Source organism: Berkeleyomyces rouxiae, assembly GCF_048999995.1.
Source record: "Berkeleyomyces rouxiae strain 22BRR77 chromosome Unknown BrBRR77_ptg000012l, whole genome shotgun sequence".
Taxonomy (NCBI): domain Eukaryota; kingdom Fungi; phylum Ascomycota; class Sordariomycetes; order Microascales; family Ceratocystidaceae; genus Berkeleyomyces; species Berkeleyomyces rouxiae.
Window position 1 is genome coordinate 94058 of NW_027396502.1, and position 221693 is coordinate 315750.

At 50.3% G+C, this 221693-nt stretch overlaps 74 protein-coding genes across 74 annotated transcripts; 36 read left to right on the forward strand and 38 right to left on the reverse strand.

Annotated features, from left to right (window-relative positions):
- Positions 1-4414: 4414 nt before the first annotated feature.
- BROUX77_007298 (uncharacterized protein) lies at positions 4415-5390 on the forward strand (the record flags this gene model as incomplete). The annotated part of the gene is made up of 2 exons (XM_073752379.1): positions 4415-4519; positions 4785-5390. 2 exons carry the CDS (start codon positions 4415-4417, stop codon positions 5388-5390), a joined length of 711 nt encoding a protein of 236 aa, XP_073601591.1.
- A 1843-nt stretch (positions 5391-7233) lies between these two features.
- On the reverse strand, positions 7234-8692 carry BROUX77_007299 (uncharacterized protein; the record flags this gene model as incomplete). Its single annotated transcript, XM_073752380.1, has 2 exons — positions 7234-8534; positions 8632-8692. 2 exons carry the CDS (start codon positions 8690-8692, stop codon positions 7234-7236), a joined length of 1362 nt encoding a protein of 453 aa, XP_073601592.1.
- Positions 8693-13363: 4671 nt separating this feature from the next.
- On the reverse strand, positions 13364-14344 carry BROUX77_007300 (uncharacterized protein; the record flags this gene model as incomplete). The annotated part of the gene is made up of 2 exons (XM_073752381.1): positions 13364-13460; positions 13875-14344. 2 exons carry the CDS (start codon positions 14342-14344, stop codon positions 13364-13366), a joined length of 567 nt encoding a protein of 188 aa, XP_073601593.1.
- Positions 14345-14415: 71 nt separating this feature from the next.
- BROUX77_007301 (uncharacterized protein) lies at positions 14416-16123 on the reverse strand (the record flags this gene model as incomplete). The annotated part of the gene is made up of 3 exons (XM_073752382.1): positions 14416-14494; positions 14754-15828; positions 15898-16123. 3 exons carry the CDS (start codon positions 16121-16123, stop codon positions 14416-14418), a joined length of 1380 nt encoding a protein of 459 aa, XP_073601594.1.
- A 917-nt stretch (positions 16124-17040) lies between these two features.
- Positions 17041-18564, reverse strand: BROUX77_007302 (uncharacterized protein; the record flags this gene model as incomplete). The annotated part of the gene is made up of 1 exon (XM_073752383.1): positions 17041-18564. The coding sequence occupies one exon, from the start codon at positions 18562-18564 to the stop codon at positions 17041-17043; it is 1524 nt and encodes a 507-aa protein (XP_073601595.1).
- Positions 18565-24568: 6004 nt separating this feature from the next.
- On the forward strand, positions 24569-27475 carry BROUX77_007303 (uncharacterized protein; the record flags this gene model as incomplete). The annotated part of the gene is made up of 3 exons (XM_073752384.1): positions 24569-24640; positions 24722-27286; positions 27338-27475. 3 exons carry the CDS (start codon positions 24569-24571, stop codon positions 27473-27475), a joined length of 2775 nt encoding a protein of 924 aa, XP_073601596.1.
- A 2459-nt stretch (positions 27476-29934) lies between these two features.
- BROUX77_007304 (uncharacterized protein) lies at positions 29935-30727 on the forward strand (the record flags this gene model as incomplete). The annotated part of the gene is made up of 3 exons (XM_073752385.1): positions 29935-29955; positions 30079-30166; positions 30285-30727. 3 exons carry the CDS (start codon positions 29935-29937, stop codon positions 30725-30727), a joined length of 552 nt encoding a protein of 183 aa, XP_073601597.1.
- Positions 30728-32457: 1730 nt separating this feature from the next.
- Positions 32458-33946, forward strand: BROUX77_007305 (uncharacterized protein; the record flags this gene model as incomplete). Its single annotated transcript, XM_073752386.1, has 5 exons — positions 32458-32499; positions 32789-32810; positions 32932-33008; positions 33076-33321; positions 33395-33946. 5 exons carry the CDS (start codon positions 32458-32460, stop codon positions 33944-33946), a joined length of 939 nt encoding a protein of 312 aa, XP_073601598.1.
- Positions 33947-35322: 1376 nt separating this feature from the next.
- BROUX77_007306 (uncharacterized protein) lies at positions 35323-36717 on the forward strand (the record flags this gene model as incomplete). Its single annotated transcript, XM_073752388.1, has 1 exon — positions 35323-36717. The coding sequence occupies one exon, from the start codon at positions 35323-35325 to the stop codon at positions 36715-36717; it is 1395 nt and encodes a 464-aa protein (XP_073601599.1).
- A 3106-nt stretch (positions 36718-39823) lies between these two features.
- Positions 39824-40264, forward strand: BROUX77_007307 (uncharacterized protein; the record flags this gene model as incomplete). The annotated part of the gene is made up of 2 exons (XM_073752389.1): positions 39824-40141; positions 40217-40264. 2 exons carry the CDS (start codon positions 39824-39826, stop codon positions 40262-40264), a joined length of 366 nt encoding a protein of 121 aa, XP_073601600.1.
- A 970-nt stretch (positions 40265-41234) lies between these two features.
- On the forward strand, positions 41235-42150 carry BROUX77_007308 (uncharacterized protein; the record flags this gene model as incomplete). The annotated part of the gene is made up of 3 exons (XM_073752390.1): positions 41235-41292; positions 41352-41811; positions 41874-42150. 3 exons carry the CDS (start codon positions 41235-41237, stop codon positions 42148-42150), a joined length of 795 nt encoding a protein of 264 aa, XP_073601601.1.
- Positions 42151-42421: 271 nt separating this feature from the next.
- On the reverse strand, positions 42422-43297 carry BROUX77_007309 (uncharacterized protein; the record flags this gene model as incomplete). The annotated part of the gene is made up of 2 exons (XM_073752391.1): positions 42422-42919; positions 43001-43297. The coding sequence occupies 2 exons, from the start codon at positions 43295-43297 to the stop codon at positions 42422-42424; spliced, it is 795 nt and encodes a 264-aa protein (XP_073601602.1).
- A 1167-nt stretch (positions 43298-44464) lies between these two features.
- Positions 44465-47014, forward strand: BROUX77_007310 (uncharacterized protein; the record flags this gene model as incomplete). Its single annotated transcript, XM_073752392.1, has 2 exons — positions 44465-44842; positions 44912-47014. 2 exons carry the CDS (start codon positions 44465-44467, stop codon positions 47012-47014), a joined length of 2481 nt encoding a protein of 826 aa, XP_073601603.1.
- Positions 47015-47592: 578 nt separating this feature from the next.
- On the reverse strand, positions 47593-48232 carry BROUX77_007311 (uncharacterized protein; the record flags this gene model as incomplete). Its single annotated transcript, XM_073752393.1, has 2 exons — positions 47593-47817; positions 47915-48232. 2 exons carry the CDS (start codon positions 48230-48232, stop codon positions 47593-47595), a joined length of 543 nt encoding a protein of 180 aa, XP_073601604.1.
- Positions 48233-48604: 372 nt separating this feature from the next.
- On the forward strand, positions 48605-49236 carry BROUX77_007312 (uncharacterized protein; the record flags this gene model as incomplete). Its single annotated transcript, XM_073752394.1, has 2 exons — positions 48605-48673; positions 48751-49236. 2 exons carry the CDS (start codon positions 48605-48607, stop codon positions 49234-49236), a joined length of 555 nt encoding a protein of 184 aa, XP_073601605.1.
- A 230-nt stretch (positions 49237-49466) lies between these two features.
- BROUX77_007313 (uncharacterized protein) lies at positions 49467-50081 on the reverse strand (the record flags this gene model as incomplete). Its single annotated transcript, XM_073752395.1, has 3 exons — positions 49467-49571; positions 49637-49707; positions 49766-50081. The coding sequence occupies 3 exons, from the start codon at positions 50079-50081 to the stop codon at positions 49467-49469; spliced, it is 492 nt and encodes a 163-aa protein (XP_073601606.1).
- Positions 50082-50381: 300 nt separating this feature from the next.
- Positions 50382-54231, forward strand: BROUX77_007314 (uncharacterized protein; the record flags this gene model as incomplete). The annotated part of the gene is made up of 6 exons (XM_073752396.1): positions 50382-50444; positions 50627-50756; positions 50817-50844; positions 50903-50923; positions 51047-53225; positions 53296-54231. The coding sequence occupies 6 exons, from the start codon at positions 50382-50384 to the stop codon at positions 54229-54231; spliced, it is 3357 nt and encodes a 1118-aa protein (XP_073601607.1).
- A 2606-nt stretch (positions 54232-56837) lies between these two features.
- BROUX77_007315 (uncharacterized protein) lies at positions 56838-58005 on the forward strand (the record flags this gene model as incomplete). Its single annotated transcript, XM_073752397.1, has 3 exons — positions 56838-56874; positions 56936-57164; positions 57282-58005. 3 exons carry the CDS (start codon positions 56838-56840, stop codon positions 58003-58005), a joined length of 990 nt encoding a protein of 329 aa, XP_073601608.1.
- A 699-nt stretch (positions 58006-58704) lies between these two features.
- Positions 58705-59681, reverse strand: BROUX77_007316 (uncharacterized protein; the record flags this gene model as incomplete). Its single annotated transcript, XM_073752399.1, has 2 exons — positions 58705-59436; positions 59490-59681. The coding sequence occupies 2 exons, from the start codon at positions 59679-59681 to the stop codon at positions 58705-58707; spliced, it is 924 nt and encodes a 307-aa protein (XP_073601609.1).
- A 373-nt stretch (positions 59682-60054) lies between these two features.
- Positions 60055-63090, reverse strand: BROUX77_007317 (uncharacterized protein; the record flags this gene model as incomplete). The annotated part of the gene is made up of 8 exons (XM_073752400.1): positions 60055-60659; positions 60738-61658; positions 61734-62032; positions 62091-62303; positions 62436-62450; positions 62514-62593; positions 62653-62887; positions 62954-63090. 8 exons carry the CDS (start codon positions 63088-63090, stop codon positions 60055-60057), a joined length of 2505 nt encoding a protein of 834 aa, XP_073601610.1.
- A 1365-nt stretch (positions 63091-64455) lies between these two features.
- On the reverse strand, positions 64456-65517 carry BROUX77_007318 (uncharacterized protein; the record flags this gene model as incomplete). The annotated part of the gene is made up of 3 exons (XM_073752401.1): positions 64456-65052; positions 65153-65356; positions 65410-65517. 3 exons carry the CDS (start codon positions 65515-65517, stop codon positions 64456-64458), a joined length of 909 nt encoding a protein of 302 aa, XP_073601611.1.
- A 3218-nt stretch (positions 65518-68735) lies between these two features.
- BROUX77_007319 (uncharacterized protein) lies at positions 68736-69449 on the forward strand (the record flags this gene model as incomplete). The annotated part of the gene is made up of 2 exons (XM_073752402.1): positions 68736-68824; positions 68894-69449. The coding sequence occupies 2 exons, from the start codon at positions 68736-68738 to the stop codon at positions 69447-69449; spliced, it is 645 nt and encodes a 214-aa protein (XP_073601612.1).
- A 588-nt stretch (positions 69450-70037) lies between these two features.
- On the forward strand, positions 70038-71488 carry BROUX77_007320 (uncharacterized protein; the record flags this gene model as incomplete). Its single annotated transcript, XM_073752403.1, has 2 exons — positions 70038-70195; positions 70276-71488. 2 exons carry the CDS (start codon positions 70038-70040, stop codon positions 71486-71488), a joined length of 1371 nt encoding a protein of 456 aa, XP_073601613.1.
- A 268-nt stretch (positions 71489-71756) lies between these two features.
- On the reverse strand, positions 71757-74390 carry BROUX77_007321 (uncharacterized protein; the record flags this gene model as incomplete). Its single annotated transcript, XM_073752404.1, has 3 exons — positions 71757-73307; positions 73364-74182; positions 74262-74390. The coding sequence occupies 3 exons, from the start codon at positions 74388-74390 to the stop codon at positions 71757-71759; spliced, it is 2499 nt and encodes an 832-aa protein (XP_073601614.1).
- Positions 74391-75142: 752 nt separating this feature from the next.
- On the forward strand, positions 75143-76189 carry BROUX77_007322 (uncharacterized protein; the record flags this gene model as incomplete). The annotated part of the gene is made up of 1 exon (XM_073752405.1): positions 75143-76189. One exon carries the CDS (start codon positions 75143-75145, stop codon positions 76187-76189), a length of 1047 nt encoding a protein of 348 aa, XP_073601615.1.
- A 248-nt stretch (positions 76190-76437) lies between these two features.
- On the reverse strand, positions 76438-79897 carry BROUX77_007323 (uncharacterized protein; the record flags this gene model as incomplete). Its single annotated transcript, XM_073752406.1, has 2 exons — positions 76438-76618; positions 76701-79897. The coding sequence occupies 2 exons, from the start codon at positions 79895-79897 to the stop codon at positions 76438-76440; spliced, it is 3378 nt and encodes a 1125-aa protein (XP_073601616.1).
- Positions 79898-80611: 714 nt separating this feature from the next.
- Positions 80612-80982, forward strand: BROUX77_007324 (uncharacterized protein; the record flags this gene model as incomplete). The annotated part of the gene is made up of 2 exons (XM_073752407.1): positions 80612-80813; positions 80957-80982. 2 exons carry the CDS (start codon positions 80612-80614, stop codon positions 80980-80982), a joined length of 228 nt encoding a protein of 75 aa, XP_073601617.1.
- Positions 80983-81231: 249 nt separating this feature from the next.
- Positions 81232-83400, reverse strand: BROUX77_007325 (uncharacterized protein; the record flags this gene model as incomplete). Its single annotated transcript, XM_073752408.1, has 1 exon — positions 81232-83400. The coding sequence occupies one exon, from the start codon at positions 83398-83400 to the stop codon at positions 81232-81234; it is 2169 nt and encodes a 722-aa protein (XP_073601618.1).
- A 586-nt stretch (positions 83401-83986) lies between these two features.
- BROUX77_007326 (uncharacterized protein) lies at positions 83987-84775 on the forward strand (the record flags this gene model as incomplete). Its single annotated transcript, XM_073752410.1, has 2 exons — positions 83987-84378; positions 84448-84775. The coding sequence occupies 2 exons, from the start codon at positions 83987-83989 to the stop codon at positions 84773-84775; spliced, it is 720 nt and encodes a 239-aa protein (XP_073601619.1).
- A 669-nt stretch (positions 84776-85444) lies between these two features.
- Positions 85445-85746, reverse strand: BROUX77_007327 (uncharacterized protein; the record flags this gene model as incomplete). The annotated part of the gene is made up of 2 exons (XM_073752411.1): positions 85445-85471; positions 85552-85746. The coding sequence occupies 2 exons, from the start codon at positions 85744-85746 to the stop codon at positions 85445-85447; spliced, it is 222 nt and encodes a 73-aa protein (XP_073601620.1).
- Positions 85747-87006: 1260 nt separating this feature from the next.
- BROUX77_007328 (uncharacterized protein) lies at positions 87007-89282 on the forward strand (the record flags this gene model as incomplete). The annotated part of the gene is made up of 3 exons (XM_073752412.1): positions 87007-87534; positions 87591-87806; positions 87867-89282. The coding sequence occupies 3 exons, from the start codon at positions 87007-87009 to the stop codon at positions 89280-89282; spliced, it is 2160 nt and encodes a 719-aa protein (XP_073601621.1).
- A 154-nt stretch (positions 89283-89436) lies between these two features.
- Positions 89437-90747, reverse strand: BROUX77_007329 (uncharacterized protein; the record flags this gene model as incomplete). Its single annotated transcript, XM_073752413.1, has 1 exon — positions 89437-90747. The coding sequence occupies one exon, from the start codon at positions 90745-90747 to the stop codon at positions 89437-89439; it is 1311 nt and encodes a 436-aa protein (XP_073601622.1).
- Positions 90748-94894: 4147 nt separating this feature from the next.
- Positions 94895-96036, reverse strand: BROUX77_007330 (uncharacterized protein; the record flags this gene model as incomplete). The annotated part of the gene is made up of 3 exons (XM_073752414.1): positions 94895-95750; positions 95847-95875; positions 96010-96036. The coding sequence occupies 3 exons, from the start codon at positions 96034-96036 to the stop codon at positions 94895-94897; spliced, it is 912 nt and encodes a 303-aa protein (XP_073601623.1).
- A 626-nt stretch (positions 96037-96662) lies between these two features.
- On the reverse strand, positions 96663-98350 carry BROUX77_007331 (uncharacterized protein; the record flags this gene model as incomplete). Its single annotated transcript, XM_073752415.1, has 5 exons — positions 96663-96893; positions 96962-97425; positions 97486-98014; positions 98079-98106; positions 98199-98350. The coding sequence occupies 5 exons, from the start codon at positions 98348-98350 to the stop codon at positions 96663-96665; spliced, it is 1404 nt and encodes a 467-aa protein (XP_073601624.1).
- A 2127-nt stretch (positions 98351-100477) lies between these two features.
- On the forward strand, positions 100478-101058 carry BROUX77_007332 (uncharacterized protein; the record flags this gene model as incomplete). Its single annotated transcript, XM_073752416.1, has 3 exons — positions 100478-100495; positions 100577-100708; positions 100798-101058. The coding sequence occupies 3 exons, from the start codon at positions 100478-100480 to the stop codon at positions 101056-101058; spliced, it is 411 nt and encodes a 136-aa protein (XP_073601625.1).
- Positions 101059-102669: 1611 nt separating this feature from the next.
- On the reverse strand, positions 102670-103560 carry BROUX77_007333 (uncharacterized protein; the record flags this gene model as incomplete). Its single annotated transcript, XM_073752417.1, has 1 exon — positions 102670-103560. The coding sequence occupies one exon, from the start codon at positions 103558-103560 to the stop codon at positions 102670-102672; it is 891 nt and encodes a 296-aa protein (XP_073601626.1).
- A 2768-nt stretch (positions 103561-106328) lies between these two features.
- On the forward strand, positions 106329-108221 carry BROUX77_007334 (uncharacterized protein; the record flags this gene model as incomplete). Its single annotated transcript, XM_073752418.1, has 1 exon — positions 106329-108221. The coding sequence occupies one exon, from the start codon at positions 106329-106331 to the stop codon at positions 108219-108221; it is 1893 nt and encodes a 630-aa protein (XP_073601627.1).
- A 488-nt stretch (positions 108222-108709) lies between these two features.
- On the reverse strand, positions 108710-110182 carry BROUX77_007335 (uncharacterized protein; the record flags this gene model as incomplete). The annotated part of the gene is made up of 2 exons (XM_073752419.1): positions 108710-110113; positions 110180-110182. 2 exons carry the CDS (start codon positions 110180-110182, stop codon positions 108710-108712), a joined length of 1407 nt encoding a protein of 468 aa, XP_073601628.1.
- Positions 110183-110822: 640 nt separating this feature from the next.
- On the forward strand, positions 110823-111821 carry BROUX77_007336 (uncharacterized protein; the record flags this gene model as incomplete). The annotated part of the gene is made up of 3 exons (XM_073752421.1): positions 110823-111126; positions 111184-111646; positions 111746-111821. 3 exons carry the CDS (start codon positions 110823-110825, stop codon positions 111819-111821), a joined length of 843 nt encoding a protein of 280 aa, XP_073601629.1.
- Positions 111822-112129: 308 nt separating this feature from the next.
- On the reverse strand, positions 112130-112766 carry BROUX77_007337 (uncharacterized protein; the record flags this gene model as incomplete). The annotated part of the gene is made up of 2 exons (XM_073752422.1): positions 112130-112405; positions 112470-112766. 2 exons carry the CDS (start codon positions 112764-112766, stop codon positions 112130-112132), a joined length of 573 nt encoding a protein of 190 aa, XP_073601630.1.
- A 1119-nt stretch (positions 112767-113885) lies between these two features.
- Positions 113886-115174, forward strand: BROUX77_007338 (uncharacterized protein; the record flags this gene model as incomplete). The annotated part of the gene is made up of 3 exons (XM_073752423.1): positions 113886-114721; positions 114795-114904; positions 114996-115174. 3 exons carry the CDS (start codon positions 113886-113888, stop codon positions 115172-115174), a joined length of 1125 nt encoding a protein of 374 aa, XP_073601631.1.
- Positions 115175-115637: 463 nt separating this feature from the next.
- BROUX77_007339 (uncharacterized protein) lies at positions 115638-115901 on the reverse strand (the record flags this gene model as incomplete). The annotated part of the gene is made up of 1 exon (XM_073752424.1): positions 115638-115901. One exon carries the CDS (start codon positions 115899-115901, stop codon positions 115638-115640), a length of 264 nt encoding a protein of 87 aa, XP_073601632.1.
- Positions 115902-116820: 919 nt separating this feature from the next.
- Positions 116821-118884, reverse strand: BROUX77_007340 (uncharacterized protein; the record flags this gene model as incomplete). The annotated part of the gene is made up of 2 exons (XM_073752425.1): positions 116821-118350; positions 118453-118884. The coding sequence occupies 2 exons, from the start codon at positions 118882-118884 to the stop codon at positions 116821-116823; spliced, it is 1962 nt and encodes a 653-aa protein (XP_073601633.1).
- A 3999-nt stretch (positions 118885-122883) lies between these two features.
- On the forward strand, positions 122884-124767 carry BROUX77_007341 (uncharacterized protein; the record flags this gene model as incomplete). Its single annotated transcript, XM_073752426.1, has 6 exons — positions 122884-123258; positions 123327-123392; positions 123567-123729; positions 123784-124242; positions 124302-124427; positions 124487-124767. The coding sequence occupies 6 exons, from the start codon at positions 122884-122886 to the stop codon at positions 124765-124767; spliced, it is 1470 nt and encodes a 489-aa protein (XP_073601634.1).
- A 665-nt stretch (positions 124768-125432) lies between these two features.
- Positions 125433-127017, reverse strand: BROUX77_007342 (uncharacterized protein; the record flags this gene model as incomplete). Its single annotated transcript, XM_073752427.1, has 2 exons — positions 125433-126923; positions 127012-127017. The coding sequence occupies 2 exons, from the start codon at positions 127015-127017 to the stop codon at positions 125433-125435; spliced, it is 1497 nt and encodes a 498-aa protein (XP_073601635.1).
- Positions 127018-130582: 3565 nt separating this feature from the next.
- BROUX77_007343 (uncharacterized protein) lies at positions 130583-132030 on the reverse strand (the record flags this gene model as incomplete). The annotated part of the gene is made up of 3 exons (XM_073752428.1): positions 130583-130953; positions 131073-131684; positions 131829-132030. 3 exons carry the CDS (start codon positions 132028-132030, stop codon positions 130583-130585), a joined length of 1185 nt encoding a protein of 394 aa, XP_073601636.1.
- A 429-nt stretch (positions 132031-132459) lies between these two features.
- BROUX77_007344 (uncharacterized protein) lies at positions 132460-133722 on the forward strand (the record flags this gene model as incomplete). Its single annotated transcript, XM_073752429.1, has 3 exons — positions 132460-132871; positions 132964-133118; positions 133189-133722. The coding sequence occupies 3 exons, from the start codon at positions 132460-132462 to the stop codon at positions 133720-133722; spliced, it is 1101 nt and encodes a 366-aa protein (XP_073601637.1).
- Positions 133723-134994: 1272 nt separating this feature from the next.
- BROUX77_007345 (uncharacterized protein) lies at positions 134995-136129 on the reverse strand (the record flags this gene model as incomplete). Its single annotated transcript, XM_073752430.1, has 3 exons — positions 134995-135318; positions 135384-135946; positions 136021-136129. The coding sequence occupies 3 exons, from the start codon at positions 136127-136129 to the stop codon at positions 134995-134997; spliced, it is 996 nt and encodes a 331-aa protein (XP_073601638.1).
- Positions 136130-137436: 1307 nt separating this feature from the next.
- BROUX77_007346 (uncharacterized protein) lies at positions 137437-137944 on the forward strand (the record flags this gene model as incomplete). The annotated part of the gene is made up of 2 exons (XM_073752432.1): positions 137437-137815; positions 137892-137944. The coding sequence occupies 2 exons, from the start codon at positions 137437-137439 to the stop codon at positions 137942-137944; spliced, it is 432 nt and encodes a 143-aa protein (XP_073601639.1).
- A 641-nt stretch (positions 137945-138585) lies between these two features.
- On the forward strand, positions 138586-140803 carry BROUX77_007347 (uncharacterized protein; the record flags this gene model as incomplete). Its single annotated transcript, XM_073752433.1, has 3 exons — positions 138586-138723; positions 138923-140348; positions 140418-140803. The coding sequence occupies 3 exons, from the start codon at positions 138586-138588 to the stop codon at positions 140801-140803; spliced, it is 1950 nt and encodes a 649-aa protein (XP_073601640.1).
- Positions 140804-140864: 61 nt separating this feature from the next.
- BROUX77_007348 (uncharacterized protein) lies at positions 140865-141953 on the reverse strand (the record flags this gene model as incomplete). Its single annotated transcript, XM_073752434.1, has 5 exons — positions 140865-141028; positions 141095-141187; positions 141249-141335; positions 141443-141611; positions 141684-141953. The coding sequence occupies 5 exons, from the start codon at positions 141951-141953 to the stop codon at positions 140865-140867; spliced, it is 783 nt and encodes a 260-aa protein (XP_073601641.1).
- Positions 141954-142474: 521 nt separating this feature from the next.
- On the forward strand, positions 142475-144310 carry BROUX77_007349 (uncharacterized protein; the record flags this gene model as incomplete). The annotated part of the gene is made up of 3 exons (XM_073752435.1): positions 142475-142562; positions 142742-144133; positions 144198-144310. The coding sequence occupies 3 exons, from the start codon at positions 142475-142477 to the stop codon at positions 144308-144310; spliced, it is 1593 nt and encodes a 530-aa protein (XP_073601642.1).
- Positions 144311-145451: 1141 nt separating this feature from the next.
- Positions 145452-149836, forward strand: BROUX77_007350 (uncharacterized protein; the record flags this gene model as incomplete). The annotated part of the gene is made up of 2 exons (XM_073752436.1): positions 145452-145811; positions 145886-149836. 2 exons carry the CDS (start codon positions 145452-145454, stop codon positions 149834-149836), a joined length of 4311 nt encoding a protein of 1436 aa, XP_073601643.1.
- Positions 149837-150393: 557 nt separating this feature from the next.
- On the reverse strand, positions 150394-151108 carry BROUX77_007351 (uncharacterized protein; the record flags this gene model as incomplete). Its single annotated transcript, XM_073752437.1, has 2 exons — positions 150394-150840; positions 150920-151108. 2 exons carry the CDS (start codon positions 151106-151108, stop codon positions 150394-150396), a joined length of 636 nt encoding a protein of 211 aa, XP_073601644.1.
- A 1821-nt stretch (positions 151109-152929) lies between these two features.
- BROUX77_007352 (uncharacterized protein) lies at positions 152930-153249 on the forward strand (the record flags this gene model as incomplete). The annotated part of the gene is made up of 2 exons (XM_073752438.1): positions 152930-153047; positions 153110-153249. The coding sequence occupies 2 exons, from the start codon at positions 152930-152932 to the stop codon at positions 153247-153249; spliced, it is 258 nt and encodes an 85-aa protein (XP_073601645.1).
- A 1078-nt stretch (positions 153250-154327) lies between these two features.
- Positions 154328-156053, reverse strand: BROUX77_007353 (uncharacterized protein; the record flags this gene model as incomplete). Its single annotated transcript, XM_073752439.1, has 4 exons — positions 154328-155415; positions 155489-155616; positions 155694-155888; positions 155944-156053. The coding sequence occupies 4 exons, from the start codon at positions 156051-156053 to the stop codon at positions 154328-154330; spliced, it is 1521 nt and encodes a 506-aa protein (XP_073601646.1).
- A 2765-nt stretch (positions 156054-158818) lies between these two features.
- Positions 158819-160478, forward strand: BROUX77_007354 (uncharacterized protein; the record flags this gene model as incomplete). The annotated part of the gene is made up of 3 exons (XM_073752440.1): positions 158819-158845; positions 158916-159229; positions 159305-160478. The coding sequence occupies 3 exons, from the start codon at positions 158819-158821 to the stop codon at positions 160476-160478; spliced, it is 1515 nt and encodes a 504-aa protein (XP_073601647.1).
- A 473-nt stretch (positions 160479-160951) lies between these two features.
- On the reverse strand, positions 160952-162226 carry BROUX77_007355 (uncharacterized protein; the record flags this gene model as incomplete). Its single annotated transcript, XM_073752441.1, has 2 exons — positions 160952-161620; positions 161807-162226. 2 exons carry the CDS (start codon positions 162224-162226, stop codon positions 160952-160954), a joined length of 1089 nt encoding a protein of 362 aa, XP_073601648.1.
- A 1526-nt stretch (positions 162227-163752) lies between these two features.
- BROUX77_007356 (uncharacterized protein) lies at positions 163753-164588 on the reverse strand (the record flags this gene model as incomplete). The annotated part of the gene is made up of 2 exons (XM_073752443.1): positions 163753-164088; positions 164517-164588. 2 exons carry the CDS (start codon positions 164586-164588, stop codon positions 163753-163755), a joined length of 408 nt encoding a protein of 135 aa, XP_073601649.1.
- Positions 164589-164984: 396 nt separating this feature from the next.
- On the reverse strand, positions 164985-165917 carry BROUX77_007357 (uncharacterized protein; the record flags this gene model as incomplete). Its single annotated transcript, XM_073752444.1, has 1 exon — positions 164985-165917. The coding sequence occupies one exon, from the start codon at positions 165915-165917 to the stop codon at positions 164985-164987; it is 933 nt and encodes a 310-aa protein (XP_073601650.1).
- Positions 165918-167234: 1317 nt separating this feature from the next.
- On the forward strand, positions 167235-168019 carry BROUX77_007358 (uncharacterized protein; the record flags this gene model as incomplete). The annotated part of the gene is made up of 2 exons (XM_073752445.1): positions 167235-167479; positions 167554-168019. The coding sequence occupies 2 exons, from the start codon at positions 167235-167237 to the stop codon at positions 168017-168019; spliced, it is 711 nt and encodes a 236-aa protein (XP_073601651.1).
- An 816-nt stretch (positions 168020-168835) lies between these two features.
- Positions 168836-169609, forward strand: BROUX77_007359 (uncharacterized protein; the record flags this gene model as incomplete). Its single annotated transcript, XM_073752446.1, has 1 exon — positions 168836-169609. The coding sequence occupies one exon, from the start codon at positions 168836-168838 to the stop codon at positions 169607-169609; it is 774 nt and encodes a 257-aa protein (XP_073601652.1).
- Positions 169610-170521: 912 nt separating this feature from the next.
- BROUX77_007360 (uncharacterized protein) lies at positions 170522-171163 on the forward strand (the record flags this gene model as incomplete). The annotated part of the gene is made up of 1 exon (XM_073752447.1): positions 170522-171163. One exon carries the CDS (start codon positions 170522-170524, stop codon positions 171161-171163), a length of 642 nt encoding a protein of 213 aa, XP_073601653.1.
- Positions 171164-172153: 990 nt separating this feature from the next.
- BROUX77_007361 (uncharacterized protein) lies at positions 172154-178824 on the reverse strand (the record flags this gene model as incomplete). Its single annotated transcript, XM_073752448.1, has 2 exons — positions 172154-173088; positions 173151-178824. 2 exons carry the CDS (start codon positions 178822-178824, stop codon positions 172154-172156), a joined length of 6609 nt encoding a protein of 2202 aa, XP_073601654.1.
- A 5407-nt stretch (positions 178825-184231) lies between these two features.
- BROUX77_007362 (uncharacterized protein) lies at positions 184232-187400 on the reverse strand (the record flags this gene model as incomplete). Its single annotated transcript, XM_073752449.1, has 3 exons — positions 184232-184618; positions 184691-184822; positions 184941-187400. The coding sequence occupies 3 exons, from the start codon at positions 187398-187400 to the stop codon at positions 184232-184234; spliced, it is 2979 nt and encodes a 992-aa protein (XP_073601655.1).
- A 1353-nt stretch (positions 187401-188753) lies between these two features.
- On the forward strand, positions 188754-189960 carry BROUX77_007363 (uncharacterized protein; the record flags this gene model as incomplete). Its single annotated transcript, XM_073752450.1, has 2 exons — positions 188754-189135; positions 189575-189960. The coding sequence occupies 2 exons, from the start codon at positions 188754-188756 to the stop codon at positions 189958-189960; spliced, it is 768 nt and encodes a 255-aa protein (XP_073601656.1).
- Positions 189961-191237: 1277 nt separating this feature from the next.
- BROUX77_007364 (uncharacterized protein) lies at positions 191238-194212 on the forward strand (the record flags this gene model as incomplete). Its single annotated transcript, XM_073752451.1, has 5 exons — positions 191238-191490; positions 191550-191854; positions 191922-192687; positions 192783-192946; positions 193025-194212. The coding sequence occupies 5 exons, from the start codon at positions 191238-191240 to the stop codon at positions 194210-194212; spliced, it is 2676 nt and encodes an 891-aa protein (XP_073601657.1).
- A 64-nt stretch (positions 194213-194276) lies between these two features.
- Positions 194277-195962, reverse strand: BROUX77_007365 (uncharacterized protein; the record flags this gene model as incomplete). The annotated part of the gene is made up of 4 exons (XM_073752452.1): positions 194277-194470; positions 194661-194829; positions 194903-195563; positions 195658-195962. The coding sequence occupies 4 exons, from the start codon at positions 195960-195962 to the stop codon at positions 194277-194279; spliced, it is 1329 nt and encodes a 442-aa protein (XP_073601658.1).
- A 672-nt stretch (positions 195963-196634) lies between these two features.
- BROUX77_007366 (uncharacterized protein) lies at positions 196635-198904 on the reverse strand (the record flags this gene model as incomplete). The annotated part of the gene is made up of 7 exons (XM_073752454.1): positions 196635-197424; positions 197517-197842; positions 197955-198116; positions 198188-198223; positions 198422-198441; positions 198601-198685; positions 198812-198904. 7 exons carry the CDS (start codon positions 198902-198904, stop codon positions 196635-196637), a joined length of 1512 nt encoding a protein of 503 aa, XP_073601659.1.
- Positions 198905-199703: 799 nt separating this feature from the next.
- BROUX77_007367 (uncharacterized protein) lies at positions 199704-200873 on the reverse strand (the record flags this gene model as incomplete). Its single annotated transcript, XM_073752455.1, has 2 exons — positions 199704-200536; positions 200600-200873. 2 exons carry the CDS (start codon positions 200871-200873, stop codon positions 199704-199706), a joined length of 1107 nt encoding a protein of 368 aa, XP_073601660.1.
- A 582-nt stretch (positions 200874-201455) lies between these two features.
- On the forward strand, positions 201456-202891 carry BROUX77_007368 (uncharacterized protein; the record flags this gene model as incomplete). The annotated part of the gene is made up of 2 exons (XM_073752456.1): positions 201456-201632; positions 201689-202891. 2 exons carry the CDS (start codon positions 201456-201458, stop codon positions 202889-202891), a joined length of 1380 nt encoding a protein of 459 aa, XP_073601661.1.
- A 162-nt stretch (positions 202892-203053) lies between these two features.
- BROUX77_007369 (uncharacterized protein) lies at positions 203054-203506 on the reverse strand (the record flags this gene model as incomplete). Its single annotated transcript, XM_073752457.1, has 1 exon — positions 203054-203506. One exon carries the CDS (start codon positions 203504-203506, stop codon positions 203054-203056), a length of 453 nt encoding a protein of 150 aa, XP_073601662.1.
- Positions 203507-203910: 404 nt separating this feature from the next.
- On the forward strand, positions 203911-205494 carry BROUX77_007370 (uncharacterized protein; the record flags this gene model as incomplete). The annotated part of the gene is made up of 4 exons (XM_073752458.1): positions 203911-203916; positions 204044-204130; positions 204244-204606; positions 205231-205494. 4 exons carry the CDS (start codon positions 203911-203913, stop codon positions 205492-205494), a joined length of 720 nt encoding a protein of 239 aa, XP_073601663.1.
- Positions 205495-206132: 638 nt separating this feature from the next.
- BROUX77_007371 (uncharacterized protein) lies at positions 206133-219005 on the reverse strand (the record flags this gene model as incomplete). The annotated part of the gene is made up of 7 exons (XM_073752459.1): positions 206133-206227; positions 206298-210887; positions 210955-211014; positions 211074-211679; positions 211749-214949; positions 215027-218870; positions 218958-219005. The coding sequence occupies 7 exons, from the start codon at positions 219003-219005 to the stop codon at positions 206133-206135; spliced, it is 12444 nt and encodes a 4147-aa protein (XP_073601664.1).
- Positions 219006-221693: the final 2688 nt, after the last annotated feature.

Consider the following 221693-nt stretch of genomic DNA (forward strand, 5'->3'; position numbering starts at 1 on the left):
TTGTTCTCGAAAATAACTATTCATTCATTTTTGGCGCTTGTACATGGGACACCTGCGCCACATGGGGATATAGTTGTTCTGGCGCCGCCCCTTTATATAGGATGATTGCGCTTTTGTCAAAGTGTGAATGAGTTAGTAACTAACCGGGTGTAAAAGTGCATGTATTCAGATCTCTCCTTTTCCTTCTCTAGCTCGTAGGATATCCTCCCTCCATATACTCCTGGTTCGTACCCATTGTTGCGTGAGTAACTTCTATCATGTTCTATCTGTATAGTAAGTCTTCTAATTTTGATGACGGGTTCCCCGAGATTCTAAGGTCATCATTCATTGATGTTCCTTTAATAATCATATATCGGTTCATGGCGTTTCATAGCAGGCACGCAATGGGGTTGTGCCGTTTTCATGACGCTCTCATGACGATCCATGACGTGGCGTTCACATAGCGTCCGTAGAACGATCCAAGACGTCCACACGATTTTGTTTGTGACTTACTTAGGTCTTAAGTTGTGTTATGTATTATGGCGTTGCATCATGGTCTACTACCCTTTATAGTTTGACACCTTTCGGGTAGATTATGTTTCGACGCCACTACGGGCCCCATCGCTGTTTCCCGATGAGGAAGATTTAAGACGTAAAAGAACACAACAACAACAACAACGACCACTATGAGCCATTATGGAATATAAACACCTTCAACATGGTTAAAAACAAAAGGAAACTCCCCAAACCACTACGGATTCAGACTAGCCTGGTTACCACAGGTGGCTCAAACATGAGTCGGCAGCTCTCACCTCCGCCAAGTGCGAGGCTAAGAATACGCCAGAGCACCCGTGGGGGCTGCCTGAGCCATGATAAGCGGCTACGGCACCGCTTCATGAGCAATCTGGCGCTCACCGGCCGGGGCTGAAGTACCTCACAAAGAGTATACTTTCAGGATCCCCCGGACGACCAGACACGGGTGCGATTCAATCAGGCACCAGCCACGCAGAGAGGGTCCGACGGCAAGGAGCACCGACTGTCTAAAGACGAGGCTGCAGACGAAGCTACGAAGGGTTTTAGAGCCACTCCAACTTGCCTCTACCTCAACGCGTTGAAAGAGGGAGGCAGAAAAGGCAGCATCAAGCTGTGCTTTGAGACCACGGGAGAATCCTCCGAAGAGGCGGAGTTTCTCGGATACGTACTGCGGGTGAAGTACCACGACGGCCCCAAGTTTTCTCGAACGTGCGAGAGATGTTATCTTCCTCACGGATCCTAATGCGCTGGTGCACGGTGTAGGGTCAGTACTCGACTTCACAATGCGCGATATCTTTGAGGCTCTCGACACGTTCTTCGGTACTCGGAGAATTTTGCCTCCAGTCAATGTAACTCAAGATATAGTCATTGATTGGCAACGTCGAAAATGCCTCTCCGCTGCAATACGCCATTAGGTTTCAAAGCCTCAATGAGAAGCTCCAGATTCACGAATATGGACTACCGCCCATCTTCATCACAGAAATGATGGCCAATTCTGCCCAATACAAAAGTGAAGTCTAGCTTACTCGACTTCGCCATCTCACAGACGACGTTCCTAAGGATAAGTGGCCAACTCCGGATAAAATCATGAGGTCGATCAACAGCGAGACAAGCCAATTTGAAAGGAAATGAACCCAGTTCGCGCTGGTCATAGTCTCCGAGCGGAGATATTTCCTCAAGACGCAAACAGCGGTGCGCATCAACTACGGAATCTTTCTGGGATATCAAGGAGACACAATCTATGGAGTATATTTTATCGACGAAGGACGCATTCTCTCCACTATGTCCGTTGTCTTGACGAGAACATACCCCCAACTATTTCGGAATTTTCATATAAGGATCATGACATTTTGGGAGAAACTCTAACTCCATATGCGCAGACTCAAGGCGGTACTTCCTCCAGTGCCGCTTCCCCAAGCGTCCTGAACCTCAGGGTCCTACTACTATTGTTGCACCACCTTCAAGCAATTCAGCTAACAAAGGCATCCTGCCAAACATATGTCTCATCTATACCGTCTCTCCTTCCCTAGCACCTGCTGCTGCTCTGATCTCTATTGTCTCGCCAATCCCAGTTCCGGCTCCAACATCTGCTATCGACAAGCAAGAAATACCAGGAACACACAACGAGCTATTACCAGGGTTGCGCAAGCTGTTCAGCAGCTAACCAACTCTTCTCAAACAGCCGAGATCATGGACTTTACAGCGAAAGAGTTACTGGATCTTACGTCCCATGCTGCCCGCCTGGCTTTGGGCGCCAATGAGAACGCTACCCAGGTTGCTATGGCTGCCATAGAAGCGCACAAACACACTTCCGACTCTACTTCCTCGGCCCACCAATCAGTCAATCAAGCAAGTGAGGATGCTACTGTGATCATCACCGCGGCAAACAGACCTCTTATCACGTTCAGCTTCGTACATGAAGACGTTGATTCAGTCTCCTCGGAACTGGTAGGCCCAGGATTGAGACAGACGGAGCAACAACCACAGGAAAACACTTCCCAAGCTATCATCCATCGCCCATTGCAAGAGGTTTTCTTACACAACCGAAACAATGAAGACCGCAAGAGCATCTCTGGGTACCTCTTCAAACTAGTTGGGTGTCCCATCTTCTGGCGCACCGTAAAGCAAACCATCCAAGCTGAGTCAATTGCTGATGCGGATTATCTCGCTACTACCACCGCAGCAAAGAACGTGCGCTTCATGCGACGCCTACTGGCAGATCTTTCTGACTCCCGTCATGTTTCCGATATTCAGAAACCACTCACACTAAAGTTTGACTACCAAGGCCATTTCCAACATGAGTCGTCCTTCTCCCAACAAAAAGACTCTACATCTCAACGCGATCTACCATTTCATACACAGGGCTGTCCAACAAGAATGGATTAAGCCTCTACACGTCAACACCGACGGTATGGCGGTGTATAGGCTCACAAGGGCCTTGGAACCCCGGAAATACAGGATTTTTCCCCAACTTCTCGGCCTCGTGAATCAAACGACTATCTTTGGATCCCGAAGGGTTTGTTGATGTATCCCATATAACAACCCTAACATTTCTTATGTTAGAGACTGACTCCTAAAGACATCTAAGTTGTCTCTTTTCCCCGGCCTTGTGTCCGCTTGCGTCTGCTCCACACATGTCACAAATCAACAGCCCAAATTTGATTAACTATTACATATTACGTACACATCGGCACCAAATCTTTTGTTTCTGGCGATTCTTTGATTTAAAATCATCTCCCACTTCAACACACCTCTCCAATACACCTTTTAATTCACTAACTACCTCAAACCCCCAGTTTGTCCAAATAGAATATACCCAATCTTGGATAAAAATGCCACAATGTTTGCTCTCATAAGCCATTAATCCAAAAGAGGTATTTGTGTCAGGAACTCTGTCATCGATTCAAGTGGGTAGATAGTAAATTCCTTCATTCTTACACATTCGATACATTCGATCTTTATATTCATGTGTGGTGCTACTCATGCAAGGCCATATTAATAAGTATACGAGAAACTTCACCTCCATATGGTCCCGTCTATGTGCAGTAGACATATTTCTGTATCCACGGCGCTTTGGTAGCAGTTTCTGAACACTTATAGCTTCTTCATATACATGACTGCTTTCGTATCGGTCTTGAAGCAAGGAGATTCCTTTTGTTGCCTTTGGCCCAACTGCCGAATCGAAAATCAATCAACTGCGTAGTCTGTTGTTAGGTCGACTTCAGTCTGTCGTTGCAGACTCAACTTGTTACACACAAGCCTAGCACATGTGAGGAACCTAGGGTTGGAAACCCTCGGCATTATGTACCGAGAGATAGTTTCTCAGCCCCCTCCCCTTCTCCTTTTCACCGTCTTTTAGGGTCTCGGCAGTGCCTAATTTATCTCACGCATGGTGTAGGGTTAGGGTTCTTCTTGATTTTTTCTTCTGCTTGGACCAAATATCCAAGCTTTGTAACCCTTCTTCATCCTCCCATAGCCTTCCTACTTGCAGGTCATGCTATGTTGTACTATCGCTAAGCTAGGCTTCAACCTCTCCTCATTTACAAAGGGATTTGCAGATAACAACAACAACCTCCCAGTTGTGCCAATGCAACACACCACCACCCACTAAAAGCGAAGAAAAAAATCTCGACGTCTAACCCCCCAATCCAACTGCCACCCCCGAATCAAAGACACGAATTGCCTCTAAATTCAGGAACGCCAGAAACCACCTCCAAACCAGCCGAAACAGAACACATTTTTTATTCGCTCCCCCCCCCCCCCAATCGTCACCTGTTCGATTCCAACCTTTTAGAAGCAGTACGGCAAGCCTCTCGACCACTCACTTGAAATTAAACAACACGCATTGCGCCCTGCCTTCCCCTATATCGACGTCCACACTCTAGTCGCTTGCTCTGTCACAATGGCAGGCCGTATGGTTCTGTATAAATTGGTGGTTCTTGGCGATGGTGGTGTTGGAAAGACGGCCCTGACGATCCAGTTGTGCTTACAACATTTCGTTGAAACGGTGAGTCTTTCTATTTGTTCTGGCTCTCCCGCCTCGGCCGCCCCTTTCCCTTCTCTATCTTCCGTTGTCGACTTCCCGTCCACCTGTAACTCCCCATCTCCTCCTATCCCGTCCCTGTCTCCGTCCCCCCTTCTCCGCTTAAATCACTCTCTTTCTTAGGCACAACCCCAACTCCGTGTATTAACTAGCAACTTACCTCCACTTGGTTACAAGCACCTGTATTCAATACAAAAGACTGACTCGTGTATCTCCCCCTCTCCTCTAGTACGACCCCACGATCGAAGATTCCTACCGCAAACAAGTTGTTATCGACAACCAGCCGTGTATGCTCGAGGTGCTCGACACGGCAGGCCAAGAAGAGTACACAGCACTGCGTGATCAATGGATCCGAGACGGCGAGGGCTTTGTACTCGTGTATAGCATTTCGTCGCGGTCCTCATTCACACGGATCCGGAAGTTTCACCACCAAATCATCCGGGTCAAGGAGTCCTTCTCCGCCTCGCCATCCTATCCTGCCTCGCCTGTGGCGGCGACCCCGCCGCAGCAGCTTCCTGTTTCCGTCATGCTGGTGGGAAACAAGAGCGACCGGGTGACAGAACGAGAGGTCTCTACACAGGAGGGCCACGCGTTGGCGCGCGAGCTGCGCTGTGACTTTGTCGAGACTTCAGCCAAAAACTGTGTCAATGTTGAAAAGGCCTTTTACGATGTTGTTCGCAAGCTACGTGATCAGCGCCAGCAAGTCACGCGGCCGCCACAAATGGTGACTGGTCGTCAGAACACGGCAAAATCTTCGCGCCAGCAGGCCAGCAGCTCAGCCCCTGACGGGAACAATCGCTACTACCGTCAGAAGCATCGCTGTGTCGTGTTATGAACAACAGGGGGCTGAACTCACCGATGCTGCTACGTGCAAATTCGCCTTCTCTTTTCGTCCCTTCACCTTGCACAACAGCTCTACCCACCGCCATATCCTTTGTCAACAAGTTGTCCCTAATTTTCAATCCCAATATTAGTCTTCTTCCATTTACCGCCATTGCTGCCATCGATCCAGAAACCGCTTCCCCGCCTCGAGACCCCAAGTCACACAGGGACAGACAACTAACCGCCACGAAAAGTATACGTCTCATGCAATTTACTCCTACTTCTCCATCGCCTACTAGTTTGCACTCTATCTTGGCCACACACTTTGGTGTGTTGTTGATCTTCACCAACCATTTTGTCTCGCGACAACTTGTCCTATTTTTCTTGTTACAATGCTTCGCTTTTTTTCGTTTTTTTTGGACTATACGCTCTTTTTTGCCTCCATTGTTCTTCGCTCTTCGACAGTGTCTCATGATTGTTCCCCAGATTCTCAGGAGTTTTGATTTATTTCTCTTGTCCTCTGATTGTGCTTTTCTTAACTAGAAGCTTCAAGCAAGCTCTTCAAAGCCTTATTCTACTTGTTGAAATGTATCCTTTCTTCTTTTCTCATATACATGGCTCGATGCTTTGACTGGTGGCAATTATTTTCTTCTTTTTCCTTCTTTTTTTTTCTCTTGTATTTTCTTTTCCACACCGTCAATGTTCTTCACTCCAAAGCTCCACACCCCAACAAGCTTCCGCCCGTTCCCGCCCCTTTCCCCTTCCAGCCAATTCCTGATCGATTCCCCTCCACATAAACATACCCATTTCTTGCTTCTACTACGCTTCGTGTAACTGAAGCTGCATCGACTCCATACTAGGAATAGTACTACATTTGCCTGCGAAAGTCACAATATACGCGTCAAGTTTGTATTATCTTTGATCCTGTGTGAATATTTATAACTGTCTTTGTCCTAGGAAAGGCATTATGTTTAAGTGGCCATGATGACCATGGTGTATTCCTAGCATATGTTCCAGTAGCATATAGCCTAAGTCCACTCGCTATATTTTATGATGGGTTATCGATTGGCTGGCTCTTGATCTTGTAGAGCCAAGTATTTACATAAGTATCAAATATACGTATGTATGTTAGACTCGGCTTCACTTGCAAAATGTCCCTGTAGTTGACGGCAAGCTTTAGATAAAGAACTGAAACCAACGTGAGACAACAGGACTCAAACTATCTTCACTAGCCTGTTCACGAAAACATTTAAAGGCGTTGAGCGAGATTTATCTTCATTGGGACAATGTCAGTTAATACTTCAATGCAGGCGAATTGCATGCATACGAATATCATCGAATCAAAAATGGCATCACATGTTTATTTAGTATTGCAAAGAACCAACAATGATGTCAATTTCATGGTACAAAGGGAATCGATCAACAAATCAAGGAATTTCAACTCCAAAAACAGCCTACTAAAGTAGAGACAGGAAGCATAAATTCAAGTCAAATCGGAAACAAGGAATGAAGTGCAGATATTGCAGATAATGGATCAACCTGAGAGATATACAAAAAGAACAGCAGCCTGGGAATTAGCAACAAGAGGATTCCAAGGGTAAAAAAGAAAAGAGCCCGAGATCAGAGCACTATGTCCAAACATGGCAAAAAAAGGCCCGCCTATAAATGACCTGTACAGTAAGGAGAGAATAAAAGGAGAATAGAAGAAACACATCGAAGGGTATATATCGGCCACAATAGAACAAGGCAAAATATCCCACAATGTCTTGAGGAGCTTCCAGGAAGTACGCCGGTCATGAGAAATCATTAGCTCAAGAAGAGAGAGAAAAGAAGAAATGGAAGATATCCACTCAGGTTTAATCCCTCGTCGCGAAAGCATCGCTAAAGGGACTGGACCCTCTCTTTGTAGGGTCGTTGGGCCTATTTGACCCTTCTTCTGACTTGCACTCCATGATTGTGGTCATTGGTGAGGCACATGAAGCGTCCTCTTCCATGACAGCACTCATTCTGGCAGGAACCGTTGATGTCTCGTCTGGGTCGAGGAAAGGACTAGTTTGGTTGATGTTATTACCAACGGTGGACGCCGAGTCCATTGAAACCGAGTCGGGGGTATCAGTAGTTGTCAGCGGACTACTGTTGTTCTTCTTGCCACCGACAACACGGATAGCTTGACCTTTTACAGGTGTAACAGTAGCGGCAGAAGCTGAGTTGACAAATGTCGACCCAACTGAGAAAGTACTCTCAGCCCGGCTTTTCGGACGCGCGTACTTGTCGATGTCTACAGTTGGCATGGGAGGCACAACGCCACCAGGGCCAGAATGGTTGGGACGGACGGAGACCATGGCAGGCTTAACACGCATGCCAGTCTGGGGTGCCGCGACAATAATAGCATTCTTTCCGTAAACAGTTGATGCAACACTAGAGCGCATGGCATAAGACTGGCGGGCAAAGGAGGTGCGGTCAGAAAACCCAGACATGTCGGAGTATGTTGACGCACGGAGGTCTCCAGGCATAAAAAAGTGCTGGTCTTCAAAGTTTCTAGGTGTGTTATTTCCGGTGCCAGTGACCTGGATAGGAATAGGTGGAACAGGCGGGACAAGAACGGTTGGTGAGGTGGGATTGGTGCGGTTTGTTACGCCCGGAATGTAGGCAATCTGAATGATGTTGGAAGCTCTGGTGAGCACAGTCGAGGCGATAGAGTGAACTGTGTGCATGGAAGATCGGTTCGCAGCTCTTGCTGTTGTTTGTTCGACAGAGCTCTTCTCACTGGCCATTTCCTTATAAGAACTCGAAGTTCGCTGCTGAGCACGCTTCTTCTTGATGAAAAAGAACCAGACCAAAAAAGCAACTGTTGAGATAAGAATCACACCGCCGATAGTGGCTCCAGCGATAACACCGACATTTGGCCCATTATGGCCACCCCCATCCCCGGATGAATCTGAAGATGAGCTGGTTGCGGAGGACGAAGTCGAATTTCCACCAGTAATTGGTTGGCATTTGGTCATGGGACACTCGCGACAGTTGGACACAGAAACCACCTGCACACATTGATAGCCTGGAGTCGTATAACAGGAGTCATCACATCTGAGTGTTACGCCACTTTGGCAGACCGCGCAGCCAGTATCGTTTCTTGGGTAGAGTTCCCGGGCTTTTAGAGCTAAGGTAAGAGAAGAGGAGGGGATTAGTTAGCTGTATTCCAGGAACACCATGACATACGAGTCGATGCGAAAACGCAACCTCGATCTTGCGCATACCTTCACGAAAAACTTCATCACTCGTCGTCTCTATGACGATTTCTCCGTCGCCGAGACTCATAGTTGCGAGTGAAAACCGCTCTTCCTTCGTTGACTATATGATAATTTATGATAATTGCTGGCAAAAATAAATTGGGCAGTGTTTGGCTGGCGTTGTAAATTTGGTGAGATGATGTCGCTTGAACTGCCTTTGTAATATTGAGACAGCCAATGTAGTATCCAAGATGGCTAGAAATCAACGATCGAAGGGGCGATGGATATGTCAAGCAGATTTGTATTCGGTTCCGGGCGATCAAAATAACACTATAACGAATGAACCGAAATGGAAACAGCCAAACACTCTAGATGGAGATGAAAGAAAGACCAAGAACAGTGATAAATAAAACACTGCACGCGATTCCGGTATTGTCGTCGAAAGAATGAACAGTGGCACGAAATAGTATTCGGATATTTGTGTCGAGAAAGAAGGGATAAAACGATTGACAAGAAGGATGAACGGGAAAAGAAGAAAAGAAAAGAAAAAAAAAAAAAAAGAGAAGCAGAGTAGTCACCAAAGTGTGAAGCGGCTGAAAGACAAGTATGGGGAGAAGGGGGAAAAAAAAAAAAGCAAAAGGAAGAGGAAGAGAAGGTGAGAAAATGAGAGAGGGAACCTGAGACACGTCCAACGCTTGTTATGGGGGGAGGCCTGTTGCTATGAGCAAAAAAAAAATGGTGCCGCAAATGCTTCAAGCAACTGCACTGACCAGGTCAAGTAAGAACCTCCGAAGGGGACGTGAACAAAAGCCAGAAACTACAACTGCACAAGAAAACTTGCGCAGTGGAGTGAGCGGACTCACTGTTCAAAAAAATGTAAATTTGTGCTTCTCAGTATGTCTTCGGCAAAAAAACTGCAGCGAATACTTCAAGAGAAAAAAACTCAGAAGACAGTTAAGAATGGAAGGCCAGAGACAAAAACAGAAACAGCCTTGAATTCGGGCCAAGTGAGGAGAGGCACAGCAATATACTGACAAGTATTTGTAGAAGTGCTTGTTCTGGTGTAGTCAGAGTTCTTGGTGTATCTATAGACGTGTGGAATATCTTGGGGATGTCGTGTGCTTTAAGACTACAGAAAAAATGCTACAAGTGCCAGGACTTGGAGGAACAGAGACAGAGAAGGTAAAAAAAATCAAGATTTATAGTTAACTACCCAAACGAATATGAGCGCACGCGACCTTCAAGAGCACCCAGCTGCTACAAAAGTGTAGTAGTTAGGGAGAAGACGAAGAGAGAACAAGAACCGGCTACACGATGGCTTGTGGCAGCAGCCTGTACGAACTCCTAGAAATGCAGATGCATTGAATTGTGTTGTTTGTATGTATATGCAAAAGAAAAAGAGAGAAAGAGAAAGAGAAGAATAAAAATAAAACAAAACTCGGTGCATCAATGGAAATCTTTTGATGAAGTGGTTATTGGCTAACTACCAGAATTACAAGCACGGCCATTACTGTTGTTGTGGTGTAACCCTAACCCTAACCTCCACACCAGGCTCCGCCACTCATTCCCCTCATAAATACCAGTAGATAGCACAACTTACTTCAGTATTTATGAATAAAACCCTCGGTTCAATTCACAACTGCCATGTACATATGTATGTATGTGTTCTAGATGGGTCCAACGACCCACAGCCATCACATCACGCTGTTTCTTGTAGTGGCAAGCACCCAATCATGCAAATTCCAGAAAACATGGGCAAGCTTGTGGCTTGTAAAGCGGGCACTTGTTGCAAGCATCCAATGAACAGACCGCCTGCTGTACTGCAAACCTATCCGTGCCCAAGGAAAAAACAATGCCTTGGTACTTGTGTACCTGTTTACTTGTGTGGCTACATATGTACATAGTTACATAGTTCTTTGTACGCATAGACGAAGGGACAAGGGACGGAAATTGAAGGTCTGGCTTCATCGGGACATGAGCGCAAGTAAGGGTAACTACCTCCTTCTCCAGACCGACCTGTCGTGGCTCTATTTGAACATTCACAAGCCATATTGTACAAGTTATCATACAATAGGCGCTGTATAGACAGATAACAGTGCGAATTTTGTAGGCACACAAGTACATTTGTGTGTACTTGTATGCTTTCCCGAGTTTTACGTCAGATCATGGAGGCCACGCATTCCGACATGGATGTATGTATGTATGTATGTATGTACATACATATCTATTAGATGCACTTGCACAAGTGTTCCTTCAAGATTTGCATAAAACTATAGGCCCTGAAAATCAGCAACGCTTCCTCCAAGCGATACTTCTGCGAAAACCACCACTCAAGTGGGTCTCGGTCCTTAGCGAAACAAGCCACTCAGGGGCCTTTCTGCAGGGCATCAATGTGCAGGGTTCTTCAATGGGCACACGCTGCCTCCATCTCTGCAGGGGCGATAATGGAACGGACAACAGCCAAGGTTTGTTTGGGCTTGGATCGCCGCCCACTTCACAACTTCATAAGCTTTCCACCACGGGCCTTGTGAACACTGCTACTTTACATGACGAGCAACCCCCCCCCCACTGTTCTCATGTTTCACCATGTGGTATTAGGCCTATGTGAGGATTAGAGGTATGTGGTATCTATTTACTTGGCTCATGAATACTTGTTGCAACGTCAGGCCCTTGAAATGCATGTAACTAGATAGTTGATGGAAATACCATCTACAGCGCCATCGTGAGTCAGTATTTTATACATTGTACGCCACTCCGTACGTGTTTCATGATATTCCCGTACTCTCCTCTTTCAGCGTGGCCCTGCACATGTCTCCCGCTCGATCGAAACTACAACTCGACACATAGTTCTGTATTTCTTGCAGAGAGAGACGTTGTAGTGGGAGAAGCCTTGAAAGAAGACAGTTTTGTTGATGTATTGTGAGTGTAAACCCTTGAATCTGCCAGTATTAGGGTTGACTCACAACTCCATCTCAGTTGTCTCCAACATGGTGACATAACTCCAATCCACGTCTGACGCATGACAATGACTGGATGTATGGAATAGACTCTGTACTTACATGCTCTCACCAAGCTTGACTTGATTTGATTTCGCCTGGGTTATTTTACCAGGGCTATCGCGGTAACTTTAGGGTTTTTTGGAGGCTACTAGTCTCCGTGTTCGGAGCGTTTTTTTCCTTTTTTTTGTTCAGGCATGAACCTGCACATTTCGCGGTTTTTATTTTCTCACAAGTGGATTAGCCACGCGTGACGCCCATTTGACCGGTCAGGTAACCTTGCCACACTACGGGTCCTGCCACATGGTGTAAAAGTAGACACCAATAACAACACCATGTCATTTCCAAGGAGACCCCGAGTCGGCGTCTACAGTTTCTTTTGAGCTGGGAGGCTACAGCCACCAAGGCAGTCCAAATCGGAGGTTACCGGCAGTCGGCTCTGCCGCTGCCCGGTTGCCAGGACCTCCTGCCAGGTCATCTTATGAGTGTTTGAGAACACTCCGATTGATGTAAAATATATGAAATGAAACCTTGTCATTTCATTGCTATAACTAATAGTTTACAGTCGTGATAGTTTATTCAAAGCTCTCCACTGGAAACGGCCCAGGAATGATACGGCGGATCAAAATAAAGATAAAGGAAACACAGAAAAGAAGGATGTGGGCAGTCCGGAGTTGCAAAGCAGGTTCCACGAACTGATGTGTGTGGTGGCGATGATGGGCCGGGGGTTGCAGGGAGAGTGTTTCGGGAAGGGTGTAAGCTGAAGACAAACACACACCTCAAAATCGGGAGAATAGGGACGGCGCAGCCCGAGGACATGCTTGACTGTTTGAAGGTATTCTTTAACGTCAGGATTGAACATTTGACTTGACTGTTTAACGTCTACACAAATCACCAAGATCAAACGACACCAGATTGCTTACTAGTCAGATGTTTGTTGTCCTCCGCTCGACCGTCGCACGGTTTCCAGGTGTTCGGGATGGCGCACACCAACATTCGTTCAACCGAGACACGTGGCCAGACACAAAGTTGACCACGAAAACCAGCGTGGCATAAAAGAACCCGAGCCGTTGCGCGGGTGGAAGAACCCGTACCAGAGGAACCTTCAGAGGATACCAGTTTATCCTTCTGCTTCTATTCTTCAACGTCGGATTTGAACCTGAGCTGACTTGACTATACTGAACGCGCCATAGTTCTTTTTTTGATTTGATTTGATTTGATTTTATTCTTTTACGTCTACCTACTGTTATTTCGCAGCAATACAACGGCATATTCCGGACGGAAGCAGTCGGATGATGTCATCTTCCAAACTACTCCCGGGCGGTCAGCGATTGCAGGTGCGCGTAGACTTCAAGCATCTCCTGTGACTTTTTAGGGTCCGGCATTGAAGCCAGGAGGACTCTCTGTCCAGCGCAGCCCAGGGGCGAACCTGCGGGGTTCCAGGGTTGGTTACCTGGTGTTTTTGGTTTGCAACAAACCGCGTGAAGTCTAGTCTAAAAGGCCACCGGCTCTCGGCACGGGGGATTGTCCCCGGTGGATTACGCGTGGTTTTGTCCTCTTGCGGGCATGGCCGTTGCTGCATTTTTTGAAAGTTTTCCCTCCTCTGTAGTTGGTGGACGGGAAAAGGACCCCCCACAACCTCCTCATGGAATCCTCCTCGACATCTCCTTCCGACCCGACTACCTCGTCTCCTCCCAACCCAACCTTTCCTCCTTCCTCTCCCATCTCTCTTCCACTCTCATCTCTCCTCCAAAATCCCACCTTCATGTCTCGGTGCTGGCAGTGGGCGGTGGCTGGGTGGCCTCGGGGCGCTCGGGCTGTTGTCTTTCCTCAAGGAACTTGAGATTGCGGCGTAAAACGCTGGCAACGTGACTTGTTGCTTTTGTTGTTTTCAGAAGCTTGTCAGCAAATCTCTGGCTCCACGACCTCGGAAGTGCCCTGCACGTCCACCAGTGTCCTCGTTCCTTTGGCTGGTTGCAAGCTCGGCACCCGCGTGGACAGTTGTGTTCCCATCGGTCATGGTACTTGTCAAAGTCACCATCTCCGGTTCTGGCCGCCAGGATGTGGCCTAGCTCAATCCTGGTGAGGCCGTCGTAGCGGGAGACACGGAAGGGGGGTTCGGCGGGGACACCAGTTCCCAGTGGGCGGTATCCTTTTTGCTTCTGCCACCATTCTCCGTATTCGAGACTTAGACGGTCTCGCCTCCATCTCCGTGCTCCGGCCAGGCTGACGCGGGGTTCTGTTGTCGTCTGTTGGCACCCCAGTTTTGCTTACGCGTCTGCCAGTTCGTTGACTTTCAAGCCCATATGGCCTGGGACCCACAGCACATGGACTCTCCTCTCGGGACTCTCGCTCGCCCAGCGGCGAAGGGCTGTCTTTGTCTCATCAATAACGTCCTGAGATGTGCTGTTTCTGGTGGATGGGTTGCGGAGGCGGTTCACTATTCCTTGGTTGTCCAGACAAAGCCAGATTTCCTCGGTACCATCGCGCGCCGTGGCCCGCCTCGCTGCTTTGAGAGCGCCAATCGCCTCTGCGTCGGCCACTTCCATCCATTTTCCCAGAGCTACGTGCCCTTCCTCTAGCGTAGCCCCATCTTCCGTAATCGCCCAACCCGCGCCCGCGTTTCCATTCTCGTGCTTCGATCCGTCGGAGTAGGCAATGATCGTTCCCGGGGTGGCCATCTCAACTTCCGCTCTGTGTGCCTCTGCTTCTTTTTCCTTGTCTAGCCACGTTCGAGACGGCATGTCTGGCCCAACTGCGTTTGGCCCGAGCCTGGTGTGCTTCTCCATTTCGGCAGGTAGCAGTTTTCGTAGCCTCACCACCACTGGATTGTACTGCGGCCCTCGAAGTAGATGCTTGTCGTCGAGTCTGTGCCACCGTACCGCCTCTCGTCTCTTTTCATCTTCCAGGAGGAGCTCGAAAGGTGGGAAGCTTGCCGCATGGTGTATGCATTCTCTTGGCGTGGTGCGATACATAGGGAGAGCCGCCCGTAAGCATTTTCTAAGGGCAACATTTATCTTGTCTGAGGCCGTTTTTGTCGTTTCCGTCCCAGTCCAAGAGCTGACCGCAAAGAGTGCCTTGCTCAGAGCGCACGCGCATACCGCATGGAGCATGCTTTTCGTATCTGCTCCCTTGTAGCAACCGGCCAGATACCTCAGGCCGTTCGCCACTCGGTTGATGCCCGCGGTCACGTGCGCGATGTGCTTGTCGAAGAGAAGTTTGGCGTCCAGATGCAGCCCCAGCCATCGCATCGAGGAATTAGCCGGGGTGGGTTCAATCGTGCCTAGACCCTCCACTGTGACGGACGGATTTTCTGCGACCTTTCTTCTGCCCTTGACGTGCAGCAGTGTTGACTTTCCGGGGTCGATCTCCAGTCCATTGTTGGCCGTCCACCTCAACACTTCCCTCATGAGAATTTGGATGACTTCGCAGTTCTTGCTAAAAGCAGGACCACTAACCACCAGAGACCCATCGTCTGCGTATCCGAGAAGTGCGGGGTTTCTCTTGTACAATGGGGCCATGAAGAGCATGTACAGCACTGGCGAGACCGGCGAGCCTTGCGGGAGGGAACCTCCTACAAGGGTTGTGGTGACGCCTCCTTCGGTGCGCATGCTTGCAGCCCTATCTTCCATGAAGCTTCTGACCCATCGGCATAGCTTCGTTGGCCAGCGGTTCTCAACCAGACGGTGTTCCATTCTCGCTGGGTCAACTGCATCAAAAGCTCCCTTGATGTCGAACGTGAAAATTGAGGTGACCTTTTTCCAATCCTGGGCGTCCTCGATTCTTCCGCGGAGCTCAATGAGCATGTCGGTAACGGCCCTTTTTGGCACGGCGCAGATGTAGTTTCTCGGGATGGTTTCTCTCTCTATCGACTCTTCCGCGAGCCGCCTAGCCACTGCTCTCTCGAGGCCTTTGCCCAGAGTGGGGAGAAGTGAGATTAGGCGATACGAGCGTGGTGCTTGGCGTGAGCGTCCTGGCTTCGGTATTGCCACGAGGTCGGCTTTCTTGAATGTGCTCGGGTGGTGTCCGCTGTCTAGGCATAGGTTATATAGTCCCGTTATCAGATTACCTAGAGGTTTCCACGCCCTTTTCCATACCTCATTGGGGATGCGGTCCGCTCCCGGCGCAGTGTTCGCAGGTTTCCAGATGGCAGCCTTCACCTCGTCCGAAGACAGAGGGGGCCACTCAATTGCGTCGGGGTTGGGCTCCTGAAACCGCCATTCTGAGCCTGTGTGTGGCTTAGTATGGGTTTCGAGAAGGAGAGCCACGGATTCTGCTGTGCAGGTCGTCTTCGTACCGTCTGGTCTCTGCAACAGTGGAATACGTCTGTCGGTCTTGTCGTTGGCCCATTTGATCGCGCGGAATACATCTCTCGTTTCGTTGAATCCGTTGATGATCTTACTCATGAGGGCCCTCTTGGCCTGGACGACCGCCCATTGCATTGCCTTTTGCTCCTTGACGTATGCCGCTCGCAATGTGAGGTCTCCCAGTCTTTCTCGAATTTCGTCGCGTGCCTCCCTCATCCTGGCGTTGCACCGTTTGCAATTTTCGTTCCACCATGGTTTGAGGTCGGTGTTGGGTGGTGTTTTTGGTGTCGACACATCCAGTGCCCTTCCCACTGCTGCGACTAGTCTCCCGGCAAGGTCGTCCGCTCTGTCTGCTCCGCTTCCGCTACCGGTGAGCAGCCACTCCAGGCCGCTGTTCTCTCTTGCGCACTCCGCCACGAAACGGTCCACATCCATCTTCCCTAGTCTCCACCTTGCCTCTGGTCGTTTTCGAGACGCTCTCGCTTCTATCTCTAGCTCGAGTATCTCGTGGTCGCTTGTGCTTCCGGGAACAACTTTCATGCGGGTCTCCCATTTCACTACCGCCGCGTGCGGCACCACGACCAGATCTATCACCCTCCCGGCTCTGTGCGTTGGTTTGTCTCTCTGGTTCAGCACAGTCAGCCCTTGGTCAGTCAGCCAATTTTTCAGGGTCATCCCGTCGTTGTTTTCTTTGTCGTTGGCGTCCCATGTACCGTGGTGGGCGTTGAAGTCTCCCAATGCAACCCATGCGTGTTCTTTTTCTGTACGCATCAGTTCTTGCAATCCCTCACCGGCTCGCAAGCACCTCTCCGGCGCATTGTACACTCCCAAAAGCCGAAGCACGCCCTTTGTCCTCTTGATGCGGATTGGACACAGGTCCGGGTGGGCCTGATGTGTTTCAAGTGTCTCGATGTCTTTCCGCACGTAGGCGATGCTCCGTGGTCGATCCAACCATCCTTCTCTCGGGCTATGCAGAGTGAATTCTGGGTGGAACTTCGTTTTGTCCTTACGCGGTCCAATCCAGGGCTCCTGCACAAACACGACGTCTACCCGTTGCCTGACGGCTTCGCGTAGAGCCAGTTCATGGTTAGGCCCCCCTCTTCCCACGTTGACGCTCCATACTGTTAGGTGTCCTAACATTCATCTCGCTGGGAGCGTTCTCGGATGATCTCGGGCCGCGGAGTCGGCTGCTCCGCCGGGGAAAGTCTCTTTCTCTTGCGAGCCTGGTTGTCGTCCTGGGGGTTGGCTGGCGTGTTTTCCGTTGGCTTTGGGGTTGTGCGATCCGGGCGAGTGCCTCGCTTGCAAGCGGAGTCCCCTGCTGAATGGTCCGGAGCCTTGCACACGATGCATGCGGCGCGGGATCCAGCGTGTTGTCCCTCTCTGTGGTCTGGGCTCCCGCACAGGCGGCACCGTGGCTTTTCTTTGCACCCCGCTGTCGGGTGTGTCGCCCAGCAGGTACGGCACAGCGGCAGTGAGGGGGTCCGGCACTTCTTGGCCGTGGCCGGGTTTGAGCTCCCCTCGAATTTCACACTGTTGGGGAGGGTCTGGCCCTCGGGTAGGTCCACTGCAATACGGAGTGTGGCGTCCATGTACTTCTCGGTTTCGAATTGCCACTTAATGGATTTCACTTCTCCACCGGTTTGCTCCGTTATCTGTCCGATGAACCACTCTTCGTTCTTCTTGGTCACCGGTCCGTTCTCGCCTACGACATAGAAGTCTGATAGGCCAGTGATGCGTGCATGCGTCCATCTTTTGTCAATTTCGCACGCTTTCGCCCCACACGCTTCCTTGACGCGGTTCAGCTTCTCGGCTGACACCGCACCCTTGGTCGTGTAGAACGCCCAGCCCGAGTTCACTTTCTTGACCTGGATCTCGGCGGGCTTGCCGCCAAGGACCTTGGCGATCTCGTTGCTGGCGTCCGCTTCATTTGCGGCCGCTGGTCCTCGGACAAAAACTCGCACTTTTTTCTCTTCCTCTGTTGTCGGTGTCTTTGTCTTGGGCTTGGGGGCAGTCTTTTTTTTCAGGGTGACTGCTTGTCCCTTGCCACCGTCGGCCTCTGCCGCGGTGCTTGCGTAGCTCCTGTTGTTGTTGTTGTTGTTGTTGTTCGTGTAACCCGGTGTGGGCTTCGGGGCTTTGGCAGACCCTTGCTTGTAGTTCTTAGGGTTGCCTGAAGGGGCAGGGGTAGTGCCACCCTGGAGCTTCTGGAGCATAGCTCTGAACTCCTGGGACACGTGTCCTGCCAGCTTCCTCACGTTCGCGTCGCCTTTAGCCATGGCGACGGCTTCGTTGCACATTTCGGGAATCTTTTCTGCGAGCCAGAGGTACGCCTCAGCGCGCAGTTCTATCTTCTTCATCTCTCCCGCGATGTGCTTTCTGGCCATGGCGAGATTGCGGTCTTTCTCGGTGGCCGCCCCACGCTTCTCGTTCTCCTTGGGGGTGTTGGGCAGTGTCGAGCCCTCATTCTTCTCGATTTGTTCGTCGGGCTTGTCGACAATCATCAGCTCCATTGACGAGCTGGTCGGAGTCTCTTGCTGGGCGTCGTTCGTGTTGACCATCTCAATGTCGACCTCCGTGTGCGCGTCCGTTGCGCTGGTCGTGGGCTGGTCTTTCGCGGGTCGCGCCACCTGGGCGCTTCCTGGTGCATCGTCGCACTCCATTTCTGGATAAGGGGATTGTTCTCGATTAATTCTTGTAAGTCTGTGGTCGTTTCGCTGATTGACTGTTACCAGTATGGTGGTTCTCGCGAAAGTTGTTTGTGAAAGGTGTTGTTGACTTGACTTGACTATATTTATCGTCTACCAAAATCACTAAGATCACAAGACGCCGGATTGGTTACCGGACGGAAGTTTAAAGTCCTCCGCTCGACACGCCCATCGTTTCTGTGTGTTCGGGATGGCGCACCATCCCCAAGCCCCGAAGAACCAGTGGTCCACACTCCGCTATGAGCAAAAAAAAACAAGTAAAAAAAAAATAAAAAACTAAAAAAAATATAAAAAATATAAAAAATATAAAAAATATAAAAAATATAAAAAATATAAAAAAAGGGAATAGCAAAGAAAATAAAAGAACACAAAACACGCAGAAACACAGAAAAAAAACAAAACCACTCTCATCACCTCCCCCCGCTCCCCCTCGCTCGTTCATCCTCTGAAATTGTTGCGCCTGTTGATGGAATCGCCTCTCTCGGTGCGTGCGCTCTGTAATGGCGCCATTTCACCTCCAATCTCTTTGCAAGATACTTGCATGAGTTGTTTTTGCGGAGTAGCTTTTTGACAAAGTTCTTCCGCAGTCGTCGCTTGTTGCTCACACAGGACCAAGGGTGGAAGGGTTCCTTTGGCTGCTGGCAAAGCGGGCAGTTCTTCTCGGCCTCTGTGTGGTCGAACCGGTCATGGTACTCCGCGAAGTCGCCATGGCCCGCTCGGGCAGTCAGGATGCGAGCGATAGTGGATCTTTGTTGGCCCTTGAGCCAGTCAACCTTGTAGGCGTTTGTCGACTCGAAGTGAGCCCCAATGTGGCTTCTAGGCTCGCAACTCTCGGTCCACGCCTTGAACTCAGCGTTCAGCTGCAACTTCTTCCATCTGCGTGCTGACGCAAGGGACATGCCGCCAGGCCTGACAAGCAGGACCTCGCTCTCACATCCTCTCTTTGCCAGCCCGTCGACGAGCTCGTTTCCGTGGACGTTGGTGTGGCCCGGGACCCATCTAACAGCGCCAACAACTGCATCCAGTGACAAGTGCTCGGTGCCTCCCTTCCAATCGTGAAGCAAACAGCAAATCTCATCAACCTCTCCTTGGGATGTGCCATTCTTTTTGGATCAGCAGACGATGCGTTGCGCTACGAAAAAGTTGTGTTCATTCTTAGTCACCGCCATTTTCCTTTCTAACTCTTATTTTCCGAAAACCTGTCACGATGTCACGGGGCCATTGGTCTAGTGGTATGATTGATGCTTCGGGCTTCTAAGTCCAACGCGGCGAACCGTGAATGTGTCAGGTCTCGGGTTCGATCCCCGAATGGCCCCCGCGAGTATTTTCTTTTTCTCTCTCTTTCGAGAACCAAATTTCCAGTGAAATATGGATGACGTCTTCCTGGGGCAGCGCCGGAATTGGGAAGCTTACGGAGCGTCGGCGCGAAGCCTGGCACTTCCGAGCAGTATCTCAACGAACCTTCCCTCCTACAACCCTCGGGGTGGCACCTTTGAGTTCAAGATGTCGCCCCCTCACCAAAAAAACGAACATTTCCCCCTCGTTGTGGGTTTGAACGAGCGCGCACATATCCCCAATGCTGCGTCTCGCGAGTAGACAGGTAAATAAAGAATCAATCAATCAACCCCAATGCTGCGTCTATTCCTTTTTCGAGTTGTGAGGCCTTGAGCCCGTCTTTTTCCCCTCTCGTGGGTTGATCTCGTCGACGTTCGCCCCTTTTCTCACCGCCTGTCGTATGCCGAGAATACCTCGCGAGTAGACAGGTAAATAAAGACTTTCAAATCAAAATCATTCCCTCCCCCAATAATGAGTGGTATTCACTCTTGGTGAACGATCTTCGGGGCCTTACGGTAGACTTTTGAAATGTACCCTTAGTCTAACAGCATGCATAGTTGTGTGCTGATGATGTGACCTGATTGTCGGCCCTCGAATGCCAGTAACGAAATCAGCCTTCCGCCAAAATCATGCGAACAAGCACATTGGTCGAATAGATTGTCATGGGAGCTTCGTCGGATCGGGATTCAAAGTTGACAGAAAAATAATTCATGGGAAACAGCTCCTTGACGTGAAGAACCTTTGTCTGACCTTATAACTAGTTCGTGTTAACAAGTGTTCTCAGGAGAAATTTGTGCGAGAGATGGCGATGACTAGTATCCTATTATTTTACTTCTTCAATTCATTAATAAAGTCGTCCTATCAATCGGAACTCTGTGCACTTCTTTTGATGTCGCGAGTGCCGCGTGTTTGAATCATTGTGTCCGGACGCGTAGAAGAAAGGTAACTCTTAGTTGCCATGATTTGACGCGATATTTGCATTTATTGTGGAGCATGGTCTATTGTGGAAATATGATTACGTGAGTACGGGTTAGGGTAAAGAAACCCCTATTTATACTACAACGGTACAAAAGTTTGAACGTAGCCAAAACACAATAAGAGGGGAACCAACTGTTAACTAATTTACTGACCCTTCTCCAAAAAAATAAGGTGACATTTCCGATCCATTTCCCAGGAAATTCACAAGATCAGCCACAATCCTTCGGTCCAAGCAGGGCTACGACTACGTTTTAAATTTAGAACACAAATTTCTTGTGCTGGACAAGCCAAGCACAAGCCTCTGTACAAAAGAGTCATTGTCATGTGTTCTTTTTGCCTTCGGAACTTGTCAGAAGTCAAAAACTAGTTACGGACAGGTAGACAGAGGTTTAGTTAGGTAGGTAGTTAGACATGTGTCGTCGTGTGATATTTCTTGGCTAACCAATGAGACTTGATTCAATCTACCAAGTACAGAAAGAAAGGAGGATGGTCGATGTATGTACCCATACAACTATTCGTTTCTAGCTAGGGTATGAACCACGCCTTGAATCGAATATAGGGCTAAGTCTAGATTTTAGAAGGCCTTGTCATGACTTGGTGAACAAAGACTTGGAAACGACGTGGTTTGAGTGGTTGCTTTATATACGTGCCACGTGAAGTGACTCGTCTTCGAGTATATTTGCCTTTGTGGTGTGTCGTCCATGGCTGAATTGCCTCACAGGCCTTTTTTTTTTTTAAATCTTTTTTTAAAACTTCTATTTTTGTAATTCTTGAGGGAGTTCTCTTCCAGCGCTTAATCCCTTTCCTTGGACCTGAAAGAAGGGAGTCAATTCTCAATCTGCATGCATGTTTGACTCTAATACTAGATGGACACAGCTCAAAAAGTCAGAATATCCCCTCAAGCAGGGTGTTGGTGGCTGGGGCTCATAGGACACAACATGACATACTTAGTTACCTTAGAACCAAACACTAAAAACACCCACACCCAGACACAAGTAGTACTAGAAATTCGGCAAGTGGTCATACAAGACCTATTGCCAAACGCAGTAGATATTTATATGTGCAAGCGTAGTGTGGGCATTGAGAATCCACATCCGAGACTTGGTCGCTGGAAGTGATTGGTTCAACAGTTTCTAATGGAAACCCTTGGTCTCTCATTTTGACACAGACAACATCCCTCCTCGCCATCCTCCCTTTTCCCTCTGTTTTGCATACAAAAAAGTTTGAATACACTCCCTTCACAGGGATAGAAACAAGGGAATGGATGGTTGTGTAGGAACAGGGCGGCTACTAGTTATATGGATTCTAATAGTTATTACATGGGACAAATTCGTATGCATGTATGGAAGTTTTCTCAACCTCCTGAATTGCCCTCTATACGTCTTGGTATAATTCTAGAATACATGCTACTCAGCTACTGCGAACGTGTACGGAGGCAGTTTGTAGAAGCTGATACCGAGACAAAATAAATATTTCATCAATAGGGGAAGGGGTTGGTGTGCGTGTGAAGATATGTCCTGTATGTATGTACAAGCACCTGGGGATATACACAGAGGTAGTTTTACAATTTCAAATGACTAACTATAAGTGAATCATGCAGTGGCCTTAGAGGTAACAAAGAATAGAGCGATCACTGGTCGTATGCGACAACCATTGCACACATAACAAGGGAACAGGAGGAAGATGGGGAAGAATGGTGGTGTATACCTGTCGACTTATTGCCGCTGAAACGTTGGCTACGGGATAATGCATCAGGCACAATGTGGTCTTTTAATAGCTTGACAGCAAAGAATTAAGCTCGTCGACGACCCCTTCTGCCCTAGACACAAGAGAGGGGCGCTTGCTTCTATCCATATGTACATAAGTATCTACATGAATATTCCATTACGCCCTCCCCATCCTTCTATCCCTCCGCCACCTTTTCTTTACCTTTGGAGCTTTTCGACACCGCCACCTTGCTTTCTTTCTCTTTTAACTATGTCTTTTTTTCATAAATTTTGTTTTGAAAATATTTCTCACCTTGGGTACAAGTACTTCTACTTACATGTCCTATAGAGCCCCATCGTTTTCTCTTGTCTTCTTCTTCTTCTTTTGTTTCGTTCTCGAGTGCAACAAGGAAGAATCGGAATAGAGAATAGAAATTAAGCAAGTCTGGGGCTTGTTTCTACCATCTCATTCCTCATTCCGGCGCCGAGTTTCCCTCGAAGTGGCGGTTCTAAAGCGGGGCCGCCAGATTTGCGTGGAAGCACTTGTATGTGTACAACATCGTGGATGGATGGATGGATGGGAATTGTACTTGCAGGTGGCTCAGGCGGAAGCTGCTCCCTACAGGTACAAGTCGGTATGTACATCCTTGTAGACTCCCTGGCTAGGGTTCTGCCTGCTTCCTTGGACTCAAGATCACTTATCTTAAACACATCTAAATATACGATCGTTTCACTGTCAACTTACTTCTGAACATGTCTTGTGTACTTATCCAGCTGCAGGCACACAAATAAAGGAACAAGTACAGGTACAAATCTGTACACATTGGTACATACTTCAAGCAACTCTGGAACCAAACCTGAAGACATCCCTATCTCCCATCACTACTACTACTATGTTGTCAATGGGGACATTTGACTGGCGAGGAACGCCTCCCATTCTCCCCTCCTATGGTAGTTTGTCCCTTGGAAAGGGTAAGCAAGAAGAAAGACAATGGAAAAAAGAGGTCACGAGCAGAGACTGACTTGAACAAAGTCCTCCTAGGTCTAGTTACATGCATGTACCTCTACATGATACGGACATAGGTACATACTTGTGCCCTGCCTCTGCCTCTGTATACGTAGCCTGCCCCACTGCTACAGGACAAACTGTTGCTAGATACAGCGCACTAAGCACGACTCTAGGCATTCAGCCTCCCTCCTTTTCCGAGCTGCCAAATCCAAAGCATGCGTACATGCGTGTACTTGTACTTTGTACTGTCCTTTTACCTGTGCTTGTACGCCTGGCCTAGCTCTCATGGTAGCTGCTGCCACATCGAGGTGTACATACTACTTCCCGGTGGTTTCTTCTCCTGTTGTTAGCTATTTTTTCCCCCTTCTCTAACCAAGACTTTCCCTTTTTGTACAAACCTGGGGACAAAGCCTCTTTCAAGTGCCCTTTCCCATTCTCCTCTCAGTTTTTTTTCCCTCTTCTTCTTCTTTCCCTCTTTTTTTCGTCTCATCTCTCACACATCCATCCCACCAAACTCGGTGCCTGGCATCATTCCACGTTCTTCTATTGCCGCCCGCTTTCCAGTGGGGAAGATTTCATTCCAACGAGAAGCACACGCCTGCTATTCTCATTTCCTCTCTTTGATACGGTCCACCCTTTAAAGCTGAACCAGGAAGCTCAATCAAATACGGCCAGAGCCCTCGCCATTGCCAAGTCCGAGCTTGCCTTACTATCTCCAGCTAGGCACCTTGGGAGCCATCTTCTTTCTCCTTCTCACTGTTCCTAAGCTGTTGCATTTTTGCGTTGTCAGGCGCTCGTTTACTGCTCTTGGCTGGTTCAGACTTGCCATTACCATATTATCTTGTCTACAAGTTGGTCTTCACCTTGGGACTACTAGATCTTCCCTGAGCCAGCTTTTCCATTCTTATCCTCACCACAATCCTCGTTCATCATGGCGTACCAAGGCCAAGGCCACAATGAGTATGAGGGTGAGCCCTTGAGGGACCTTCCACCTGCCGGCAGAGTAAGAAGCTTCTCGGTTCATGCACAGTAGTCTTCGGCCCCCAACCTGTCAACTGTCACTAACCCGCATACCCCCATATAGTACCACATCCCGCCCGCCGACGATTCTGAAGAGTCCAACCGCTCCCTACTCCGCGACAACCATACGCCGAGCAACGAATACAGTCACATCAACCAGCCCGGCCATTTAGGCGACTCGCTGGGCGTCCAACCTCCGGATCGTCCTATGTCTGCCTACAGCCTTACCGAGTCATATGCCCCTGGAGCCCAGTTGAACCAAGGACCTGGAGCCCCCCCTTCCCCTGGATATCACAACGACCCTTACTCAACTCAACACTATACTTCCGACTTTGATAACACTGGTGGATATGGCGGATATGGAGACCGTCCCGTATCGACGGTTGACCCTGATGACAACTGGGTAGCCCGTCAGCAAGTTAGTGGCGGCTTGAAGCGGTATGCCACCCGTAAAGTCAAGCTGGTCAAGGGTACTTTGTCCCTGGGCTACCCTGTCCCTAGTGCCATCAAGAATGCCATACAGCCAAAATATCGGGATGTTGAGGGAGGCAACGAAGAGTTTATGACCATGCGCTACACTGCTGCTACATGTGACCCGAATGACTTCACTCTTAAAAATGGATATGACTTGCGCCCACGCATGTATAACCGCCACACCGAATTGCTGATTGCAATCACTTACTACAACGAGGACAAGGTCCTGCTCTCTAGAACCCTTCACGGTGTCATGCAAAACATTCGGGACATTGTCAATCTGAAAAAGTCAACCTTTTGGAATAAAGGTGGCCCTGCGTGGCAGAAGATTGTTGTTTGTCTTGTCTTTGACGGTATCGAAAAGACAGACAAGAATGTTCTCGATGTGCTTGCCACAGTTGGTGTGTACCAGGATGGTGTTGTCAAGAAGGATGTTGATGGCAAGCCGACTTTAGCTCACATCTTTGAGTACACCACCCAACTGTCTGTCACCCCTACTCAACAACTGATTCGTCCCATGGAAGACAGCCCCCAAACACTTCCCCCAGTGCAGTTCATATTCTGTCTGAAACAGAAGAATTCCAAGAAGATTAACTCTCACCGCTGGCTATTCAATGCGTTTGGCCGTATCCTCAATCCCGAAGTGTGTATTCTTCTCGATGCTGGTACTAAGCCTTCCCCTAAATCGCTGTTGGCTTTGTGGGAAGGCTTTTACAACGATAAAGACCTTGGTGGCGCTTGCGGCGAGATTCACGCCATGTTGGGCCGGGGCGGCCGCAAGCTATTTAACCCCTTGGTTGCTGTCCAAAACTTCGAGTATAAAATCTCCAACATTCTGGATAAGCCTCTCGAGTCCTCCTTTGGATATGTATCCGTTCTCCCTGGTGCCTTTTCTGCCTATCGTTTCCGCGCCATTATGGGTCGTCCACTCGAGCAATATTTCCATGGTGACCATACCCTTTCGGCACAGCTTGGTAAGAAAGGTATTGACGGTATGAACATTTTCAAGAAAAACATGTTTCTTGCTGAGGATCGTATCTTGTGCTTTGAGCTAGTAGCAAAGGCTGGCCAAAAATGGCACTTATCTTACATCAAGGGTGCCAAAGGTGAGACCGATGTGCCTGAAGGTGCACCTGAGTTTATCTCTCAGCGCCGTCGCTGGCTAAACGGTTCTTTTGCTGCCTCGCTGTATTCCGTCATGCACTTCGGCCGTATGTATAAGTCTGGCCACAATCTTGTGCGCATGTTCTTCCTCCATGTGCAGCTAGTCTACAACATCCTCACCGTCGTCTTCTCTTGGTTCTCACTGGCTTCTTACTATCTTACTACCACGGTCATTATGGATCTTGTTGGCACCCCGGTACCTAAAACCCCCTCGACCAACCTGTACCACGCCTGGCCTTTCGGTGATAGCGCTTCACCCATCATCAACGATGTTCTGAAATATCTTTATCTGGCCTTTGTCATTCTTCAGTTTATTTTAGCGTTGGGTAACCGTCCCAAAGGCTCCAAGTGGACATATATTACGTCATTCTTGGTTTTTGCTTTTATCCAAGGCTACACTATCGTTCTCACCTTCTATCTAGTGGTTCGTGGTCTCCGTGATGTGAACCCGACTACCGACCTCAAGGTTGAATCTGGGTCTGATTTTGTACGCACATTCTTCACCGGGTCCTCTGCTGCTGGTGTCATCATTGTCTCTTTGGTTTGTATTTACGGTCTATACTACATTGCGTCCTTCCTGTACCTGGACCCATGGCACATGTTCCACTCTTTTCCGGCCTACCTGTTGCTCACGTCAACTTATATCAACATCCTCATGGTTTACGCATTCAACAACTGGCACGATGTTTCTTGGGGTACCAAAGGATCTGACAAAGCAGAGGCCCTTCCTTCTGCCAATGTGCAAAAGGGTGAAAAGAATGAAGTTGTCGTGGAGGAAATTGACAAACCCCAGGAAGATATTGATAAGCTCTTTGAGCAGACAGTTAAGCGTGCCCTTGAGCCCTACAAGGAGGCCGATGACTATGAGAAGAAGGATGTCGAGGACGGATACAAGTCTTTCCGTACCGGCCTAGTTGTCTCTTGGCTGTTCTCCAACATTTCTCTCATTGTTGTCATCACCACAGACAACTTCAATTCTTTCGGCATGAGTGTAAGTTTTGATCTTTCTGGGCATCTGGTACAATTATACTAACTTCTGCAGCAATCTTCCTCTGAACGTACCGCCAACTACTTCAAGTTCTTGTTGTATGCTACTGCATTCCTATCCCTGATTCGCTTCATGGGGTTCCTTTGGTTCCTTGGCAAGACTGGTCTCATGTTCTGCATGTCTAAACGTTGAAACCTTTGAGCCTGGTCACTGTTCCCCGGAATGATTGGTAAATGTTGGTCTCTCTCAAACTCGACTCTTGATCACCAGACACCTCATCCCGATTTTGAAAAAAAAAAACCCACGGTTCGCACTTGAGCAGTTGCCGTAGCCTTCTCTTGGCATGTACTGCCTGTGCATTATCTATCTGCCTTCTTGATTTTATATTTTTGTCTTCGAAACTGTCCCAACTTCTTTTCGCATACTTGCTAGACTTCGTCGGTGTAGATTGATTATTTCTTTTTTTTGGATTGCTGGATTCGTTGCTCCGTGTGTAAAACCGCACCCTCTGCATCGCCTCTATGTTATTTCTCTCTGTACCTACACTTGGATTTTTGTTTGCTTTTTTGAATTTCATTATTCCGACTCGGAGATGTTGCGTTTTATAGCTAGAGTATGACAATCATGACGACTTCTTTCCGGTACCTCTATGCTTGATTGATTGATTCTTTATTTACCTGTCTACTCGCGAGGTATTCTCGGCATACGACAGGGGACTACAAGTAGTACCAGAAATTACATACAGAAACAGAAACCCAAAATCCAAACCATGCATACAGAAACCCCCCGCACAAAGTGTAATGACTAAAGTGTGTCTATTCGCCCAGCCCAGAGGCTGTCCTTTGCTTGTGTGGCCCTAAACTTGGCCTAGAGTCCTGGCTTCGCCGCTGATGCAGGCATAACATAAAAACAAATAGAAAGGAAACAACAAAGGGAAGTACAAATAAAGAGAGAAACAAGTAGGAAAAAGGAGGTGATGGCAGCGCAAACGCGCTAAGGGGGAGACCCCGAGGGTACGCCGTCTCCAGGTGGCAGAGGGAGCGCGGGAGGGGCCGCGTCTTGCGCCTGCGTGTCCGGCCTCATGCGGCGGTGAGCCAGCAGGGCCGTGGGGGCTTTGGCTGCTTTGGCGGCCAGCCAGCAGGCTCCGCGCTTGGTACCGATCAACTTCTGAATTTGATTTGATTGTCTTTATTTTACCTGTCTACTCGCGAGGTATTCTCGACATACGACAGGGGACTAAAACTAGTACCAAGAAATACATACAGAAGCTAAAGAACCAGAAACCCAGAATCATGCATACAGAAAATCCCCACAGCACGAAGTATAATGACGGAGGGTCCCCCGACCGCCCAGCGCAATGGCTGTCCTTCGCTTGTAAGGCCCCAAACAAGACCCCAAGCCTCGGCCTTTACCCTGTAGAAGACCAAACCCAAAAGAAAGATAGAACATGACAAAAGAAAAGTAACAAAGGAAAGACAAGAAGTAGAGAGAGAAAGGGAGAACGAGCAAACAGACGAGAGTGGCAGCGCGCGCGCTAAGCCGAGAGGCCCGGGGGAGCCCCCGCACTGGGAGGTGGAGGGGCGGGCGGTGGTAGGCTCGACGGGGAGCGAGCGGGAGGGTCGGCGGCCTGTGGGTGCACCTCAGTCCTCGCACGGCGGTGGGCGAGCAGCACAGTGGGTGCTTTAGCTGCCTTGGCGGCCAGCCAGGTGGCCCCGCGCTTGGTGCCTATCAACTTCTGAAAGAAGCTGCTGGACACCCGCTGTGGGTTGTGGTGGCAAACCCAGATGTGCTCCGGGCTCGTGTCGGCTCCGCAGAGGGGACAGGAGAGCACGGCGTCCCGGTACCTCTATGCGAAGTTTTTCTGACTACTACGACAGTTCACTTGACTGGACTTAACGTGCTCAAGCCTACGCACGACAGGAAGAAAAAGAAAAAAAAGGAAACTGCGACCCTCGGGACTTAGGAATACATCTCCGATACGGGGAGTCGAACCCCGGCCGCCTCGGTGAAAACGAGGAATCCTAACCGCTAGACCATATCGGACTTTTGTGATTGTTGACGGCGGCCATCATATGTGACTAGATCAGGGACAGTATATGTTCTGCCGAAGATTAACCGAAAGATGCCCGGTCATCCAGCCCCACTTTCCTTTACTATTCATGTCACACATCACAGTCGGCTTTATCGAGGCAGACATAATCTTGACAAGACTTGATGGTAAAACCCACAGTACCTTGATTCCCCAAGCTTTACTCACGTTGCTCCTTGCTACTTCTTCATAGCATCTACAGTTCTTTTCAACTTCTCTATACTACTCTTAATTCAGCTTGGGCTCTTTGAGCACAAGCCCCTGCAAGACGACCAACCTCATCAACCACCCTCTATGTTGTAACTCTTCGTTGCCGTTCCTGATATCAGTCTTATTTCTATATTGGATAACTGACGTCGCCTTGAAGAGTAAAATATTGAAGGCTTCCTCTGTAATCAAGATAAAATTTCAGAGGTACTAGATAGTCGAGTTGCGATATTCGCGACAACTTCTCCGAGCTAGTATCGACAGTTTTTACCTTCTTCACTTTCTCATTTTCGCTTTGCCATACCAACCAATCTCTTCATCAACAAACATAAGATCCGCCAGTTGTTAGCGCAAAATGTTGAAGATTTGGTCTATGGTATGTCAACAGATTCACCAGTGTGAACAATAGATTGTTTACACAATTTCCTGTAACGCCGGTTACATACTCTGTACCCCAGATTCTAGTCTACAAACTAACACTTGAGTTATATCTATACAGAAAAAGCAACAGCAAGAAGCTGAAAATGCTGATATAGCGGCAGGCAAAAAGAAAAAGGTGACAGCAGCGCAACTTCGTGTGCAGAAAGGTATGTTTGATTATCCTTCGCAGCTTCTCTTCTCTTGAAGTGTAATAATTCCGCATCCTAGAACTCACACTTCTTCCCCACCCCACCGACGACTCAATTACTGACTACTCCATCTTAGACCTTTCTGAACTTGACCTTGGAACAACGATGTCTACCGAGTTTCCTGACCCTGATGATATCCTTAACTTCATCCTCAAAATCGAGCCTGACGAGGGCATGTACCGCGGCGGCCGCTTCACGTTTACATTCGCTATAAACCAAAACTTTCCCCACGAGCCACCCAAGGTGCAATGCCAAGAGACGATATACCACCCCAACATTGACCTGAAGGGCAAAGTTTGCTTGAATATTCTGCGTGAGGACTGGAAGCCCGTATTGAACTTGAACGCCGTTATTGTGGGCTTACAGTTTCTTTTCCTCGAGCCCAATGCCTCGGATCCCCTCAACAAAGACGCAGCCGATGATTTGCGTACACACAGAGAAATGTTTAGGCGCAACGTATGGACATCAATGAATGGAGGGTCCATTCGTGGTCTACCTTATGACAAGGTTATCATCTAACTTGGAGAACCTGGCTGGATACAAGTGCAACCTTGTTGATTCAATTGGAAAATGCCAAGATATCTGCTCTGTAGAATTACTCTTATGAACAATATCAAAAGCAAACGGTCTTCCTCTGTTTCAAGCCTGGTTATCGACTCAGTCGGATCTTGATTTATTCAATCATCTCAAATTTCATATTATAGGGTTTTTAGGGTTATCGGACATGATGCAAGATTTCAGCCACCAATGGACAACTCCGTCACCGGACACACCGGGAACCATAAGCGTGTCTGTCATACATATGTGGTCCGTATTTCTTTTATGTGAAATTAGTTGTATAGATCTATAGTATCGCCCTGAGAACTTGACCTTTGTTGAATGTATGTGTGAATGTACATATGTATTGCCCAACTTGAGACACCATTGTTGTGTTTGTGCTTGTATCAAAGAAGTAAAAGTGTCTAGCACAGGAGAGAAGGCTTTGTATGTATGTATGTACTAAAATCTTTCTTCGGAGGGCCTTAAGTTGGAAAGTTCATAGAATCACAAGCTAGATCTGATGTCTGACATTCCCACCACATGTAGGGGATCCCGAGCAGAACAGAACCTGGAGCCGCCTAGCCTGCTTATCTGGCAACCAACTCTATTCATGTTGAGGCGGAGGAGCCTGTTTGTTTAACTGAATTGGGCAGGTCTGTGCCAATATGTGTTCTACGGGGATAGAAGGAAGGATGGACGTTGAACAGGTGGCAGGAGCACAAGGTACCCCAATATCGCTGCTACAAGTCTAACAGTGTATGTATGTACATACATATATGGCGGGGATGCGGAAGCCGCGTGACAGCGAGAACGCGATTGAAGGCTGAATGAAGGCCGAATGAAGGATTTACTTTGCGGAAAGTCAATTTCGGCATTGATAAGCAAGACTTCATGAAAAACATGACTAACTATGGATAGCTACACAACATGATATGAGATGGGGATGAGATGCTCATTGTGAAGCCATGTATGACTACATGTTGCAATGTGCAATGTGCTTTTAGTTACTTGCGCTTTTTGGTACAAACATGCCTCAAACAGAAGGCACGATCAGGGCTTTACAGAGCCCACAAATGTCCAATTAATCAGTAGTAGTGGCAGAAAAAAAACCTCTGTGTGCACCCTCGTTAGCAGAACACCATCGCCCTGGATGGTAGTAGTACTGTCAAAGAATATTTCCGTGTATAGAGCCATGTCTGTCGCCTGGGCCACAGTTTGAACACATCACAAAATCACTCTCAGTCGGATCGAATCGGGAATTCCAGCCCCTATGGCAAGACTAAAAACATAGACACAAAAACAGAGGCTTGCTGGCCTCACACTTTGTAGATATCAAGAAAGGACCTACCTGTCCCAAATTGGTGCTTAGACTACCGGCTGCTTTGTTGCCTCAGGCTCCAAAGCCACAAAAAGCACCTTGGGCTGTGTTGTGCAAGGTGCAAAATTGCTCTGGCCGTCGCCATGGTGAGCTCCAATTGGCCGCAGACCCACTTCTGCCGAGGATCCCTGAGGCCGGGAAGAATCGCTCAAAAAGTGTCCTCTAAGAAATCATGCAGCAGGATTTTCTTGTCTTCGTCCCCTTCTCCTTCCTTTCTTTTTCTCTTTCCTTTTATTTCCTTCCCCCCCATAGCTTCCAGTCCATCGCGACTTTCTATCCAAGACCTCTCTCCCCTCAGTCCTTTTTGTTCATATCCTCCCAACCAGCCACAATGTCTGACAAGTCTGCTCCCCCCACCGTCATGGGCATGCCGGTAAGAAACCCTTTGCTTTCCTGTCACGATAAGCCAGACTCTTCTGGTAATAATGAGGGTGGTTTCATTGGGCATTCAATTTAATATCTGCGCGATCTCTAATGGCTGGTGTTCTTTTTATCAGACCAATTGATCTTGGCTACACGTCAATAGCACGTCAAGCAAACATCACTGATGAGGGCGGCAGTGGTTGATGTGCAATGCCATTGACGAACACAATTTTATTGCTTGGAAAACAGTGACCATTATTCAACCAAGATCGCATTGCTAACTCAATTTCCTCTCTCAGCCCTTCGTCGTTGACTTCCTCAGTATGTTCGGTCTTGAATTTCGTTGTCCACTGTGGGCTCTACTATTTGCTTCTTTTTACTACACGACGAGTCACTCAATTCATGAGCCTTCCTAATAGCATGTACTAACAATTGATAACAGTGGGTGGTGTTTCTGCCGCTGTCTCCAAGACTGCTGCTGCCCCCATCGAGCGTGTCAAGCTTCTGATCCAGAACCAGGTTAGTGAAGAGGAACCATTGAGATTTCCGTCTCATTACTGATTCTAACACATATGATGCGCTGCAGGATGAGATGATCAAGCAGGGTCGCCTGGACCGCAAGTACACCGGCATTGTCGACTGCTTCAAGCGTACCTCCGCCGACGAGGGTGTCATGAACCTGTGGAGAGGTAACACTGCCAACGTTATCCGTTACTTCCCTACCCAGGCCCTGAACTTCGCTTTCCGCGATCAGTTCAAGAAGATGTTTGGTTTCAAGAAGGACCGTGACGGCTACTGGTGGTGGATGGCTGGTAACCTGGCATCTGGTGGTGTAAGTTTTCTTTTGTTTCTATCCTATTATACATCGTATGCTTTGTATCAACTAACCTGCAAAATCTTCACAGGCTGCTGGTGCCACTTCTCTGCTGTTTGTCTACTCCCTGGACTACGCCCGTACCCGTCTGGCCAACGACGCCAAGTCTGCCAAGAAGGGTGGCGAGCGCCAGTTCAACGGTCTGGTTGACGTTTACCGCAAGACCCTGGCCTCTGACGGCATTGCCGGTCTGTACCGTGGTTTCATGCCCTCCGTCCTGGGCATTGTCGTCTACCGTGGTCTGTACTTCGGTATGTACGACTCGATCAAGCCTGTCGTCCTGGTCGGTCCCCTGGCCAACAACTTCCTGGCCTCGTTCATTCTGGGCTGGGGTGTCACCACTGGTGCTGGTATCGCTTCTTACCCTCTTGACACCATCCGTCGTCGCATGATGATGACTTCGGGTGAGGCTGTCAAGTACAAGTCCTCGTTCGATGCTGCCAAGCAGATTGTCGCCAACGAGGGTGTCAAGTCCCTGTTCAAGGGTGCTGGTGCCAACATTCTGCGTGGTGTTGCTGGTGCTGGTGTCCTTTCCATCTACGATCAGATGCAGGTCATTCTGTTCGGCAAGGCCTTCAAATAAGCGACTTGTCTCGGGATGAAGTAGCCGTATGCAACAATAATGGCCATTTAACTGCCAGTATTCGAGGCTTGGTCCAGCAGAATCCGGGTCTGTTGTGGGAGGCTGATGGCTATTTGGCTGACTGCTATGGGCTTTGTGATGGGGAGTTTGTGGTTGGTTAGATGGACGTTGTGTGGCTGATTTCTAGAAAAATTGGCGACGCTTCTTGTCTGTGTGTACAACAAACCTCATGAAAATATTTTTTACACCTTTTTGCTGCTACGTACTTGTGATCAGTTGTGTGACGGGTTACTTTTTTCAAGCTCTCATTTTCAGCAGGCATTGGCATGCATCATGTTTGATTTGATTGAGTGGCTAACTGTTTATGCAAATTTGCATGTAGGTTCACTGCTTACATGCACATAACTATCAGTGTTTAATAGGAGGGCTCACTATTGTTCTGTACGGAGGAGTATCCGGAAAGTCACAAGTTCAAAGAGTTCAGAGAATGTGAATGTATTCAATGAGAGATAAGAAAGGCGAACGATGATCGATGCCTTCCAAGTCTAAGTTCTACAGTAGAGAGAAGAAGAGCAAGCATTTTATATCTAAAAGTCCATGAGCATCTTGCACCAGAAGAAGGAATAGAAACTTTGTTGATCTTGTTCCAATATATTGAGAGACTATTCACGATGGCGTCTCTCTTGTGGTAACTATAACTCTAACCCTATCCCTCCACAACCACACACACGACAGTCTTAGATAGAATCAGAGACATACATTCCAAGGAAGTAAAACTCCGACCTCAATACATCAGGTCATTCCTGTCTGTAGAACTGGTAAAGTTATCGATGATCTATTAGGTTCTGTTGAGTTGGCGTAAGGGTACAACCAGGGTACATGGTGACACGTGACCTCAGGGCACGTGCTTATGGAGACCCACAGTTCCAACGACCTGGGATACAAAGGCAGGGAGACTATCCACCATAGGGAAGGGCATCGAACGCCTTGTCGCTCGACGGCTCTCCAACGCTGCCGTCGTCCACCGCCTTGTCCCCGCTCAACTCTTTGGAGGCCTTCCAGGCCGATCAGCCACCGACCTTGTGGAGAGCCTCGTACACCGTGTCGAAGGAGGACTCACGAGAGGGTCCGTATCTACCCTCGTCACTCTGGACATCGAAGCCGCTTACGACAGCGTCCTTCCTGGTCGCCTCGCATGCCAACTACTCGACTATGGCTTCCCGAGCTGGGCCTGCCGCTGGGCCCGATCTTTTGCCTCTGACCGGCCCGCTCATCTGCGCATCGATTCTTTCATAGCTCCCACCGCGTCTCTTGCGCATGGGCTTCCTCAAGGATCCCCTGCATCTCCCATTCTTTTTCTGCTGTTCATCGCGCCCATGCACCACAGCAACATGCACTTTGGCTACGTAGACGATGCAGCCATGCTAGGACACGCCTCCTCCCTTCAAGAATCGGCTGCCAACGCGACGAAACTCGCCAACGAGGCCACCAAATGGGGCGCTGAAAACGGCCTCAGCTTCTCCTCGGGGAAGACAGAACTCCAACACTTCCACCTCACCTGCGAGACCGAGCCCTCCGTTACCATCGGCCCCGACACCATCCCCCCAAATAAAGCTACCAGATGGCTCGGCATCTACCTGGATACTAGACTTGACTTCCACCTGCATGTCAGGACCATGACCTCACGAGCCGCCCGCGCCACTGCGCACGTCCGATCCTTGGCCAACGCCGTGCGCGGCGTCCCTGCCAACCTCCTACGTCTTGCGGCCACTGCAGCTGTATTCCCAGTACTTCTCTATGGTGCCTCCATATGGTACCATGGGTCTCAAAGACACCTCGATAGAGGCAACCTGGACATGGCCCGACAAAGAAGACTCATTGACATGATTTCCAAAGTTACCACCAACGTGGCGAAAGCCATTGTCCCCGCCTACCGCACCACACCGCACGCGGCTCTGTACAGAGAAGCAGGCATCCTCCCGGCACCGCTGATGCTTGACCGTTGTCGGCGTGACGCCGCTGTCCGCGCCACGGGCCTGGACGAGCACCACCCCTTGGCTAGAATGATCAGGTCACGCGCTTCCACACGCTTAACCCTTCGGCACAGCGAGCTCCCGCGCGCGCCCCTACCCCCTCGTTTTCTCCCCCTCGACCACCCGCCACCACGCCCTCCTGACATCAAGGATGCGCGCCAAATCCGGGCAGCCAAAGTTCACATCACGCGCATTCCTCCATGGGATGTCCAAATATTCTCAGACGGATCCAAATTGCAAGACGGGTCCACAGGCGCTGCTGCAGTGCTCTACGCCGCAGGCCACACGCTACCGACTACCGCTGCCCACCTGGGTGAGGCCATGGAGGTCTACGACGCCGAGCTATACGGGGCCCTCATCGGGCTGAAAGCCGCGCTCAAATCCCCAGCCGCTGCTTTTGCGGAGAACGCCGTGATCCTGCTTCACAATCAAGAAGCAGCCTATCGCCTCCTTTCTGGCACACCTACTAAGACGTCACAAGACGTGATCCTCGAGTTCCGCGCCGCAGCTGCTCTTTGGCCACTGCGCACACGCAACGCCTTTTCCTCCGGGCCCGGAAGAGTCATCGTACACTGGATCCCGGGGCACGCCGGAATCCCAGGGAATGACGCAGCCGACCACGCCGCCAAGTCCGCGGCCTCCACTCCCACATCGGACGGGTCTCCCCCGCCAGTAAGCTTTGCAGCCCTCGAAAGATGGGCCCGCACACAGCACATCGCCACCACCTCCAGTTACTAGGAGAAAAACAGCCCAGGTTTCTACCAGGAGCTTGAAATACCTTGGTGCTTTAAAGCCCCACCCGAACTATCTTTGCCCCGATTCTACCTCAGCTACCTCTTGCAGTGTTGCACAGCTCACGGCGACTTCGCCACGTATCACCAACACATGGGGCACCCCCCCGAAAGCTTCGGCTGTTCATGCGGGGCTCTAAAAAGCAACGTGCACTTCATACAGTGCAAACCCGCACGCTGGCAGGCGAAAGCCGCCGCGCCCAACCTCAAGCTTGGCAGCATCCAACGACTCCTCGGAACCCCAGAAGGCGCCATCCACTTCGCCAAATACCTCGCAGCATCCAACTTTCTTACAGAGTACGCAGTGCCTACACACCACCACCCCAAAGCTCCATTGCCTGTGGCTGAACCGGTCGAAAGACCTCAGCCACCAAACCAGTAGTTTCGTAGCCTACCCATGTACAGCTATACTCACGCGCCCAGCGGAATGCGGGCGCCAGCCATAAATCTCCCACACAGTCCGCATGTCCCCACCAGGATGAGGGTGCGGCTCACGTGACACCAACCCCAAGCCCTGTGATATAGGGTTGCTCTGCACGTGACAACACCCTGCGTGACTTTAAAAAGTAATAAAACTAAAACAAAGGCAGGGAGAGGGAGAACATAGAACCTAGCTAGAACAAGAGAATGGAGGTAACGATTCACTGACATATTCACCCTCACCCCAAAAGGTTCTATATTTCCCCTGCCTTTCCTTTTCCTTTGTAAAATGATGATCCCAAGACCATCACCATAACCCCTATCACGTGACTACACAACCCTACAACTTATCCTAAACACCACAGACGACAAATAAGATTAAAGGGAATGCCCTAATCTAACAGCCCCTTTATTCAGAAGTATAAGTAGCGCGCGGCTGCCCAGGAGGTAGACATAAGTGATAGACCTTAATAGACAACTTCAACTTGATCCGAAGTGCCGTTCACCACATTCACTGCCTTTTGGAACGTACATCCTTCTCTTTTCCATTTAATGTCTCCCTACCTCAGCGGCATCACGCCACCGAGGACCCCCAATTATGTGTAACTCAGCACGACAGGGGTTTTGGTGTTTTTTCACAAATGGGTCCTGTCGTGCTTTTCCCTTGTGCCACAACGCCACACCTATACGCCACGCGACACCATCACAATGATGTGGTCGCAGGCGTAAACCCTATGATGTGCCGTTAGTAGGGTTGATACGCTGACGATGCCAACAATAATTGGTTGGTATTCGTGTAGTGAACCCACAGTCACAGGCCCAGGACTGGGAACTATAGCTCCACGCTCTGGGTGTGTCCTGACACGCCACTTGTCCTCTAGATAGATAGTTGACCGTCGCTGTTTCCCGGTGTGGAAGCTTCGCGAATGGCAAACACGCTAATCCGGTAAAAAAGCATACATACACTGGGTGTCTGGACACATGGGGGTCCGGGACAACGAAGCAGCTGACGAACGCGCTCAAATAGGCGCTGCCAGGGACCACGCAGAGACAAATCTTATGTCGCTTGCCCGGGCCCAGCGATGGCGCAAATCATGGCTCCAGGAATGCTCTGACAAGTGGTGGAACACCCAGAAGAAGCCTTCACATCTGACACACCAGTTAGAAGCGCCGAAACTCTGGAAGCACGAGTACAAAAGTTTTGGACGCCAGATGGTTAGTCGTGTTCTAGGTGCGAGATCCGCTTATGGGGACTTCGTTCAATATTACCGCCGTTTTACTCATGAAGATGCCGAACTACTTTGCCCAGATTGTAACCAGGAGAAGTCTACCTTCCACGCATGGACCTGCGCCCATGTCACTAGACCTTTCCAAGAAAGATTCATTCAGAAGCTGATCGTCTCCGAGAAGGGCTTTCGCGCTCTTGTGAAGAAGTTGACATCCAGCGCCACAAAGGCTGAATAAACCTGTTGAGCTGGGTCACGTGACCTAACACATGACCCACTTATTTTGTGTTTTATCTTCTGGCATGCTGCTGTCCCTTTTCTTCCACTTAGATATGTCAGTGAAGATTGGAGGACTCACTGTTATTTTTCACAGAAGTTTCTTCTGGATCGTCACGAGTTCAAAGAGTAATTAAGTCAATGATCCCAAGATGGAAGAACAATATGATCGATTGATTGCAAGCCCATAACTACATACACCAGATAGAGAGAAAGAGCCATTCTTTATATCCAAAAATCCTTGTGATCAGACCTCAGTCCAAGAGGTAGCCCATTAGTCTTCCGATGCGGAAGGCAAACTTCCATTGCTAGCATAAAAGACAATTGCTGATACTTTTATGCTGATGACAGGTGATGTCCGTGACCGTGTCACGATGGAGGTGAAAGGCAAAACTTACAACGAGATGATGATGGCAGATTAATTTGTCTCGTGTTAGACGTGAGTTGAAGTTTTGTCATCGATGTTGGAGACAACTTCGATGGAATTGTGAGATGTAAGGGTTTGTACTCACAATACATCAACAGTTACAACACCGGGTGGCGCAATGCCAGGGTTAGGCTGGTGGAGCCTACGTTGGGGTTGGTGGGCGCTGTACAGCGGTTGCCCCACCAGTAGTGCGGAAGAGGGGACACAGATCCCGAAAGAACTGTGTCTTGTGGAGGAGGGTGGAGAGGCGGGCCGCTCCCGTAGGGGTTCCGAACACGAAGGCTAGAGTCCCGAGGCCACGGGGGCGTCCGAGGGTTGCAAGCCGTTCCCTCACGGTGGGGCACGCAGCGAAATGGGTGGAGGCCTTGGGACGGCCACAGGCGCAGTAAAGCGCCGCTCCGGTGTGCTCAAACCGTTCGTGGTATGACATGAAGTCACCATGGTCGGTCCGGCATTGGATCAAGAAGCCAAGGTGGCGTCTTGGGAGTCGGAGCTCCTCTTCACAGCCATAGTCTGCATGCCCCCACTGGGATGGGCGGGGGTCACGTGCTCCCCCGCTAGACTTTAAAAACAATAAATAAAAAAATATAGCAAGTATAAAGTAATAGTTAGCCAATATCACTGGTAACCCCGTCTGTAGCTTGTCCTCAATTGCGCCGGTTTTTCTCTTCCCTAGAGACACATCGAGACACACAATCGCCATGATGCCGCCTACAAAGAAAAACAACAACAGCAACAGGACGGGCAACTCACGCCTGTCAAAATCAGCACATAGCACTAGCGGCAGTGCCAACGCGGCGGTATCTGTGGATGAGACAATGTTGGGTGTACCCGATTCCGATGGTGAAGTCAAGTTGCATGTGCCTGAAGAACTGATTACACGCGTGCTTCACGATGTGTTTGAAAAAGACAGCACGCGTTTATCTAAGGATGCCAATCGAGCTGTGGGCAAGTACTTGGATGTATTTATCCGTGAGGCCTTGATGCGGGCCGCCGCTGAGAGAGGCGCACGCTTTCTAGAGGTGAGTCTCGGTAGACTAACCTGGCATAGCGCTTACAAGAGCCGTGGTACTGGATGCTGATAATACTACGAATAGGTCGAGGATCTGGAAAGGCTGGCGCCGCAGCTGCTTCTCGACTTCTAAGCAAATGTTACCCATGACGAAGTGAAACGGATGGGCAGGGCAATACGTTCAACACAGCCACCTTGGAGATATCGTGTCATGCACACAGTTTGAAAGAAAAAAAAATCAACTTCGACTTGAAAATTCCAAGGCAACACATGACCGGAGCTCCTATATAGTGATGGTTAGTAGACAACAATACAAGTGAGGCTTGGTTACTGAAAACAGGCCTACAGCGTATTGCAGTTTGCCTGTATCATGGCTCATGAACGGCCGGCCCCCTGTCTCTGCGTTTTGACAGAAACAAACCATCAAACAAGAAAACATCAATTTGTATGTATGGCAGCCCACACCCTTGAAACAAAGTCTGTTTGGACGCTGTCACAAGCGCTGTCGATGAAGCAGCTTCTCCCCGTCGAAACATTTAAAACACTAGTGCCATCAAAATCATGTTTTTTTTCTTTGCTCTGTCGCTTATCGCTATGATTTGTTGATGTTCCTGCGCCTCTATCTGCAAAACAAGGCGCGATTGATCACCAACAAGATTTACAACATCAAACTGGGTGCTTCACCTGGTCCGAGTTCGCCGTCAAGGGCTTGTGAAGCTGGAACACAAAGGGGTCCCGGTTCGTCACAATACCCAGTGGCCCTTAATATATAAAGAGGCGATGATTCTCACGTTGGAACTTTGCTATTCTTCTCCTTTTTAGACTCATCGTCAACTCTTCATCGCAGAACTCTAACACACGGGAGCCATTCTCCTCTCTTCTTTTTCCTTTTTAATCTTCAATTCTTGTTCACAGGCTAGTCCTGTTACTCATGCGCTAGTCGCTTTTTCTATATATATATTTTTTTCGTTTTTGCATCACGATATCTCCGGAAGATACTACCCTTAATCTTTTCCTGCTCACTTCTACTTCCAATTCTTAGACCCGTCTGAAGCATTATCTCTATTCGCTTACACTCCATACACCCCTATCATATATTCAAAATGCAGTTCAGCTTTGCTCTTGTCGCCGCCCTGGCCTCTTTCGCCTTGGCCTCCCCTGGTAAGACTACCTATATCGCAAGCAGAACCATTAACTAGAAAGCTAACATGTATATTTAGCTCCTTCATCCGAAGGTGGTACCTCTTCAAGCTCTTCGGAAGCTAGCTCTTCGGAATCTAGTTCCGGCTCTGGCTCTGGCTCCTCCTCTGAGTCTAGCTCCGGATCTTCCTCCGGTACACAGACCTTCGCCGTTCGTGTCGGCATGGATGCTACCGGAAAGACTGTTCTCAAGTTCTCACCCGACACCATCACGGCTCCCGTTGGATCTGTTGTCCAGTTCCAGTTCATGGGTGGCAATCATACCGTTACCCAGTCTTCCTTTGATGGCCCTTGCGTACCTATTAGTGAAAGTTCAAGCACCGCTGGTTTCCACTCCGGGTTCGTTCCGGCTGCTGCTTCTGTCGCCAAGGGCGAAATCCCCGTGTACAGCATCACTGTCAAAGATACTAAGCCTTTGTGGGTTTATTGCGCTCAGGGCAAACATTGCCAGTCGGGAATGTCTATGGTTATCAACGAAAAGTAAGCACTCCAGCCATTGTCGGTTCATGTTTACTTGTTTATTAACTTCAGTGTCACCACAGCACTGCTACCAACTCGTCTCGTTCGCTTACTGCCTACCGTGAGGCCGCCTCAAGCGTCCCTGCTGCGAAGGTACCAACTGAGGACCAGACAACTGGTGGCACTGCTGGCCTAGCACCCGCTCCTAGCTCCGGCTTGGGTTCTGGTCTGGGCTCCGGCTCTGCCTCTGGAACCGGCGCACTTGTATCCAGTACACCGATTGCGACAGCTGGTGCTTCAAAGATCGGCACCCATGTTGTGGTCCCAGGTTTCCTAGCCTACCTGGCCATGCTGTTATAATACAGATGTTTTGTTTGAGACAAAACGATCTAATCAGTAGCGGCCATAATACAATATTCTAGATGAAAAACGAAGTTTCCTGGATATACACCAGTGTCCTGTTTGAAGCCTTTTGTGAATATGAACTACACAGATAGCATTGCAGATGAATCATGACACAAAAGTCATCCTCCAAGTAGAACCACATGAGTACTATCAGTAGATTATTATTGAAACTGGCGGTATGCACGCGCTCAATAGCTTACGCTGTGCATTGATTTAGCTGCGATTTTTACTGTCCCGGTGCCTTTCGTTTAGGGCGGCTCTTTTGTGCTGATGCACACAAGCCTCGCAATTCTTCCTTCTCTAGCCAGCCTTCATCACGCTTAACATAGCCGACCTTGGAGTACTTGTCGCTCTTGGCATAAAAGTTCATCCAGTGCGAAAGGGCCTTGTCAACCTGCTTGAAGGCGGCCTCACGCTCCTTGATGCGCAGCGCCTGGATTTCATCTGGGGAGTAGAGATCGTCAATTTCAGGGTTATCGACGGGAAGGTACATTTCCTCGACGCCGCGCATATCCGCCGTTCGGTCTTCAGCGAAACAGCCAGTGACGTAGGCGCGAGCAGCATCGACGCCGGCAAAGAATTTGTACGAGCCGCCAGGACCATAGATACGACGGCCAGCCGAGACATCGTAGATTGTACCGTTAATGGCGATGTAAAGAGGCTTAGACTCATCAGAGCCGTCAAACGCAGCAAGCTCCGCGGGGGTAAGGTAGATGGGGCCGGACTAGAAAAAGGTTGCGACAGTTAGCAATAGTAACTGTGAAGTAGAGGCTCAGAATGCAACGTGGCTGGCTGGAAGACTTACTAGACGGCTCTGCCAGTAGTTCAACTTTAAGTACTTAGGCCGAGCCTGTGTGCTCCAAAACATGCTCTTGCCGCCGCTTGTGACATAGCTGAGACCACACGAAGCTAGTAACAAGAACGTGAGCACACGAAAGATATCGAGCACAATCGTCGAGCCTGAGACTTTGTCTTCATCGTTGATCCGCTGGCGGGTTGACTTGTTTCTTGCGGTGACTGCGGTGGCCATGGTCTTTTCCTGAAGTAGGGCTTCGTTCTCGACGAGAGCAGCTTTGCGCTGCCGCAGTTCGTGATCGGCCATGTTCGGGGAGTATTTGAGATGTAGTGTTGGATGAATAGATCAGAGGGTGCATGCAGTCGAAACAATAGTGACGTAGAAAATTCAATATGTAGGTATACAAGTGCAAATGCAAATGCGTAGTTGTCTGCATGGCATTTATTTGAAACTGGCTATCATTCCATTTCCAGTGGAGGTTCTGCACCTCAGCCACTAAAACAGGTGCTGACAGTAAGCAAGGGCATTAGGGTTAACACGTATGTACATATGTATCGCGTCAAAATTAAGCGCCACCTGCCTTGGTCTAACGTGGTAGCTTGATGGCCACTTGCGATGACGACACACATGTAGTGAGCCGCTGTCGACAATACCTTTTCATTTCCACGGGAGATCTGAGCTGGAGCAATGCGCTTGTAGCACAGCAAGTGGCTTATACTTACATGTGTATACAGGTGCAGATACACAATACCATCTATGCGCATGCAGCGAGACTGCTAGGGAGTCGCACTACAAGCCGTTGCCTAGCTTATTGGATGTTACGCTCCAGTTCTGGCCCTTACAGCGCAAGCTGCTGTTTGGATTCGCTGGTCTTCCATAGAGATCCGGGTTTTTTTTTTGTTACCTTGGTCTCCTTGCAGGCAGTTGCTCCCTCTTTGATGGTGATGTTGGTATCAAAGTCGTTGTTTATGTGTGTTGCCGGGCCAACGAAAGAGGTACCTGCGACAGGGACAATGTATGTGCTGACCTACAATTTCACTTGTACCAGATACACATGCACTTCAAGTATCCCTTCCCTTGGTTAAGTGATCTCCACACTAACTGTGAGTAAACAGACTGACAAACCAAAAAAATAACAACTCCTCTTAATGTTTATTTTTCTTTGACTAACTAGCACATACAAAAGACTTCAACATTGATTTTGGCCTTCACGCCAAACAGAACGTTATCGGTTTGGAAGCATTTTTTTTTCCGCGGCTTTTGATTTTCAATTACAGCATTCCACCGTACTTACTACGCCTCCTAATTCCTACTCACATCTCAACAATCCATCTGCTCGTCTACCCTCCAATACACCACCTACAACTTTTTTGAACCACAACTTTTCGCACCTACGGTTCTCAAGTTGTCGAGTCAAAGAATCTGCTTCTCTATCTTCATTCCGAACCTTCAAAACCACATAACTCATTTGCCATGGACAGCCAACCACCATCCAGCCTGCGAAAGTCTCCAGGGCCAACAACCGGGCTGCGCCAGGCATCCCCCAGTCGCGTCAACAGAGATATGCCGAATCCAACACGTAGCGAGTTCCATGAGAGCGCAGTTTCAGACAAGATTTCTCAGTTTAACTCGCTGAGCAACACCGCTCGAGTGCAGATTGAACGTCGACATAATACCCATAGCGGTGACAGAAACAAGGATGATGCTGCGCTGCGCCGGGCGGCTGTCGCGCGTGAAGAAATCGAGGCTGAGATGCGCAAATATCGCGATGAAGCGAGAAACCTACGGCGGAAACTAGACGATGGCCAACAACGAGAGAGAAAGGTAGCCGAGCGGCTGGACACGTTGATGGTACGCAAAGCTCTCATGAAAATCCAGGCCCCATGTTCCGAACCGTCTAACATACCGTTTATCATCTAGGATAACCACGGCCGCGCCAAAGAAACCTATGCTCACACCCAGGAATTGTGGGAAAAAGAGATTCGGCGTACCCGCAAGGAAGCATTTAAAGCCCAGTCGACTACCGTTAAACTGCAAGAAGAGCTCAAACACGCACGTGATTCTCTCGCCATCACACAGCGAAGTCTAGAACATGAAAAGGAGCGCAGCAAAACCCGCGAAAACGAAGCATTTGCAGCTCGTTACCAGATGGTCGATTTAGAAGAACAACTCGATGCTGCTCTGGCTAAAATCAAGGTAGTTGAACAAGAACGTGACTCCTTCAAAACTCTAGCCAAAAAGGAAGAAGTGGCTCGCATTGCAGCCGAGGGCATGTTACCCCTACCACCAAGTACACCAGGCGACGAATTTGCGACACCGAGAAAGGAGCTTGCTTCTGAAAGAATACCCGAAAAACTATGTGAAAAACCAAAGCATAAAAATACAGAGAAACTCAAGAGGTTCCCCGAAGGGCGTGTTTCAATCTCGACAATGGACATTGTTTCTTCCGAGGCCAGCGAAATGGAAATCGAGGAACTTTCACGTCAAATGGCATGGGAGAAGCAGCGTGCGGACCGCGCCCAGGAACTGCTTGATTTTATGCAGATGGAGTGCCAGCTGCGGTGCTGTCCCTGTATCAAAGAGCTCCGTGCTCAGGAAAAAGCAAAAGCTGAACAGCAAGCCAGAGAAGAAGCTGAAGCCAGAGAGCGCCACGATGACGAGTCCATGAAACGAGAGGTTGAAGAATTGAGACAAGAGCGAGAGGAAGCCTGGAAGGTAACCTCGACTGAGGAATACGAACACCAATATCAAAAGGGGACCGAGAAGCAAGAGGGGGAACTCGACTGCAATTACTCCACAGATATGGTTCAGGACGACCACCACTGTACCTTGAATGACACAGCATCCTCACAGCACGATGGGGGTGACGAAACAATGGTCGATCAAGGTCAATGTCAACTAACTACTTCGACCGATTCCATTATTTTGAATGGCCTATCATCTTCCGTCTACTCGTCACACACATCTCCTCGTCCAATTTTCTCCGCGCCACCTATCAGCAAGCCGTCTAGCCCACTACATTCGCATAGTATGTATTCAGTGGGATCAACTGTTGGGACTCTTGTGCAGGATGAGAACCAACCAACAGATGAAAACTCACACTGCCCAACCCCCCAGGCTCACACCAACCCCGTATTTTTCCCGCTGGAAGGAGTCTTTCGCACCCCAGTAGAAGCAACGAACACAACATTGGGACCCTCACTCGGCGTTCCAAACATACCCGCTTCTAGAGATGTCCCCATGGATATCGATGACAGTATCGACTTCGATGGCGACGAGGCCTCTATGGGCAGCTTTAATGGCAGATATGCCCAGACGCCCTCGATGAATACCCCGACGTTCGCCATTATGGCCAAGCAACGGGTTTCACTTCTCTCTCTTTTGAATGCTCCTCATGATGAAGGAGAAGGAGAACAAGAATCATTAGATTCACCACTACCCAACATTCCTACCATTCCTGATGACGCCGTCACTGCGTCACAGCATTACCCATATGAGCCCGAGGTACAAAATGTAGTTCCGTCGTATGAGGACGACTCCTTTGTCAATGCTCGTACATCCTTTGTTTCAGCAACAGAAACTGAAGTGAGTGCTGATTCGGCGACATCTATCTCCGTACCCTATGCTGTAGAGACCGTCACCACCACCACCAAGGTCCCTCTTCTCTCGGAAACCAAATCGCCAAACATTGCTGACCAGCTCCGCGGTCAAATGCGCAATAGCCATGCCTCGTTCGACGCATCTAATCCAGCCATGACACCTACGATGACCCGTGAAGAGGCTCTTGCTCAGATACGCGAGCGTCGTGGTCGAGCACGCAGTGCAGCCCAGGGCGCATCTACACCGAGACGTCAAATGGCCCAAGGCATTAAGAAAATGGGCGCTTCAACAGGCAGCGCACGGCCTGTGACCACGCGCCGGGATGTCAGTAATAGCTCTGCCCCAGCCAGAGTAGCTTCTAGACCCCCTTCCCGCGTCACAAGCTCCCGACCAGCTTCACGAACCACCACTAGGCTCAGATAGGATCTAGCCGATGCAACGTTTTGAGTAGCCTGGGAGGATGAGAATGGAGCCAACAGTACAGCCCTCTGAAGTCTGCGTCTGATTTCATGGCAAGGTTTCACAATTGGGTGGAATAGCGGACAGGAACTGTTAAGGTGAGGGTTAGACGGAGGAGGCAGGGCCGCATCTTCCTACTGGTATCGACTATCTTTTGCGAGGAGCTTACTATGGAAAAGGTTTGGATTGTATTTTGTACGCGTAACGGCCATCGACGCAACGACTTTGTTTTTTTTTTTGCTTGCTTGGCATTATTCAGCCTATCGTGAATTATATGGTCAATAGGCGGGTCTTTTTGTTTCCTTGCTTAGTTACATACCATTCACGTCACGGCCCTAGTTTTGTATTTCTCTTGTTTATCTTGCTCCTTTGGGACTCTGTATTCTCGAAGTTGGTTTGATGTTGATTGTTAGACTCGGAAACAAGCACATTTTTTGTTGTTTCTGGTGGTATTGTCGGTTATATTATTGTACACAGTCATATGTTGTGACTATTTCATGCCCATAGATCATGGCTCCATATGTCTTGTCTCTCTACTTCCCCTATGCCTTGACATCTACTCCCATCTCACTCAACAATAAGCCGTCCATAGTCGATCCATCACGAAGATAGATCCAGTTTCCCCCTTCCATCATACTTTTGTCAACCACGAAGTCGTAGCGTTTAGGGCCACTGATAGGTGAGCTGAGCCAGATTTGCTTGTTAGGGGGCTGCTTGTTGATAACATAGGTGCCAATCCGACCAAATTTGATGGTAAGGACGCCGCTCTGTGACATGTTAGTCCATTTCTATCCTTGAATTGGGCATTCGATACAGGGTTCTTAGGCTGGATGGTGGTCTTGGCTCATTAAATGGAATACATACAGCAAACTCCACATCTACATCTTCACGCATATCTTGGATGTCTTCGTACTTGGTGCAGACGTTCTCCAGATACTCATCGGCTAGCTCATGGTATTTCTGGTCGCTTAACTGCGCTGATGCTAAGTCAGATGGACTACCCGTTGTAGATGGTGAAACTGTAGAGGGTACGGCAAGCCGATGTGTTGATACACACAGAGCACGGCGGCCCAAATAGATGTTGGATTGTAAGCGGCGCGCAGGCACCGTGAGAGCTCCCAATGGCCGCAGAGACCGAGTGGACGGATGTAGACGCCGGAGGTAGCGCGTGGCAGTAGACATAATATGGGGATAAAGCCGAGTGTCAAACTTGAATCTAGGGGATATTAAGGCGAATAGGAAAATAAAATCGCAAGTCAATCGCAGGATGAAGGCTGAGATAAACAGTCACCGCGAATTGGAAACAAGCCGCCAGGCTTTGGTGATCGCATCACACTGTGGTGCTATTTTTAAAGGTGGCGCATATGCTGCACTTGTGGCGCAAGCTCTTAAAGTGGGGCATGGATATTGCGTGACAAATGCCATGTGTGTACTACGTTGTAGAGCAACACCTCAACAAACGTCATACATAGTTGTGGTCGATGGAAGGCATTTCTTGTCTGTTTTATTTACCGTCTCATTTTCAGCATTTTTTGGTGCCCGCTCCCTTTGACAATGATCAGCGCATTTCTGGTCTTTAATGGCCAAGGGCAGCCGCGACTAACCAAGTTTTACACCCAACTGGTTTGTACCTGCACACCCCGCGACATATCTGAGGTGTGTGGTATCTAACATTGAGCCTCGTTATTTTTTCGGTCTAGGAAACAAGCATACAACAGCGGCTCATTTCCGAAATCTTCACCCTTGTCTCGAACCGGCCTGCTGGAAGTTGCAATTTTCTTCCCCTCCCACCTCTCCTTGCCCCGACTGGCTCGTCGTCTAATAGCGACGCCAATGACGTGCCCTCATTGGTAACCTATCGCAACTACGCAACACTCTACTTTATTGTCATCAGTACCGCGACAGAGTCCCCGTTGGCGCTTATTGATTTGATCCAGGTTTACGTCGAGGCGCTGGATCGACTGTTCGAAAATGTTTGTGAGCTGGACCTTATTTTCAACTTTGAGACGCTTCACGCAGCACTGGCTGAGATGGTGGTAGGCGGAGTTGTCGTTGAGACCAACCTAGACAAGATTGTGGCAGGTGTTCGGGCGCTGGGCACAGTAGCCAAGAGACCTGTGAACGAAACCAGACCGACGCTAGGGGTGGGAAGTATGCGTGGGAACTTTGGTTGGCACGGGCGGTAGAGCACCGGTAGAGGAGGCGAGAAAGAAAAAAAGAGGCAGCGACATACGAAGTGCTCGTACGGTGCGTGATGCAAGAAGTACGAAAAAAATACGTGCAAAGCTATTCTACATTACAAAGACAGTATACAGGGCGTATCAGTTTTTAAATTCTAGTTCGCCAAATCTGACTCACATGCCATAAGCGTGCTGATAGACGACATTTCCTGCGGATGTTGTTCCAGTCCAGCCGTCTATTTCGGGTCATCGCGTGGAAGCGGATCAAGGACATCACGGCGCCGTTCATAGCGCTGTTCGGGGCTGAGAGTTCCGAAGAGAGTTCCAAATCTTTCCTTGACCTGGTGAGAGGAAGTGTCAATAGTGGTTACGTTGGCCGCAAACATTTGAAGGACCTCAGACTTACCTCTGTTGTGAAGCGGTACTTTTCCCCCCAAAAGTTCAACTCGCCAAAAAAGAAGACATACATGATCACAACTACATTCGGTTAGCACGCAGCAGGCATCAATATGCTACGCTGCTGGGAGTGACTTACAAGTAATGGCAAAGTATTGCAGCAGCTTTAAGCGCCTAGCTTGATCTGGGGATGCTGATGCAAGCTGTGCACGACGCTTCCACTTCTTCTCAAGACGAAACTGCATCTGCGGCGACATCTGTTTGAAGTCCGGAGGCCACTCCTTCTTTGCGGGGTATCTATCAATCAAATCCAACACCCGTGCCCGAGCCGCCGCGCGTTCGGCCACCTTCTCAACCGCTTCCATTGCCGCCGCGGCTTCGTGTGCGGCTTTGGCCGTAGCGCGTCTCACCTCGGAGCTCCGCTGGAGCATGGCACGTAGGGAACTAGGTCTCATGGTTATGACAGGATCAGTTCAGTGCCGATGGGGTTGAAACGATGACCGGTAAAAATATAGGGAATAGGCGGCGCAAGAAGACCGGGATACGGCCTATATCAAATCTGTGATGAGATTGATCTATAAAGGTGGGGCATCCTGTAATAACCCTAGTTCGTATACCCTAATGTGTTCTTCCAAAGTTCTACCCCTCCATACACGAAAAAAGCCCCTCCAACGTGTGAATCATCGTTTCCCATCGTCCTTTCGTTCAAGATTTCGGGACTGACCACCAATACATCCTAGAAGTTAACGACAAAAATGGCTGCCCCAACTGCAGCCATGGATGGCTTGACCATCAACAAAACCAAAGAGTTGAAGGGTGTAAGTATTGATTGACTTAGCCAGCGTACTATCATGGCGACCCTGGCAGACGTCGTGATGATTGACTGAGAAAGAGTTGACAGGGCTTTGCTTGGGCCTCACACTTGAGGGTCTACTTGAATATTGCCACTTTCACAACTATTCGATACTTTGGATACTGATATCTCCTTTCTCTTGTCTAGACCGAAAAACGTGACAAGCTCATTAGCTGGGAGAAACACTGCCAGGCCAAATGGGCCGAAGAAAAGGTTTTCGAGCCAAACCCGCCGTCGATTGATGAGATCCCTCTCGATGCGATGACTCCTGAAGAGCGTACGTGCCTCTATTCGGTATGGCTTTCCTCGATAAGACTGACATAATATATGCATACAGTTCGTGAGAAGCACCCCAAGTTCTTCGGGTTAGTATTCGCCCTTCCACCCTGCTTGGAAATTCACTTGCTAATATGTTATTCTTAGTTGCATGGCCTACCCTTACATGTGCGTATATACGACTTATTTCCACACTATGTTCCCCGACTTTAAGTTACCGATGCCGGGAAAGATCACCAGCACCCAAAACTTCGACCGGTATTGATTTGTTGCTGAAACTACTCTTGTTAGGAACGGAAACCTCCATGCCGGCCATGCTTTCTCCATCTCGAAGGTCGAGTTCACTGGCATGGTTGCTTCAATGCAAGGAAAACGCGCTCTGACACCCCTGGGTTTCCACGTCAGTGGTATGCCTATCAAGGCTTGCGCTGACAAGCTGGTTAACGAGATCCGCATGTTCGGCAAGGACTTTTCCGGTTACAACCCCGACGCCGAATCTGAGGCTTCTGCTCCCGCTATCGTTGCTCCTCGCGTCAAGGAAGATGTGACCAAATTCAGCACCAAAAAGTCTAAGTCTGTGGCCAAGACCGCGAAGATGAAGTACCAGTTTCAGATCATGGCTGCGTCTGGAGTGCCTCTAGAGGAAGTTCACAAGTTTGCCGATGTTAACTACTGGCTTGAGTTCTTCCCGCCGATTGCTCGCCGTGATTTGACTGCATTTGGCTCTCGTGCCGACTGGCGCCGCTCTTTCGTCACTACCACCGCCAACCCCTACTACGATAGCATGGTGCGCTGGCAAATGACTCGCCTTAAGGAGTTGGGCAAGATTAAGTTTGGTAACCGCTACACTATCTACTCCATCAAGGACGGCCAGCCCTGCCTTGACCATGATCGCCAGTCTGGCGAAGGCATCAACTCTCAGGAGTACACCGGTCTCAAGATGCGCGTTGTTGAATGGGCCCCCAAGGCTCAAGACGCTCTCAAGAATAAGCTCCCCCCCAATGCTAATGTCTTCTTGGTTGCTGCCACTTTGCGTCCTGAGACCATGTACGGTCAAACCAACTGCTTTATCGGTCCGGACATCACATATGGAGTTTTCAAGGCCTCGCCTACCGACTATTATGTTGTGACTGAGCGTGCGGCAAAGAACATGGCCTACCAGGGCCTGTTTGAGAAGCACGGTGAGATTATCAAAATCGCTGACCTGTCTGGTCCTGCCATCATTGGTACTCTGATCGAGGCTCCTCTGTCCAAACACAGCCCGGTTTACGTTCTGCCTATGGCTACTGTTAAGGAAGGCAAGGGTACTGGCGTTGTCACTTCTGTTCCCTCGGACTCCCCAGACGATTACATCAATGTCATGGATCTCAAAAAGAAGCCGGATTTCTATGGAATTAAAGCTGAGTGGATTGACAAAGAAATCATTCCCGTCATTGAGACTCCCGCTTACGGCAAGGCCTGTGCTGAGACTCTTTGCAAGCAAATGAAGATTTCTTCACCTAAGGACTCTGTGCAGCTCGAGAAGGCCAAGGAGCTAGCATACAAGGCCGGGTTTTACAATGGTATCATGATCGAGGGTGACTTTGCTGGCGAGAAGGTCGAGGATGCGAAGCCCAAGGTCCGTGCCCAGATGGTCAAATCTGGCGATGCATTTGCCTACGCCGAGCCAGAAGGAAAAGTCATGTCTCGTTCTGGCGATGAGTGCATTGTTTCTCTTATGGACCAGTGGTTCCTGGACTACGGTGAGGAGTCTTGGAGAGATCAGGCTCTGGAGTGGGTTGAGAACAAGGAAGGAAAGGGTATCAATACCTTCAGCTCCGAGGCCAAGAACCAGTTCCAGGCTGTTTTGGGCTGGCTTAACGCCTGGGCAGTCAGCCGCAGCTTTGGTCTAGGTTCTCGTCTGCCTTGGGATGAGACCCAACTTGTTGAGTCCCTTTCCGACTCAACCATCTACATGGCTTACTACACTCTGGTTCCCTTCCTACACAAGGACATTTTTGGCAAGGAGACCACAGAGTACAACATTAAGCCTGAGCAGATGACTATGGACGTCTGGGACTACGTCTTCTGCCGCACCGAGTGGTCAGATGGGCTGGAGAAGACCAGCGGCATTCCCCGCAAGACCCTGGAGAGCATGCGTCGGTCCTTCCAGTACTTCTACCCTCTGGACATGCGTGCTAGTGGAAAGGATCTGATTGGCAACCATTTGACCTTCTTCATCTACAACCACATCGCCCTGTTCCCTCAGGAGTACTGGCCCAAGGGTATCCGCACCAACGGTCATCTGATGGTCAACAGTGAGAAGATGTCCAAGTCTACGGGTAACTTTATGACTCTGCATGATCTGGTTGGCAAATACGGAGCCGATGCTTCTCGTATTGCCCTTGCCGATGCTGGCGATGGCATTGGTGATGCCAACTTTGAGGAGGATGTCGCAGACAACAACATTTTGCGTCTGTACAACTGCCGTGTAAGTTTTGTTTGATTTTGTGGTGTGTGGGAGAAACAGATCAGTACTAACCGAATTATTTCTACTCTAGGAATGGTGCGAGGAGATCGTCAAGATCAAGAGGGAGAACAAGGATGCTTTCCGCACTGGCGAGATGAACGACTTCCAGGATAAGCTCTTTAACAACGACATCAACGCTGTTGCTCATGAGATTCTTCAGAACTACGACCAGACGAACTACAAGCTGGCTCTGAAGTGCATTTACGATTTCTTCAATGCTCGTGATTTCTACCGCGAGGCTTGCACGGCTGCTGGAATTCCTCTGCACCTGGATCTCATTGAACGCTGGATCCGTAACCTGGCTCTGCTAATCAACCCTCTTGCCCCCCACTTTGCTGAGTTCCTGTGGCTGGAGATTCTTAAGGAAGACAAGAGTATCCAGACCCAGCGCTTCCCTGAAATTCCTGAGGCCGATGCGGCTTTGACGGCTGCGCGTGAGTATATCAAGAATATTTCGTCCGCTGTCAATTCTGCCGAGTCGGCCCAGCTCAAGAAGAAGGCTAAGGGCAAGGAGGTGTCATTCGACCCTTCCAAGCCCAAGAAGCTGACGGTGTTTGTGAATACCAAGTTCCCCGAATGGCAGCAGAAGTACATTGACTTGCTGTCTGAAATGTGGGATCCGGCGACACGTAGCCTGGATGAGAAGGCGTTGATGGGCCGCGTCAGCAAAATGGGTGAGATGAAGAAGGCTATGCCTTTCACACAAACCATCAAGAAACGCCTTCAAGCTGGCGAAAATGCTTTGAATAGAACTTTGCCCTTTGACGAGGCAGACATTCTGATCAAGACAATTCCCAGCCTGAAGCGGTCAGCAGGTCTCAAGCAGGTTGAAATTGTGCGTGTTTTAGAGGGTGGTAAGAAGGGTATCAAGGTGGAGGATGGCTCTGAGGTGGACATCACAGCGCCCAGTGCCGAGAGTGCCGTGCCTGGAAACCCCACGTACAACTTTGAGAATGTGGAAGCATGAGATGGGCGAACAAGTCAGACGCTATAATACATAGAGAGAAAAAAAATATGCCAATACATAGAGGGATTAGGCTAGGCGTAATCAGTGGGCCCTACTACGTGAGTTACATGTGCATGTACGACAGCCCTGATGACGAGCTGTTGAGCTATGCGGCGGGCGACGTTTGTTTCTTTTTTGCCCGGCTGTACGGTGATGGATTGATCTGTAGCACATGAGCTGTCCATGTGTGAACTTCGGCTTACGGGTTGGTCTCTCAGAGGGACCTTCAACCGCCAGACGAGGCATTCTTGCATGGTTATTCTAAGCGCCCCCATGGCAAGAAAACCCCTCTCACAGTGGCAGAATTTGAGTGCGCGCAAGAAAAAAAACGGAGGCTTCGTAAGATTTCGTGTTAAAGTGTGGCGTGGCGTATAAGGATTTTCTTGCGGGGATGCGATGGATAAATCCATATGTATGTCTGTATGTCTGTATGTACATACTGCATACATTGCATGCGTGGACTATGTGCGCGTGTGGTGTGGGGTATGACATGCAACTAGATATGCATTTGCACGCCCAGTTGTAGGGAAAGGGAGAGAGGAGAATGGGCCGAGGACAGATGGGCGGCCCTGGTGTTCGCAGCATTATTTGCAGCAAACCGCTTTGACTTGTACAGCCCGGGTCCGATACAGCGCCATGCTTCAACCGCCCGGGAATACAACTGTGTACATATGTGTGTATGTACATGTATACGTAGGTACATATGCCTGGATTCACTCTGTACACAACTGTCAAGTGAAGCAAAGCAAGCACACGCAGGCTTTTGGCCGAAGCTTAACTAACCAATTTGAAGTGTAGAGGTGTAGGTGAGGATACGTGAGAAAATGCCCGGGCACAAGAGGCAAGAGGAATAGGAGGAAGAGGGGGAAGAGGGAACAAGCGATAACTAGGTAAGCAAAAAGGCTGTGGTGCATTTTCTTGCAGGACACGGTTAAAAATAAGCACACCACGACTTGAGTTTATGGACAAAGAAATCCGAAAAGGTAGAACACGGAGTCACTAGGTTGAAACCATGAGGATGTCATTCGGCCTTGGAGCCGGTCGGAAGCAATAGGTAGTAAGTAAGGCGAGGAAGGGAGACAGGGGCAATTGCCTTGCCTGAAGAGACTCGGTCGAAACAGACAGACTCGACTGTGACAGAAATCAGAAATTAACAGCCAGGCAGGTGCCTTGAACAACATTATTTCATCTGATGTGATTATCTGTGTGGCAGCCTTGTGGGCGACCGTCGTCTTGCTATTGTTTTTGGTCAATGGGCTTGAAATATTTGGAGGGAGGTGGCGGAGCGTGTTAGATTGGCCGTTCAGCCGAAACAGGGCAAAAACAAGGAGCGGAATGGCTACAGGACAACCGCCAGTGCAAGTATGGCTGCAGTTACGAAGATAATGCGACTGTATTTAACATTACAGAGGCGACCAGATTTTAGGTGCAGGGGGAGGAACAAACAGAAGGGGACGGGTTTCAGCGGCAATGAGTAGTTAGTTATGTATAGAGTAAGATCTTAGATTTCGGGCTGAAGATAGCCAGCCCGAAGAGACTGCAAGGAAGTGGCAGAAACGGTGAAGAGGGGAGGGGAAGATGGCAGATTCCCTAACGTTTAACCTCCGAATTTGCTTCTCCTTGGGGCGAAAGGGCATATATGGCGCAGTTTTGGGCACCGAGAGTGGGAGGGAGAAAAAGAAACCTCAAGATAGTCAGGTGGACAGCACGCGGGTAGGTGAAAGAAAGACGTGTAACTAATACTTGCACCTAACTAACTACTGTTATTCATGTCTGTACCTCGATAGTTACATGTGCCGAGGACAACTCTAAGCCCTCCTTTGCCTTTGCTTCTAGACTGAAGGGAGCAGAAAAAGACCAGGGGTGGAAGCTTGGACCCGCTGGTTAGGGGCGTAGCTGGGTTCCGAGGTTCCCATTTCTTTTGCCCGTGTCGAAGATGGGCTTGTTGGTTGTGCCGTAGGGAAAGGAGGAGAGCAAAGGAGACGGGGACGGCAAAAGGAGCAGGAGAAGGAGAAGGAGTGTAAACAATGCCCCAATGCACCGAAAAGCCTCCAGGCGAGGCCAGGCAACAGCAGCACAAGAAACAACCGCCAAAGCACCACTTATATGCTCAGCCTTTTATGCGGCACAGAGGCAGTTTTAGTGTCTGTGATCCTAGGCTTGTTTGTAGTTCTCGTCCCTTGGCTAAAGTCGCCCCCCTCCACTACCCCCTACGCTGCGTACTCTACCGTCTGACCTGGCCATTTAGTCTACGCGTTTTCCTTTGTTTAGCCTGGATGAAAAACGAAAAGAAAAGCGCTGTTGGCTATCCATCACCGGTTCCTTTCGCCTTATATTTGTTCTTTTATACAGCACGTCCGCCTTCTTGTGTCTGTCTCCCGTTCCCTTGTGCCGTCCAAGGTTGCTTTGCTTTTTTGGCCTATTCTCTCCTTTAAGTTGCACTTCATCAGGCCAGTAGCAGTCCAAAGCTCCTCGTTGTGCCTCGAGCTTTCTCTTCATATTCATTCCTTTTCATTTGCAACCCTTTTTTCTGTTGCTTCTTGACCGACAACCTTCGACCTCCCATCATGTCGGCCGCTCTCAGAAACTCGGTCGAGCCCTTGTGTTGGTTCCCATTTCCTAATATTCTACCCTCGCCAACCACGCATTGCTAACAAATCTGCAGCTATTGTCTTGGGCTTCACCATTGGCAGCATCGTCAACCGCCGTCGCGGGGACAGCCACTTTTACGAACGAGCCAACGCACAAGAAAGCGGCAAGGGCGGTATCACAACTAGCTACTGGAACGGCGGACAGAATGAAAAGGGCCGCAGCGTGTTCTGGACGCTTCTAGGGCGCTTCTTCAACAAGTTCCCGTTCTTGATAGAGATTTGGTACTGGAACTTGTCATACTGGTGAGTGTGGAACAAAGACACCCCGAGCCAGCACTCCGGCTGCCGACACCGGAAACCCACCGGCCCGCGGTTCCCCCCTTTGCGACATCACTAACACACTCTCACCCCGCTCATCAGGGTCTACCAGCTCCTCCGCGCCCTCTCGGCCCGCCTCATCGCCGGCAACCAAGCCATCTTCGAACGCGCCCAGGGCCATGCGCTTCAAGTCCTCCGCGCCGAACAGTACCTCGGCATTGCCATCGAGCAGCCATTCCAGCAATATGTGTTGACGCAGCACCCGTGGCTCATGTCCATCCTGGCCAAGATCTACTACTCGCACATCACCGTCGGCGTCTGCTTCCTGGTGTACACGTTCAAGTACGTGCCGGCACCCACCTACCAGCGCATCCGCCGTACCATCGCTATGAACAACGCCATTGCTTTCGTCATCATCACCGTGTGGCGCTGCTACCCGCCGAGACTGCTGCCGCGCGAGTACGGCTTTGTCGACATCCTGCACAGCGCGGCCACCAGCGGCACGGCTGCCAATGTGTGGAACAACAACCGCTTCCAGCTCACCATCGCGGCCATGCCCAGCTTGCACTTTGGCACGTCGCTGTACCTAGCCGTCTGCATCTGCCGCTTCTCGCCGCACCGGATGCTCCGCATTCTGGCCCCGCTCTGGCCTGCCGCCATGTTGGTCACCATTGTGGCCACGGCCAACCATTTCCTGACTGACGCCATGGTCGGGGCTATGATTCCGCTGCTGGGCTGGCGCTGGAGTCACGTGTTCCTGCGGCTGCTGCCCCTACAGGAGCGCTTGTTTGCGCCTATTGTGCGTAACTTACCAAAGACTGACTAAGCAGAGCGGGCTGGCCTGACAGACTTGTGTTTTCTTTGTTGATGTTTCCTTTCTTTTTATTGTTTATTTTTCATTCTACTTTTTTCTTGTGTCATCCTCTTGTTTGTTTACCATTCGCTCTATTTAGATGTCGGTCTTTTATTTTTTTAATTCGTATTTCTTGTCTCCCACCAGTGTTCACAAATCTCAAGACCCTATCCTTCACGTGCTCGGATCCCCTATTCGGGGTAGTCCATGAGTTGGCGTGTGCCCTCGCCTCTCCCTATCCCTACAGCCTGGATTTCGCTTGTACTAGTAGGGATTGCGAGCAAGCATGCGCATTGTTGGCCACACTTTCTTCCAGCCCGGGATGCTCGGCACTTCAAGAATAAAGGAGCCTCTCCGCATGGAAAGCCCCGTTAAATACAGGGGGTCCTCCTATCTATAAGGAACTTGATGCTGTCAACCACTTGATTTCGGCCAGAGAACGAGGATGTTTGTTAAAACCCGATCGTCATGAACGCACTTGGTCGTGACTCCGAGATGTATCCATGTATCGAAGTCTAGTTTTTACCATTGTCTCATCATTCTAGTGAACACCGGGGTGGTATATTCTCTCTGTCGACATGTACTCCGATCTCGATAATGTATCAACTCTCTCTATTAGGGTTTAATTCGCTCCACGTTACCCGATCCCATGCCCATGTGTTGCTGTCTCTCTCATTTCTGTACCTGTCCCCTTCTCTCAAGCACGAGCCATCCCGCGTTCTCCAGTCCATGTTTCCGCGCCAACTCACCGTGCTGAACCACCACCCTGTCGGCGATCCCTGTGAGCCGGAAGAGTTTACCGGTGATGCTCAAGGTACTGATGCGCGCCCATGATTCAACGTACAGGCTCCGCATCTTGGCTTCTGGAACCAGTGCCAAGGCACGTAGACCAAACGCGGTCAGAACCGTAAAGAAGCCTGTTGCCGGACCGTTGGAGATTATCAGATCGGGCAAGCCTAGGTCATTTCTACCTTGAGGCCGTTTCAATAAGGCCGGGGCCAGCATCATCACCGATGTTGCAGCCGTAAATGGCGTGCTGAGCAACGATTGGTGAATCTTGCGCGCCCTAGGAATGGTGATTACGTCAAAGGTTCCAGTTGGTGATTTTGTCTGTGTAGCCACGAAGTCTTGGTTGTGTGTTAATGCCCTTTGCTGGTCTGATTCCCATTCTTCCAAGTGAGAAATAGATAATCGGTCGCCTGAGCAAATCAGGTAGCGTCGATGGGCATTGGGGGATGCTTTGAAGCCCTGACTCATCATGTATAGCATTTCCTTGGTGTGCCCCCCCGAACCAAGGACAATTACAGTATAGAGAAGACTGTCATTCGATCTTGTCTTGGATACTGTATTCTGGGATGTTCCGCGAGGCCTATGACCCATACCGCGAAGGCGGCATATGTTGACCTTATAAGGGTTAGTCGGTGATGACCATGAAATAACGGTTGCGTTTCACATACCAGCACTGTCAAGGCAAAGGTGCACACAAACACTGGCGGTACAGCCGGTGATACATTGCCACCAAGTGCCCGGCTCACCGCTGTCACGACGCTAAATGCCAGTGAAAAGTACATCGGAAATGCGATTGGGAGCGTCAGCAGCTGAGCTGCATAGAGCGCAAAGCCGCTCGCCAACAACGAGGACGACAGCATAAATAACCTAGGCAGGTACTGAATATGTAGGTACCAAGTGTATGAGTTATTTGCTTTGATAAAAAATTAGATGGTTTTGAAGGAACGTGAAGTCAACATGGTTAGGTGTCGTTAAGTGCCATGATTGATTGAATGAATGGGCAGGGATCAGCCAGTCAACCCTAACCATCAAACCCTATATTCTCAGTTACACGAACCTCAACAACTGAATTGCGATCGTGAACTAATGCTGACGCCGCCTGGCATCACAAAAGCCAATGTATGTGTTTGTTTTCAAGAAACTGATAAGTATTATGATCTAGATAAATATAACCAAGATGAGAAAATATAAACACAATTAAAGCCAAAAATTATATTGTCACCATCGAAACCTCTAATGCAGTAGGTTAAATGAATGAGGGCGACGTGACCGCCAAAATCTAAGGAGGGTAGAAGGAACATATGATTGGTGAGGCGTCGGGGAAGCCGGAACAGTAGAGACAGGAAGAGAAGCAGTGGGAATCAAGAAGGGAGAAGTCGAAGACACATATGCTACCGTGGTATATACAGTTTCTTCTGAATAGGTATCGCTGTCAGGTTGCGATTGGTTGATTTCTGAGGCAAAAGAAGCTACTGGAGAAGTAGGAGTTTCTGGAGTGATAGAGTTCTGAATAGGAAGCAGGTTGGAAGTAGCGGTAGAGTCATGCGAAGGAGTAGAAATCGCAGATGGCTCCAAAGTTGCAAATGTTTCTAAGAGGGATGCAGTTTCTACCAAAGTGTCCCACGTTAAGCCTGCCTGGTTAGATGGCTTAAAATCCGGAGTTGGCGTCGTAGAAACAAAAGTCTGGGTTCGAGTAAATTCTGCCTGTGTCTTCCAATGCATCTCTTCAAGTTTTGACCAGGATTCTAAAGTACTTTGGCACTCTTGCGGCAAGCCTGTCGGACGAGGAGACAAATAGGGCGGAAGTTCTGTGCCAGGAGCCGTAGTTGTTATCACCGCTGTAGCAAAGAATGGAGCACAAGGGCCGGTTAGTCACGCAGGCTTAGGGTAGCCATTGTTCCTGTTAGCGCCGCTACCTTGCTTGGGCTGACCATAAGCCCAGGTTGGGCGCGAGTGGCGGTGAGTATAAAGTCGTGTAGGAACATGAGAAGCAGTACCCGGGCGGTTAGTGAGAGAAGTGGTGTTTAACGCTTGGGAACCAGTATCGGAATCGGAATCGGAGTCAGAGTCAGAGTCAGAGTCAGAGTCGGAATCAGAGTTGGAGCCCGAGCCCGAGCCCGAGCCGACACTAGAGTCTGAGTCTGCAACAGAGGTAGAGCTAGAATCGCTGCCGCCACTTTCATCACCATCATGCTCGTAGTAGGGCGTCCGCTCAGTGAGCTCAAATATGCGTTCAGCGACAGCCATTTGCTCATATGCAGCAGCCTCGATCCATCGTGGTGCCCACTCTAGCTCCATAGGATCGCTAAATTCTTCATCCTGGTACCCGTATGCCTGAAGCAGAGATACATTGAAGGCTGCCATCATAGCATGGTCCTCGTGCACAAGATTGTGACAGTGGAACATGTATACTCCAGGCCATGGACCAAAGTAAGCACGAACCGTAACATGCTCTCTTGGTGCCAGCCAAACCGTATCCTTCAAGCCAGCACTCTCGTAGTCTAAGACCTGATTGCGCCCACCTGTGCGTGATACAATTTGGAAATCGACGAGATGCACGTGGACGGGATGATTTTCATTCGAGTTATTGATCAAGTCCCATGTCTCGACTGTACCACGAATGGGATTTGCCAAAATACGCGCACGCATGTTGTCCCATGTGATGCCATTGATAGTCCAGAGACCCCGGTATTTAGCAAAAGTAAAGGAACGTTTGCGGGACACGGGCTGCGATGGGAAATCTGCCATAGACAGCTGCTTGGGGACAGTGGAAACATCTGCGACTTTGGTGTTCGAAGAGACAATGAAGCGCATGACCTTGTCCGTATGAAGGAAATCTGTAAAGGAGGTAGTTAGAAAATTTGGTACGCAGTTCCATCAATAATTTGCCTGATTAAATATTGTCTACTCACCTTCGCCAATCTGTCCACGAGCATTGACTAGTGTCAAGTTTTCGCCCTGGAACTGAGAAAAGTCTACAACAATTTCGTAGCGCTCGCCATTGGAGATATGCACTGTGTCTGCTGGCTGTGGTGCCGGGAAAAGCCCACTGTCAGACGCAATGATGTCGAAGCCAATGTTACCAGCAACAACCGAATCACGGCGGAAGCCTAGTTTGAAGGTGCGCGTCAAAGCAGCGTTGAGGAAGCGGAAACGATACTTGCGCGGCTCAACGTGAAAATGCGGCCAGGGAGCGCCGTTGACGTGGATGCTATGCATGAGTTAGTGTACCATGGACCCATGTGACAATGGAAAATCTCGATGCTCACATATCACCCGGCAGGTCGTTGATTTGGCCGCGTGGAAATACAATTTGGCCATTGGAGTCATACTGGAGAGAGGAAATGGCTAGTGGGATATCATATTGTCCATACGGACCGGGGAGATTCAGGCTGGCTTCGTTTGCGTCTTTGAGAATATGGAAGCCAGCAAGGCCATAATACACGTTTTGTGCGGTGATATGAGCAGCGTGATCATGATACCTATTCCTTGGTTAGTGCCAGGACATTTGATATACATCACTATTAGATGGTGCATAGACTATTGTGAACCAGTTATATTGTAGCACAATTCAGCCAATGACATATTAATTCAATGGGAAGTTGGTGTCCTACCATTGTGTTCGAGCCCTGAAAATGATATCATGTTAGCCTTTTTTCTCAATGTTAGGCATCAATACAAAAGCGACTAACACTTGGCCATTGGGGTAGTAATAATCCTTGTATTGTCCAGGTTGAATGCGATCATCAGCCCAGCCATCCCATGGTGCACGCTGGATTAAAATTGATTGTCAGTATCAAAAGCTACCAGCAATCGGAAAGGAATACACACATTAAAGGATCCGTGCAAATGGCAACTGGTGTTCACGCTCAGACTATTTGTAATGCGGACTACACTCTCAATACCCTTGTCCTCGATGAAGGTTGGGCCGGGGACTATGCCGTCGTAACCGCGGAGCTTGGTGGGAGGAAGGCCTGGGTAGATCTGTCGTGTGAACTCAGTTTCTTTGACTTCATAGTACTTGATTGGTGCACCGGTAGCGTTGTGATAAAAGACCTGGCTGGGCCTAGAAAAAGTGTAGCATGTTAGTGATATACATTTCGTCGTGGTATTGCGATGCATAGTTGATTACCATTTCTGCTGCTTCACAGGTGGAATAGGCAAGGGCTGTGTGTACAGCCAGCGATATTCAGGGCTCACCCAATCACGCCCCTCAACAACACCGGCGACCAGCACCGCGAGCTTGAAAGCGGTGATAAGTGGTGGCATTCTATGGGAAGGGAAACAGTGAATGGAACAGATTAAATTGGAGTGGATGAATGAAGAACAGAGGAAAAGACAACGGAGTAAAGAACAGAGTAAAGAAACGCAAGTCAAGGGAAGTAAAAGAGTGACGATAAAGAGCGATTTGACAAAAATGAGCGTGTGTAGGAAAGGTCCGGTAGGAGACAAGTCTCATCGAGAATTACCATTAAGGGCGCGGGCCTGGTGCTATTTTATACATCAACCAAGGTCGTCGCATCAGATACTCGCCGATCACCAGCAGTGCCAGGGAAACCTCCGTAGCCAAGGCCCGCTATGCTTTGAAATAATCCAAACTACCTGATAGTATACAGCCCAAGACAATAATATCTTGTGTACGCCGCGCTTATAGTGGCTGTACTTGCAGAGTAAGCCCTGCGCTGAGCCTGGTCGATCTTGCCTACACAACACGAGCCCTCGCTTTAAGCTTGTTCCCTATGTTCTTCTTCATCTTTGTTCCGCTCCTATTCTCCGTCTTTATCTCGTCCCTCCTCCCGATTTAGCCAAAGATCTTTTGTATTCCCGTGGGTTATACGTTTTTGTACCTCCTATAATGTATGCATGTGCTCCCTGAGATGCATGTTCCTGCATTTATCCCTATGTCTTATACTAACTAGTTGTAGCTCAAGGAAAAGCCAAGATCGCCGAAGCCACAGTCCTTCATATACAGCTATTCAATCAGGTAACCATGTGCTTTGTGCTTCTCGTTTTCGATGATCAGAGTTTTTGGACACGTCAAGACTATGGCTGAGCTGTGCAGCAGAGACAGCTCAATCATGATCGTCTCATGATAGAAAATCATGAGCTTTGGGTACGAGTAAAACATTAGTGGCCCACTATAAGTCTAAACACCACAGCTAAAAACCTCCATGGGTAAGTCAGTTGTACCTATTGTCTTCCAGATGTACTTGGTGTGTAGAAACGAGGACTCACTCCGTTACTTGTGTGGAGCATGTCACGAAAGAATCTGTAACAGGAATAAAGACACGGGTTTCTTCGACTGTGTCCCTCCATGTGGAACTTGAAGGATATAGAAAGCCCAAGCCCAGTATTGATCTACATTCATTTAACGGGCTCGACTTTCTTTTCGTGACTGACATGAATAGTTCTTCGATATCAGCTGCACAGTCCATGTCGTACAGAGACTTTTGTACTACAGTAACCTTGTTGTATGTACATGTTCAGCCCATCAGCTGGGAGGATACTTGGAGACAACCGCTTCTGTGTAGCTCATCAATATGTCGCAGTATCCTTCACTTGATATTACTGAACACTTCGTTAAGCTGCCTGGGATAAGTAATCTATCCGAAATCTAGTGTGTGGTCTTCACAACTAACACAACCCCGGGACGACAACCCACTTTCTGCGAATTTTCTCCTCACCAAAGGTTTCTTCATACCACTTCTTTCCATTCCATGCTCTTGGGAACATGGCCATAATCTCATTGACCAAGAATGACCGAGCTGGAACACACCCGAAGCCCGCAGCTATCCAGAAGCCGAGCCATTCGATCCACTCACAGAGGTAATGCGGATACAAAATCCATTTGAACAGCATTGCTTCAGGAACGCGATAGTGTTTATGCACACTTATATCCTCAGCCATCATATTTCCGCCTCCCGCCATGTTAATGCGCCCACGTCTGCGTCTCTCAACGCGACGAATCTCGCGAAGCTCCTCATCGTGGAAGAAGTTGCCCATGAGTCCAATATAAAACAGCGCGATGCCAACTACAAACTGAATCATGCTCCAGGAATAGGGGGTCCAGTCTTCTGTAGTGGTAGGGCCATAGCCGCCAAGCCACGCACCAATACTAATTCCATTGCAGACCTGGAATATAATGGCATTGGCCCAAATGAGAACATGAATAGGCGACATGCTGGGCTGCATAAATGGAAATAGAACCGCCCTGTACACGTAGTGAATAATCTGTAAAGGTTAGGGCAAATGCGTCAGCGATGAGAACAAAGATGATTAAGAAAGCTAGGAAATCAGAGATGGATAGTCGTGAACTATACACTATACTTACAAACAGCGCACCAAGAACTCTATTTTGCCAGGGCAGTTCTGTGATACCCAATCTTTCTGGAAGCACTGTCATAGTATACGACAAGATCAAGAAGCCCGGGACTTCCATAGTCAGCCAGGCCCAGCGGCCGGAAATGTTGAACAGACTGTTGACACTAGTCTTGCCCATCCCGTACCAGCTGATTATGAATTGCAGCGCCCCTAGCTATTTGGGATTAGTGAGAGCGAACCGATGGGTTTTGCAACAAGGAGACATACGACTGGAAAGAGTATCGAGAACACGGTCGAAATCAGCTCCCAGTTAGCACGCGTAGGGGGCAGCCATTCACTTGATATGACGGCCAAAAGACCCTCGGAGATTAACATGATAGCAGGCAAAGAAACAAAATAGACGGAGGTTGATTGATCAAAGACGCGTTTGTGATGAAGTTTTAACCAATTCAAGAAAACACGAGTTGTTTTGGTCTAGGAGATTTCCATAGCTACAACATGGATGATTTGGTTGTCTATTCAGGTTGTGGGACCGTGTTACTAGGGTTACCACAGACAGGGTTAGTGATGGCCGCAAATCGTAGTCGTTAATGATCAACATGATGAAGGGGGCTCGGCTTGTACAAAAGCAAAACCTTTCACGATGATGTGCTTCTCTTGAGAAAAGAAAAAACTAAGCCAAAAATATCCTGACCCTAACTAACTAACTAATACAAATCAGAGTTGTAGAAAGGACCTTGATGAAGACAGTGGCACAACTGTGGCGCGATAGTACTGCTGCTTGTGACAAGATGGAATGGATACTACCGACAAATGTTTTCGGCCTATACTATAGACACGAAACGGGGAAGTAGCCTGAGATGATTTCAGTATAGCCAATGCGGGCTGGACTGAGTGAACCCTTGAACCCATATCGAAGTCACCTTGCAGCCTGGAATCTGAAGCAACGTTAATTTGACGACGCAACAAATGAAATTTCGTATCGACACTAACTCGGTCAGAGTGAACAGCTCTAGATGGCAATACCACTTACTATAATTTTCGCGAATCATTGTCAAAGTTTGACGCCCTGTTGACACAGACACAGCCCTCACCGTTAGTGAAATTCTACTACATAGCATCGTACAAGCAGGCTGTCAATCTAAAGGCATTATCCTTTTCTAGTTGTGTAGGGCAGTGAGAACCCAATGAGCAATAGATATACTAGTAGGTATAGTCAAGTAGTGTGATAATTTCAGGAGGTAGAAGAAAGCAATAACAATGGAGGTCCCAAACCAAGAGTATAAAGATGCAAAATCGGCTTTTGACTGGAACCCATCCTGGCTCGCTTGACACAACGTCCTGGCTCTCCTAGGCTTTATACGGAGGGATTGGCGGGAGCCGTTACTCAATGCCTCCCGCCTGTAGCGGATACGGCCTTGCTAGAACCTAAAGACATGGTGAGGTGTTAGGTAGCCGATGATGATAGCTAAAGAAGATATATTTTTTTCAGATTACGAACTTGATTTATCGCAGCTTCAAAGAAAAGGTTAAAGTACTGTCTCTAACTATGGAAAAATGAAGAACGTCAGGGCACAATTCTACTAGTTTCCTATCTTTTAATGGGCGATAGAATAGGGAGGAAGGGCAGGTAAAAAAGGAGGCGAAAATCAGCAGCTGAACCTTTTGCTTCCCAATGGCTCCCTTTTCTAGTTATAGCAGCTGGCTTGTAACCCCAGGGAAAGTCGGCGATTTCCTAATCTATCTTCAATTTGATAGGAAGGTACACAACCGGAGCCCATGTTTTCTAGCTACGAAGACACTTTGCTTTTAGATAGGGCGAGAATGTATTTTGTCACAGGAGTGCATGTAGCAAAAGCTTCAGTAGTTGGACACGTGTCAACGCTTCTTTACTTCACTGACCGCGTAGTTTCAACTGTAATTGTTGCTGCACATAGTTCTGTTGTTCTGGCGAGATCCATTGTGCTCAAGAGCTGCAAATATGAACGCATTAGATAGTTTAACTAGATTTTTTCTTCAAATTTCAATGTTGAGCCAGTGCTTAGATCGCATTGTCGGTATTGCGATCATAGATCCTCAGGACACTGCTTGCGGACAAGAAGTTCAACAATCATTCCCACGACGTGTGGTTAGAGTTCTTCCTGAAGAGGAAGGTGTCGCAAGATTCCAACTAGGGCCTTGTGTCAAAGCCGGAGTGTTTGTACAACCATGTAACCCTAAAGATAAAAGGGTTATATTTTGCTTTCGTCAGTGCTCGCTGCACACTCCCTTCCGCTTGAGCGACGGCCTTCCATTAATCCTTTGTGTTCCAATGCCTGCCCTCCGACGACAGTCTCTTTTTAAAATATTTTGTTTGTTTACTAGAACCGGGTGTTCGTGTCTTTCATCTGTTGGGTTGTTTCTATCAGAAGCGGCAATAGAGGCGGCCATTCACCGTCTCTGTTCCCTGCGGCCTCCGTGGGAATGGAATCAAGCTTTTGACAGGAATGTGCCAGCCTTCTAAATCCATACCCCGGTTGCGGTATTGAGATTGAGACCTGGCATCTACAAAACTGCCAACGGAAAAGAAGCAATCAAAGCTTAAGCCACAACTGAGACACCCAACAAAAGATGTTGGCTTCTTCGGCGGAGAGAGAGAGACACAGTCTACCTATCGCCGCCTTGTGGGGCTGAATGTGGAAGAAATTGGTGGTCTCGATAAACACGCGAGAGTACTCAGGGAGGGCACTCTTCCTCTTTCTCAAAGCAGCTCTTAACTTAACTATATTTATCGCCCACATATCTCAAAGCGACTCAATTCGGCGCCGGATATAAACTCAGCGTGGTTCCGCATTTTACTTCCTGGTGAACAGGTTGGCGTCCGGTTCGGGATATGTGTTTCCTCCTAGTAGGAGTGACCGGTTTAGGGCACAGTAGACAGAGACGGCAGAGATATCTTATCTTCATGTACATAACTACATGTAAATATAAATACACACAAAATAACTCCTGGGCAACTGCTTCTAGACTGAAACACTCTAGTTGCATATTTGGCGATCAGAAGACGCCTGCTCTAGTAGATAGAGGCAATAACAGTAGTCATTTATTTATCAACGACATCTGCTGGTCCTGCCCTGTCTCTTCTGAGTTCTTTCCCCTTCCCATGTGGCTTGCTAATGACATCGGAGGCGTTGTTATATAGATCGACTCTCTTGCTTTCCTGCACCTTTGTCTTCTCCTCTCTTTTACTCTCAGTCAACTCCGCGTGTTGGTCCAGCTTTCCTACCCGCTCGTATCGTTACCCAGAACACAAAAACTCACCTACAAAGAATAAATTATTTTATGTTTTTTTATAATATTTTATACTCTTTTCCCTCCTCGCAACTTCTCACTTACTATCTTCTGGATCGACAATTTCCACCTCTTTCACCCCATCCAGCCCGATACACTGTGGTTACTACACTTCTTCGGTGTATTCCGGTCTCTAAAAGTTCCCGAGTTCCAACCCCCAACTTCCGTCGCCTACTCCCCCTCACTTTAGTATTCTTCCAGCCCTCAATTCAGACCTATATCAAGTTATTATCTTTATCTACATACTTCTCGCTCGTAACATCATGTTCGGCAGACTTTACAAAGACATCCCGCTTTATGTGGCCCTTTCCATGCACCCCCACAAGCATGAGGGAGACGCTGCCTTTTCACAGTAAGTCAGGCTATCCTGCCTTGATGATTCACACCAGCAACACTAACCCCTGATGTTTCACTCTACCAGATACCATTGGTCCATTGTTGCTGGTCCGTCAATTGAGACACCGCTTTCCAAGGGCACTCGCTACCACCTAATCTACACGAAAGAAGGAAATGATTACATTGCCCGCGTCGAAAAGGACCGTATTCCTCTTGGCATCGGCTCAGGACTTGTGATTAGAGCAAAAATTGGCATGCTCACCAAGATGCAGGACCTAGAGCACATTATCACCAGCCTACCCATTGTCAATCTTGTCGAGCCTACCTGTGAAATGTGGGTTGCGCAGGTGGTATCTACGCTCAACAAGCGAGTTAATATCTTACGGAAATGGTGCCTGGAGTGGTACATGGTGCGCGCCTGGGTGTTGGCCATGGCCGAAGACGCAGGACAGGGCTACAAGACGGACATGAGCTATAACCGGGTGGTTAATCTAGCTAAACGGATGCGCTCGTTGCCCGATCAAAGGTACTTTTCTATGCGGCCAGTTTTGATGCAGTCTAAAAGTTTTGCCGATGATATGTCGTCGGCTCTGTCTCTGGCTAGCACCGAATCCTTGCTAGAAAAAAAGATGTGGTCATAGTATCAGTGCGTGGAAGGGTGGCCTTTGTTGCAGTCTTGTTTGGGTATGCATTGTCTTTGGAAAGCTTCTACTGAGCTGAGCCTGCCTCTAGAGGATTTGCCATTTTTGGTGAAGCTAGGCTTGGCTCCTGGAGTTGCTTGGTTGTCGGCGTTAAAAGTGACTGTTTGATGTCATATTTGCCAGAGGTCAGCGGTGTTTAATTCTCATGCTTGTTCTAATCATCATCGTCGTTCAAACTATACCACGTGATATTTGTTTATATTAACCCTATTTTAGCTCTCAGACGGACCCTAGACTTGTGCTTTGTTTTGTGCTGTTGATCACGCAATCTGCAGGATTATTACCGCTGTCATGAATTGGGAAAGAAGCTGTAGATATTTGTACTCTAAGGGCGTAGTTGCCCCTCCTCGCTATCGGTGTTACACAGACAGTGGGGGCACGGATCAAGAAGGCAGTTTCCATTTAATCGAGAACATCGAGCTCTCTTTGCGACGTTTGAGTCATTATTTCCTTTCTCCATCTTTAAGCGGGCACATCTTCTTTTTTACCAAGTTTCGTTGAAGACTAGGAGATCACCCGGAAGGCTTGATGTTTGCTCGATCGATCTCGGGACTTTTTATTAACCATCTTCCCGTCATCTTTCTGTCTAATTTTAGAGTCTACCTGAGGCCATTTTCCACAGCCATGGTCACCAACGAAAGTATGAAGCCTGCGGCACGCGTGTCGGGCCAGAGACAAGACATTTGGTGAGTCTGTCTGCTAATCTTGTGCTATAGTGGACATTCTATAAATCTAGGAACGGCTGCTAACCGGGCTTTTGTCGTAGGTCCATCATCAACGAGGCTGCCGCCGCCTCCCCCCACCAGCCCATTGTCAACATGGGGCAAGGATTCTTCGGATACAACCCTCCTCCTTTCATCATTGCCGCTGCTCAGGAGGCCCTCACACGAGTCGAATGCAATCAATATTCTCCCACTAAGGGCCGTCCGCGCCTCAAGAAGGCCATCGCTGATGCCTACTCTCCTCTGTGGGGCCGTCAATTGAACCCCGAGACCGAGGTGACTATCACCACCGGCGCCAACGAGGGCATGCTCAGTGCTTTCATGGCCTTCATCGAACCTGGAGATGAGGTCATTCTCATGGAGCCATTTTTTGACCAGTATATCAGCAATATTGAGATGGCAGGTGGTAAGATCCGATATGTGCCTCTTCACCCGCCGAAAGATGGTTCCGAGCGTACGTCATCAGCTGGTGAATGGACGCTGAACTTTGACGAGCTAGAGGCGGCGTTTTCGTCGCGCACTAAGATGCTGGTGCTGAATACACCGCACAACCCTGTGGGCAAGGTGTTTTCGAAGGCCGAGCTTGAGAAAATTGGCGCGCTGTGTGTCAAGCATAATGTGCTCATCCTGTCAGACGAAGTGTACGATCGCCTGTTCTACGTGCCGTTTACACGCATCGCCACGCTGTCACCTGAAATAGAGGCGCTCACATTGACTGTTGGTTCAGCGGGCAAGAACTTTTATGCCACCGGGTGGAGAGTGGGCTGGCTGATTGGGCCTGAGGAGCTGATCAAGTATGTGGCAGCTGCGCACACGCGCATTTGCTACTCCTCAGTGTCGCCGTTGCAGGAGGCCTGTGCTGTAGGCTTTGAGGAAGCAGACAAGCAAGGTTTCTGGACTTCTGCTGTCAAGGATATGAAGGCAAAGATGGACCTGTTCAACGAGATTTGGGATGAACTTAGCCTGCCCTATTCGGAGCCTGAAGGTGGATACTTTGTGCTGGTGAACATGGCCAAGGTGCAGCTACCGGAAGGCTACCAATTCCCGCCGCACGTGGCAGAGCGGCCGCGCGACTTCAAGTTGGCGTGGTTCTTGATTCAGGAGCTGGGCGTGGCGGCGATTCCGCCTACGGAATTCTACACTGATCAAAATGCCGCGATGGCAGAAAACTATATCCGCTTTGCTGTGTGCAAGGAGGATGTGGTGCTCGAGCAAGCCAAAGAAAGATTAAGAGGCCTGAAGAAGTACATTAAATAGTGAAGGATTATATGGCTAGTGGCAGATGGAATATAAAAAAAAAAAGAAAAACATGAATTTCAAGAACCAGCTTGCCTGGTTGGTGCAACAATATATATAATGCAGAAGAGAACGCCTTTCTAACAAGAATGCCATGAATATGAACAGATGTGACAAACAAAGCCCAAAGTAAAACGCCGCTTTTGTGCGAAAAAGGAAAGAAAGAAAACAACCCAAGGAAAAAAAAACAAAAGAAACTACAAGCAGAATGAGAATGTAAAGACGGACCTTAATAATCACCCACGTACAGTCTGGATACACTGGATGCTCTGCTGATCTCGCGCTCCTTGGCAATCTTATCACGGTCTCGCCCAGTGCCTAAACCGATGGCACCGAGAGCATGATGCAATAGAACGGCTGCAACGACAATTGACCCGCCCTCGTCGACAGAGACACTGTCATCGCGAAGCCACACTGCTGCACTGTAGTATGCGACACCAACCAACTCAGCCACGCTAACAGCCGCTTCAACGAGTGTTTTGGCGAACGCTACACTAGGCGCTTGCATGGGTGCAGCGTCGTCAGACTTGGCGGGTGGCACCGACGGCGCAAAGAGAGACGTAATGCAGGTCCAGACGGGGAACACTGTCATGGCGCCAGCCAGACAGAGCGCGGCTTCGCGGCACAGGCGGCTTAGATCGTCGTCTACAGCAAGCGAGACACCCCACAAACCGCCGACCTGAAGCACAAGTAGGGCCGGCAGGGCAAGTGGAGAATGCAAGAGTTGCAGAGCAAAGGGGCTGGGCGGCGGACCTGCAGAGGGTGCCGGGTTTTGCTGGGCGGCGCGTTGCGCAATGAGACGCGGCGAAGAGAAGATGGAGCTGGTGCTTCCGGTAGGTGACATTGCACGGACCGAGGACGAGTCGGCGGCGGTGCTACCATCGTCAGGGCCCAGAGAGAAGCTACGGTTTAAAATGGTGGCCAGATCACTGCGTGGGTCGTTCTTAGGTGTCGGCGCGAAAAAGCGTGCGTCAGCAAAGGTTACGGGGGTTGTAGACTTTTCGTTGGGAGACGCCCCGCTGCCGAAGGGGTCGTCATTCCCGTTATCAGTAGGACTTTCAGGACCGGAAGCCTGCTGCGCAAATGGATTTCTGCTGCGCGGCGTGGATGGGGTGCCAAAGGCGGTGGTACGAGAAGTCAAAGGAGATGAGGCATAATTCAAGGCCGATGACGCCGTCATGGCAGCAGCACGCTGAGTGACATAGCGTTGTGTAGGCGTTCTAGCGCTCTTGTAGCGGAACGCGGTAAATGCAAGGTCATGGTTCTGGGCCGAGGTTGAAAAAGGATTCAAGGACTGCAATGTAGATTGCGAAGCCGACGCAGGTCGGTGCTGCTGAAATGCAGAAGGTATCGGAAGCTGGGGCTGGGTGGGTGACCAGTCCATAGCATCGTCGTCTTGAGGAATGGCCTGTAGGCGTTTTGGCGTGCTGTTCTTGAAGCTAGACTGCACTGAATTGACGGAGAAGAAGTTGGAGTGGTGCAAACTAGGACTGGCGCTTTGGTGAGAAGGAGAGTGATGGGCGCCCAGCGGAGACGAATTAAAGTTGTTGCGGCGCAGAGGCGAGGGGCTGAGCGGCGTCACGGGGCGAGAGGGAGACGCGGTTAAGATATCGTCCAAGATGGATGACAGTGACTCGGATTCCATCTTGCGCTTCTCTTCCGGCTCGGGGCGATTACCGACAGACACCGGCTTGTTCAGCCTGGGCGCAGGAGAGGACTCTTCATTACTAAAGAGAGGCGTTGCATCAAGCTTAACAACTGAACGGGACGCAAGGAGGAGCTAAAGACATTTAGATTGGGAATGAAGCAATAAATGAGAACATTAGGACAACTTACATAGAAGAAAGTACCAGCGGCAACGAGATGCGCGCACAAATGCGCCACGGCCTCATCACCGCGACCAGATTCCATGTCATCAAGGCGCGGAAACACGAATCGCGCGACAAGCCCGCCGGTCTGAAGCGCATACCACGGGCCGAGACCCAGGACGGGCTTAGAGAAGCCACGGAACACTTGCGGGAAGCGCGGATTCCACCACAAGGCCATGAGCGACGCAACTAGGCCAAGGTTAAGGATGTCGCTTGAAGGCGGCAACAGACGGATGCTCGCGGAAGTATAGCGCAAGCCCAGCGCAAGCCAGTGTGGCCAGCTGATTAAGGACTGGAACGGCGCCGACAGCTTGTCAATGACGCAAAAGTGCCAGAGTAGCTGTGCCATCACGCCCACCCACCAGAATGTCTTGCCCAGGCGATGCAGGACGTCCAGGCTGGTCAGGCCCTTGCGCGCATGGCGATTAGCGCGGCTCTGTTCCATCATGCGCCGTAGATAGTCGGTTTTGGCCGTGTAGCGGGCCTGGCGCAGTCGCGCTGCGACCCTGGGCTCGCATTCGGCGCAAATCTGCGGATAGCGCTTCTCAAGGCCGGCACGGAAACTGTAGTAGTTGCGCTCGAGGACTTCGTACTCGGGATCGGCAGGATCGTCAGGCAGGTATTGGGCCAGCGACGAGGTAAACAGGTGCTGGTTTTTGACGCAGGTCTGGCAGAAGATGGAGTCGCGTGGTTCAAGGGACGCGGACGATAGCCTCGGCGGCCGAGCGAAATGGGCTGAAGAAGGCGCGAGGGTCGCTTGGAGCGGCGGGTCGGTAATATCGCCAGCCTAAAGATAGAGCAGGCTTGTGTGAGTGGTACGGCACTGGCTTGTGGTGCAAGGCTTCGAGATTGGATGGATTACTTACCTCGTCTAGATAATTGGTTGCCTCGCAGCTGGGGCACTCGAAGCTGGTGATGCCAGGCTGGTGGCGGCGACCCTGCGATTTGTTGCAGTAGAAGCAACGCAGCAGCCGAGGGCGGCGGAGCGGCGGCATGGCTGCGGAGGAGACGTCGGGGAAATGGGAACAGATACCGAAGGCTGTTGGTAACCGGGAGAGTCAGGTCGTGATCTTTCTTGTCCGGTGACCAGCACAAGCTGTACAATTCCGCAGTAGAATGCAAAGAAAAAAGCCAAGTCAACAGTAGAAATAAACAAAAGTGCAAAGGACAGCAGCGAGACGAGAAGCTCGCAGAACCGGCGAGGCTTTTTGTTTTGACAATGTCTCAGCACCACCAAGCAATGAAAAAAAGAAAACAGGCGCTCAAATAACAGCCCAGCTTCGTAGCCGGGACAGCACCACCAGGAATTCAAGAGAAGCCACTGTAATGCCAGCAACCGGTGCCTGAGCAAGTCTGGGAGATCCCTAAATCTGCAGTCAATTTATCATGCAAGGGGCCAAGTGTTTAGGACGAGGGAAAACGAGGACGAAGGGTAGCGGGCTGGAATTGAGCCTGAAGCCAGCATTGTGGAAGGGCAGTTTGGGTGAAACTTTTTTAGCCACGGCGCGCTTATTCCGGGTGATCGGCATGCGCCTGTGATTGGAGGAATTAGCGCGGTAGCAGGCTGTATTGGAGATGGTGCGCTGAAAGGGTTAGTGGTGGGTAGACCCTAGTGCAGCTGCAGCCATCTGACAACGCTTTGTGACATCACTTACGTCGCCCAAAAAACAACTGTGCGCTTCACATTTTCGTCCTCCTGAACCCACAACCCTCCGGCATACCTCCACATAACCCATCACCACACACCATGATAGTACCGCCATCACATCTGTCACGCCCTTTAGTGCCTCGGCGCTCACCCGCTTGTCCTCCGTTACACCTCACCGTTCGCTTCTCTTCCGCCGTCTCTGACATCGATCTCGACATCCCGTCGCCATGGGCTGTGCGCGTCGCCGCTCTCAAGCGCCAAGTGCGCGCTCAGCTTCCGCCAGCCGAACAGTCCCGCAGCCTGCGCCTCATCTACCAGGGCCGTATGCTAGCCGACGCCGCGCTGCTTGGAAGTGTAGTCAAGCCAGTCTCGCCACCGCCGCGGGCAGCCAGCACATCACGAACATCCACTCCCGAGCCCGCCGAAAACAAGTACCACAGATCCGATTCTACCGCCCCGATCCGCAATGGCAAGGGCAAAGATCCCGAAGCCCGCCAACGAATATACATTCTCGCGAGTTTAGGCCCACCGCTCGACACTGCTGGCCTGGCTACCGAGGACCGCCTGGCCAACACCCCGCCAACCCCGACGCACCAGGATCCTGATGACTTGGACAACGGAGCTCAGGATGGTCTCGATAACCCCGCCGGCACAAACTCTACGCGCCATCCGTTTTCCGCCGCCGGCCTGCGCAGCCGTGTTGCGTCACCGCTGCCTCACGTGCCACGAGGCTTCGAGCGTCTGTTGGATGCCGGGCTATCACCAAGCGAGGTCAACCAACTGCGTTTACAGTTTGCGTCGATCCAGGCCGCGCGCCATACGCCTGACACTATGCCATCGCCCGACTCGCTACAGCGCATGGAGGATACGTGGATCGACTCTAATGCGACAGGGTCGGTGGCAGAGGCGGCAGCAACTGGTGCTGGGGGGGAGACAGAAGCTAGAGAGGATTCAAATGCTGAGGACTCAATGGATGCTTTGCTACGGGGGTTGGTACTGGGCTTCTTCTGGCCCCTAGGCTGCTTTAGCTGGGCTCTGAGAGAAGAGGGTATGTGGTCCAAGAGAAGGCATTATTCTGTATGGGTGGGAGTGGTTCTTGGTGTCAGTATAGGAACCCTTCGCTATTTGGGTAGTGATGGTGGCTGAAGACTTCATGGGCTTCGATTCCGTGTGGTGTTCCAGATATGAAACGATGGTAGAGACCATTTGGTGTATATATGGCATTTTGGGCTTTGATGTCAGGGCTTTATTATCCCATTTAAAATTAATCTATCAAACATTTTTTGGTTGTCTGCTTCAAGGATATCTTTAGCCCAAAAGTCCCATCGCCTCCTCACGTTCTCGCAAAAAAAGAAAAACATCAGCTTCTTCCTTGATTTATTGACATCGCTCTCTCACAGATACAGACTTTGCGCAGCCACAATATCACGCTTCAGCTTGGTCAACGACTCCTCAAACTTCTTCGTCAAGTCATCACTACCCATCACACGACTAGCCTCAGCCATCTGACGTAGCAACTCCTCAAGTCTGCGGAAATGGCGAATCAACGACCCCTCGTATGCATCAGTGAGTTTGCTACGGAAAGTCAAAAGTTAGCACATATTCTTGCATCCCCTTAGGGGTTACTGTTTGTTTTGTAGTTTGATAGTCAACTTACCAGATGTCAATGAACTGCGCGCCCTGGCACCATAGGTACACTGTGTCCATGAGCTGCCACTTCAGCTTGCCGACATATGCCTCTACGTCAATGTCCAGCTTGCTCTCCTGCGAGACTTTGGCAATCATGCGGGCTTTAATGACAGCTTCACGGAACGGCTTGTCGAGGGGCTCCTTCAAAGGATCAGCCGTGACCTTTTCGTCAAAGACAAAGATACTCAGCACTGAAGCACACAACTCAGGCGTCAGCTCATTGAAGAAGCGGTCGAAGAGGAGCTCGGCAAGTAGCAGCTCGTGGCCCTCGGTTGACGAGATCTCGCAGGCGACTCGTCCCTTGAGCTGCACCACCTCGTTCTCGTTGATAAAGTCTAATCGCCGCAGCACACGCATGCGCGCCTTGAGCTCGTCCAACTGACCAATGGTGTTAGCTTTGGCAATAGCTTTCTTCTGGTCCTTGATGCGCTCTGAAAGTCGCGCCTTGGCAGCGTACTGCTCCCAGGCCTCCTTCAATAGCGGGGAGCTGTGTAGCGGGTTGGTCAGCAGGCGTGCCTCAAGAACCTCAGTCTTCCGCACCAGCTTCTTGAATGAGTCGTCGCGAATCTCCATGTGGTCGATAGGGTCAAGTAGCGGCAGGCCATCAGGGAAGCGTCGCACAATCTCGTTGAGGTGTGACTTGATGGGTCCCATGTTGGGAAGCGCGTCAAGCGCCTTGGGCTTGAGCTTGATTTGACTCAGTGCTTTGACACAGGTTAGAAGGCATGAAACACGCTCAAGGCGCATCTTGCCGCCGGGGACCTGGGGCTGCAGTTCAGTCGGGAAGGGCAAACCAGGGTTTGTAGCCGACGGCTCAGGAGATTCGGCATCAACAGGTAGAACAACATCAACAAGGTATGCTTCCTGCGGGGGGTAGTCGGCCTCGCCCATCTTGGGAGCCCGACGTTCAACCAGGTTGACAACCACACCCCAGCCATAGTCGTTGCCAGAGTGCAAACTGGAATCATCGGCCGTGGCAGGATCAAAGATGCGTACTAGACGACCGGGTGTGAGGTGACCCTTGCAGATTTCTGGCAGTTGCATGACGGAGAGCATATCGCGGCGGTACACATTGATTTGCTGGCGGATGGTGTAGTATTCTTTGATGGATGCCTCGTCTGAGATGACGAGATTGTCGCGTTCGTGTTGTAGTTCCATCATTGTGTTCTCTAGCGCCGGCAGCGATGCTGTGTTTTGGAATTGATGGAAGCAGTTCTTGAGCATGAATTCAGGCGACACGGACTCGATACGCAGAAGGTTGAGCACCATAGTGTAGCCAAGGTAGAAAGCAGAGACTAGACGGTCATGCTCACCAACCACTACGGCACGGGCAACATCAGGGTCCATGGAGTCGTCAAACAGCGTGATGACAATACCGCGCAAATCTAAACCACGACGACCGGCACGACCCGACATCTGCACGTATTCAGAGGCCGACAGTGGGCGGCGACCAGTGCCGTCAAACTTCATAATAGACGTAAACACAACTGTTTTGGCAGGCATGTTGAGACCAATGGCGAAAGTCTCGGTAGCAAAGAGCACTTTAATAAGCGATTCCTGGAACAGAATCTCAATAACCTCACGGAGAATAGGGAACAGACCAGAATGATGGACACCGATACCGCGCTCAAGCAAAGGCAAGATTGACTTGATACCAGGAAGCTCGCGGTCGGCCTTGGGCAATGTCTCAATGGCGTTGCGGAAGACAAGGCGCACCTTGTCGCGCTCGCTGTCATCGTTGAAGCTATACTGGGAAATCTGCATGGCGAGTGATTCACACTCACGCTTGCTGAAAGAGAAGATGATGGCAGGATCGAAGCGTTTGGTAACGATCATCTTGACAATTTTCTTGACATCCTTGCCCGTGTCGCTGCCCGCGTTGTTGCGGCCGCCCTTCTTCTTGCCCCCGCCAGCACTCTTTGGCCCGCTCTCCAGGGCCTTTTTCCCTTGTTCAACAAGCTCAATAGCCTGGTTGAAGTTGGCCTCTTTGAAATTCTTCTTTTCGTCAACCACGAGCAGCATACAGTCGCTGCCGGCAGGGTAAAAGTAGTTGCGTAGTGGCGTAGGTCGGAAGTCTGTGTATACAACATGGCAGGCCTGCTTGTGAATCTTGGCAATCCACTCGGCAAACTCAAAAGCGTTGGGGATAGTGGCCGAGAGGAAGACATAGCGCACCTTATCGGGAAGCAGGATGATGGTCTCTTCCCACACTACACCACGCGTCTTCTCACGTAGGTAGTGCACTTCGTCAAAAATAACCCATGCAACCTCGCGCATGATCTCTGAGCCGCGGTACAACATGCTACGAAGAATCTCCGTGGTCATGACAAGGCACGACGCAGTGGGATCGGTTGTGACATCACCAGTAATCAGACCAACGTCACCAAAAAGCTCCTTGAAGTCTCGGTATTTTTGGTTACTAAGAGCCTTGATAGGTGAGGTATAGATGACGCGCTGGTTGCGCTTCAAACATTGCGCAATCGCGTACTCGGCCACGACAGTTTTACCAGCAGAAGTGTGCGCCGCAACCAAGACACTCTCATCACGCTCGATGGAAGCCACAGAGTAAGCCTGGAAGGGATCCAGCTTGAACGGGTATGTGCGGGCAGGCTCTGCGGGTGGCTTATGCTGCGAGATGGGAATGTATTCGTACTCGAGGTCGGGGGGCAGCGCCACCTGGTGAGCAATGTTGTGTGACAGCTTGATGGGCTCAGCGCTGCCTTCGGCTTCATCTCCGCCAGCGCCGGGGGCTGAGTTGCCGTTTTCATCAGCATCGGGCGCGGCGTCAATTTGTCGCTCGGTAGCGGTTTCAAAGGTGTCGGTCAGTACGGCATCGGCCTCATCTTGCTTTTTCCGTCGCTTGTCGTTGTGTGTGCGGTTGCTGGAAGTCTGGTCAAGGTTGTCGTCGTCATCACTGTCTGTAGGATCGGACTCGGCATCAGATTCATCGCCACTGTGTTTGGAATCCCCAGACTTCATTGGCTGATCGCTGTCTGAAGAGTTTCCTGAAAGACTCGAGTTGGCCTTGCGTTTCAAGGACGATGTTGGCGAGGGCTTGCCCTTGGACTTGGCTATCTTTGAACTGTTATTGGAAATGACGCTCTCCTCGTCGGAGCTGACGTCCTGATCGGGCGCCTGCCCAAAGACATCGAACATGTCATCCATGGTAGCCAGATCTTGGTTGAGCGACACGCAGAGAAGGAATAGGGCGACAATATGCGGGTTGAATATGTGGGAGGTGACGTCAATATATAAAAGCCAAGATAAGATGCTGCGGCTATGACTCAGAGACAAACAGCGGAAAACAAACACAGCGCAGACACTACTTGGTTGCGCCCAAGATTCAAAATGAAGATAGTACAACTTTGGTGTTGACTTTTTGTTCAACTTTTTCCAACTTTTTTTTTGCGGCGCCAAGGTTCCAATCGCTTAGATAAGTTGGACCCACAAGAAGATGTACCTTTTAGCGAGATCCTGACATAAGCGGCTAGGAAATGGGCCCCAGATACAGGTTGCAACATAGATACAATCTGACATAAGCAAAGCGGCAAGCAATCTTCACACTATGATTGGCCTCTTGATCTTTGATAGTGGAGAATTCACCTTATGTCATCCTGCGTGTCAGGCCATTCCGAGAAAGTGAAGCTTTGCATTTCATCACGACTTTTCTCTTGTGTCCGTCTTCACTCAACGCCCCTCTCCACTCCAATTGTAAGTCTCCACGCTAATTCCCGGTACCTTGAACCGACCCAATCACCCACTAGAAGATACATTTTATCTGCCCGCGTTGTCGTGCAGCCACCCTTGCACACCGTCAACTAACTGAAAATCTCATGGAAAAAAACAGTCACCACCTAACCAGCACACCAACCGCATACAATGTTCGCTGCTGTCCGCTCACAGGCTACCAGCCAGGTCGCTAGACGCGCCTTTTCCACCTCGCGCGTCCAGATGAGCTCGCCCTACCACTACCCTAGCGGCGCTGGCACCAACCTGCCCTTCAACCCCAAGTCGAAGTGGTTTGGTCCCGGCTTCGTTCTGTTCGCCGTCGCTGGCTTCGGCGCACCCTTCGGCATTGCCGGTATGTCTCTTATTTTCAGAACCCATACGACTCTTGCTGCAATGATGGCTGGCCACCAATGTTTATCCCGGACGGCCGAATCTCGGACTTGCTCCTGCGATTTATATCGACCAACCATACTAACAATTTTGTCTTCTCAACAGTCTGGCAGACTTACAGAACCAAATAAGCAACTCGCCGCGCGCCCTTGCCGGAGTTTTGAGTTTGTCTTGTCTGGAAAGTTTCAGTAGATGCTACCATAGGAAATATACCGCCAATCATCTCACACTTTAAAGCCGTTGACTCGCCAATTTTCTTTTTATGCTTGGCTTTGTCTATTCATCCTTGAGCCAAATCTTAAAATTGTTATACTGTACATGTCTTTAGTTATACAAGCCGGCCAGTTTGGTTTAAAACGGCTCGGGAGTTGGTCCTGTTTCTACTCTTCTTGTTGTTCTTTTTGAGAAAAGATTCCCGTCCACTGCGACTGATCCATACCCGACTTGAGCCGGTCAGACTGACCCAGGAAATCCCGGCGTTCGACAACCCTTTGCATGAACTGCTCCAGATGCACTGCCTTGGTCTCATCAAGAGCCCAGCGCTTCCTTAACTGGGCATATGCATCTAGCACATCTAGCTCGCCACCACATCGCATAAACGCCCGCAGCGCCCACATTACCATCCATGTATCCACATACACGCTTTCGACGCCATTGTCGATTGCACTCAGCAGTGCTGTGAAAATGCTTTGCAGTCGCTTTTTGCTGAAGTCGGCACCAGAGTACGTGCCGCCATGGCGGCTAAAGGCCTCAAATAGCGTCACGAAGATACGCCCATCCATAGGTACCCGGAACCAACGCATGTCATCTAGATACGCTGCTACGCGGGTCATGTCTCCCAAGCACACTGCATAGTGTTGTACCATGATTCGGTATGTGCGTGTGTCAGGCGCCATGTTGGCGTTAGCCTGCATTCTACCCCGCAGTCTTGGATGGCGCCGGGCCAGCTTAGCCCACATCATCAGGACGCGTGTGATGACACGTCGAGCACGGTAATCAGCCGGCGGAGGCCCATGCCCGCTGTCACTACTGCGGCTTTTCATGCGTGCATAGAGGTAGTCGGCAGCAACCTCCTCGCCAGCGTGCAGAAAGCCAGTGATGACACAGTTGAGTGCTACAACATCAATCATCTCACCCGCAAGAACCATGTCCTTGTAGGCAGCCCGCACTCCATCTCCATCCTGGCGGAGCCCAAAGTAATGAATAAGGGAAACGTGGTGATAGCGGTTGAACTTGATCCCACGCGACATCATTTCCGAGTACAACACCTTGGCCAGCGCGAAGTTGCCACACTTGGTTGCAGCGTCAAAAAGTATGTTGAACGTGACCTCGTTTGCCCTGACATGAGATTCATGTTCCATTTGACGCCATATTTTCAACGCCACAGTGATCCAAGACTCGGTTTTGTTGCGGATAAAGCGTTTTGCAAAAGCTAAAGAATAGTTCCACTCATAATGAGTCAAGGTGAGTCCACATGTTTTGACATCTTCAACAAGAGAATAGTACCGCAACATGGCGGGCGAGTCGTATCTCTCAGGAGTGCCGAAAAGTCGTAATAGTCTATGACGCATAGCAGCCGAAATATGAAGCATCCGAGGCTCAGGTAGCTTCTGGTATATCCGAAAAATAGATGCGAGGCTCATGCGACTATACCCACGAGACCTTTGGCGCACTACTACCAATAGCTCAGTGTAGACCTGCAAGGAATGATCACTTCTTCCTACGCTATCTTCAAGGGATGGATAATCATAGTCGTCGGGTTTGTCGGAGGTCATCAGTCGAGGCCCATCCGCGTTGGCATAGCGCCGAAGGTAGGTGTCTTGATGGAAGTCCAGATAGTGCTCAACGTGGCGAACGGGAGTGTCGTCAATCATAGCCAGAAGATCCTCGGTATTCACAATCTTGCCAAGAAAAGGGGCATCCCTTCTGTTTGTCTTGAAATGTGTAGGGGTGGATTCTAGAGCCGGTTCTGCATTTGCTACAGGTTCTAGCTCCAGGGCCGATTCTGAGCCTGATTCTAAATATAGCCTCCGGTCTACTCTTGAATCTACCTGTGGCTCGTCGGCCGCTGCCTGTGCACCATCTGCTGGGCGTCTCACCCTCCTTGAACTCCAAATCGACCTAGAAACTACTGGCATATAGAGTACTGAAGCCGAAGGTGTAAAGAAGGTTGAGAAGAGCCATTGGGATGATTTACGACAGACCTGACCTTTGGGTTGCGCCAACTTCCGATTGGGTGCCCAGCCATTGCCTACAGTTGTGCTCGGTGCAATTGCGTCGTGGGGTGGTTTATGGATAAATACTGGAAGTTCTGAAGTCGCTGTCTTTGTGGTAGGCCAACTCTGAGGCTGGGACGGGGGGCGAGAGGTCGGGTAGGTGGGAGGGGCACGTGAGAGATTCAGAGTCGGAAGACCCGTGGACTGGAAGTAGAGCGGCGATGGAATGTTGGACGACAAGCCCCCAGAGCTTGAGGCCGCGACTGCTGAGGCAGCGAGCCGTAGCGCAGCAGTGCACGTAGTGGCCCCGTCGAGTCGAGCAGGAGGTTTCATGAGCAGGCGATCATGACATCAGGCGATGAGGAATTGCGACCAAATTTTTCCTGTCAATGAGATGCAGCGCTGGGAACAAGGACGGAGGCTTGCCTGTATTTCAAAGGCAATCAAGGCGGGCAGTAAAAGAGAGCCTGCAATGCAATCTCGTAGCGCTTGGCTTGAGAGCAGGTTTTGATGTTGGACTTGTACGACTGAGAGTTACATACAGCCTTCCTGTTTGCTTAGAAAAAATGTTACCCGTGTGATTGGCTGCAAGATCGAGAGAGCTCCAGTCTTGGAGAGGGGACCATTAATGTGGGGAAAGACGAGGTTTTAGCGGAGGGTGGGATATGTTTTAACCGGCTAAAGTCCGGGGAACACTTTAAGCTGGGCAATTTTTGTCTGCTTCATGCCGTACCGAGTTGAAGCCATCACCAGGTGAGCTCTACTGGAAACAGCCTGTCGCCGCCCACCAAACACAAGCAGTAAGTTTAATCTAAAGTTCCAGTTATTCAGCTATTTGGCGTATTGTGTAGCGACTAGCTAGAGCCCCATTTGTCCGCAATCGGCCTTCAGTCTCTAACTCGTCACTCGCCCTGTAGAAATGGGCCGTCAAATACGTCCCCGCAAGGTCTATCAGGCCGTTGCCCAGAATCTCGCCTCACCTATACTTTCGACCCAGCGCATACCCGCTACTCGGCCACCGTGGTTCGATGTTCTACATACCGTTCCGCCGTCGGAAATCCTATCACGTCCCATCGCCGTGCAGCTCAACGAGGACAAGCGGGCCCTAAAACGCCCTGGAAAGCCCCGCAACTTGTACAAACCTCAGCAAATTCGCTTCCCTGAAGATGCGCTGCGCGCCACTTTCTACAAGGACCATCCGTGGGAGTTGGCGAGACCGCGACAGATCCTCGAAACGGACGGATGTGATGCATACAGAGTAGATTGGAGCAAGGGTGTTGTGCAGCCCGGTATGCAACTGAGCGGTGAATGGTAAGTCCAATTGTTAACCGCAAACCAGAAATTAAGAGAAGAGGCGCTCACCATATGTCAACTATATAGTGTTGTACAACGCCAGGTATGGCTCATGGAGAATGAAGGCCTTTCGCAAGACGCGGCCTACGACAAGGCTCGTCGCGAGTTCTACGAAGAGCGCCATCTGCGTGAATTGCGGCAACGCATTGCTGTGGAAGAGGCGCGCTACGTTGGTGCCTACTTTGGAAAGACTCGCCTGGAGTTGGGTATGGAGCAGGAGGACCGCTCATACGAGCGCTGGAAGAGTCTAGCTGCCGTTGAAACTGCCAAATTGGCTTCTATGCGCTCGGTGGCTGAGGCGGATAGTGACTCGTCCGATGTTGTTGACGTCGAGGCCATGGTTGAAAATGCCTGATCGAAACCATGCAAGAACAGGAAGAGGGAAAAGTGTTTCTGCTGCCAAGCAGCCAGATCTGTATCAACATATGACGTTTGTAGTACTAGTTACCATTACGCCAAACTTTAATAACAAGCAAGAACTTGGAGTTACTTGGTGAATGCTGCGAGGGTGCCAGAGGGTATAAATTCTTAGCTCATATGTAAGCTACGAGGATTTTTAATATTTGAATATCGCAAGCATGTGATGGCGTCGATTCCCAGAACACGGCTCTAGTATGTCGAACAAGTGAACACACTCGTTCCATAAGAGATGAAGTTTCAATGGGCAATTTTTACAGTGTATTAAGGGGTATCATCATTCAGTCTAATTTACAAGAGCTTTTGGTTTATCGTGCGTATTGCGCAGTGCTCTACACATAGTTATTGAGATTCGAGAGTTCAATCGCTGGCATAGATTGTTTGCGGTGTCAGGCTGACTGTTCTGGGAAGGGTTGGAGGAGGCTAAAACCCAAACATGCCAGATAGTAGTAGTTGATAGTAGTTCGTCACTTTGGAGGAACGCGGAAATGCAGCCAGATGAGACTTTTGACCAGGGTTGTTGTGTATTTACGTCATAGAGACAGCTGCAAGCTTGTGTGATGGGCTCGTTCAATCTGTGGCTCATTGTGCTTGTCCGGGAGATACATTAGGCCGAGATCGCCGGGAGATCGTCCTGTAAGTAGGGTATGTTAGATATGACAATTATTTTTCACCAGAAAAGCTAGATGCCATTTTCCAGAGTGGCTGACTTACAACGTCGTATATCACCCGGATCATCAAGCTGCAACTTGGGCATACGGCAATGTCTTCTGAGTCTCTCAGGTCTAGTAGTGCAATCTGAAAGCGGTCTCCGCAGGGACATGGGTAGAAATATGTTTCCATGTCTTCATCATATTCCATGTCCTCGATTTCGATTTCGTCATAGACTACGATGTCATCGCCGGCCATGGTTGCCAAATGAGAAGTGGGTTAGGGTTTGGATACAGGAGTGAGGGTTGACAATGGAATGCGGAAAGTTTGCCGACTGAAATCAATAAGAATAGAAAAGAGCGTGGTTCTTTGAAAAAGGAAATCGTCACTTGAGGCGCGTATTGTAAATGCGACAGACCTGAGGCTTGTGATTCCATCACCAGTGCTTCAATTTTTCTTCTGCCACTAACTGCCCCGCGACGCCACACCAGCGCCCCATCGCTACCGCCGTCTTATCGTAATCAGCGGGAAAAGTGTGGCGCTTTCATGTGTCCACGTAGTTCCCCGGATTTTTGGGCTTGTTCCTTTGGCGGCTGGGACTGACTTGGCGAAGGAAGCTTAAGCTCGATCGTTGGAGAACAAAGCATGGGAGGGCTGAAGTTGGAGATAAATGCGGGCTTTATAACCCGAGGAAGAGCGCTGGGTGCTGCGCCGGTTGATCACGTGTAGGGTCGTACCGGTAGAGAGGCAGGAAGATGAGCAGGAGACAGTTACTACAACAAGTGCTACGAGCAGAAGAGGGTACCTGGGTGTCTATGTGTGTGAGAGCATATACTCGCTGGAGGAGTCTCAACATGTGTATGTACGTCAGAGACAGGGGTCTGGGCGAGTGTGGCATGTGATGTTGCGGGACATGCAGCAACAGCCGAGGAATAAATAGATGCGCAAGGGAAGACTGAGCACTAGAAATGAAGGATGTAGCCTGGTCTGGTGACCCTGATAACTACGTACATACATACTTATGTAGATAGTTGACCAGCTACGTGCTTCGTGAACAAACCTCCAAAGTCAAGTCAACTTTTTTTTCAGCCTTTTTATGAGCCGCCTACAAGAACCCGCGCACGTGGTGTTGTTATCTTGACCAACCGGCAACTGCGGCTTTCATTGGCGCACCTTCCCCATCCATCACACGCTATTATCCCGTAACCCTTTTCTGGACTCGTCGGCTCCTGCCAGCTCCGGGCTCCACGCCTCTCTGCCCTTCTGCGTCTCAACATCTTCGACTTAACCAACAAAGACTTTAGCAGTCTTGCTACCACCAGCTACTTGGGTTGTCCTTTGACTCATCTGCGACTGTGAGCCTTCTCGCGATCAGTTGCCATCATCGCCGCTGCGATCGCATTCCTATCGCCACGCTTATTGCACGCGACCGCATTTCACCGTCTAACCGGAAAATACACTCTTTCTTCTGAGACGGACTGCCCCATATAACCGCAGACACGTCACCCGTTGCCGACTATGGCAGCGCAATCAAAGGTGGCATTTTCGTTGTCACATCACGAGCAAACAGCAAAACGGATCGTCACACAGCTTTCGTCACTCTACCTCAAGCATCGCAATCGAATCTCTGCCGCAGTTTGGATATCGCTTTTCATCGCCTTGCTCAACAGGATTCGACATGCTATTACCGCACAGAAGAATGCATCTGCGCCATCAAAATCCACAGTAGCACTAGAGGCCTCGGCAAACACCGCCGGTAGTGTTCCGCCGCCCGGAAAGCGACGCCGTGTTGAGCTCAACAGAGAGTTCTTCCGGTCCTTGATGCGGCTGGTCAAGATTGTGATTCCAGGGTGGAAGAGCAAAGAAGCTAGGTTGTTGATTAGCCACAGCTTCTTTCTCATCCTGCGCACCCTGATATCATTGAAAGTGGCCGCAATGGACGGTGCAATTGTCAAGAGCTTGGTAAAGGGCAATGGCCGTGAATTTTTGAAACGAATCATGGGCTGGATGCTCATCGCACTGCCAGCAACATTCACGAATTCTATGGTGAGAAGACACTTCCAGTGAAAAATTGCCATAAATACTAACAAACTATCTTGCAGCTCTCCTGGCATCAAGCTGAGCTCTCGCTACGATACCGAACGCGCCTAACCCAGTTCATCCACGACAAATATCTATCCAGCATGACCTTCTACGGGTTGACAGCTCTCGACGATCGTATAAAGAATCCAGACCAGCTCGTCGCGGTCGACGTGGCCAAATTCAGTCAAAGTATGTCTGAATTATACAGCAACCTAGCGAAGCCGATGCTTGATATGGTGAGCAACTGTCCATGAAATCTATTCTACTGATCAGGCACTAATAGGCCGCGCTAATAGTCTATCTACACATACTCGCTTTCCAAGAGTGTCGGCAGCGAAGGCGTTCTTTTTATGTCTTTGCTAGTACAGCTTTCTGCAAATGTCATGCGGCTTCTCACCCCTCCCTTTGGCCGGTATGTGGCTGATGAAGCCCGACTTGAAGGCGAATTCCGATTCCAACATTCCCGCCTCATTGATCATTGTGAGGAAGTCGCCTTATATTCTGGCCATGAAGTCGAGAAAGACACACTTGATAAGGGCTACTTCACTTTGATCAAACATGTTAATTACATTCTGCGACAACGTCTGTACCACGGATTCATGGAGGACTTTGTTATCAAGTACTTCTGGGGAGCTCTGGGACTTCTTCTATGCAGTGTTCCTGTGTTCGTGAAGCTCCCCACCGCTGGCGGTGCTTTGGGAGGAATCAACTCTATGGGTGACCGCACCGAGTCGTTTGTCACCAACAGACGCATGTTACTCTCGGCATCTGATGCCTTTGGACGCATCATGTTCTCATATCGTGAGATCATGGAGTTAGCTGGCTACACTTCACGTGTGGCGTCACTATTGGATGTTATGGATGATATCCAAAAGGGCCACTTTGAAAAGAAACTTGTCTCTAGCAGTGGAACTGAAGACAATGCAGCCGTCCTTCGTGGAAGAGGTACTGTTGTTGAGAGTCAAGACATTAAGTTCATTGATGTGCCTATAATCTCACCCAATGGCGATGTTTTGGTACCTGCATTGTCTTTCCAACTATCACCAGGCGATCATATGCTTGTAGTTGGCCCTAATGGCTGCGGAAAGTCGTCTCTATTCCGGATTCTTGGTGGTTTGTGGCCAGTGTACGGCGGAACTGTGCACAAGCCCCCCTTCACTGATATTTTCTATCTTCCGCAGCGCCCGTACTTGTCACGTGGCTCGTTGCGTCAACAAATTATCTATCCCGATAGTCCGGCAGCCATGGCTGCCCGTGGCATCACGGATAGCGATTTGATGCTGATTCTTCGCAAGTTGGACCTTACCAGTTTAGTTGATATGCATGATGAAGGCTGGGATGCGGAAGCAGAGTGGCGCGACATTCTCTCAGGAGGTCTACAGCAGCGTGTGGCCATGGCACGCTTGTTCTACCATTCGCCAAAGTATGCCATCCTGGATGAGTGCACGTCGTCAGTGCCTCTGGATGTTGAGAAAGCAATGTACGATGGTGCCAAGGCTTTGGGTATCACCCTCTTGACGGTATCGCATCGCCGCTCGCTGTGGAAGTACCACTCATGGATTTTACAGTTTGATGGACAAGGTCACTTTGTATTTACAAAGCTGGATGCTGAAAGGCGTCTTAAGCTAGAGGATGAGAAGGAAGAGCTCGATGTGAAGCTCCGCCAAGTACAGGAATGGGAGAGACGACTAGAGGAACTAGAGACTAATTGAAAATAGTCATGTCCACTTTGACTAAGTCGGATCACCCAAGAACTACAATGTACTTTAAATAATGGTGCAATCAACGTGGTTATTTAATCAAAGACAGAGGGATAGAGGGGAGATGTCTATAACTATACATTATCTCATAGTTTCTTTCGGTCCATCACTTGCTACTAGCTAACAACTCGCCTGTGTTGAACAGCTCACATTTTACTTTTGTTACTTTGACACCGCGACGAGCCAGGGCGCTCCGCACATCCAGCATGAAACCTTCCGGTCCACAGACCAAGTAATCAGTGTCATCACGCGCTAAATACAGCTCATCATCTGACAGCTTGTCTAAGTCAACGCGTCTTGCGAAGTTGAAATCAGTACCTGATACTGCATTTGCTTCTGGGGCACTTTTGAAGATCGTGGCATGGAAACTGTGCTGTCCCTTGGCTATGTCTCTGATTTCAGTTTCAAAGACGGTATCGGTATGACAGCCGTGCACCCATGTGATGGGCCGACGACACTCTTGATTTGGCTTTGAGTCAGAGTCTTGGGACTTGGTGTTTTCACCAGGGGATGAGCCGCCAAGTAGGCTGTTAAGGATGCTCATCATGGGAGTGACACCAATACCAGCCGAGATCATGACTACCGGTGCAGAGGAGGCCGGACTGTCCGAATTGAGGAAGAACTCCCCAGCAGGATGACTCAACTGCACCGTATCACCGACGTTGAAGTTATCAATCAGCGCACAGCTCACCGTTCCTAGACCAGTGTCATCGTTGACCTCGCGCTTCACTGTAATGCGGTAGTATTCGCTGCACGGTCTATCACTGAGCGAATACTGGCGCGTCTGCTTGGTCACCCCGTTGCGGCCTGTGACGGGGATCTGCACAGAGACATACTGGCCGGGGCGAAAGTTCGGGAGAGGGGGCACATTTCCTTGTTTGTCGGCAGCAGGAACCAGGTAGAACGAGAAAATGTCGTTTGTTTGCGTCTCTTTGACCTTGCGGCTAATTGTAAATGTGCGGAAGCCAATCCATTCGCCAAAGGATGAATACAACCGCGCTTCACGGCCCATTAGTATGTCAGCTAGTATTCCGTATGCTTGGCCCCAAGCAGCCGCAACATCAGGGGTAAAGATTTGGGGGCCAATGACAGTTCCAAAGGCTTCAAGAAGGTGCTGACCGACGACGGCATAATCGGTCGCCTGGACATTGAGGGACACATGCTTTTGGCAGACACGCTCTAGGACGGGCGTAAGCTGAGACAGAGAGTCAATGTGCTGAGCAAAGGCGAGGACGAGCTGGGTCAAGGCCCGTGGCTGTCGCCCATTGGCTTGGCTAGCACTGTTGAAAATGGCAGACAAATCCGGCCGGGCACTTAGTAGAGAGCGATAGAAGGTGATAGTAGGTAGGTCACCGTAGGAGGTGATGATGGGAATGGTGGCCTTGACCAGTTTAGCCTGGGCGTCAGATAGCGCCATGATATGTTAAAGGATAATGAGAGTAGTGATGTTTGTAGGAGAGAGTGGTGGGTAATGTAGTTACAACAGCCTTACAACATGCACCCGGGAGCAATCTATTGATCTATTTATACAAAGGCGGAACAGCATATGTGATACGATATATCTATCATGAATGACCATAAGACATTTTTGTCTATGATATGGCTGTTCCGACCCGGCATTTTCCTGTAGTCCCCTTCAATCGTATGTTTTTAATCCTGGCCTAGTGCCAAGTCAATCGAAACTCTCACACATGACCAGAATCCAAGGAAAACGACGGCACCACTTCATTGCGTCAGACAAACTTGTCGCCTGGCCTGGGAGTTTCTCCCCTTCAAGGCCTGGCTCGCCTAGTCTGACTGCATAGACTGAAATGCTGGCATTAATAATGGACTGGAAATGGACGTCCGGTTCCCGGAGTGTGAGTGAAGTTGCGTATGCGCCTGTTCTCGCGTGAGTCGTGTTAGGACATAACTTTATTTTGTTCTTCTTCCTCAGCCAATCGGGTGCGTCTGGTTAGCAATATTATACATAATACTACCGCGTTGCACATTTTTTTTCTGGGGGTGGCTGAGAGTGGCGGGAATGCCTAGTATGCCTTGCATCTGTTTTCTTTTGATTTGTAGCATCATCTGCTCTCGGCTTTCGGCTTCTTATTATTCTTTGATTTTGCGGTGTTTCTGTTATAGGCCTGTCTGACAACATGTGGCATTTTGTATTCATCTAGTAGAGGGCAAATCCCCCATCGCCAAGGGGACATAGCGGCCAAGCTGGAGAGGGGAAAAGAAAATAATGAATCGAGAGAATGGAGAGGGGAATGCCGTTAACCTTGAGCAAGCGGCTACAACATACTTAGGAGAAATTTCATGATGAAATCTCATAGCATGCGTTTGCATAAAGCTGGGGAAACGCTCTGCTCCTACTTATGGTCCCAAACTTTAGACATCAAGCGGCTTACAAATTTGTAATTGCTTGACTGTCAAGGGAGCTGCTACAGAAGATGAAATACACAGGCTGCACTCTTCCGTAGAATTTCGTCGTATTGTTGCAGAAAGCCGTAGATAGGCGTTGCAAATAAATAGGGCCAGCAACAGAAGCGCGAGTAGCCATGAAAATGGTGAGCCAAGTCTCGAAGCGGCAACCAAAATACGCACCGGCCCGTAATTTGACTTGTCCTAAGCAGAAGAAGTGGCTCCAGTATCTGTAGCCACCAGTCGAATAAATGCACGCAGTGAGAAGTTTCTAGAAAATGGACTAGGCAGACCGCATGTTGTGCAAGTAGTACAGCCGTTATTTATGTCGTACAAGAACATATTTTGTATCAACTCCATCTCGTTTAGCTACATCGTTCAGAAGACCTATCAGGCGACAGGTACAGACAGGAAGAACACTCAGCGAAATTTTGGGCCTAATTTTTGTTGTGACCGACTTCTGATGGTGCTCTGCAAGTAGCTCTGGTGTCATCTCACTCCAACTATTGATATCGATTTAACCTCTAACTAGTAGAATGTTGTGTTTCCAGCAACCAGCCTCACAACAATTACTTGTTCGTCTCCCTGTTTGCTTGTCGCCTTATCATGTGGTATTATTACTCGAAATTAACCACTCCTGATCAAATGTCTTTGTCAGATAAGTCAGACCAATGGGACAAAACAATAATCAACTTCGTTGAACCTCTTGGAAAAACATAAAAGGTGAAGGGTCCCTCCCATTGGTGATCGTTTTGACTTGATCTTCTTTCCTCTTGATGGTAGACTTCCCTGCACAGTACACCTTCTCCCAAACACTCAACCACAGTGTGCTATGTCCAAAAGGAACTCTAATCATCTAGACGACAAGTCGCAGAATTCGGCTCCAGCAGCCCTGACCGCCAAACAACTCCCGCCTCAGCCAAGAAAGCCCATATAGCCCTTGGGCAGTTCAAAAAATTCCGATGAGGCCGAGAGGATGATTATTGAGAGCAAAAATGGCATCTTCTTGCGGGCTGCCGAAGTGCCCCCCGCTTCGAGGGCTGATTTGCTGGCCCAGTAAACAGGCCCTTTACAACTGAAAAAGCTGTTGGGAATCCAGGCAGCCAATACGAACTTATTTGTTGTCATTTTCGAAGACATGGCAGCCCGGGATGCTGCACTCAAAGTTCTTCTGGAGCACACCCACCTGCTCAAATTCCGTGGAAGCGCAGTCGAGATTCAATGCCAGCCCTATGGCATTGAGCGCTCCCGACGGAAGCCTTCGTTCTGGCACATAGAACTTCAATACGCCGCCATTTAAGATGACCCTGGGGGCTGGAAGGAGGCTAATATCGCTTACTTGACAGCCCACAACATCACCGGTATCCCGTCTTTCAAAATTTATCGAGGCCTCAAGTTTCTACAGCCCACCAACAATATATACGTTGTATAAGTCCCAAAATTCACAAGACCCAAGCTGAGCGTATCAAACAAAAAAAAACATTAAACTAACAAGATAAACAGTTGGAAAAGATTTGTTTCCTCCAGCAACAGAACCATTCACTTTAAGGGCGAAACTTGTTGCATCACATCGGAAAGCTCCAAAGTTTGCATCTTCTGCCATGAGAATGGACACAGGGGCCTTGAGTGTCAAAAAAAGGGAGATGGGCTAGGAAGATTGGTCGTGTCTTACAAGCCCAACAAAAAGGACTCGTACAATCAAATCACCATCGAGAAGCTCTTGGCTAGGAAATACAAGATCTGCCAAGAACGACGAGGCTTCAGCCAAAAAGTCCGACTGTTCTGGGGATTCTAGCGAAGATTCGAGTGATGAAGAGTCTGAATCTGAGGCCGAAGAAGCTCCCTCTTCCGACCCCCCAGTCAAGATATCATTGAAGCGCAAGCCCACCAAGGAGGCTTTGGCCATCAAACCTCCCATCATTCAATCTTCGGAGCTTCCCAAGCGCAAAAAGTCGAAGCATGTTGACTGAATTAAATGTCCCCCAAGTAACAGTACTGTGCGTCGTTCCATTCTCGGGGGAATTACTCAAACAGTCACTTGATTGAGGCACCATCTCTGGCCAGCAAGACTAAGATTCAGCGACTCGCGATCGTCTTTGCATCAAATGCACACTACAACATGAGACTAGCTCCGATGGTCTCGCTCGTCATTCTCAGGGACTGCACGGCCCAATACACTTTTCGGTAGGCATGATCTTGCGTGGAAAAAAAGGTTCTGTGCAGCGATGTTTGATGGTCGCTTTTATTCTTTTTCTGGTATTCTTATTTGTTTTTCACGAGTATTCTTATCACTCGCTTATGAGTATCAATACATGATGTGCTTTATTCCGGCAGTCTTCTCACTCTTCACCTTTTTATGAGCTACCAATCATCGTAAAATTCAATATAACAGCTAAGTATCATCTTCTTTATGGATGTTTCAAGCATGGGTCCGTCTGTGGGACATGTTGAAGCCTCTTCATAGAAGTGTTGGGTTCGGGTTATGTTTACACAGTAAAACGATGCGGCTACGTTCATCCCGACTTGGTTTCATCTTGAGAGTAAAGTCTCATCTACAATACGAGTATCATCGAAAGCAAGTTCCCGCTTCAATATCCTGTCCATCTTATCTTGTGAACGAAACGAAGTCGATAGAAAAAGAAGCATTATATGAGCAGCTGAGAAAGGGATGTGGAGATTCAATAATGCTGCGTTCTTGCATGACTTTTTACAATCTCGACAACATGTCAGTGTAGAAGCTAACCGGGGAAACCTGCCGTCCTTCCTCTGACTCGTACAAACTGACTGAGGAGGCTCAGTAAGATTAGCAAACGCAGCAACATAGAGATGAAGGAGCAGCAAAAGGTGAAACTTGGCGGTTAATGCCATGATTAGTAGCGCCAATACTCGTGATGAAATGTGGTTGAGAGTGGAATAGGGCATGTAAACCATCCTGTTTTAAAAACATAACAGCAAGGAAAAGAACCCCCCAGAACTATACCAAGTGTATAATGTGAAGATAAAAAGTTCCGTTTGAAAGTATCTTGAACTTAGCCTGGCTATCTAAAACCAACTGAATCTATTTGGTAGTCATACCAGAAGGCAACTTTGACTCTTGGGTGAATAGACCTTACACCCGTGAGTTCTCAACTCACTCCGCTCTGTCAATTTCCTGCTCACCATCCTTCACTGTTCCTATCTCTTGTTCTCTCATCATTGGCATTTCGCTCTTGCTCTCCTGTCTCTTCGCCAGTGTCTCCGCCCGTCCATACGGCCCCGTCTACCTGTCTCGGGAGAATCAGACCTGTTCCTCTTCCCAGGTGACCGGTCTCTCCACGGGCATGTTCTTCCCGCGCCTCCGTACCAGGCCGTTCAGCTCTCTCTTCCTCGACATCCTCCAGTAGTGGTCTGAACGCGGCTTCTTCGTTATCCTGTCTCCATCCCAAGCCACGTTCGTTCAAGCCACTCCACGAGTCCCGACCTCGTTCCGCCCTCCAACGGGCCACTAGCAGCACCAGGGCCTGTAGCAACATAGCCACCACCACCACACTACCAGTCTTGGCAGCCTCAGCTCTGCTCATGGCTATCCACTTGGGTCCACAGGCGGCCGTATATCCAAGCACGTCGGCACAGCTACCACCGCCATTATTATCCCATGGCCAGGCACGGTCCCTGGGTGTCTTGAAGCCGCAGCACTGCAGAGATTCCTGAATAGCCTTGACGGCCGTGGCATCATGGTTGGAGAAGAGATGCTGCCATTGTGTGTTGAGCGAACAGTCAACAATCTCTGGCGAGGCCGCGACAGCGAACAAAAGTGAGGCCAGAATTGTGCTTAAAAGAGCCTGGGAGAGCTGAGCTGCAAATGGGACCAGATGGGCAGGCAAGAGCTTTGGCGAAGGCGAAGGCGGAAAAGCACGGCGCAAAAAAGGATATCCGAGATTCAGCGCGAAGGCCGTGATGGGCAATGCAATTGCCAACTTGGTGATTGTTTCCTGGGGCAGTGACAGGTGGTGCACCGAAACCAGCGAGGTGCTATTCAATTGAGGTCAGTTGCGGTTTCGGCAAAGTCGGTTGGGGACTCACGATACAGAAGAGGCTCATGAAAAGGATGCGGCACAGAGAACTCACACAGCGAACAGCACCAGAAGTAGCGATAGCTACCGGGGGAGTGAAAAGGCGTTAGCGAGAAGCTAGAAGCTCGGGCTCGGGCTCAGGCTCGGGCTCGGGCTGACGCACCGGGCGCGTTATGACGTGGTAACAAAAAGTAACAGCACCAACTGACTCGACTTACCAGTGCGTAAATAATTAGGGATAACATGGTGAATGGGATGCTTTTGTTGACCTATGCCGATGAGCTTAAGCAAGCATTGAGAGAGGATACGAGAGAGCCAGAAAAAGACGCGACGTGAGATACCCCGCAGCCAGAAACGCCTGCCTCCCAACTTGAGGCCCGGGCCAACACGCAAGCCAAGGCATGCAGGTACTTTGTACTTGTGTTCTTTGTTTTGTTTGTTTGTTGGTTGGTTTGCATCATCACATGAAAAGTGGGGTTTGCGCTTACATGCGCCGACAAGGTTCTAGACACAGCATCTCATCTCGAGACTGTAATATTCAACCATCTCAGCTGAGCAAGTTGCATCTATGGAGGGATAAAAAAATTGGAAAAAAAAAAGCCCCTTTACCATCATCACGGGCTTCAAAGATGCAAAACGGCCGCATCCGTTCCGGAAGAAAAAAAAACCGCTGAGCCCGACCACGCCAATGCCACCAAGAAAGATGAAACACGCCCATGATAACACCTAGAACCCGAAAAGAAAATGAAAAACAGAATAAGGTGAGTGGCTGGTACACACACGCCAGTCAGCGCTTAAACACAATGTGACTGACACTGACATGTGGCTGACCCGGCCTGCTTACCCCTGCTGTAGACCCATTCATGACCTCTTACTCTTCCCGGGCCGCAACCTGGCGCTGGCCCTGCTGCTGATAATGGTGGGCCGCACCACCGCGACCGCCACGGCCTCCGCGGCCTCCACCACTACCGCCACGGAAGGATCCACGGCCCCCGCGCCATTCGCCGCGGCCACGACCACGGTAGGAGTCGTTGCGCTGATGGGCGCCACTGCTCTTGCGCTGCACTTGGTGGAAGCCATCAGCGGATTCAGCAGTCACAGGCTGTGCCATGAGAACAACGAGTTAGTTTATGTTCATAGCTGTAAAAATAAGCAGGCGTTTCAACTTACAACATCATCGGCCCATGCCTTCTTTTGATAAGCAGCACCAGACGGCTTGGGTGACGATCTAGGCTTAGGAGTCTGGGTCTGGTTCTTGGGGCCACCCTTCGACCAGGCCTTGTTAGAGGGCTCGGCCACAGGCTCAGCCTGTTCGGTGGCAGGAGTAACTTCAGCATCTTCATGCTTCACTTTGACCCAGTCTTGCGAAGCAATAGTCTGCTCAGGGCTAGCAGGGGCCTGTTCGGGGTCAGCAACGGGGGCACCCTCGGCTTCAATCTCTTGAGCCTCTTCAGCTACAGTTTCGGTGCTTGCGGAAGGAGCAGTAGCCTCAGCCTCAGTGGCACCCTCAATAGACACAGACTCAGTCGCAACAGGGGCAGTAGTGGATTCGGAGTCAGGTTCAGCCTCAGCCTCCTCCTCGGCAGCATCATAAGGAGAGCGGTAGGCCTGGGCAGCGGCCTTGACCTCGGCATCTATCAGTATATAGTTAGCAAATATGATCCAACCAAAAGGCTCAACGGCGCCAAACGTACAGGTAGTTTGGAGGGGTTCTCCCTGTGTGCTAACAGTAGTCTCCTCAGAACCATCCACCAACTTGAGCATCGTCGCAACAGCAGCCTCATCGCCACTGTATACCTGCAGCAGAACGCCTTCGAGAGCACGGTTCTCGTCTAGGTTCTGATCGGCCTCTTCAGCACGGCGAGCAGCAGCGAGGCGCAGAAACTGGGCAACAGCCAAGAGAGTATCATGGACAGCTACACGCTTCTCGTCGCCAGCCTTGATCACGGCTTCATGAACAGCCTCCTCTCTTTGCTTGTAGGAGGCCTGTAGCAGCTCCTCCTGCAGCTTAGTCTTGTCGGCCAATGCTTCCTGGCGCAGCTCAGAAGTGAGTTTAACAAGCTGGGCCAGCTGCTCCTCCCACTGGGTGCGCTGAGCAACTTGGACGGGCTTTTTCAAGACCTGTTCCTTCTGGTCCTTGTTGATAATGCGGGCGGCGACAAGTTCGTCGAGAGACTTGCCCGGGTTTTGGGCAACGATTGTTTCGGCCTTTTGTGAGTTGGTCTGAGTAGAGCGTAAGTATTAGTGTCTGCCAACAAGGTGTGGGTACAAGGGATATTGGACTCACAATCTTCTTGCTGATGTTTCGGATGTTCCTGAAGAGCAAAGCTAGGTGTTAGCTTGACAAGTCCATCTGACCTGCCCCTGGAGTCAAGTGTTCTATGGCACGGGATTCTAGACAACTCACTTCTGGAGATCCTTGAGCATGGGGTGTTCGGAGCTGTCAGTGCTTCCATTATCTTGGGTGACTACAGAAGACGGAGCAGGAGAGTCGGTGCGGATGATGGCCTGGGCCACATTCTTGGGACCCTTGGGCTGAGCAGTAGCAGCAGACGCCATTGTATACTGTTTTAGGATTGGAGCGGAAATATGCGAAGTGGTTGGATGATCCGGAGTAAGCAGAGAAAAGAGGCCCGGACTTTCCAGTTGCAAGACGCAGAAGAGCTCCAAAGGCGGGTGGGTGTGTTGAGGGAGAGCGAGGCTCGGTTGCTAGTGGTGATGAGCGATGGTTGGAATTGAGGACGGTGGGGATTTAAAGGCAGTGGTCAGGCCCGAGAAGCAGGAACAAGAGACAGCAAAGGACACGGAGGAACTGAATTAGGAGGTTTGTGATGTGGTGGGAAGGGAAGATAGAAACAGAACGCAGGAGAGGAGAAGATGATGCAAGAATGCAAAGACAGAAAGACGGAGATGTGAGAATACAAAAAGACGTCGTCGCAGCCTTGGGGAGAAAAGAAGCCAGCTTCACTTTTGCCACGTTGGGAAGGAGGAGGGGCTAAGATAGTGCAGGGGGTATGCCGTTTACAGTGGACAAAGGCCAGCTTACAGGCACACAAGCCCTGCTGTACAACAAACAAAGACTTGTTTACAGCACACGCAAGACCCTGCTTACAGGCGCTGCCGCCCTGTTTCTCAGGGGTCAGAAGTAAACAGCTCCCCGGGTATAGGGCATAGCTCCACGGCTCCCTTCCCCAAGGCAGCTCCCCGAAGCCCAAAGCTACATATTCTCCTCCTCAAAACAGCAAAAGAGCCATTAGCCCCATTCATTTGTCGCAGCATCTTCTAGAATCTGTTTGAGTCCTGCACGATGTCTAAGAAACTCGGTGGCTTTTATTTTGTGTAAGTTGCCACATGCACATTACATAATACATGGATATGTTCTTATGTAACTAACTAACCAATTAGTTACTGTACTACATTCTACATTCATCCAACTATCGTGACTTGTAGAACTAACTACACATAACTAACTCACTATTTATCCCAATCGCCGCTCTTCCGTTCTCAGATCTGACCCCGTCTAGCCAACGTCATCCTCTTCTCATCAACCCTTTCACATCCCTACACACACTCTCTCTGCCTGTCCTGCTCTTAGCCTATCCTCGCTTCGGGCTCTCTGACACTCAGTCTCTAACCTTCTTGCTCGCTCCAATTTCGTTCTTCCTCCTCGCCTTCGTCTCAAGCTTGGGCACTTTCGAAGCTGACCCCTGTGCCTGTGTAATTCTATGCCCCCATCCACAGCCCCTCGCGCGACAGGTTAGCCTCACGTCTGTCTGAAGCCAATTCCCAAACACTTGCAATATCACCGTCACTGCTAAACAGCCCAGAGTGCTGTTCAATCCCTCTGCCGTTTAGTCTTGCTCCTAGTGGATGCTCCCACCACCGTAGAACCCATATCGACATCTCAAATCCAAATCAGCCCTTGAACTTGAGTAGTGAGTCCTGTGGTTCCAGTTAGCCCTTGCTATCAACCTTGCGCTTCCCCTCTTCTCACCAGCACAAATTGCACTTACTGCCACCACTTTATTCACACTCGCCGGCGTCAGATTGCGTTCTCCTTTCTTCCGCGTCTCAATAGCTGCTTCTTTGATCAACCTAGAGTTCGCGCCGCGCATTAGTATCTCGCTCATCTGGATTCCTATGTGTCTGAAAACTCGGGGGGAAAAAGCACACTTCTCCATGAACATCATGTAATCCAGAAAAATCTAGGAGTTTTATTAGCCATAACTACTCGAAATCAAGACTCAATCTATCAAATATTACACTCACCAGCACATCAGCATTCTTGGTCAGATTGCAATTTGAATGCGCTTTCACAATCTTCTTGACCGTTCCGCGAGGGTACAATTTCTGTCCGGCTGCCATTTCTTCTTTCTTGATCGATGTGCTACTTTGTCGCGCAAAATATCTCGTCTTTGTTCCGTATGTATTGTATTTAGGAACTTGCACTTGGAATGTCAACAAGGCTGTCCGTGTTGCACAACCCGTCCGTATTGTTTTGGTCCTTTCTTACAATCAATCCTACAAGGCTACCAACTAGCTAGTCTTATCTAACCCTATACCCACCATAACCTACCTATATTAACCCTAGTTGACACACTGTGTTACTTTATCTCATCATCACGACGACTTCCATTTACCCTCTTGGGACTTCATAAGGACTAAGACACCAACTTGACCACGACAATGATGCAAAGACGAATGGTAACACCTAATCCATGCTCTACACACTCTTTTAAACTGGTTTAAAATTAACACCTCCCTTCCCTCGCCCCGCCGACCTAGCTCTCCAAGGAAGACGAAGCCGCAATGGGCGACGAAGTCCAGGTGCGCCGCGAGGACCAGGACAAGATCAATCGCTTCAGTCGCCTTAACCAGCGCGAGTCGCTTCTTGAAGAGGCACTCAAGACCAAGAATGTGCGCCATTTTCCCTACAAGTCCCCTTCATACCTTGTCTTTAGTCCCTTATACTGACACTAAACACACAATCGCTCTCTTGGCTACAGAAAGAAAAAGAAGACCTCGACGACCTCTCAACCGAGCTTGAACTCGCCGACGAAGACTCTAAAGTTCCTTACAAAATCGGCGACGCCTTTTTTCATCTCCCTCTTGAGCAAGCCCAGGAGCTTCTAGCCCAGTCTGCCACCCGTCTTGATGATGATACTTCAGAGCTTGAAGACAAGCTTTTCACCCTTCGTGAGGAGATGACTGAGCTGAAGGTTCAGTTATATGCTCGTTTCGGCAAAAGTATTAATCTAGAGAAATAGATCTTTAGAGATGGAAAAGAAACCTCCCCCCCCCCCCCAAAAAAAAAAACAGAGAAATCTGTGTATTTACTGTCCTGGCATTGCCTTGGTATTTGGGAGTTCCATTGTACGGCTGCCCTGGCTTTGACGACAACGACAATGACGACTGCAATAATGAATAATTATATGGCGATAGCAAACGATGGCAATTATACTGTACGAATATAGTTTTGTGATGAGCTACGTATCAGGGATGCCACCGTCAATGACCATGTATGTACACATAAAAACATAAGAAAGAATAACTAGAACAGCCACTTAAAGCCTCTAATCCCCTCCGCCAGATCCATGGAAGCGGATGTGATGACCTGCATTCATCATGTCTCCAGTTAGAGTTGCCCTACCATGATCCTGAACCGACGAAGTTTCGGGAGTTGAGTTTGGGACTTTGTATACAAACTCTATCTCCTCATTCCCAGTGCCCGAGCTTCTATAGCCGAGAAAGGGCTTCTTACCACCGCCTGTCTTTCGTGCAAGTTCTTCATTGTGGCTACTAGTACCGCTGTTACTGTTGCTTCTTCTGTCACCATAATCAACAGAACTGCTGTAGGATGGAATAAGACTACCAATCGAGCCTCGGGCAAAGGCTCTTATGAATCGAGCAGGGAAAGTGGCGTGGATATTTCTCCCAGTCTCGTTAATATCAAGACCAATCAATTCCTTTTCCAGCTTCTTCTCCAAGGCTTGCCTTTCGCGTCTACCTAGAATGCTTGCGGCTAAAATGTCACTTCGTTGATGTGAAGCGGAAATTTCTGCGGCCACAGTAACATTACTGAGCATGGTTGGAGCCAATGCAGTATTAGGAGAGGTCACAATACCCAGAGATGGATTCCGATAAGCCTTGATAGAAATGGTTGGGCCCAAGTCTCTTGGGCAAGCTGCTGGCATAGGAGCTATATTCCGGCAAGTTGACTCAGAGGACGCCGAGTTTGAGCCAGAAAATGGAAACGCAGATGATGAAGAAATCTTACATGAAGCAGATGAAGAGAGATGGCCTAGACGTGACTTGGGTTCGCTTCTTGAATATTTGAGAAACCGGGTCAAAATATGAGGCCACGACGAAACTCGATGTAGTGATTGCTTGGTATCATTAACCCTGTTTTTTTCAGATCCATCATCGTATGAATCTAGGGTTCCATCTCCTTGGGGCTTCCCAATGTCAGGACCCTTGTCAGAGATATCAAATGGTGCAAGGGGTAAGTTATCAGAAGCCAAGGCTACGAGATGAAGACCTAGGCTTGCTTCGGACTGATGGGCCGAATTGGTGGGATCAAAGTCCAAAGGCAGGCCATCAGCATCATGTACGCTCATGATAACAGGGCGGTTAGTAGGCCCAACTCGGCGGTAATTCTTCAGCCATTCTGGCTCAACTGAGCTGCTCGTTGTGGCAGTGATGGGCATAACCATCTCTTTGCCTTTACCTTTGACATCAGTGCCGTTGTATGTAGAGGTCTTGGTATGTTCCAGTGGAATATTTCCATTCAAGCCACTCGACTCGTGCTCGTTGCTTTGCGCTGAGTGAGCAATGCATTTCAAGGCAACGTTATCACGACTAATTCCTTGAGTAGCCAACTAGACATCAAGAACTTCGTTATCACCTTCATCTTTGGCTTCAGGAACAGCAATGTCAACATGCGTCTTGGACTCGGCGTTGTTTTTAGCTGTGACTCTCCAAAGGGCTACCTCGGGGTGAGATTTAGCAGTTGGAGTTGTAGATGTAACAACCACAGCATTTACCTCGGGGGAAGGAACACGGGATAGGTGAACAACAACAGCCTCAGCCCCGGAAATTATTTGTGTAGAGCCAGATGTAGTCGAACCTGATGTTGTCTTGTTGGAAATAGACGTGATCGACCCAAACTTGTCATCTTTGCGAGACAACGGTTTATGAGGTAGATCACCAAGCGCATCGGCAGAAGAGATCTGCCCATTGCTCGAGTCTTGACATAAAAAAGGAACCGGACCGAGCAGGGCTTGTTGATGGGTCAAGGATGTAAAGACAGGCTGGCCAGTGATTGAAGCCGCAGGCGGAGCAAGCGTATGAGAGTATATCTCTCGGTGGACAGCCGACGAGGTCTGATCATTAGCGATAGGAGGAGCGTCTGTATCGACGTCTAGAGGCAGTCTATCAAAGCCATCCAACGATGTTGCAAGTATCTCTTCCTTTGGGCGATCATTGGGGTCCTGAGCAGGGGCGGGATTCAAGTTGCAATCCTTGGAGCCTTTGTCCTTGATGGCGTTTTGACAAGGTTGGCGACAGTGGTAGACAATGGGCCCGCTATTCTGGAAACCAAGGGCCGGTAAAGCCGGGGGGGTTCGCTCCGGCTCGGGTGGTACGACACTGGGGCGATGGCGAATGCTGTAAGCACTCGGATGATCCGAAGATTCACCGGCAGCAGTTGAAGCGGCAACCAACTGGCTAGCCAGACAGCCACGGCGGCAGGCCAGCACAGACAAGCACATGGCAAATGATGAATGGATTAAGAAGTGGGCTGAGTAGCAACGGGCGGCGAAGAGGCCTGCAATGGCTGGCAGATGCGGCTGTAAAGGCGACTGTGAAACCAGAGATATTCGGGACTGGGAGGCTTGAATTGCTGTCTCGGGTTTGCTGCCGTCTTGGCGATGATTTCGGAAATGAGTAGAACAAAACAAAAGAAAACACCAAATTTCCCGCGAGATATGCACGCGGCCTTTTCTTCCCTCGCATTCCATTCCGTGCCTTCCCATTCGGATTGTTGACATGCTGATGCGTGTTTGTTTACACTGCGTTTTCTACGTGGGTCTAGTTATGCAATTATACAATCATGCAACCATTCTTGCCGGTGATGGGCTTTTGGAGAAGGCAACTGCCTGACTGCCTGAAGCAACCACGTTATACAGAAAAGGGCAAGTGGGTGTGTGCTGCTCTTCTAAAAACGGCAAGATGCTATTTTCAACCACCTTCCCCTTTCACCCCAGACGCCCATCAGCAGACCGGCCGAAGATCTCGCAAGTCAAACACTGACAGTGTCGCAGAACAGCCGCTCTTGAGAAATTCTTCCCAAAAAAGAAGCCCGATAGAGGCTGATACGCTCGCTGGAACCTGCCAGAAAGCTTACTGCCTGGCGGGCCAGCATATTGCCGCTTCATATGCTCGACAGAATACAACCCATCCCCATCGTCTACAAAGACAAGTAGTTGGTCCAGTAAGACGTGCATGAAATTAGGGAATAACTCCAGAGGCTGACTTCTATTGCCGCTAGCCCCGGTTCTGCTAATCCCTATTGGCCTGTCTGCTTTCTCAGACTCATTCGAGGCCGGGCTGTCATTATCGCAAAACTGTGGGGAAATGATGTGTTTCGGGCCTAGAGTGCGCAAATTACAAGAGACAGACAGACAGAAGCTGTTTGTGTGACGTTGCAACCCTCTTGCGTACTGGCTAGACCCTAAGATTTAGTAAGAAGGTAAAATATCATGGACGCAATGCCGTACAAAGTTAAGCATGAACCACCAGTCGAACGTTAGCTTGTCGGCTGTGTCTCTTGATGATGGTTCCCTACCCCTGAGGCTAACTTGAATAGGAAACGCCCTCTGCACAGGACTTGTTTGATGTGTGACAAGGGGATTTAGGCGAGGGGAGGGGAGGGGTGAAGCTAGAAGTTTGCGGGGTGTCCTTCAGAATGGGTTCCTGCATCACTAATTTCTAGCTGTGCAGTTGCGCTTTCAAGGCGTCGAATTTCGAACATTCGAACGCAGTAGAAGCTGCTGTAGAGAGATTAAAATGTGCGTGCTATTTTGCAGCTACCAGCTATTTCAAAGAAAGGGCGGGATGGAAGGTTGTACTACACATAGTCGTTAAGACAGGAAGCCGAGCTCCGATGAGTATTGCTATGGGCAGGGGCAGAAATATAACCCTAATAGACTTGCACGGGAATGCCCAGCAACCCTATGCTGTTTCAGCCCCGTTTGAAATTAAGGACGGCCCCCATGCTTCGGGCCGTGCTCCAGCTGGGGTGGATGAAGCAGTCTTCAGTAAGGCGACAGGGGGCTAAGGTTGGCTGTGGTCTGGAACATAGGCTGCACGTGTATACTTGTATAGACATGCTACTTATTAAAGCATGAAGCACTGCGTCTTTTTGCATAGATATGTAGTCATGTAGTTAGCAGACTGAGATTTCCAGATCTAAACAAGCATCATATTCGTTTTGTCGGAGACTTTTTGTTGGTACCAAGTGGGTGCACTGGCTGACCTTTTGGATTTCTCCGCGGTGTTTTCACTGTCTCGCTCTGATATTGTTCGGGGAAAGAGACTGAGGGGCGGGCAGCTGAAGGGATGGGGTTGCCAGAGGCCAATAAACACGCTGCTGGTACAAGTAAAAGTCAGGGCTGACCCGACAGAAATCACAGGCATATGCAGGGGTTTGAAAGAAGGCATAGTTAGTGATGCTGAGATGAGTCGATGTGTAGTTAGAGACAGCATCTGATACTTGTATACAACTGCTAGTTACATAGTGCTTGTAAGAGCAAAAGGCATGCCCAGTTCCAGGAAGAGTTGCAGCTGATGGGCACGCACACATCGGCTAGGAACAGACCCTGAAGCTACAGACACCCCATCTCGAGATGACAGGACATACCTAGCTGTTTGGCTAAAGGAGCCAAGTCTAATTGCCAAGCTTTCAAGTGAAGACAATGCTGCACACAGCGAAACACAACTGCTGCTTTTTATGGAGACTTGGTGCAGCCTGTCTTCCCTCTGGCATCGAGTGCGTTGTAGTATAAGGCCGCCCAGATGCCCTCTCCCACACAGCTCTTGATATGCTTTTTTTCTTCTTTTTCTCCTTCACCCTTTGTCCAACAAGGCCGTTCTTTGTCGTCTTTCTTTTCACTTCTTTTCTTTCCAAGTCTTTCTTTACCAATATCTGGAATAGCGGTAGCTTGACGTTCATTCTTTTCTTTCACACATTCTTTTCTTTTCCCATCAAAACCTTTCTTGACTCCCATTCAAGCTTCCTTCTGATTCCCAGATCACCGACTGTCGTTTTCTCTTGAACTTTTTTCCCCCCCATTTCGCTGAACATATCTTGACATACTGTGTGTGTAGCTCTTCTGTCTTCTTATCTTCAGTGGAATTGACTTCTGTTTTTCTTTCTTTCTGTCTTGTTTACCGCCTGTTTTATCTTACGAACGAAGCACCTTTCTCTTCCCTTTGAGCCTTAAGACATTGTATATACGCCCTCTCCGATTATCACAAAATGAAAGCCTCCGTTGCTACTCTCCTCTTTGCCGCTGTGGCTTCGGCTTCTCCCCGTTTCCAGGGCCGCAGCTACCAGCCTGGTCAGGACTCTTACGGTGCTCCTCCTGCCGACTCCTCCTCTTCTGCCGTTTCCTCCGCCTACTCCTCTACCCCTGGAAGTTCTGAAGAACCTGCTTATGGAGTTCCTGCTTATGGAGTGCCCACTCCTAAGGGCAATGCGACCATCTTCACTTCTACCTCTACACCTATCCCTGGCACACAGACTCCCGCTTCAGTCGTTCCTACCGGTGACGTCACCAGCGAATTTTCGCCTGTTGGTGGAACTTCCTCCTCTTCGTCCTCTGTTCCTGGTGTCACTGGAGGTAGCACTGGCACTGGCACCGGAGACTACGGTGTCCCTATCTACAACGTAAACTCGACCAGTTCAATCGCTGCAACCGGTAGTTATTCATCTTCCTCGGCCCCCGGATCTACCGGAACTGGTAGCCACGGCATCCCCATTTACAACGTAAACTCGACCAGCTCTGTTGCCGCAGTTGCTACTTCATCTACTCCCGGCCCCTTGGGAACCGCCCCCCTGGTGACTGCCCCTGCCGGAACTGCCCCACTCAACACCGCTTCTACCGGCTACGGTGCCAACCCCGCCCAAAGCGGCAACTTCACCTTCACTAACACCCGCACTGCTGGTGGCAGACATCAAACGACTCTCACTGTTGTCACTACAAAGCTGACCACAGTTACATCATGCGCACCGACTGTTACCAACTGCCCTGCTCGCCCTGAGGATATTCCCGAAGAAGACCAGGCCATTGTGGTTGTTACACAAATCGTTCCACTTTACACTACTATTTGCCCGGTCACTGACGTACCCAGTATTGCTTCGTCTGTCATGGGCAATGAAGGCAAGGGTCTGGCTACTCCGGGGCCTGAACTTCCTGTATCGTCCTCGTCTCCTGTTGGAGGAACTGGCTCCGGTTCCGGCTCCGGTTCCGGCTCTGGCTCCGGCAGTGGCTCTGGTTCTGGTTCTGGCTCCGGCAGTGGCTCTGGTTCCGGCTCTGGCTCTGGTTCCGGCTATGGCTCCGACTCTGAGTACGGCTCCAACCCTGACTCTGACACTGAATTAACTCCCGATGAGACTACTATCATTAGAGGCACTCGCACTGCCACTCAGATTCTGACTGTGCCTAGCAATGTTGAGAATAGCTCTCCCGCTGGCCCCACTGAGGCCCCTGGATCCGTTTCTGACACTGATGTTCCTGGCTCCGAGTCAAACAAGACTCCTGGCTCGACCACCAAGCCTGGTTCTAGCGGTAGCTCTGGATCTGTTTCAGACACCAAAACTGGCTCTGGTTCTGGCTCTGGCAGTGGCTCTGGCTCTGGTTCTGGCTCTGGTTCTGGTTCCGGCAGTGGCTCTGGCTCTGGTTCTGGCTCTGGATCTGGTTCTGACTCTGACTCTGACTCTGACTCCTGCACTTGCCCTCCTGGTTCTGACTCCCCTGTGACTGTAACAGTCACATCCCCTCCTCAGACCGTGTACGTGACTGTGGCTCCCACCGCCACTGGCTCTGATGGTACCTACGGCTCTGGTTCCGACAGTGGCTCTGGCTCTGGCTCTGGTTCTGGTTCCGGCTCTGGTTCAGGCGGTGACTCTGACCCTAAGGGCTCTGTCACGTCTGACTTTGCTGCTGTCCCCACTGGCCCCTCGGGAAGCGACTCCGACCCCGAGGACTGCCCTGCCGATGAGGTCGTCACTGCTACCAAGACCGTCCACGTTAGCCGCACTGGTCTTCCTGGTACTGGTACTGGCACTGGCACCGGAGGCATTCCCTATGCCACTGGAACCGGCGCCCCTTACCCTGTGGTTAACGGCACCAACGCTTTGTACCACTAGTCGACGCGGCGATCTAGCACATGGTTATGATAAATGTACATTATCCCAAAGGAAAAATATCGCAATGAGACGCAGGTGAAGAATGTGTCTCTGAGCATATCCTGACTCTACTTTTCTCTTCTTCTTCACCCCGATTTCCCGTTGCTTCTTTTCGAGTCTCAATCTCACCTTACATAGAGTTACAGTTGTATCGACTATGACAATGACCCAACCCTTTTTCTTTTTTTTTCATTTCTTTTCTTTCTGGACAAGGCCTATGGTATCTTGAAAATACAGTGAATAAAGCCCATTTCGAAGAACGCATCAAACCAACTTGTACGAAGATTGAATGTAAAACATGGTGCATGACATAAAAAGACGCTGATTGATTCGTAAATACGTGCTGTAGCCCCAGATGTACCCAACGCCTACTAACAACGTCATAACCCAACCCATTGTACCCGATCCCAAGACGCCATTGATATAAATCCATATCTGCACTCTTAACTCTACCCCAGAATGACTGTCTGCATCAGTTTTGGGTCCAAGTTCTTTGCGAGCACTGACTGCAATGCCGCGCGTGTCCGTCCAATTTGCGGTACTACGCCGTCAATCTGTGCCATATTGCCACGAATGCTTTCCATGTGGCTTGCCACCTGACGTGCCAGATTGTGTACTTCATCAGCCGTCTCGCCTTCGGCAGCATCTAGGCCTCGAAAGGCCTCGCCAGGCAGGTCCTTGGCGTCGTGTACGGTAAAGAGACACCCTGTTCGCCTATCACCGATGGAAGATGAAAGCTGCTCCGGGCGACGTGCGCCTGGCACAAGAACATGGGCTTTGCGCAGACTTTCTCTCCACATTGTTGCCTCTTTCTTCACGTCGCCCTCAAGCTTGACAGCTTGCACATGTTCTCTCTCAATGTCTTGGACTAGTCGGTCCCGTTCCTTTTCCAAAAGAGCAACCGAGTGCATGAGCGTATCCAAGCTGTCCTCTAATACACCAACGCCGGCTAAGATTTTTTCAAAGTCTAACTCGTCGGTACGCCCTGCATCTCCATCTTTTCGACGGCGCGGCACAGATGGGCCTCCTCGAACCGGCACGCCGTTGGCCGAGGCTGGCGGAAACGGGAGCCCGCGACCTAATTTACTCTGTATACGCTTGCTGACGGCCTGCACCACTGCCAACCCAGCCTTGTGGCGTGCTGGATTTGTGCCAGTGCGGCTTAGTGCGGGCTGCGCAGCGAGGTGGAGCAGGGCCTTGACAGCCGCCTGCGACGACGGTTCAAGCGGTGACCATTTTTCCTCGATTACGGAACGCGGGATCTGGCGCACGCGTGGCGCAAGGTGTAGGTATTTGCGCGCCACTGGGTCGATGTGCGCCTGGGTGCCCGGGTTCAAGATTGAAGCAGACTGGCGCTCGCTCGCATCGCGGGGCTGTGTCTGGGAAAGCCGTGGGCGTTTTGAGACTGGGGCTGTGGAGATCTGCGACGTGTCGTATGAGTTAGCCATGCGCCCGCGCTTTGATTTGGGCAGGGCAGGTTCTGTAAACTCGGGGTCGTTTACTTCATCGTCGAGTGCTTCGCGTACTGCGCCTTCGTCCACAGCAGATTCAGTACTACCATCTTCGGCATGACCGGGTTGGTGTGACCTCCGCAGTCTACTTGGTCTCGGCCCCGCGCGCGACGAAGACGCGGTCGCTATCTGATCGGGCGCAATCTGTTTCCGCGGTTTACTGCGCGGTTTCGCCAAATGTTGGCCTTCTTGTACTGGAGAGTCCGGCTCTAGTATTGCCTGTGATGGGCGGTTACGGCTTGTTCGTCGTGTATCGCGGGCTGACGCGACCGCGGGCGAGGCTGTGGTGGTTGCGGTCGTGTCTGTAGAGCGATCACTGGCGCGCTGTCTGCGTTTTGGTGCCTGTACGCGCGGTATGTTAGCAACAAATGGAATTTAATGTGCGAGTGCTACACGATGATCACTCACCATGGTTTTGAAGGTGTGATCAGTATTGGGTCCCACAGCTGTGTTCTGCTGGACCTTGACTCGCCATGATTGCTATGATGCGTAGGCGCGCCACACTTTGGATGGTAGAATGTGGCGTCGGCTATTGTCGGTGCCCCGGCAACGTAAGTGGCGCAAGATACCCATAAATAAGTTGGCTTTCAGAAAATACAAACCAATAAGGAGACAGCGGGCTAATTGAGTTGAGCTCATGATGCTGATGATGATAATATCGTTGAAATTGAATGCTGTTCACTCTTCCCTCTCAACCTTCTTCTCGTCGTCTCTTGCATTCTGCACCACATTTGACGCCCCCTTTGATCTTATTTGGTCCCCACTCGGTTAGATCTCATTGTGCCTAGCCCCCTGCTCTAACAAAATAACACTGCGGCGTACACAGACGAACTGACCATACAACGCTCTCCTTTTCCCGTGTTTACTTACAGCTATTCTGCCCCCCCCCCCCCTGTTTCTAGTCACCTGCGCAAGTATATTATTTTCGCCCCAGTCCTAGCTTGTTCCAGCACTTTCTTTCTTTCTCGCCTACAATCATCAGCTCCCATTGACGGTTCTACACGCGGTCTCCTACTCAGTGCTTCCACGCGATCGACTACATCTTGTCACAATGCGCTACCATACCATCGCTCTCGCTCTGCCCGCTGTGGCCCAGGCCCAGGACTCGTTCTTCGGCCAGTACAAGGCCAAGTTCCAAAGCGTTCTCGGCCAATTCAGCTCCATGATTCCGTCACCATCGGCCGTTCCCGAGGTTGTCGAGGAGGCTGTTCCCGAGGTACTGCTCAACAAACAGGTGCTGGAGCCACTTTCATTGCCGACCTGGAAGGACACGTTGTACAAGCCGGTAGAGGACGGTGCGAAGAAGCCTGAGGAGTGGTGGGTACTCGTGACGGGCGGCAACAAGACGTGCCAAGGTGAGCATTGAATTCTCGCAAGACTATATGCGACATTTCCTAACTGTTCCTTTCCAGGTCTTTGCGCGCACGCCGAGTCCGTCTTCAACCAGACCGCAGTCAAGTTCGCCACGATGCCTTCAGCCCCGCACACTGCCATTCTCAACTGCGAATACGAGCCCATTCTATGCAACGCCTGGGCTTCCAGCCCTGGCTTCATCTGGGCCTTTGACATGCTCCCTGCGCCTGCCAACACCTCGATTCACACTCACCGTCTGAATCTTACTACCGTCTCAATGGAGGGCCTTCTTGAACTCCAGGCCAAGGGCATCTCCCTGCCCGAGACTGAGTCTCCCGAGTCAGAGACCGAGGTCTCTTCTGCGCCTCTGTGGTCTCCTGTTGAAGGGTTCTTCCACCCTCTAGATGGCCCTCTGGTGCAGTACAACATCCAGCTGCCATTTGCTTACACCATGTGGGCCATCAACCTGGTTCCGCAGTGGAGCATCATGATGCTGGTGTCCTTTGTCACCCGCTTCTTTATGTGAGTTTCATAGTCAAGGCGCACATATGTCATACGGCAGCATGTGCTTGTCTCAAGATTCTGCAATGAACATGCTGCTCACACTAATCCTCTCCACAGGAACCGCCGTATTGGCAACCGCAACCAGGCGTCTGCCCCAACTGCTGCCGCTGCTGCTGCTCCGGCTGCTCAGTAAAAGCGCAGCGAGTTTATCCAGGGGGGATACGATCTCTACTCTCCTTTTCTCTTTTGGCTAACGACTTGATGCTTTGTTTCTTTTTCACATGGATTTATCTATCACCTCTATATATCCCTGTTTCTTCTCTTGGGCACATACTTTTAAGGCTGGCAGTGGGACGGTGGGTGCGCTTTTTACACTTGTTTTGGTTTTTGTTGGAAGGGAAATAATCAATAGCAGGTTATTTGTTCTTTATTTCATGTCTGACATTGTAACTGGCCGGCTGTGCTGTGATTCTAGGGGCTGCTCAATATAGTCAAGTGATACTACTTTCCTTCACACACTGCTTCAACAGCCTTCAATCCATCCACAATCTCATCACGCAGATCGGCATTTGCAAGCCGGCCATAGCGTAGGTCACTCAAGCTGCCAACTATCTGTCGAACAGCATCTAGAAGTGCCTCTTCTTCGGCCTTCAAATTGCGTAGCTCTGCCTCGACTGCTTCGACGGCCGCATCCAAAGCAGGAATAATGGACGGAAGCGTATGTGTGGCTATTGCTGCCCCCATCGAGGAGGCAGGGCCGACACTGGTGTCCAGAAGCTACGTAGACAAGTTAACAAGACGATACGGTAAGGAGGGCTGCAAAATGAAAAGGTGGACTTACTGCCTGCTCCACAGCAATTTCGTCGTCCCCTTCTTCAGCCTCCATCTGGCGCCGCTGGCGCGCCACGCTCTGCCTCAGTGCCTTTCCACGCACGACCTCAGCCTCAATATTAGCAGCTACAGTGTCGATGAGCTCTGCGCGCTGGTCCTGTAGATCATGGTACAATGTGTGGATGTGTGGTGATGTCTGCTGGGCTCTGGGGAACATGGCGGTAAAGTCGGCCAGCGAAACGATGGCTGGCAGCGTTGATGGTAGCAGAAGATATTTAGTGAGAATAGAAGACTCTGTAGGCGCCATGGTGAAATAGAGGAGAGTAGTTCGTTCTGGGTAGATGAGATTAGGTTTTTAGGATAGGACATTGTCGCACAGGTTTTATTGTAAGCAGCTGCAGTGTTGTCGTATCAATTAACCCTAACGGCTTACATGGATGGCCAATGAGGGCCAAAGATTAGGGCCAAAAGTCTGTGACACAGAAAAGCGCGTCGCGTTGTCACAGTGCGCCAAACATTATACACTTTGTCTCCTTGACCTCCACGATATTCATACGACAGTTGATGATGGAAGAAAGCTGCTCTCGGCTTCGACAATATGCAAAACTCAATACGGAAGACGTAGTGGCTTTGGTGTATTTGCTTTTACCGAGTATGTTAACGGACTGGGCCTATCTTCTTTGCATAGCTTAGTTGTGCCTGAAGTCTCTGCGACTGCGAATGACCGAGTAGCAACTGGAACTGGACGATATATTCACCATACAAGCCGAAACTGCCAAACAAAGGCCAAATAGAAAACTGGAAGCTGTGTGATATACCTGAAATGCGATACAAATGTCCTATCAAGTTCTTGACACATCCAAGCCTTAATGATGAGGCTGCGTTTCACGGGATTGAGGTTGCCGTAGGGGCACACTCAAAGCCTAGCCAAGCCACCCAGTTAAACCAAAAAAGTACAAAGAGAAGACAAAGTCCTACATGCACAGCCTGAATCTAAAACTTCTTTCTTTTCTTATCTCTACGTGAGGCGGTTGAAGAGCCCTAGGACTGACGATGACCTGCCGTCACTGATACAGTGTATATACATAGCCCACACAGTATGCCCACGGCTTCTCCTAAGCGCAAACATTCCCCGGGCCTTGTCAAACCTTGAATTCAGCCAACAAGACCACCATCGAAACCCACAACGAAGCCTCCACTCTCAGCAAAGGACGCCTCTCATAAAAACGGTCGCCATCCATTTTGTGCTGTACTGAAATATTGCCGTGGCCGCAAAAGTAGCCTCGCAAGCCCCAATTGGCCATCCAACAACTCAGTGACACTTGGTTGTCCAACGCTTCATATCCTCTCTTGAAACCACTCACCCACCTTCACGCTCACTCATTTTGTGCTTGACCTCACATAGTCTTCTCTCATTCTCTAAACTATGGCGCCCTCTCGTCACGCTGCGTCGCCCTTTGTCAAGGACGAGCGCGTCTTGTGTTTCCACCACGAAATGCTCTACGAAGCAAAGGTGCTGGACGTGCAAAAGGTCTCCGGCGTTGACGGCTGGAAGTTCAAGGTCCACTACAAGGGATGGAAGAACACATGGGATGACTGGGTTACCAGCGACCGTATGCGCAAGTTCACCGACGAGAACAAAGAGCTTGCCAGCCAGCTCGCCGCCCAGGCCAAGAACCTGTCGCTCAAAGGGGGCTCTGGCTCCGGCGCCGCTAACGGAAGCGGCGGCAGTAGCCAGGCTTCGGCTGGCGCAGGCGGCGCAGCAGCTCCAGGCAGCACGCTCAAGCCTGGCGGCGGCAGCAAAAAGGGCAACGGCCGCGGAGAGAGCAGCGTGCGCGGCAGCGAGGAGCGCGGCACGGGCAGCGGAGCGGGAGCGGCTGGCCACCAGCACCTTCACCCCTACAGCCACGTGGCAGGCGCTGGCGCCGGCAGCGTAGCGTCGCATTCGGGTCGTGGGCCGCGTCGTGCGAGAGACTATGATCTCGAGCAGGAGGATGCGTTCCATGCGCGCCCTGCGATTCAGTTGCCGATCGCCGACCACATCAAGGCGCTGCTGGTTGACGACTGGGAAAATGTGACCAAGAACAACATGCTGGTGCCAACGCCGCATACACACCCTGTGGCGACGATTCTCGAGGAGTATCTGCAGTCGGAGAAGAAGCTACGTACACCAGAAAGTGCCAGCTGGGATATTTTGCACGAGGTCGTGGCTGGAGTGAGAGAGTACTTTGAAAAGGCTCTGGGTAAGATTCTTCTGTACAGGTATGAGCCCATTATTCATGCGGTCTTTGAGGTACCCCAGGATATACCTCGTGCTAATGTGCTTGCTTTGTAGATTTGAGCGGCCGCAGTATCACGACATGGTTCAGCTGTGGGAAAGTGGTTCTGAGAAATACACCGGTCCCTGTGACACATACGGCCCAGAACACCTGGCCCGTTTGCTGGGTAAGTCAGCTACAGCTTTATTATTCAACCTACCTGACGCGTCATGCTAACTATCCCGGGCCTCCCCCGGGCCCCTCTCACAATCCCCTAGTTTCTCTTCCGGAGCTCGTGGCCCAGACAAACATGGACCAACAGTCCGTGGCGCGGCTGCGCGAAGAGTTGTCCAAATTTTCAATGTGGTTGGCGCGCAACTCACAAACGTATTTCGCGCAGGACTACGAGTCGCCGTCGCAGGAGTATGTTGACCAGGCGAAGCTGGGGAACATGTGAGACGGCGCGGCGCGGGCTGTTTGTTGGTTGGTATTCTTGGAGATGTCCCCTTTTCTTTTCTTTTTTTTCGTGTGCTGTTTCGGCTTCTTTTGTTCGGCATTTTCTTCGTTTGCTCTTTGGCCTGTTGCTTGCCTCCTTGTTTCTTTCTTCTCGGTATAGATGGTGTAACTCTTTTCTTTTGCTTACTGTCTCTGTTTCTTCTGGTCTTCTGGGCACGTGTTTCTCTGGATTGGTTTACACCTTTTAACTTGGCTATACTCTATTCAACACAACGTATTTTTGTTTTGAGCCACTGCCTGTGACATGTTGGATCACTGGTTCTTCATAGATCAGTCTTGGTCGTGACACATGTGATGTTTGCATGTCTGAAATGTGAAATGGTTTAGTTATAATGTATACATTGTACACCGCTAGATATCATACACGCTCCCCATCTCTGCTTTCAATATACCACCACATCTCCTCATGCCTCGCGCACATTTCCGATCTTCACGAAGCCCTTCTCTGGTGTCCTTGCCGCCTTGACCTCAGCCCGGGTCAACACCTTGGGCACCGTCTTGACGTCCACCAACTCTTTAACCTTCATCAACATACCCACAAACTCGGGCGCCGTGGGGTGGAAGACAATTTGCTCGCGTTTGCGCAGACCTAGTGCCGCAAGAACACCACGTGTGCTCTTGGGCAGGCCAATGGCCGAGCGCCGCAGTGTAATTTGGAAGAAGCTCATGGCCGGGGTTGTGTGCGTGCGTGTGTGCGCTTTTATCAAGCGGGTCGTTATCGTCACCAGCTTCGTGCGCTAGCGCTGGTAGATTTTGATTTCGAGCAAACGCTGCAGTCCTTTCAAGATTCTCGGTAGTACTTGACTGTATATGTGATCGCGAGAGCCTGATATCAAAGTGTATGTGCTTTGCTGTTTAAAGATCCATTAGTATAATGATCTGTCAAGCCGTGGCTCGCAAATTATTCCCTTACGCTAGTGTGAAGACTTTAGAACCCACCTCTCGACCGTGTTTTGGGAAGCCAGCTATACGTTGGTAAGTTTGGCCTGGATCCAAGTCAAATTCCTGTCTTGATCTCACCTGCACTTCATATCGTCTGTTACCCAACTTCTTCCGGAAAATCTCTGGCGAAGCTGCTGGCTAGACTATCTCCACTTTTTTACTATCGATAATTCACGTGATACAATGCCAGCTTATGTGTAACCCGAATCACCTCTTGAACCTCATTAACGTTGTCCTAACGACGTCAAGAGTAAGTTTCTTTCAATAGTCATAGTTGTGAAAGGCCTACTTAAAAAGACCAAAGGGTTTGCCAAATTCAAGTCGTGTTTCAGTATTATAAACATATATATTCAATAAACATCAAAATGCATCTTGCATTTGTTTCCCTCTTCACGGCTGTTCCATGCAGCTCCATACAAAGGTTCGTAGCAAAGGCAGAGCCAATCCTTGCAATGTGACACATACCGAACTACATCATACGTGGCCCTGCCTCTATCATTGCTCGTTCCATCCAAGCATGACACAAAAATAATCATTGAATGAGGTACAGAAATATGAAGCATCTCATTCATCATTCTTCATTGATCACTCCTGTTCATAGTGCTGTTGCTTTTTTTGACCTAAAGAAACTTGATTTTACTTGACTTAGATCGACACCTCCACTCTGCCCTCAGCACCAGGGGCACCCTTGCTCAGGTTGGGCAGCAGGTAGGTGATGTCATCCCAAGGATGACGGTACAGACCAGTGCGCAGGCGCTTCTGATCAAGATAGTGGGCAATCAGACCGATCGAACGGCCCAGAACGAACAGGCCGTTGAGAACACCCATCTTCATGTAGTCCTCAGCCTCCTCGGGAGAGAAAGCACCGCAATTGCGCACAAGATCAACGAAGCAAACAGCAATGCAACCATCAACGTTCAGAATCAGGTTGTCCTTCTTAGAGGTGGTGACGGTCTCGACAGCCAGGGCGTAGTCAAGCAGCTTGTGAGTAGGGAAATTGGCCTTGACATAGTCCTTGACCAGCTCAACACGCAGATCGGGGTTGTTGCGAGACTTGATTCTGTGGCCGATACCAGGAATCAGCTTGTTGGCCTTGCGCATGCCATCGACAAAGTCACGGGGAGACAAGCCCTTGTCAAACGCCTTGGTGAATTCCTCGGCAGCGCCATCCAGAGCACCACCAAAGCGAGAACCGATAGTGAGAAGACCGGAAACCAGAGCGCTGATCAGGTCCTTACCAGCACGGGTAGTGATGATGGTGTTCATGGCACCGGACACAGCGGGACCGTGGTCAGCAGTGAGCATGAGGACCATCTCAAGGAACTTGGAGGCGTAGTCAGGCAGGCGGCGGCGGAACCACAGAAGAGACATAACACCACCAATACCAATGTCTTCTCTGAAAACATCGGAAATGGGCATGCCAGCGTACAGAAGCTCCTGGCCACGGTCATCAGAGATGGTGGAAATAAAAGCGGCGGGCTTACGAATGAGACCCAGCTCCTGGGCCCAGGAGTAGTCAATGGGGATCTTGGGCACAACGGGCTCAGCCTTGGGCACAATGGTGCCGTCAGCAACTAACTTTTCATAGACCTCCTTCAGGACAGCGGGCATCTCCTCAAAGGTGTTGGGGACGTGGAAGCCAGCCTCGCGCATCTTCTGGTTCTTGATAACGGCAGTCTCCAAGTTAGAGTTGGCGAAGGCACCAGCGTGACCGAACTGGACCTCAGTCTTGAACATACTGGCGCAGGTTCCGATGGCCCAGGCAACAATGGGCTTGGTGATGATGCCGTCCTCAACAGCCTTAATGACCTTGTACTCCTCAACACCACCAACCTCACCCAGTAGCAGCAGAATCTTGCAGTCAGGGTCGGCCTGGTAACGCAGAAGATGGTCAATGAAGGTAGTGCCAGGGTAACGATCACCACCGATAGCAACACCCTCGTGGACACCATCGGTGACTTGAGCAACGATGTTGTTGAGCTCGTTGGACATACCACCAGACTTGGAAACGTAGCCAACGGAACCCTTGCGGTACAGCTTGGAAGCGACAATGTTGTCCATCATACCACCAGTGTTACCAATCTTGAAGCAGCCAGGCTTGATACCACCGACAGTGGCAGGACCAATGATGGTCACGCCCTTTTTCTGGGCAATGTGGGCAATCTCACGAGCGCGCTAGAAAGGGTGTGATTGATTAGTCTGTGTTACCCGTGACTATTTTGATAGTACAAGCCGGCACCGACGCAGGCTCGCAGTTACTTTGGTGGATTGACTTACACGCTCGGGGACACCCTCAGCAATAATGGCAATGGTCTTGATCTGAGGGTTTTCCATCAGCTCCAGGGTAGAGCTGTACACACTACGAGAGGAGGCGAAGTTGACGACGACATCGACGTCAGGGTGCTTGGCCATGGCCTTGCTGACTTCCTGGTAGACGGGCAGAAGGGTCTCGCTGGTGCCCCAGTACATCTTGGAGACGAACTGGCCACCGAAAGTGTAGATGATACCGGCAACGGAGGGGGTCTTGCGCTTGCAAATGAAGTCAAAGTCCAGCATGCCCTGGACGGCACGGGGCTGCAGGCCGTAGACAAAGCAGCGGGTCTTGTCGGAGAAGAGAGCATGAGCGGGGTGAGGGCTCAGAGGCCGGCTGGGGGCGCCAAAGCGCGTGATGTTGTCGTTGGCCGACGTACCGCCAGCGGTGGCAACCATTTTGGCGGATGTGGTGGTGGTTTGTCGAGAAAAAGAGAGGAGGAGGGGTTATTGACGGGGCACAAGTCGAGAATGGCGGGACCTGTACAGAAGAGAAAAAGACAGAAAAGAGAAGCGTGAGCCTGGTGTTCGTCACAGAAAATAACAGAGCAGGGAAGTTGGAAGAAGGGGGAAGAAGATATCGGGGACGAAAAAGGTCGGGGGAAAAGAAGGAAGAGAAGGCAAGCTAGGAGCTTGTTTAACACCGGAAGAGCAGTAGGCAGGGACGACAGGCAAACACCAGCGGAGAAAAAAATAGAGACTCAGCGTGCTGGGTTGGGAGGCCGAGCTCGCAATGGGGCAGTCCAGGTCCTGAAGGACAGAAAATGCAGAGGCTTTAGGGCGAGTGGGGTGCTAGACCTTCCAAGACTCGGGGGGTTTGTCTTCTAACAAGACGCTGCAATTGGACAGACAATTCAACCTACCTAGGCTAATGATTCCAATGCTTGCACGGCGGTGGATAAGCAGTACTATGGAAGAGATCTGGAGTGAAAACAAAGAAGAGAGGTCAAGAAAAGACAAGGTGAGAGAAGGTAAAAGATGTTGGGAAGAAGTTGGGGACTGTGATGTGCGAGTATATGTCACCGCTATTACAAGTAGCTACACAGAAGACACTACAACTGTGACTGTATGTACAGGTACTTGTACCTAGAAACAAGAGCCCGTTTAACTGCAGAACAAGGCAAGTCCAGTTGAAACAATTCGCAGGCTAGGCTTTCCTTTTGACAACAGCTTACCTACTGCATGGTGCAAAAGAGGGGCAGCCATGTCGTGGAGGGGCGGCTGGCAGGGAAGTAGCCATTTGGGATTTTCTGTGGCAGGGATATCGCCAGTGTCAGGCTCAACCAGTTGGCACTGTGTCTCAATGAACTCCTCGTGGCTCCGTCTGAATCACAGTGGCTTTGGTGGGGCGACAGGCTTGTTTCTGGTTTCCGTAGTCTGGGGTTCTTCTAGGGTCTGGATCAGAATTGTATGAGCAAAGGTCTGACATTGACTCGAAAAACCGCAGATGCGAGTTAAACACATCAGATATTGATACGGCGTTTCTTTATGGTGCCAAGCTGATGCGACATCTAAAAATGGCTATTGTTGCGTCAACATCACATGTCCAATGCCGGAGTCACGGCTTCTATGGAGGCCTACAAACTAGTGAGATAAGCCATGCGTGATTGCCAGAGAGTCTAGAAAGCCACAAACAAGTATGTGACAATTCATGCACCTTTGGTGTTTGTGAAATTCACAACCATGGAGGATGAGGACTGTGATACATGTCGATATCTCTTGGCAGTATGATTTCTGGTGAGCTTGGGCTAAGAGATACACCGGGCCATGATATGTTCAAGTCCAGTTGTTCAGAAACACATGCAACCACAGGCATATTTATACTTGTATGTGCATGCTTACATATATTCATGAAGATGCAAGTAAGAAACCCCGGTTGACCAACCCTCAAAGAACGTACTTGCAGCAGCTTTTGAGCGTGAGATTGAGCGTGGGCGTAAGCGGCAACAACTTCTTTAGCCGTTTGTATCCACGACTACCTCCATCGTGATGTGGCAAGCACTAGCGTCGGCAGTTGTCCGCTCGAGCAACCATGCGCTTCTATCGAAAGATGCTGTAAGACGAGGCCAAGACCGATTATGCGCACAAGAGGACACACATTACATTGATGTCTGATATCCGTGTGGCAGGTGCTTAGAAGAACCCTTGATCCAAACCTCGTACATATGTGCACATATTCCTGGCGAGGCCCGGTCAGCCGAGGCAAAGAGGTTGGAGCATGGAAAATGTGCTTTGTCTTTCTGGTAGCCCTACATTTGTCTCTCGGTGATACTAACATAGTGCTCTAGGTACATACATATAAGCCACCAGCCCCCCGTGTGCACTATCAAGGTTTAGATTAGGAAGGTGCAAACACCGGAGGTGAGACAGACAGGGCAGATGAGGGCAACTGCTCACAGGACGTCCGTAACCGCCTCTCACGTAGTGTTTCAGTCTGCGCAGTTGCGTCTTGAGACCGGACCAAATGGAGTAGCGAGAACAGGATTGGCTTTTCAGATCCGGGGCAACTGCGCATATGACCACATTAGCAACTGCGCACCCACTTATAGAAATTCCCCACCAAAAGTCCGTCACCCGAAAACACAACACAGCATGAAGCGAAGGGGTTGGCCACTTAGCCCAACAGACATGAAAAAGAAAACACAGGCTCAGTGTAAGGGGCTCTAGACAGGCCCTAAGTCATATGTAGAAGGAGGGATACATATTCTTGTGTCAACGTCAGGTAATTAGTTCTGCGTAATATCTTTCCTACGCAGTGAACTAGCAGTTAGATGAGTAAAATATACCACGGCTGGGAATATACATCAATGGCTAAGGGGGGAAGTTGGCTCTTTATACAACCAACCTTGGAGAGTTGAACCTTGGTCAGTTAGCGTGTTAGTTATAGCAATGTTCGAAGTCCCCAACGTTCTCATCTCGAGCCAGTGAAAAATGCGCTTGCAGTTTCCGTTGGGAGCGGCCTGGGCTGTTGAAGCTGAGGCTAGGGGCCGACTCCACTGTATTTACAGCAACTAATTAAGCCAGGGTCCTCTACGTAGTGACACTGTTTTGCCGCCTGATCGCCGGGAAACATGAACAAAGTTGACACTTAAAGAACATTTCAAAAACCCTTCGCCCTTGATTCTGTATGATGTTTTACTTTTTGATGCTCGAGACTTGGCGCCATTTAAGACCTACTCATTGTCTATACGGATATAGCTGTACAATTGCACTTGAATAGCATTAGTGCTTTAGCTCTCCGCTTAAAAGTTCCAATTTAGTCAACATCCGTGGTGTTCGTGTTCGTCAGGGACAATGTCGTATACTTTAGCTTCCCTTTCGTCTCAAACTCAACAGCTGAGCTTATGGTTGGCGCGTTTTTGCGCACTGTACTACTAGATTGAGTGGTCCAACTATCCCCATCCTTTTTCCCCACCCATCACCCACTTTCCCTGTTTGACAACCTGGAGCAAAGAGGTCGAGATGCCCCAGTTTTGTCGCCAAAACCCGTGTTTGTCCGTAATGTTTGTGTAGTGAGTGAGTGACTCTTGTTTGCTCAATAAGGCGAACCAAGCCCAGACGGCATGTTAGCTTCTATTACATTCTCTCTGGAAGAAAAAAAAAAAGCGTTTAGGAAAAACAAAGATTTCTTGGTACTCTACACACACTTTTGCTGCCTCAAACTTTACAGTATTTTGCTGTCCTTGTCTTCCAATCACACAAATGTAAGCTCTGTCGCCTGCTATTTGTTGGGTTCTTGCTCCTGCCCTTGCCTGTCCAGGCCCAGAGGCTCAGTGAAGCCTACACTGACCGGGACTATCCCCCTGCTTTTCCGTTGGAAACAGTACTTCCAGTGGGGCCTCTCAGCGCAATGAGTCGTCTTGTACTGCTTGATTTGGTGCCCCTCCCCTTCCCTTTCACTGACTACCCCCCGCTATTGCGGACGGGAGCTCAAGTCAGAAGCGCCCTGTTTCTTGAAATATTCGACAGACCCGCCCCGACTTCGCAAACATTGCCTGCCGTCGGCTTGATCTTCTGCTCTTCCCTTCCTTGTATTTCCACTGCAGGCAGTCCAGCTCCAAGTTATTGTCTTCTGTCTTCCCACTGTTTGCAACTACCTTTTGTTCACCCTCACTGCGTTTGTAGTACTTGTACTGGTACTTGTATGTGTTAATCCTTGCCCCTCCTCCCCTTCCTTCCTCTTCTCCCCGTTCTTGCTCTCCCTCTTCGTTTGCTGCCCCAATTGAATTTTGACCTCGAAAGCCCTCCGCCGAAATAACCTCCAAGGAAGCAAGCTACTAACCATATCGCCTGTCCTCCTATTTCCAGTCGCCCTTTTCATTCGTCTCTTCGTTCTACTCGTCTTCTTTTTTCTCTCGGCTCCGTCACCCGCATCACCGACTCTCACACCCCGCCACAATGTCCGCCAAGTCGATTTTCGAGGCCGATGGCAAGGCCATCGTCAACTATCACCTCACTCGCGCTCCCGTGATCAAGCCCAGCCCGCTGCCGGCCCCTACCACCCACAACCCTCCCTCCAAGCTGGCCAGTCTTCACTTCCCCGAGGGCCAGAGTGTCGAGGGTATTCTGGACACCGCCGAGGCCACTTACCCGTGGCTGCTGGCTCCCGGTGCCAAGTTTGTTGCGAAGCCCGACCAGCTGATTAAGCGGAGAGGCAAGAGCGGTCTGCTGGCCCTCAACAAGACCTGGGCCGAGGCCCGTGAGTGGGTTGCCGCCCGTGCCGGCAAGGAGCAAGTCGTCGAGCATACTTCCGGCGTCCTCAGATATTTCCTGGTATGTTGTATAAGCCGCCACTGGAACCGTTAGACTTCCAGTCTGCTAATCTTCAAGCCAAAATCTAGGTTGAGCCTTTCGTCCCCCATGCCCAGGAGACCGAGTACTACATCAACATCATGTCCGTCCGTGATGTAAGTCTTGAACCTAGCAACTTCATTTACAAAGTTTTATGCGCCAGATGCTAGACATGATGCCTATCTGCCTCATGTCCCTAACTGCAGATGGACTCCATGGCTTTCGAATTTCCAAAGTCACGCTGTATAATGCGTCTATCTGGTTCCTTGTGACTAACAGCTTAATAACAGGGCGATTGGATTCTGTTCACCCACGAAGGTGGTGTTGACGTTGGCGATGTTGATGCTAAGGCTGAGAAGATCCTTATCCCCGTCGACCTTGCTGAGTACCCCTCCAACGAGGAGATTGCCAGCATTCTGCTGAAGAAGGTTCCTTCGGGCCTGCACAACATTCGTATGTTTGGAAAAGTTGCCCGCAATTCTGCCGAGTACTGCTAACACTTTTTAGTGGTCGACTTCATCACCAGACTGTACGCTGTCTATGTTGACTGCCAGTTCACTTACCTTGAGATCAACCCTCTGGTTGTCATTCCCAATGAGGACTTCACTGCTGGCTCCGTTCACTTCCTGGACATGGCTGCTAAGCTGGACTCCACCGCCGACCACGAGTGTGGTGTTAAGTGGGCTATTGCCCGCTCGCCCGCCGCCCTGGGCATGACTGCTGTTGCCTCTGCCAACGGCGAGAAGGTCAACATTGACGCTGGCCCCCCTATGGAGTTCCCTGCTCCTTTCGGACGTGAGCTTACCAAGGAGGAGGCCTACATTGCCGATCTTGATGCCAAGACTGGTGCTTCGCTCAAGCTGACCGTCCTGAACGCTGCTGGTCGTATCTGGACTCTCGTTGCTGGTGGTGGTGCTTCGGTGGTTTACGCTGATGCCATTGCTTCTTGCGGCTTTGCCGATGAACGTGAGTATTGCCTAGTTTTCTTTCGTGAACTTGGACCTCTTGCTAACAAGTTGTAATAGTGGCCAACTACGGTGAGTACTCGGGTGCTCCCACCGAGTCTCAGACTTACCACTACACCCGGACAGTTCTGGACCTTATGCTCCGTGCTCCTCAGAACGACAAGGGCAAGGTTCTTTTCATTGGCGGTAAGTTCGGCCATGATAAATGTTATTACACTGGCTGGAAATTAACTTAACAACTTTAGGTGGTATCGCCAACTTCACCAACGTTGCCTCTACCTTCAAGGGTGTCATCCGTGCTCTGCGCGACTTTGCTCCTAACCTGAAGGAGCACAACGTTCAGATTTGGGTCCGTCGTGCTGGCCCTAACTACCAGGAAGGTCTTAAGAACATGAAGTCTGCCACCCAGGAGCTGGGTCTGAATGCCCACATCTTTGGCCCTGAGATGCACGTCAGTGGTATTGTGCCTTTGGCTCTGGTTCCCGGCAAGTGGGAGGAGAACAAGGTGCCCGAGTTCCAGGGTTAAGTTGAGGTGGCTTGACGAAAAAAAGAAGAAAAAAGATATGTCTATGCTTCCTGACTCACTATTGTTTGATCTTCTGTTCTTTACGACATTGGTTTTTTTTGCTATTTTCTTGATTATTCCTTCACTTGACAAGTGCCATAGTGACTATGGATGGTATATGGTGTTAACATTGAGTTGCGGGATTCGCGCCTCACGTAGAGAAACACACAAGGTATCAGACGCCAATCTCTTGCGATCGAATCCATTACATGGAACCAACCAGTTTTGTTGTAAAACAACAATTGCCAAAAGGGCATAGAAGTATGTATCACATTTGCTACGCATAAGTAACTAGTAGTTAACATGAGAAGATGACTAGAATAAACATGAGTTGCCATTATTGATTATTTAACTACCAAGGGAAGAAGATATCAGAGACAGCAGTTCTATGGCATACCAAAATCCCAGGGCGTGGAAGAAGAACAATGAATGAAAAAATATAAAAAACGAGGGGAATAATGAAGTTGTAGACTGGGCAGCATGACTAACAACAAAGAACAAAAGAAACAAGAAAACAAAGCCCAGGAAAAGTCATGAGGCTGGCCTCCTTCTCCTGAGGCTGAATAACGTTTGAAGGTGGGTTTTGGGGGCTTTTTTTATGGGGATTTCTAGTCTTTCAACCAAATTTAAACGCGCAGGGCCAGAGCAATAGCCATGGACACAGCCATTCCCAGCATGGTAGGGTGGAAGTTGGTAGCAGCAGAGGTATCAGAATCAGGGTTGGAGCCGGAGTTGGCCTTGGCGGTTACCGACTCGGTAGTCGAGACGCGCGAGGAAGTAGAGGAAGAGGAAGAGGACGACCTGGAGGCGGAGGCGTCAAACTTGTAAGTGTTGTAGCCGGGGTAGTTGAAGGAGTCATCGGCGACGGTCTTGATCTTGACGTCCGTCATCTCCTTGCCACTGGCGTCAAAGAACTGGTGCTTGACAGTGAAATCCGAGATCTGGACTAGCTTGCCGACTGGGGCGGGCGAGACACCGTCCTTGAGGATCTTGTCAGAGCCGTCGGACTCGGGGATCGCAGGAATGTCCCACTTAGATTGGAAGCCCTTGGTAGTTAGGAGCGAGAAGTCACAGGTGGGGGCCTGGCCAGTCGACTTCGGAGGCTTGCCCTGAAGCGCATCAATGTTGAGCATACGGTAATGAGTGTACAGGCGGTTGAAGTCGCCGAGCAGAGAGACAGAGCCGTTGGAGTTGACCTTGACCAGGCCGTAGTTGTTGTCTTCCTGGGTCCACTCGTAGACCAGGCCGCCGGAGAACACAGGAGTCATGTCCTTGCCGTAGATGGCCTGGATCTCGGTGAACTCGCGCTGGACCTCGTTGCAGCCGAACTCGGAAAAGAAGATGGGCGAGGCAGAGTCCTTGAATCCCTCGACAAGAGTGTTGAAGCCAGACTTCTCGTAGGTGGAGTTACCACACCACGAGTACGAGTTGAGGGCGAACAGGTCAGCGCGTGACTCGTTGTTTTCCTCGCCCTCGATAGTGCAGGTCAGGTAGTTCCAGGTGTCGAACAGCACGTTGCGGACGTCAGCGGCAGAGTAGCCGACGGGAATGTAGCGGTCGGAATGGGCCTTGATGTAGTTCTTCAGATCGCGAGTGACGGCACGGATGTAGGCAGGCGAAGCATCAATGGTCTTGTTGTCGTTGATGATTTCATTGCCAGAGAAGAAGAGCAGGGTGTTGGGGTAGCTCTTGAAGGCTTCGACAACGGCAAAGGTGCGGTTAAGGTACGAGGCGTAGTAACTGGTCCAGGGCTCCCAGGACGTCAGAGCCTCGCCGACTAGAGGCGAGTTGACATCAATAGCCATGTAAATACCGGCGGCGTTGAAGATTGAGGCGCACTCATCGTGGTTCAGGTTGGGCGACAGGTTGTAAACACGAATGGTGTTGACACCGAGCAGCTGCATCAGCGACGCATCGCGCAGGCAGCGATCGGCATCGGTCAGTGGGTCCTCACCATTGTCTGGCTTGTAGCCGGCCGAACCGCCAGGCTGGTAGTCGACACCGAGAAGCTGGAAGCGGTTGCCGGTCTTGGGGTTGACAAAGGCGTTGCCCTGGACCTCGAGGGAGGGCACGGCCGCCACGAGGGTTGCGCCGAGGGCGGCGAGAGCGTAGACAGTCTGAAGGACGTTGGCGAGCAGGTCAGTTGGGAGAATTTCTTTTTGTTGAAGGGGTGGCGTGCGCCAAGATCTAGCCGAGACAACTTACACGCATGGCTAACAGGGAGTTAATAGAGTTGAGGACGAGTCTGGCAGATTTGTATGGGGAAATAAAGTGACGGCGAAGAAAGTCGTTAGATCAGAATAGTGAGCTTGATGTAGAGTATAAAAAAAAGAGGCGGCCAAGAGAGCGACAAAGAAGTGAAGAGTTCAAAAAAAGAAAAGAAAAGAAAAAAAAAATTAGGGAGAGACTGGAAGAAGAGACGAAAGCCTTGAAGACGGAAGCCGGGACAGGAACTGGCAAACACGGCGAAATGAAGAAAAGGCGAAAAGAAAAGAACGAAGACAAGGAAGCAAGACGACGGGAGGAAAACATAAGAGAGACAAGCGGAGAGAAGAAGAGGCATTCCACACTTAAAGGCAAACACGCGCTGAGACAACTATCGTGGTCAGGCCGCTTACATAACCAGGATCAGGGTCGGGGTCGACCTTCTTTCTGTGGACAGGACATGCTGCAGGTGCTTTGTACCCTGGCCCTGGCCCATCAATCAGGCACCCCACTCACGACTCCAGACGAATAACCTGGCTCGAATTCCATTGCCAAAGCACAAGCAAGCCCTGGCCATCCGATTCCTGGCTGGCCGGCGAAAGAAATATTGCAACCACAGGGTCGGTGGCCAGGAGCCGGCCAGGGCGTGCAGGGGGGCGAGGGGACGAGAGGGGCCAACTTTGGTTTTTGACAGGGACCCTGGCCGGGGGCCTCGTGCATTGTGACCCCAGAGGCGCTGCCAGATGGCGAGCCAAGGTGCAGAGAAGAGGATTTCTGCTGCTACACGACGGCCCAGCCAGCCAATGGCGGCGTTGCGCTGGCGCCGGTGCGCTGTGGGCAGAGGCCACAAACACACGAGTGCAGACAGACACCTGAGTATTCGGCGATAAGAACACTCCCCCACAGCACGCGTCCTATCTACATACCATGTTCTCACCGACACGTATATTCCTTTTCTAGCCTTGCCAGCTTAGTTTGTATTTAGCCCAGATCACGCGCCGTCAGTCTGTCACGCAAATGCAATGATATCATCTTCGCCCCAAGGTCCCTGGCTCAAATTGTATGCGAGCCTGCACCTAGCCTGTTCGGGCTTAGTCCCAAATGCCACTCATGCAATAAAATGACAGCCAGAGACAAATTAAGCATCAAAGAGTAACACCAAAAACGAGCACTATGGCGGTGAAACAGGTCCGAGAAGTCCTTTGCCCCCAGCCGATAAAAAGAAGGGGCCTCGCGTTTCATAGAAGCCGTCGATGTGTACAAGCGGGTGTAGAGGATCACACAATGACGAAAGGGAGTCTGTGACTCCCTTGAAATAGAACAATAGAATCGTCGCGTTTCATGAATCGATAAACATTGACTGCCAGGCCAAGGACGCCTTGTGTGCCTCTTCTGCCATGTGCTTATTCTCGGAGCTGAAGCATGTGATCCTTTTTTCGGCTTCGCCAGTCTCGAGATTTATCTTGACATAGTGGCTGTAGGGAAAATGAAGGAAGCTACTGCGACCCTCTAGCTGGGTACAGAAATATTTTGCAAGTCCGCAAGCATCAAAAAGTGATGCGAGTCGCAGTGGCACATGACGTTCGGATTTAGATAATGTGTCGATGAAAAGGGTTAGGGTTGTATTCGGGAATAAGTGGAAATAATGCCAGATTTGTGGCAAGATCTAGCTGGGAACCCCGTTGATCGTTACACGACATGATTCCCATGGAGGGATGCTATTGGCAGAAAGTTAGATGAGAACCTAAATCCAAAAACACAACAAATGTGCGAATAGAAAGTAAAAGTTGAGGAAATGCAAGGAAGCAAAACACAGTCCAAAGCACGGAGAAAGGCAAGTGGCTTCGGAGAGAAAGTATACACACAGCATTGGCAGGAGGCCATCTGGAAAAAAAAGCACTCTGGCGAGAGGAATGTGAATTTGCCGCTGCCACGTGCGACTTGGGGACTTGGTCTGTTGAAATGGCATCAAGACCTCAATAGAGAAGCGCCACGAGAGAAGCGCCACATTATGAAAGTATCATGAGAAGTGGGGGCTATCTCAAGACTGAAGCCTGCGAACACACGTCTTCATATTCATCCCGCTTCTTAGTAATGCAGCAAAAATGTACCATTAGAAGCCTAACTTTGTAGAGCTATGGCTGCCTCTTCTCAGTCGTGTATAAGCCTTGGAATAATTTGACCAATGCTAGCAGCAAAGACTCGAAGTCACGAGCGAGCGTGTCCTCAATCGCCTCTGGACTATCCAACTTCCAAATCGAGCCACCATCTGACGTCTATTGAGTGGCCCATACCACAACGGGCCGAGTGATTTGTGATTTACTAATGCCCCAATGCAAAAGCCGTGTAGACTTGTGCGTGAAGCTAAATAATATAGTGTGGTGGGGGCCGACCTTACCGAAGACAGAATCTGGGCTTTCTTTTTCCCAGACGAAGGCGTGATGTGATGGGTGTAGGAGGCCCTATGCGTAACGCGCTTGTATAGTTAGAAATGTTTTCAACTATAGTTCCAACTAGATGCTATTGTTCTTTAAGTTGAAGCAAGTTCTAGATCTCCGAGAAATAATGCAAAAAGAGCATTTCCCCTCGTAGATTCGCGGGATGCTCATGAACTCTTCTCCCCCCTTCACAAGATCCAGTCCATCGTTATAACTGACTCCTTTGCCATAGCTTCATTTCTCAGCCAGTAGGTAATTTCACCAATCTACCTGCTTCTATCTTTCTTGAGTGCTTGCTCACACCTCTTTCTCCCCTGACAGTACTCTCCTCGATATTGTCACATTCCCTATGTAAGATGATAGGCACTCTCGACTTGGAAGCCGTCTGCAGCGGCGCCGTTCCCTGCGCTCAAGCTCAGGCTGAAATGACGGCTGCTGCTCTTTTAGCAGCTGAGGGCATCACCAAATATCCCGAAACCAAGTTTCTTGAACATGTGGCCATGCTGCTGGGCTTACCGCCGTGGTTTCCACTGCTGTTAGTGTTTCTGTCCCAGATATTTGCGCCTCTGATAGCGGAAATGGACATGTTTATTTTCACACTGGGAGTCTAGGTGCTGCCGCCCGTCCTGCTCTAGAACAATGGCTGATATGGATTGCTATGCGGGCAAGATTGAATCATCTTGGAAGAGTACAACTGACATGTACTTTTATTATGGGTGTACAGTCGCCGCCAGCTTCAAAAAAGGATTTGATGTTTCTTGAAATTAAATAAACAAACTTTCCCAACTTGTTGTTACTGAAGTTCTTGCTCATGAAAAGTACCACAAGAAACCTACCTAGAGCTGCACTCGCGATGATTTCTATCATTGCTTTGAATATGTCTATCCATGCTCCAAAATGCCCTCAAAAGGTACCGAGTTAGAGCGACATCTGGGATACCTCTGCCAAGATTGTCTCGCAGTAATCCCAAGAACTGATTTACCAAACCTGGAAAAAGCTCAGTCATTGGCCATCTTTTTGTTGATGCTTAGATTAACCATACATATCCTGATGGCCCTGTCAGGAAATCCCTATTAATGCTTAGTTGAGTGTGTAAATCTCATTTAGGTGCCTCTCTTCACATTCACCAGTATCTAAATACCGGTTGCCTCACGGTAGAATGTAAGGCTCCGACTCGCACCACCCGTGACAAAGAACTCGTTGCGCCCCATCTTCGGCAGCCAGCGCACGGCCCATAGAGGCTCATCCGTCTCGTTGTGCGTAGCCACGCACTCCAGCCGATCAACACTCCATACTTTTACACGGCCATCTAGTGCGGCACTGGCCAGGTACTCGCCCGAGTCATTCCAATCTAGGGATGTGATCCAAGCGGCATGGCCCTTGAGGTTGCCAATGTGCTCGCCATGCTTTACATCGTAAATAGCAATCATGTTGGCATCGCCAGCTGTAGCCAGCAGACGGCCGCCGGGCGAAAACGAAATAGCTCTGAGAGGACGAGCAAGGCCTGTCGGGAGAAGGACAGAGGTTAGTAAATTCGCGCGCTGACTCTTCAGGGAACAAGCCGCAGTCATAGCGACTTGGCTGCAATATGTCGGCGCAACATATGAAGGCCTAGTGACTTACTTGACAATGAATACACCAAACGCCCCGTTTCTGTACTGAACACATATGCCGACCCGTTTTGATGACCTGTACCTACCAACCGACCATCTGCCGACATAGCCACACAGGTGCCAAACGATTCATTGAATCCATCAAACTCGTGCTCCACCACCATCTCGCCATCATGCGCTTTCCATACTATCACGCGGTTATCGACAGTGGTGGCTGCCATACGGTTGCCCGTCTCACTGAGGGCTACCGCCCATACGCCGTTTGTGCTTGCGCGTCGATCTGTTGTTGGCTGGGCAGCAGGCACGCTGCCAGCGTCATCGGTATTCTCTGACGCCGCCACGCCCCTTTTGCCAATCTGTAGCGCTGTCAACAGCTTCCATTCGCCTGTGGCTGTGTCGCTGCTCCACACCTTCAGGTCGCCGCTGAATGAGGCACTCGCTGCTACACGGCCATCGCGCGACGCGCACATATGGTGGCAGCCAGTCGGGTTGGCGCCCTTGATGGTCTGGAGGAGCGGAAAATCGGGCTTCGTCGAGTCATGCACCGTCAGGGAGGAGAGCCCGCCGCCGGAGAGGACCACTTTGGGAGTCACAGCAATCGCGAAGATTGTCGCAAGGTGTGCTGTAGAAACAGGCAGATGGTCAGCGAACATTCAAAAGCTGATGCCGCGGGGCATAGTCGCTGGGAGCCGCGAGCTAAGCGTGGCGATAGAGATGGAACACATCTACGTATAGGAGGGTCCTGTCCACTGTCCACTGGACATACCATGGTCGACAGTGTGCGCTGTCAAATATTGTTTAGACTGAATCACATTAGCTGGGCGGGTCTTTGGCGCGACTGGCTGTTGTTCGGGAGGGGAATACCATTGTGTGATGTGGAAATGCGAGGGGCTGGGTGTGTGTAGATGTAAGAGAAAGACCAAGCACGCATCGCCAAATTGGGTGAAGCTCTGAGTGCGGATCGACATTTGATTCACCTTGCTCTCTGCTATGGTGGGGCAGAACCTTGGAAGGAAGGAGAGGACTAACCCGCGGGGGCTAGTTAGGGTTAGTCAGCACATGCAGGTTCTATTGATGATAGCCTGTTTCTCGTTGGTGGACGACGAGCGCTTTTGTTTCTGGATGTGAGCCAGGCGTAGGAATTGTCTTGGTTTGCTTGCTGATGAATTTTCTGTGTTGAGCATCACACGAAGCGAGACAGAGACGCCCACAACGCACAAGTTGCCCGAATTGCATCTTTACTTGGTGTTTAGACAAAATACCTTTTTGTTGGACTTTGTGCCCCACTTACAACAACACAACAACAATCTCACGGTGCCGGAAGCCAACATCATCGGCCTCAATTCTGCATCCCCGACAAGGCCATTCTTCTCTAGATCTCTTGCTGAGCCTTCAACATGTCAGACGACGAAGCCGACCCTGAACTGTTGGAGCTCCTCCGCCAGCATGTTCACGGCAAGCCGAAAACTACTGATGAACCAGACACTGGCGTGCTAGAAAGCGTCGAGTATGTGTACAACGACTCCATTGATGTGTCCATCGATATGCAATCGACGAAACGCGCGGCTGAGTCCATCTACTCACAAATGACTGCCAAAAAGTTCTCGACCGACTCGTGGACGGACAACGAGCTGCATCCCAAGGCCAAGGATGAGAAGACGCTGGCTTTCATTGTGACTATGGATTTGCTAAACTTTTGCTTCTGGAGCGAAAAGAACGAGGAGGAGAGATTTGGTATTGAGTATCGGGGAAAGAAATGGACTGGATACTGGGGACTAGTGGCTGCGTTGCAGAGAGCACTTGATGAAGGTGAGCTAGGAAAAAGGGACAGAAACTCCAAATAGAGATGTCCAGAGTTTTCTGGAAAGAAACAAAAAAGCCACGACTAACAACACCTTCAGATATCCCCATCACTAGTTCCGACTTTTGGCAAAATGAGGCTGAACTTGATCTCGACATGATGAAGCACATCTTCCGCAGCGCCACCGATGAAGAAGACCCGCTTCTGTCATCTCGTCTAGCCATTCTTCGTGAGGCGGGAATGGTCATGTACGAGGTATGTCGACAGCTTGAGACTATATTCTTTTTTTTGTACTCTTGGCTATCCTCTCTAACCCCCCTCTTAGGACTTTGACTGCAGTTTTGAAAAGCTCATTGCCTCTGCCAATGGCTCTGCCGCGCGCCTGGTCAATATTCTCAGTGACCGTTTTCCCTGTTTCCGAGACGAAGCTACCTGGCCTGGCCGGCGCAAGCCTGTGCGCTTTCTCAAACGTGCCCAGATCCTGGTCGCAGATCTATGGGCCGCGTTTGGTGGCAAGTCCTATGGCGCCTTTACTGACATTGACCGGCTGACAATGTTTGCCGACTACCGCGTGCCGCAGATTCTATCCTCGCTTGGCTGTTTGACGTATAGTCCGCCGCTGTACGCCAAGGTGTGTGCGCGCGAGGAATTGGAGAGCCGCGGCAAGTATGAGATGCAAATCCGCGCGGCAAGTGTGTGGTGCGTCGAGTTGTTGCGGCGCGAGATTAAACGCAACCATCCCGATACGTATATCAATGCGGTGCTCATTGACTTTTACCTCTACGATACAATGAAGCAGATGGAAGCTGCCGGGACGGAGACGTTACCGCATCACCGAACCAGGAGTGTTTGGTATTGAGAGAAGGCATAAGAGCATTTGTACATAGAGGCAGACTTATACAGTGCAAAGATGAGATACATGGACCACCATTTCACCTATAAACCACCACGGGGCTCAATAAGACACAGGGCGTTACCTGTGTAACCGTGCCTCAACCTACACAAGCTTACAACTTACAGGCCTGTTGTGGATTGACCAACGTATCCATAAATTCAGTGTCCATAGCCGTGCCTTTGTCCCGTATTTCCCCCAATAAGGTTGCAAAGGGTTCAATCTGAGGATTCAATCCGAGACGGCGGGCGCGTTCCCAGCACCTTGAGCGCGTGATGCCGATACCCGGCCATAAAGAGGATATATACCTGTCAGCAGCCGGCGAGTCCCGTGACATTTTACGCGACAGAGACTTGCCGTACCCCCCTCATAAGGAGTTCCCTGCCCAAAATGTTTATCGACTCCGCCTGCTGACAGGTTCTTTTTTTTTTATCGTTTCGTCTGAATTTCTGTGAGCTTCATGCTACACTTAAGGTCTCGTGTTCCGGACTTAATAACTCTGCTCTTGAGGCCAAAGTCGAGCAGGCGCCGTTGCAGCGATGGTGCTGTTGATCTGGCCAGTGTCGGTCGACAGGCGAAGGCACGGCATTGAATGGTCATGTTGAGTTTATTTAACCGTGTTGTGTGATTTGAATCAGGGGTTCGTGAGTCGTAGTAAAGACATTTACGTAAGTTTCTCAAGTTACGCGGTCGTTAGATATTATATACTATGTACGATACATGTGGGATAATGTGAGAAGTAGTCCAAATCTTGCGGATAAAAGTAGTATATGAGTGAATCAGACACCAACCCGCGATTACGTTACTCGCGTCATTGGTTCGGATCACCAAGTAATGCGTAAGAGATATCCGCATGTTACAAGAAACTAGTGTCTCAATTAGACACAGATAGGTGAGGGGCGCGAGAGCTGTGAAACAGGACATGACCTAATTGTATCGGCCGCACACAGCACTCTGCGAGTTGTTTATATCCAAACTCCAGCAGAAGGGGAATAATAGAAAAATAGAAGAGTGGACAAGTGGTAGGAAAAATAAACAAAAAGAGACATCAAGAGCAGATTGGCAAAAAAGCAAGGCCTGCCTATCTTTGGATACCCGTGGGATTACACATGCCTCTCAATTGATACCAAGAAGAAATAGAAACGCTGCAGAAAAACAACACTTGAAATAGAAACCAATAACGTCGCAACAAAAGCCAAGGCCTCAGTAAACAACGGGCTCACGCGCAACGGGGACATTCTAGTATCCGTTTACGGCGGGCCGTTGAGAGTTGCGGCTTATCTCGCGGTCAGCGGCAGGGCTGATGGGCCGGCTGCCTTGGGCGTTGCTCTCCTTTAGAGCCAGAAGTTGCTTGGCACGGAAGGTCTCGTAGTGAATCTGCGAAGTAGTCTCAATAAGATCCTGGAGGTGCGTGCGCAGCAGGAAGTTGCGCAAATAGACAAACTCGCAGTGGTTTTCGTCTTCGACATTAATGACACCCCAGCGGTTCTGGCGACCACGGACCTGCTTGCCGTTAACAATGATGGACTTTTCCGAGCCGACAACTGCAAAAGGGATCAGATCCTAGAATGGTGTTAGTATGGACTTGGTGAAGATGGAAAACGAGCTGAGGAGTCAGTGGGACGAACCTCAATCTGGGTGTTCATGGCCTTTTCTTCCTCGTCAAACTCCTCGTTGTCGTAGGGGTACATCTTGAGGTTATGGAAGGCGAACTCTTCCTTGATGCGTTGCTTGAAAACCTGGCGCTCCTCCAGGGTCAAGGAATCAGCCTTGGCAATGACGGGAACGACGTTGACGACATCCGATAGCTTCTTTAGCACAACAATGTCGAGGGGCTTGAGGGTGTGGCCCGAGGGCTGGATGAAGAACAGGCAGCAATGAATACGGGTGTCCTGAATGTAGCGTTCACGCTGGGCAGTAAGCTCCTTGCGCAGGTAGGCCGAGTGTTGGTCCTTGATATACTTGACGATGGGGTCCCAGCAGCGATCATTGTTAATAATATCTCCGTAGCCGGGAGTGTCAACAATGTTGAGGCGCAGGCGCACGCCGTTTTCCTCGACAATATGGGAGACAGCATTGATCTCGGTGGTGGATCGAATGGGCTCGTCAGGCAGCATGCGGCCCTTGGAATCGATCAGGTGCGAGGCGAACATGGTGTTGACCAGAGTTGACTTTCCAAGACCGGTTTGACCTGGAAGGGGGAACAGTTTCATTGTTAGAATCCATGGCTCTGGGTGGCGGACATGATGGAGGGGCTCAACGTACCGACGCAGATGACATTGAACTGGAAGCCACGCTTCAGTAGCTTCTTCTCGATCTGGGAAGTGATGCTGTCGAAACCGACGTGGCTCTTTGGGTAGATGGTGGCAGCCATTGTGATGAGCTGATTTTTTTGGGCTGGTGCGTTGAGCGTGAGAGAGAACGAGTGGACGATTGTGGTGGTGATGGCAGAGTGGCCTGGTGTCGTGCGTGGGCAGAGCTTCAAAAGGGGTATCGTGAAGAATAAAGGGGACACGGCGAATAACGACAGAACGGGGAGCGAATGGATTCTGGCGTCTGGCGTCGGTGCAACAATTGGGTTGGATTAAAAGAAATAAAGACACGACCGGATGAGCACACAACGAAATGGTAAAGAAGAAGAGGGAGGAGGAAAAGGAAGAGGAACGGCTAGGAAAACAAGGAGACACGGAGACCAAAGAGGGACCAAAAAGTGGAAGGAGTGCTTGCTGAAGGCAGGGAAACTGCTAGCTAAACCACCTGTACAAGTACAAGTGTGGTACGTACAAATCCGAATACAAAAGCAAGTACAAGTACAAGCGTGCACTATGAGCCACTACCTAGACAGTGTGCAACGCTGCATATCTGCATATCCGTGTATCTGTAACTATGTACACACGTATGTATATACCACCAGTACACCGAGACACAATCACCACCGCTGATACTCATAACAAGTCTTGACTTGCTCCCCTTCACCCTTCGCTGGCCTCCTCTCTCTGGGATTACGATCACTCATTCACTCATTACTGCTGTCCCCCCCCCTTCTACCCCCTAATTCTCCTTCAATAACCCCAGTCTCAGGGGTGACCATCCTTTGGCACCTTGTTTGGCTTGTTTGGTTTCTGGTTCCTGGCTACTTAATTCATTCATCTTACATACTATACTAACTCTGGCTGGCTTTACTTGTGAAAGGGGAAACGAAAGGGGTCTTCTGGTCGTGGAGAGAAAAGCCGTCCGTGCACGCCCATCCAAACATGATTGGCCGCCAAGCCGGGGTGCCAGACCCAACCCAGAACCTGCCGTTTCCCTCAACGTCGATCGGGTTTCTAAGTCGCGCGCGACCACGTGACCTCAAATTTGCCAGTTCTGGGGCTTTTGGATTTTGGAGTACAACCAATATATGGGGCTGCAGATTCTCATCGCAAGGCTAGCCATGATGCACCCAGCAAAAAAGTAAAGACGGTCTTTACCATGAGGCAAGGTACGACTACAACGATATCTCATTTCAGCTGTGATATAGGCGTTGCCTGAATCCCGCCAATTGTTCTTTTCAGGCCAAGGGCTTGACCTTGAACCACGCTTCAATTGCCTCGCTACACCCTCTCGATCGCGATATTTGCCCAGCCCCTCCCTCTGACCAGCTCAGTCCTGACCTCGCTATCTCGCGGCATCCCAACCACGATGGCGGCCGTCAATCAGATTCGCCTGGCCTCTGTAGCCTCAGCCGCTCTCCCACGCCTGACCTCTGGGTCCCTCTTTGCTGCGTCATCATTGACTGTACCCGGCTGGGTCAGCATCTACGCGCACACTCTGAAAATGACGATGCCATTCCTACCCTCAATATCGGTACCGTTACCAGGAATTAGCATCCGACTGCCGTCGCTACAGGACATTTGGGAGGGGGTTCTAAAGGCAGTACCGAAGAAGAAGACGTCTCATATGAAGAAGAGACACAGGCAGATGGCCGGCAAGGCTCTGGAAGATGTCAATGCGTTGTGCACATGTCCGGGATGCGGCAACACCAAGCGCATGCATCGCCTTTGCCCGCATTGCATGAAGCGTAAGTATCTGTTCAGCCCAAGTCAACCATGAGGGGTGTAAGCCGGTATCTGTGTTCATTCTAACTAGAGCCATAGGGATAAACGATGTGTGGAAGAAGGACAACCCGTCGGGCACTTTTCTGGAGTAGACCAGCCAAATCTGACGTTTGCTGGTGAAAGTGATCTTTGTGGAGGAACTGTACATTAAATCATTGTTCTTGGGCGCAACAGAACGTCTGCAAGACAAAGAGGAGGCAACGCGCGCGGCGAGAAGGGTGAAAGAGTGGTGTCTTCCCATAGACTCTGTATACTACTATATGTTTTCAAAACAAATCCAATCCACCACGAGCTTGAAGCCTATTTCTCGCGACGCGTCTGGGACAATCGGGAAGATCTGTGAATACAAAAGTAAATAAGATCACCAGAACTTTGCATTCGATCATGCGAGCGACACGCTGCCAGGCGAATGTGTCTATAGGACCTGCTTCGGCGTATTGTGGCGCTCACCACAGGAATGTGGCTGGGTGTGGCGATAGCTACAACAATCCGCCCTGAGTTTAAGCTTCCTCCAGGTTCTTTGTCCGCAAGTTATCATTCCGTACAACTGCTTCAGAGTTCGCTGGCTTGACATTTTAGTTCAGCACACACTTCTCTTTTACCAACTCTTCTATCCCATCTTCCGCCTTTTTTTCATCTCACGACATATTCGCTATTGTCCCTTATCCGGGCCAATCCCAGCGCGTTGGTAGTCCAAAAAAATAATTCGGATAAAAATCAACAATAATTCGCCATGGCCACCGGCGACGTGATTGCGCCGGTAGTTGGCGCTGTTGATGCTGCCCCCCAACCAATGCCACCATCATCACTACAGCGAGATATTCACCTCAAGAAGGCTCTGGGGGTGTCACTCAACTACAAAATCAAGGAGGTAAGTGAAAGCTGCCATTTCCTCGTCTTCACTAAGACGACCTTGTCGCCATGTCGTCATGTGGCGCATCCGCCCCTCGTCGCCCCCGTAGAGTGACTGCATGGCATGCTACTACGTCTCTGTCAATATTCAACACCCGCATTCACATCCAATGGTCCTATTTGCAGATCTTCATTTTCTAACCGAATGTTTGCCCCAGTCTCGCGTTCTCATGGTCGGTGCTGGTGGCATTGGATGTGAGCTCTTGAAAAATCTGGTCCTCAGCGGCTTCGCCAACATCCACATAGTCGACCTTGATACCATCGATCTCTCAAATTTAAATCGCCAGTTCCTCTTTCGACACGAGCATATCAAAAAGTCCAAGGCTCTAGTTGCTAAGGAGGTTGCGCAAAAGTTCAATCCCAACACCAACATCACAGCCTACCATGCCAACATCAAGGACTCAGAGTTTGGTATCAAGTGGTTTAGACAGTTTACCCTTGTGTTCAATGCTCTTGACAATCTGGAGGCCAGGCGACATGTCAACAAAATGTGCCTCGCTGCAGATATCCCGTTGATTGAGAGCGGCACCACAGGCTTCAACGGCCAGGTACAAGTCATCAAGAAGGGTGTTACGGCCTGCTACGACTGCACGCCAAAGGAAACACCCAAGACGTTTCCTGTTTGTACGATTCGCAGCACACCTAGTCAGCCAATTCATTGCATTGTTTGGGCCAAGAGTTATCTTCTCAACGAGATATTTGGCGAAAGCGAGGATGAGTCCGCCTTTGACCATAGCAAAGACTCCGAAAACTCGGCTGAGATTGAGGAGTTGCGCAAAGAGTCTGCGGCATTAAAGGCTATTTGGAATTCTATCGGAAAACTTGAGTTCAGCAAATTGCTGTTCACCAAGGTCTTTGACACTGATATCCAACGACTCTTGTCTATGCAGGACATGTGGAAGGGCAAGCGTGCCCCTGTGCCTCTCAATTTTGATCAGTTGAGCGAAAACTTGGACGTTTCCCAAACGGATAAAATTCTGAAGAGGGGACAGGATACTTGGTCTATAAACGACAACGTCGCGGTCTTTATGGATAGTCTCGAACGTTTGGGCAACAGAATACTCAACATGAAATCTGACAATTCGGAGGAAAAGCCATGCATTACATTTGACAAAGACGACAACGACACTCTCGACTTTGTTGCATCAGCCGCTAACCTGCGCGCACATACCTTTGGCATTCCCACCAAGTCACGTTTTGATATCAAGCAGATGGCCGGCAACATCATTCCTGCAATTGCCACCACCAACGCTATCTCTGCCGGCTTGTCGGTCATTCAAGCCCTCAAGGTTCTACAGGGCCAGTTTGACAAAGTCAAGGAGGTGTATTTGACTCCATTTGCACCCAACCGGCTGTTGGCGCCTGACAAATCCCGCAAGCCTAATCCCGATTGCCCGGTCTGTAGTCCGTTCCAGGCCCTCATCAACATTAACTTCAGCACTGCGAAACTATCAGACTTGGTAGATGGTTTCCTTCGAACAGACTTGGGTTATGGGAACAAAGATATTGTGGTCAACAACGATATTGGCCCTCTTTATGACGCAGATGAGGACCAAAATCTGGGTAAAAAGCTTTCTGAGCTCGGTGAGTTTACCCTGGCATGCTTGTAGCCCACAATTAATTCCTCTATGGCTATCTACTAACTATCAAAAGGTATTAAACCGGATTCTTTCCTAACTATTATTGATGAGGATGATGACAACACCTTTGTCAATGTAATCCTCAATCTCCAGGAGGGTGAGGCTGGCCAGGCAAAGCCAATTGTCTTGCTCCCACATACTGTTCCTACCATACCTCTTAAACCCAAGCCTACCACGGCCGCCAATGACGACGATGATGATGATGGGCTTACGGTTCAGGAGACTGTGCCTAGTGGGCTCAAGCGACCCCATGATGATGACTTGACAGAGGTGGTAGAAACCAAAAAGGCCAAGACTAGTGTTGTGGCTTCTGCAACAGCGGATTCGGATATCGGCGTGGCAGAAGACGTTCAGACTCTAGATGAAGACGACGATGGCGTAATTCTCATCGAGGATTAGAATGCGGAGAAGTGATATCTCTTAGTTTTTCTTGTTGGCCATGCTTTTATACCTTGAAACTTCAAACTATACCAGCACTCAAGCCACCATCCAAATTCAACGTACAGTTGTTGGCGTACTTGTTTTGGACGAGGAAGAGGGCCGCATGTGCAACTTCATCAACGGTACCTAGGCGTTTAAGCGGGATAGATTGGGTGAGGGAGGTGGAGGTCGCAGTGAAAATGTCTTTAGGGCCGCACTTATCAGCTCAAACGATATCTGGGCTAGGAGGGGAGGGAAGGGAAACCATACCAGAGACCATTTTGCTTTCAATATAGCCTGGGATCAGAGCATTTACACGCACACCTTGCGGACCAAGTTCTGTAGCCAAAGCCCGAGTGAGACCTGGGGTTTGTCAGTAGCTGGAATGGCAGTTCCATTATGGGGTCTGTGGCAAGGTACATACCAAGAACTCCAGCTTTGGATGCCGCATATGCGGAAGCCCCGCGGCCACCAAGAAGGGCAAGCAGGCTGGAGACGTTGATTATGCATGCTGAAGACATTGTTTCAATATAGTTAGCATGGACATGCACCATCTAGACGCAGTTACACTGAGCCAAAAACAACTACGTTGAAGCTCAAGAAGTCTAGGGGGCTTACAGTCACCCTCGACCGATGCCCGAGCTAGGGCCCGTGAAAAATACTTGCAGGCCAGCATCGTCCCGACCAAGTTCGTGTTGACCACTGCTAAAAGATCTTCTTCTGGCGCGCGCATGAGCAGGCTATTTTGCGCAATGCCAGCAGCATTTATAAGGATATGCGTTGGTTCCTTGCAAAACGTTAGTTGATTGGTCTTGATTGCATTCCCGTGGTGATGCTCCCATATGCGCCACACACACACCTTTGTGATCTGCTGCACCGCCGCTTTGAGGTCCTTCAATTGCGCAATATCAGCGGGATATATCTTCACATCGGTCTTGCTTCCGTCATGCGCCGCGCCCGTGTGGTCTGTTGTCCGCAGCGTAGAAGCGGCATCCTGCAGCGCAGCGGCGCGCCGGCCGAGAAGCGAGAGCTGCGCGGCGCCAGCGCGGACAAGGTGCTGGGCAATGGCGAACCCAATGGCACCGGTAGCGCCGGTAATAACGACGTGTTTGCCAGCTATGGATGACATAACTCTCAAAACTAGCTGCCATTAGCTGAGTGAACCATTGGATGAACTGAGGTTGACTTGATGAAGGGTTAAAATGGAGATCATTTGCCTGGTTAACCCTAACGTGTCGGAGTCGGACTTGTGAACGCAAAAAGCCAATTTGCACAAATTACATGTGACTATAGTTCAAAGTCAGTGCCAAAGCCCCTGTAGTTTGCGCTTAGGAAATTAAGAAAAACCCTGGATACTGTGCCAAGGCCTTATAACCATGCCTTTAAAGTGACGATGACCCCTCTGTATTCTCACACCTGGCCTCATACCGCCTTTTGTATGATTGGCTTTCTCTTCTCATCAATGTTTCTTTTCCTCGAAACAACCCCGTTGCGCTCTCATCACCCACCCTAGAATATCTTTAAGCGGCTGCCTTTGTTGTAGCTTAATTTCTTCAGTGAGCGTATTCAGTGCTGATTTTTGGTCTTATTTTTCTTTTCAGTTGTCTTTAGCCCACGTTCATCAGCGCCAACCTTCGTTCAAATCAGAACATGGTCGGCTCAGAGGTGGCCCAGAGTCCCCTCGTGCTGTCGTCCAAGCCCGAGGTCATTGATGCCGGGCTGCGTAGCCAGAATCACTGTGAGTTAGCACTGCACAGGCGGGGTAGCCGCAAGATCTCTACCACTCTCGTAATCGGACCGCAAGGACTGGACCGAAGCCGGACATTGGAGTCAGCCTAGGATCTAATTGTGTTATCCTACACCTTTCCCGACCCGTCCGACAGCCCGCGCTAACCTCTCCGTGCTCCTCCGTGCCAGACCGAAAAGCCCTGCCGCAATGGCGCTACTCGCTGCGCCAGAAACTCATCCCACTCGTGCGCTGGGAAACGCCATATCTTGCCGCCTTTCAGAAATGGGCTCGGTCGCCCTTCCTCGACAGCTACTTTGCCATCACGGCTAACCTCGGCACACACACATGTTTCATGATCGGCCTGCCCGTATTGTTCTGGTGCGGATTCGAGGCCTTCGGTAAGGGTCTTGTGCATATGCTTGCAGGTGGTGTCTTCTTCTCTGGCTTCATCAAAGATCTCTTGTCGCTTCCGCGCCCACTCTCGCCGCCGCTGCAGCGCATCACCATGTCGGGTAGCGCAGCGCTCGAATACGGGTTCCCTTCTACACATAGTACAAATGCACTTTCGGTCGCTGTGTATTCACTCTTGACGCTATGGAGTCCAGAAAACAGCTTCTCAAACTCGACAAGTCTAGCATTGGAGCTTCTATGCTATTTGTACGCGGTCTCAATTGTCATTGGTCGTCTGTACTGCGGTATGCATGGTTTCCTGGATGTCATTTGTGGTTCTCTGCTGGGTATTGCGCTTGGCTGGCTAGAGTTTACATATGGCTCATGGGTAGACCAGTACATGTATCAGAGCTCGTGGCTGGCCCCCGTGCTGACTACGCTCATAATTATTGCCTTGGTCTGGGTGCATCCCGAGCCCGCCGACGACTGCCCATGCTTTGACGACAGCGTCTCATTTGCTGGCGTGGTAATTGGCCTTGAGTTTGGTACCTGGGGCTATGGTCGGGCCGGATTTGATGTGCGCGCGCCCATTTATCAGTCCGACTATGTGGCTGATATCATGGCTCTTGGCTGGCCCGTGGTTGCCGCGCGATTGGTCTTTGGTGTGCTTGTGATTCTTGTTTGGCGCGAAGTTACTAAACCCACAATGCTGCGAGTACTGCCGCACTTCTTCCGTCTCATTGAGAAGGCCGGGCTTATCTGGCCTCGGCGCTTTTTCACATCGGCTTCACAGTATAAATATGTCCCTGGAGGAGCACAGCTTGACACCGTATTCCCGCGTGTATCCGATATCCAGGACGTGGTGCAGACAATCCGCCACCCCAGTCGCGGCAGATCAGTCTCTGTTGGCCCACAGAGCGCGGCGGACGCATACGAAACACTAGCGTACCGTGAGCGTAGGCGGCGCGAGAGCATGGATAGCAATGACAGCCGCAGCGGAGATGCCCGTGTGGCAGTGGCGGCCGTCTCATCCGGGCTGCAAATTTCGGGGCCCGCTGCCGTAGAAACAATCCGGGATGCGCGCGTTGGCAGCGAGTGCGAGATGAGCGACGGTGAGGTCTTTTTGAGGCTAGTAAAACCCCGTGTCAGATACGATGTGGAGGTGGTCACAAAGCTTGTGGTATACACGGGTAAGTTAGCGAGACTGATGTCAAAAACACTTTGTGATCAGGAACTAACACGGAATCTATTTAGGCATTGGTTGGCTCAGCACGTGGACTATCCCTTTGATTTTTGAGATTGTTGGCTTAGGGCTGCAGACATCGCCAATCTCCCAAATGCTGATGGCGAATGCGGTAGAAGTGTAGCAGTAGAATAATATGTGTATATAGTTTGTAAGAGTAGTACGTATATGTGCTAGAAAGAGAACGAGAGTGTATACAAACATGTCTGTAGTAGCACCGGTAATACAAGTAGTAGCCAAGTAGTACAAGCAGATGAATGAATATGTAACAATATGTGAATCGATACATAGTTACATCTAGGTCTTATTGATTGATTCTTGCTCTTGTTGTTGAAGTTCTAGTGTTTGATAGTTATGTGCAATATGACCGTATATGTTATTGCTATTACTTTTTCAAAGTCTCGCAGGATGTTGGTTGCTCCGAGCGTAGATGTACAGTATCAATCTTATCAGATCTCAAAAACCACGTCATGTGATGTCTTCCGTTATCAATCTATATGACTCAGCAGCAGTGCATGGATAGATGTGGCCGTGAAATTGCATGTTGATCGAACCATGTGAGGGGCGCTTAACGAGGGGAGGCAACAGGATGTTTGCGGAAGAGCGACCTTCCCTTGGGAAAGGAATTACAGCACACCGGCAGCCTGCAGTCACTGCAGAATAGAGACCCTTGTAGGCATCCAGGCTCTGGTTGACCTCTCTCTCTAGGCATCTTCGGGTCTTCTAGCCCCCCCCGTAAGCGGTTTCTTCTGAAATTTACAGGCGCCTTGAAGCTGTGGCCCGGTCTTTTCTCCCTCCCTCTCTTTTGCCGTTGTGTTTCCCTCTTCTGTCTTTTCTTCCATTTTTCTCTTCTCAACATCGACGTTTCGACTCTTTTATTCCCATCGGCTTTTTATTATTTTAATTTCTTTTTATTTTTGGCTCTTTTTGCGCGCCGTGAAACTGATTTACGACTATCACCAAGAACATCAGACTCCGATTTCCCTTCCGCTATCCGTTGCTCAGTCTGCTAAATGTAGCGCTCTGTAGACGGGCTTGGTGATCTTCATCTTCTCGGCCTGCTTTCCGACTCGCCACCACGACTATCGACTGCGGCTCTTGGACCCCAACCTCGTCTTACCTACAGCAAACTCGTGAGCCAGTGTTACTCTTGTGTTGGCTTGTCCAGCAACTACACAAGCGCACCGTGGCATCGGCGACCGCATCCGCCCCAAGCGTCACTACTTTTCTGGGTCTACCCCCCGCCCCAGCCGATCGCGCTTATAATGTCACCACTAGAGCCCGGACATCTGCGGCCACCGTCGGTCCCTGCGCCCGATTGTTCCCCTTCGGCACTTCACACTACAAACACTTCTCAGTTGGCCGGCGAGACCTCAGGCGAGACCCATAATATCCAACACACTCCCTTCATCGACAATGACGACGATGATTCAGAACTCAGCGATTGCGACGAGGTCAGCCCAGACCTAAATACAACAGAACCCTCAGATGCTACCTCTCAGCTGCCACCAGCTACCGAGGGCGATGACGAAGAGGATATTGGCCAAGTGCTTCCCGATGAATGGTCTGGAAAGGTGCCCATCTTCAGGCCCTCCATGCGCCAGTTCAAGGACTTCAAGAAATTCGTGCGTTCCTCCCCTCCATGCTCCCTATTACCTTCTAGAGTTAGTCGCTAATCTCTTTTTTTTTCCTTCTATAGATGGAAGCTGTCGATTGCTATGGAATGAAGTCAGGAATAATTAAAATAATTCCTCCGCCCGAATGGAAAGAATCGCTACCGCCCATTGACGATCTGGCGAAACAAGTGCGCGTGCGCAACCCTATCAAACAGGACATAATGGGCTCTTCCGGTACCTACCGCCAAGTCAACTTTGTTCACGGCCGAATATACAATATCCCACAGTGGCGCAATCTTTGCGACCAGAGCGAGCACCAGCCGCCGGCGCGCAGAGGCGAAAGAAGGGCAAATTTTGATAAGCCGCGGGTTGCTGCGCCGCCATCGACGACCAGACCTACCAGAAGGGCGCAAGCAGAATCTACAGACTCATCTACAAATCGGAAAAAGCGTGGACGGCCACTCAGCCGGAAATACCGCATAGGCGCTGCCACCGGCGTTACCGTAGAGACCGAGTCTAAGACAGAACATGTAGATGAAGTTGATAATAGCAGCACAAAGCGCAACAGCAACGGGAGCAGTAACAGTCGACCTATCACACCAGTTTCTTCCAAGGGCGACGAGCACGACAGCGACCAGGCTATAAAAGACCCTGCAACGCCTACCGAGCCTAGAAACAACCGGGCTTCGGAACCCCACATGGCCCTCTCCGAACGCGCCGCCACAAACAGTGCAACTCCAGATCAGGTCCTGGCATCAATAGAAGATGAGAATCCAGCCACTTCTCCCGTCCCGACCAGTACTAGGTCAAAAGGTCACATAGGCGCTGCCACCGCTGTCGCAGAAACTACACAGTCCACTTCAGCACGGCGCAAGTTCAGCAGGCGTGAAGCCTCGGCGAAAATCGACGAGGAGGCTTTCAAAGACTTCGACTACAATATGGATATCTCCGATTTCACCCCAGAGCGCTGCGCAGAGCTCGAGCGCATATACTGGAAGACACTTACATACGCCCAACCCTTGTATGGTGCCGATCTCATGGGGACGCTATTTGACGAGTCAGTGGAGCAATGGAATCTGAATAAGCTGCCAAATTTACTAGATGTGCTCGGCACAAAGGTGCCTGGCGTCAACACTGCCTACCTCTACCTTGGCATGTGGAAGGCCACTTTTGCCTGGCATCTGGAAGACGTTGATCTGTACAGTATCAATTATCTACACTTTGGTGCGCCTAAACAATGGTACAGCATCTCACAGGCTGATGCGCGACGATTTGAAGCCGCCATGAGGACGATCTGGCCGCAGGAGGCCAAGTCCTGTGACCAATTTCTCCGTCATAAAGGATTCCTCATCTCGCCACAGCATCTCAAGAACCACTTCAATATCACTGTCAACAAAGTGGTTTCGTACCCTGGCGAGTTCGTGGTGACTTACCCCTACGGCTACCATTCCGGCTACAACCTTGGCTACAATTGCGCTGAGGCTGTCAATTTTGCCCTAGACACGTGGCTCCCTATGGGAAAGATTGCTAAGAAGTGCGAGTGTGCCGAAGCGCAAGACAGTGTGTGGGTTGATGTGTATGAGATTGAGCGCAAGCTTCGCGGTGAAGAGGATGTCGAGTATGAGTATATTGAGGTTGAGGTAGATGATGAGGAAGACGATAGCGACAGTGACAACGATCAGATTGCGAGTGGAATTCCTTCACCCCCTGATTCTAGTCACGGAAGCAAGGCATCAACTTCCACCAAGAAGCGCAAAAGGCCGAAGGTAAAAGACGAGAATGCACTACCGACTAAGAAGAAGGTGCGTGTTCAGGTTAAGGTCAAGCCTAAATCGCGCGTTGAAACTGTGTGTTGTTTGTGCCCCAACGATATTCGGAGTCTTGATGTCCTTCCAACCGATGATAGCCGCACGGCTCACCGCATGTGTGCACGATATCTTCCCGAGACATACATCGATGAGGCTGCAGATGGCTCTGAAATCATATGTGGGGTTGAGGCTGTTATGAAGCTGCGCCATGACCTTAAGTGTCTTTTATGTCATTCCAAGCGTGGTGCCTGCATTCAATGCACACAAAACGGCTGTACTAGAGTCTACCATGCAACGTGTGCGGCGGCCGGCGGTGCCTTTGTTGAAGAAGGTCAGGTGCCAGTATTCGGCCCCGATGGCACCGAGTACAAAGACGAGGCGTTTGAGTTTAGTTGCCGCTTCCACCGTGTCCGTCGTGACCGCAGTCTTACAGGCTATGACCTGGAGTTGAGTCAGCGTATAGGACGCACAGCTGCAGCACTTGTACCCGGAGATATTTGCCAGCTACAGCTTCACACCAAGGACGTGTTTGCTGGTGTTGTGGTTGAGAACAGAGCCGACGAAGAGATACTACTGGTGGAGTCAATCCCGAACAAAGAGCTGCTTGAAGTGCAGTGGAAGTGGCTCGTTGTCCCCGACCCTGCCGACTTCCACTTGCCCAAAGCATCAGCCATAGCAGTGTCCATGCCCCGGTCTAAGGCGGCGCGTGATGCTCTCAAGGCAGTACGTGGAGACGGAGCTGCGCCTCGACGTGATGAGCCGTTTATTGACGGCTTTACGTGGGGCGAGTTCGTAGCCTACCATGATGTGTGCAACCCAGAGCAAAAGGCCGTGGACTTTGCTGATAAGAATGGAAGGCCACTATGGCACTTTTTGGGTGAAGAGTCTACAGATTCTCGTGCGCAGTACAGCCGTGTCCCAAGCGTCAAGCTACCAGACTCTGCTGCAGATTTCCTTGCCTCGATCCCAAGACCGGTCAAAGTGAAGAAGCCAAGGCCGGTCAAGGTAGCCACGCTGCTCCCGACTATCCCCAGACCCAATCACATCTTTGCGCCTGTCCTAGCTATGCCACAGATATCCAGTGTCGGTGTCCCACAGCCATTTATGGCAATACCGCAACAACACCAGCCAAAAGAAGGCTTCTTTCCGCCGCGTTTAGCGCCGCCTGTGCAGCAAAATGGTCAACAACAGCCCTCACCTCAACCTCCAGTAGGGGACATACGCTTCCAACAGCCACAGTTGGCGTATACCCCCCTGCCCCTGCCCCTGCCGGCAACGTCTGCCCCCAGTGCCCCGTCATTTCTCGCTGCGCCTTTACAGATTCAGAAGCTTCAGCAGCGACCAGTCCCCCCGCCAGCACGTCCAGTGTACAATTATACGCCTGCGACAGGCCCGTATGTGCACTTCCCACATCAAAACACAGTGAACCAGCAGAGGCCTGCTGCTCAACAGCCTTTGATGCAGCATAACCAGCAAGTCCAGTTTGCTCTTGCTCAACCCCAGCTTCAGTCTCAACAACAATCTTACCCACAGGTTCAGGCTCGACCCCAGCCACGGCTTCCATACATTCCACCCTCACAGGCCTCGCCTCAACCGATATATCCGCAAACAAGTCTTCAGAGACCTGTTGCGCCGACCATAGCACCGGCTATTGCGATACAACCTCAGCCTCAGCCTCGGCCTCAGTCTCAAATCCAACGTCCAGTGTCCACTCATCCTCCTACCCTCGCCCCTGCTCCTGCTCCTGCTCCGGCTCCGGCTCCGGCTCCGGCTCCAGCCTCGGCTCCAACAGCTGTGCCCACCACACACACCACACCCCTTACACCGCTCAAGCAAACCCCTGTACCGGTGCCAGCTAAGTACTTAACGGCCCCGGTATCAACACCAGCTGCGACTTCAATCATACCTTCATCATCCGCCCCGGGTCCATCGGCCCCCATGTCCCCTCCTTCTTCTACCACTTCCACCCCCAACGCGCCGCCGAAACTACTAAAGCCGCGCGCCGTGGGAACAGAAACCCCACCGCGGGTCTCGACTACACCAATCCCTGTGCCGCGCGTGCCTGGCATGATGGTTGAAAAGGCGCGCGCGTCATGTGTTGCAGCTCCGTCTGTGCCGGTGCTGGCAGCCGCTGCCGAGGGAGATGAGCTAGCTGAAGTCCCTCCTAACTCCATGGGGCTTGTCAGCGATGTCCTTTTCCACCTGCGCCGGGTTGGTGGTTCATGATAGAGGGCATATGCAACTCATGGTCTCTGCTACAATTCCTTTTTGATTGCCTTCGTCTCTACTCACTTCTACTATTAGTGCCCTGATTAGCTTGGTTTAACAGAACAAGCCAACCTTGTCTAGAATTGCAGACACTCTCTTTTCTTCCTTCCAATCCATCTCCTCCCCCGAAGAAGATGTTGATTCTGCTCGGGGTTTTACTTTAAATACCCCCAGAACTGCTTTGTTTATTTTTGTTAACTAGTTATTCAAACCCCATTATGTTAATAAGTCCAATTTTCTTTCTTGTTTCAAAAAGTTGGTCTCTATTGTTGGAGATTCTACAACTCATTCGGCATGGGTGTTTTCTGTTACTTGGGGTTATCGCAATGTAGGGTTAATTGAACATATATAAGCACCAAGAACATGTCTAATATTGTTATTTTTCAAAGAACTTGTGATGGGCTCTTACGAAACATTCTAAATTGAGGCTACCGGTCGATATGGAAGTTCTGTTCGTGTAGGACTAACTGTCTACAGCGCCCCTTTTGTTGTAACTTGCTTGTAGTCTCTTGCTACTATCCCTCAGAAGTCTTCTCATCCTTGGCTGGGTCTGGTGGTGACGGCTTTTCCGTCCGCAACTCCCTGCGAACCAACTCAACTTCGACTACCGGGGTGCCATCGGGGATTCTCCCCTTCAGCCTATCACCGTCCAGGTCAAAATATAGCGCCCAAACGGCACCCTCTTCGGCCACGGCTACGAAGCCCTCCCAGCCCAGCAGCGTTAAGCGTCGATCCTGACGTGTACAGTCAAACGGGCCAGTCAGGTTCCCTTCGGAATCGCTCCGTACGCCGAAGCGTAGCTCGCGTGAGCCGCTATGCACATATACCCAGTTCATAATTGGCGCAACGTCGGTGATAGTCGATACTAGGCCTGCGTGCCGCGTGTCCGGGTATGGTAGAAAGTAGCCAGCGAAGGGGTGGCCGAAGGGGGCGGCATGGTCGGTACCAGTATCGATGTAGAGCTGTAGGCGGGGTTAAAGTGGTGAGTATTGGCGTAAGGAAAACGGGAAGCGGGGGAAGACGGTGCAATGGATAACGTACCCTGCCACCGAATAGCACGACACGGCGGTCTTGGAGGAGAGCACTAAACTTGGAACTCTTTGGACAGTGAACAACAAGGTGGTTTTTGCGCGAGCGATTTTCTTCGCGTCGGGCCTTTGCCTGTGCATGGCGGATGCCCTCGGCAGCGCCAAAGATTACGCCAAAGCTAATGAGGGTTTGAAGAACCATTGCAAGAGATGCACGTCTACTAGAAGTGCTGTCATGATAGAGGCAAGGCTCGGGATGGTAATCTAGAAGGGTGCGATGTAGTAAAAAAAAGAAGACCGGTGTACCGTGGGCACAGGTATCCAAATGACATGATGTTGATGGTACAGCAGAGTTTCTGGGACATGATGCCAAGGGCTTTTGAACAGGGACAAAGCCGACGTGGCCGCGCGCCTTAGTTATTGGTGCGCTGTTGTGTGTCGCAGAAGCTACGGTGCTGGGCAGCCGGATCAGGTCATAAATGATGCCATAAGTTTGGGCTGGACTTGGGGAGGTGGAGATGGGTCGTTCCGCGCGGCGGTCTGGGTGGGTACACAAACAAAGAGAAAAGCGGCAGGAAAGCTGGAGATCATAGGCACGCGTTGGAGTAGCAAGTCTTTTACATAATGGCTGCATCTAAGCTGGCAGGACGGTTGGCAATAGAATACTTGTCCATGTTGTACCGGCTGCGGGCCCTGCGCCACATGCAGTCTCTGTATGCCCAGGCCCGAGTGGGCTGTCACACCAGTACCAAAGCGATGCCTGTATTCGGTCTTCTTCCAGATGAACGGAATCAGCTTACGGAGCGGGTATCAGTCTATAAGCCGTCGGGTAGAGGTGTGCAGGTGTGTGTGGGTAGCACACCCGCTGCTGCGAGGAAGTAGTAGCCGTGGCACAGAAAGCCAAGCTGGAAGAAGGGGGGGTTCTTTGATGATGTAGGGGAAAGGTCAAGCCCAGCGATACTGCATGGGGCCATCTTACTATTTATCCCGGCTCCGAGACAAATGAGAAGAACCGAATCGCCGGAGGAACGGCAGATCTTTCGCAGAGAAAAAACAAAGGAAACCCCGGCTTCGAAGTTCGGGATGTAGAAAACTAATTGAATGAGAAGACAGACCGTGTAACCCAGAGTGCAATGTATGGCCATGTGGAGGAGCCAGTTGCAAGGCCTACCTTTGTGGTATGCAATTGAAGAGTTATGTAGGTATAGAGTGGCAGTATCTCACAGCAGGGCTGAGGAAGCACAGACAATGCAAAAGTGGTATGGACTTTTGGTAGCGAGTACTAACGCACTTCATAGTGAGGTGAGCTGAAATCTTGGAAGCAGATTGTACTCGGTATCTTATACGAACAGTCTGTAGAATGTTGCTGGTGTTGCAGGGTTTCTCTGTTGACCATACCATTTCTGTTGTGCACCCAGCCGCTGGCAGGACACCACGTTCAGGAAATGAGTAAAACATGCCATCTAGCGTTACGCAGCTCTCGCTTTTGGGTTGTGTCTACATGCCCATGAGAGGTGTGTGCTTGACAAGGTTATCATTACCACTGGTGTCATATTCGGAAATCTTCTACTAACACAGGTACCAAGACTAACACAAACTGATCCTCTGGAACACAGCAAGTGGAATTTTATCCTTTCAAGTGGTAGTTTTGACGCTCGCTTTCCTTGGGCTGCTTGCAAGATGGTGATACTGCGCTCCGTAACATGCGACCGGCCCAGTCTATTTTTTACTTGTTGCAATCTTTGTTGAGATGTGACTGTAACTAGTACATGGATTGTATAGACCTAGCAGTGGTTGTATCTGAAAGGGTGGAGGAGTCATGAAGATGAGTAAAAGAATGTGATGATGCTCAATGGTGAGAGTAAGTGTGCTCACTCTAGATATATAAGTGTATCCCCCGTCTCTGATTATGAACCTCTTTCTCTTTCCTTCTTAATCACCAGCTTCTAAAGCTTTACCCTTAGACCAACACCAATATCACTCACTCTTCAACAATCTTCCACGCTTCTCACATTTATTCAAAATGTCGTCTCCTGTCATCCCCAAGATTGGCACTGAGTCTCACGCCCACAACTCTGCTGGCGGCTTCCAGAACAACATCTCTATGCCTAACCTCTCCGGCCCAGCCAATGGAATTGTCGGTAAGTGTTTTATGAAGTACAAAAAAAGGGGTTTAGCTAAGCCATTCTTTTCTTTTTCGCAGGAAACCTTCTCAAGGGCCCTGTGAGCAAGGACGGTCAGCTTAAGGATGCTGCTTTGATGGTTGGCATTAAGCTTGACCTCGAGGCTGAAGTTCATCTCACGGCCCGTGTCCGCGGTGACATCTTGGTTGGTCTATACTAGCAAGCAGACAGTGCCGATGTGCTGTATGAGGAGGAAAGACAAGAATTGGGAACTATGAAGGAACCTGGGAAAGACTATATCAGCAATGGCAATAACGATGTTGATGAGCTTTCTGATGTCATGCGAGTGATGACACCAGTGCCTAGCGAAGGACAAGGTATGTGTGATATAGGAAATTTGGTGTCCTCTTTTGGCTCTGTTCAGACTGCTGCTACTTCGGTAGCTTCGGCTAAACCAATTTTGGCTTCCACATCTCCTACTCCACCAGCTAGCCCTATCGCTGAAAAAGAGCTAGTACCGTCCAACATCAGGCAACAATATTCACCAGTACAACTTCCAATACCACTGTCACTGTCACCACAATCAACACAGCCATCGACCTCAGTCAAGGTGCCCACAGAGGAGAATCTTCTATCTGTGAGCCACAGCACTAGTACGGCTATTACCAGACTAACCGAGAGGGGGAACCCTAAGGCGAAGGAAAGGGGTAAGGGGAAGAACAAAGGCAAAGACAGAGGAAAGAAAAGCAAGGCCAAAGACGAAAATACGAGCGTGGAGCGCACGAGTTCGACGGGCTCAATCAGAAGCCGGCTTCTAAAGCGGCGCTTCCGGTTCTTTTAGGGTTCGTGCAGTCCAGTTGTTGGAGTCTAGGTCTTGTGTCAAGACAAGTCTTTTCTTAAGCTTAGGTCTATTTAATGCAGTTGATTTCGTGTTTCTGTTAGTTCTGCTAGTTTCGTCTCTCGTTTTCAACACGTCAACATTACTACAATACCCAGCTATAATGGAGATCGCGTGCACATGAAGAAACAAGTTGTTGAGTTGTGTACTTGAAGTTTAGTTGCACCAGTTGGCTTGTGTCACGAAGAAAAAGTGGAACAAGGCGGCTCTCAGGTTTCCGGAAGCCGAAATCCTGAAATTCTCATATATTTAATTGCACACACTGTCGTAAACTGGCGGTTTCATGCATATTAGAATAGGCTGCTGATATTTGATTTGTATTCACTCTCCTGGTTACTAGTGCGTACTACGTCATCTTTGTGTTCAAATAATGGTATAAAAGCTCGGCTATGTAATATCTTCATGGCTTCCAGCGCAAGAGAGTGAAAGACGCCGCCGGGAACTCAAATTTCTCCTGAGTCCATGTGATGCTAGATTCAGAAACCTCAACATCCCGCGTCTTCACGCCCAGACCTGACTTGGCCAAAACATGATGCACGGTGACCTTGGAGTCCTTTGCAATGCCTCCCAAGGCTACATTCAGTGCTTTAGTTTCATGTATGTTGACTACAGCCAAATTCATGGTACCATCGTCATTCTTGGCGGCACTAACATCCAACCAGGGCATGTCCATAGTAGTCTGTACCCACGCCGGTTCTGTTGGCCCTTCATACGCGCCGCACCGCAGACCGACAGCAACAGTACTACCGCGCATGTACTTGCTGAACAGCAACAGAGGCCACCAGCTAGGCTGCTTGTCCAGGCCGGTCGGCGTTGTCATCAGAGGCGAAATAACATTGACGCTCTGCGCAATGTTCGCCATGCCAACGTGGCGCGCCTGGCGCACAAACACGTTAAGCCACACGGCGACGGCCAGCGCGTCCGACAGCGTGTACGCCTCCTCGCCGCCCTGCTCGCCCGGCGCCCGCACTGGGTCCCATACATTCCATTCGTCGAAGCAGATGGTCGCCCGTGGCACCGTCGGCGGCACGTTGTTCTCGATGCGTGCCAGGTCAATCAACGACGCCGTGATCTGGATTGCGCGCTCGGCTGACAGCGGCGCTGTGACATTGGGAAGGTGCGACGCCGAGGCCGTGTAGATGTGGATGCTGTGCATGTCGACAAGAGCTTTGGCCTGGTTGCCGGCGAGGGCGTGCGGCTCCCACTTGATGCACTGTTTGAGCACGTGCGTGTCCCATGACGACAGTCCCGTCTCACCGCAAAGAATAAGCTTCAGCGAGGGGTCTAGCAGCTTGAGCGCCTTTGCCCACTGCCACGCCTGGTGTGCATATTGCTCCTTTGTCATCTGGGAGATTTGCCAAGGACCCCACATCTCGTTGCCGAGAGCCCAGTACTTGACGTTCCATGGCTTCTCACGGCCGTTTTTGCGACGCAGGTTGGCGTAGTATGTGTCGCCATCCGAGTTGCAGTATTCAACCCATGCAAGAGCTGGTTTGTGCGGCCATTAGCATCACAGTATTCCACAGGCAGGAAATGGCCATCGCCAAGTTTCAAAACTTACCCTCGTCCAGCGTGCCTGTGCCAAAGTTGAGGGCAAAATACGGCTCGGTGCCCACAATCTCACACCACTTGAGGAACTCATCGGTGCCAAACTCATTGGTCTCAGTGCCAAGCCAGGCCAGCTCAGGTCTTGAATGCAGAAGAAAAAATATTGAGTCAGCATGGAGAGAAGTCCTTGGGCCAAAGCATGTTGCAAATCAACTTACCTCTTGGGTCTCTTGTCTTTAGGACCTACGCCATCTAGCCAATGATATGTAGCCACAAAGTTTCCACCGGGATACCGCACCACGGGGACGTTCAGCTCTTTCATTGCCTCGATGACGTCTTTGCGGAAGCCATTTTCATCAGACAGCGGGTTCCCCGGGTCGTAAATGCCGCCGTATATGCAGCGGCCCATATGCCTAAGACTGTCAATGGGGTGTTCATAGAAGCCTGAGAACAATGCGCTATACTTACTCGGTGAAGCCACCGTAGATATTGTCATTGATTTTGGCCGTTACCTGGTCCGCGGAAATGGACAAAGTAGCTGGCTCATCATCAGCAATGCGGGAAAAAGTGATAGTCATCGTGTATTACAAATCTTGCCACGAAATATTAACAGCCAGATGCTCAATGAGAAAAACAAGGCTGGACAGAGAAAAATAGAGAGGAAAGACAATGGGTCGAATAGTGAAAATAGCTGAACAATCAGACCCTGAGGCACTGGCTGGGCTCAACTTCTTGTATGACGAGTAGCGCAGGTTCAAGCGGCTGTACAGGTAGAGCTACGTGCTACTTGTCCACTCATCTGCTTACCTTGCCTACAAGGACTTGCGCAAACATTCATTTGGCCAGGTCTCAGCCGCCATGCTACCTGCCCCTGTGCTTCTATAGCGGCCGTTGTTCCGACCCAAAACTCGCATACGGACGGCCAACAAGTCATGTGAGTTCGCATGCATCCCTCGGCGAAGGCTTCCTCCTCCTTTTGCTCCTCTTGCGACTGCACTTGGGGGTCTTCTCAACACGTTGAAAAGCCATGGTTGAAAAGGGACAGTGTTCCACTCCTTGCACTGATGTGGGTCTTCCATGCTAGAAACAAGGCGACATCCGACCATTAGAGCGCTTATAGGCTTTGGCTTATCGACAGCCACAAGTAACAAATTACAACTCTAGTAACTAACTAACTGCACGTAGTTATGCACTTGCACTCGTACTGTAGCCGTTATGGTCACACCTTTGCTCTCGTCCTTCCCGCGTCGGGATGCAATAGCCCCATGTTTTGAATGGTGCGTTTAAGCTTTTGGCCGTCTGTGTGTGCCATAAAAGCTTGAGCATGGAAGGAAGCGGGAGTCTCTCGGGGACGCTCTTAAGAAAGTCAGGGAACAGGAATCCATGGAGGATCTTGTCTGATGGAATGGCGGCTTCTGATTGGTGCGGCTGCTGTAAGTCGCTCTTTCTCGCTCCGACTAGGGAGTAGAGGCTAGTCTAAGACGCAGTTACCTAGTTAGTCATAGCCCAAGGTGGGGAAAGGAAGGAGGAGACTTTGGCGTGAGCGTTCCTTCCTCCTTTTCTCTCTGGACTTAAGGTTAAGACATGGACAGAAAGAATGAGTTTGAGAGAACAGATGATCGTACAGCTGCGTTTTTACCTGTTTGCATATTCCGTATTTCTTTTGGGGGGGAGGGGTGATTTTGCCTTTCCGGCTTCCACGTGATGGCCACTTTACGAGACTCGAACCGGGCGTAGGCGATAGGACAAAGCTATGATGATGAAATCGGGTTATTCAAGTATCGCGCATCTTTTGTTATGCGCAACATGAAGCGGATAGACACACATTTTATTTCCGATACGAAAGAAGGGTGGCTGGCTGGCTGGGTTATTCTTGTCAAGGAGATGCAAACCCTATCACAATAGAATATCTCGAGTCACCATGTTCTTTGACATGTTTCGGGTCGTGAATCTCGAGAAGGATATTGCAGTTAGCATAACCGACTAACTACCTATTTGAATTTGAAACCTTCCTGTTCTCGAGGTTGTCAAGTTGCAGTTGCCAAAGATATTCGGCTTGCACCGGCGTCGAGTCTACTGAGAGACGACAGCTTTTGCCTTTTCCTTTCCTTCTTTGCCGATGAATATAGAATGCACAGTTACCTATAGTTGCAAGGAGATCTTCGCAAGTAGTACACACCATAAGTTTAACTGGCAATCTTTGTCCTTGTTTTCCTTCTTACTTTTGCACGTATACTCGTACCTGGTGAACGACCAGATCAGAAACCAAGACAGAAAAGCAGAGAAACAAGCATCAAAGCCGCCATCCACAAAATCCCACAAAATACGTAATATAACGTCCATCAACTAACAGGCCCCCCTGTCTCACCATATCCGCTCCTACAGTATCCCTCCTCTCCTTTGTCGTCTCCCCCGCGAACTCGAACTGCAATGAAGTGAACAGCCGCCACATAACCCACGCGCTTCAAGTCTAGGAGGAAATGAAGATGAAGAGCCAGAGAGATGAAAGGTTGGGGAACCCCTGCCCCCCTCTTCTGGAAGACGGGCGGGTGTGCACTTGCTGGCGCTGCTGTTGTTGCTGTTGCGCCTGAGCTTCCCCGGATTCTGAGAGACACCACCTCGAGAAGGATTTCCCTCCGTCCTTTATGGCCCTAGCGCAAGCACATGGGACAGGAGGGAGTCGTTCCAGATCGAGAAAAACAGCCGCCAAAGTGGGAGTGGGTGCGTCCAGCCCCAGAAAAGCACCACACCAAAAGAGCCATGGACGAGGGGACGGGGCAGCTGTCTCTCTTGCGCTTTGGCTGTGTGTGGCCCTTTCCCCAGATTCGCTATTGTCCGCTCCCATCCTCATCCACGCCTGTCTTGTGCCGCTCTGCCGCTTGTCGCTTCTACAAGCACAAGCCTAAGCCCAAGCACATACTTCCTGTTCTCTTGCGTTACCGACTCCAGGGTTCATCTGACGTACGCCCTGGCCCTATATCGCCTGGACCACACAGACATGGATGTGCAGATGACATAGTTCAACACCAACAGACTGACATACATGAATACTATATAACAGCACTACCTCCGGTTGCATCTCCTCGCTCTTCTTTCTTTCCATCCCAGACTCATCAAGCTGTTCTAGGCCGATCCTCAGAACAATCTCTTGCTTGGTCGCCACTGTTCTGATCTCTTGTCTTGTCCATCTACACGTGGACACATCACTTCTAGAACCCGGCGTGTTGATCACTTGCCTTGTTGACCTCTTGCCGCTTTTATTACCCTTCTACTTCCCTTTTACCATACTCGCGTGCATCCATTGTACAAATCCATATTCCTACATTGTTTGCCAGACTTCACAATGGCTCTCCCACCCAAGTGGTATCAGGTACGCATACAACCGTCCCACCGGGCCCTCCCCCACTCTTTCTTCTCCTTCCAGCTGACCCTTTGCGCAGTTCCTCGTGAGCGTCTTCGCCTCTCTAGGCTCGCTCCTATACGGTTATGATCTCGGTGTCATCGCCGAGGCCATTGCGTCGCAGTCGTTCAAGACCCGCTTCGGCACAGACCCCGATGAGATCGGTGCCGTTGTGTCGGTGTTCACGGGAGGCGCCTTCTTTGGTGCCATGTTTGCCGGATACACGGGTGACAAGCTAGGCCGCAAGCTTACCATCCTGCTCGGCGCTATTGTTTTCTGCCTGGGCGGTGCACTGCAGACGGCGGCTACCAACATCAACTATCTGTACTCGGGCCGTGTGTTTGCGGGTGTGGGGTAAGTTTATTCTTCCTTGTTGACTCCCTTTGACTTTGTCAGCTTTAGTGCCTCTTTGCTAACACCAGTTCATAGTGTGGGTTTCTTGACCATGATTGTTCCGCTGTACCAGGCTGAGCTCTGCCATCCCGACATCAGAGGCCGTGTTACCGCTTTGCAGCAGTTTATGCTGGGTGTTGGTGCCCTTGCAGCCTCGTGGATCTCTTATGGTACCTACATTGGCTACTCTCCCACTGACGATCGCCAGTGGCGTGTCAGTCTTGGTCTGCAGGTTGTTCCTGCTGCTATCCTGGGACTTCTTATCTTACTCTTCCCCGAGTCTCCTCGCTGGCTCATGGATCACGGCCGTGAAGAAGAAGGCCTGCGAACCCTGGCACGCCTGCACTCGAATGGAGACACATCCGACGAATGGGTGCAGGGCGAGTACCAGAAAATCCGCGAAGGCATTGCACATGACAAAGAGCACTCCGCAAAGTCTCTGATTGAACTGTTCACGGACCCCTCCTGCAGAAGACGACTGTTCCTGGCCTGTGCGCTGCAGGCTAGTGTGCAGATGACAGGTGTGTCGGCAATCCAGTACTACTCGGTAACCATCTACGCCAAGATTGGCATTGACGGCGATGACACGCTCAAGTACCAGGCCATCTCTTCAGTGATTGCTTTGGTGGCCCAGTTCCTTTGCATGATGTTCATCGACAAGACTGGTCGCCGCTGGCCCCTGATTCTCGGTAACTTGGGAAACTGCGTCACTTTCATCATTGCTACCATTCTGCTGGCTCAGTTCCCGCCAGGCACCTCTGGAGGCGGTGGCGCCGCGGCCTGGGGTTTCATTGGTATCACGTGGCTCTACAACTTCTGCTTCAGTGCTACATGCGGCCCGCTGTCGTGGATTATCCCGGCCGAGATTTTCGACACCAAGACACGTGCCAAGGGTGTTGCTATTGCCGCCATGATCAGCTTCGGCTTCAACACCATGATTGGCCAGACTACCAGTGTTGCCCTGGACGACAACACCGGTATTGGCTGGAAGTGGTACATCCTGTTCATTGTCTGCAACTTCACCAACGCCGTTTTCTTCTGGGCCGTGCTCCCCGAGACCGTCGGAAGACCCCTGGAGGAGATGAGATATCTCTTCACCGAGGCTCCATGGTTCGTGCCCGGCATGGACAGTAAGAAGTTCCGCCTGGAGCAGCGGGAACTGCCGGATGTGGAAAAGAAGGACGTTGAGGTTTCTCATCACAGCCTGTGAGGTTGAAGCCGAAGCCGTCGAAGAATCGAATCACACTGGCACGTCTGGTGCCATTTGAGAAGATGATGAACAGCGATTGTATGGAGGGGCAAGAATAGCCACAGTGGTGGTATTATCAACAACGGTGGTGGTGGTGAGGTAATAATGATGATGATAAGTATGTAATTAGTTATGTAATAGCCCAATACCCCGAATTAAACAACGAATGAACATTATAATCGCGGACAGAGCATCGTGCTCATATTGTGATCATACTAATTTAACGCTCTCTCATACAATACATGAGTTACTGGTTGTACTCCAAGCTCGCCCGTTTCTAGACATTGAAAGATGACTCTAAAGATAGCTTTCAATGGCACACGGTAAGCCTTCGTTCCCTTCTTTAACTATGATTATGATTGTAGTGTAATACTTAATACCGCCCTGGGTCGATGGTTCTCATCCATAACTGAGACTATGACTTCGGCTTGAGATCATTTATGACATCTCGCCGCCAAGATGCGTTCAAGTAAAGTTTCAACATCATCGGAATCGTCACCATCAGTGTCAAAGCCGAGGTTATATTCATCATCATCATCAGAGTCGTCGTAGTCGTCGTCGTCATCATCGGAGTCGGAGTCGGAGTCCTCTTTAGGTTCAGTCACATGAGCCAGGACACTCATGATCTGCATCAGGTATTGGATTTTCAACAAGTGGAATTCAGGACCTGGGATGCCGTTGCGCGATCTGAGATGGACGATATCTCCAGACAAGATCGGCAGGCCACTGTGGGCGTAGCTAAAAATATCAGTCTGGATGCCATAGGCGTCTGAGTTCTTGATTTGTCGCACGATATCCCGCATCCACCAGAATCGAACAGTTACTTCCGACTTGGAATGTGACACAGGCTCTAGTGTGAACCTGGCTGCCCTCCACAGGGCCTCGAGTGTCGGTGTGAGACAAAGTAGATTTTCTTCAATGTTGGTGTCGCCGATTGGGAATGTATTTCTGAGCCAGGGGGAAAGTTCAGGACAAAACTCCTCCAGGAACAAGCCGAAATGAATAAGCGTCATGTTACTCAGGGATAATGGAATGATGTGGCAAACAGACGTACGAGCCACAAGGCCAGACACAACACATGTATTTTCGTCCCGTTCACGGATCTTGAGATATTACAGGTTAGCTGCTGATACAAAAAAGCAAGTTAGTGAGGCATCGTACCCTTTTTTTAGCTTTTTACTGGGAGGTTTGGCTGAACCAGTCCTGATGGGGGAGGACAAGCAGAATATATCAGGGATGATATTTGGGGCAACATAGAGCCCTGTAATTGTGCCATGTTGTCAGCTCACGATCAGGCTGAAGGTGTAAGGTGGTGGGGAGGACTTACAGGCACTCGAAATATATTCTACTTGCTCAGTAATAGCAGCTATTTGCTTAATCGAAGTGCTTCGCAGAACCGCCAAGTCAAAAGTCATGGCAATGGCGCATGCAAGATAAGGCGAGATATTCTTCTTGCGATACTTGCGTCTCAAGGCTTCTCTCTCGGGCAGACTTTTAGTAAATTTTGGCAGCTCAGACTTAGTCTCCAAGTTGGCAACTTGGCCAGTGAGCAGGGCAGTTAGGCGGCGGCGTGAAGTGCCATCTTTGTCATCCTGTACAAAGGCCAAGATGGGTTCGACGAGATTACCCAGGACATCTTGCTGCTTTATGGAGAGGCCTTCAATCCGGCTTATCATTTCAGCGAGTTGCTGTCCGTCTTTGCTTGTCATTGTGAAACAGAAAAGTGTTGATATGAGCCAAACAGGCTAGAAGATGGGCGAGTGAAGGTAAAGATAGAGTAGAAGAAGATTGAAGAGAGAGTATCAAAAGGTTTTCAGTAGTTATATAAACATCTACAGCCACAGCTAAGCAACTAAATCAGTGGCTTGTCTGGAAACTATGGATGATTTTAAAGTCTGTGTTTGTTGGGATGGAAACCAGATTTCTCCAGAATAACTAGGCACCAGGAATCAATCTCCGTGTTTTTCCTGTGTGCTAACGAGGGCATCGCCGTCACTATACTCGAGACGGAGACCCTGTTGATTAAGACTAAGTTTAGAGGTGTAAAATAGAGACGGAACGTGAAATTTCAACACCATGTTAACTGCTTGTTAATTGCCATTGACAGTTTCGCCATAAATATATACAGCCAAGCAATGCTAGAGATCAGATGTTTTGTTTAAAAGACGCAGTCCCCGTATGCCAAACCAAGAAACTTTGGTGGAAGAGGATCTATAAGAGGAAATCCCTTGTCATTGCCAAAATATCATACCCAGTGGAAATCAAGCTAGACTCAGCCTCATTTTTGTTCCATCGCCTCTGAAATGTTGATCTGTGTTATAGTTCCAAAAGGCACTGTTGTCAACAACGAAAGGCTTGTGCAGCAATTGAAAAGTCGTCATCACTCCGAATTGTGGTTACACAAGAGTGAGTCAACGCTCAATGGGATGGCAGATGAAATTTCGCGAGGTGACAAATGCCACAATCATTCACCGAGCATAGATGCACCAAATCGTTCAAGACGGCAGCGTTTATACCAGAAGTGACTTGTTCATCGATCCTATACGACGGGGCGAGATGCACCACTATCTACAAAAAACAAATCGACGTACACAGCAGAGCTGATAGTTCCCCCGAATTCCCCTTCCTTTTTAACTTTAGCGCTCTTCTTCTACCATAGATTCTCAACTGCATTGTTCCTTCCACTTCTGTTTAAGTTGTGAGGTTTTGGAGTTAGAGCCTCAACTCCTAGGGTTCCTCCATTATAGCAGCGGAGGTAAACTCGGACGCCGCGGTGGAGGACTCTGGGGCCATCTTACTTGACTGACAGATGGCGATGTCAACGGGGCTATCTCCTGAGGAGTGTGCGCCGACAAATTAGTCAAGAGGGTCTTCAAGATCGGAAGACGACGAGAAAAGGTCAGACGATGCCACTGAAGGAGTCTGAGAGCTTGTGATCACAGTGCCTGGCGCAGAGTTGGCAGACTGCGCGAGGTGTTGTTTTCATGAAGCGGATCTGGTTTACATTACCAATCCGAACGAGGTCAACAAAGAGAGAAAGAAATATTGCGATTCAAAAGAAACTGTCATCGTAGCAGGGAGTGAAGGCCTTGGCCCTGGCGACCATCAAGGAGCTCCTTCTGAGAAGTCAGGGTAGGGGTAGAGTCCAGTAGGGACTCTGAGGCTTTCTGGTTGTCCAGTATCACGTGAACATCAGAAGGGGGGCTATGACTAGAACTCGGTGCGTGAAATTTTTCTAAATAGGGATTTCCGAGTTGCGCCCAGTCCCGTCGATTTGCCGACTGAGAGATTGGCTGGCAATGATGGGGTGAACGCGCTTGGTGACCTCGTACACATAGAGGACTATGGACTGGTCGGGGAACCCAAGAGGACGCGAGAGTTTGGAGCGTAGCTGGCGGCACGCCTCGACCTGCTTGAACAGGATCTTGAGGCCGTCCTCCTGCACCTGGTAGTTGATGGTGCGGAAGGCGTCGAAAAGTCTGCCCTGCAGATCGGAGGTGGTGGACTCAATCTCAGAAGCCACGGCCAATTGCCTGGGGAGGGCTTCTCGCCGGGGATATCCTGCTGGGTTCTGGCTCGGGAGCGGGTGCCGGGAATTGTTGATTGATGGCGGTGGTGGTGGCGTAGGATGTTTGGTTTGAATAGTGTTTTAGAGCAAACAGAGGGCGCATAACCTAGTAGCCTTGAGGCCCTTCTCTACCGAGTCCACCAGGTAGGTTGAGCGGGTTGAGAAGGTCCGGCCTGCGCAGGTGAAAGTGACCTCTCGCCACCAGATCTCGGCTCCGTAGAGCAGGACGGGGAGATTGCCGCCAAAGCAGTGGAGTGGAGGCAGGTTGGCGGGGTAAAGAAAAAGTCGGATTAAATACTGGAGGGTTGGGTTGTGCAACAAAATCACGTACTGTGGCTGAGTGGCTGAGATCGAGTGGCTAAGTCGGCGTATCACTTCAACAACTACCGATGAAGCAGCCAAGTCTCTTGACCATAAAACAATCAATTTACGTTCTTAAACAAAAGACGAAATGCCCAGCTTTGTAATTCTCTATTTTCAATGATCAGTGCAACGGACACCATGTTTAAATAGAGGTGCAAACTTCAACCAATTGAGTGATGATGCTCCTAATGTTGATTGATGAAGGCACAAACTACACGATTCCGGCCACAAGTAGTTATCCAGTCTTGGAGTGAATAATATCAATTCCGGTTGTCCAATCCCAAAATGCAGGACAAAGCGTATCAAGACGCTTTGTTATACGCGACTCCTTGATCTTGGGGCTGTGATTTACTAGTGGCCATGTCCTCTCACTAATCACACAGTTACAACAATATTTCATCAACATCAAGAACGTCTAGGTTTGAAAAGAAAAGAAATGTGACAATAAACTAAAGCTTGGTATGCAAATTTGTACAATCCAGCACAGGCTCCCTTCCACTCAGCCCTGCTCCCACTCACACCGCCAATCTCGTGGCTTAGATGCCCCGGGTAGCCAGCTTCTCCTCGGGCTTCATTGAATCGCAGTTGATGCCGACCATGGCCTCGCCCAGACCCGTGCTGCACTCAGCCAGGACCTTTGCGTCTCTGAAATGCGTCGTCGCGCGCACAATGGCCTTTGCTCTCTTGGCCGGATCTCCCGACTTGAAGATGCCGCTGCCGACAAACACGCCGTCGCAGCCAAGCTGCATCATCAGCGCCGCATCGGCCGGCGTGGCCACACCACCCGCCGCAAAGTTGACCACGGGCAGGCGGCCCAGCTCGGCCGTCTGCTGCAGCAGCGCGGCGTCGACGCCAATCTCGCGCGCCAGCGCCCGGATGCCCGGCACGCCCTCGGCCGCCAGCACGGCCCTGGCGCGCGCAATGTCGCGTGACAGAGTCTTGACATGGGTGACGGCCTCGACAACATCGCCCGTGCCGGCCTCGCCCTTGGTGCGGATCATGGCGGCGCCCTCGGCAATGCGGCGCAGCGCCTCGCCCAGATTGCGGCAGCCGCAGACAAACGGCACGCGGAAGTTGGACTTTTCAATGTGTGCTTCGCGGTCGGCCATGGTCAGCACCTCGCTCTCGTCAATGTAATCGATGCCCAGGCTCTCGAGGATCTGGCACTCGACAAAGTGTCCGATACGTGCCTTGGCCATCACGGGGATGGTCACGGCCGCTTGGATCTCCTGGATCATGCCCGGGTCTGACATGCGGGCCACGCCGCCGTCCCTGCGGATATCGGCCGGCACGCGCTCAAGCGCCATGACGGCACAGGCGCCAGCCTCCTCGGCAATGCGGGCCTGCTCGGCGTTGGTGACATCCATGATGACACCACCCTTGAGCATCTGGGCCAAACCAGCCTTGACGGCGAAGTCGGACTTGGGGGCATCTTTGCTGACAGAAACAACGGAGGGAAGACCAGACATTTTGCGCTTGTTGTGATAGAAGTGGGTGGGACAATAGATTTTATGAGACAGGAGACGCGGAAAATAAAGAGGAAAATAAAACTGTGAATTTTTTGGAGTAGCAATTTACAAAAGATTTGCCAACAATGCGAATTAAAGGCTAGAGAAATGTGTGGCCAAAGATAAAAAGAGTTCCAGGATGAAAACAGCAAGAAAATAATCGTCTTGTCTAACCAGACCACAAAGCATGCCGGCTAGTTCTTATATACCAGCGACAATTGTAAGCTCCAAGGTGACTCACTAGCCAACGACCGGCCGGTGAGGCAAGCCCCTCCCCTTCCCCTCGCCTCTCATCCAAGCCAGAGAATATGCGGAGACGCAGAATCGGGAAGAAACCTAGACTGTGACAAAGCCAAGGGGCAACCCAAGCGGCCTCCATCGGCTTGCCCTCTCACTGCTGCTATGGAATAGGCCGAGCATTCAGCCAATCACAGGCCGCGGGGAGCTTGTGCTCCTGTGAGCCGATCGAGACCAAGCAAACTGTAGACCAAAAGTGGCAGCTTTTTCTTTTCTTTTTTTTTTTTTTTTTCTTCTTTCAAAGTAGAATTCCATGGGGCCACATTCTATTGCATCTACCCAGAAACCTCCCTTCCCTCACTTGAGGCCTGTGGTAAATATCTAGCATGACTTCATTTTCTTGCCCTTGAAATCAGCAGCAATTGAAGCTTTCCCAGGGCTGCCCATGATTGGTCCGTCGCCGCAATAGTGGCCCCACTACCGGAAGCACCGACCAATCATGGAAGACGATAAAAACATGCTACAAATTCATGTCCTTTTTTCGTGCATCTCGGACACAAATTGCCAAGAAGGTCATTCGAAAGGCGTGGCCGGATGTGTGTCTCGTAGGGAGTCTTGATTCATAATGTACCATGCTGGTGTCATTCTGTCCGTCGATATATTGAGTTGCACCACCGAGAATCTGTAGTCATTCCTAGGGCCAACAGCCGGCTACGGCCGGGCCGGTATCGGGTTGTGGAGATGGCTGGCTAGAATGGCCGCGGCCTAAAAAGTCTGGGCTTATTAAGTTAGCATGGATGAAAAAAAAGCACAAATAAACCGCCAGATGGCAGGATAGGAAGCTCCGCCTAGTACCGAGAAGCGCCCGCCGGAAGGCAATGTCGAGAGAAACCCCGCAAGAGTCATAGATAGACTATAACAGGCATCTTTTGTCACAGACGTCGACCACAACAAAAAGGGGCAAGCACTGCTAGGTAACCGACCAAAAGACAATCTCAGAACAAAGCGGGGCAGAACACCGATACTGCAAAAACAATAGAAATGGCTTCGCTGGTAACAGTCGGTGTGCTGGCTCTGCAGGGCGGCTTCAATGAGCATCTCAATCTGCTGCGCCAAGCTGGCAGCATCATCTCGCCTGATGCCGCAAGTCTCAACTTCATAGAAGTGCGCACGCTCGTAGACCTCGAGCAATGTCATGCGCTGATCATTCCGGGTGGTGAGAGCACAACAATCGCCAACATCGCCGAACAGTCGGGACTAATGCAACCGCTGCGAGACTTTGTCAAGTAAGTTTCCATTCTACCTCTCTCTGCCTCGGCAGGGAAAGACTGATGTCCGTCCAGAGCTAACACCAGCAAAGCCTCCATAAGAAGCCCGTCTGGGGCACCTGCGCGGGACTCATTCTGCTTTCGAACGAAGCCAATGCAACTAAGCAGGGCGGCCAGGCCCTCATCGGTGGGCTGAGCGTGCGTGTCCAGCGCAACCACTTTGGGCGTCAAATTGAGAGCTTCTTTACTCCGCTCACGCTTCCGTTTTTGGCGGACTCCTCTAGTGCTTCAGTCGAGCCATTTCAAGCCGTCTTCATTCGCGCACCCATCGTCGAGGAAATACTGCCACTCAAAGCACCAGAGGATAAGCCCGTTGAGGTGCTAGCTTCTTTGCCGGGCCACGAAAAGTCCGGTGGCAGTGAGGGCAGCTCTCATGGAGATATTGTTGCTGTGCGGCAAGGGAACATCTTGGGAACCAGTTTCCATCCGGAGCTCACCAACGATGCGCGTATTCACGTTTGGTGGTTGCGGCAGGTCCTCCGGGACATCTTGAGCTAGACAGAACGATGGGCAATAGGGTTAGATGGACGGCCAGGGTTATGATAATATGCCATGATTCAATGAATGCACCACGACACCTCATGTTTGACGGTAGAAAGAAAAAAGTAAAAGCCAAAGCAAGATGTCAAAGAAGGAAAGTAGACGGGTGCTAAAGCATGGCAGTAAGAGAGTTCCAAATTGACCAGTTAGAACGTACATGATCAACAAGCCTGGCGCATCTGAGCCCAGCCGTTGCCCAACTATGGGAGGCCCGGCAAAAAAAGAGAGGTGAGATAGCCCAAAAGCAAAAACAAAAGACTGGCACCCAAGCAGCAGCCCAAACAGCCAGCACGCCTGCAAAAACGCACGCCGAGAAAAAAATATATCAAGAGAAGAAAGTTTTGAAGAGAAAGAAAAATTGGAAATGCAACGAAGAGGAGAGAGAAGAAACTCCCGACTAGCAAATACAAAGGAAACCGCCCGCGGCAGTGGGAGTTGCCCGTTCCAACCAGAGGAACTTGCCTATTTGCCTGTTACCGGCAAAAGTTGGCGGCTTGTACATATCCCCGCTAAATACATATGCATATTAGCCTTGCATGTGGGGCTGTTGGGTCTTTATGCTGTATATATGCATGTATGTGTGAACGTCTGGCAGAGAAGCTTGCTCAGAGCTCTGGCGATTTTAGCTTATCAGATCCTTTTGCGCATTCGCCATTCAACTTCATGACTGCAAACACTTTGGAAGTTAACCCTACGAATACACGTATAGACTCTCTCGTTTCAAACGCCTGAATTTAGTTGCATATTTGCGCCCGGCCGCCAGATCCCGTCACCATGGCCACACCCACCGACTCCGATATCAAAGCCCGCATCGTCAGTCACATGAACCGCGACCACGCCCGTGAGCTGACGCACTACCTCCGTGCCTTCAGCGGGCTCTCGGCGCGCGCTGCACGTGCCAATACGACGCTTGCCGATGTATCACTCGATAAACTCACGCTGACAACCACTGCCGCGGGCCGCATTCACACACACACCATTGCGCTGGAGCCGCCGTTAGCCAGCCTCACCGAGATGCGCACGAGACTCATCGAAATGGACACATCTGCGCGGGCGCAACTGGGTGGCATCAGCGACATTGCTATGACCGGCTGCTACAGCGCACCCCGCGGCGTCGATGCCCTGGTCTTCTTCCTTGTGGCTACATACTACATGCAGTGGGCAGCGCTGGACTGGGTGGCAGCAGCCCATGCGGCCGTGACTCTGTCTGCAGACGGGTTCGTAGCCGGAGAGCAGCTGGGCTGGGCAACGTATGCCGGCAATTCGTTCTGGGACTTCTGGGACGCCGTGTTTGGCGCGCTGGGCGCGGGCGGTTGGGCGGGATACGCGATGGTTGTGCGGGCTATTGTGCTGCCAGTTTTAATGGTCCACATCCTAGAAGGTGTGTGGTTTGAGAGATCGCGATTGGACAAGCATGATGTCGTGCGTTTTGAGAAGGCGTGGTGGCTGTGGATGGTGTCGATCTTCTTCGAAGGCTTTCCGGCCTTTGCACGCTTCGACCGTATGGTGGCAGAGAAGAAACGCTTAAAGGAGGCCAAGAAGCACTAGAGCCAAAGTCAGAGGACAAGGCGATGGCAAGGCAAGGCATAAGCACCCTGACGTGGGAGGCGGGGAAGTAGTAGCAACCCTGGACAATAGCATGAACATGGCTGTGCGGTGTTTAAGACCAAGCCAGTCGTGCTTGTACTACAGGCATAACCAACTTATGACGTCTGCTAAGTTCTCCGCCCTCGCCTCGGGCTTTTTCTTTTTCCATGTATCCATACTTATGGGCTCTCCTCCTCCTCACAACGCCCCTCTTCTTATTTTCTGTTGTCTTGTCTCTCACGTCGCCCCTCTTCTTATGCAGTGATTGATGGTGAGCACATTTGCGGTCTGCGGGGGTTGCCTCACTAGGACCAGCGCTGTAGGACTGGGACTGAATCTGAATGAGACACGGCGGGAGATAGACAGGCAGCTGAAGCCGGCAAAGGGCGCCAGGTGGCTTGAGACTTCGGGAGGCCAGAGGCAGGGCAGAAACGAAGAGACAACAACTGGTGAAACAAGACAAAAAAGAAGCTCACAGGGCACGTGTCTATGTGCTCGCACAGCTGGGCTGGAGTGGCACTGCGTGGAGCCGAAGAATGCAGCGGCCCATCGCCAACGAGACCCGAGCCCCAGAATACGAGCTTTGCTGCAGCTACATCTATTTTATGTGTCTTTTATCGTCGACTTGTCTGCCGTGGGGTGGCACGACAATCTACATCTGACATGGGACATGGTCAGTCGGCATACAGAAGGAGTGGTTATAAATATAAACAAGCCTCCCTGTGTTCTTCTTGGCCTGTTCCTGTGTAGGGCAGAGCGGGACATCACACAGCATTTCATCTTCTTTCTTCACAACTTCCACGTCTCTAATCACTCTTCGAACCTTTCACTCTTGCCATTGCGCATTCCTCTCCCACCACAACCTCCACCACCATGCACTTCTATTCTCTCCTCGCCTCGGCGGCTCTCGTCTCCGCCCAAGGCCCGGCCAACTACTTCCTACGCCTCATTGGCGGAAACGAAGTCACCAACAACGCCTTCCTGCACCGCAACTGGACCACCCCCAACGTCTCGCCCGTTGCCATGCCTGCGCCGCTTGACCCCGCAGACCACTACTACCGCATTGATACGTCGCCGGCGCTAGACACCTCCAACACCGCCGGAGCCTCGCTGCTGCCTGCCGGCGGCAACATCACCATTGTGCCCACCCAGCCGCACCCGGGACCCGTGGCGTCGTACCTCGCGCTCTCGTACGGTGACAACATCGCCGATGCGCTGCGCCTGTCGCTGTCGTCCTATCCGACAGCCAACAATATGTTGTATGACGGCTGGCGCGTGGTGCGCGATGACAAGGGCCGCGCCCTGCTGCGCTACAACGACCCGGCCACTCAGAGCCGCTGGATCGCTGTCAAGACAAAGACAGTACAGGGCTTTGACGGCTGGGCGCCGTGGTGGGTTTCCCCTAGCGCTGATAACATGCAGGCTCTGGCTGAGTGGGAGTTTGTCCTAGTGGACATTGAGCTGGTCCTGGCTACGGGGTCGGTCAACTCATCGGCGCCGTTTGGTACAAACTAATGAGATGATGACTGGCCAACTATGGGCCATCAGAGAGAGAACAGCCAAAACCAAAAACCAAAAAAAGAGGCCGGGAATGGGTGGAAAATGCTCGATCCCTTTGCCATCACTGGACACAACATTGACATGACGTACTTGACTCACGCAGTATAACGACACTCCTTTAGTAATGCCTAATATAATGATCATTCTTCTAGTACTCATAGTACGCACGTTATATTAGGACATCTAATTGTGATATTTCAGTAGGCGAGGTCACACTGAGACAAAAATAATCGTGAACTAACTAGAGATCAATAGCCTCGACTTGCAGCAGATACAGGTGGCATAATAATCCAAAACAATGCAAGGGAAAATTGTGTTACTTTTCACAAGACTGAAAAATATATCACCAAAGACGAAGAAACGTTGAACAGACTACACAAAACCCCGTTGATATTGCCTGCTGACAGAAAAGAAACAGAGTACTGTATGCGGTGATAGATCCAGCATATCCCAAGAGTAAATCAAAACCAAGCACAATCTAACAAAAGAAAAGTAGAAAAAGAAATGGGAGCCCGGACGAGTCTCTCTGTCCAGGGGAAATAAAAGAAGAAAAATCCAACAAGAGGTCTACTCGAAATCAACGGAGATCAAACACGGGGAAATATACAAAGGGAAGACCAAGAAGAGAAAACAAATGAAAGATCAAAAAAAGCCAACCTCCCGCAATAGTCCTCCAAACAAAAAAAAATAATGACTGACGAAACCCGTCATTGCAACCGCCCCAGAAGAACAAAAGGAAACCAATGACAGAGAAGAGCTTGAAAAAGAAAATCGAATCGCGTAAAAGAAAACCGTCCATGCCATGTACTAGCAGCACGTCCCCTGTATCCTCTTCACACCACTCACCCACTCACTTCTCTCTCACGCGCGCCACACTCGCCGCCTTCTCAGCCTCGTGCTGCGCTTCCCCGTCACCCGTATGAGCATATGCGACACGCGGGCGCTCTATTCCTCGTCCACACTGCCCATGCGTCTACTACCGCCGACGCCGACGCCAGCGCCGCCAGCAGTCATCGACGGCTTCTTGCTGCTGCCAATCTTGAGCATGCTCAGCCGCTTGCGCATGCTGTTCATTTTGACCAGTCCGGCTCCGGCAAACGGTATCACGTGTTCTTCAGATGCCCGCGGCTTGGATGCCCAGTCTGCGTCTGGGCCGGCGTCTGTCCCCGACCCTGTGCCCGCGCCAGCGCTTATGCTTGGGCGGCTGTGCCCGCGTTGCAAGGATCCACTCGACATGCTTGCCTTGAGATTAGACGAAACGACATGCGAGGGCTGCTCCACGTTTTCATGTGACTGGGAAGGCGACACCATGCTGCTTAGACTAAAGTCGCCTGTGCCACCATAGAAGAAGCTTCGGCGGTTCTTTTTGCCAGGTCCCTCGCCCGTCGGGGAGGCCGGGCTAAAGACAACCGGGTTACCGTTCAAGCTGTGGGATACACTAGCACTGTGCGGATGGTGGCCGGGACGGTGGCTGCTCGAAGTGTTTCTGCCGTCGGTAGTGCTCAGGTTGGGGGTTTTTCGTCCATTCGGAGTGCCACTGCGGACCCGTTCAAAACTATGGCCAATCCCGTTGCTGGTGCCACCGGCGCCACTACTCATAGGGGACATGGGTGCAGGGTCGGATGTCTTGCGGCGGCCGCTGAAAAAGTTGAGTCGAGCTCCTTTACCGACACGCACCGATACAGGCCGCACCGAGCTGATTTCTGGGCCGCCTTCCACTGAGGGGCGACCGCCAACATGGGGAGTCAGACCGTTATGAGACTCGGTAGTGGGCGATGAACGTTGCCAGGGCGATGACATAAGAGGAAGAGCAAGGTCGCGTAGTGGTGCAGGAGGGGGTGCAAACATGTTGATTTCTAGCGCGTAGGTTGAATCAAAGTCTATTTCTCATGGTTAATACATGTCTCTCGGATTTCGAAAGTGTTGAAGAGCAAGAACTCACGTCTCTGCAAGTCGTCCGCATGGCGCGACAGCAACTTGTTTGTGCTGCGCGAAAACATAAGCAGACACTTGCGTAGGATGACGGCATGATCCATCAACGCCATTTTTATCGCAATCTCACGAGGCTGCAGTTGCAATTCGTCGTCCTCATCATCTTCATCCGAGTTGTCATCAACATCCGAGTTGGCCGTTGGCACGAGTTGTCGGTAGCAAGAGACGCTTTGTTCTGTTGCCGTCACCGAGGCCGTGACAGTCTCAAGGATCAGCTTAACCGCCTCCTCATCCTTGCCGTTGCTCTCAGTCACCCGTTTCTCCAGCGCTGCAAGCTCTTGTGTCTTTCGGACAATGCGTTCCAGGCCAGCCTCAGGAGCCGACAACCTGAGCTCGTCAGTAGCAACAATCTCGCTGCGGCGCAGAATCGTAGGGAACGGCTCTGCCGTCGTGTAAATGGTCTTTTCGGCAAAATGCTCTGAGATAGGGCCAGAGGTTTGTCTCCGCGTCGACACAGAAAATGACATTGGTGCCGAGGAAACTAGATAATCACGTACAACACCTGGGACTCGAGCGCGTTGGAACACGTGGTGCGAAAGGTCGCGATGCGGTGTAACAGCCGAAATCATGAGATATTGGCCTTCGGATTCATCGACATCACCACCAGTCACAATCTGTGCCGATGGGAATTGCTCTTGCATCCGGTCGGTGAATGCCGATGCTCGTTCCGAAGCCGTTCCCTCATAAATGTACTCCTTGTCGCGGACGGTAGGCGGAAATCCGAGGCCCTTGTATACAACTTTAAAGTACTTGGGGATAATGCGGCTGCTCTTGGCGATGGTCTCGTAGATCTTGGCAATGGCCCGCTGGGTTCTGGCCAACTTCGAGAAGTCGTAGATATTTTCTTCGTACTGCACATGCAATTCCTTGTATGCGGCCAGCGCGGAGCTCCATGCCTCTCCATCCTCAAAATGTTTGATCATGTCGAAGTAGATGCGCTCCTTGCGCTCAAAGTGAGTTTGTACGGGGAATTCGGGGTCGTGGAGTTTGGCGACTTGCTGTGTGGGATCCCAATCGTATAAGTCAGCATGAAGCCTGAGAGCCAATCCAGCCTCAGTGAAGTTGCGAGATTCGGCTTGAAGATCTGCCAGCTGGTGCACATAACGAACAAACATTTCTTCCTTGTGCATGTCCCGTAAGAACTCCATAAGATGAAGACGCTTGATAAGGTTCGAGGCTTCGCTAGTGTCTTCGCTACTATGCACAGCAATAAGCAGGTCAAGGAACTCGTCGATGGTGACCATGAGTTCCCGCGTGGCTGCATAAAGTGGCTCATCTTCACCAAGCTCAGAGAGTGGCTCAAATCGATCCAGAAGCTCAAATACAAAGCGTTTGTACACCACGCTATCAGCCACTGGCTTGTCCTTAAAAAAGTCGTCGAGACAGTCGATCATCTCGGTTTGGATGACTGAGAGATCCTCACTCAACGTCCACTCACTAACAATCATAGTTTGCAATATCTCGACAGCGGTTGTCCGCAGACCCTGGTGAACACTAAGACAGAGCTCGACAACAGGACTAACGAGAGTCGGCACATACTGCACCTGGTAGCCGCCCATTCTGTCGACATTAAACCGTTGCTTTTCTTCCGATGTAGTATCCCAGCCGACTGCTTCCCATGTACGCTTCAACAAGGTCGCACCATGTTCTCGAACATCACCAGCAATCTTCCACACAGCGCGTCTTTTCTGCTCAGGGAAAGTCTCGACTGCAAGGGAGGGGCTGCCAATGAGCTTCAGGAGGGTGACAAAGAACAGCTTCCAAAGTTCCGTGTTGAAATCTTCAGCTTCATCAGGGTCTGGAAGGAACGACTCCAAGAGAATGTTGCCGACATACTGAAGAGAACCCATGATGGCCTTGTGATGGAAGATGTATACACTAAGCCAGTCGGAGGGGAAAGCCTCGCCGCCCAAGATGCTCATGTGTACGCGCAGGGTATTTTCAAGTATGACAGTAAGATCGCAATTCGCCATCTCCAGTTGCATCCCACTAGGTGAGTTTGATAAAGCTGCCAAGATAGCCGAAAGTTCCATGAGGGCTTCATCAAACACAAGAGGCTTTGCCAGTATCCGCGAAGGGAAGGGGTAAGCTGAGGGGAATAGCAGAGACAGCGCTTTCTTTTCCACGCTTGGCATGGCCTGAATCGTGAGGTACGAATCAATGATTTTGGGAATGTGGTCGGGAGTTTCGTTGTTAATGTGGTCAATCTGACTTGCTAACACTGAGCAGCAAAGTCTTACCTGCTCACGCCAGAGATCGCTGGCATCGTCGGTGTGTCCCCAATGTGGCGCAATCCAACGGACAGTGTTTGCGCTAAGCACTGACTTTTGCTCAGCTGAAGAAAAGATGCCAAGGCTGGCATAGTTCTGGATAAGTACCAGCTTGTAAAGGACCAGCTTTCCCTTAACATCTGAACAGGAATCCATGAAATCAATGGCAATATGTTGAATCTCCTCTATCGAAAGCAGGCCCGTAAGCTCAGGAAGCCAAGTGTGAAAGTGCTGTACTGCCAAAGTCTGGCTACCAACCAAGACAGGCAAGGTGCTACGCATCATTGCATCAAGAGCCTTGAAGATAGTTCTCAGCTGACGCGTGAAATTGGGAGAGTTACTGTTGATACCAAGATGGGCCTCCTTTGCCCGTTGCTGGCCGCGTGCATGTGTGATGAACTTGAGAATATGACGGACAACTTTGAAGGTCGAGCGCAGTTTGCGGGCAGTTTCGGGATCACTGGGGTTTTCGAGAAGGCGAGTGAAAGATTTCATCAGGCAGGGTGTGGCAAAGGGGTAGCTGAACCGGTTCTCGGCGTACTGGTCAACAAGAGGGCCTAGGTTGAAACGGCGGTCATGAACAATGCCGAGAACTCTAACCAAGGCGGTAAACACGAGGTCTTCATATTCTTCATTACCATTGTACTCAATCGGTATACCAAAAAGCGCATCAAGAACGTCATTGAGCAGTTTGACGACTTCTATCTCTGGCGCAAACATCAGCTGCTTGAGAAGATCGGGAAGTTCTTCTTTGCGCGCATCTTTCCATTTGACTAAGCCCAGAACCACACGGTCCTGGGAGAACTTGGTGCTGCAGAGATAAGTGTAAAGGCAAATCATGGCTTGAGGACCAGTCACATCAGCTTGGTTATCCTTGCCCCGAGCACTCCATGGCAAGGAAAGGTAGCCACCCTTGCCAATGGGCCCTGGAAGGGGTGTGGCAGTGTGCTCATCGACTTTGTACAACAAGCAAGAATGTGGACCATCGGTGCGGAAGACGTTGCGATCCCAGAGTGGCATATAAGCGACCGCGAACGGAGGATTGGGTGTGTCGGAAAGAAATACAACGACGTGAGATTTAGGAACATCGCTAGCCGGTACCGAAAGACGAACGGTTTGCCGCCAGCGTTCATTGCGCTGAACAGCGCAGGATTTCCAGGTGGAGAGACCTTGACTATTTGAGGCCGGATATATGCAGTTGTCAATGCGATCTCCTGTATCGCGACGCACTTCCATCGTCACCTGAATATTTGATCCCTGCAAACTTCCAGAAATTGTCGTCGGGTTTCCGCCGTAGCGAGAAAGTAGAGCTTGTCGAGAAAGAGCAGCTTCGTCCAAGGTTACATAAATATCTGAGCGAAACTTGGTCGGGGCATTGGAAAAGCCCATCTTGTTTGTCTTGCAAACCCCCGACAGCACGGTGGGAGTGGACTTTATCAGCAAATCGGCGTCAGGGTGGTTGAAGGCTTGAAGAGTAATTTGAAGGCGCTCTCCTCGTCTACCCTTCTCGTAGATTCCGGTTGGCGAGTCCATCATCTCGCGGAGAATGGTGTTATATTCGGTCGAGTCTTGTTTTTCGTGGGATGATTTTGATGGGACAGCGGACCAAACTGGCATAAAAAGTTCCACCTCGGACTGGTCTTTTTGTTTTATGAGAGAATTGAGCTTGATGATTCCCATGCCTACTGTGCGGTCAATCAGTGTAGTCGTGGTTGTGGGTTCGCTAGAGCCCTCCATTGAGCTTCGAGACTTGGAACCAGCGGTACTAGGGGGTTGCGATCCTTCGCGGGCATGGCCAGCGGCATAAGTGTCGTTGCCGGTGGTAGGAGGACGAGGTGATTCGGACTGTTCGTTGAGGGGGTCGAGCTTAGGGGCAGCGGCGCTTCTTGATCGAGACTTGCTTCCCCACATGAGACTTCGACGCATTCCTTGTTTTCCAGGAGATGAGAGAGGTTTTGCCAAATCCCGCAAAGAGGTCTGGGTTGCAGAGCCAGATCTTGAGCTGGGCTTCGTGGTTGTTATAACGGCCTGGGTGGAGCGCACTTTGGCAACGAGAAAGAGGTCATCGGTGGTGGCGGAAGGGATGTCACCAATGTCTTGGGACGAGAGATCTGTAAATAGCGTGCGCATTTCGTCGCAGCCTAGCATTCCATCTAACAAGCCTCCCGAGGGCACCGCTACCGAGAAACACTCGGATATCTGAGACGCGCCGCCGCCTGCTGCCCTTGAAACAAGAAAGAGTTCTAATGTTGTGACGTCGTGGGAGGCACCGGCGAAGCCCTGGACATTAACCAAGAGATGATGAAGAGAATTCTGCTCTATGACAGGCTTGGGGGGCTCATCCAACAAGCTCATGATGGACTGGAGATTGGTGATTTTCACAACAGAGTCATAGCCGGTCAAGATGCGACCGCGTTGGTCAGGGTCACGCACAATGACGTCGCTTCCGCAAAGTTTGTTCACGCGAACCAGATCCCAGACCGTCTTTTCGCGAAGGGCGTCATACTCGCTGTCAGTCAGCACGTTGTGTAGGTACTGTTGCCTGCTGAGGCTGAGAGAATTGACAAGGCCAGATAGCTCCTCCAAACGGGGATATTCGCGTGAAAGAAGCAGCTCGTGAAGACTTGTTGACTGCCATTCGCGCAGGCATGAGGCAATCTCATCGATCAGGGGCTCTGAGATGGATGTTGGTGTCTCGTCGCCCACCTTAAGCAAGGGTACGGGAGCCGCAGGTTTGGGTTCGCTGGGATCGCGCTGGACTGGAACCGACAGTTTCCCCGGAGTGCCGTTTGGTTGGCTCCGAAAGGACTGGCGCGCAATGGTGGTGGGTATGATGATTGTGGAGCGGACGCTTGTGGGATTTGGGAGCGCGGTAGGTGCTGTAATTGTAGTGGTGGCAGCGTTGGAAGTGTTGGTCTTGCGCTGCGAGGAAGAGTTGGAGGCCAGGCCGCCCTTGGCGGAATCGCTGGCTGTTGCTGCGCGACTGGGGGCTCGTGAAGAATCGCAGTCTGGGTTGGGCGGGTCGGACTCTGTGGCTTCGGGGATGTCATCGGCCATGTTGGCGGTGTCATCGACATCTTCGGCCTCGCCTAAGAGCTCCCTCACCTCGACGCAGCTTCTGGGGAAGATGCCGCTGAAAACACGGGCCTCGAGGGTCTGGCCCTTGACGGAGGTCAGGCCGGAGAGCAGGCTGGGAGGGGCAACCAAGTACCCCCTGAGCCAGTTGCCATCGTCGGTCTCTTCGATGATGTAGAGTTCATCGCCGATCTCGAGCGGGAGATCGGCCGGGTCGGAGGGCTGGAAGGGAAAGGTGGCGATGGCAAAGGCAATCCTGGGCAGCGGTTGCCACGGCATTGTGACGGATGGGGTGTTTTGAGGGTTGGCGATAGAGCGTGTGGGAGTCTATTTTTTGCGGACAGATGGCGGAGGGCCGATCCGGGCAGTGCGTGCGTGGACTGGCCTCTGTCGTTGTGGTTGGACGTGTGGTGGGTGGGTGGTCGAGTATGGCAAGGGGCTGGACAGAAGGGGTATCGTTTGGTGTTGTGTTGGTGGCGTGCAGTGCTGTGAAGGGCCCTGGAGAAGACGATGTCCACGGGGCTGCACGGTTGAGGCGGCAAGAAAAAAAGATGCTAAGAGCACAAAAGGGGCGGCAAACGAGCGACGGAGACGGAGACAAGAAGCAGATGCAGAAAAATCATCAAACGTGGGCTGTCAAACAATCGAGACACCAGGTCAGGAGTCAGCTTTTCTGGTGTACACAGGCCAAGCGGCATCCCCAGCAACAAGCAACAGAGGGCGGAAATCGATGGCGGGCAAACTCACAGACAAAAGGCAAGCCGGCAGGCTGCAGCGTCAATGGCGGCGATGACAGGCAGTGACAGCGATGGACAATGGACAATGGACAAAAGATTGATGAAGTGAAGCTGTGCCTGTGCCTGTGCCTGTGCCTGTGCTTGTGCTCCTTGTAGCGGAAAAGGCTGTGAAGCGCAGACGGCGCAAAGTCAGCGAGACCAGAGCCCGTAGCGGTAGCGGTAGCGGTAGCGAGTGCTGTTCTAGAGCCCACAGATAAAGATAGTAGGGCTCTCTCTGTCTCTCTCTTCTCGCGCGAAAAAGAAAAAGTATGTACAACATATGTATGTACCATGTGTAGGGGTTGTACCGATGTACACACAGACAAAATACTTGCTGCGGCTTGCTTGCAATAAGAGTCAAGGAGCTAGGATCTTGGCCCAAAAAGGTTAAACCATGAGGGCGAACCACGCGGGAAGCCACAAGAACGCGAACAGTGCAACTGCCACTATTTACAGGCACAGTCCAGCAGCCAGCAGCCAGCAGCCAGCAGCCAGCAGATTCAAGCCCTGGAGTAGTTGTAGTTTGTGGACAATAACGCCCGTCTCGCACAGACCAGCAGTTACCGGTTGCTGAACTACTCGATGGGCAACTGCACTCCTTGGCATTTGGTCGTGAACTGCTGGAAACCCAGCGTTAGGTCCGCCATTAGGGTCTGCGGCAAAGCCTCCGGAGATAGTCGGCCAGGCCACACCATAGATATACAGAGAAGACAGAGATGAGGACCCACGAGTACCTTGCACGCCACTCGCAGATACGAGAATGCTTGCGAGCAACGCGTGGCTTACTAGCAGGAGCCTCACTTTCCAAGGAACAGACAGATAATACTGCTGGTACCATGCCGCCTCAGCCCATGGAGTTAAACCTGCTCTACCCGTCCCCGAACTGACTCTCCTGGCTCTCTCTCTATGCGTGTAGCATACACTTCCGTCCCTGACTTGAAAATTATGGCGTGCGCAAATATATACACCACCTCACCTCCACACAGAAATCTGCATCTGTCACACTTTCATCCAATCCGTCCACGCCTCTCATGTTTTGCCATAGTTACAGCCGCACCCGTGGTGTCTTGGGTTGGACACCTGCATATACATACAACTATAACTAGAAGTAACTACACACCAAGTCTGCTGTAACTTTGCTGTGCTTTGCCGTGCCGTCGTCCTTCCAAGCCCAAGTGTTCTGTTGCTCCCGGTCGATATGTCAGACAAGCCAAACTGTCCATCACTGGGGCACGGGCACAGGCATGGAAGCACATACAGTTTCCTCCCAACCATGTGTCTAGTTAGTTCTGTACGTATGTAGCTACACACATGGTACTCGTCTCGTATCCAAGTACTAGTTAGCCCAAGACAAACGGCATCGACTCCATTTCAACTCCCACTTCCGCCCGCTCTCTCCGACGCCGCCACAGGACAACTACACAATAACTTGAATCTCAAACCCTCCAGGTTCTTCTCCTCCCTTTTCTTCTCTTCTCTTCTCGCCCTTTCATTCCTCACTCCTACTTGTAACCACGCCGAAATGAAACCCACCTACTGCCCAATCCCACTCGCAGGCTCACACCAAGCCTTTCAGGGGTAACATAAATCACCATCCTGCACAACTAGCTGTAGTTATGAATGTACAATGCTACTCGTGCCAGTATTACTAGTTAGTTGGTTAGTCTAGTCTCCAGTAACTAACTATGTGACTATGCATCATTGTCCTTCGTTTTAGCTCCCATGTTAGCCTCATTGGGCCTTCTGCTCACTTGTCCTCCTGGTGGTTTCAATTGTCTCTTACTCGTCAGACGAGGTCCAGCCCATCCTCGCAGCCTTAAGCCTCTGCCCTGTAACAGAGACCACGGCTTCGAACTCCGGGAGCACTGACCTTGATCTTGCGTTTTGTCTGCCTCGGCGAAGAAGCCTTATCTGAGAAAGACCCGCCACCAGGGCCGTTGAGAATGAAGATCCTTCATTAAGGGCACATCCATCGCCAACAAGCTTTCCCCTTGGGCTTGGGGTGTTTGACAAACCCTAGCTTCACTAGCTTCCCGAAATTTCAAGTCTGTGCGGATCGCAATTAACATGCAGTCACTTTAGATGAGACGAGGCAAGAAATCGTGTATCGAGGCAACTTTTTTTTTTTAATCTTGACATACTCCTAACAAGTACTACCGCTTGCGCCCAGCTCCCCTTCGCCTTGGACATGTGTCCCCCGTTCGTGTCAAATCTCACCTCATTTAACAACCTCATGGATCTGGGGCCAACTGAAGACAACCGATATCAAACAATGAACTACTGGTAGTATTCTTCAAGTCAGTACCAACTCTAGTGTTGAAGACCCTTGCACGTTCATGAGATTCTATCAATCACGTGCCCCAGAAAAAATTGGGTTATGTTGATTGTTGTTGATATTTTGGTGGCCATAACAATTCCTGGTCTTGACTTGACTATATTGAAACAACTGCTGATCTGTAGAATGGACTTGATACTGGTCGACGTAACATTTTGTCATGTCTGTACATAACCTTTATGCCAGATCATCGCATTTCACAGAACAATACTTCTTGGACCATCATCATCTCCTTGTAAGTTTGCCCTCCACCTCCATCGTGACATGATCAACGACATCACCTGTCATCAGCACTAGAGCATCAGCGAATATCTCTTATGCTAGCAATGGAACTTTGCCTTCCGCGGCGGAAGACCTATGGGTTACCTCATCTGAACTGAGATCTGAAACGCGAGGAGTTGGACATAAAGAATGGCTCTTTTTCTCTCTGGTGTATGTAGCTATTGACTTGGAACGTATCGATCATCGATCATCTCTTCCATTATAATGGATTCTCAGATTTCACTTTATCTCCTTGAACTTGTGATGGCCTAGTAAATATCGCGACTTTTCTATACCGCCCTTTTGTTCTAGCCACCGCCACGCCAAAAACAAAATGGATATGATTCTACGTATGTTTAATTTATTCCTCCAATCTTTGTATTGAACGCTAACTTACATTATTTTTCTAGTTAGGTGCTGAAGGCGATGATTCGTCGTCTGTTGAGGTGCGATTTTGTTCGAGATACGTCAAATCACTACCAACGACGCAGTTTTCGACTACTAGCCGAGGCGAATATAAGACTTGTGAGAAGCATGTCAGGAGGAAGGTCTATAATATCAAAAACTGGTCTGAATTTCTTGGACACACAAGAGTGGAACCACGAGGTAACTAAGCATTTTCTTCCCCCTCTTGTTCAAGAAGAGAACCATTGTTCTCTTACTGGTTTTATTGCTGCCAGGACTCGGCTCTTGAACGGAGCAAACCAGAACCAAGCCAGAGACAGGAGGCGGATGAAACGATTTGCTTGTGAAAGCAAACTGCATTTTAAACTAGACTTTGAAAGTCGGCATCTGCATCTCCAGCTTAAACATAAACATCACCCTTCGTACTCAGATATTCACCTATCACCGGAGACTTTGGTGTATATTACAGAGCGTGTCGCCTCGCGAACCCCTTCTGAGATTTATTACGACTTGGTGGCTTAAAAAGTCGTCGGTTTTGAGCGCGTCACGTAGTCTCAAGTTTACTATCGTTAGAAAAAGGCTAACGAGCAACTGTGGAAGCAAGACCCCGATCAGTACGTCTCTGCTAGAAGGTTTCTTCAGGAACAGTCGAATATCACAACATCTGAGTTCCAACATGGCAACGTTAGAGGCTCAGCTTTTTGCATTACCGAGACGGACCAAAAACTTGCCAAGGTCACATTTGAAGTGGCGATTGATTCAACTTTTAGGGCCAACAATGCTGGCATGGACCTATGCGATGTTTTGGCTGAAGTGGAAGGTTCTGGCATTCCCTTAGCATATCTTACTTCGCAAACTGTACCAGACGAACAGAGTAAAAAGAACGCTGACCCGGATGCTACTACGGCGATCTTGCAGCAATTTTTGACTCTTTTGAAAAATCGCGGCCTCCGGCCTTCCTTTTTTGACTGCTATAAAGACCAGGCGGAGATATTTGCCATTAAGTCGGTCTTCCTAAAGTTAATAATCCAGCATACCACGTGAGCCTTCAGAGGCTAGGAACCTATCCCATCCTTCTGCTTTTCGAAATGGCCACCGCACCGAACCATGGCTGAAGCCCGATGCAGTCCCCGAGTGCTAGAGCAGGACAGAGGAAAAAAAGGGTGATGTTATGTGGGGTTAATACGCGAATTAGGGTTAGATAATTTTGTGAAAATCTTCTAAACACAAATATGAAGATCCAAAGATAAGCTCAGATGACGCAGTGGTAGCGTGTGAGACTGCAGTTCTTAAAGTCATCGGTTCGACTCCGGTTCTGAGCTAATATCTTTTAGATTCTTTTTGAAACGAAGTTTTATTCTTTTTAATTTTAATTTGTTTTTTTTTCAGCCTCGTGGAAGCTTCGTGAAATTCAAACTGTCGCAAAAAAAGAATTTCGACAGCAAAGTTGGGGTATCAATTCTTTTAAAAAGAGAGAAGAAAGTAATCAGATGGCCCAGTCCAACAATAGTTATATACAAGAGCACAAAAAGCGAAAAAAAAAAACCTTGCAGAACAGTAAAAGAAACAGAAAAAAGTAGTGTTACACAGAGACGAAGCCAACAACGTCCTCTTGCAGAGTCATAAGTCCATCGTCAAGTCGTCCACCCATGTCACATCGTACACAAAACACACAAACATGTACTCAGTCACGCACCAACCCACTAATAACAGTTATGCATGTTTTTGTCATCTCATCATCCCGCGTTCCTTACACAGACCCCTCGCCCAGACGAGCCAGCATAAATGGAAATAATAGGGACAGGAAGTGAGAGGGAGGAGGGGAGGGGGTGCTCGCCTCACCTTGGGTGTAATGGCAGGATGTTCACAGTAAAGGCCGGGGCAATGATTTGAATTCTTGTTTTTGCCTTCACGGCCCATTCATGCCGTTCCACGAATCGCCCCAAATCTCGTTGAAGTTGAGTCCTAGTAGTTCTAGGCTAAAATCGGCGTTGGTATTGTTCAACAAGGACGATGACGACGGGTCCTGTGCGTCAAGCAGTGGTCTTAGTAACGGGGTTTCCTGATCATGGCCCGCGGCGACGGCACCCGTGTCACCGCCTGGACAACAGCGCCGACTAGAATCTTCCGTCGCCGTTGATGGCGAGAGCGATAATGTCGGCGACGGTGAGAACAACGGATCGCCAGGCAGTGACAGCGTTGTAGACGGGGTTGTGGTTGATGGTAGGGAACCCGACAGAGAATCAGATGCAGACATGAGAGATGAGATGGCAGTCACAGAGGATGGTGGTGGTGCCTGAGATTGCACTTTACGACACGTGGGGGACCGACGACGAGACCGAGATGAATCTGAGCAAGAATGACGTACCTGTCCTGAAGAGCCGTCTACGGCTAGTGATGGCGACCACTGCTGGCCCGAGGTCATAATGGCAGCAGCAGCGGCAGCGGCAGCAGCCGCCGAGGTAGGTGAAATATCGAGGGCGAGAGGGTATGGAAGTGCCTATCGACAGGTTAGAATAATGTATGAGAAAGGTTATACTAGGCGACACAAAAAACTGCAATATGCTATAACTGTAGCTATCAAGATGGCGTAACAAAAAAGGACGGGAAAAGCTTGCCTGTAAACCTGGTAGACCCGGCGGATCTGACTGAGCCATTGTTTGAGTTTCCGGACCCTGGTTTTCGACCTGGTTGTTCAGAATGGTGTAGTGAAGATTCATAAAGTGCTCGCTGGCGCAGAGTTTTGCCTTCTCAACTGTCTCAGTGCCCAGATGGGCCTGCAGCAAGCCTAGTGCAGAGCACATGATGCAAAACCCCCATGGCTCGTTATTGCCACAACGCATCAGACGATCGCGCTTCATTTCGATACATTGCTGTAGTAGTTTGACTGTGTGCGGTGCATTGATCATGATCATGTTAGTCGACCCGCGTGGCTGGAGCAGTGTCACACTGCACAGGTTAATGGTCATTGTGAGAGCGTCTTCGCGCAGAAAGTTGAGCGTGCGCACGCCTTGCTCAAATAGCTTTTGGTGCAGTAGTACCATGTCCCGTGCGGCGTTGTAGTATATGATCTCCGAGTACTGATATTTGGAGTTAGAGGTGCGTAGTTTGAGATATGGTTGATGAAGTGGAAGAATATATTGCCGCAACTGAATATGGAGTAGTGTATAAGCCAACAAAGGCTTTTTGGCGGCATTAGGATTAGATTCGTGGCCATCGGAGCCATGGGTTGGTGGTGTGGCTTCCCACGACGGGAGTGCGTCGATTTCTTGTGTTAGGTCATTGGTGTAGCGAATGACCATGTCGTATTCAGTCTCCCCCGGAGGACCGGATAAGATGCGTGATAACTCAAGCCGCAGTGGTAAGCTTTGACGAGAGAGGTGTTGGTAGCTCGAGTAGGTGTAATCCTTGACGGGGCGAGATGGTGGCAGTTCAGTGCTGTCTTCATCAAACTGGTCATCATCGAGATTAGTTGGCGCCGCAACATCAGAGTGCACCTGGCTGAGCAGCGTAGGCAAGCCATAGTCAAAGGCAGCCTGCATATCGAATTCCTGCATGGTGGCCCAGATGCGTCGTCTCATCTCCTGGTTGTATGGGGAAATGCGATTGTTCATTCCAGCTGGGTCGCGATGCAGACCAACAGCAATACCCTCTTGGATCAGTGACCCTGACCCGGTCCAAAACCTCTTCTTCTTGATTATGTTGATACGCTTTCCCAAGTACAGCAGGCAAGAGATTTGATAGTGGACTAACCGTCGGTGCTTGTAACTCTGTTCGCCATGCCAACGCTCGACGGCTTCGATCCAGCGCCCCGCTGAATGGCGGGCTGTACTAATCATACCGTAAAACTTGACAGGTGTCGTCGTATGTAGCGAGCTGCTGACTGCCAGCATCGCAAGCACCAATGCCGTCATGGCCGCTGGCCTTACGGGTCTCCCAATTGTTGCAACCACAGCTCCAGACTTTGGGTTTGACGCACCTGGCGTAGTGCCATCCCAAAAGGCCTTGTAGTCACGCAGAAAGGTTGGAATATGTACGATACGATGAAGTTGTTCGAATTGGTCGAGATAGCAGGTGACCAGTGCGTCAGTATCGGCACGAGACGGCAACAGTTCTTCCAAGTTCGGGTCGGGCATGGTGAACTTGATGTCTTGGTAGTCCTGTCGCTTGCGCTTATCCTTGCGCTCCGGTAACTGTGCAGGCTTTAACCATTCTTCGGCCGTTTCCTTCATAAATGGACAGAGGCCGTTGAGCTCTGAGAACGCCATGGTCGCATTGGCTGGTCCGAAATAGCGTGTGCGAAACTCCTTGCCACGGAAGAAGCGCAGCTCCTTATTAAGAAGCCCATCCGGGCAATTGAGCTCGATTAGCGCCTTGTCGCCTGGTTGCGTTGCGTCCAGTTGGTTGGAGACTTGGCCTGTCGCGACGCCGTCTGGCCGGTCAGGCGTGTGATCAGCTCCAGCGCCAGAGCCATCGCCCTTTTGAGTGGCTGGTGTAGCGGCGGCTGAAGCGGAAGCAGCCGTCATTGAGCATTCCAGGTTAGCGCTTGCAGCAGCTTGTCGCGCAAGTTGTGTTTTGAGTGCGGCAATTTCGTATTCCATTTTCCGAATACGATCTAGATCGCGCGGCGGATCACGAATAACTGTATCAGGGTCGGGCATCCGCAGACCACCGAACCTGGATAGCCCCGGTGATCCAATAGTCCCAGTAGCAGTGCCATTGCACATGGATGTATATGGAGGCACAGTAACTGGTACTGAAGCTGGCACTGATACAGGCACGGGGACAGGGACCGAAACAGAAATGGGAACTGCAATGCCGGTTGCTGCTACGGCGGCAGCATCCATGACAGTACCATCCTGACTTTCATACTGGCAGCGTTCAGGCGTGCCGCTCTTGGTGCAGCGCTGGCATGGGAAGCCACGGTCGCAAGACAGTTTACGGCGACGGCATTCGAGGCAGCTGAGGCGCACGCGCTGGCGCTTTCGAGGGCGAGAATCGTCGGCGCATTGTGGGTGGTCATCGTGAAGATGAAGATTGCCGTCAGTGGAGATCGGCGATGCGCTTTCGTCGGCCATGGGGACAAAAAGGGTCGAAGAATAGCGGGAGATGTTGAGGTTAGGCTTGGCAGAAAGGACAGCAAGGAGGTAAACGAAGGTAAACGAAGGTATAAGTGAGAAGCAGTCACTAACAGGCCAGTATGCCAATATGCAAGCACTGGCGCCAGCTGTAGATCATGAAAGCATCAGATCAAGTTCTGACGTAGCACAAGAAAAGTCTGCGGACCACAACATAGACATCTAATAATTAACCGAAAGAGACAGAGTAAAAAGTATAAGCAAGAAGATGTGGTGAAGGGAGGGTTCGTGGTGCAATGAAGCAGCTTCGGACAGCTTCATCGCCAGAAATATGTGGTAGCAGTAGAGCAAAAAAATTAGTGCCTCAAGGAACGCACGGAGCCATATGTGACTTCGTAACCCATGGAGGGTTGACTCGTGATGCAGATGACTAATCACATCTGATAATCCAGCCTCTCCAGCCTCGCGGGGCTAGAGTATCTTTTCCGAGAAATCCGAGCATACGCCACAGAGACATGTGGCGTTTGTGGCTTTTTCGGAGATACGAGCAGACTGCTTGGTTTATCAGATCGCAGATGTGAGTGTCAACACGGGAAGTAAAAGTGGAGTCGCGGAAGGGGCCCTAAGTCGTGTTTCGCCTTATGGACAAGATCTTTGTGTAGTACAAGTTTGGACAAGTACAAGCACATATGTGCTGGGCCTGTAAAAGGTACATCCGGTGTTTAAACAGCTGCAAAAGGCACGAGGGCTGTGCTGTAGTGCGCCGACTTGAGTCGAAGGACGCTTTTTGGTGCTTGGTTGAGATCTGATAAGCGACTACAGTGGCATCAGCCATGTCTACAAATCTGTAGGGGTTAGGGTTGAAGAAGGGGTTTTATTCAAATGACAAGAATCTTCTACGGAGAACCAAGACTAAATCTAGGAAATAGGGTGAGTGTATCGAGTAAGACTTGTGTGCCGGCATTCTCCGATGTCATAACTATTTATGCGGATTTCCTAGAGTGGGAAAGCCGCTGGAAGTTTGGCCATCTGCCAGTGCGGTGACGGTGTTGTAGTAGTGCCGTGATATTGTCAAAGACTCAAAGACTGTGGGAGAGACAAGGTTGATTGATATTTGGTTTCCATCCCAACAGATAGATATTCCGGAGCTGGACGTGGGTTCTAGACGGGGCACTTGTCTGGTTGTCTGGCTATCAACCATTATTTAACCACAGAAAACCTATCACCGCATTCTCCTCGTCTCATTACTTCCGACTTTTTCTACCTTGTCCTCCCCATCGTTCACTTTTCTTCTAACTTTTTACTTCGTGTCACAATTATCCCTTCATACTATCATCGCTAGTTTGCTCCACAATGACAAGCGAGAATGAGCAACCACTTTTAGGAGTGGTGAGCCTGCTCCAAAATCTCTCCATACAGCAGCAACATCTCATTGGCGACATTATTGAGCCCATATTAGATTTCATAATGGACGATGACGGCGGTACTTCAAGCCACCGTCTAACTGCTTTGCTCACTGGCCAGCTTGTCAAGTTGGAAAGCAAGTGTCAGCTGCCAAAGTTCATTGACAACCTTCCCGATAGAGAGGACTTGAGACGCAAGTATCAGCAAAAGGGAACCTTGCCTCACTTTGCCTGTGCTCTTGCCATGACTCTTAACTTGTCGGTGTTGCGTAAGCTGTCTATTGAAGAAGTGGGCAACCTGACTCTACATGCTGAGAGCATGTCGAGATTATGTAAGTGGACCTTATCCTATACGGCCCATCAATGTACTAACGAACTGTATGGCATGGTTAAGGGCTTGACAAACCTACGAAACAAACCCGCGGGATCTTGGCTTCAGTGTTTAAGTTCTTGCCGAGAGAAATGATAAACAAAGTGACGGAACAAAATGTAGGAGCCCCCCTTTGACCTCGTTATTGGCATATTGGGCTAACTTGTTATGTTTCAAGGTCCGCATCCGAGATCAAAACATGTGCGTTTTGTCTGGACATGTGGCTCTCGTGTCTGCGTGCTACATTATTTCACCTCCCCTTAGTGGCTGGTCCCTTCGTGAGTTCGAGTGCTTCGTTGAGCGTTATTGGCCTGATTTTCTCCCGGGTCTCAGAGAAGCACTCCCAGACCGCGGGATTGAGGTCGAGAAAAATTTACTTTGCCTCACGCCAACACTCGAAGCGCTTTGGGGTCGGGCCAAATTTGTTCTTGAGCCGGTTTCCAAGACTGAGTCAGAAACAACCGTCATGTTCTGGTGGACGAAGGATATTGTGCGTCAAATCGAGAATCCCGATAGTTACGCCGTCAAAAGCAACACTTTCAGCTATGCTTACAGTGGCTTACCCATCATGTCGGGAGATATCATAACCCTCAGGGCACGTTGTGGGTTCCAAGCCCCCAGCTACGCTCTTCTCAAGATCAATTATCTCATGCAGATTTTGAACTTTCTTTCAAACGCAACTGAGGTCAACGTTGATACTGACGAACTGTTTGAGAACAGCTTGAGGGATATTTTGATGGTGGGCCAATCCGAACAAAAGGCGGAGAATAATCCAGAAGGACCTTGATATTGGGCCACGAACTGATATATGCAAGGGAACCAGGTGTCCACAGTATCATTATCTGCATAGTTAAGAATTAGTTTCTCTATTCAGCAAGAAGGCAAGAAATGAACCATGTCACAGCAGGCCAGGGCAGAAATGGCTAGAATGCCTGCTTCAAATTGACCGCCATGAGACAGAGACAAAGAGTATTTTTCAATTGTCTCACAAAGTTCAATCACTTTGTATCAAACTTGCTGTCTGAATCAGCATCGAAGAGTCTAAATACTATCTATGAAAGGACATATTGGAACAGCGCAGATCATGATTATGCAGGATAGGCAGTTTTTCTCAGATCAATTAACACGCTGTCACGTTTGTCCTCTGAACTGGTGTTCACGAGAGAGGAATATAAGCTTGGGGAGACTCAATGCCCACTGTAATTGAAAAGAAACCAGCGCAAGTTTCCATGTTTTGATATTCCAAGGTTAGTAAGCTCCCCGGGTTCATTTCTGTGCAAATGCAAGAGTCGAAGGGGTTCTGGTGTATTGGGTGCTTTTGTACAACGAACCTGTTACTGTTATATCTCTAGTCCCGCTTTTTTCGGATGTGTTACAGCCCCACAAAAGGTTTCCACATTTGACTACAGCCCTCTTTCTGAATCAATGCCCCATAGAACATTACCTGAATCGGTGTTTTCTTGTCTACGATGTATCGCAATGACTTTGTTTTCTTTAGACGTACCCGTCTTCCTGGTTGGCCCCGACCGCCTCACTTGCTATTTTCATCTGAAGTTTGTATTTTTTTCTTGTGTGCCCAGCCTCGCTTTATACACACAACCAGCGTAAATTAATGTAAGGCTTGTAAATATATTTGCATAAACGGGCATGTCAACAATGGGGGACAACCACGTTGTGGGCGCAATGCCCTGGAGTTAGGCACGGCGGTGGTACCCTCGTCTTTAGTTTCTCTCGGGGGAGTTTGACTTTCATGAACTTCCTTTCTTTTTCAACCCCACAATCATCAACACGGATACTGTTCGTCAACAATCAAGCTTCGGTGTCTAGTCAAGAATACACGCCCACCATTAACGAGGCTTGCCTTTGTTTGTCTGCCACCAACATTGTATCCCAGGTTAGTCTGATTTCTGCTTATTCGTTCTCGGGCCTGCCAAGCTGACGTTCATGGATGTCGTCTACACAAGGTTTGGAAACACAAACACGGCTGATTGACGAATCCATCCCGTTTCTTGTGTCACTGCGTCGGTGTCACCAAAAAATCACCCCTTGCTGCTGTATTAAAATATGTCCTTTGCAAGCGTTGATTCATTTTCTTCGTCCTCTGCTTCATCGCCAACTGAAATCGAGGATCTTTTCACCGAAACCTTCAATAGTCAGACACAAATTGCGTATGACGTAGGTTTTAACAATGAATTTTTGACGGTACCTTTCCTTGGCCAGGAGTCAAGTCTTCCTGTTTCTTTGGAAACCACTGACGCGAGGAACTGTCCGATTGACCCGATCCTGCTACAACTACCAAAGGCCCATGATGAAAATGGTGAGTACAAGTGAATGTGTTGGCTTCAAGGGCGGAAAAGTACTAACTTGATTGATAAGTTGCCGGCACGTTCTCAGTCGGTAATCCAGATGTCTCGCTTCCAACCTTTCCAGTTGGCGCTGACGATCTGGGCCTTAACTTGAATTTTCCGTCTGGGTATCCTACCCTGGATAATTCAATGGCCTTGGATGAGAATCTGCTGAGTTTCAACACAGGCTCTGTTGATTATGCCTTTATAGATGAACAGTTCCCGGGAGTCAATCACGACCCTATCTTCCCCATGGACGCTGTTATAGCCAACGCCCAGGATCTAGCTTTGGGAATGAACACCACGGAGACAGCTGATGGTATGATGATAGAGATAGTGAGTATTCCTCATATGACCGTGTAAATCCCGACCGTACACGCTGACTAACAACGGAACTGTTTAGGAGAACCAACAAATCCCGATGGAGCCCATGTTCCAGGAAGAAACTTTCTGGAATGATTTCACGATTTTGACTCCTGATATCCCAAGTGTGTACCCAGACACTGCCAATCTTTTGCCTCGCCCTATTCCGGAGGCCGACGGGGCTGAATTACAATCTGCCGCTGAAATCTATCCGTCTTTGGATCTTGAAAAGGCGAGCCGCACTTCAAGATCCATCGCTCCAGATTACCTTGCGGCTGCTTCATTCTCTCTTGCGTCATCCGAGGCAATTCAGTCTGCCCCCGCATCTGTGTCTCCGACTGTCTCTTCCACTATCCCCACACAGCAGACATCTGAGCCGCAATTTCGTCCTGTGACCCCTCCCGCCCGTGCCCGCGGCCGTGGACGTCCACGTGGCCGTACGGGAACTTCGACTCAGAGTCGTGCTGCCGACCCAGCCCCAAGTTCCGCTCCTGCTCCCATCTCGCTGTCGGCCGCAAGTAAACCAACTGGTGTACGTCGTATCACGCGCCGGTCCAAGGTGAATGATCCCTCGGTCCAAGCATTCTATGCTGTTACAGGCAACAGCAAAAAGGACCAGGTGGCGCCGTCAACACGAAAGGAGACACCAGAGGTCATGAATCAGCTAGCGCGTACCAAGACCCGTGAGATGACGTGGAGTCTTGCGCAGAAGGCCATAGAGAATGCAACCATATCGCGCATGACTGCAGAGTTCAAAAAGGCAGAGGTCCAGGAACTTCAGGCATTCGTCCATACCACACCCTATGGTAAGTTTTCAAGCAGATGACGAAAAAACAGTCCAACAAAAAAAGAAACACGCAGCAACCTGCAGTGATACAGTACTGACATTTCACCTTTTTAGTAAAAGTTCTTGACTTTGCAAGCTCCGAAGGAAGTAAAGTCGTGGGTGACGAAGTGCCCCTCGATGGGGGCGACAACGCCAACAGCGTCCAGGATGATGAAATTGACTTGCTTGAACTCACCCAATCGATTCAGAGCATTCAAAATAACGAAATTGAAGGAGATGTAAGTTGTAAGAAGGAGAAGTATTTGGCAGTCTATTGATTAGCATGGCCGGTCGTTGCTAACACTTTATTGCTACAGACTGAAGAAGACGTTGGCTTCCATGTCCCTGAAAACCCCTACGCAGTCATGACTGAGGGCGATGCTGCTATCCGGAGCGCCACTCAAATCGTGCCTGGTCTCTCTTCCTGTGAGGGGCCCGTGGCCTATGCCGCTAACCAACCGAAACCCGATCCTCGCCGAACAAAACTGGAGATCAACACGGAACGCGCTATGCAGTCGTCATTCGAGGAACATGGGCTCCGGCTGGACCAGATTCAAGGCTTCCCGCGCCTGGGCACACCCTCGTCATTTGCCAAGCTCGAGGAAGATAATGGTGATGCTCTGCACCGTGAGGCCCAACAGGATGTTGTCGAGTGCCGTCGCGAACAGCGTGCTCTGGGACAAAGATACTGGGCCCGCGGCGCTAGCCGTGGTAATGATGCTTGGCTGACGCCGGCATCCTCGGGACCTATTACGCCGATTCTGCCTTTCCATGCACAGAGTCCACAGATTCTCTCGTTATCGACATCCATGTCTGAAACGGCAGTGCCAAAGGCTCCCTTTCAAGCTGTAGCAACAGCTACCACCGCTTCTTCTTCCACTGCGAATCCTCGCGCAAAGGATGTCTCTCTAGCCCTACTCAAGTTCATCGAGTCAGAAGACGATGACTGGATGACACAGTTTGTTGCAGAGCTTCGGGAGGGCCAGCCAGTGCGCAACTACGCTGTGGAGTGGCAGGAATGGGAGGACATCATGTTTCCTCAGACTACTGTTGTTAAACCGCCCCGGAAGCCGAGATTGACTACCCAGCTGAGGGAAGCAGAGAAGGAGCAGAAAAAGCAGAAGCCAAAGGCACAGCCAAAGAAGAAGACGGAGAAGGAGAAAAAGGAAAAGAAGGCCAAGCAACCATCGACGCGGACAACCAAAAAGCCCAGTGGCACTACGACATCGCGCAAGCGACGTGCTGGTGCAGAGGGTGAATCTAGCAGCCAGGCGAAGCGTGCGCGACTCGATGCAATTCCTGAGAAGGAAGAGCAGAAGCAGCCAGAACCAGAGCGTGATCTGGCTCGAGCGTCTAACTCTCCTGTTGAGGTTATACCCACGGTGGTTGACATGGATTCTGTCCCGTCGAAGCCGGCAACTACATCCCGTGGAGGCAAAGCCCGCGGCGGGCGGGGAAGCCGTGGTGGCAGGGGACGGGGTCGTCGTCGTGGAGGAGCTGCATAGGGCGGCTCGTCACCATCTCCTGCAAGTCGGTTATGTTGCAAGACTATCGACTTTCAGGTTTGATTTAATGAATGGCCGAAAGCCACGGATGGCGCAGCATCTCTTTGGCAGTGTGGCGGCTCTCGGGGAGCCATTGCAGCATGGCCTGGATAAAGTCGAGAAACTCGTGGCGTTCAGTTGACGCGACACCATAGCGGCATTCGAGGGTTTGCAAAGTCACGGGTGGGATCTCAGCTTCATTCTGAGCAATCCATGAGCCTGTGGTGGAAGTATTGTTAGTAGTGGGGTTTGGGGCTATCCGTCTATCGTCTTTTTTTCTCTTTGTCCTTTGTTTCTCCTTCTCTGTCCCTTTCCTTTTCATTTTGCTTTCACATTCTTTTCCTTTCTTGGCCCCTTCTTGGACTTCTTTCTCTTCCACATCGCTTAGACTTTTGATCGAGTGGCTCACCGTCAGTATCAAAACACTGTGCCGTTAACAAACTCCGTTCCAGGAACGAAGTTGGAGACGTCCCGAGCAAAGCCACCATCCGCGCAGCATGGCGAAAGGCGTTGTGGCCCCCACCGCTGATATCCACTACGTCTCGAAATAGCCGCTCGCCCTGGATAAGTTCCCAGACCTTGGACCACAGAGAAATACTAACAGTTAGCGATTCCAGTCGCAGCAGCAGACTCGAAAGCACTACAACTCACCAGTCCGCCCACATTCCACATGTCTGCCCCTGCCCCCCACGCCATTTCAAAGAGCACCTCTGGCGCCCGATAGACCACAGGCTGTGCATGGCGGCACGGTTGCTGTAAAAGACCAATCCGCGCATCGCCAAAGTCGCAGAGCACCGGCGTGCCGCTACTCATCCCTGTCTTGGGTGGCCTGAAGGCTCTGCTCCGATACACTGGGCTCCCATCTGGCCCGATACGACGCGGGCTCGGGCTCGCCATCTCCTGACGCACATAGTCGCTTAGCATACCGCCGTCTTCGATAGTCAGCATCAGATTGTCCGTCTTCAGATCACCATGGACGACGCCCGCCTCGTCATGCAAAAAAGCTAGCGCTAGCAACAGCTTACGCACCAGGCGCTTTGCTTCTGGCAGCGGAAGCGTGCCATGCGGGTACTGGCGCGCCCGCTCCTGCATGGTCGCGTACATCGGGCTGAAGACCAGCGCGCGGTGCTCGCCGCCGGGGCTAGACAGGCTAAAGGCGTCGTGCAGCGTGCGGATCAAGTGGCGGCCCGGGTGCGTGGATCGGGCGGCGGCGGAGGCTATGTGGTCGTAGACGGCGCCCTCCTGGCAGGCCGATGCCTGTGGTTGGCGATTCAGAGAGGTGGAGACCTTTACGGTTCTGAAGCTGCGGGAGCTGAGCAAGCCAGCGGTAATAATTCGTCAGACAGACACTCATCCACGCCCGAATTAACAACGCTCACGTGCTCAAGAGCGGGACTGCGACTCACTGATGGTCACGGCACAGCCAGCTGGTTGAATGCGCGCCGTAGCCCAGCTTACCGACCACCTCGTATCTGTCGACAAGGACCTGGCCGATGTTCACTGGGTAAAACCGCTCGTCTTTGTTCAGCGGCAGAGTCTCCTCCTCCATTGGATGCTGCAGCAGCATTTCGTGCAAATAGCCGTAGGCCCGCGATGTCGGAGCCGCAGAGCCCCGGGGCCCGTAGGTACCCTCAGCCACTCTGGAGCCGAAGACCGCAAGCGCAGCCGGCGGCCGGAACGCTCTGTAGCGCTGCCACAAGGCACGGCTCATGATAGGAGTTCTTTTTTGCTATCTTTCTTTTTTTTTGCTCCTATCTCCTGCTTTCTCTGGGTATCGTATGATTCATATAATGCAAGTCTTGGTTAGAGGAGAAAAAAAAGATCTCCAGCCATGCGTCGCCCTCGACAGCACAGAAACAAACTTCAAGAGGGAACCGAGACACATCATTCCGTGGAGTTTCTCTCGCTGCGTAGCATGACAAAGACGGGCGATTACATGCGTGCCGAGCGGCAAAAAAAAAAAGAAAACAAAAACTAACAACAAAAAGGCGTCAGTCCCAAAGCGGTCGGTCTTTGTTCTAGTGGTGTGATGATGGTCCTTTTTTCCCATCTATCATCTTTACTCTTTCATTTGTCCGTAGTATTAATAGTTACTCTATTTTCTTATCTTCTTTGAAAACTGGTCACAGGACACAGACACACCATACCACCAGGCCAATTTTGAAGGTATTGATGTAGTGAATATAATGGTTTCTCTTCTACAGCTAGGTCAAAAAAAGTGAAAAAAAGCAGGCAGAAATCAGGACATACTCGCATAATTCAGAGTAAACAGTACGAAAAGGGCAGCGTGGAAAGTTTAAACCCAAAGAGATACTAGTGCAAGGGTACGAGACAGAGTGCCAGACTCACGGCTAATCTATGCCGTTGTGTCCTTGACGAGAGCTCAAGCATCAATCAGCGGCTCCTCCTCTTGCGCGGCCTGCTTTGCCTTGGCCTTAGCCTTAGCCTCCTTGGACGCGCGCTGGTAGTACTCGTTGAGCACCTTGGCGGGAATACGGTTCAGCAGCTCCTTGGGGAAGACGCGCAGCAGGCTCCACGCCAGATCCAACGACTCGTAGATGGTGCGCGACTCGTACGCGCCCTGGCTGATGAACTGGCGCTCAAACTTTTCCAGAAACTCGAGCGACAGCTTGTCCTCGGCCGACAGCGCCTCCTCACCGACGACAGCCTTCATGGCAGCTGCGTCACGACCAATGGCGTACTTGGCGTACAGCTGGTTGGACACATCACCGTGGTCCTTGCGCGTCATGCCCTCACCAATGGCAGACTTCATCAGACGCGACAGCGACGGCAGCACGTTGATCGGAGGGTAGATACCACGGTTGTACAAACTTCGGTCGACAAAGATCTGGCCCTCGGTAATGTAGCCCGTCAGATCGGGAATGGGGTGGGTGATATCGTCGTTGGGCATGGTCAAGATGGGCACCTGGGTGATGGAACCGTTACGGCCAGCCACACGGCCAGCACGTTCGTAGATGGTTGACAGATCCGTGTACATGTAACCAGGGTAACCACGACGACCGGGAACCTCTTCACGGGCGGCCGAGACTTCTCTTAGGGCATCACAGTAGGCTGACAAGTCAGTGAGGATAACCAGAACGTGCTTCTCGAGCTGGTAGGCGTAGTATTCGGCGGTGGTCAGGGCAAGACGGGGAGTAATGATACGCTCGATGCTGTTGAAGACGGTTCCAAGGTTAGCGAGTGTGTCACGACGATATCTGGTGGTCCTTTTCCTATTCTCCCTCTTTCATCTCCCTGCACTTACGTAGGGTCATTAGCCAAGTTGAGGAACAGCGTCACACGCTCCAGCGAGCCGTTCTCCTCGAAATCGCGAGTGAAGAAGCGCGCAGTTTCCAAGTTGACACCCATGGCACCAAACACAATGCTGAAGTTTTCCTCGTGGCCATCGTGAACGCCCTTGTTGGTGACACCCTTCTGCTGCACCAGGCCGGCTTGACGGCAGATCTGAGCGGCGATTTCGTTGTGGGGCAGACCAGAGGCCGAGAAAATGGGAATCTTCTGGCCACGGGCAATCGAGTTCATGGTGTCAATGGCAGAAATACCAGTGGAGATCATTTCCTCGGGATATTCCTATCGGTGGGGAGGGAAGGTGTTAGTCATGAAGTACTGGCTCGCCCAAGCGCAAGTGAGCGCTGGGAAATATGTGTCAATGATGTTGGAGGTGCGATGGGTGTCTCCTTACTCTCGAGTAGGGGTTAATGGGTGAACCGTTAATGTCGAGGTATTCCTCGGCGAGAACCTTGGGGCCCTTGTCGATGGCACGACCCGAGCCGTCGAAGATACGGCCCAGCATGTCCTCTGAGACACCGAGCTTCAAGCTGTCGCCAGTGAAGCGGACTTTGGTCTATAAGCATTGTTAGCGTTAGTTGCCTTGACTTACATGTCGGGGAATAGGAAGAGCAGTAGAAGACGAACCTTTTTGACATCGATTCCAGATGTACCTTCAAACACCTATGTATATCAGTCAGCATCCATCCGTTCTGCGACAGGTTGGAGCCCGGGCAAAAGGTTCGTGTGGCAGCAGGCGATTCGAGGTGAGATCAAGCCTCTGAGTAGCTGCTCCAATTGGCTTTTGATTCGTCGGTGAGGGCTCGCGTAGTGTTCGGGGGGTTGTCGAAACATTGCCAGGCAAAAAGTCGGAGTACATACCTGAACAACAGCGCGGTCACCTGTTAAAACGACGACGATGGTTGTCAGCCACAGCTCTCTCTATGTTTTTCTCAGTCCCTGGCGATTGCGGCCGAGCTAGGCGCATCTGTCTCAGCCAGCGACGGCTTCAGGACCGGCTCTGGGGTCTCCAGCAGCCAGCAGCCAGCAGCAACACGTACCTCTCGCTTCCAGGACCTGACCAGTGCGCTCGGTGCCATCAGGCAGAGTCAGCTGGACAATTTCATTGTAACGCGGGAATTTGACCTGCGCGTGGATTTGTTAGCTCAGTGGCAGCATGGTGGTGAGACAGGCCGGGCAAGAAGGCGGCCAGGGCCCGGGGCCGAGGGGCACCAGCCAGCCGACAGCGGACCGGCGGCAGGTGTTGCGTACGTTTTCGAGAATGACCAGAGGACCGTTGACACCACCAACCGTGTTGTAGGTGATTCTGGGCTTGACCGAGTATGAAGGCACTCTGGGATCCATGGCGGGCGGCAGTGAGCAATTAATGAGAGAGACAGATAAAGATGAACGCAGTCAGCGTGCAGAGGGGAATCGTCAAAAAAGCCGGACGGACAGAGTTGACCTGCGGGTTAGAACGGCGAGAATGTGGGCGGCAATAAACACAAGACCACAGAACAAGACGGCGAGGCTCAAGAAGTCAAAAGACGAGAGAGCTTTTGCTGAGAGTTCGATGCACACCAAAAGAGGCCAAAAGAGGCCAAGACGATGGCGAGCCTCACAGCCGCAGACCGAGAAGGCAGGGATGTAGGCCCACTAAAAGGCTGGAGCTCTGGAGGGCAGGTGCAAGTCCTGGTACAACAAGCACGGCAGAGCTGGAGGCTATTTTTATGTACAGGTACATGCAGCCAGACAGCCATGAGCCGCTAGGCCAGTGGAGACCCGCTTTAGTGGTGCTGGCTATGCCATCCTCTGCTCGTTTCCTCTGTTATCCGTGCTGTGTGCTGTGTGCTATCCGTGTTGTACTATTCGTGCTGTGTACTGGTTATGCTTCTCTATTATGTTGTGCTCTCTGCTCTGCCCACAAGCCTCTGATCTGCCTGCTGCCCTGCCACTCACTGTCTATCGCTGCCGCCGTTTATGGCGCATCCATGTGCCGTCACCCAAACGGGCAGTCCGAAAAGGATCACGTGATGCTTCCCGGCCCCGATTGACCCCCGTCCGTCGCCCGGCGCCAAAGCTGCGCAGTAGAAACAAAAATTCCAGATATTCAGGCTATATGAAAGCCTCGCTAAAGCCTCATCTCGCGTCTTCTCTCGCCCTACTATTCCCTCACTGCGCCCTCTGCGCGTCGTCTCCGCTCGCCCAACACAGCCTTGCCCACCGTGCTCTCATTAGCCTTGCCCAGCTTGCCCGTGATCCAAGCTCCGATTTCAGCCATCGCTTCCAAGTCCACCCCCGTTTCCAGCCCCACACTGTCCAGGAAGTACACCATGTTCTCCGTAGCCACATTACCCGTTGCCCCAGGGCTATACGGGCACCCGCCCAGGCCGCCAACGCTCGAGTCAAACTTGCGGATGCCGTGCTCCAGCGCAATCGCCGTGTTGACCAAGGCCTGGCCGCGTGTATCGTGAAAGTGCATCGCCACGTCCTCGTTGCGAATGCCTGCCGCCGTCATTGCCTTGAGCAGCTCGCGCGTCCGGGGCGCCGTCCCCATTCCCGTCGTGTCGCCCAGCGAAATCTCGTCTGCTCCCATTTCCAGCAGGTCGCGTGCAATCTCTGCCACGGCTACAGGCTTGACATCGTAGCCGACAAACGGGCAGCCCAGGACCACCGAGATGTACGCCCGCACGCGCAGGCCCATGCCCTTGGCTTCGGCAATGACGTTGCTAAATGTGGCCAGGGACGTAGCAATGTCCATGTTGAGGTTTTTCTGTGAAAACGCTTCGCTGGCGGCTGCAAAAATCGCAATTTCAATCTCGGGTGTGGCCGTGTTTTGCGAAGGCTCAAGTTGTGTGCAAAATCTCTCCTTGTTCTGGCTCAGAATATCACCCATATCCTGCATCCCGCGCATGTTGGGAACAAGGAACGAGTAGCACACGGGATTCGGGCTCGTCACCTTGCCGTGCAAGATGCCCTCCAGCACATTGTTTGAGTCTGTCATCTACTGCAGTAATTAGCTAGATATTCTTGTCTAATCGTCCTCCTGTGTACATGTACATGCCTGGGGCACCCATTTCGGTGAAACAAACGACCCGGCTTCTATCGTTGAGAGACCAGCCTCTCCCAATCGCCGCAGCAGGTCTAGCTTGGTCTCCAGCGGTATAATCTGCTTCTCGTTCTGCAAGCCATCTCGGGGTCCAACTTCGATGATCTTCACGTTTCGGTCCGAGCTGTTCGGTGCAGGAGAAGCTGTAGCGAACGATCGACGGTAAAACAATGGCGCGCGTGCAACGGGGATTTTCAGCAGTTTCGGTAGCGGTGATAGTCTCATAGTGCGTCAAGGTCTCTTATTCTAGTGTCTCTTCGGGAATCAATCTGGTCAGGTATGTAAATAAGCAAAGCTAATGCTGAATTGCAAATGGTGGCATGTTGATTTCCCCAGATTCCATGAACTCCAAAAGTGATCATGACGTTAGAACTTTTGTGGAGAAACATCTGATCCCGCTACATGCAAAACCCCTGTAAATAATACTTTCTCCAACTTAGTAGACCCTAGACAACCCTGCTGTTGGCACAACACATGACTTGAGTTCAACATCAAGATTGTCTTACCATTGCAGACACAAGCATATATTGTCAAAAAAAGAAAATCTGTTTAAAACCACCGTCACTACTCTGCAATATATACCAACCCTTCAGGAACATCCTTACACACACAGATTTCAGCACATACTAATTTCTATCTTTCTCTGTTCTCCAGCGCAATGAGGTCATCGCGGGGCGTTGGTTCTTACAACTGCCCCACTTATCCACCCAACTTTTATTGCCAGGCAAAAAACCCATTGTCACAAGCACAAAAACATCGAAATAGAAAAACGTCATAGACAAGGACACTGGATCTCTGAAGGAAAACATGGAAGCTGATCGCGCAGAAACCGACATTGGAATTGCGGCCGATATTGAGGCCCTCAGCCTCGCTCAGGAGGCCGCCGGCACCACACCTGCAGCGGAAACTGAAATCACCGTCAAGCAGCCGAAAAAAAGATTTGTTGGACGGCGAGCAGCTACCGAGGCAAAGGCAAATAGCGCCGTATCGACATCCACAGAGATTGGAGGCAAGTTATCGAGATTTTCCTCACTACCTAGATTGAAAAATATACTCTTCCCTCTTTGCTAACGCTGCCTGGCTTTCCTCATGCAGCCGCCAAGGCTCGCAGACCACCCCGGCTGCTTAACCAAGTGCCGCCCGAAATTTTGGAAAACAAAGCCCTTAACAAGGCTATTGCGCTGCTCCCCTCAAACTACAGCTTTGAGATTCACAAGACAGTACATCGCATCCATACGTTGAACGCCAAAAAGGTCGCCCTTCAGATGCCCGAAGGCCTACTCCTCTTCGCCACAACTATATCCGATATCTTGACCGAATTCTGCCCGGGGATTGAGACACTGATTATGGGCGATGTGACGTATGGCGCATGCTGTATCGATGACTATACGGCACGGGCGCTCGGCTGCGACTTGCTGGTACACTATGCGCACAGTTGCTTGGTGCCAGTGGATGTCACCAAAATCAAGACGTTGTATGTGTTTGTCGACATCACGATTGACACATCGCATTTTGTTGAGAGCCTCAAGCGCAACTTTGCGTCAGGTAAGACGATTGCCCTAGTTGGAACCATCCAGTTTAATGCTACGATCCACGGAGTGCGCGCATCTTTGGAGAAGGAGGGATTCAACGTTGTTGTTCCACAGATTGCCCCTCTCAGCAAGGGCGAGATCCTGGGTTGCACTTCGCCGCACATGAAGCAGGAGGAAAATGTCGACATGATTCTCTACTTGGGCGATGGCCGCTTCCACCTGGAGAGCATGATGATTCACAATCCCACCATACCCGCCTATCGCTACGACCCATACTCGCGTAAACTGACGCGCGAAGAGTATGAGCACACCGAGATGCAAGGCCTGAGACGGGCTGCCATCAAGGAAGCCAAGACTGCCCGCAAATGGGGTCTCATCTTGGGTTCACTGGGACGCCAAGGCAACCCTCACACTATGGCAAAAATCGAGAAGTGTCTCACCGAGCGTGGGATTCCATTTGTTCATCTCCTTCTAAGCGAGATCTTCCCCGGAAAGCTCGCCATGATGAAGGACGTTGAGTGCTGGGTCCAGGTGGCGTGCCCACGACTCAGTATTGACTGGGGCTATGCGTTCCCTAGACCTCTATTGTCCCCACATGAAGCTTTGATTGCTCTGGGCGAGTTGGAAGACTGGGGCTTGGGACCGTATCCCATGAACTTCTACGCGCGCGATGGTCTAGCCCGCGCAAAACCCACAACGTTAGCGAAATAGAAGATACATGGACGGAATCTAAAAATAGAGTTTATTTTGTTTAACTGTAGTTCATGATACCGTTAATTGAAAGTCCAAGATAATGAAGCTCGTGTCAAGTTTAGTCTAACGCCGCGTCTCGATCATTGCTATTTAAATCATGTACCCATAACATGAAGTTTCTCAGGTGGTTTGGGTGACAGGCTCTGGGCGATGCGGAAATACGATTTTATACTTCACAACCTCGACAACATCTAATATGTCTTCAGCTTGCGAAGCGTCATTTTCAGCCTGTCTCTTCTTCACAATGGCAACAGGCTGCGGTAGTTTCTTTACTTCTCCTGCCAATCGCTGATGGGCCCCAACAAACATGAAGACCTTGTTCATCCAGGCAGTGCTTCCCTCTTCTTGAAAGTCTGGGTTGTAGTTGGGAAACACTATGCGCCCAATATCAAGAAAGTGGATAGCGTCTTGGTCATCCTCCAACTTAACCGCTAGCTCGTCTGTGTGTGCAATTGTTCCTTGCAGCTCGATGATAGCTAGCCCAGAGGGTGTTTGTATGGTTGTCGGGAGAGGGTTGCGCGTACTCGACCGGTTCTTGTCCGGGGGATATATTTTGATAGATTGTGTGGTCATTGGAAACGAATTGTGGTTCCGGAAAATGTGGAAGGATCAGAAAAGGTGATGGTTGACTTCCATTTGTATCATGGCTTGTCGTTGAACATTCAACCGCGTTATGGACAACTCTGGTGTTGTACAGGGAGCCACTCAAGATGCGCCACATTCAAAAGCCAGACGCCACATATCAGATAAGCGCCACTAATCTTATCGCTCACACAACCCAGACCCACTGAAAATATGCTGTTCAGCACTTTTATTGGCCCAAAAAGCCAGCCCTAGTGGGTCACACTACGGGAGCCAGCAAATTTGTGTGGGTTTACTCAAGCTTGTCGAGAATATTGTCAAATTTGTTGGGCCACAATTTTCATTTGTCTTTTTCAGATTTACAACGATAAGCTGTACATTCAGAAACCGCCAAGATGAAGGTATGAGAGCCCGTGTTTTGAACAATCGACGCAAAAAGATTCATTCAGTTGCATTTTGAGCAAATGCAAATTGAACTCTCGACTGGCGTGCCATGAAGATTTCCACCACTAACACGCCCATCTGTAGCTGAACATCTCCTACCCTGCCAACGGCTCCCAGAAGCTCATCGAGATCGATGATGAGCTGAAGATCGCTCCCTTCATCGAGAAGCGCGTACGTGACAACCGCCCACCCCCAACGAACCGAGGAACTCGAAAACCCGATCTACTCGCGAAATCGACTTAGACGCCGAAAAACGACCCATAATGCTAACACATCGACAATAGATGGGCGCTGAGATCCCTGCCGACTCTCTTGGCCCCGAGTTCAAGGGCTACATTGTCCGCATCACCGGTGGTAACGACAAGCAGGGTTTCCCCATGAAGCAGGGTGTCATGAGACCCAACCGTGTCCGCCTTCTGCTCGCTGACGGCCACTCGTGCTACCGCCCCCGCCGTACCGGTGAGCGCAAGCGCAAGTCCGTCCGTGGTTGCATTGTCGGTAACGACCTGTCTGTCATGGCTCTGTCCATCGTCAAGCAGGGCGAGCAGGAGATTCCTGGCCTGACCGACGTTGTCCACCCCAAGCGCCTGGGCCCCAAGCGTGCCAGCAAGATCCGCCGCTTCTTCAGCCTCTCCAAGGATGACGATGTACGTGTTGCTCCTCTAGTCCTAGTGACTTGTAGTAGCATTCATGTATGCCTTTTCTCTCGTCATCGCCTGCCCAGGCTTGCACAGGAGGATTTCTTGCAACCTGGGTAGAGTGTGAGAAGATCGTTGGCTCAGATCCCTACCTTGTCTCATCTTGCTCATGTGCTATATAACACATGGGCGAGTGAGTAAAGGTGGACTGGCCGTGGTCGGTTGCTATATTCCTTTTCCTCCACGTCTTTTGCTGTTATCAACTGCTGTCCTGGAGAAAACCATTTGAGGTGTCATGATGCTGTCTTTGTTTCCCGTGGCAGGCTGTCAAGTGCCTCAAGGTTCTCTTTCGGTAGTGTGTGGAAACACATTCTAGCCAATAGCTACAAAGTGCTCCCATCGTGCATCTCGGAAGCAAGAGCACAGCAGCAAGTCGTTTGACATTGCAGTCACATTGTGAAGAAAGCAAGGATTGCACCGACCCTGCCGGTTCCAACCTGTCTTTACTACAAAGGCAGGCAGGGGAATCTGGCCAGCGGTAATTGGCATACTGTGAATGTTGTTACCAGTCGCTAACCAACAGATACTTCTCCTATGTCTTCCGCTGTATACTAATGAACTTCACAAATACAGGTCCGCAAGTACGTCATTCGCCGTGAGGTCACCCCCAAGGGTGAGGGCAAGAAGCCCTACACCAAGGCCCCCAAGATCCAGCGCCTGGTCACCCCCCAGCGCCTGCAGCACAAGCGCCACCGCATGGCTCTCAAGCGCCGCCAGTCCGAGAAGGTCAAGGACGAGGCCAACGAGTACGCCCAGCTTCTGGCCAAGCGCGTTGCCGAGTCCAAGGCCCAGAAGGCCGACCTGCGCAAGCGCCGTGCCTCTTCCATGCACAAGTAAATTGTTCTTGCTGTCTCCGTCTCCGGGTAGTAGTCCTTTTGCTTGGGCGGTGGGGTGTTGTATCCTGCATGCACAAAAACAAAAATAAAAACTCTTTCTTGCAACAAAAAGTGTGTTTGTAACGAATGTAATGACTGCAATAGAGTCTTTTTTTTTCCATCTAGAATGTGTGAGATGTGAGATGTGTAGAAACTTTCGTCATCTAGATGAGTGATGGTGTTTTTGCACTAAGTCAACATGGTAATACCCGTTTACTTAATGACTAAATGTCATGTAGTCTTAAAAAAGCTAAAGTTTACAACAACTAGAACAGATAATGTCTTCAAAGAGCATAAGTAACTAAAGAAATGAATTCTACAGCAACAAAAGCAATATGATATTTCTCACGACCAGTAATGCAAAACGATTAGTAGACCAATAACAAAAAATCCGAAAAATAAAAGCAAACAGTCTCAGCGCACAAAAAGAAATCAGGATGCTAGCATAGAAGAGCAAGAAGAACAACACCATAGACCCCCCAAGCCCATCGAGCCAAGCATTTCACAGGTTATTGAATAACCATGGACACAGGAAAAAAGAGAAACAAAAAAGTAGAAGACTTTTGCAGAGTGCAGGAAATGAAGAAGAAAAAGAAAAATCTAGGCAAAGCCAAAGTAGTCGTTTCCAGCTGTGATGGCCTTCAGCAGCTGCTTGCGCAGCATCTCGTAGCTTTCGTACTCAGGAATATCAAGTTCTAGTAGCAGGCAGAATTAGTATACAGAATCGTCGACATAAAGAAATGGGAAGAAAGAAGATAGACTTACGGTTGAAGCACGTGTGTGAACTCGGCAGGCGGTCCTTGTTGCCATAGTCGCGATGGATATTGAAGCGGCTGACACCGTTCATGCCTTCCAGCTCCTTGAAACCGTTGAGTGGCACCTTGGACGTTCCGGTGACAAACTGAAGCAACTTGGCGCGCTCTTCCTTGTCAAACGAGCGCAGCGCACGCCAGAACCACTGAATCTGCGGCGATGCAGCCGTGTAATTGTGATACTCGGTGTGCGTTTTCCAGTCATCGACGTCAACGTCAGGCAAACCAGAAATCAGCAACTCAAGTTCTTGCTCATTGAAGATAGAGATGAGCTCAGCTGGGATGATGTCATGGAAACCCTTGAGGAAGTGCTCCATTTGCTCCTTGACGGAAGACAGAAGTTTATGCTCAACTACAAGACGCACATATTCCTTCTTATTTTCTTCAGTCACAGCAATGTTGCGGCCATCGGGAATAAGATCGACAATGGTTGTGGCTCCAAACTCCTCATCCTCAACAGAGAACGTTTCGACAATAATGTCAGTGATGTCATTGTTCAACATCCAGAGCAACGACTTGTAATAGTCGGGATCAAACGACTCCATGTCCTTGACCGAGACTGACTTTCCAAGAATACGCTTGTACACAGCACGGCTAAAGTGGCAATCAAGCAGGCGCCCTTCGTATAGGGCCTTTCCAATGATGCGACCAACAAACTTAAAGTAAGTCAGATGCTGCTCGTTGACGGCACTGAGCTTGTTGGGGTGGAAGGTTGTGCGGTCCGAAGAGACGGGAATGAACAGGGCGTAGTTCGCATCAAACATCTGCCGGGACAGCACTTGGAACCACTCACGAGTGACACCACCAGCGTCGACACCCTCTTCACCATGGAAGCGAATATTGAGTTTGCCATACTTCATCTCATCTCCACTCTTGAAGTAGAGCGAGCGGTACGAGTCGTTGAAAACCATTTCACGGCGAACCGACAACTGCAAAGGCTGGAACGGCATGCGAGATTGCTGGTTGTTCCGGGCATGCACAGAACGAGTAAAGAAGTTGCGCTTGTTGTCAAACTCGAGAACTGTAGGGTTCTTGACTAGCAGCGAGAAGTTTGCTGACATGAGCTTTGGGTTGTTACGAACCAGTTCATTGAGGATGCGACGGTGCTCGCCGGTGAAGGTGAAGAACAACGTTGATAGCTGCTGCTGGGGAGTAGGGTTTGAGGCAGAGCCATGCGTAGAGGTAGAAGGGAAATCAGTCGCGGTAACTTCGGGGCTAGAGACAATAGCCTCCTTTCCAGAACCGTCTCCAGAAGCCGAGCCTTCGTCTTTAGAAGCTGTGGCAGTTGCATACCCATCAGAATCTATAGCGTGGGTTGTGTTCTTGCAGACAACCATAAGAGACTCAATCAAGGGCAGAAGGATTGTCGCTACATTGATCATGTTCTCTCGCTCACGAATGACATGCAGACAGGCACTAAGCTTATCCCACATGGTTGACAGCCCGGAGTCGTGGTACAGTGATAGAACTAGATCATTCTTATCGGTATCGTCGTTGCTATCCGCAGAGTTGGTATCGGGTTGACTCGAAAGTCTCTTGCGCACATCAAAGAGGTGATCAAGCGCCGTCAGGACACGAAGCAGCTTGTTTTGTTCCGATGTGCCCGGGGAAAATTTGGCTAGTGCTATGCCTTGGATCTCAGTACCCGAGGAAGCCTGTTGAACGCATGGAAGTAGTTCATCTAGATCGCTGGAAATGTTATCGGCCAACATGTGGGCTTGGCGCACGAGTTCTTGTCCAAATACTGCCTTCGCCCCAGGAATCACCAGCAGATTCTTAATGGCAGAAATGGTATGCTGGAAGGTCCGAGAGCTACACTCACGAGCAACAAAAATCTTGACGACAAGAGTCAAGTTGTAGTTAGTAATAACAGGCATCTGGATGGGCTTCGTGATTCTTTGGATTGCCTCATCCACTTCTTTCTTATTGGCGACACCCTGATTAGCGGCAGTGGGAGTATTAGAAACAGCACCGATATTGACCGTGGACTCAGAGCCGGCAGCAGTACTGGAAGAGCCGGCTTCAGTTCCCGTCATCTGCTTTGTCTTTTCTTCAGCCTCTTTGCGCTGCTGAGCTTCAGCTTCGCGACGTCGACGATCCATGTTGGGGAGAGGTGCAGTCAGTCTGTTGATGAGATCTGCTAGCAATGTCATGACACCTGAACTTTCCATGACAAGATCTCGGTCTAGAAGACTGAGCAGGGAGTTGATTGCATATCTCTGTGCCTTATGATCTTTTGATGCACGGGTTTTGCTTCTGCTGCGAGCTGAGGAAGAGCCAAAACCACTTCCAGCACGTCTGAGTGAAGGAATAAAGACGTCATGCTCATTTAAGAAGAGATGGGCAATGTGCACGTTCTTGGTAGAGAGAGTGCTGAGCAAATCCAGGCATTGTTGTATAATAAGAAGAGGGGAGATATCGGAGCGTGTGTCTGCAGCCGCAGGACCACCAGAAGCAGAAACAATGGCAGTGGATAATGTATTGCTTCGCTTAGTCGCACTCTGAGGCGTCTTCAGAGGATCAATAGGCATGGGCGACTCTCGGTGACGTTTGGCTTTGAGAGAAAGCTGACTGAAACTCCGCTCAACTGCGTCCATATCAGTGCTTCCGTCCTGGAGAATCTGCAAGACAGTGCCGATGATCTCAATGCGGTTTTGACGATTCTCGCAAACATCACCAAGTACATTGAACAGGAGAGCACGAATGGAGCCTTGCTGTGCAATGAACATAAGCCTTAGCAGGGTAGCCACGCCAGCTTTGTCCAGCATTTGAACGACACCAGTACGGCGCACGGGGCGCTGGGAGATGAGGTCGGCAGACATCTTGGGGAAGTTCGAGATATTCCAAGAGGAGAAGGGGCCGGGGATAGGACCATTGGAAGGGCGGGAGCTCATGGCATTAGAGCCGGTACCAGTCAAGTTGTTACTTCCAGCAGAAGCACTGCCACCAGGCTGTTGACCAGCATTTCCCTGTGCTTGGGATTGGGCTTGAAGTAGACTGCGTGCCTGTGCAATCATTGATGGAGGGAGCTGGTCAATTATCTCCTGAGGCTGATCCAAAAGAACTTGTTCGCGGAGCTCTGGAGGGAAGGTCAAGAGGATACTAGCAGCATCCATTTCGTCCTCGTCAACATGAACAGCCAACAGGCCTTCAGAGAGGGAAGATATATTAACACCAGAAGGACCCGGAGGTGCATGACTAGCACGTCTTTGATCATCGCGGTTGCGACGACGCTGCTCTTGGCGTTCTTGATGAATTATTTCATCCCGAAGTTCATCTGGAAGGGCATCCAAGAACTCTTGGAACTCTTCACTCTGTGTGCCTTGAGATTGCTGTCGAGCTTCAGAGCGTCTAGTAGACACAGTCTGGGCAATAACTTCGGCACGGAACTCTTCAGGAAGGGCCGCAAGGTAATCGGGATCAATTCCAAGCTCTGTAACATCGACCTCTTCGCCACGAATCATGGTCAGAACACGAGGCTGAGCACTGGATGAGCCTTCATCATCAGAGGCTGCAGGTTGGGTTTCAATGCCCTCCATGGCCTGGGTAGAGTTTTGTCCCTGGGGATCGGCATCACCACCACTATTACGAGCTCCGGAAGCAGAGGCTTCCGCATCTTCACCAGATACACCCTCCATCCTCTCGAGTTCTTCTCTTTCTTTCCGCTCCACTTCAACACGTTCTTGTTCTTCTTTGCGCTCACGCTCAATGCGCTCCTCTTCCTCCCTCTCTGCGCGTTCCTCAGCCTCACGAAGCTCACGCGCTTCACGTTCCTTTCGAAGAGCTTCCTCTTGGGCAGCCTGCTTGGCTGCCTGCTTGGCTGCCTGCTCTTCACGCAAACGTTTGTCCTCCTCGATGGCAGCAGGAGTAAGGCAGGCGTTGATAGCGTGAGTAAGTTTCTGGGCACGTTCATTGACGAGCGGTGCAAAAATAAGGGAAGCCTCTTCCTGATAACGTTCGAGACTCCTGCTAACATCAAAGATGACAGATTGAGAAGGCTCGCTAGACGAAGCATTTCCTTCACGGCGCCATTCGCCGCCAGATGGGAGGTGATTATGAGAAGTGTACCAGTCTTGCATGGCATTCGGTCCAAGCTGGACTTGCATGGGTTGATTGCGGTGCATCTCGGGCATGGTAGAAATTAACTCCTGCAGCATGGCAAGTGAGCTAGGGCCGTTGAGATGGCCATGCACTCGAGCACCCATCCCAAACATATCCGGAGGGAGGTTAATTGAAACGAGGTTGTCATCCATACCGCCGCTGCGAGAAGTTACCGGATTTCCAGTAGAATTGGGGTGGAGGAGAGGGTTGACACCTTCCTCAATGAAGATACCACGGTTGTTATGAGAGCGGCTATGGTTATGGTGATGATGGTGATGTGTGTAATGGCGGGCATCAGGGATGTCGGCCCGGCCAGACCAGCGGGGAAGAGAAGAAGGCGCACGGCTGTTAACACGGAAGCGCGAACGCGAAGCACTAGGACCTCCTTCAACAACAACAGAATCCCAACCCAAGAAGGAGCCAACAGGCGGTGGAGCATCATCTAAGATATATTTAGTCAGCTAAAGTTATCTTCGGTTGATGAAGTATATGAAAGTGAAGTAACTTACAAGGGAAGTGCTCTTCGAAGATATACTCGTCCTCGTCGTCCATATCATCCTCCTCATCGCCTATATAAGTGTTAGTAAGTTTACTTCAGCTAAACCCTTTTCTTCGTCATAAGGCTTACCTTCAACCTCACCATAGTTGTCCTCCATCTCATCAATTTCACCCTCAAAGTCCTCGCCATCTTGCCCCATAACAGCACGTGCAAGGTTGTCGAAGATGTCGGTGTCAGGGACTATGATGGGTCGGCGGCCATGGTGATGATGGTGATGATGGTCATGGTTATGGTCGTGATCTTGGTCATCAGCCTCTTCTACTTCCGCTTCGAAGTGATGATCGTCCAAGTCGTCGTCATGATGATGACCTTCATCCTCCCAACCCGAGTCCCCGTCGTCCTCGATAAGATTGCCATCCTCATCGAGTATTTCTTGATGGGCATCGTGTCCTCCAATATCAACCGAGTCGATATCGTCATCCTCCATATCGTCATCGTGGTCATCGTCCATGTCGTCGTCATCATCCATGTCGTCATCCTCGTCCATAACAACGCCGAGCATGGGGTGACCGGGAAGGCCTTCGATGGGGCCCATGTCACTCATACCCTCCATCTCCTCAAGCTCCTCTTCGTCGTCATCGCTGACGTTGTCCTCATCTTCACCAGACATTTCTTCTTCTTCATACTCCATTTCTTCATCATACTCATCCTCGTACATTTCCTCGTCGTCATCACCTGAACACATAGTTAATATTTTTGCATCTTGCGTGAGGATTTTGCTTGTTCTATAGTGCAAGGACCTACCATGTTCATCGTCAGACACATCATCTTCATCGCGAATTTCAGAAATGCCGAGGGCAGTATTCCGGTACAAGTCAGGAGTCTCTTCCCGATTGTCTTCAGCATCGGACAAAGATGAAGCAGAGTGTATATCATCTTCATAGTCAGGAAGTGAGCCAGTAGCCACCATGTTAGACAAGCTAAGTTCTTTGGCCGTATCTGTCAAGGCCCGGAGCACGCGAAGAATGTACTTGATGGAGCGTTTGACTCCTGGATAGTTGAGGTCAACATCGGCAATCGAGGCAGTTAGCTTTTCAATATATCCCTTTTCGAACATCATGCGCCGAATCTGCATATGGTTGTGTTTGACTTGGGTGGGGATAGCCACTTGAAGAGAAGCATCATGGTCCTTGTCACCAATCATCTGGTGAATCAGTTCTGACAAACTCTGCATGCGAAGGTACCGTGTCTCGAGTGGCTCGTCGGGAACTGTAGCGCGTTCGTAGGCCTTCAGGATCATATCGATGACAAAGGTGCGCACAAAGAGAAGATCGGCATCGTCACCATACTCAAACCCGCTCCGTTGAACAGCTACATACTTCTCGTTGGTCTGATAGGTTAAGGCAACTAAGAGACGCTGAACATGGCTAGCCGTAGCTAGTCTTTTCTTAGCCGCTGTAGTCTCGGCCGTTCCATTAAGGTTGCCCTGACAGAGAAGATCCGAGATGAGGTAGTTGAGAACACTTGACCGAGGACGAACAGGTGTATGGTTTTGTACGGGAGCCGAGCGCTTAAAGTTGATGAACTCCATCTTAGTACGGTTGTAGCTCTGAAGAAGTTCAGTAAGAGCACTGAGCAAGAAGCAACGATACACAAAAATGGGGTGGTCTTCAGCTTTGAAGCTAGGCTTCGTAGCGAGATTTGAGGAAGCAACGTCTTTCTTGTCATCAGCTTGGGTAGGCGGTGTTGAATCCACATCAAAACTAAGAGTTTGACCCAATGATTCTTTGCCAGAAGACTCCAAGTCTTGTGATGGCTTTTCCTCTTGGGAGGCAGCAACTTCTTTATCATCAACCTCGCGGTAGTTGACAAGCTCACACAGAAGGAAATGGACAACACCATCAGGGTTTTCCAGCACAGGAACCTTCTTGTCTTGAGACTTGGGCTCGTGGGTATCGGCCATATCGACATCATCGCAACCCTCGGTCGATGCTTTAATACCTGTCTCTTCAGCAGATGCTTCCGTGGACTCCTTAGCTTCAGGCTTATTTGCAGTTGAATCTTGGGCGGCTAGAGAAGCAGGAGGCCCATTTTTCGCACTCGCTTTCAGGCCAAGAATGTTCCCGCGACCAGTTTCGAGGCCGCTGCTTGTCCAGCGGGTGAACTTGAGCATTTCATTGCTCACCTCAACAAACAGGGTAGGCGATCTCAGCGCTAGAGTAGGAAGTGCCTTAAGATAAGACTGCGCGTCAAAAACACGCACACTGCGGTTGGGATGTTCAAAGTAACTTTTGATCTCATAGCGCATGATCTGTTTGACCGTCTCATCATCTTCAATGATGTGACGAAGAATAATCATAACCCACTTGTTGACTTTTGAGCGACGGAACTGGTCGGCCCCACTACTGACCTGCTGTTTCACCATCACAAAAAGGCGCTGGAGATTTCTACGCTCACCCACAATAGCAGCGTACTTGCGTTGACGAGTCAAGATAAGCAATACCCGGAGAACAGCCATCGCCAAAACGACATGTTTCCCAATCCGAGGTAGCATGTCAAGAATGCTTATCAACAGCTGACTGCGATGATCGTGTGTGAATATAGGGTTAGGATTCATCAGGAAGACGTTGCCAGGGATATGAGCATTCGGGCCCCCTGTTGGCCAATTTGCTTCTTGAGGTTGCTCATCGTGACTGAGGAAAATTTCAAGAATCAACAAGATGTAGGGAGCTGAAGAAGACAGCTCATCGCCAGTCCTCCCCTCCACAGGCTTCAGGAAATCAAGGTAGTTGTCCAACGTTTCCTTGAGAGTGGAAAAGTTGCAGCTAAAGAAGTAAGGATCCTGAAGAAGAAGTGCCAAGAGGTGGGCATAGGCGGAGATAGTCGATCCATCAGTAGCACTCTTGCCGTTTAGAGAAGAAAGTGCATAGATGATGGTCGAGCCAGAAGTCTTGACAATTTCATCGTTATGTTCTTGCTCCAAAATAGAAAGGAGAAGTTCTGAAAGTTCAACCGCAGACGCATGTGTAGAAACTATTTCAAGTGAACGCTCAATCATCGACTCCATGACTTCTGAACGAAGCCCCAACAAAATTTTACGGTTTTCGACAAGCGGGATGTCAGGAATAGAGTTGTTTTTAGTTGGGTTGCTGACATGACTTTCCGTAGCAGCATCGTCGTTTTGAGAATTGTCGTCCTGATCGTCGGTCGTATTTGAACTACTATCAGAATGCTCTTCCTCATCAATGTCTGTAGTAGCGTGCGTGTCTATTTCAAGATTCATAGGCTCGACATTTTGCGCAGAATGCACATAGTCGCACACAGTTCCCTCGGGCAACGGATTACGAGGCCCAACCCGACCTCCAAGGTGAGCCCGACAGTAGTCTGCACATTGAGGAGCTAGGTTGTTGCAGCGGAAAGCAGCCTCGATGCTAAGACCTTCATGTATCTCGGAACGCTCAAGACCGGATAGCGATTCAATGGTTTTGAATATAACAGACTTATCGAAACGGAAAGGCTCAGAGATTTGGCCAAAGACCAACTGGCATATGGGCTTCAACAGTTTGTAGCCTGCCGAGTAGTCCGGCTCCTTTGCGGAAACAATGCGTATAATCGAAATAGCACTCGTGACCAAGGATTTTGGAAGCTTCTTCATAGCATCTGATTTCCACAATTTGAAGATGGTGGGGCCAATTGCACAACGTATCTCGGTGGTGAGAACCTGTGCAACTATAGTTTCTCGAGCATCAAGATGACTCAAAAGCGAGCTTCCGCTCGTAGCATCCGAAGTCTTCATGATCAATAGTAGGAAATAGAATTCTAGGATCTTATGCAAACCGTAGACAGAAATTTTGGCGGGGTTCTTCGTCAACTTTAGGTCTGGACACGACTCAATTTCCCGAGTAAACCGGGTCACCAGTTTGTTCAGTACATCGAAAATTCCGTGTTTCTGCAAAGCAAGAAAGATGGGCAAAATAATGCGAGCAGGTCCCACGTCTGGTAAAACTAGCACAAAAAGGTTAGTCATCATGAAGATGTTGTGAAATGATGCAATTTAAGAAGAGGTACAAGGCTAAACATACCATCATAGGTTGAATCTTCAAAAACCTGCATCACACGTGATAGAAGGATATAGTTTGGGGAGTCAGGCGACGAACTGAGCTCCTTCAACGGGTTGATTAACGCAGCGCCGAGAGCGGTCGCAATGTTAAGATGCTGAGTCCTAATGAATTTCTGACGAGATCCACTCCGTGTTGGGAACAAAGCTCTACCATAAGCAGCGAACAGAGAAGGTAGCGCAGCTGGTGCGGTATCAAGAAGAAATTTGAGCACTTGGTAGTTGACATAACGTGTTTCCTTCTTAAGCTCCGCGATCTCTTCCGCAGTTAAGACGTTGAGGTCGGTAGACTCGTCGACGGAACCTAAAGCATCAATCAAATGGTAGTCGGGAGTTTCTGCGAGCAGAGGACCAAGTATGTGTCGTTCACCTGCCGGAGCTGTAGATAGAACTGTCTTGATATCGACATTGCTATGGAACAGAGGCTGCCATCTAGTTGGGACGCATGGGTTGAGGGCACATGATTCTTTCAAACACATCCAAATCAACGAGCCGCAGTCCTCTATCAGTCGAAGGTGGTAATCGTAGACGTTGCCGGCGTGGAATTGAGAAGGCGCCTGGCCACGGCTCAAAACAGGAAATGTACAACAAAGCGTGAGGAGAAGCATCTGTGTCTTTGTGAGGGAACGGACAGCCTCCTCGCCATGTGTGAGAATTCTCTTCGACTCATCATCGAGTTCCTCGAAATCAGTAGCTGACATCTTTAAGTTCACATCAATAAACTTGGTGAAGAACATGCCGCCGTTCTCTGCGGGCCGAATGAGGCTACGTGTCAGTTCCATGGCACTAATGGTGCGCGTGCAAAGCTGTGGCATGTAGATAGTGGGTGTCTGTTCGGCAATTCGTGCAATAACGCCAAACATGGTGTTCAGTGGACTATCAGGAGTCAGGGCTGCAGAGTTAAGACTTGGGGCTTCAATAATGTCCATCAAGAGGCCAAGTCCACCAGCTTCAGCAAACTCCCGTCTCAAAGTAGCATTTGACAGGAAAATTTCAAGGAAAGTACTGACTTCTTGCACACAGGCAGTAAAGTCGAATGTCGTTTTTTCCTCAGGGCTTTCAGTGGCAGCAGTCTTTCCAGGCTCAGCATCAGCCTTGCGAAGGTTCTCGGGGAGATCTTTGTCACAATGGGTACGATTCCCGTTGGAGTCGAGCACGTAGATGTGAGTTCCCCAGTCCTCGATGGACTGGAGGCTATAACCAATGTCCCTAACACGGCCAACCATTCCGATAACAGCATTGGCAATGTATGTCTTGAGTGGAGGGTGGTGACGAGAAAGCTCATCAAAGCTACGTCCGAGGTCCATGGTCAGGTTACGATCGTTAACCATACAATTCAAGTGGGCTGGGCTCTCGAAGGTTTCCATGAATGTTTCAATCACGCCTGACCCAATGACCATCTTTAGACCAGCCCGGTTCAAAGATATGCTATTGATGGCATTGGGAACGGAGCGAATTGCCTCTGCAGCAGGGAATATGCCTTTTGCGAGAGTGGTTACTACTGGTAAAGAAGTAATTTCTGGTGGCGGGGGAAGCCCTCTCGCGTTAGGCTCAGGAACGTCAGTCTGTTGAGTCGAATCCTCGCCATCCTCTCGCTCTTCCTCGGGAATTTGTTGAATTTCGGGGACGGGATTACTGCTGACAGACTCAAGGAAACTCCTGATCATTCCGGACTCTGATATGGCGGCAAAGCTGGTTGGGTCGTTGTTAATGAAGTCGCTCAAAATTGTGACTGAGTGTGTCCATACTGCAGAGCCGAAGTTGACCACATTCTCCATAATGCTTCTCAGGGCAAGAAGAAGATCAGACTTATCGGCCAGGTTTCGAAGAAGCCGGTCAGCGTTTCCGCTGTTGTTGTACCAGTTGGACATGACGTGATGGATGAATTTCAAGACCCATCTCAGGGTAGATTGCTGCCAGTAGGGGATGTTGTAATCAACAATCTCTGACTTCATCTCAGTGTCAGTACCGCTCGTGGCAGCATTAGCAAGAGCTTCGGTGGTGGTGTCAACAACCAGCTTGGAGATTGCATCCAGACCATTTATGGAAAAGAACGAATCAAAGGCGGGTTGATGGTTCAACACCAGACTATCAAGGAACTGAACAAACAGGCCGTGTAGTCTCTTTGCAACAGGAGACGTGAAACTGAGCGTCTCAACCAAAGCCTCAACAAGACCAGCTGCAGCCATTTCTTGGCCAACGCGTGTGTTCATCGACATGTGAAGAGTTAATGAAAAAAGCGCACGACGCCAATCATCCTCCTGAGACCACTTCAACTCCATTGCCTTGACAGGGGCAGAATCATCAACCTTTATACCTGCCACGGCCTTGCGAACAACGTACAACAGTACGCCATGATTCACATTGGCATTGAGGGCAGAGAAAACGGCGTTGAAGCGGGTTTCAAACATGCTGATGTTTTCCAGAAGCGCCAGCGCTATGGTTTGTATCCACAAAGGAACTTCCAGCGAGGTGTTAACGGTGGGGTGTATCAGCTCAGCCAGCTGGTAAACCAGTTGATACTTGCGTATCTCATCGATATCATACCGTAGAACCTTGTCAACAAAGGTTTGCTCTGGATGAATAAAAGCCAAGTTCAGAATTGCAAGCATTCGAATTGCCAGAATTCCCTCTCGGCTCTTGTGGTCCCCAAGAAGAGCTTTGGCGACCCGTAGACGATGAAGAAGCTCATACTTGGAAGATTCAGGCATATCTGAAGGAGAGCTAGCCATTATGTCGCAAATAGACTTGGAGATAACATCTGCTTCACAAATTTCTAGGGTCTTTTGGCCGGATGGCGAGTTGCTAGCCACCTCATCTTGAGGAAAGGCGGTACTCTGCGCAGAAGTTTGAGAAGTTTCCTCGGTATTCAAGCGGGATGGTTTAGGCGTTGAGGTTGAAGATCCCAGAGTAGAGCTGCGGCGAAGGGGTGTTGGTGTATGAGGTATCGTTGAGGAGCCATCGCGTTCGGAAAGTGCAGCAGTACTGGTCTGTTCGGTTGCAGCGTTGGCAGGCTGCTGGGGATAATAGATAATACGAATATCCGCCCATCCAGCCCAAGCCTTGTCGTCTGATCCAAGGATTGATACAAGGTCATTGGCATACTTTGGTCCAAATACTCGAGATGTAGTGTCATTAGCATGAGCATGAGCCTTCTCCTTGCCCTTTCCTGAAGGCGTAGTGAGATTTTCAGTCAGATTCAGTGGAGTTTTCGGGAAAGCCTGGGTCAAAATCTGGACTCGGTTGAGGTCAATATTATAGTGGTTGGCCAGAAGAGCACTAATCTGACGACTGTTATTAGAGCCTCCCAGGCGTTTCACTGATGCTTGGTAGCGGTGGGCAAGCTTGGAGCCAACCTGCAGAGTCTCATAAAGAATGGACAACGATGTTGTATGAAGGAGATCGTTGAGGTGGCTACTACTGGCATAAATGCTTCGATTGCCACAGCGGTCAAGCAACATGGTGGTAAAGCGCAAAACCGCTTCAATCAGCTGACGATCGCCATCCTGGAGATATCCCTCGGCGGCGAGGCGTTGGGTGTCCCAGGGTGTAGGATCAGCATATTCGAGGTCTCTGGGCTTGTTAAGCAGTACTTCGGAAGCAAACTCTTGGACCTGAGGGCCGCTGTTGAGCTTGTAGGTTTGCGCAAATGCAGCGAGGATGTTATCGAAACGGTTGAGTAGAGGAATCCAGTGGTATAGGTCTCCTCGGGGGAAAGGCCAAGCAGTAGGAAATGTGTCGAGCTTTTTAGGGAGGAGGGGCAGACTAGTATCGACAGCTTCTTGCACAAACTTCTTGAGCCATGGAGTCTAAGAAATGGGCAGATGGTTAGGTTAAAATTGGTGTGATGGATGGCGGGGCAAGATCAATCAGTAGCACCATGTCGATATACTCACCAGAGCGGCTCGGTGTTTGGGCTGCATAGTACGGGTGATCTTTCCCATGATTGTTGTTGTAAAGCGGCACAGCCGCTAAGTTATTTGACAAAGAAGAGGCGAGTTTTTGGAGATGTCAAGAGGTCTTTTTTCGGTGCGGTGAGGCGGTGATGTAGGTAGGAGGAAGCAGTTGTAAGGTGATGCGAGCGGAGCTTGAGTTGAACTTGGGCCAAGGTCCTGGAAGATGCGAAAAGACCAGCAGGGTTTTTTTTTTTTCAATTTGGCGGTTCCAAAACTGAACAGAAAACTTTATCGCAAAACAGAACGGGTCGTAGAAGTGTGATGCGCGGCCAAGGCCAGTAGAAAGTTGGGAAACAGCAAAAAAAAATCGGAAAGCTGCCGCAGCGATGAGGGGTGTATTGAAGGGGTGAGTGGGCAGTGGGCAAAGACAAGACAAGGCAAGGCTAGAGCACAAGAAACAAAAAAGTACCGATGAGGCAGGGTTAGTAAAAGCTTTGGGCAAGGCTCCAGCGGTGAAAGTTTACAGGTTAGAGGTGGGTGAGTAAGCAGAAAAGGTGTACAAGATACAAGCAGATTATGACAAGAGAAGACGGAACGGGAATAAAGCAAAACAGCAAAGGAAAAGATCGTCTGGATCCAGAGTGAGACTCGCTTGTTCGCTGATACTGACAACCCTAATGTGTTTAGTGAAGCTGTTGAATGTTAGTCAAGATGGGAAAACCAGGAGCCGGCTGAAGACAAAGCTCGACCCAGAAAGCTGCGGTTGGAGAGCGTTAGAAGCCAAGATTTTTAGCACAGACAATCGAGAAGCCAGAGGAACATTTGAGTGGGACGAGATAAAATGCAGGATTATATACAGTTCAGTTCAGGGAACGGAATCCCCAAACAAACACTCAAGGAAGGATGGAGGCGACCTTTTGGCTGTCCTGGAAGGGAAACGTTGGCGTTGTCCAGTGGGCGTGTTCGTGGTGATGGACGATGGAGGAGCAAATATTGTGCGAGGGAGAAATACAGCAGGGCTTGGAGGAGAAGGGAGAAAGACGAAGAGATGATTCCTCGGAAGTGTGGAGATACAAGGGCAAGTGAAAATTTCTCCAGGACCAAAGCAATTGCTACTGCTTCTCGAGATGGGCCAAGAAAGCAACTACTACTTTTGTTTGCATTGGAGTTTTGTTGACAACTGGAGGGTTAGAGAAGACTGGTTGGCCTTGGTGGTCTGGGCTATACACACAAATAGGCTACCTTGTTAGGTCAAGTTTCATCAGTAATGGCAGTATACACACAGATGTGTACGGTTACTGAGTGCCACTCATGGCTTCGATAGAATAGTTAGTGTGGCAGTTACATGCAGATGACAGTGGTGGTTGTCAAACATGCAAGGGTTGCTCATCAAAACTTAGGGTTTATTAGATGTTATCTTGATATACTAAAATCAGAAGCGCCAAAATCAACAAACGGGCCATTGGTCTAGTGGTATGATTGATGCTTCGGGCTTTACAGTCCAGCGCGGAACACCGTGAATGTGTCAGGTCTCGGGTTCGATCCCCGAATGGCCCCGCCGTGCAACGTCAGGTTGTATTCTTTTGCTTGTGTTTTTTTTTCGATTTTTTTTGTTAGTTAAATCCTTTTCAGAAGTCTGGAAAAAGATTGAGACATTGCTGGTTTTTTTTTTCTTGGTCCATTTCTGAAAAAAAGTTGAATGGCGAACACGTTGTGATTTTTTGTCGGGTTGAATGGAGAGACAGAAAATCACAGGAAAAAAAAGGCTGGTGCAGCACAAATTAAAGCTCCAGGCCACAAAAGATGGACAAAAAGTCATACCCCCTGTAGAGTCGTCAGTTTTGGGTTGTGGGAATGAATGGCTGGCACTGGCTGGCACTGGGCGCTTCCAGGCCAAGCCCTACAAATTCTACAGAAGAGAGGGTGGTGTTGAGGAGCTTTGGTGATGCTATGTGGAAGCAAAGAGAGAGAGCAAGAGCATGAGCATGAGCATGAGTATGTGAATATCGCATACAGCCATGCCTCCCTGGAGCGCATTGGCTTCTATTTTCTGCCTTATGCGATGCTTGGTTAACTCAAAGGCGGGTGTTGGCAGAGCATAAAAGAGCTTATCATTATAGGGCCGCGAGATTCTCTCTAGGCCCTGCCGGCAGCCAATAGATGGCCATGGGTAGGTGCCCCTATCCCCTATAATGTGGCAGACAGAGCCCCTGCAGGAATTTCGATCCTCTGCTGCTTGGTCCATCTAGGCGCGCTTCTTAGGCCTTGGGCCCCTGACCTAACCAACGGGCTGGTCCTGTTAGCGCGGCGCCTGTCAAGACTGAAGCACATGGGGATACAGAGACACATTGAATGTGTAGAGCTGAGATGTGCCGCTGTGATGCCTCTGATGTGGCTCCCTCCCCCAAAAAAAAATCGCTATCGCTGCTGTTGCTGGTGTTACGGGCTACAGATGTTACCCTACACCCTACGAGCAACGAACACTAACAGAATCGCCTGGCCTCCCAGAGCCCCAGAAACTGTCCTGGGAGTGCCCCGACCTTCTCCCTTATTTGCTCTTCCCGCCGGCCCCCTTAAACGGGGACTGTTCAGATCTTTAATATCAGCAGCTCGCCTGGGCCTGGTCTTCTTGTTTCTTGTTTGTGTTTCTGTTCCTGTTCTTCTCTTGGCTCACTGCTACTTCGGCTGTACCGTCTGCCATATCTACTTCACTCTGCTCTTCTTTTCTTTGCCCCT